Source organism: Artemia franciscana, chromosome 9 (genome assembly GCF_032884065.1).
Source record: "Artemia franciscana chromosome 9, ASM3288406v1, whole genome shotgun sequence".
NCBI classification, from domain to species: domain Eukaryota; kingdom Metazoa; phylum Arthropoda; class Branchiopoda; order Anostraca; family Artemiidae; genus Artemia; species Artemia franciscana.
The window spans coordinates 27,554,908-27,798,700 of NC_088871.1; the positions used below are offsets into that span (position 1 = coordinate 27,554,908).

General features: G+C 35.8%; 3 protein-coding genes and 2 long non-coding RNA genes across 16 annotated transcripts; 3 read left to right on the forward strand and 2 right to left on the reverse strand.

The window, feature by feature from the left end:
• The first annotated feature begins 4,431 nt into the window (after window positions 1-4,431).
• LOC136031584 (uncharacterized) lies at window positions 4,432-11,707 on the forward strand. Its single transcript, XR_010618534.1, has 2 exons — window positions 4,432-4,549; window positions 11,597-11,707. It is a non-coding gene; the product is annotated as an uncharacterized LOC136031584 (long non-coding RNA).
• Window positions 11,708-22,124: 10,417 nt separating this feature from the next.
• On the reverse strand, window positions 22,125-94,888 carry LOC136031217 (coatomer subunit beta'-like). 2 transcript variants are annotated; one of them, XM_065710598.1, is made up of 10 exons: window positions 94,751-94,888; window positions 76,951-77,197; window positions 73,894-74,071; window positions 65,235-65,363; window positions 62,314-62,505; window positions 48,880-49,182; window positions 40,549-41,809; window positions 35,305-35,419; window positions 28,904-29,060; window positions 22,125-23,295 (listed from the first exon to the last, which is right to left on the reverse strand). In XM_065710598.1, the coding sequence occupies exons 2-10, from the start codon at window positions 77,188-77,190 to the stop codon at window positions 23,150-23,152; spliced, it is 2,721 nt and encodes a 906-aa protein (XP_065566670.1). In that variant the 5' UTR covers window positions 77,191-77,197; window positions 94,751-94,888; the 3' UTR covers window positions 22,125-23,149. The 2 variants fall into 2 exon arrangements, with proteins under 2 accessions (XP_065566670.1, XP_065566672.1); XM_065710600.1 differs by having other exon boundaries at window positions 76,951-77,207; window positions 94,751-94,829.
• Window positions 94,889-101,114: 6,226 nt separating this feature from the next.
• Window positions 101,115-229,148, reverse strand: LOC136031218 (uncharacterized). Of its 10 annotated transcripts, none has more exons than XM_065710604.1 (14): window positions 229,036-229,148; window positions 184,660-184,767; window positions 176,620-176,784; window positions 158,828-159,022; window positions 153,271-153,390; window positions 143,478-143,528; window positions 140,087-140,195; window positions 135,323-135,446; window positions 123,196-123,331; window positions 118,627-118,752; window positions 113,841-113,967; window positions 111,242-111,389; window positions 108,141-108,307; window positions 101,115-102,116 (listed from the first exon to the last, which is right to left on the reverse strand). In XM_065710604.1, the coding sequence occupies exons 1-14, from the start codon at window positions 229,040-229,042 to the stop codon at window positions 101,810-101,812; spliced, it is 1,890 nt and encodes a 629-aa protein (XP_065566676.1). In that variant the 5' UTR covers window positions 229,043-229,148; the 3' UTR covers window positions 101,115-101,809. The 10 variants fall into 10 exon arrangements, with proteins under 10 accessions (XP_065566676.1, XP_065566675.1, XP_065566682.1 ...); XM_065710603.1 differs by having other exon boundaries at window positions 111,230-111,389; XM_065710610.1 differs by lacking the exon at window positions 229,036-229,148 and adding an exon at window positions 201,435-201,558.
• LOC136031220 (uncharacterized) lies at window positions 184,803-228,211 on the forward strand. Its single transcript, XR_010618461.1, has 3 exons — window positions 184,803-184,900; window positions 200,433-200,602; window positions 227,181-228,211. It is a non-coding gene; the product is annotated as an uncharacterized LOC136031220 (long non-coding RNA).
• A 1,138-nt stretch (window positions 229,149-230,286) lies between the features above and the next one.
• Window positions 230,287-243,565, forward strand: LOC136031219 (apoptosis inhibitor 5 homolog). 2 transcript variants are annotated; one of them, XM_065710613.1, is made up of 2 exons: window positions 230,287-230,366; window positions 241,975-243,565. In XM_065710613.1, the coding sequence occupies exon 2, from the start codon at window positions 241,983-241,985 to the stop codon at window positions 243,468-243,470; it is 1,488 nt and encodes a 495-aa protein (XP_065566685.1). In that variant the 5' UTR covers window positions 230,287-230,366; window positions 241,975-241,982; the 3' UTR covers window positions 243,471-243,565. The 2 variants fall into 2 exon arrangements, with proteins under 2 accessions (XP_065566685.1, XP_065566684.1); XM_065710612.1 differs by lacking the exon at window positions 230,287-230,366 and adding an exon at window positions 232,170-232,321.
• Window positions 243,566-243,793: the final 228 nt, after the last annotated feature.

Sequence of the window (243,793 nt, forward strand, 5' to 3'; positions counted from 1 at the left end):
CAATTCATTCATTTTTAACATATGATATATGCTATTGAGAAAGGTACATATTTACTTTTTCACTGAAAGTAAAGGTCATGCTTGACCTTCACTTTCCAAAAAGATGAAGGACATTCAGGTAAGCCTTTCAGAGAATGTTGAAGAGAGTGTTGAACTAAAGCAATACACGTTATGCATATATGGGTTATCAAAAGGGCGTACCAGATCTCCTAAATTGCAAATATATTTAACCCGGGTGAATTAATTCCTAAGAACTGTTTCTCAATAAAAATAATTATTTTGGGTAGTTACTTTTGTAAAGATGTGGGATTTATGAATGTTAGATTCATTGCTGATCTTGGTTTAGCTTATACTCCTGCTGGGATAGCCTATACTCTTTTCCTCCCTTCTTTTTTCTTCTTCTTTTTTGCCTTTAGCTGCTTGTTTTCTCAATTTGTGGTTATTTTTGTCAGAAGATGTATCATTTTGGATTTTTATTTTTATGTTCAATGTATTAAGGTGACACGTCGAGCTCTGCTCTCTCTTAGCTAAAGTAGAAATTTTGTTACATTTATTGCATTAATAATAGTTTACCTTACCATATTGTAGGCCAAAAGGATTGACAAATTATATACATTTCTTTATTTAAAAGATACATAGCCAGCATGACCCGTCTTTATATTCGATGGACTACTATCATCAATGATAATGGTATTATTAACGCTTGTAATTTTTTCAAGGAAATCTGAGGGTATACAATAGGATTTGTTCTTGGACATGTATGGATCAAAGTTAAATGCATTGATTATTTGATTTGTGTTCAGGTTGGCGAGTCTAGTAGAACACTACCGTTGGGGGTTATTACCCAGTAGGTTTCAAACTGATTTAGTGACATTAGTCCAAAGCTCTCTGGCAATGTTCCAGGAAAGGTGTACTCTAAACGTAGAGTGTCTGTTCGTACAGTACTCATTTCTTATGTTTCTCCGGCTTGACCCTTTTTTTTATATATTGTGTGTGTTGTACAGAAGTTTAAATAAAAAAAAATAAAAAAATAAATCGACAAGTCCAATGCAATGATACCATGAGTTTTAAGAACATTGGATTGGCTATTTCGTTTCCGAACAAATGGAAATCTCGATCTTTGGATTGCATTGTCAACTCGTATAGGGTTCTATAGGATTTACAGAAGGATAGATTATAAAGCGGGATTCCATTTATTTTACACACAAGATTGGAAAGGCTAATATTTTAAATTTGTGTGAGGAGCTTGTCCATGATCTGAGGGCAGTAGCACTTTTTACCAACGCCAAAGCTCATTTTGAGGGAATTTCGCGATTGATAATTGAAAAATCAGTGCGACATGTCGTTGGTTGGTGATCGTATGAAGACTGAGAAGTTTTTATCACTTCCACTGGCCCTCTCGTATAATTTAACAGATTGTTGCAAGTGTTCACTAATGTTCCATTAATTGTAGACATTAGTTTGCCAAAACAAATTGCGCAATGCACAATTTTCATATGATATTCCTTCGGCAAGAGTTGGTGTTTTATTGGTAGATTTCTTGACTGCCACATGCAAATCCAAAGACATGGAAGATAAATCCATAAAATAGTCTTCATTGGAAAAAATTGAAAATGAACATTTTCAGAGAATGGTTTTTGCGGATAGAATTGTTCATAGTAACCATGTTTTACATTCACGTCAATACTTTCTGCATCAAAAAGATTTAAACATGAAGTGATTGACGGGTGGAATTCCTTGTGCGGCAGATATGCCGTCTCTCATGAATGTCTTGAAGAAATCCTTTATAACTTGACAATTTTCTTTCTTTGTTTCTTCTTATTTTGTTCTGGGACAACAGCGGTGTCTTTTGTTTCTGTTCTGATCAGAGACTGATGAGCAACGAAGATTTTTTTGGCCTTTTAAAAACCTTTCCCACTTTGTTGAGATTTCAATCGCAGTGCAATCGCACAGTGGATCTGATATTTTTTAAAACACTTTCTTTTTAATCTTTGACTGAGCTGGGCAGTGTAGAGGATGCAAAATATGTGGCAGCCAGTGCAATGTATTTTTTTTTATCCGAGAGAAGTGCAGAGCGAAACAGCCGAGCAAACCAACTGCCATTTCTGTTTAATAATATAGAAGGAGAGCGTTGCTTTCGCCAACTCTCGAAATCTCAACGAGTGAAGCGTAAAGAAATATGGCACTGTCTGAGAAGAAGCTGGGAGAAGAGTCCGCAAAAAGGACATGATCCATCCAGCTTATATCCTATTGTAATAGTTATCTTCATTGGACTGACAGTCTTGTTTTTCCTTTCTTTTTCCTGTAAGATACGATAATTGATATTTCTTTCAAGATGGACTAGTTTGAGGATCGGTTCTGTAAGCCTTGCAAAAGGAGAGTTCACCTTAGCCTTGATTACACACAGGGAAATCCTTAGGCTTTTTTTTAACAGGAGCTTATAAACAAATGAACTAAGTTGTCATTGTTGCTAACCAAGACACGTTTTGAAGTATGCACTGATCCCCGTCCAAAACTAAATAGCTGGCCATGCCAGGCATCGAGTCCATGCCCCTTGGACAAAGTACAATACTATAATACGAATATGATGATTTAGTCTTTGGCCAAACTTGCATGTTATCGTTCCTTACAGTAATCAATTTAAAAAAAAAAACTTTCCGAAAAAGAAGTTTTTCAAAGGAAGTAAAGGCCATTTTAAACTTAAGATCAGCAAATACAAATACAAATACCTCTTAAAATTCAAACTCAAAACGACCAGAAATTACTATTAAAGAATAAATGAAACCCGAAACAAACATAAATTAAATAAACAATAAACAGCAGTCTTGGAAAGTATAAGTAAAAACAAATTGAACATTTGTTATATGATGTTAATTGTTGAAAGATCCATCAGTTCAAGATTTTATTTCACTGTAATTTTTATTTTCATTTTAATGCCATAAAAACTGAAAAAAAAATTATTTGTAATGTAATTCTTTTTCAGTAAAGCATAAATGACGCGGTAGGTATTATGTTTTTACTGTTAAGAAAGGGGGCAGTATCCAGACTCTTGTTTGTATTGAAACTATATTCGTTTTGCACAATCTTAAAAATGACTAATAAATTAAACTGAATATTTGATTTATAATGATATTAATTGCTGAAAGCTCATCAGTTCCAAACTTTACTGTAATTTTAATGTTTATTTTCAATATTAAGTACAAAAGAAGATGTTTGTATTTTAGTTCGTTTTCAGTAAAGCGCCAAAGAATAGTAATTTGAATTTTGCACAATTTTGAACAAAATGGCTATTTCAGAATTTTGAAACATTTCCAATCCACAAAACTAAGATACATTATGGGAAAAAGACACAGAGGGGGGAGGGCTTGTTAATTCTTGATCACTTTCGATGCTTAAAAGGTGGATAATAAATTTTGATTTCCGGTCGAATGAACTCCCTCCAAAGTTTATATGACCACACTTTCCATAGAAGCTTTATATGTTAACGAAGTGCTGCTAGTATAACTTAAAGCCCTTTCCTCCGTGGCTAGGGGAGGGGGGGCTTCAAACCCAGAACCGTAACTTTATGATTTTTGGAAGATTGTGAAAAAAATGGCTAACTCATATTTTGATCAGACGCAATTAGAAACAAATGGCGTGGGGGAGGGTGCTTACTGTCCAATTGGTTTTGACTTTAAAAAAAGGAGCTATAACTTTTGATTTAAGCCGAATGAACCTTTTTCCAGATCAAAACAATTACTCCTTTGATAAAAGCCTTATATATGAGCAATGGACAGCTCGCATAACTTACAGCCCTTGCCCTGGTGGTAGTGGTAGGTTTTGTCAACCCCCCTGGCATAATTATTTTAATTATTTCACCCTTTGACTATTTTAGACTTAATGGCCCTCTCAAAGTTTTGATTAGTTGAACTTGGGGAAAAGAGGGCATGAAGGGAGGGGGCCTGGTACCCTCAAATGAAATTTGACTCTTAAAAAGGGAACTAGAAATCATTATTTCCGATTTAATGACCTCCTCCAAAGCTTATAACATCAACCCTTGCATATAAAGCACCTCTGGGGTGAGGGGGATAGTGAAAAGATATTACAGTTATCTAAGATTTATCCATTCATTTATGTTTGCACCTGTTATCTTTATGTTTGTAAGATAGCTAATTTTAATTTCTGATCGTTTGGGGTTTCATTTATTCTTTAACAACAGAAATTACTGGTCTTTTTGAGTTTTAACTATAAAAGGAATTGAACTGTGTTGGTCCTGAGTTCAATATGGCTCGTTACTTTTCTTAGAAAACTTCTTTTTATGCAAGGTTTTTTAATTAATAATAATAAATATGAGCCTATGTAATAAACGTTGCCTTTGCTAAAGGCAACGTGAATACATGCCTCTGATAATCATACTTGATTTATTCACACAACATTGAATGGAATGCAAGGATAGCTTCGAAAAAGAGTGGTTAGACTATTTCAATTGTTGACTCAGAGACAACAGGATCATTTCGATTTGACCATTATCGGATTTTTTGTGCCACAACAATTTAGCATCTATCGCAAAGTATGTATTTTAGCCTAATTTTAAGCATCACAGTAATTATAAGCCCCTTAGAATTTTCAGTTTGAGAGAATTTCTGGAAGTAATTCGATTGTCAATTCTTTAGCTAGTTCTACTAGTTCTAATTAGTGTATTTTGATGCGTTTTAACACCCCCTCGAAATCTTTCAAAACTTTCAACTTTCTTCCCATACACAATTTTACCTTATTTAAGCCTTTGTGGGGGGATTCCCCCTCCAGTGTAGTTGGCATAAAGAAAAAACTTTAGCGTAGACAGTGGGGGGAGGGGGAGGTTGGAGACCCATCCAGAGGCGGATTCACTTATCTTCCCCATTCCCGATTTAGGAGACTAGACGCACTCTTCGGTCTGCAGAATTTTGGACCGCTTGAGTTCTGAAAGGCAATAAAATACTCAAAATTACTTCTTTTAATTATTGCAGGATTGATTTCATAGATTGTGCAATGGTGAGCCCCCTGGCCCATGATTAGGGTGAGCCCCAACTCATAATATGCAATTCTGATTAATTTTTCCGCGTTAAATGCTTATATTATTCTATATACTTGATTTTGAGTTATACTTTTATCGCATTGCGTTAATTTTTTGGTCTTGTGATAATAACTGAAACCTTAGCATAAAATTCGAGGGGAGGGATGCCTTCCCCTTAACTGCATAAATGAGCAGCCACAGAGAAAGTAATACAAATAAAAATAATGAAACAAGAGTGAATTTATACACCGATTTCATGTGATTTCACAGGTATTTCGAGTTGGGGGTTAGTCTATATTAGCGAAGTAAGATACAAATTTAACATTGGGACTGTAGGGTGATATCAATGCCGAAGGCAAACTTATTAGACATTTCAAAGTTTTGAACAAAACAGATGCCTCAAAATTTGATTCGATATCAAAGGGATTAAAGGAGTGCAGGATAGCAAAAATTGAATCAAGAGGGAGGCTAGCTGCCCCCAAGTAGCTTTTGGTTATTACTAAGGGCAAAAGAGCTTTCAATTTGCTGTCGAATGAGTCCTCTCCCGAGTTTGTATGTTTTGAGTTCTTTCATGAGATATACCTTTCATAAGCTATCGAGAGACTGGCTATACATTAAAGCCTTGATTTTGATTGACCCCTTCCAATTGAAGAAGGTGGGAAAAAGACTTTTGACACTTTTTGTGCCGTTTTTGGGCTGCATTACAAGGGATGCAGCCCAAAGGAATAGTGGAATGAAGCCCAAGATTATTGGAAACAGTGTTGGCCCTGGTCTCACTAATCTTAGAGCAAAACTAAAAAAAAAAAATAAACATCGAAACCTTATTACCTTTGTGTCCTTTAGTTTTCTATCGTCTAAAACTTAGTAACAGATAAAAATCAATCTAAAAAACTAAAATAACTTTACACAAGAGATATCCATTCACAAGCAGTATATAGAGCTAACCTCCCATTTGCAGCGCAAATGGGAGGATACTAGGGGGTCGGGATTAATGTTAGGGGATGGGCGGGCTGGCTATGCACAACCTTCCGATGGTGGCCCTGTTTTCACTAATCTTAGTGCTAAACTAAAAAACAATAGAACGTCAAAACGCTATTGCCTATATTACCTTTTGTTTTCTATTGTCTAATTTAAGTAACTGAAAAAAAAATTTTAATAGCTAAAATAAGTTTAAGCTTGGGATAACAATTCAAAAGCAGTATATAGAGCTATCCTCCTATTTACGCTGCAAATGAAAGGATATTAGGGGGTAGAGTTTCATGTTAGGGGGTGGGCGGGATGGTTGTGCGCAACCTTTTCGTGGTGGCCCTGTTTTCACTAGTCTTAGTGCACAACTAAAAAACAACAAAACTTCAAAACCCTATTGCGTCTATTACCTTTAGTTTTATATTGTCTAAAACTTAGTAACAGAATTTTTTTTAACTAAAATAAGTTTAAGTAAGGGATAACCATTCACAAGCAGTATATAGAGCTATCCTCCCATTTACGGGGCAAATGAAAGGATGTTATGGGGTAGGATTTCATGTTAGGGGATGGGCGGGTGGGGGTGGGCTCAACTTATAATTGCTATATGTCCGATGAAACTTACATAGTTCCCATTCATAATTAACTATACTGACGCTTTATGTAATTTTTTCCTATTCTATCAAGCTTCAGCTATCTACTTCATTATAATATCCCCATTTATAATAAACAGTATCAATCCTCTATGTATTGCTAGCTACCGCCGCAACTCTGACATGTGTTATACGAAAATGCAATTTTGGCTCCGCTAGCTGCGGAAAAAAAAAATCAGTAAAAAAAAGATGCCTTCGATGAAGAACATTGTGGGTGCAGCCACTTTTGTAGTTTTTCCAGCCAATAGATGTTTTTTGTTGTTCAGGCCAAGGAACTGTAAGTTTCGTCAATAGTTGTTTCGGACAAGGCGGTTCTATATGTTTCGATCCAAAATCATTTTTAAAAGGTATTGGCTGTTTCATTTCTTAGTATGGGACGTGACTGTCGCTTACTAGGTTGCTAGCTACTGCTGTAACCCGAATCATAATCTTGGATACAGAAATGCACTTTTTTGCGTAATTAAAAATGATTTTATTTTAAATATTGTGTTTTGCTAATCTTAAAAGCGCGTAAATGCAGCTATTTGCTTTAAAAATAAGCCCTTGAACAGCTCTCTATGAAGGTCAAATGTAAAAAAAAAAGTTGTTTCTCATGCCTAAAAGTGATTTTCCCTCTTGTTCATGTAAATAGATCTTTCTTTTGGCACAAACCAAGGGATTATAACTTTCTTGTCTAGTGTTATTGGCCAAGGCAATTCTAGTGATGTACTTTTTGTTTCGGTCTGACGCCATTTTTAGGGGGTTTCAAGCTTTTTTGTTTAACTATGGGCCGTCTCATCTTTATTGTAGTTGCAGCTACCACAGCAACCACAATTAAATGCACAAGATATAACAATTTAATTTAACATGAATCTATGATGTTCCAGTGCCCCGCTAATGGCGGAGAAAAAAAAGCTTCATCAACTAGAATTTTCTTTCTTTTTTTTTACAATCTGGCCAAATAAAATCAGAATATAAGAAAAACAAAACAAAATATTTTGCATTCTTATTCAACTAATTTGAAATTCAACATCTGTCAGTTTTCAACCATTCGATTGAATTCGATACAAGAAAAAGAATCCCTAAGAGTTCAAAAGCTAGCTAAAAAATCTGTTGGGCCCCTGGCCCTGATTATAGATTGAATATACTTTCCTTGTAAATAATGGTTTCCTTTTAAACTCATTGTTGGGCCCTGACCCTAATTGTCAGCTAAACGTCCTTTTGTTGTTTTTTTTTAAATTACCTCTAAGTTTATTCCTTTCTTTTTCCCATTTTCTGCTAGAATCTTTTCACATCCTGCATGAATAAGCCAGCCAAATAAGTTAGGTAGAAAACCCAGTTAGTTAGTGAGTAATTCGCAAGCCCAGATTCCAAGCAAGACAGAGTTGCCTAATATAATTGCTGTTTTAGTTACCCGAACCATTCATTGTGGAATTTGTGCAGTTATGGCCTAAATCAGAATGGTCAGAATTGGTTAGAATGTCAAAGAGATACACAGGGGCGGATCTAGGGGGCTGATGGTGGGGGCCTAGGCCCTCCCACAAGATTTTTCTGGCGCCCTCATTCGCATTTTCTTTTTTCATTCGCTTTTTTTACTCTTTTTTAAGTATTTTTGTCAATTTGATCAATTATTCGTGGGTGATTTACCCAATTGAAAAAAGCAAAGCTTTCCTATGATTGTAAAGAGCAAAGTTGAAACTAAGAACGAACAAAAGTTATTTATCTTCAGCCAGTTCAGTAAATATCTGCAAAATTGGCATAAAGATCTTTGATTGGTGCAAAGATTTTTCTACGAACATGGAACTTTCCCCAATTCCACGATAACCTGTTGAAAATAAAAGTGGTATCTTCAAGATGTTTCATAAACGTGGTTATACAGTTATAGCTTTTTTATCTATTCACAGAGGCATATTGAATTGTAGCCTTGTAGTTAAAAATTCAAAATGGATAAAATAAAAAATCTAGCCACGAGCATAGAATGGATAAGAGACGAAGACTGATGGCTGAATGTGCAAGGGGATCAAAGGACATTTCTGGATATTTTGGTAAAATATCCGAAAATGCCCAGCCCTCCATCCTCAAAAAATCCCTGATTTTAGTTTTGTGACTAATTAAATAGCGAATGGCCCAATAGGGCTTTTGTGTGAATAAATCTCTCTATCTATTTATTTTAACTATATAACTAATTTGGTTGAAATTGGATGAATGAAAGAATTAAAAGCAATTTACGTCAGGAACAGATACATAAGGTCGAAAGGGGCGAACTTCCGCTTAAGACACTTCTGGCACATTTATTCCATCTTTTTTCTTTTTTGAGTCTTTTTTAAAATAAACTTTTTAATTTGGTGCCCACCTCGAGTCAAATTGGCGCCCTTTGTTCAGCAGCCCCCTTACCCAAGATTTTGCTCTATGGGCACAGAGGAGGGTTTCAATCGGGTTTGACCAATTACGCTCACCTCAGTTTTTTCGAAATTATATGGAAGTTCTCTGACTGATTGGCTCAAATAAAAATTGAAAAACTTGTTGACTCAAAGCAATTTGGTAATCAACGTGGCCTTTCTATTACTCATTATCATGTAAGCTTACTGGATACAATATATAAAAATTTGAAAAACCCTGATTTATGGCTAAATCTTCTTCTAATAGACCTCCAAAAAAGCTTTGGATCTGATTAACCACAATATTTTAGTTGTAAAACTTATAAAAGAGTTCATGTTAAACCAAATCGTGTTAAAATAATAGTGTCTTTTGTTTCCTGTAGAACTCAATGTGAAAAGTATAAAAATGTCTATTCAGATCTCCTTCCTGTTTATTGTAGTGTGCCCCAGGAATCCCTTCTTGGCCCGCTCCTGCTCCTGATTATGATAAATGGACTTGCTACTGAACACCCTGACCGCTGGAAATTTGTCGACGACATGTCCTTACTGGAAAAATGCCGAAAAAATTTGAAGAGCTCAGCCATGGAAATTATGGAAGATATTTCCAGTGACGCTGCACAGGCCAACATGACTGCGAATGCCAAAAAATTAAATATCATGACTATCAATTTCTTGAAGAGTACACCTGCATTCAAGCAACCAATCTCTCCGAGATGTCCGTCCAGCAGTGAAAACTCCTCGGTATCACTATCTCGAGCACTTTAAAGTGGGAGGTCGACGTTACTTACATCACAAAGCTAGCTAATTTGGCACTTTCTAGGCTTAAATTTGTCTTCAGGTTTTCTCACGCTGCATTCCACCTTTTAAGAATTTATTCGCCCTGTTCTTGAATACTCTTGTCCGGCTTGGCATTTTGGCTTAATTATTTCCCAATCTTATTCAATAGAGACAGTCTAGAAGCGAGCACTATGAATTATCTATGGTCAAGGTAAACTCCCATATCACTTTCTTCTTAAGCATTTCAAGCTGACCACCATATCAGAAAGAAGAATCCTCGTGTGTAAATGTTTTGACAATAAAGCCATGACAACCCCCGCTTCCAAGGTTTGTTCCCCCTGCCCTTTCAACCTTTAGGATCCCGACCTCAAAGACCCAACTCCCAGAATGTCACCACCCATCAACCTCTCCCACTAATCCAGAAGAGATAGAGGAAGAGTTTCATTTCTGCATTTGTAAACATTATAAATCAGTGAATTGTGTTGTATTGATTAAGTTTTTCAGATGATCATCGGTTTTTTTAATCTGACAAGTGTCTGTTGAATTTGCCCACCTTATTCGACCGAAGACATGAGCTAATAATGAAATTTGGGAAATCACTATTAACAAACGAAAAGCACCGATCCATACTTCCACCATCCGCATCAATCAGCAGACATACTAGGCATTACAACAAACTAGAACCAGTCAAGTGCCGTACGAACAGATTCGCAAACTCCTTTGTACCATATTTCGTAAGAGCATTTAACAAATGATAATTGTAATTTTGTGATTGTAAAAGTAGCGTAATTTAGCGTTCATTTTTGAGTGCTACGATAGCTATTTAAATAAACGAATACGAATTGACATATTAGGAACGGATCCGCTCTATTTGGGGGAGTTGGGGGGGATAATTTTGAAAAATTAGAAAAAATGACATATTTTTAACTTGCGAAGGAGTGATCGGATCTTCATGAAACATCGTATTGAGTTACGACGAAGGACGTCGTAACTCAGATCTCTTATTTTCTATCCCAACCGGATCCAGCGTCATTGGGGTGGAGGGGAAATCCTAGAAATACTTATCAGAGTGATCAGGAAATCATGCGTTTTGTCAGACAATGCAGCTTTTAGTTCTAAAGATTCCAATGCAGCCATCTAATTTAGCTTACCTGCTCACAGGAGAGGGAGAGAATCAGTTCCAGGTAGATTAAATGAAACCTGTACATAAAGTTTGACCTACAAAACGGACAAAACAGTGATTTATACAGCGATCGTCATCAGTAGATTTATTCTACTGATTATCGATTGCTAACTCACCAGTAGTAATTCTACTGATGATGATCGCTGTATATGTGATAGAAATATTTGGACTTTTGTACCTGTTTTTTTTTTTTTTTTTTTTTTTTTTTTTTTTTTTTTTTTTTTTTTTTTACTGTCTAAATAAATGGATTTATCTCCACTTGAAAATTTATTTGTTCGTCATAGAACGGCTGTGTGGTTGGTGTTAGACAAGAATACCTAACTTAAAGTGTTATGTCAAAAATAGTCGAATAACCTTTTGAATGTAAGACTAAAAAAACATTTCATATAATTTCAGTTAAAATTACCATCATTTAAACAGAAAAAAATTGAATAATTAGCCGTTATTTTTGTTTGTCACCATGCTTCTGTTTGTGACCCATATGCAAATACATACCAGAAAATTTCTCCATTTTTTTACCTTTATCATCATTTTAGGGAAGTTTTCCCAAAACATTTGGATTCAAAAAGCTGATTTTATCTCCATTTCTATCTTTTGTCTCCAATCCATTAACGTCCTTGTTCTTTTCTAGGTAGCTGAGTAGTAATTAAGGGAGCTGAGTAGTAAATTTCGGAACTAAATCTGTAAGGTCTGTATACTGTTGCCGTCTTTTTGTGTGATAGCATTTATTTTCACAGAAAAAGGCGTTGCAGCAGACGTGGCCCCTTATAATTATAAAGTTTAAATAAAAAACCAAGGGTTCTCAACCTTAAGTTAAGTTAATTTTCAGTAAAACTGTTGTTTATTCTTTTTTATCTCCCCTTTTCATGTTAAAAGAAATGGAACCCTTAACATTTTCAAATCTATTATATTGTTTGCTCATCCCTTGCTAAACGAATTTACTGCTCATCTAAGCTCTTCTACTCCTTGTGTGGCATCTCCTCCTCAGCCAAGGAGCTGCATCCTGAGTCAAGAAACCATCAAAAGAAAAATTGTTTCCATTTTGTTCCTTCATCTTAATAAAAAATTTAGCTTGTTTAAGTGAAACTTTCTTATTTGGTATGCTACTATATTATCGTGTACTTGCTACTTGCCGATCCTAAAGAAATTTAATTAACCCTGATAAAAGGATTGAGTCGATTAGAAAGGTGATCTTGCTCAAAATCTTAGTCCTGCAACGGTTTTTTTTATATTACAAAAAGAAGTACCGGATCTTTTCGCTAAATTAATAGAATGATAATTACAAAATGATAAAATAGACCAATACTTCAAATATAATTATTGAAGCAATCAATTGGTGAAGTGATTCTTTCAGTTTTAAGTTTGATAACTTAGAGGAGTAGATTTATGAACCAGAAGTGAGTTCAAAGCTGGAAAACCGGTCACTTCTAATTGGAATATTTGTGGAAATCTAAGAATATTCTAAAACGTACTCTTGGATATTGCTAAAAAAAGACCATTAAAACAGGGTGTGGTTAAAAGTTTGGTATCAAAAGAGTAAGACCATTTAATGACTAAAAATATGGTCAAACAAACATGTATTATAATATTAGTTAGCTTTACGAAATTGTAACAAAGATGTGAAATATCATTTTTGGGAATATGAAGTAAATCGGTAACTTGGTTGTAAGCCATCAGCCAGCAGTGACGCATGTTCAAAGTTGACTGACGAAGCTGAAAACTTCGACTGTGAGAGAGGGGAGAGGGGTGTAATTATTACAGTATTAATTTGAGTATTATCTATGGTTGCAAAATTTTTCTTTGTAATTTATATGAATTAATTATTTTTATTTTATTAATTTCTTTAAGCCTTTTTATGGCAGTTGGTATCTACCAAGTACATATAGCGATTGCAAATTCTGTCGGTCTGTCTGTCCCGGTTTTGCTACTTTAGGCACTTCTAGGTAAGCTAGGACGATGAAATTTGGCAGGCGTATCAGAAACCAGACCAGATTAAATTAGAAATTGTCGTTTCACCGATTTGACCATCTGGAGGGGGGGGGGGGGTAAATCGGAAAAATTAGAAAAAATGAGGTATTTTTATCTTACGAAAAGGTGATCGGATCTTAATGAAATTTGATATTTGGAATGATATCGTGTATCATAGCTCTTATTTTAAATCCTGACTGGATCCGGTGATATTGCGGTGAGTTGGGGGGGGGGGGCTAAAATCTCGAAAACGCTTAGAGTGGAGGGATCGGGATGAAACTAGGTGGGAAGAATAAGTACAAGTCCTAGATATGTGATTGACATAACCGGAACGGATCCGCTCTCTTTGGGGGAGTTGGAGGGGGGGTTTACTTCTGAAAAATTAGAAAAAATGAGGTATTTTTAACTTGCCAAGGAGTGATCAGATCTTAATAAAATTTTATATTTGGAAGGATATCGTGTCGCAGAGCTCTTATTTTAAATCCTGACCGGTTCCGGGTGACATTGGGGGGGGGGGAATCCTGGAAAACGCTTAGAGTGGAGGGACCGGGATGAAACTTGGTGGGAAAAATGATCACATGATACAAGATTGACATAACCGAAACGGATCCGCTCTCTTAGGGGGAGTTGAAGTGAGGGTTAATTCTGAAAAATTAGAAAAAACGAAGTATAAAATTTGATGTTTGGAAGGATATCGTGTCTCAGAACTCTTATTTCAAATCCCGACTGGATCCGGTGACATTGCGGTGAGTTGGGAGGAGACCTAAAATTTTGGAAAACGCTTAGAGTGGAGGGATCGGGATGAAACTTGTGGGGAAAGTAAGCAAAAGTCCAAGATACGTGATTGACATAACTGGAACGGATCTTCTCTCTGGGGGAGTTGGGGGGGGGACTAATTCTTAAAAATTAGAAAAAAATGAGTTGTTTTTAACTTACAAAGGAGTGATCGGATCTTAATGAAAATTCATATGTAGAAGGACCTCGTAACTCAGATTTCATATTTTAAATCCTGATCGGATCCAGTGTCATTGAGGGGGGGACTGAAAATCTTGGAAAACGCTTAAAGCGGAGAGATCAGGATGAAACTTGGTGGGAAGAATAAGCACAAGTCCAAGATATGTGACGGAAATAACCGGATTCGCTCGCTTGGGTGGAGTTGGGTGGGGGAGTAATTCGGAAAAATTGGAAAAAATGAGGTATTTGTATCTTACGAACGGGTGATCAGATCTTAATAAGGTTTCATCTTTAGAAGGATCTTGTGCTTTAAAACTCTCATTTTAAATCCCGGCCAGATCTGGTGACATTGGGGGGAGCTGGAGGGGGAAACCGGATATCTTGAAAACGCTTAAAGTGAAGAGATCGGGATGAAACTTGATAGGAAGAATAAGCACAAGTCATAGATATGTGACCGACATAATTGGAACGGATTCGTTCTCTTTGGGGGAGCTGGGGGTTGTTAATTTGGAAAAATTGAGGTATTTTAACTTAAGAATGGGTGACCGGATCTTAATGAAATTTGATGTTTCGAAAAGTCTCAGAGCTTTTATTTCAAATCCCGACTAGATCTGTTGACATTGGAGGGAGTTGGAGGGGGAAACCGGAAATCTTTGAAAATGCTTATAAATGTCGTAGATACGTGAATGATGTAATCGGACTGGATCCGTTCTCTTTGGGGGAGTTAGGGGGTGAGGTTCACCCCCTTTATCATGAGGTGTGCTTTGGCGAGTTTGGTACTTCTGGACGTGCTATGACGATGAAAATTGGTAGGCGTGTCAGGGAGCTGCGCAAATTGACATGATAAAGTCGTTATCCCCGATTTGACCATCTGGGGGGGGGGCTGAAGGGAGGGGAAAAGGACCTCGTGACTCAGAGCTCTTATTTAAAATCCCGACCGGCAATAAGCTTCTAATTTTCCTTTTAAAGCAATCTATTTATTCTTAGAATTTTGCCTGAGCTCTCGGCTCTTCCGACCTCGTCACAAGTACCATATGAGCTCTTAGCTCTTTTTTTTCCTTTTGTGTCTCGTAAGTCGTGCGTAAGTGCCAATGGTTAATTTAAAGCTGAAATTTCGAAAGGGTAACTACATCCCAGGAAGTTATGATTTTGGTAGACTCCAGGATGAGAATTTGAGAGAAACTTCCCAGGAAAAGGTTAATACTAGACTTGAGAGGTAAAAATTGACAATGTGGAAGATGGATGAAATAATCTTAGGAAAACAACTTGTGAAGTTGCTGAATGTTGTCTTAGGGAAGAAAGTTAGGACTGCAGCTTGGAATGTTAGTGAATAGGCTTTATGTTTAATAGAGAAGTGAAGGGGCTTGTACAAGAATTATCTGAGTGATAGATCAAATGAAAACAAAAGGAATATAAAGAATTTGGAGAAAGAGTTAAAATATGAACTAATGAGGTGTGAAGTACAGGTCATGGATAACATTGCCAAGAATCTGGGAGATGGAGCTAGGCAGCATAATAGTAAAATATTGTACTGGCATGTTAACAAATTGAGAGGGCGTAACCAATCCAGACTTTTCCCAGTTAAAGATAGGAATGGGACCACAATTAGTAATAAAGAAATAGTTAAATTAGGCGGAAGATTTTGAAAATGTGCTAAACTGACATAGAGTTGCTGGAAAAGATATAGAGGAAAATGAAAAAGTTTGTGATGCCTTGGATGTTAATTAAGATTGACAATAAAACATCAACGCTATCTAGCGTTTGGGGATGCTTTGCATTTTTGGAGTTTTGTAATCATTTATTCTTCTGGTACTGAGATCGGACGCTTATCACTACACTAATTTAATTTTACCAAATACAAAAATTATTTGTTTTTTTTATTATTACATTGAAAAAATGTCATGTTTTTGCCAAACTCTAGATGACGTTGATGTTTTTTGTCGACAATAGTGCCAGTTTCGCTCTTGTAAGTTATCTCTACTCTTAAGGACAAATAATGACAAAACCAATGAAGAAAATAAAAACCATAAAAACCGGGAGATACTGTATATACAGGTTAGTTGTTTTTTTTTAATTGGTTAGTTTGGTTAGCAGCTATCGGACACATTGGTTATTTTTTTTTCTTTTGATTCTTTTTTATTTTAGATTTGTGCCTTTTTTAAGGTACGGTTTCGATTCTTTGTTCCTCAGCCCTAAGGACCCCTTTTTGTATAGAAGTGAGATGTTTATTTAAATTTTCTTCTTTTTCTTCCTACTGGCCATATAAAGCTTACATTGTTTTTTCAAAAATTTCTTCTTTGGTTCTGGAATTAAGAACTGGTTCAAGAATTTCTTCTTTGGTTCTGGCCAGTTTGAATTTCGATATCTTAGACCATACTAAGCCGTGGAAATTAACTAAGCCTATTTTAAAACGCTAAATTGATCTTCATTTGAATTTTGATTTGCCACTTAGCACCTTTAACAACATGATTAGCACCTTTATCCAATGGTCTATTAATTATTCCTGTCGCATTGAAAAGGTTCTCAGATAGTCATTCAGTAAAACAGTAAAATTAACCTTGAATAACCGAGTAAAAAACTTACACTTTGGTTTCAGACCCATACACAAGAGAAAAATTTTTGAACTGGTCTACACTTTAAGATCTCCAGATTTCTACAACTTAACTTTTTTTTTTATGCCCCCTTTATGATTAACAATTGTTAATCTTTTTTGTTCTTTAACAATTTTTTTTTATTTTACATCCCTCTCCCATTGAAAAAAAACATTCCAAATTAATTAATATGCTTGAAATACTATGCTGCTTTTAAGAAGTCTTAACAGATTGCAGCATCAATCTTGAAAATTAAACAATTTTCAGCTAATAAATTCTGCTTTTAAAACACATTTTTACACTACATTTAAAGATATAATCCAGTGTAGTTTTAGCTTAAAACAAAATTAAAAATTTTATAAGAAAAACAGCACGCGCTAATAAGATGTGGTTGCATTTTTGAATTTTTGAATATAAACTTGGGAGGGTAAGGGTTTTCACGTATTTATGTAGGCTTTTTTTTTTCTGCCTAGAATTACCATGAAAAAGTAATGTTGAAAAAAGTTCCTGAATCTTGTTTCAAAGTTCTAACTTTCAGAATACATCACTAAGAGGAAAAAGTAATGAAAAGAAATAAAAGGAACGAATTTTCGTCAGCAATGTTGATGAACAGCAACGAATCAATTTATATGGCACTTGTGACGAGGTCGGAAGAGCCAAGGGTTCATATGGCATGAGCTCTAGCAAAGTTCTAAGGATCGATAGATTGATTTAAAAGGAAAGTCAGAGGCTTAATACCGGTCGGGATTTAAAGTAAGAGCTCTGAGACACGAGGTCCTTCTAAATATTAAAATTTGTTAAGAACCGATCACCCGCTCGGAAGTAAAAACACCTCATTTCTTCTTATTTTTCCTCTCTCTTCAGCCTCCCAGATGGTCAAATCAGGGAAAACGACTTTATCAAGTCATTATGTGCAGGTTCCTGACACGCCTGCCAATTTTCATCGTCCTAGCACGTCCAGAAGCACCGAACTCGCCAAAGCACTGGATCCAAACCACTTCAAACAAACTGGATCGTGAAGTTTCCTTATATTTTTAGAATTCGATAAGCTAGCACTTCACCGATAACCCAAAATCGACGCTACCAAACAGGAATAGAATCAGGGCCATGCTTAAGTTGCCAGCCGAATATAAAAAAATGATTCATAAGGCTCCCTGTAGTCTTTTACTAGCCATTGAATTCTGATAAGCTAGCGCTTCACTGATAAAACAAAATCGACGCTACCAAACAGGAATAGAATCAGGACCATCCTTACGTAGCCAGCCGAAAAAAAAAAAAATGATTCATAAGGCTCCCTGCAGTCTTTTACTAGCCATTAAATCAATTAATTTCAGGACACGATTTTAAATCTCCAAGAAAATTAAAGAAAGCTTAATTTTGATCAGAAAGGTTTTTCGGAATCCAACCAATACAGGTACATATCACGGGCCAGCTTGTTTGAAACAGTTTTTTGAAACTGTGCTGCATAAAAAACGAAGGAGTAACTTTGATCCTTTTCAGTTTCTACTTTTCTCTTTACTTTCATCAGAAAAACTTTGATTTGTGAAACTAAATTTTCCCGATTTTTTAGGCTTTAAAATTTAGATAATAAACCTATAAGAAAGATTTTTTTCCAAATTTGGCAAAGAAACTAAAGAACTCAACATGTGTTTCTGCTAAAAATAAGGCATATATCAAATATAAGTTAAATTTCTCATCTTTCTAAAACTTTGCCTTTAAAAGTTTTGGTTTTGTTGCACAAAGAGTCCATGGGGTGATATATTATATTGACATTTTGAGGATTGTAAATAAATAAAAAATCAATCATCTATTAAAGATTCTAAGATGTTTAGTTAATACAGATTACATAAATTTGAGTTTGAACAATTTTTGCTTGTTTTATTTTAACATTATAGACAAAATAATTATTAGAAATGAATCCGCGTTAGAACACGCATTTAAAAAAAGAAATATTTTTGAAATAAAATAATCAATAGCTTTGAACCAAGCCTTAAAACTTCTTTACCATATTGCCTGCGAGCTGTTTCTAGTGACAAAAACGGAGGAAGGGGTGCACAATGTCACCCTAGTCTCTTGGCCCTGCATAGATTTTGAAAATTACATATTTTAGAAAAAAAAATAGAAAAAACCCTAAAGTGCAGTTTTCAGATGTCATATATTACTACTACTTCTAGCAACTCAACTACTTCTAGCTGTTTCCTCTGGCTCCGCTGTAACCTTTTGAATTCTCAATTTTAGTTACGAGTAATTGTTTATAGATCTCTAATTCAAGGTATGCTGCTACTGCTGCTGAAAGCTTAATGTTCGCTTCCCAAAAACAAGAACCAGTCTTTTAGTATATATTTTTAGTACATTAATATTGCAATATATTTATTTTTGCCAATTTTCTTATTTTTATAGAATAAGCTTATTTTCTCAGCGTATATTTCTGAGGTGAATGTTCAACACGCCAAATTTCTTTAATTTTTTACATTTTAGCTTTATTCTATATTTAGCTCCACAAGCTAGAAGCTTCAGCGATATACTTCATTATAATATCTCCATTTATAATGAACAGTATCGATCCTCTATGCATTGCTAGCTACCAACGTAACCCTGACAAGTGTTATACGAAAATGCAGTTTTTGCCCCGCTAGCTGCGGAGAAAAAATAATTTAAAAAAGATGCCTTCGATGAAGAACATTGTGGTTGCATCCACTTTTGCAGTTTTTAAGCCAATAAATGTTTTATATTGTTCAGGCTAAGGAACTGTAAGTGTCCTTAAGAGTGGTTTCGGACAAGTCAGGTCTAACAGTATGCTTTGTGTTTCGATCTGAAGCTATTTTAAAAAGTTATTGGCTGTTTTATTTCTTAGTATGGGACGTGACCGTCACTGAATAGGTTGCTAGCTATTGCTGCAACCTGAATCATATTCTTGGATACTGAAATGCACTTTTTGTGTAAAAAAAAGTGATTTTGTTTTAAATATTGCGTTTTCTAATCTTAAAAGCGCGTAGATGTAGCTATTTGCTTTAAAATGAGCCCTTGAACAGTTCTCTACAAAAGTCCAGGGCCCCACTACCAACGGAGAAAAAAAAGAAAAAAGTTGCTTCCCAAGCCTAAAAGTGATTTTCTCACTTGTTCAAGTAAATAGGATCTTTCTTTTTGCTCAAACCAAAGGATTGTAACTTTTTTTGGTCTAGTGTTATTAGCCAAAGCAATTCTAGTCATATACTTTTTTTTCGGTCTGACGCCATTTTTAGGGGGTTTCAAGCTTTTTTGTTTAACTATGGGCCGTCTCATCTTTATCGTAGTTGCAGCTACCGCTGTAGCCACGATAAAATGAACAAGATATAGCAATTCTATTTAACATGAATCTATGATTTTCTAGTGCTCCATTAATAGCGGAGTAAAAAAGAACGGAAAAAAGGGGACACATAAGTTTCCAACATAAAGATTTAATTATGAAGTTATCCAATTCCGCCCACTTATATTAAAAAAAAAGAATGAATACATAGGAATTTTTATGCATGAAACACAGTTACTTAAGCGAATTATAGGAATTGAAGAAATACAATCATAAATACTTAAGTCTTGGAAAGAAGGGAAGTCTCAAGTTAACCCCCCCCCCCCCCCGTCCAGGTTCCTGTTGAGCCAATTTTCTTTTTCTTGCACTTCTTTCAAATATTAAATTACGAGAGAGCTACAGTAACACTCCCATCAAATTCTACAGCTAGAGATAAAGCTTACAAGGCGTATATAAAGCTGACTTTTATTTTCAATCCCAAGCAACACAGTTTTCGACCCTTTTTTCACTCTTCCTCTTTGGAACCTTTTTATTCTTCATTGACATGATATTTTCTTTCCATTAAATTCAAATAAGCTAAAATAAAAGAGATCCAACCGAATCGGGAGCAATCCTGCAGTATTTAGTCTAATCTTTATTTTAGAAAGCAAAAGAAATATATCGTTGTCTTAAATTATTACACAGTTAAATACACCTTTTCATGCAAACCTTTTATTATATTGGATTTGGCGAAAGCATTAAATCAATTATCCAGAGAAATAGACGGGATAAGAAAAACACAAGGTTATACAAACAGAACAATACTACAAGATTGTCCTACCCACTGGAGAAAAAGGAATATTTATGAAGAAAGAATTCTTTTACATTAGAAACAAGAGCTAAGAGCTCATATGGCACTTAAGACGAGGTCGGAAGAGTCAAGAGCCAAGAACTCATATGGCATGAGCTCTAGCAAAAATTCTAAGAATCAGTCGATTAATTTTTAAAGAAAAATCCGAGGCTTAATGCCGGCCGGGATTTAAAATAAGAGTTCTGAGACACGAGGTCCTTCTAAATATCGAAATTCATTAAGATCCGATCACCCACTCGTAAGTTAAAAATATCTCATCTTTTCTAATTTTTCCTCGCCCTTTAGCCCCCTAGAGGGTCAAATCAGGGAAAACGACCTTATCAAGTCAATTTGTGCAGGCCTGGCACGCCTACTAATTTTCATCGTCTAGCACATCCAGAAGCACCGGACTGGCCAGAGCACTGGACCCCCATAACTCCCCCAAAGAGAGTGGATCCACTCCGATAACGTCAATCACGTATCTATAATATTTGCTTATTCTGCCCACCAGGAAACATCCCGAGCTCTCCACTCTAAGCGTTTTCCAAGATTTCCGGTTTCCCCTCGAACTCCCCCTAATGTCACCAGATCTAGCCGGGATTTAAAAAAAGAGCTTAAGTTAAAAATGCCTCAATTTTCGAATTTTCCGAATTAACACCCCCTCCAAATCCCCCAAAGAAAGCGGATCAGTCCGGTTATGTCAGTCACGTATCTAGGACTTTTGCTTATTATTCCCACCAAGTTTCATCCTGATCTCTCCACCCTAAGCGTTTTCCTTGATTTCCGGCCCCCCCCCATGACACTGGATCCGGTCGTGATTTAAAATAAGAGATCTGAGTTTTGAGGTCCTTCTAAATATGAAATTTCATTAAGATCCGATCACTCCTTCGTAAGTTAAAAATACCTAATTTTTTCTAATCTTTTAGAATTAACCCCCCCCCAACTCCCCCAAAGACAGCAGATCCGTTCCAGTTATGTCAATCACGTTTCTAGGACTCGAGCTTATTTTTCCGACCAAGTTTCATCCCGATCCCTCCACTCTAAGCGTTTTCCAAGATTTTAGGTTTCCCTCTCCAACTCCCCCCAATGTCACCGGATCCAATCAGGATTTAAAATAAGAGCGCTGAGACACGATATCCTTCTAAATATCAAACTTCATTCATTTCCATTCACCCGTTCGTAAGTTGAAAATACCACATTTTTTCTAATTTTTCCAAATTAACCATTCCCTGCCCTCCCCCCCCCAGATGGTCGATTTGGGAAACGACAATTTATAATTTAATCTGGTCCCTGATACGCCTACTAAATTTCATCATCCTAGCTTATCTGGAAGTGCCTAAGCTAGCAAAACCGAGACCAACAGACTGACAGACAGACCGATAGAATTAGCGATCGCTATATGTCACTTGGTAAATACCAAGTGCCATAAAAAGAAAACATTCAGAAGAAAAACTGATTCTCAGACTTTCAAAATTTCTTACGGGGCTCATGCATATAAGTGATTATTAACTGACTATCGGTAGAAGAAATATACCATAAGAATTTCATATATTTTTCGAAAATATTAAGATTACATAACTCAAAAATCATCCTTACCTCAACAGTACAATAGATTAAAATTTGGATTAAACATCTTATGAAGGGGCAGTATAAAAACACACACACAAGCTTGGAAATGTTTTTTTTTTCTAAAAATACTATGAACTTTTGAATTTACTAGTAAATATTAAGTCCCATGATATTAATAAACAAGCATAAAAGGATTTGTTAATAAACAAGCATATCTAAAATTGAATTTGCTTTGCCTGCTGTCGGTGGGACATGACCACATAACCTCCTTCAACCAAGTCGGGGCCAAAATTGTTTGACAAGGATCCCATGTTGTAATATCATGGGATCTAAATCAGCCAGGGAATATATTCCATGGCACATCACCAGTTAAGAATCGTCTAAAGAAACTGCTTTTAGCGTAGCTTTAATGGCGGTCTCTAAGGATTTAAAGAAACTTTGATGCAGAGGCTAATTTTATCAGCAAAGCAACTCAAAGCCAGTGATTGAAAATTTCCTTAAGTAATTTAAAACATGTTTTTTCGACCCAGGAGAAAAGGGAAATACCATCCAAATATGAATCCCATACCAAGATTGGAAGAAGAGTTCTACAGAAGTTCTACAGACGTTAACAGTTAGGTCAACATCTCGGCGATGTTAAACTTTTACTGTTATAACTTTTCAGTCTTCACTTGAATTAAAGAGTAAATAAAAACTTTATAGTAGAGGGTAAAAAATCGTGAGGGCAGTCCACTTCCAAAATAGATATTTCAAAATTGACATACAATAATTACTTATCTTAATTTATAACAAAACTTGGCAATCCAATTTTTGTCAGCGTCGCTTTTAAGACATCTCAAGCTCCATAAACAGCCTCACAAGTAATTCTCAATATTGAAGCAAAATTATCATTAAAAAAGAAGAACCAAACCCACCAGTAACTCTACTATATACAAAACGTTAATCAATAGCAAAACTTGAACCCGGTTTCTTTGGTTACTCATAACCTTAATCTCCAAGCAAATCCTCTTCACTTATGTTACTGTAATCAATATTCTCTAAGTTCATGTTTTCTAAGTCCAGTTCTATATCTTCGTCAGTAATCAGCTCAGTTGATTGAGGTTCCGATTGTCTCTGCTCATCTCTTTCTCCATCTAAAATCAAGTCAGATCGATTAGCGATATCGATAAAACGAACGAATTAATTCACAGTTTCACTATGTTAGAGTAATTGCAATCCAAAAAGAATGGTTTACTGAAAGTAGTAGAACAAAATATAAACAATACTTATTGCATGTTAAACTTTTGGACACAAAAATGACAGAAAAAGATTTTGTGTGGACAGCCATGTGTTTCGGTCAACAGGGAAAAAGAGAAATGAGATATATTTAAAATGGTATAAACTTTTATACGATTTTTATATCCAGATCATCAAACCTACTACTACATCCAACTACTAAAACCTACCAAACCTCCTACTAAAAATATCTTCTTATAGTAATCCATAAATACAAAATTAAAGATCCAGAGAATTTTCCCATGGGTCCAAAAGTGCTCACGCTTGATTTTTAATTCTTTAGCTAAGTCGGGGACTGAGGAGAAGCAATGGTATTATAGGTACCTTCTAAATTTTAAAAGTTTAGCTCACAAGTAGTGAATTATAAAGCCGGCCTGTAGCAAGGGAATTTAACGATTGAGCCATAAAAGATAAAAGATTTAGGAAGTATTTTCTATCTACTTGATTACAGAATCAACTTGAGCCCCTAACCCTTCCAAAACCCTCTGCGTTCAAGCGCCACCTTTTCAGCAGAAATATTGACCTGTTGCACCTTTTTCCCACTGGAATTATGTAACGATTTTCAAGAAGTAGGATTGAAGGCACAAACTGTTGGACCCTCCAACAACCACCCCACTTTTCCCAGCAGATATTAGTATAAAGATAGGCATGTTTGCTTCGTTTGAAGCGGAATCACACAAGAATTTTCAATCTGTATTATCGGTGGTACAAAGTAGGTTTTCTCCTCGGTAATTTTCCCTGCAACTATTTTTTTTTTAAAGAGCGCTTGGTAAGTTGCAGCTATGTGGAAGCAAACTAAACCCGGGTTCTCAGTCTGTATAATTATTGCTACCAAATGACCCCGTAATCTCTGCAACATTACCCACTCCTCCAATAACCGACCGTCCAGCAAAAAGGAAGAAGAAAAGATTGAAACAGAAAAACACTATGACTTTCAATTGGTTTTACCGGAAACATGAAGTGTGTTCTTGGTCCTTCTGAAACTCTGCTGCACCATTTATAATCTTTTTTTTAGCAGTGGGATCGGCCTTTTGCATCTTGTTTGAAACGGAATCCTACAGGGATTTTTAATCGCATGATTAGAGAAGCAAAATTATCTTACTAGCCTCCATGACAACACCATGCATCTCCTATCACCAAGTTTTTAAGCACAATGACAGGCATATTATTCTCCTTTTAGAGCCAAATCCAGCTAAGATTTTAAACTGTGGGATTGAGAAGGACCCGTAGATTCTCAATATTCCGACTCTTCAATCGGTAACATTTAAGCAGAAAGTTAGGCATGAAGTCCTGGAGTCCCACGAGAATTTTCATTCTACATGACTGCAAGGCCGACATGGGCTCTTCACCCCACTAACCCTTCCCCCCTTCCCACCCACTTGCAATTTTACACATTGCTTCAACCAGAAACGCATAATTTCAATCAACATGACTGGTGGCACAAAATGGACCCTTCGACAGGGTTTCCATAAGCTTTTCGATTAGCCTGTTAGATTGCAAGTCAAAATCCTGTCAGTGAGCGTTTAAACCTTTAACTATAGCTAACCAAAGTAAAGCTGCAGACAATTTCAAGTGCTTTATCCTTCTCCCTCTGTACCAAGACTCTTGTTGAAGGCACGCATTTGCTTTAGATATCTGATAGTACTTTGGTGAATTTCTCAAAACCCCATAACAAGGTAGAGTACGTTTTTAGTCATATTTGAAGGACCTTGGAAACTTGATGGGATGTCCACTATTGTAGCTCAGTTTCTGAATGCACCAACTCCTACAGTAAATTCATTCATTCTGCAGTTTGCAGCTCCTTTCATGTTCAGTGAGTTCAGTGGGGGGAAAATTTGCCAGAACGCGTGTTGGTCTTTTTACCTTGAATTCAAACCGAACTCTCAAGTCAAAACACCGGAGGGTGTATTCCAGTTTTTTTTTAATAACTGTTAATAATTATTAGTTACATGTTATTATTTACGTTCTCAGACAAAAAGCAGCAAAGAATAATAAACAACCTGTGTTATATTAAGAAAATAGCGACGAAGACCACACTGCCTTTCCATAACAAACAAATGCAACGTAGAAACAATAGGGAAAGTTTTTTCAAGACAATGGAAATTATTAATGTAGATATTTCGGCCCTATGTCCAAGGGCCGTCTTCAGCACAATACAATACTATATATATATATAAAAGAACTTACATTAAATTGTGAGAATTAAAACTGAATATAAAAACACTTATTAAAACAATTTTTTTTTAAAAATATAGCCCTAGCATCCTTACTTCAGCGAAGTTCAACCAGGACTGGCGAAAAGAATGAAATGAAGAAATATAAACTCATTCAAACTAAAGAGAATAAAATGATTAGATGCAATTTCTTAAAGCTAATCTTGCTTGTTTAGCAGCCTGTCTCAAAGGCCTTTTCGTAGTTGATTCAGTACTATTATAAATTGGTTTAGTAAAATATTTTGTTAGATCATTTTTAATTAAATTTGAGTATATTATTTGAGTATATTGAGTATATTAAGAGTGAGAAAACAATGTTAGCACTTCTTATAGACTATAAGCAATTATGGGCTAAAATGCTAAAAGATTATTAACAATCATTAATGATAACTGAGTTCTGAAACGCACAAATCATTCTTGTGGGTTACAAAAGTAGCAGTTGTAGTATTTACTAGAAGCTGTGTGCCTATTAAATGAATTTTCTCTTTTGATGTATAAATTAAAAAGTCATTCCTTTCAAAAGCCTGTGAACAGTATAGTTGAAAACTACAGGGGACGTAACTAATCTGTTAGGTAGTGCCTCCATTAAGCATTTTCAAGTGAAGTTGAAAAAGGCCTGTGTCAGCAAAAACAGCTTTCATGCACTTAAAAGGTCAGAGGGGGAAATTGAACCCACCAGACCAATAAAAAGCACCCAAAAAACTTCACAACCCAAACCTGTGGCAAAACAATGATAAAATAGCTAGTGGTTGATCTTTGCTGTTTTCTTCAATTGAAGTTTCGGCTGTGTCTTCAATTTGTGCTGTGTCTTCATTGTGGCTGAAAAAGCCACAATGAAGGCACAGCCTAAACTTCACTTGAAGAAAACGGTAAAGATCAACCAGTAGTTATTTTATCATTATTTTTAGTTGCAAAAATAATCCAGTATCATTTAGAGGGGTTACGTCAAACATTAATACGAATGGAATACCAGTTATCAAGGAATCAATAATTGGCGATTTTACTCTGACTTCTTTAGGATCATCCCCTTTCAAATACCAATTTTTTTTCTTTTTGAAAGTTGAAGCAATGGCCAATGAATGTGCTGAATTCAAAGAGGGATACGCATGTCACTTCATTACATCAAAGCACCGATAGTCAAAATATCCTGGTTTCGAATTTCCTAATGCCAGTAAGCATTGCTGAGTTTGATTAGGATATTGGTCGACCCAAAAAGTTGTCTCTCTGTACTTATATTAGAGTGGTTAGTACAGAAAGATGTAGCCCAAATTTAAAAAGCTCATGAAATTTATGTTTGACGTTGATATCTTTCAAGTGAACAGATGTTTCTATAGCACTGAGGGTGACATACTTTCAGATCCATAAAAAAGTTTTCCTTTTATCTTATAAGCATATTTTCACAGCGCCTCCCACCAATTATCCACTTGTTCATGGCCTTCTTCCATTAAAACCTAACTCCTTCGCTGAATTACACCGAATTGTATCAATAAGGAGACTTAGTGTATATCCCTTCATTCAAGACAGTGCCTAGGTTCTGACATTTCAGTGATTTTAGGACTGGGTTCTAATGGCTGAGTGCTTTTCCTTGTAAGATCTAAGAAAATTTTAGTCGTAAAAAAAGCTGACATTTCAGTGATTTTAGGACTGGGTTCTAATGGCTGAGTGCTTTTCCTTGTAAGATCTAAGAAAAATTTTAGTCGTAAAAAAAGCTGTTTTGACAAAGTATGGTCTTTTATTCTTCCAAGGGAAAGAGCACTTCTCGATTTTTATCTATGTTTCATAAGGTTCAAACTGCTGTAATAATTTCAGCGCATTTAATTTAGCCTTGGAGACATAGAAAGGATATCTAGAAAGCATGAACAGCTAGAAAAGATAGGAAAGCTAGTTAGTAATGTTCATACTCTGTGATTTCTTTGCTTAGTACGGTACCCTAGGTCACAGAAAGGGTCTAGGAAAAGATAACCACATAACCAGCTTACTTAGCACCCAATGCTTGGTAAAATAAATCAGAATTAATCATTCGTAATGATTTGTAGGATACTATAGGGTGCGTTTTAGTAGTAAATTTCATCATCAATCACGATTTTCTTATGTTCCTTCAAAATGATGAATAACAACATAATCATCCACCCATGTGCCAATAAATCATAAAACAGCCCTAACAATGCAGTTCCTTCTGCTAACAATAATGAGAATAGATGATGAAGACAGCGCAAAGAGATTTTTCCAGGCTTATTCAATTTCCGAGCGCTACCTACCTTTTGCAAGATCAATAAAATGGCCGAATTCACTTGAAATTCCATGGGCACATGGTTACAACTAAGCTAAAACCAAGGAGAATTTACCTAAGAAATTTGAAGCCGTTGGCTTTAAAAGCCAGACGCTAGAAGACTTCAATGTTTCATACTTCTGGCAGACTGTATTGTATTATGTTACGCTAAGCTCTTAGCATCATTTCATATGATCATACTTGATCTATTATCCTGGGACTTTCCATATAGCAATATTTTCTTTTTTCCTCTAATTACCATTCTCAAGCTTATAGTATCAGTACTGGTAAAGGCTCTATGACTGGAGGTGAGAAACGGCTCTTAAACCGTTTGAAGATGGTGGGTCGACAATTTTGATTGGTTGGTGTACCTGTTAATAATAATATTTTATTGTTGAATTCTATACACAACAAAAATGCGCTAAAGGGGAGTATAAGAAAAAGAAAAACAAAAAGAACACAGACAAATATTACGCACGTTTCATGACAACTTTAACTTTTAAACGCTCATTAAGCATCCAGTTCCAGAGCCAAAATTTGATTTGGAGCTGGGATAAAGAAAATGTATGAAAGCAAAATGAAAGCAAAAACTGTAACTAATTTAAACAGCAATGAAGAATGTTTCAAAACTTGTCCTGGTTTCTGATAAGGTTTCAACTGTTCCTACCACCAAGTAATATTAGTTTCCATCCCCCCCCCCCCCACAAAATGTTTGTCCGATCGTAAAAACGTAACAAAAATGAATATAAACAAATTTTCTATGCGGTTTTTCTTAAATTTGTAAGCCCCTCCCCCCTAAGAAAAAAAATTGTACCCTCCCACCCCCAACCGACAAAAATCCTGGATACGAAACTGCATGTGTAGTATGTCTAGGTAGAGAAAGTACAGTTGAAGTTAAACACGTTTCTAACGAAGCACACACACACACACATGGATTTTACTTCTCTTTGCTTAGGTCACCAGAAAAATGCGTAAAATACGTACCATCGTTAGCATTATTTTCTCTAGTTTCCTCAAGGTTTGAACCAGAGGTACATGCTTTGGAAAGCTCTTCGAAGACATTTCTCTGGCTGTTAGAGGTCCTTGTAGAATAATGGCTAGCTGGGACGATTTTTTCACTTTCTTCCAAATATTTCTGACCCTGAAAACAACCAAACGATAATAGTTACATTAAAAGATTGCTAGTAAGAACAAAATGTCAGTTTATTTTATAAGATAATAGAATAGGCTACTTAATGCGATACTAAATATGATGGTATAATAAGATAACACTTTATTGACAAACGACATTCACAAGCTATTAAACGAAGCAGAATTCCAGATTTGCGTCAAACTGTAAAACTAAGAAAATACACCAAAAGGCTAGAGCCTAAAATGCACTGAAAAGGAGTAACAAGTGATACTTAAGAATAAGTGACAACAAAAAGACACTAAATCAACAATATCAGTTTCGGGAAAGATGTGTTTTCTTTCAAAAAAATTATAAGGTGTTCCGTAATTACAGGGGTTAAATTCCTTCAGTAAGTTCCTATAAGGGCAATGGTCGGGGATCCAAACAGGACAATGGAAAGGCTCAGCGGCGGGGGGGCAGGGTTTGAAATATCTCTTTGTAAAAATTCCTCTTTTTGACACTTCCATCAAATATTTCAATATACTCCCATCTTGTCAAATAACAACTTTAAGATAGCGGAAGACAGAGAAAAAATTATGAAAGTCAAATCATATACTATTATGATCAGGGCAAAAGCTAACAATTTTAGCTTGCGGTAATGCAAGGGTACTAGTTAGGGTATATTGATTGGGGGATACGTAAGCAAATGAAAAGATGCGGAATTTATTAAAAAATGCAGCCGCATAGGGAAATATAAGAAATCATTTTCTTGCTTTCAACTAAGTCTTAAAAAAATATTAGGCGAGTTCAAAAGTTACCCAAACTATTACTTTTAGGTTAAATGTTGAAGGAGGTGATATATGGTCCCAACATCAGATGTAACTTCAAAATCTTCGAATTCAGATAAACTGTAAACACGGTATCGATAATTTGGTATAAGCAAATTATGGTATCTATTTTTTAGCCACTTTCAATTACTTTACTTTCGAAGCTGAGGTAGATGCTTTGGCTCTGTCAGTCCTATTTATAATACCGGCATTGCCTTTAAGTATATTCACAAAAAAAAAAAACTGTATTGTCTTTAAAATAGTTTACTTTTTGTTCTATTGCCTCTCTCTTCCTTTTGCTATAAGGTCCAACGCAGAGGAATGTGTCTATGGAGAGATAATCGCCCTCTCAAACAATAAAAGGACATGCACCGTACTATATTTTTTGTTCGTGTTTTTTTTTTAAGATGTCTGGAGTTTATAAATTTTGCAATAAAATTAAGTCTAACACATATGCATAAGGCTAGAAGGAAGACTAGAGCTTTTCTTGTAATTCTTAAGGTTTCATTTTTTGAAATTATCTTGAAAACATAAATTATTGTGAAAATGCAAGTCCACATCCATGCTGCTATCCTTTCCCATTTCCCACTCCCCCCCCTTCAGTATCCTACGATATTTCCGACTTTTCCAAACTTTGCCCATATTTTTGTATTATCTGCCAATTTTTTTTACACATTTTTATTTCAAAATTTGGTAATTGTCGGCTAAAATTCTTCCTCCCTAAAAAAGAAAGAATGTTGAATCCTTCCACAATAAAATTCCCGAGTGCATACATACTTTCAGGTATTTAATCAATTATGAGAACTTCAATAAACCAGTACTAGATACAACAATTTTATTAAAGCCATCTGTCTCTCCAATAAAAGCTTCTAAACGACATGTCTCGCAACACCTAATCAACTTTTGGTTAAACAAGAGCTAAGAGCTCATATGGCACTTGTGACGAGGCCGAAAGAGCCAAGAGCCAAGAGCTCATATGGTGTGAGCTCTAGCAAAATTCTAAGAATCAATAGATTGATTCAAAAGGAAAATCAGAGGCTTAATGCCGGCCGGGATTTAAAATAAGAGTTCTGAGACACGAGGTCCTTCTAAATATCAAAATTCATTAAGATTCGAAAAAATACCTCATTGTTCTAATTTTTCCTCTCCCTTCAGCCCCCCCCCAAAGGTCGAATCGGGGAAAACGACTTTATCAAGTCAATTTGTGCAGCTCCCTGACACGCCTACCAATTTTCATCGTCCTTGCACGTCCAGAAGCACCAAACTCGCCAGAGCACTGCACCCACCCCCTAACCCCCCCCCCACAAAGAGAGCGGATTCAGTACAGTTACGTCAATCACGTATCTACGACATTTGTTTTTTCTACCCACCAAGTTTTCCAAATATTTCCAAATTAACACCCCCCCCCCAGCTCCCCCAAAGAGAACAGATCCATTCTAATTATGTCAATCACGTATCTATAGCTTGTGCTTATTCTTCCCATCAAGTTTCATCCCGATCTCTCAACTCTAAGCGTTCTCCAAGATTTCCAGTTTCCAATATTTCTGTTTCCCCCTCCAACCCCCTCGAATTGAAAATGGAGCATCCAAGACAGACGATCCTTCCATATATCAAGTCTCATTAAGAACCAATCACGCATTCGTAAGATAAAGATACCTCAATTTTCACATTTTCCAAGAATTCCGGTTTCCCCCTCCAACTCCCCCCGATGTCTCCGGATCTAATTGGGATTTAAAATGAGAGCTCTAAAGCACAAGATACTTCTAAATATAAAATTTTATTAAGATCTGATCACCCATTCGTAAGTTACAAATACCTCATTTTTTCTAATTTTTCGGTATTGCTCCCCCCCCCCTAAACTCCGCCAAAGAGAGCGGATCCGGTCTGGTTATGTCAGTCACGTATCTTGGACTTGTTTTTATTCTTCCTATCAATTTTCATCCTGATCTCTCCGCTTTAAGTATTTTCTAAGATTTTCGCCCTCCCCCCCCCCAATAACGCTGGATCCGGTCAGTATTTAAAATAAGAGATCTGAGTTACGAGTTCCTTCTAAATATGAAATTTCATTAAGATCCGATCACTCCTTCGTAAGTTAAAAATACCTCGTTTTTTCTATTTTTTCAGAATTAACCCTCCCCCCTCCCAACTCTCCCAAAGAGAGCGGATCCGTTCCGGTTATGTCAATCAAGATCTAGGACTTCTGCTTATTTTTCCCACCAAGTTTCATCCCGACCCCTCCACTCTAAGTGTTTTCCAAAATTGTAGGTCCCCCCCCAATGTCACCAGATCTGGTCGGGATTTAAAATAAGAACTCTGAGACACGATATCCTTCTAAATGTCAAATCTCATTAAGATCCGATCACCCATTCGTAAGTTAAAAATGCCTCATTTTTTTCTAATTTTTCCGATTTAACCGTCCCCACCCCCCCCCCCCCTCCCCAAGATGGTCGAATCGGGGAAATGGGGCAATTTATAATTTAATCTGGTCTGGTTCCTGATACGCCGGCCAAATTTCATCGTCCTAGCTAACCTGGAAATGCCTGAAAACAAGAGAGAATAATGAGGACTTTTTTTTTCCCTAAGACAGTGAACGAAAAAAACTATTTGAATCTAAGGGCCTTTAGATCTAAGGGCCGTCTTCAGCAAAGAAAATAATAAACAATAAAACACTTACAATAAAAGTTCTTGGTTAAAAATCCATTTTTTAAAACAGCCTAAGCACCATTCCTTCTTAACGAAAAGTTCAGCCAAGACTGTGTGATAAAAGCTAACATTTTACAAGCTAAAAAGCTTGTAAAATTTTACTCTAAAAAAGCTTGCATTTTACTCTATTTATTAAAAATTGGGATAATTTCTTACTGCGATGTTTGCCTTCTCTGCAGCTAATCTTGTAGTTCTTTTGGGATTGGGCTTATTTTTATTGGTTCCTATTTTTGTTTTATTTTGAATTAGATTATTTTCTATAATTAATTTTGTGTACATAGGATTGAGTGTGTATTCACCCAAGTCTCTATTTGGGGATGTATTATTATTTAAGTTTCGTTTGATCTCGATTGCCTCGCGGACAGTTTGTTTAATTTCCAGGTAATTTGCTAATCAGAATTGTTTCGTCAAATCGAACATAATGGTTTGGATTTTCAAAAATATGATTGCTTAAAGCTTTTTTAACCAAGACCTTTTATTGAAAGTATGTTATTGCTTATTATTTTCTTTGCTGAAGACGGCCCTTAGATATAGGGCCGAAATATTCAATTAGGTTTTTTCGTTCACTGTTTTGGGAAAAAAAGTCTTCATTATTATCTCTTCTGTATTTGTATTATGGAAAGGCAGTGTGCTCTTCGTCATTATTTACATTATTATCAGCAGAAAGTAAATTGATGGGCGATTAGAACCAATTCTAAAGAAATACTATTTAATGTTCAGTTGATTTGGAATTGCAAATTTCTTTTAACCGATTGGAACCAATTTCCTATGCAGACCATCTATACTGGCCAACAAAGACCATTAATTTATATTAAGCATTAGCGAAAGAGGGCTTTTTCATGAAGGGTAATCTTCCTTAAGTATATGCAATATTTGCTTTCAGATATAAAATTTCCAAAATTTCCATACTGCTTGTGGATCTTATCAAAGCCAGCAAGAGGAAAATTTTGAATATGTCTAAAACAAACCCCAAAAGATACACATGTGATTACTTTTTTTCTGCATTCCAACAAATATTTCATTTCTTTTTCCCTGTCTTTGCAGAAAAACTTTTTAAGTCGACAAACTACGAAAACTTGCATTTATAACGAACCATAAATCATATTTTTCTGTAATAGAAATGTCGTCTAGGAAATAAGAAATTAGTTTAAATTCTGAAGTCCAACGCTATTATAATCCAAACAGAACCATTAACGAACAGATTAGACCTGTAAACCATAGCTTGAAGACTTCTACTTCAAGGTAAATAAAGTTGTTTGAAGTTTCAAAGGCAGTAAGGCTGCAAGAAGAGAGCTAAGGCAAAAACCAAAACATGAATTTAAATACAATGCACCTATTGATATTAAAGAGGTCATAACTGACATCTTAGTCAAAATCGATATACGAACGCTATCTGTTTACGAGATTTCTAGTGGTATAGTTTGTTTTGTCGTAAGATCTCAGCTGAACAAATGAGCAAAACAACTTTATGGCTAAACTATGGAGACTTAACTTAAAGCAAGGAATGACATTTGTTCGACATACGTTAAGTCTCTTGTGGTCCTAAAACGTTGGATCTCAAACCAGGTATTCCTATTGAAAACATCAAATATGTGCTGTCAGTCTACATGCTTATTTCTCCTCTGCAGGTGTCGTACTACAAGTGACTTCTGCTTACATCAGTAAAAACAAACGACCACCTACCCACCATCGTACAGACAGCATGTCCAAAAGAAAAAGTTGCATCCACCCGCTCCCACTGAAAAAGCCAAAAGGGGGAAAGGCAATCAGTATAGGCCGAATCAGTTACCTTGCCTTGTTTTTAATCATGTCATAAAAATTTCTGAAGTTGGTCACTAATTATCTGAATAAAAGCCCAGTTTAAGCGGTCAAACTAGCACAAAAAAGTAGAAATTTCTTGTTTGAGCCATAAGCCTTTGCTATTCCTGGGAAAACCTTCGAGACAAATTAACAAAACTTTGACAAACCTTGGAGATTATCTGCCACACCTTCATCTCCACGAAAATTAACTTTTTCTGTTGCGCTTTTCACAAAATTTGAAAACTGCAGATACGACCTTTTGCTATGAACAAGCGAATTGTAATTGAATATATTGATTAAAGCTTATCTAATGTTAAAGGAATGAATACCTTAAATAAAATTGCTGTAGCGATAATAATGCCTTGTTTCGTTATGACTCCTAATAAAGAAAGCTGTAGCCACTAGAAAGTTGAGTTGTTTTTTGCACGGTAATTTTGGAAAACAAAGTAGCGATATGTATTTTCCGGTGTTTACAGAATAAAGTCCTCCCAAGGGATATGTTTTTCCCTCACAAGGGACATGTGGGCGATTTGTGATAGAAACTTTTTGCCTGAAGCTTGGCTATACTTTATGCTCTTTGCCAGACGTATTGTAATGAACTACTGAATTTTATTTATTGCCTTCGGAGTTAAAGTAAGAGCTTCCCATAAGGTAGATCTTCACATTTTCTCTGTCCTAGCCCTATATCCTACGAAGAGACATCTTAGGCATACAAAAATATAAGGAGGCTACGCATTTAAAGCATTACAAGGATGGCTTAATTTCTAATGAGCTGAATCAAGGACACATAATATGAGTAACCCAGATTGGCTCTTTGACAGGTTTACTTGATTTACATATGTAGTTCTCGATACCAAAAAAAAAACTTAAAAATAGTATTTAACTGCTTCTCTTGCATTTCCGTTTCTAAAATCATCTCAATTTCAAAGATATTGAAAACTCACTCGTAACGATTCCTCGAAGCTAGGAAAGAGATTCGTGTACTCTGAAGGATCAGCGATGCCTTGGGCCACTTTTGCATTTGTCTTCTGTTGTTCAGCTTTCCAAAGTTGCGTCACCCTGTTAAGACAAAACCTGTTATAACCAACGTGTTGTAGGATGAATTCAAATAGATGTTATAATAATACTGAGAAGAAACAAACTTACAAATAAAGTCTATATTACACACGTTTTTGTGATGTACACTTGGGGAAATAATAGCTAACAAAAGAATGAGATGCTGAGGTGTCTTAACTGTAGAAAGTAGGACTCCTCACCCTTTTTTCTTCCTATTCAAGTTTTCATCAACTAGAATTTTCTTTCTCTTCTTCTGCAATCTGGCTTTATAAAAATGCCAAATAAACTGAGAATACGAGAAAAACAAAACAAAATATTTTGCATGCCTTTTCAACTCATTTGAAATTCAACATCTGTCAGTTTTCAACGTTTCGATTGAATTTGATACAAAAAAAAAATCCATAAGAGTTCAAAAGCTAGCTAACAATCTGTTGGGCCCCTGGCCCTGATTATAGAATAAATACACTTTCCTTGTAAATACTGATTTCCTTTTAGACTCATTGTTGAGCCCTAGCCCTAATTATCAGCTAAATGTCCTTTTGTTTTTTTTTAATTACCTCTAAGCTAATTCCTTTCTTTTTCCCATTTTCTGCGAGAATCTTTTCACGTCCTGTATGAATAAGCCGGCCAAATAAGTTAGGCAGAAAATCCAGTTAGATAGTGAGTAATTCGCAAGCCCAGAGACAAAGCAAAACAGGGTTGCATAATATAATTGCCGTTTTGTTACCCGACCATTCATTGTGGGGAATTGTACAGTTATGGCCTTAGTCAGAATGGTCAGGATTGGTCAGAATGTCAAAGGGACACGTCCCGCTCAGAGGTATCTCTTATAAAAAGAAGATATCTTGACCTGTGGCTTTAAAGATTAAGCCGATTTTTGAGTGTAGATGTAAGTTCCCCCTTTGGTTGTACTTGTTGAGTAGCCCCTTCCCCAGCCTATCTCCAAGCATCGCGAGTTGTGGTGGCGATTGATTGATATCGTTTCAGGGAGATAACAATTGCGAGTTTTTTTCCCAGACGATTTCTTTGTATGTTATAAGGATATAACCATACAAGTTGTAGTTGATATGGGTTATTTAACATTAAGAAAAGAGGGGAAGAGTATAGGTAAAGGTTACTTCCCATAAGGAGAGGTGTGTAAGCCTCAGTATAACTGGGTTACCCTCCTTTCCCCCCTACATTATTGCTTTAAAGTTAACTGTGAAAAAAATAATAATAGCAGACACTTCACTTCTATCAACTGAAACTTTCATGGTACATGGTGTATTTTCAGTTTACATGGTTATTGATTATATATGGCAGAAAAAGTAAAGCAGGGTTACTTAAAACTAGGATAATAGAATACCTTCGAAACTAAAACCTAGACAGGTGAGCGTCATGCAGGACATGTCTTAAGTATGTCCAAAATATAACTTCTAAGTATTTAACCAGGGTTATTTTCTTTCTAAAAAGTCCACCTTGAATTAGAAAAAAAAAGTTAAACATACCCTCAAAAGAATAAGCAAATATTCATCCAAGCTATATAAAAAAAAAGTCTGATGTCTGTACTGTTGAACAGACTGCTAGAGGGATCAAATTTAATGACTATATCCAAAGGTTATTGAATATACGAACTCCAAACTAGATGGCAGGTATAGGTTCAAGTTAACGTATTATAATTCTGGTTAAATTATCCAACTGTTTTTGCGTTAATACCTTATTTTATGTCAACGCATTTCCCAAGAGAAAATTACGTTTAGCTCTAAATACTTAGAATTTAACACAGCTTTGAAAGCTTTAGTACTAGCTGTTAAACACATACATACAATAAAATTTAATACTCCCTAATAACTACCATAGGTCAAAAAATATTTATTGATGGGCTGTTTACCAACACATCGCAATGGTACTTTAAAATCTACGTTTTCTTAGTGCTTACTCTTTCAAATTTTGCCTAGCGAAAAGTTTTAGTCATACAAGTACCCCATTGCGGGTTCTGTTAATGAGCAGTACCCGAAAGCTATTGACTTAATACTCATTTTTTATTTAACTAACTTAGACATTTCTTCTCCAAAACAAGATGTCCTCTCTTTCACTAAAAAATTTAAATCTATTTACATCTAAGTTTTCACTTTAGTTTGAATTTCATTTTTAAATGTACGTATTAATTTCCAAAACAATAAAATTTAAAAAAGCTCAGCCCTCCTATTTAAAGGCAACTGATAGTTGACCCCTCTACAAGCTTTTTGAAATTTTATTGTTTTAAAGAGGAAACTCTTGAACCTGATTTTACACATGGCTAGTGTCAATTACACATAGTGGCGTCAATTCATAAAAAAGTGAAGGAGGGGTGTATGCTTCAATATTTAAAGCGGGATCGGGGAAATTTCGTTTTTAGATTCTTTTTCTTCAATGAAAAGGCCAAAAAAGGCATTTTTCAATGAAAAGACCAAAGACGATTTATTTTATAAAGCAGGATCTTGGGTATCGAGCAATAGCCCAAATGCCATACCTCTCCCTCCCATTAGACGACCGTGGCTCTAACACACGATAAAAAAACATTAAAATTTTTGAGTTTAAAAATTATAAATAATCAGCTTAACATGAATATCTTGCACTTTTTGGTCTTAAATTAAGCAACTAGCATTCTACTATTAATACCTATCCAACCTAAACAAGACTTAGCAGCATCATTATTCATCATGAGCCCTACTGCATGTCTATACACCCCATCCTTCCTCTCTGAGTAAATAAATTATACGTCATCTAATATCTAATAGTTTCTAATTATTAACAATTTTCTTTCTAAGGTCATATCTCAAGAGAAAAAGAGATTAATATTAAAGTCAAGATTCAATACAAAAATAGAAAGATTCAATACAGATTCAAAAAATTCAATATAAAATGTTATCCAAGATAACTGGCAAATAAATGTAAGCCATATGACAATGATCGAACCCATAAATCTCGGTAGCTAACCAGAGATATATTTAAATGTCATAATATTACTACTTGTGGTGGCAAAAACTTTGTCACAGGAAATGAAATTTACAGACGGGACTAATACCGCCAATAATAAACAGGATGTAGTAGAACTCCTCAATACCCACTTTGCCCGAATTGGTGAACGAACGGCTAACATCTCATTTACCAATGCTAATCAGAGTAGCACCGACTGTCTAGCTTTTCTACCTCCTGTAGAAAAGCTAGAAACATCACCCAACTGCTGAAGATTGGTACCTCATCAGGAGCAGATGGATCGACGACTAACCTACTTAAACAAATAATCCCTGTAATGGCTGAAGTCCTAGCGCATATCATTAACCTCAGTTTCAAGGAGGGGACATTTCCTCAGTACCTCAAAACAGCTCGAATCATCGCTCTTCACAAAGGAGGAGATCCAACAAACCCGTCAAATTACAGGCCCATATCTATTCTTTCAGCAATTTCAAAATTACTGGAAAGATACATTTATAACAGACTTGTGAAGTACTTGATGAGCACCGGATTTTTCACTCCATCGCGATTTGGCTTTCGTAAAGAATACTCCACCGAACACACCATTTTGGTCATGTCTCAATCTCATTTATTCTGAAGATTAAGTTAGATTGATTATGAAAAAGAGGTCCTGTAAATACCCTGATAACGTCATACTTAAAAGACAGAAAGCAGCATGTAGATGGGGGTGATGTTATGTCATCCAAAGGTGCTATAGTCAAATAATGTAGGTATCCCTCAAGGTTCTATCGTAGGCCCCCTACTATTTTCAATTTATGTAAATGATCTCATTCATGAATTAGAAGAACTTTGGATTGACTACTCTTTGCTCACGATACAGTGTGCAGCGTTAAGGCTCGCAATGAAACCTCTCTAAGACAAAGTCTATCAAATGTGACAGCACGACTCATGGAATGGTTTAGCTGTAATAATTTCAGTATTAACTGGGTAAGACAAAGTTTATTGTATATTCTAGAACCCAGAATAAGTTTCCCCATCTAAGTGAAATCTTGATCGAAAAATATGACTTGAAAGCGGAGAAAGTTGAAACGATACAATATTTAGGAATAATATTGGATACAAATTTGTCATTTAAGACACATATTGACAAGTTTCGTATCAAGCTGAACAGAAATGTTGGGATAATGCGACACCTTCGTCACCACCTATCATACCATCCAATGCGTTGCATATATTTTTCTCTTATTCATTCATATACAAACTACTGTGCCATAGTTTACGCGAATACATTCAAAACCCATCTTCACCCACTTCAAGTTCTCAAAAATAAAGCCATGCGAACCCTTATGAGTTACCTTCCTGCACTATCATCTATTCCAGACTCATCTTCAACAAAGAGTACATATAAAAACCTAAATATTTTACTTATAACATCCCTTATATCATTTACTACAGTGTTGTTTGCAGTGAAATACAACGAAAATTTACTTCCATCTCTTCTTCAAAAGTTCGACCTGCTTCCCTTGGAATCTACACACCCCTCTCTACTTAAAAAAATTCACTAGTTCACCAGCCTCTTGTCAGATGTGAGCGATCGCGGTTTATTTTTAGGCATAGTTTGATAACAAATTATAATAAATATAAAAATAATATCAAGGGATTGTCTCCGAGTAGTATAAAGAACACAAGTTTTTGATAAGTGAATATTAAATTCTTTTTTCTTTTTTTAATGATTTTGATGGGTTCGCCCCTCTTGTCAGTTCTAAAGTTGTCTGTTGTTTGAAGAAAGTTGTTGTTTTCATTTATAACTCCCATGCCATTCGCGCTATGCTCTCTGCCAGGAGTAGGTCACACTTATGTTGTAACTATTGTAAAAAATTAAAGAACCTGAACCTAATTACCATTCATATTTTCTGGTATGCAATGCCATGTTGAATTTAAATTCCCTATGGCCCCGTAATCACCGATTTTTGTTTTGTTTCACGTTCTCGTTTGTTTTTTGTTTTTTATTTCATTTTATTAATGCACTCCCCATTGGTATTGATATTCATTTGAGGCAAATTTCTAATTGCTCGGGCTATGCTTTCTGCCAGAAATATTATTATCAACTTCGAGAAATGTGATTAGTACAGATAAAATTCTAACTAAAACTTTAGTTAAGCTTAATAATTGAAAGAATATAATAGATTATTCACCTTGGTACTTCAGAGGGCAGATAGGTCCTTGCGAAAAACGCTGCATCAGGCAACTTATTGGTTTCAACTAAAATATTTAAAGCTTTCAAATTCTGCTGGGTCAAAAGGTATGCAGTGAAGGCAACGTTAAATTTCCTGGCCCTATGAGCCACTTCTGCAAGCTTCGACACCTTATCCAAGTTGCCACTTGAACTGCTAAGAACTAACAGAGCTCCGAAATCCTGAGTTGCTTCATAGCACTTCTCTGCCAGATCCAACCTACCACTTAAAATACTGCAGTCTGCTAGCTGTTGCCACTTTTGATCGCTGCCGATTTCTCTGGCTAATTCAACAGCCAAATCAAGCTTACTCAATTGTAGGGCAAGATCAAATTTATGATCAGGGTCAGTAGATACTGAAAGTGCTTGGCTAACGAACCCTTGTTTTTCTAGGAAATGTGCAATTTTTGTATAATATGACTGTGGGATAGTGGGTAGGAGCTGTTGGGCATTTTGGATATCTTTCCTCATAACAGAGGTTTCAAAGTCTAGAACAGATAGGTGTAGAGAGTATGATAAAACATTCAATTCCTTGTCACAGAGATAGATTCTGTTATCTCTTGGAATGTACCCAAGTATGTAGTGGGGTCTATCTAAGTGAGATATTGTGACGATTTCACCACCAACGTAGTAATTCAGTCTGTTCAATGAGTTAGAATAAATAAAACAATCCCCCACCCAGGTGGCTGTTTTCACGTTTTCTGCTACTTCACCCACAACTTCAAAAGCATCTTCATAGCCGTCTTCAGCTCGGCCTTCCTCGCTTGCTTCAGCAACGACAGAAGCATTGTACTTCAGTACATAAAAGGATTCTTCAGTGGTGATAGCAACCATCTCACCGTTCCCACCCCAAAATACTCCTTTCGGCTGAATTTCAATTCTTCTTACAAGCTCAAGGGTATCCCAGGCGTAAAAAGTCAGATGATTTGCCGAACGAACTCCAAGAAGTGTGCCCCCGTATATTCCGTCAGCACCAAGCTCAGGCTTAAAGGATTTTTTTTCCTTTGTTAACTTTTGGAAAACTTTGACAGTCGTAGCAGATTCTCGAATTGCAAAATCTTCAGGTTCAATTCCCCAAACGAATTCCAAAGCGGAGCCATATGCTTTATTCCGAAGAGCCATTGCAGTATATATAATGTATTCACCTTCACCGCAGACAGCAACATAGCGACCGTTGCTATTATGCGCCAATGTGTTCGCAAACACTTCACAGCTTTTAGTGTCTGCAACGAGAAAAATACTCATGTAACAAAGAAAGTATAAGTATATAACATAGGTTTGGTCATCATATAAAAGGAGTAGTAGCATGACAACAAAGAAGAAAATGGGATATAACTTTCAGTGATAAAGCTTTCCTTGCCATAACGACTATTAATACGACGTTCAAAGAGAAACAAAAAATTAAATAAGAAGTTTGCCCAAGGTCCTTACCTACCACCACAAATATTTTCTTTTCTACCAAATATGACATCTGTAGTGGTACGTACTCTTTTGTTATACCTTATCTTACTTTTTATATATACACAAGGTTAATACCTAAATCGTCTCCGCACTAGAATTAGCCATCTTTAAATTACTGACCAACCATAACAAAAGGCTTAAAATCAGGCATCGGTCGTAACGATGCTCCCCAAAAAATTGACTTTAGTTTTTTTAACAACAACAACAAAAAAATGTATAAAAAGTGACTACCAAGAGGCAGTCAGAGCACAGGCTAATGGGTTATAGGCTGCCTTACGATCATCATCACCCTTTAAAAGCCCATGAGGTTAAGAAAAAGAAGGCTGGAAGTCTTATTTTATCTTCGATTAATTTATTTGCTTATACAAAAAGAGAACTTTAATGAAAGCACAACTTCGATTAAGGTACAAAGAATAAACAGTCTTAGTAAAGCAGAACTTTTGAACGTTTACAAAGAGGAATATACGGCACGATTGGCGTCCATGAGTAAGTGTAGCAAATGAATGGTAGAACCATATTTAACATAATTAGCGTCATCATCTCTTATATTTTTTTGAAAGATGATCGATCAGTTCTGATTTCCTCTTCAAAACAAGGATTTCCACAGATTCAGCATCATTTGCCCTTTCCCTTTCTTCGAAACGAGCTTTTAGTGCTGCTTCCAGCATGCTTCGAGCCAGACCAATGTTCGGAAAGTCCTTATCTTCTACTGCTTTTTTCAGACGTTCCCCTGCTTTTTCAGAAGAGTATCACCGATTTCTTTCTTCTGTTTAGCCATATTTTTATCTTGGAATTATTTTTTTTATTTTCTGCTTCCTCTGCATCAGGTCCTAGACTGCCAATTCAGCACCTTTCTTTTCGGCTTCAAGCTTTTCTTTTTTACAATTCATCATGTTTTCGTCTAATGGGGTAAAGTTTATAGCTAGTTCTTGCTGATCTGGCCAAGCACAGCAGCTTCTTTGTGATCGGCACGATCTCGGGTTTGTTCTCATAGTTGCGCAGATTATCAGCAACAGAAGCTTTAGCGCTTCGGGTCCACTCATCTGTACGGGTTTTCATGCTAGTCATCAACTGAGCTGAACAAGAGAATCTCCACTCCACGTTTCCGCTTCCATGGCAGAGCGAAAAGGCTGCTCTAACTACTCAACCCAAGGTCTGATATTTCACATCATCACATAGTGTCTTCAGTTCTATGATATTTTGCCAATATCTATCGTTTCATTACTGTTCGTGAGTGGTGACACAGGGTCCGACTGCAAAAAAAAAAACATTCTCCCTAGACTTTATCTATGTTCGTCTTAATGGAAATTTTCTTGCGACACAGAGAAACTCACTGCAACCCATTGGCTGGGGATCTGCCTTGAGAAGGCTGAAGCAGCTAATGCTTCGGGTAAACTCGCTGTTCTCAGGAAATTCGGCCAACAGATACTTTACAAAAGCTTTGACATGCTTGATAACTCCTAGGGAAAAAAGTTGCATATCTTTATGAGTCGGTTTTGAGGAAGCAAAATCTACCAGGATCAGCTCATTACACAAAGGTTGCTTTAGATATACTTCTGTAGCAGTGTCTACGGTTTCAAACCCCACGGCAAGGCGATGGTTGACATCATCAGCACGTACAATCTGTCCAAGAAGAACTGTGCATAAGCAACGCAACTCAAAATTCAGCACATGAATCAACGCCCCTTGCCGTTGAAATACTCCGGTGAATACATTCCGGGTACTTGCAGAACTCACAACAAACTCGATTTTAGGTTTCATTGTTGGCTTTCTTGGCCAACTGACAAAAATTCCAGAAAATATTCAATCAGTGCATGCCATTACTGGATCAAGCGATTTGCATATTCTCCTACGGAAAGCCACCTAGTGTGAACGCACTTTACAAGCTTGTGTTGTGGAGCCTTAGCTTTTAGCTGACACTGGAAAATATCGTCACAACTATCAGACCATCCGCTGAAGAAACGGTAAACAGCAATTATCATATCAGAACATTCCTCCCCGAATTCCTCCTGTCCTTTTGGGAACGCATTATGCACCGCGTAGATGCTGCGGGCACCGATATTTAAAAGTCCTTTTGAATACCACTTTTTCTTCTACCAAGTCAACAATTGACCAATTTTTCTTATTGACTAACTGTCAATAAGAACTAACTGTCGTTCGCAAGCATCAACAGTCTCTCAGGTGGAAGTCCTCCATATTATTTACATTGAAGGAGCTTCTTGCTCAGATCCTCATTAGTAGCATGTCCCAGATATAGTATTCTAAGGTGTCGAGTAATAACTGGCTTTTGCTGCTTCTACCAGTAAAGGACCTTTATTTGAAGCTCTTTCAATCCAGCATTGCTTGTGGTCTCATCATATTCCAGTATAAAGACGGACATCTGGATGTCTTCAACCAAAATTTCCCAAAAATAAGGATAAATCGTCTCTGTCAACAAATACGACATTTTTTGGTACTTAACGGAAAGACTTCCGGGACAACAACCGAGAACATAGTTCGAAATACATCGGCAACGCCATCACACAAAGATGCAGAAAAAGAACTGGCTATGGTCTTCAAGATCCATATTATTTCTGCTTTTGAAGAAGCGTCTCTCTCACACAACACCTCAAGCTTCTTCTCTGGTACAGCATTTCCAGCTTGCAACTTTTTTCGGTTGAAAATGATCCAGTGAATCTCAGTTGAAGTGGGTTTAGCACAATATATTTGTTCGTCTTTTGTTCCTTTTTGGCGGCATGTTGAAAAAGAGCTTGAAAATTTTTAGCAGCTTAGTGCCTTTTTGTAACATTTTGCAGTGCGTTCAGTCCTGCCATCCCTACCAAACCAGTCTTCAGAAAAATTCGTCTCATCCACTACTCAAAGCGACCTGAAAAAAGAACAGGTGTTAGAATGGATTTAAACAGTCTGCTCTCCAACTCATATATTTATACAAACAAGTATAAACGCATTAAGCCAATGAAAGACGCTTATTCCTTCTTACGTTTTGACGTCCCCTAAACTATTGGGTCTTAATATGTACCCTCTACAGGCAAAAGCCAAATACAAAAAGAGAAGCAAATACAGAAAACATAACTTGGACCAAAATGTCCATCTTTTAAGCAGCAAATTTGGGTGGATGCTCAGTAAACGAAGGCCTATGAGCAGCTATGGGACGATTATTTATCAAGAATGAACTTACCTTTTTTTTTAGGTTCTTGAATGTCCAACCGTCCGTCAGATCAGTAAATTGTAGAAAAAAAGCTCAAAACATGAACAGAAAAAATGTGTAGAAAAAAAGCTCAAAACATGAACAAAAAAAAATGACTTTTATGATAGATTTAATGAAAAAGTGACACATCCTAAAAAAAGTGAAAATAAAAAAGAAAAAGTGACTGTGGCCAATCCCTGTAATATGATAAGAGCTAAACTCTCCTGGCCATTGGTACTAGAATATAGAGAGAACAGTTTTGAAACTGAAGCAAATCCTTGATTTTGCAGTGTGGTGCATCCTGTTTTTGTAGATTAGTTAGAACTAAGTCCAGTTTATAAACAAGTCAGCTGACGTATTTTATTCAGGAAAAGATTCAAAATTTGAAAGACAACTTTCCCACGCTCAAAGCAAATACTGTTCGCAATACTGTTCGCAAGAAAACTTCAATAAATAAACTTGAAAAAAAATGTATTATCCCTGCCTCTATTCAAAGGAATTCAGATAGTATCCATATTTCAGTGATTCCTTCAAAGTTGTTTACTATTTACAATTTTTATGATTTTTCTAGCATGTCACTACAGATCTACAGTGAATCCAAGATGAAATGAATAAAACTATAAATCGCTAAAACAGAGGGGGGAAAGCATGAGCTCCCAAACGCAACTGCGGCAACTGTCACCACCAGACCCAAGTCCCCCCAGTCCTCAGTTTGCCCTCATCTGAAATTTAGTTTCTGAAAAATCTTGTCAAAATTAAGATAAGCCCGGGTAATTCAAGTATCCAGAGAAACAGGTCAGTTTTCTTTAGCATCTTTGCCTTTATGGTAAGATATGACTCATTTTTCAGTTTTCTTTCTCATTTTAACTTGATTTTGGAAAATTGGCTCCAGCTTTACCCCCCCCCCCAGGATTTTGACGCAATTACGCCAATGGCTGAAACAACATCAAGTGCGTTTCTTCAGCAATATTTGTAAATATTGAAACACGCGAATCATTTTTATCTTGGTTTAAAGGAATCAGCCTTAACTGGAAAAAGTGTCCAAGACATCGTTCACTCGGTCACATTACGACCCAAAACAATGAGGCTAAATAAAATAAAAAAAGATAAAATGTCGAGCTGAGACTGGGGCGGTATTTGGACGTCAAGAAGATCGCTACCATTTATTTGTGGTGTGAGCATGATGTTGAAGTCTAAGCATCATGATGTCCTAAGCATCAGTCCTTTCTGACCGGCGGATGGTCAAAGCAAGGACGAATATAATACGAACTTAAATGATAATATCGTCTTTCATTTTAGCTAGCAAAAAAGAAAAATCTGAGAAAACAGGACAATTACTTTTTGGACTGAAATGTCAACCCTTTAAGTAACCCTCTACTATCCAAAGGCTGGGACACCCATGTACTTCTATTTACCCAGGTAACTAATAATATTGACAGGTTACAATTACAATTCTAGAAATACAAAAAATAAATAGATTAGTGCCGTCTGGTATTTTTAAGTATCTTAGAAAAGGGAAAATAATTTTGGCCTATATTGTTGTTTTTAGTGTTCACAAATTTCTTTGCATTAAGAACAACTAAACGAGTCAAATCAAGCAGTCCCATGCAGACTTTATCTGTTGGAATCCCTGAAATAGGAGGTGACCGAAAATGTTCAGTAAAAAAAAAAAAAAAAAAAAAAAAAAAAAAAAAAAAAAAAAAAAAAAAAAAAAAAAAAAAAAAAAAAAAAAAAAAAAAAAAAAAAAAAAAAAACTGGGCTTATCCCAAAGCCCAAGCAGCAGCAGCTTCAAGTTGTAAAGTTAGATAAAGAGGCTCAATGAAGCGAAGGGGTTCTTCATACGGTCAAAGTGCCGCTATTCGTACTATTCCCAGTTTAATATTTAAAATAAGAAGATTAAATAAATTTTCTCTTGATGTGCCAATTTCTTCTCCCAAATCTGCTCGGATCTAGTTTATCTTAGTCCAGACGCAAGTCCTCTGTGGTTGATGTAATCACTAAGTGATCTTTACTTAGATCAGAACTTGTGACAATGCAGAAACAAGTTCTTGCAGTTTGGTAGTAGTTTAGCTTGACCTGAGCTAGATTTTTAGGTGTAATAGGCGCTCGTTTCTTGTAAGATCCTCAAGGTATGCAAATTTCCACCAGCACGAACAGTTTCATCTAAAGTAGCTTCGAAGTCGCCATAACGATGACAATAATACGCAACTGCCCACAGAAGATGGGCATCAACCCCACCGTGTTTTGAGCCAGACAGATTGCATTTTACCAAACGGACTGTTCCAACAGAACCTCAAAGACAAGCAAAACTCGAATTATGATATACTTCTTTTCTCATAAAACCCACATAACTATTTACAGGTACCTCGCGAGGTACTTTAAATCAAGAACTTTCAAGCAGGTATTAAGGTAAAAACAAGAGTCATATCAATGGTCGTAGCAGGTTATGAAAGGCAAATTCTGACAAAGATCAGGTACAAACGAGAGTCGTGCTTAAGCTGCTCACGAATAACATAACTAGAATACTTTTCCAGGTCACATTCAATGGCTGGCCACCTAAAGTAGTAAAACTTGAACAAATTTTTGAGCCAGATATGGTTGCACTATCACGTAATTAAATACAGTCGAAACTCCAGAAGAGACCATTTTGTCATTTACCTAAAGTGCTATACTCAGAGAGAGTATCATCAAATTTTTCTTTGCCCCTTCAAGAGAATCTTGTACCTTCTTCCTTTTTTTCCCCCAAAGTTTTTGAAATATCCTGAATTTTTACAAAATTCCAAAAAATCGATAGCTGTTAATGCGTGTAAAGCCCAAAAATCAAAACACTAGCTTTGTGGCTGAAACACTAAATTAATATCTTTTCCACAAAGAAGATTTAATTATGACGGTTTTCAGATATTAACACCCACACCTTCCTTTTTAATTCAAGTACTTTTGCCGAATAATTTTGTAATGCAAAATTATTGACAGACAATTATCAATTTAATTTGTTGTACTTTTTAAGCTGTTTATATCAAGTACAAACCAGGGATAGAATACAGTGTTGTTTTCGTAGGCTACGATGATATCTTCAATAATAAAAAAAATATACTATGTTCATCTACACAAAAATGTATTAATATTGACACACAAAACGACTCTGTCCGTTACTTCTGAATTTACTGTAGAAACAAACAAAAATGTAAAATAAAAAAAAAATCATAAATCATGTTCTTTCTGAAATTTTAGTTTTTCCAATTTATTTCTCCAGCTTTGCATTCATATGTATAGCCTGAGTGTTAAGGACCAATAAAGTAAGGGGAAGGATAAGGCATGCTTTTACGAAACTTAAAAAAAAACATAGCGTGTACCAATGACGATACATTTTTCCAAGAACTAACGAAGAGAAGCGGCCCTCTCCATAAATTTCCCCCTTGGAAATTAAACACTTTTTCCATATACAGGGTTTGCATGCAACAAGCAGCGTCACAATCCAAAATTTTGGGAACACGGGATCGTATTTTCCAAACTGTTTTACTGACCAAATCAATACCTAGAAAAAATTAGAAAAAATATTACAAAGCCCCTTTGAAACATGACTATCAGCATGCTGCGACAGTTTAATCCACAGTTCTCTTAGCAACCAAAAAAAAAATAGCTCACCTCCTTTGACAGAAAGGTTAAGACGTTCACCATCTTTAATATCTTCAATTGCAAGTTGTTTCAAGTTAATCATTTGCATTTCAGAATGTTTTATCCAAACAATCTTTCCACCCTCGTCCATTGAGAAAGTTGGGTCTTCCTTTCCTAAGCGAATCATAACACAACCATCATCAAAACCAATGCCGACCATATTTGAGCCTTTTAGGCAGCAAATTGTCCAAGCCCTTTCGAGCCCATAATTTAAAGTGTTCTCCAAGCTGTAAGTGTTGGCGTTCCAAATTTTGACTGTGCCATCTTCCGAACCTATGGAGAATATTAAAAAACATTAATCAACCATGTTTTCATTAATAAGGTAAATAACACCTACACCCAAAAGTGAACCCTGAAAAAACATACTTTTTTAGGGTTTTAATTCCCAGTCTTTTGTGACATACCGCTCTAAGTTCAGGTCGGAGCAGCATGCATGAATGTATCCTACCATAAGTTAACAAGGTATAAGTCTATAAGAGGTTAAAAGGATAAAATATCTATTCAGGAAAGGCATAACTTTCAAAGCCGTGGGAGCCAATGACTAGGCTACGGGCAAAAATTCATTTCTACTTTAAAAGCATGTCAATTACAAATTAAATAAAAAACAAATAAACTTGAAAAGTACATTTTTATCGCAAGTCTTTCTGTGGCTTGGGTCCAGGCGATTTTGGTCCACCACTCCACCCCCCCCCCCCTCAAAGGCCGTGATTTTGCTTCAGAAAGATGTGGTCTATGGAAAAATGTGATGTGTTATTTGGCTAAATATCTGGATCTGAGAATATTTCATTTGGTTTTGAATAGCTAACTCTAGAGGAAATAAAAGGAGTCTCAGGGGGGTTGAAGAATTTCCAAGCATTTCTTCCAAAAAAGTTCGGATGATTGATTTTTTGTAGAAAAATCCATTTTTAGAAGAAACTTCGAAACTTTACGTCCTTGACCCGGCAAACTTGCAATAAAACAAATATGTATGTAATCATCTAGCAAAACGCATAGAATCAGACACTATAAAAGACAGCTAATCAAGATTCAAAATAAGGCTTAAGTCATTAAAACTGGAATCAATTACAAAACCCATGTGCCTTTAGTTAGCAAGTAAAAATATATATAGGCTGCAATATATACATTATATATATATATATATATATATATATATATATATATATATATATATATATATGTACTAGCTGTTGGGGTGGCGCTTCGCGCCACCCCAACACCTAGTTAGTGGGGCGCTTCGCGCCCCCCAAGCCCCCCCGCGCGCGTAAGTCGTTACGCGCCATATTAGTTATGTGCCATTGTAGTTGTGTCCCTGTGTCCCACCTGTGAATATAGATAGATTTATATATGTGTTTCAAACTACGCAAAAATTGCGAATAAACAACATTCTTGGCTTTCCCATTGTCTGTGCATATGCAAAGCCGTATGTACTAATAATGACGTCATATACAAACGCTCTTTTTACAAACAAACAAACATGCATCCACATAACTCGTTTTTATATAGATAGATACAATACAAATTAACTGCGTAAAACTTGCGAATAAACAACATTCTTCGCTGTCCAATTGTCGCTGCATATAAATAGATTGTAAGGTTTACCGACCCTCGAACATGCAACGTACAATTGTCCATGGGAAAAACAATCAGTATTAAGATCTATACCACATTTTTCTAATGATTGACCTTGAGCTTTGTTAATGGTGATTGCAAATGCTAATCGAATTGGGAATTGCAATCTGTTAAATTGAAAAGGCAGATCCGTTGGAATCTTGGGAATGCGAAGAATAAGAACAGCCTCACCCTCAAAAGGCCCTGTCACGATTGTGGCCTCTATTAGGTTTTCCATTGTTTTTTTTTACGGCAGGTCGAGTGCCATAGCAAAGCTTTGGTGGGTTTATATTTCTTAAAAGTATTATTGGTAGGCCTATTTTTAGTTGTAGCACGTGTGGTGGAAACCCTGAGAATAATATCTCGAGGTAAAAACTGATCACCGACCATAACGATGGCCACTTCGGCGATAGTTGGAGCATTGTATCTACGCACATGTTGGCCAGGAGGCGTTTTGTCAGCGGAAATAACAATTTTATGCGTATAAGTAGGCATCAAATCGATGGCTGTTTTGAACAGACGCACTAAATTATTATTTTCGTGGAAAAGATGTTGTAATTGGGAAACGATTGTCCTTTCAATGTTGGGAGAAATTTCGCAACGTGCATTCAATTCAGAATTTCTATCACTGATGAAGTACAATTGTATAAATTTATGATTCTCGCCTGAGAATGGTAGAAGAGACCCTGCTCTATGAAAAATTTGCCCTTTTACTTTGAAAGTAGACATAAATTGATCTGGATTTTCAATTTGGGCTCCAAACGACGTCATTTGGAAACATGAGTTGTATTTTCTGATTCATTTATATTCCTTACTAGCTGTTGGGGTGGCGCTTCGCGCCACCCCAACACCTAGTTGGTGGGGGCGCTTCGCGCCCCCCCCAAGCCCCTCCGCGCGCGTAAGTCGTTACGCGCCATAATAGTTACGCGCCATTGTAGTTGTGTCCCTATGTCCCACCTGTGAATATAGATAGATATATATATATATGGTTTTAACTACGTAAAACTTGCGAATATACAACATTCTTTGCTGTCCCATTGTCTTTGCATATAAATAGATTGTCAGGTTTACCGACTCTTGAACATGCAACATATAATGGTCCATGGGAAAACAATCTGTATTCAGATCTATACCTCATGATTCTAATGATTGCCCTTGAGCTTTGTTGATGGTGATTGCTAATCGACCATTCCCTGTCCCGGTGTCCCGGTCGTCATTTACATCCCCCTGTTTCCTCCGGTGTCCCCGTTGTAGTTGTGTCCCTGTGTCCCGGTCGTCATTTATATTCCCTGTGTCCCGGTCGTCATTTGTATCCCGGTGTACCGGTCTGTATATACATTCGTTTTTTAGTTTTGTTTTTCTCCTTTATTTTTTTCCTTTTTTTTCTTTTTTAGTTTATTTAGATTTTTAGATTTTTTAGTTTTTTTATTAGTTTTTAGTTTTTTTTTCTTTTTAGTTTTTTTGTAGTTTTTACCTTCTTTTTAGTTTTGTTAATTTTTTTTTTACTTATGTCCTGGTCGTCATTTATACTCCCTATGTCCCGGTGCTTTGTTGATTGCTAATCGAACATTCCTTTTGTCCTGGTCGCTTTCTCTTTGAGTGTCGTCATTTATTAGTTTTTTCCTTTTTTTTAGTTTTTTATTGGTTTTTACCTTTATTTTAGCTTATTTTTCAGTTTTTTCCTTTTTTTTAGTTTTTTTTTATTTTTTATTTTTTTTAGTTTTTTACCTTTTTTTAGTTTTTTTAGTTTTTTTAGTTTTTTAGCTTTTTTACTTTTTTTATTAGTTTTTAGTTTTTTTTTTGTAGTTTTTGCCTTTTTTTAGTTTTTTCAGTTTTTTTTTTAGTTTTTTATTGGTTTTTACCTTTATAGTTTTTTTAGTTTTTTAGCTTTTTTATTTTTTTTATTAGTTTTTAGTTTTTTTTGTAGTTTTTGCCTTTTTTTAGTTTTTTCAGTTTTGACGTCACCTGATCCAGTTTTTTCAGGTGACGTCACCTGACACATCCATCCATCCACAGACAACTTATTTTTATATATATAGATAGATGTCCCGGTGTCCCGGTCGTCATTTATATCCCCCTGTTTTATATCCCGCTTATTTTTCAGTTTTTTCCTTTTTTTAGTTTTTTTTTTTACTTTTTTAGTTCTTTTAATTTTTACGTTTTTTAGTTTTTTTTAGTTTTTTAGATGAATTTTTTTTTTAGTTTTTTACCTTTTTTTCTTTTTAGTTTTTATTGGTTTTTACCTTTTTTTAGCTTTTTATCTTTTTTATTTTTTTTTATTTTTATTTTTAATTTTATTAGTATTCTTTTTTCTTCTATTTTTCATTTTTCCTTTTTTTTTAGTTTTTTTTAGTTTTTAGTTTTTTAAGTTTTTTCCTTTTTTTAGTTTCTTTAGTTTTTTTAGTTTTTCGGCTTTTTTATTTTTTTATTAGTTTTTAGTTTTTTTGTAGTTTTTGCCTTTTTTTTAGTTTTTTCAGTTTTTTTTTTTTAGTTTTTAGTTTTTTACCTTTTTTAGCCTAACCAGGATTTGAACCTGGGACCTTCATTCTCCGTTCTGACACCCTCTCTCACCGAGTGACTACTCCAGCATGTTCATTTTGGTGTTTTAAATGGTATATTATTAACCAAATTAATGTGTTTTACAATATACTAAGCATCGTCATAACAAAAATGACGGCAACTAATTTCATGACGTCAGCCGAAACATGACGTCACCTGATCCACAGACCCACAAACAGACAGACAACTTATTTTTATATAGATACTAGCTGTTGCTATTGATTTTATAACACCTAGTTGGTGGGGGCGCTTCGCCCCCCCCCCCAAGCCCCCCCGCGCGCGTAAGTCGTTACGCGCCATAATAGTTACGCGCCATTGTAGTTGTGTCCCTATGTCCCACCTGTGAATATAGATAGATATATATATATATATATATATATATATATATATATATATATATATATATATATATATATATATATATATATATATATATATATATATATATATATATGGTTTTAACTACGTAAAACTTGCGAATATACAACATTCTTTGCTGTCCCATTGTCTTTGCATATAAATAGATTGTCAGGTTTACCGACTCTTGAACATGCAACATATAATGGTCCATGGGAAAACAATCTGTATTCAGATCTATACCTCATGATTCTAATGATTGCCCTTGAGCTTTGTTGATGGTGATTGCTAATCGACCATTCCCTGTCCCGGTGTCCCGGTCGTCATTTACATCCCCCTGTTTCCCCCGGTGTCCCCGTTGTAGTTGTGTCCCTGTGTCCCGGTCGTCATTTATATTCCCTGTGTCCCGGTCGTCATTTGTATCCCGGTGTCCCGGTCTGTATATACATTCGTTTTTTAGTTTTGTTTTTCTCCTTTATTTTTTTCCTTTTTTTTCTTTTTTAGCTTATTTAGATTTTTAGATTTTTTAGTTTTTTTATTAGTTTTTAGTTTTTTTTTCTTTTTAGTTTTTTTGTCCCGGTCGTCATTTATATCCCCCTGTTTCCCCCGGTGTCCCCGTTGTAGTTGTGTCCCTGTGTCCCGGTCGTCATTTATATTCCCTGTGTCCCGGTCGTCATTTGTATCCCGGTGTACCGGTCTGTATATACATTCTTTTTTTAGTTTTGTTTTTCTCCTTTATTTTTTTCCTTTTTTTTTCTTTTTTAGTTTATTTAGATTTTTAGATTTTTTAGTTTTTTTATTAGTTTTTAGTTTTTTTTTCTTTTTAGTTTTTTTGTAGTTTTTAACTTCTTTTTAGTTTTGTTAATTTTTTTTTTTTACTTATGTCCTGGTCGTCATTCATACTCCCTGTGTCCCGGTGCTTCCCGGTGCTTTGTTGATTGCTAATCGAACATTCCTTTTGTCCTGGTCGCTTTCTCTTTGAGTTTCGTCATTTATTTTTTTCTTTTTTAGTTCTTTTAGTTTTTACCTTTTTTAGTTTTTTCTAGTTTTTTAGATGAAAATTTTTTTTAGTTTTTTCCTTTTTTTCTTTTTAGTTTTTATTGGTTTTTACCTTTATTTTAGCTTATTTTTCAGTTTTTTCCTTTTTTTTAGTTTTTTTTTATTTTTTATTTTTTTTAGTTTTTTACCTTTTTTTAGTTTTTTTAGTTTTTTTAGTTTTTTAGCTTTTTTACTTTTTTTATTAGTTTTTAGTTTTTTTTGTAGTTTTTGCCTTTTTTTAGTTTTTTCAGTTTTTTTTTTAGTTTTTTATTGGTTTTTACCTTTATTTTAGCTTATTTTTCAGTTTTTTCCTTTTTTTTAGTTTTTTTTAGTTTTTAGTTTTTTTCGTTTTTTACCTTTTTTTTAGTTTTTTTAGTTTTTTTAGTTTTTTAGCTTTTTTATTTTTTTTATTAGTTTTTAGTTTTTTTTGTAGTTTTTGCCTTTTTTTAGTTTTTTTAGTTTTTTAGCTTTTTTATTAGTTTTTAGTTTTTTTTGTAGTTTTTGCCTTTTTTAGTTTTTTTAGTTTTTTAGCTTTTTTATTTTTTTTATTAGTTTTTAGTTTTTTTTGTAGTTTTTGCCTTTTTTAGTTTTTTCAGTTTTGACGTCACCTGATCCAGTTTTTTCAGGTGACGTCACCTGACACATCCACACATCCACAGACAGACAACTTATTTTTATATATATAGATAGATATATATATATATATATATATATATATATATATATATATATATATATATATATATATATATATATATATATATATATATATATATAGTTGCAGGGGACCTCTTTCACAAAACAAAAGTTACAGTTACAGTTACACTTGTGACAAAAGTTACAGGGGACCTCTTGCTTCAGAAGGTAAAACCATTAAGGTACTGAATATCTGGGTATTTATGACGTCATTCATACAAACATGTTCCCAAAACTAATTATGGCCCTAAACAAACACTCCCAAAGTTGCAACCTAACTAGATCGTTTTTTTATTTCACACCGAAAAACGAATAATCTTGTTAAAAGAATAATAATCACCGAGCGAAGCCCGATTCCCTGGTATATAAATGGTCATTGTAATCTTTATGCCGCAATGCGTAGCATTTAATATGAGGTAATTAAGAATCCGAAACTCCCTTTACAGCTAACAAAGTGTGTACTTTCTCTAATCAACTTACTTGTCAATACATTCCGTTTTGCAACTCCTTCTACTTAGGTTCAAGACTTCCAAGGTTTCAGAGATGTCTAATTTCAGTCAGGAGACGAGTTATGAAGAATATTAAGAGGGGTGGGAAGGGAAAACAAAATTACCATAAGTCTTAATCAATCTAGATTGCTTTTCACACCATAAAACGTTAGTCTGTCAAATTTCAGAAAAAAATATAGTGCTGTTGTCAAGCAAAAATTCTGAGATAAAAGTATATAAAATTATTATTCTTTTGATTAAATAAGACATATGTGAGTCATTTTACGTCGTGTTGAAAGAGTATTTGTTTTGTCAATTTTGTTTTTTCTGGCATTCCAGTAAGGATAAAGACCACTCACAAAAGTTGTCGTGCCTTGAAGACCCTTGCTGGAATAATCTTTCTTTTCAGTAGCAAAAGTCAGTTGCCGAATCCTCGGTCTTCTTTTTCAGTAGCACAAGTTAGCTGCCGAATCCTTAAGATACTAAGGTCTCCTCATTATTTGTAGGAAAGTATCTCCATCTATGTTTGCTCTCAGGAGATGACACCGGGAATTGTCTTCATGTTATTTTTTCATGCCTCATTTGTGGAAACACTGTTTGCAGTATCAAGGGGTTATTTACCTCTGTAGTAGGTGATATTGGCAGTATTACACCTATATTCAGAACCATTTTGAATCCACAGTAACATCCCGCCTACATGGCTAGATTATGATTTATATTCTTCTCTTTGGACCATTTCCAACATAAAACGTATGCTAAAGCAGAAAAGCGGATTCTAAGCTTTCCTTAACCAATCTTTGATTTACTGAGCTAGAATAGAGTCAATACAGAAGGTTGCCGTAGCATTTCTTTATTACAACAAAATTATACAAGTAAAGAAGACTGCCATGAGCTGAAAGCATGACACTCTGCTCAGAGCAATTTACTTGAATTACATACCTACTGAACAGTGCGAACAGGGATGGCCTGTCAAAGAGTATGGACTTGAAGTATTGCGTGTGTTCTTCACTTCTCCCTTTCCTATTTGAAACACGTGATTGTTTTTTGGTTGTTTACCTTGTGATTGTTTACCTGGTGATTATTATAATGATGGATATAAGCGCCTTTTTGCAATGTGGTGTATGCAACTATACTGTCAACAAATAATATGAGCGCTTAGAGTTGTCGTGTGTAGTATCCGATGATTTTAATTGTAACTTCAACAAAGCTGACTAGCAAGGATCTCCGCAAACAACCCTTATAAAGCGTAAGCCTTATAGAGGCGTACTCAGTGATTGGTTGAATATGATTGGTAAGGATTTTGACTTCACTTATTATCATGCATCATTTCGAACATCTAATCAAGATCACATTGCAATATCTCGTAACTTAGCAACTGAACAAGTCAATATCTCAAGTGATTTCCAAATATCTGGCCGTCCTAGAGCCATTGTAGCCGAGTAGTTGGCGCGCTACACTTACAACCTTATGTCCTTTCGAGCAGAGGTTAGAGTGCTTGTGTCGCTGATTATTTGATTTGTAACGGGCGTCAATACTACGATACTGTAAACTCAGCCAGTCAACCTACCTCCAACAGTGTACATTTAGAAATCGGGGGTGAAACACGGGAAGCGCCCGGTAATTCGGGCCCAACCAGGCATAGTACTCTGGCGAAAGGCAGATTATCAGGACATCAGTATCTGCACTATGCGGCTCACTGGTCTGTATGCAAGAAAGTTTTTTTTTTCAGACCATTTTCCCGTTGCTTTTCCCATATAATTCCCATTTCGCCCCAGCAAACAATCCAAAAAAAAATCAACGGGAAGCTCTTCATGTCTTCTATGTTCTATCAACTTTATTTCAAATAAAATCTGGTAACCTTTCGACTGCTTGCACATTACAGAAAACCCTTCAAAAGAAGAAACATATCATAGCTTAAACATATACTCCTCCGATATTTACCATGTCCTCTGTTTCGCTGAGAGTCAAGCTGTCTCCATATGAAAACCTCATACAGGTATCACTCGGATGCGGTCATCAAACACTAATCTAGTGGTATCTAGACGAGCAAAATTATGGTTTAATTTGTGGAAAGATTACGTTAAACCTGTCCTCCTTCAAAAGAAGGTTACCAATTACTATTCTGCAATGGCCAAGCTCAACTACGACCCATTCTTCCTGCTTGTTTCTGAAACCTGTTATAACGTCCTCTTACTATATTCCTCAAACAATCATGGCGAGGAGTGGTACCCTCACTTGAAACCTAGGTTTGTCATTAGATCCCTATTTGTAATGACAGAGAACTGAAAACTGTCTTAGCTTTTCTCCAAAAACGCATTACCACATTTCTATTTGAGCAACCGAAAAGCAATCAAAGTTAAAAATCTTCAACCGTCATTGTTTGCGAGGGAGTAGTGCATCTCAAGAATTGTTGTCTTCTTTTGATTCAACACTCCACACATGATATATTTGGTCTCACCATAGGGTGCCCTCTCCAGCATACGAGGTAGGTTCTTATGCCTCTGATATCACATGCAAATTTCGTTTTCTTTGTCAAAACACCTTGTTATATTTCCAAAATATGTTTTGGAAAATCCTCACAAAATCCGACCAAATAGCGTTTTCGTGCGGTATTCTGTAAGAAAGGAGTTTTTACGAAACTAGAATTAGGCAAGTACAAACAGTGCTACAAAATAAGTAAGGGATACACACTGAAACATGTCGATTATGACGTTTCCCAGATTCCAGGGCTTGCTAGTAGCTTTGTAAGTACGAAGAGTTTTAACAGTTCTACATTTATGCAACTAAACAAAAAAATTGAAGAAGAGCTTGCTCTTGCAATCCAGTTCGGCGTAAAGATTGAATACTGCCTGTTCCGAGTGATTTTGCCAATTGAAAAGCCTAAGCAGTGACTCGAGTACCAAAAATTTGGACATCTCGTAAGGGATTCTAAGAACCCAATTAAATGCAATAAATGTGCAGATGATCACACTAACAAGGACAAAGCATGTTCAGCTCAGACTGTTGCGCTAAATATAGAGGGAATAACCGTAGCAATAGTTGGTTGTGTCTAGAGCTTAAGAAGTACCTCCCCGCTCAAGTGGCTTCACGAAGATTCAATTCGTCTCCCTGTGTACAATCCCTAGGTGATAGTGTTGTCAAAATCATTTGTGTCATTATTTTATTAAAATATAAACGATGCTCATTAAAGCTCAGAAGTCAATTATTTTCTTTTAAATCATCAAATATACGACGTGTTTTAACAAAACATTTGTACAGCAATGTACAGAAAATTTGTACGTCAAATCTGCAATCTTTCGCGGGACACCGAAAATAACTCCCGGATTTGTGGTGTCATGTATCAAAATTAACTTGGTCCTCTTCATCTGGTGACAATCCTATTGAGTTTCTTTTCCTTATTTTCTCATGATACACCAGTTCGTGACATAACACTTTAAAATACACCTTTGGGTCATTTGGCAAAGTTAGATCATGTTAGAAACTTGATCGCGCTATGAGAACGTCTAGTAACGTCTACTCCTAAGAAACATAAAGTACCGAATTCTTGCGGATCATATACACTAATGATCGTTTTTTCAAATAATTGGAAAACTTCTTGAAAATCTTGCCTAAAATAGTATGATACATAACAGGAAGTAGGATCAAGGCGATAAACGTGGTTTTCGTTGGGGACTTGGTGTGCAAAATGCCAATGCAACTTTTTAGCGATTCTTATAAGAGATAGAAAGTCAAAAAGTAATATCTACGTTTGTGCCATTGACATTTCAAGGGTTTTTGACTTACTTCTTCGCTCTAAAGTCATTCAGTCTCTTTTTAAAAGCAGAGTAATTCATTTGTATTTACCTCCCTTTGGAAGTTGTATCAGAAGGCCAGAATCTGAATACATTTGCAAGGTGCTGTTAGTAGTCGTATTCGTGTGTGACAAGGGGTTAAGGAAGATTCGGTTCTAAGTTCTACAATCTTTAATAATGCTATCAGAGTGGTCACTCGTCAGATTCCAATACATTTAATCGAGCACATATCGATGCAAGTCACGCAAAAATTTTCTTCTTTTCATACTCCTCTTAGTGCGTTATTGTTATGTACAGAAAACAACAATAAATTATTATTATTATTATTACAGACCTACTTGGCAAAAGGTACGACCACTCTCTAAGCCTAATCTTTTTTGCCAATCTTGAGGTCGCTTTAAATTACGAATAATTAAGCCGCGTTTGTAATTAGTTTCTTAGACCACACGTCCTTTCCATTTATAAGACGAGTGAAGAGATATAAAATAACGTGATACATACATAATAAGTAAGACTTTTAAAATTACTAATTCGGAGTTCTTAGTTTATTTTTCACTGTTTAAAGGTTTATGCTCCCTCTGCGTATTTTTTCTGCTTTCGTGCGGTTTTAATACATCAACGAAAGACAACAAGCTTAATACCATGTCATGGCTGAGATTTAGCTCTATCCCTTTCCAGAATTAATTTTTCTTTTGAATTGGGTATACATGTTCATTTAGATGGAAAACGCATTGATTTGAATTGAAAATTGTTGAAAAAGGGATAATTTATTCAATTTTTTAAGCAAGTTTAAATCCTAACCAAATCAAAGTTTAAGAAATATCAAATTGTTTCTTGGTGAATAGATATATCTGAGGCTAATGAATCCAATAATTTAAGTATCCTATCCTTTTGATGCTAATTACAGCTTCTGACTTGTCGTGAAATCGCTCGTTTCAGAGGGAACATTAAATAAAAAAAAAGTTTTTTAACTGAAAGTAAGGAGCGATATTAAAACTTAAAACGAACAGAAATTACTCCGTATATAAAAGTGGCTGTTACCTCCTCAACGCCTCGCTCTTTACGCAAAAGTTTGACTCTTTCTCTCAACTCTACTTTTTAAAACAGTAAAAAAAATTAGCGTAAAAAGCGGGGCGTTGAGGAGGTAACAACCCCTTTTATATACGGAGTAATTTCTGTTCGTTTTGTTTTAATATCCCTCCTTACTTTCAGTTAAAAAAATAGTTTTTTTTATTTAATTTCTGAACGTTTTTAAATCAAGGCGTGTTTTGATTTTGGCTCTCCGCACATGAATAATTAAAAAGAATTTGCATTTCAATTTATTTTTATGGCTAAATGGCTTTCTCATAGTTTTAATCGGACGACTTTGAGAAAAAAAAAGAGCAGGGGAGTAGGCATAGTTACCCTCCAATTTTTTGGTTAATTAAAAAAGCAACTAGAACTTTTAATTTTTTACGAACGTTTTTATTAGTAAAAATATACGTAACTTACGAATTAGCTTACGTAACGAACTTCTATATTCTTATGTTTTTATTACGTATAAGAGGGGGTTCACCACCTCGTCAATACCTCGCTCTTTACACTAAAGCTTAAATTTTGTCCCAATTCCTTAAGAATCACCCCTGAATCACAAAGGTCATAGAATAAATAGTTGAAATTAATAAAGTTACTTTAGCGTGAAGAGCGAGGTATTAGAAGGAGGTGAACCCCTCATATGCGTAATAATTACTGTTCGATTTAAGTTTTAATGCTGCTCCTAACTTTAAGTTGAAAAAACTTTTTCATATTTATTTTTTCATTGTTCTTTAAAAAAATGCTAAAAAATCCAACGCCCCCTTCATGGAAATTTTCTTCCCCCATGACCAATGCCTCCATGGAAAGATCCCCCCGCATAACCCCCTCCCCCAACCAAGAAAATCCCCCTGAAAGCGTCTGTACACTTTCCAATAACCATTACTATGTTGCAGCCCCTTCCACGGGGCCTGTGGAGGAGTAAGTCGTCCCCAAAGACATAGTTATTAGGTTTTTCGACCATGCTGAATAAAATGGCTATCTCATAATTTTGATCCGGTGACCTTGGGAAAAAAATGAGCGTGGGAAAGGGCCTAGGTGCCCTCCAATTTTTTCGGTCACTTAAAAAGGGCACTAGAACTTTTCATTACCGTTAGAATGAGCCCTCACACGACATTCTAGGATCAATGGGTCGATACGATCACCCCTGGAAAAAAAAATAATAAAAAAAAAATATAAAAAAATAAAGCCGCATCCGTGATCTGTTTTGTGGCAAAAAATGTAAAATTCCATCTTTTTGTAGATAGATGCTTGAAACTTCTACTGTAGGATTCTCTGATACGCTGAATTTGATGGTGTGATTTTCGTTAAGATGCAATGACTTTCAAGGGGTTTTTCCCCTATTTTCTTAAATAAGGCAAATTTTCTCAGGCTCGTAACTTTTGATGGGTAAGTCTAAACTTATCGAAACTTATATATTTAAAATCAGCATCAAAATGCGATTCTTTTGATGTAACTATTGTTATAAAAATTCCGTTTTTTAGAGTTTCGGTTACTATTGAGCCGGGTCGCTCCTTACTACAGTTCGTTACCACGAACTGTTTGATATACCTTAATAAAAAGTTTTTACCCGTTCTCTATGTACCTACAGATTTTATTTACAAAGTTTTATTTACAGTTTTATTTACCAAGTTTGACATTTTGTCGTTGTCAATTAAAGCAATAATTTTACAACAGGTACAGGAGACTTTAAGAAAGTAACTCCCCTCGCTTTCTAATAACTATTTCCATTGGCTTCAAGTTTACCATCCAAATGGATTGTTTTCTTTTATCTATGAAAAGAAAAATAATCTTACCAGTAATAATAATGGGCAATTCAGGATGAAAAGCGACAGCTGATATATTTTTTGTATGGCCATCTAAACTTTGAACACAACTTCTATTTTGATAGTCCCAAATTTTCACCAAGCGATCATCGGCACCGGAGATCAAATAGGGCTTCTCACCGGCGTGAGTATAATCTAAACAGTTAATTCCATTCACATGACCTGCAATATGGATGTCAAAGATTAAATCATATAACCCAAAACAAAAGGTGCATATCAAATTTCTATTTTTTTTTTTTTTTTACTAAGTAGGACGAAAAATAGCGCTATAAGCTTTTTATAGAAGCTTATAGCATTGGCTCTTGTCAATGCATCTTTACAGGCTCTTGTCAAATACCTGCGAACAAAGTTCCGTATCTATCATAGACTAACATTGCTTGAGCTGCGTCAACTTTGTACACAACATCGAAGCGGATAAAAATTCGAGACTCATCACCTTACAAGAAAGTTTTGCGGAGGATTGGCATCAGTGCGTCAGTGGGGGGGATTAGCGTTATCGCGTACTTACAATACAACAAACTGAAGCTACCAGTCTCAGAAAAGCTGTCGTATTCAACCATTTATAAGTTCAATACTTCTCCATCAATCTTTGGTCAAACATTGACCAAATTTTTCCATTCCATCAAACATTGGAATGTTGAATAAACAGAATTATTGAACCATTATTGAATTATTGAACATGCATGAACCATTGCTGATAAGGACCAAAGACAAATTGGAAAGGTAACACCTAAAGAAACAAAGCAGAAAATCACGCTTTATGCATGTGGCAGCACTATAGAAAATACGATTCCCCCTATGAGGATTTTTTCCAGAAAGACCGACACCATTGGAATTGAAAATGAAAATGAAAAAGCTTCTAAAAGGATGACAACCAAGCTATCCACGATCTAGATGGACCACGTCATGTGAAACCAACCAACCCTATTATTCTTGTTTTGGGCAGTCATATAACCAAGTACCTGAGCAAGCTGTTTTAGCTGGCTAAGGATAACGGTGTTCCATCGTTTGACCGTTACCCACATACGACAAAATAATTTGTAGCTTCTAAATTTATGGGATCTTTTTCACACTAAGCCGGAGTACAATAAAGAAGCTGCACCATCTATGAGCTAAAAACAAGCACAATTTCTGGAAATTTACTAAAACAATGCACACTTAAGTGCAGAGATTCCAACAAACCATAAGCACCACTATCGTCTTTGTTCCGCTTTCAGGCTAACTCTGCCCCAAGGTCTACAGCACCCATGAACCAACCATAAGAGACCCGAACCCACAACAGCTGGGTACTACAATATCCGGTACTTCTGCTTAAGATATTTATTCTGAAATCAGGGATCCTTTGTCATTACCGAGTTGATTCCTTAGGAAACAGGAACTGCAAGCAAAAAGATTACAAGCACTAATAGTGCTTGTAATCTTGCTTGTAATAGTAATAGTGCTTGTAATCGACAAAAAGAGTTAGAAATTTATGAAACTAAACACAACCAAAGCGAAAAAGACAAATTTCCAAGGGGGAAGTTATTTTTGAAGTCATCAAGCGTCATTAACTGTGCAGATTGTGATAGTTTCAATCACAAGAGTCTGCCCCGTTGGCTATGTCGAGACTGAGTCGAACTTTCTACAAGAATTACAGTCAGTGATTTCATTCTGACTGAAATTGATGGGAAAAGGAGGTTGAAGAAGTTTCATTTTACGTCAGTAATAGATATCAATTGTGATGATTTTGGCGTCCAATTTCTCAAATAAAAGTTGAATTAAACAAGCTTATATGTTCAGAAGAACAGACAGATATCGAAATCAAATCAAAATGAAACTCAAGTGTTTGTCTCATGAGACGGGATTAAAGGTAATCAGAAAAGATGACCTTTGGTTTTCATCTTTCCGCATACATTAAAAAGTGACCGGACGGATCTTATATAAATTATCTGTTTTGGGTTTATTTATACCTAGAGCTTATGAGTAGTAAACGTAGTCTTAAATGAGAGTGAGCCTTTAAACCTTTTTAAAAAAATGTTTTCAATGCTTATAAAACCAGTACCGAAAGCGGAAGGCTGGTGGCAAAGCTGTATTGGGATGGTAGAGTTTCACCAAATGTGAGCATGGTCATTTTTCTATGAACTAAAGCTATAGCTACTGAACTGCAAAAACAAGAGTTTTTCAATTGATGTCTTGAATTTGTAAGTACTTCTTGTTTCAAAACAGTGATCCTCGGTTGAAAACAACAGCAAAAAAGAAAAGTTTTCTAAAAAAGTAACAAGTGTCTCTAAAGTATAAGACTCTAATAATAACAACGTTGGTCAAAGAAGACAAACTTGGAAAATGCATTGACAAATGTCAAGTTTGAGGATTACATCTGACATGATCCCACTTCAGAGAAATGACAAAAACCGTTTTCTAAGCTATTATTAGAGTGACGATCAGCATATGAATGTAGCAGATTAATATAAACCATCAGGGTTGATTTTTGGTTCCCAATATCTAGGAAACAATATATAAAAAATAACGTATGTTCATGTTAGGGTCATTTAAAGGTACGTCGCTTAACATTTAAGCGGTACCCTCCCCCTCCCCCCAAATACAGTTGAATCACATTTTAAGATTTAAAAGTAGTCTACAGAAGTTATTTTCAAAAGTTTTAAAGGTTTATGCTTTTGTTTTCAAAAGTTTTAAAAGTTTAAATGGAATGTTTTCATAACCGTTTATATTCAAAACACTTAATGCAGATGCCAATAAGTAGTAGCAGCAAGGACACACACAGAGAAATTTCCGATAGGGCTAGGCTGATGTCTAAGAATAGGATTTTTATTGTTAGAAAAATAATTGTTAGTAAATTGAAATAAATTAAACAGAAACAATAATCGAAAAAAAAATAATAACAACATGATTACCTTCAAGTGTGAAGTTAGGAATGGAAGACGCAAGTTGCCAAATTTTGATGGTCTTGTCCAACGACGCAGATGCAAACGTATTATTATCTTTGGGATTAAATACAATCTGCATAACATAATGTGAATGTCCTAAAATACAGAAAATACTTAAAATTTTATACACTTCAATGAAATTTTACGAAAAGGGTTACTTTATAACAAGGATGATATTGAGGATATTAGAAGGTAGGCCTCCCCTGTCGGTCTACGACCGGTCTAAAACTTCATGAAGCAGGAGAATGGCGTCTAATCAGAGCACTGATTACTTTTTATCTCAACAGATTGGTTCAAATGTCAGAGTAAAGCCTAAAAAATTAAACTTCATCTAAGCAATGACTGATTGCACTCCTTGGATTCTAAGTTACCCTATATAATTCAAAGAAAACTTCAAATGCCACCAAACTTTCACGTCTCTAGAAAAAAAATAGGTTTTATGCCTTCCAAAAGCAATCACAAGCTCCTCTTCCCCGATCAATACAAGTTACTTTGTGCAATCCTATCCCAGCATGTCTGTTTTGAATATTTTCTTTCCATGCCATGTCCTAATATCATCGCTGATCTGTTGGTGTTCATTAGCGTATATTCAGTAAACTTAATTTTTTCACAATTCTATCAAGTCTGCAGCATACAATTCTAAAGCCATGTCAATACATTCTATAGTCACGATATTAACGTGGAGAACAGTTTTTTTTTAGCTTTGGTTTTACTATTAAAATTTTCAACATTTTCTATAAAAAAAAATATTTACTGTTGAAATCCTTCCTTTTATTTTTTCTTCAATGGCCTTCTTTGTCAGATGAAAATTTCAGATGACAACGAACCAAATATTTTTCTTGGTAGCCTATTGTAAAAAAAACTATCAGACATGATATTCTTAGTACAGTTAGGAAACTAGCTGGTAAATTTTGAGTCATTTCGCTTCGAAGTAGTTTTACTTTGAGTTCGAATTAATAGAGGTTTATTATATCCTTATCCTCTTCAGAGGCAGTGAACGATTTATGAACGTCGACATTCTGGATATAAAAATATAAATACTTTAAAATAAGTCACAAATCAAAGCCAAAGCCATTCATACTTTCATGATATACCTCAAGGTCAGTGTTTCAGTTCTCTAACTGCCCTCTAATTGGCAGTCTCTAAGTTCTAGTTTTCATTCTTTCTTCTTCTTTTTTTCTGTGGGGCGTTTACAGCAGCTTACGTGGCCAAAAAGGCTTTAAAAGCCTGATTCTAACAGATTTTCCAGTAAGTTCAGTTATATATAAAAATTAAGAAAATGTAGTTAAATTAAGGAATGTATGATCATGTCTTGACAAGGATAGGCTTGGTATAAAAGGCTAATGCCGTTCCAGTGCTGTGCGATGGTTTGGGGTTTTCTTTTCGTCATTAGCTTCTTCCTCCGTCCCTACCCCCGAAAGGGAAATCTTGCATGGCTTCATAGTGATGTCAGGGTGGACCTGCCTCGAGTTTACCAAGCCAGAATCGAGACAGCAAACAACACTAGAGGGTGCCCTTAAAGAGTGGGTCCCCTTAAGGAAATTATAACCTAGTCAACGACAAAATATTTGCAATAGATTCCGACCAGTGGAAAATTCCTCTAGGTTTGTTCATTCTGGTGGGCTTTTTTGGGATGGAAAACCTCTTCCTAGCTAAGTTACTTGCTATGGGCTGCCTCACCATAGAAAATAATAGAAACAGTTTTTAGAGAGGAATATACTAAAGTATACCGAAATCGTAATCTTGGTCTTTAATCCAGTGGTTTTACCAACTCATGCAGTGATTTTACGGATGCTGCCAGAATTTTCCATTCGGCTAAATTTAGAACATGAATCGACACGAACTGGAATGGACAATGAAGCCTAAACTGTCAATGACAAGATGAACGTCAAGGCGAAAAAGTTTGGTCGCGTTGTAGACCAGCTTTGACACTATTGTTGACGTTCTGAAAGAGCTAATGGAACAGAACGAGGACGAAATAATAAAAAAAAGTAAAAATTCTGGCTGCATCACCGCATTACCTACCTTGATTTTATTCTGATGTTGATGTCCAAATTTCTAAGTCCTGTTTAAGACGAAGGTTCTTGCAGAAAAGCTTCGGACTGAGCAGCTTTATCTAGAGATTGCGAACACAAAACTCAGGGCAGCACAAGAAACCTTATACGACTGACCTCGGACGAGATCAGTCTTGTCCGAGACTGATCAGATAGACAGGGAAATCGATGCATCAAAAGTAGCAACGGAAAAAAATCGGTTCACTAGCCAAAGACAAGTTCCAACTTAAACAACATCCAAGCCAACGTTACTCAGAGGCAATTTCTAACACTAGATCTGACCTGCTGGATGACTGGAAATTGTTTTATGCTAAGGAACTCTGTGGCGTCCTTAGAGCCCTAGTGAACGACTTGGGCGATGCAATCCATGATAACTCCTCTTTTCTGGAGCCATCGTACCGAAGTCTACTGGGCAAAATGGATATCAGCTATGAAAGCCTTTCTGGAGTCATGAAGATGTTAACGAAGAAAAACCTAGATCCCGCGGAACCCACGTCAAAGCTTATTGGTAAGGATTAAGGTCGAAAGCTATAAAGTCATTGCACCATCTTTGAGACCCTAATCCGTGAAATTTATTCTGTTAAATCGATAATCCCAAGTCTCCGGACAGGTTACCAGTGGTTCCTAGCTAAGTTACTTGCTATGGGCTGCCTCGCCATAGAAAATAATAGATACAGTTTTTAGAGAGGAATATACTAAAATATACCGAAATCGTAATCTTGGTCTTTAATCCAGTGGTTTTACCGACTCATGCAGTGATTTTACGGATGCTGCCAGAATTTTCCATTCGGCTAAATTTAGAACATGAATCGACACGAACAATTCTGACTGCATCACCAAGTTTGGTCATGGGGAAAAGAAGTTTCAGCAAACTGAAACTGATCACGACACATTTACGTACGATGGACGACAGCTGTTTCGATCATCTCATGAAGATACACTTTGAGACTGCGGAACAAAGACGTTGACTTTTTGACTGATGTTTTCAAGTTATATTTTCATCATTCTGTGCTTAATCCGTATATTTTTATTAAAATTGTCAATTTCTCGCTTCTGAGGTCTGTTTGTATATGAATAATATTATCTTGTGTTACTGCTTTCTCCACTAGATCACCAACTAGTTGTACGCATGCTTCTTACAAGAAACAGAACTAAGGAGCTATTCTCCTTCAGGCTACAAGATTTTTTAAGCTGAGCTGTTCTCATAAGTTTCGTGTTTAAAACGGAAAGTGTGCTAATTATTGTTAAAACATAAAAAAGACAATCAGTAAAATAACCAACCAGTCGGTAAAATCTTTCGTCCCCTCTCGAAGATTCTGGCTAGTAATGCCCCTGTTTTAAAAAAGGGGAGAGGATACGTCGGCCAAATTTTCAATCTAAGACAGTTGACTGAGAAATTCCCTAAATTCAGTCATAAGTAGAAGGAGTAACGGTTACAAGCAGTCGAAGTAGTCACAGTTGCATTCATAACATGCTAATATACAGCAGATACACCTTTTTGATAAATTGGATGCAGATATTTTATTTTCATTTAGCTCAACATATCCTCCAACACTTCCGAAAATTTGGCTTCAATATTCTTAATTTTTTTGGACACATCCAGGATTAAATATTCCCCCCTTATTCAATCATAAAACCAGCATGTACCACAATTTAAATTCTTGCCCCACGAGCTGTGGGGGCAGGGCATCCACGTAGGCATAGCAATTACATGTTGTGACGATTTTTAATAATATGATCTCCATCTTTTTTAGATCTCTAACTGTGTAAGGGAGGCATCTTAAGGGGCATACAAACAGGGCATAGAGGGCCTGTTGCTCTCCAATAACTCTTTAACACCATCCAGTAATGAGGAAAGGGAGTATCTAAAGAGGGCATGGAAGGCTGGTTGCTCTCCGATAGCACTTTAACACTATCCCCAACATCCCCTGAAATTTCACCTTAATACCCTTAGTCGTTTCTTATACTTTGGTGATAAGTCCTTCTGACAACCAGCACATACAGTGTGTTTTATAGTGTTCGTCATCCCTCTCCAAGCTATGGGGGTCATGTCATCCCCATGGGCAAAGTTATTTGAGCTACTTTCAACAAAATGTCTATTCTAAAATTATGCTTGAATTTTTTGACAGGAAGGCAACTAAAGGGGCATGGGAGGGGACTGGTAGCCCTCCAGCCACTTTTCAACATCCCCCTCAACATTTTCTGAAAGTTTCAATTTAATAGCCACAGCCGTTCTCAAACACTGCGGACAATCGTTTTTAATAAACTGGGCATACATAGCGCCTTTTGATTTAGTATAACATACCCCTCAACATTCTCTGCAGTTTCACCTCAATGCCCTTAGCCTTTTTGGGATCAAATATTTTTCCTTTTCCTAATGATAGATTCTGCATGTAAATAGTAAGAAAATTGCATAATTTACCATCATTGCCCTGGGGATAGGGGGCATAATCTCCCTTAAAGGGTACTTATTATACCTTTTGACAAGTTGGAACAAAATTTGTATTTCAAAATGTCGATCAATGTTCAGCAGAGGAGGCACCTACAAAGAGCAAGGAGGACTAGTTGCCATCCCAACTCCCTTCAACATCTCAACATATTTTGAAAGCTTAAACATGATACCCTTAGTTTTTCTTTAAATATTGCTGATATTCAGTTTTCACAAGCAGCAACCGAACTGTGCGTTTTGATTGAGTTCGGCATCCCTCTCGAAATTTCCTTGACGTTTTGACCTTAATACCCCAAGTCTTTCGGGAGACAAAGGATCAAACAGGCCCTATTTCCGATAAAAATCCTTATATATTAACAATGGGCAACTTTCATAACTTATTGCCCTTGCCACGAAGGTTGAGCGGGAGGAGGGGGTGTCAAGTCCGGAGCCATATTTATTTGACTTTTGGACTATTTTGAACAAAATGGCAATCTCCAAATTTTAATAAAATACATTTGGAGAAAAATGGCCTGGGGGGAGGGCTTGTTTCACTTCATTCAATCTTGACTCTTAAGAAGACCACTAGAATTTTAAAGTTTATGACCCCAAAGTTTATAACTGACAAGCTAACATAGAGCAACTTGCATAACTTCCAGCCCTTACCCCGTGGGCTGTAGGGGCTTTGTTAACCCATAATTCAGTTATTTGATTTGGATTATCTTACTACTACTACTAATAATAACTCACTGCAGCACCAAGGCGCTTGAGGCCAACACAGCTACGCACGCTTCTCCAACCTAATCTATTTAAAGCCTCCCTCTTTACAACCTCCCAGGAAGTTCCCATTTCCTTTAAATCTTTATTTATGACATCCTCCCAACCCAGAAAAGGACGACCTGCTTTCCGTGTAGCCCCAGACGGTTGGCCAAAAAGGACAATCTTCGGTAATCTGTCATCCTTCATCCGTAGAACGTGTCCTAGCCATCTCAACCTTTCTTTCATTATAGCCCTAGAAAGCGGGATTGAACCAAATTTTTCGTACAACCTACTGTTTGAAATACGGTCAGTCAGCCGGGTACCCAGAACAATCCGTAGGCAATTTCTCTGGAAACCATCTAGTAAATTGTCATTGCTTTTCGGAGCACCCGTGCTTCAGAGCCATATTTGACCACTGTCATCACTGTAGCTTACAACATTCTAATCTTGGTTTGCAGGCTTATCTTTCTATTCTTCCAAACTTTTTTTAACTGTGATAAAACACCCTGAGCCTTAGCTATTCTACTTTTAACATCTTCACTGCTCCCACCATCTTTACTAATAATACTACCAAGGTAACTGAAGCTCCCAACCTAAACAATCTTTTCGTTACCTAATGTCACCTGTTCATCTTCACTTATTCCTAGCCTTAGTGACTTAGTTTTCTTAACATTAATTTTCAAGCCTTTTTACGCACCCTGAACTCGTAAAACCTCTAAAAATTCATTCATTTTGCTCCCACTTTCATCTAATATGCTTCAATCATCAGCATAATCTAAGTTCAGGAGCGTTTTTCCTCCCCATTTGATTCCATGGTCTCCAATTGCCTTTCCTGTGCTCCTTAAAACGAAGTCCATCAAGATGACCCATATAAAGGGGGATAGAACACAACCCTGCTTAACTCCTGATTTAATACAAAACCAGTTGCTAACCTCATTTCCTACCTTAACCGCAGCAGTATTATTCTCGTACATAGCACAAATCACTTTAATGTATTTTTCTGGTATACCATATAACGATAAGACCTTGGTTAACGCTATTCTATCAACAGAATCGAAAGCTTGCTCATAATCGATAAAACTGAGGACCAAAGGTGTTTGACAACGAAGGGACTTGTCAATTATTAACCTAAGCGTGAAAACTTGGTCGACACATCCTCTACCTTTTCTAAAACCGCATTGTTCATCCCTTAAAACTTTGTCTACAGCATCTCTCAGTCTGAAAAGTATCATATTACTCAGTAATTTGCTACCTAAAGAGACCAGACTAATGCCTCGATAATTGCGACACTCACTCTTGTCACCTTTCTTATACAGTGGTTTTATTAAGGTTTTCCTAAAATCATTGGGCACTTCCCTTTTTAAAAAATCATGTTCATAATCTTCAGTAGCTTATTCCTAACCTCAGAGCCACCATATTTAAGAAACTCATTAATCATACTATCAGCATGGCCATCTCAAAATGTCTGGTTGCCCTCTCATTACTATGACTCTTAAAAAAAAGACACTAGAACTTTCGATTTCCAAACAAATAAGCCCCTTCCAAAGTGTATAAAAACACCCCTTCCATTAAAAACTTTTTCAATGGGTAGCTTGCATAGCTTATAGCGCTTGCTTCGGGGCTTGGGAGGGGGGTATCAACCCCAGAAGCTTAACTATTTGACTACTTGAACATTTCGAGTGAAATAACAATCTCAAAACTTTGATCGCAAAATCTATACAAGTAGTAGTAGTAGTAGTAGTAGTAGTAGTAGTGGCAGCAGCAGCAGTGGCAGTGCGGTAGAACTTTCGATTTCCAATCAAATGAGCCCCTTCCAAAGTTTACACGACCACCCTTTCCTTTAAAAACGTTCTCAATGGTTTATGTTTACGATGGGTAGCTTGCATAGCTTACAGCACTTGCTCCGGGGCTTGGGAGGAGGGAGGGGTGTCAACCCCAGAAGTTTAGCTATTTGACTACTTGAATATTTCGAATTAAATAGCAATCTCAAAACTTTGATCGGAAAATCTGTACCAATAGTAGTAGTAACAGTAGTAGTGGCAGCAGCGGCAGTAGCAGTAGAGGCAGTCGCAGTAGCAATATTGATAGTAGTAGCAGTATTAGTAGTATTAGGAGCAGTAGAAGTGGTAGTAGCAGCAGTAGTATCAGTTGGGAGCTACAGTGATGGCAGCAGTCCAGTATGGTAAGCGCTCCACTCCGAAAAACTGAAGGAAAGTTGCTAGACGATTTCCAGAAAAATTGCCTACAGATTATTAAAGTGGTATCTCAAATAGTAAGCTGTACAAAAAATAGGATTGAATCTCCCTTTTTAGGGCTATAATGAGAGAAAGCATGAGATGGCTAGGACACAGTCTGCGGATGAGGGATGACGGATTGCCAAAGATTGTTCTCAAAAACCGAGTCGTTCCCGAATAGGGTGGGAAGATGTTGTAAGGAAAGATTTTAAAAAAATGGGAGCCTCTTGGGAGGGTGTAACAGAAGGAGGTTTTTAATAGATTCGGGTGGAGAAGAAACGTGCCTCAGTTTTGTTGGCCTCAGTCGGATTGATTCTACAGTGAGTTGTTAGTAATAGTAGCAACAGTAGTGGCAGCAGTAGCAGGTTAGTAAATATTCATTCCCTTTAGATTTACAAGCTCTATGATATAAAAAAGAAAGAAAAAAAGAAAACGAGAGGGAATCGAATAGCATGTATACGTTAGAAAGCTTTAGCATACAGGATCCCAGAGTTTTTTCAGATCCTCTCTCCTCTGGATCTCATAATATGTACATACATAACTCTTTTGGATAATCTACAAAATTCCTCATTAAATACTAATTTTTTATACATTCTTAATTAACAGTATAGAATACTTTTGAAATTTTCCACCAGAAATCCTTTCTTGTCAACTGAAGGGTTCAGACATTCCCGGTTATCAATTAAGCCAAGACTCAAAACTCTCGTTGAAACTTAAGATTTTAGTTTACTTGTATGAAAATTAACTTACGTTCTATTATCCCCTGCATTTCTGGCTCTTAGCATGCAGTCGTTATGAGAGTATGTTTTGGTACCAGTAAAACAAAATAAATATTTAGGAAACTGACATAATAATATTTTAGTTCTTCAAAATAAAAGACAAACCGAATTTTGTAACGAAACTATCACCCTAGGAACCAGTTCCCCAAACCACAAAACAAACTCTACTGCTTTACAAATCTACAAGTTTTACCGAACAAAATATTTAACAATAAAATTATCGAAATACTGAAACTCTGGGCATTTACCCCTAGCAACCTATTTCCAGGAGCAAAACCCCCCTTTCAGTTTGCTTGTGTAAATAAACTCGACGAACAATAATATCACAGGGGGTTGTCTACAGACTTTTCAGAGCATAAATTTCAACAATACCGTCAAATACTTTCTGACAGGCCCAATTTTTGTCCCAGTTCCACATTTTGATTGTCATATCATCACTTCCAGATAAAACAATTGGAAGTGTTGGATGGACAGCAAGGCATCTTATGTAATCCATGTGGGCATCAACAACATGCTGCCGTTCCAGTGTGTTGTAGTTAAAAACTGTTATCTGCAAAAAGAAAAGGAAGTTTTATCACAGGTCTGTATTTAAATCCAGACAAAATATGAAATCATTCACCATGCATGTTTATAGGAGGGATAAGAAAAACCTTCAAGATGGGCTCAAAGAACCAGTCCTTGAATAAAGTATCAAATTAGGGTCTAAAAAAGCACTGTATTTTCAATTTTGTGAGTGTGTGCACCTGTATTATCTATGTATGCAGCCTTTCAGAGGTAGGAGCAATCATATACCACATATCATGACCCTTTTGAGCTTCTTAAGTGCCTCATGAAACAAGAAAAAAAGAGTTGAATCGAATGTCATGTATGAAAAGGTTGTTGCACAGGGGGTTGCAAGCCTTGTCTACGTCCAGTCGTCATTGAATGACTATAAGGCCGTTCTAACTTATTATTTTTTATATTGAGCTAATTGTATAAAAAATACTTTCTAAGACTATTTCTAGAAATCCCTTCTCACTGCGCCACACGTACATTCCCGTTTAGGGGTCCTTGCTTTAACGTTCATTACAAGATTTACCATTGACCCAGTAAATTTGTTTGGTCATCTTAAGGAAAAAATACTTGCAATGACTGTAGCAATTAGAAGAAAAAACTGAAAATAAGAAAAAAAACTTTGATCTCTTACTTTAAAATGAACAAAATTTTCTTTTGAGCTCCCCCGGAAAATTTCAGGACAATTGAGCTATAATATTAGAGCTCTCGGTACTTAACCTTAGCAACCGGCTTTTATGAGAATCTAGCCTTCCCAGACCCCCCCCCCACTTCATTTTTAAATAAAGGCTTCACGGCTCCATCACAGATGATTTACCGCTAGTTCTGGTAATTACCTCATTTTCCAACACTGAGGTATTTGCTATACCTTCTCTTAAACATGTCAAGGAAAGGAGCAACACTACTTCTACCAAAAGTCGAGCTTCTCAAGTTTTCGCGATCCAGCCTTAGCAGCGTAACCAGGAATGTTGATCGCATTATCAATGACGCCAGAATTCAGATTGGTCTCGGATAGACACATGACAGAAGGAGAGACCTTATTGATCGTATGCTAAAGGTGATCCAACTTGGATCAGAGACCAAACACATTGCAGTGGCTAACAGTAAACGTATCCGTAAGAATTGTCTTGGGACGCACACTTAGTCGTCTACCAGAAGGAAGTCTTATCCGAAGCCGTTTTTTTTTTTAGTTTGAAAATTTGGTAAATACCGAATGAATGGGTGATTGGCCCAAACAGCGGACAAAAGCTGGTACTCTTGTACTAGTTTTTGCAGTTGAAATATAGTATCTGTCTGCAAAGATCCGTGGGAAATTCGTCTCTAAATACAGACTTAAATCTAAAATATGGATGGCATAAATACCTAATATTTTTCAGAATTTTTTCCAGGTAGAGAACAACAGACACTAGTATTTTGTAATTTATTTTGACCAGGCGTATTTTATTGAGCTAAAATATACTAAAACATTACAAAATCCTTAAACGTTGGTACTCTCAGACAAATCAGACTTGATAAATTTTTAGGATTTAAATAGTTGTGTACTTTGTATATTTAGAAAGAAAATCAATCGAAATCTGAGTTCTGAGTTCTTTATTTAACAATAAAACCTTCAAGTAATAATTGCCTTTTCATGATTCTCATTATTTCAGAAAAAAGAACTAATTAGATTAAAGAAACTAGGAGAGTAAAAAAAGAAAGAATGCTTGAACCCTTATGTAATGGGACATTGACTTTACGCAGCAGCAAACTCTAAGCAACGAGCAAACCCTGCCAAAACCAACATCATAGAGACCTCCGTAATATGATGATTCCAAACATACATTTTTAAGTGTTATTATTAAAAATTTTAACATAGCTGCATTTTAATCAAATTAAATTAGCTGTTTTAGTTTTAAAAAGCTCGAAATACAAAAAAAATATATATATTTCCAAAAGTCGTGCAAGCCACACAGCTACCAGTGCAAGGGCCCGAATTAGTGAAGAACTACGAAATTCATACTGAAAGGTCCATAAACCTTTCCTGAGGATAAAAGATCCTCAGGAGAATTTTGCCCTAGTTTCTTTATCATATTTTTAAACCATTTAGTTCATTTGGTTTGACAAATATTAATTATTCTGTATTGTTGCCAACTTCATTTAGCAACTCCTTAGTAACTTTAATTTACCACTGTTTTTCTTCAAAAGTCAACCACTTCGGCAAAATTGTTTTTACCATGGATATCCAAAAAAATTCTGGGATGAGCCTCTTAACATGCCAGCACATTCAGCAGCTTATCTTACTGTGATTCAGCAATCAACTGAAATCATTTCGTTTGCTTGCTCCACGTTTTATGGGTTATTGATGTGCTGTGTCTTGAGTGCTCATCATCTTCAACGTTTTCATACTCTTCTTGGAAACACCTATACCACTTGTATAACACTTGTTTTACTTATTACTTATATCAGATTCACCTAAAGCACCGTTTTCTACAACAATGCCTGGTTTAATTCCATTCTTAGAGTGAAATCTAATACAAATTCTCTGATCCATTTTGTCAAGGAATAAAATAATCAAGAATGACATGAAATCCATGGCGCCTTTCCCAAAGCTGACAACATACTAAACATATAATATGGCTAGCAATATAACAACATACACATACTTTTCAAACATAAATCAAAGTTCCCACAATTACAGGAACTTTCTTCATTTATACCTTCCTACTTCTCTAAAAACTCCAGAATCTTTTGAATTCCTGGCTTAAAAATTCAATTTTTGTGCGATATTAGTCACCCTTCCATCTCTGAAACGTCAGACGCGTGAGCATGTGATGATTAAAATATAAAAATATAAAATATAAAAGTGATTAAAAGATGATTAAAATATAGAGTACTTACTCTATAGTCATCAGAACCTGTGATTATCCAATTTTTCCTTGCAATAAATTTTCCAGCTCGGACAGGACTGGAGCACACTTCAAAGGTCTTAATTAACTGCTGGTTTTGATGATTCCAAACATGGATCTTTCCATTATATAATGAGACTAACATCCATGGTTCGGTTGGATGCAAATCAACGCATTTCACCCTATCAGACCTTGCTGTCAGTGTACGTCTGATATCCAATTTCAGTTGCATTTTAAGTCTGAAACAAACTTATAATAACTTTTTTTATTAGCACATATATTTGCAGTAATCAGATTCAGAATCGGGAATTTCAAAAATCGGCAACTTTTCATGAGACTTGAAATTTTGACACACGTTTTGACAAAATACATTTTATTTTAGATTGATTAATTTCTCAAATAAGCCCATTACATGGACCTAAGGCACAATTCTACTAGAAGATGCCCAGATTTTCTTATTGTGTTAGTGGTGTGACTAGCTCTTTGCTATTTCTAGGTCTAGACCACTGAATAGACACATGGTATAAACAGGTTTACGTTCAATTTTTGAAGGACTAGGTGAAACTGTCATTTCTGAAACAAAAAGCAAAACAAAAACAAACTTTTCCTTCTAAGAAGAACTTGCGTTACAGCCAGTGACTGAAGGAATAGTAAAACAACTCTATTTTAATCGCTATTGGGTAAAATTTTCCTTTTTAACTTGAAGAAAAAAAAATGGTTTCAATCTATTTTGACATTGTAAAAAAAAAAAAAAAAAAAAAAAAAAAAAAAAAAAAAAAAAAAAAAAAACTGCTAGGAACTGAATCAAAAAGGGAACTTAGTGAAAATCCTAAAAGGTATTGATATTTTGCGTACACAGTAGGCCTACACACCCGAAATCAGCTTTTTAACACTAGAACAAGAAAAATAACATTTCCAATTGTTGGAACACAGAAAAAAAGAGGAAAATGGGACTGAGTTAGTCACCTAGAAGGACTCTACACTGGCATCCATATTAAGCACCTTATTTAACATAATCTGAAAATAAATACCAGGCAGAAAAAGTATCTAGGAAAAAATAAATGAAGTTGGGCTTGAAAACCAAAAGCTTGAAGCTTAGTTGAAATCGTTGTTAGGAATCGGACTTGCTGCAATAATCTAATATCTTTGAGTAGACGTATGAAAAGACATTAAATTGCAGAGACAGCAAAAAACGGGTAATTGCAAAAATATTTGCATATATTTTAACAATGGATTGCAACAATTCAAAAACCATAAAAAATAAACCAAAAGTTTGAAGCTTAGTAGAAATCAGACTTGCTGTAATAATCAAATATCTTTGAATAGAGTGTAATGTGAAAAAACATTTAATTGCATAAACAGTAAAAAAACTAGTAATTGCAAAAATATTTGTATATACTTTAACAACAGATTACAACAATTCAAAAACCTTAAAATTAAACCAAAAGTTTGAAGCTTGTAGAAATCGTGTTAAAAATCGGACATGCTGTAATACTCAAATATCTTTGAACAGATTCCAGTATGAAAGGACATTTAACTGAGTGAAGAACAAAAAAACTGGTAATAGCAAAAATATGTGTATATATTTTAACAAGTGATTACAGCAATTTAAAAACCTTAAAAAATAAAACCACAAGCTTGTTTGTGCAAGAAAACAAAGTTACAGGATTATTTCTGACATAGCTGACAACAGTAATCAAGGTATATCAATAAATATCATGTTGCTATGAAAATGGCAAAGTGTCAACATTTACGCTGAAACACTGGACAGGGAATTTTTGAAATTATTCAATTTTGCGCATTTTATTTCTCACTAGACAGATTTTTTTTTTACAAAGATCTTTTTAAAGTTTTGGTTACTATGGACTATTTTACCTTTTGGGGCTGCATTAAATAGTTAAAAAAAAATTTTAACTATGAAAGAGTGGATGAAAAGCCATCAAGTGATGTATTCACTTTCATCCTAGCCAAATTACATTGAAAACCGCAAATTTACCGATATTTTGACTGCAACTGCACTATATTCTACCCCCTCCCACCTCCAATATGCAAATAAATAGCCCAAATTATATATTACCCATGAATTCTGACAATGTGTCTCTCTTGTTTCAACCCCTGTGCATGAGACAAAACAAGAGACAGAGAAAGAGAACAAGAAAATAAAATGGGAAATACATAGGGCTATACATTTGCACATTTGGGGGGGGGGGGGGTAGGTATAAAGTGGAGCTGCAGTCAAAATGTATTAGCAACAATTGTTGGTAAATGTGGGGCAGTTTATATTACTGACCTATAAATAAATTGAACATACCACTTGATGTTTTTTTTTGTCTGTGACTCTTTCTGAGCACAACAATTTTCACTCAAAATTCAATTTAACCCCTTTTATGGACCCTCAAAGATGATACCTTTTCCTTTTATTTTAGATATAGCTTATATACTGCTACAGCTACTAGAGTCACTCTAAAGACCTATATTAACCATTTAAACAGGTTTACCCTTAAATCGAATCAACTGTAATGAAATCAAGAACCAGATAACACATGGGAAATATAAAATTTGGGTTATATATTTGCACATGAGGGGGGGGGGGACTATAGCAAAGCTGCAGTTGAAATATATTAACTATAATTATTCTGCATATATTGAAGTTAGAATTGCTGTTTCTAACCCTTCTATATAGCCAAAAATGAGAGAAAAAGATATGATCCTTGAGAGTGGGTAATGGGGTTAAGATTGAACTCCTGAGTAAGCAATTGTTACATTTAGAAAGGGCATAAAAAAAGGCATTGAGAGGTGTGTTCACCTTATTTGTAGGTCAGTAATATAACCTGCCCCAAATTTGCCCCATTATTCTGCATGTTATGAAATAAGATTTGTTTCCTAACCAAATTTTAAGAAAAAATTTTAGTTTTTGCTATCTTGGAATGTAGTTGAGTTAGTTGAATGAAACTTTCAGTAATGAATCCAGGGCCAAAAATATATTCTGAAAAGGTATTTCCAAGGTACTATGTCAACCCTTTTTTAGTTTCTGTAACTTAGAAATTTATCTAATTGACAAGTCTATTATCTAGGCTACTGGAATTTTGACAAAACAACATTATACCTTGATTTTCAGTTTTCAGCCTCTTTGAGTTTGAGGAGTTTGAAGTCACATGGTATCAAATTTAAAATAAAAAAAAAATAGTTTATTGAGAGAAACACAATATTGATCATAAAAGAAAAAAAGCAAAGAAAAGGTCAAGTTAGTTAAGCATCAGATGACCAAAATTACAATCAAATAGAAATGATCTGCTGTAAATGAGTCAAAGGGCTGGAAGATCTCCCTCAATCTGGCCGGGATGGATGGATGCTAAGTATTTCACCCTCGGAAAATGGAAGGCTCCATCCTTGTTTTTTGCAGGCATATCATACTCAGGAAGCTGTCAGAAGAAGGAGCAGCTACCTCCAATACTACAAAATTAACCCATGAAGAACTTTGCAATGAACCAACATCCATCCTGGGTTTTTGGTGGATAATTTTAATCTGTTTTGGCTGCTGCCTTGATTAACAGAATAAGAGTGCCAGAGCTTGTTGACTAATCAATTTCCTTTTCAGACTCACTCTCTCATCTGGATGTGTCAGTCATGTCAGACTCACCGCTTGAATCTTCTACATATGTGATGCATTTCCCTGGTGTGATGCTAAGACTTTAGTGCATGATCATAGATTTGTCAAACCTGTAGACTTGCAGGACATCCAGTAAAGCTTTGCTGATATTGTCCACAAGCTCTTGTAGAGTTTCTTGAGTGAGAAGCGGATGGTCTTGGATGACTCTAGAACATGATAAGTGTTTGACAAACTCATTCTTTAGATTGTCTTTTCTATTTGATGCTACACTCTCAAGGAGTAGCTTCAGAAGCTAGGGGGATTTGTCTATTCTTACTGCAGTTTCTTTTAGGCTGTGTATTTTGTAATCATCAAGTATTTTCCTCTACACTCTTTTCATTGGGGCAAAAACAAGCAGCATCAAGAGGTTGCAGTATACTTGGTGCCTTTCATAGAAGGAATACAAAGTAAATGTTGTTTTCCCTACAGACTTTCAACATTTTAGCCGAAAAGTGGGGAGAGAGGTTGTCACACAAAAAAACTTTCACCCCTGTTCTTTTATTTAGGTAGGGGAGTGCTGGTGACATGAGTCTTTCTTCAAAAATTTCACTCACAAACCATCCTGACTAAGATGCAGCATACCTAGCTCCTATAGGGCTTCCTGTTCACCAAGAGCTAAACATGCCTTTAGCTTTATAGCACACAACTGTTGAAAACAGTTTGCATTCTGCATTTCCACCTATCATCAGGGCTATTGCTCCCTTTGTTTCATTTGTTATTCTGGAGGGGGATTTGGCATCTCTTTTCACAATGCACTTCTCTTTTTCTGGGTTTTCTGTTAAGTTAGTATCTCATGGTAATTTCAAATATTTGAAAAGCCACATGCTGAGTGGTCCCCACTTAAATTGTCATAGTACTCCTTCAGTGCTTCAGATGAAAGAAAAACTCTTTTTTTGGAGTAGTTTGCTATGGTTCTCAATCAAAGATTTGAACAATCTTTGACCTAGAAAAGAATTGATAAAGTCTTTCCAGCAATACTGTTCTTAAAGCAATCTACTATTTTTCCAATTGATGCAAGATTAAGTTTTGACTATGAGTTTCAGCTCAAAGCAATCACCCCTTTGGCACATATAAACAAATGAGAGACAATGGCTTCTTCCTTTAGCCCTGTCAAGAAAGTTGGTCTTCCCACCTTTTTATTGTGCTTTTTGTTCATTTGGTAGGAAAGAGCACCCAAAGGAATCCTGTATGTGTCCTCCTTTTTCCATCACTTCTTCATCATAACTGGCATACTTTCTTGCATTCACTGGTTTTGTATACTGTATGTTCTGGGTATTGGCAAAAATTCTTTATTAAGAATTTGAACAACATTGAACAACAACAACAAATCCATGTGGCTGCACAAATTTAAACCCTGGATAAATATATATTAGATTGTGAGATAAAACTGTTTTTCTTTATTTTTTGCATTATCCCTAATCTTGTGTTACCCTAAGTGTTAATTTAAGGGACCTACCACAGAGCTGTGATTGATATATTTAGACTTTTGGCCATTCATTCTATTTTCAATTCTCCAAGGAATTGCACATCTTCCCGTTCTTCATTATTTTAATTATAGTGTTACTGGTCTATAGTTGTGAAATATCTGTTTTCAATAAAGCCACAGATTACGTAAGCTGAATCGTTTATCTTCTACATTTGGCGATTCGAGTATCCGCACTTCCCACAGGTCCAAATTCACCCCCCCCCCCCAAGTTCTGAAAACCCCGTGACAAATTGATATCTGTAGACTGAAATTTTTTTCCCTGCATTTAAAAAAAAAAGAAAAAAAAGGCAGTGCCTTTTTCTCATATCATGCCGCCGCCTGGCGAAATTAAGGCCACATCAAGTAGAAGACCAAAAAGGACTCATACAAGTCCAAAAAAAGGACCCGACAATTGTCTTGCCTGCGATATTGCATTAGAAAATGATTCTTATGCCATTCTTTGTGATGGGTGTGGCAAGTGGATATGTACCGAGTGTCTAGACATGCCTGAACATGTATATCTGCTTATCACGAAAACCTCCCGACGTGTAGATATTTGTATCAAGTGCCCAGCATGTAAATACGGATCAACATCTATTAACATTCAAAATCCAAGTGTTGAGAAGCTACAATAAATAGCATGAAAAATGAGATCATTGATAAAATCCCATCTCAAGCGGCCTTTCAATAAATTGTCAAAGCATCTTTAAAAGACTTGGAAACATCACTAGAAGCTGAAATCTCACCAACTGTTGGTAAGATAAAATCAGAAGTGTCAGCACTGGAAACCCGGGTGTCCGAGAAATACTCGCTCTCTGAAATGCGTTCCGAAGTCCAGACGGTAGTTCTTCAAGAGACAACAAGCATCAAAGCCAATCTTACCCAGCATCTTGATAGTGAGATCCAGCGCCACTTTTCTGAAGAAAGGGACTGACAACATAGAGCCCTTAACATTGTTGCGTTTGGGGTCCCTCTGCAACCCAATGACCAGCTATTCATCAAGTCTTATATTGATCAAAAGTATAAGCTCAGAGATGTTCACATCAATAATGTGAGAAGACTTCCGATCCCTACTAACTCTCTGCCATCTGCACGTCCTCCTCCTGTTCTTTTTACTGTCCCAAGTCTGGATATCCAAAGGTCAATCATAAACCACTCCTGCGAGCTCCATGAGGATATACAATTTCGTGGTGACGCATCCAAGACAGAGAGAAACATGAGAAAGGCCTTAGTTGAAGAGTTGAAAATAAGAATAAGCTCAGGTGAGCCTAGCTTAATGATCTTCAAGGACCAAATCGTTCCATAAAACAAGGCTGCTCATTGCAGTTGGAAGCCACCCCGGCCCCCTCCAAACCAATCCGCAATGGAAACCTAGTTATATCATTGCATCTTCATGTAAACAGTTTTGTTTCCCTAGTGCTTCGTTTTGATAAATCGTCAGTTGATAATTCTTGTGAAGCTTCATCCAATCCTTCTCCAAACGTTTCCCATGTCAATCTAAGTGTTATTTCCGCTAATGATAATTCAAATGTTCTATCTAATAATTTGTTCATGTCATGTCAGAATTCAGCAGATTCAAGTTTTTTAAGTACCATATCTGATGTTACCTCTAAGTCTCAACAGCCAAATTTCCTGAGTCAGAAGCCCCTTTCTGGAAATACTTTCCGTGTTCTTTCAAGCAATGTTGACTGTCTAACAAATAGCTTCTAGAATCCGGAGTGCTTCTTAGGGAAGAAGCAGCAGATGTTGCGAGTTTTGTTGAATTGTTACCGAAACATAGTTTTTTGGCAGTTACTAAAACATCCTTACAGATCTCGGGATATCAACTATTTAGAAACTTGGAGCACCCAAATTGTCAAAGAGGAGTTGGTGTTTATGCAAGAGATAGTATCCAAGTTAGTGTTGTAAATCCTACTATGCTTGATATATCTTTGATTGAAAGTGTATGGCTTGATATCTGCATTGCTAATAAAAATTTGCGTCTTGGGTGCGTTTATTGAAGTCCAAGTGCTCCTTCCCTTGAAGATAGTGAATTGGCCCTAAAAACTATTATTGATGAAATGACATCTTCAATATCCCTTCCTAGCTCACGTGAGTTAATAATCACTGGAGATTTTTATTTTCCTGCAATTGAGTGGGTTGAAGGAATTGGACATTTTTCATCTAATAGTAGAGACTCACCTTTTTTTATCTTGCCTATCAAATAATTTTCTTTATCAGACTATTGATAAGCCTACACGCCATATAGCTGATCAGAATCCCTTGCTGTTAGACCTTGTCATATTGCATGATACTGATTCCCTCATTCATGATGATTATTTCCTAGTGATTCTGTCTGTGTTGTCCCTAAATAGTCGTCCTCAACCTAAATTTCGTCCTCAGACTTTCACCAACTATGAGGAAATACAGCAGGAACTTTCATCTGCAAACTGGTCAATGCTTATCACCAGTGACATCAATGAGTTGTGGTTAAATTTCAAAAAAAAAACTCTCCATGCTCTTGATAAGAAACATTCCATGGTTATTTTTAGGAAACAGCCCAAAACACTTCCCTCCCTCAATAAGGAAGTTAAGAAGCTGACTAACCAGAAATCTAGAGCTTGGAAACGGTATTTGAAGAAGAGGAGCCAGGAGACCCTGTGAATTTATAAGGCAGTAGAGAATCGTGTAACAGATTCTGTAAAAAAAACTGAAGTCTGCTTACAAGGAAAAATTAGCTTCTGAGATCAAGTTAAACCCAAAATCTTTCTAGAGACATGTCTCTTCTAAAAACCCAAATCATCATACTATTCCTGACCTTGTTGACCACAGTGTACTACACTCATCTCCAATACATAAGGCTGACATTCTAAATGCACAATTTGCTTCTGCCTTTACTCAAAACTCAGGTACCTCCTCACCAGATCCTCCATTGTATGAAGCGCTTTTCCCTATGCCTGATCTGTCAGTAAGTGAAGTAATGGTTTTCAATAGCCTTGAGAAGCTTGATGTAAATAAGTCAAAGGGACCAGATGGTGTTCATCCACGTCTTCTTAAGGAGTGTGGAAAAGCTCTCAGTTACCCCCTGTGCATGCTGCTCCGGTTATCTCTTCAAAATGGGGAACTACCGCATTATTGGAAAACATCTTATATAACCCTGATCAATAAAAAGGGATGAAGAGACTCAGCAGAAAATTACCGTCCTATAAGCATCACCTCTGCAGTTGTTAAGGTGCTTGAGAGATTTGTTAATAAAGCTCTAATTGAACATCTCGAGGTCAATAATATCCTTTTTACATCACAATATGGATTCAGATCTGGTAGATCTGTGGACACTAACCTCATCCAAACATATGAATTAGTAACTACACTACTTGATAAGGGTTTTCCTGTTGACATGATTCTTCTTGATCTGTCCAAAGCATTTGACAAAGCTTGTTGTGAATTCCTCATAATCAAATTGAAGGCTGCAGGTGTCAATGAAGGTGCTGTACAGTGGATTATGGGCTTCCTTTCTGAAAGATCACAGAGTGTCAGAGTTTTTGATTCACAAGGAACTCCTCATTTCTCTTCTCCCACAACTGTATTAAGCGGCGTGCCCAGGGCACTATTCTTGGACCAACACTTTTCAACTTCTATGTTAACGATCAACCCACCCTTCTTTCAAATCTTATTACCCTTTATGCTGATGACTCAAAACTAGTTGGAAAAGCGGCTACTCCCTCTGACCAGCAATAAATTCAAACAGATCTTGACAGTCTAGGAAGATGGGCTAACATTTTGCTTCTGACTTCCAATGTTGGCAAATGTCATGTAATCCATTTTGGCAAACACAACAAGCATCATAAGTATTACCTTCAAGACAATTTCCTTTCTGCTGTTTCTGATGAAAGAGATCTTGGGGTTATTGTAGATCACCAATTAAAGTTTAGCAGCCACGCTAAGTCTGTTTCATCTACTGCAAATAAAACCCTCAGTATAATAAAAAGAACCATTTCCAGCTGACACCCTAGAGTTCTTATGAAGTTATATAAGGCGCTTGTACGTCCACGCCTGGAGGTTGGAATGTCATTGGCAGCCCCTTTCTTAAAAAAAAGATAAGAAGTTGCTTGAATGTCCAGCGTCATGCCACTAAGATGGTTAGCAGCACATGTTGTTTGAAGCTGTCAACACTGACATACCAAAGGAAAATGGGTGACATTATTTTAACCAAAAAAATCCTCTAAAAACACACTTCCCAGTCTCTTTGCACAGCCCTTGCATTCTGGTACTAGATGACATTCATTGAAGCTCTCTATGCAGTGTTCCACGAGTAGACACAAAAGTCACTTCTTCAGCCAAAGAATCATCAATATGTGGAACCAACTCTCTGAAGAAACAGTTTCTGCTACTTCAACTGACATGTTCAAGTCCCACCTTAATAGGAAATGGCTCTGCCAGGAATTCCTTTACAATTGGGAAGCTGCAGAGTCCTCCATAAGAGTCTAGTCTAACAGCCACAATCTACAACAAACAAATTCTTTTTTTTTCATGGAGCATCACAAGGATGGATAATCCTTATATCACTCCAAGCTGCAATTTAAGGTAATTTAAGGTAAGACCCAATTTAAAACAAATAAAAACAAATCCATAAGGATTTTCAATCAAATGACTCCCCTCTATTGTTTCTACAACCATCACTTCTCTACAAAGTGACTGAAGAAACAATAATGCATTCAAGGCTTGTGACCTTTACTGCAGGCAACATTAGAGAATTCCTGAGGATAAGCTTAGGTCTAAAGATTGAATTTTTTGTCAGTGATTTTTGTTTCCAGTTTGGGTGTCTGTAGATGGTTTCATTTGTCCTGTCTGAAAATCATGTTTTAAAAAACTTTATATTTAAAGTCTGTCAAATCAAATTCCAAAGGACCCAAAGTAAGTTGTGTTAAATTATTTTTTAATATTCTTCTGAATCATATTTTTTTTTTTTTTTTGCTTATAAGTAGCATCATAATCCTTTGTCTCTCTTATTGATTGTCAAATGACTCCCCCCCCCCCACAGAAGAAATAAAAGCAGATCTGAAGGAACTAGGAAATGTTCAAGAATTTTAACAATAGTTGAATTTATAAACTTGGTTTGCACCTTCCTTGGATCAATAAATTACAAAGGGCTGCCTAAAGGTCAAACAACCAAGTAAATTTGAATTCAATGCAAAATAAACAATTGGTCAGCACATAACATTGAAGTCAATATTAAAGAAGACAAGGGTAACTTTGAACATATGTTCAAAGTTATCCTGGAAAAACAAAATATTTGTAGGTAACATTGAACACTATTGCCATATTCAATCCATGGCTTAAGGAAATGATTTAACCTAAAAATCTAACTATTCGGCTTCTCAGCTATAGAAAAATGTCTGAAAGTAAGGCCTGGGGTAAAAATTTTTACTATAGCTACTTTTGGTTATCTTGGAAAGGGGTTAGGTTATGAAAACAAAACTTTCAGGCATTAGTCTACAGGCTAAAGTGTGTCCCAAGAAAGTATTTAAAGTACCTACCTCTGCTCTTTCCCTCTCTAGAGGGTCCCAACTTTTAAAATCTGTATGTTGCACAAGTGAAACCTTGCAAAATAAATCTCCTGCTTAAATAAAGTACAACAAAATTGTTTTCAGCTTTACTACTTGCAAATGCATTTCCTATATTTGAAAAAAAAAACATTGATATAGCCTAAAACTCTACTCAAATAACAGGAATTGCATTTCCAAAGATGGAGCCAGAGAAAAAGAAACTGACTACTGAAAATTAAGGTAAATTGTTGTTTTGTCAAAATTTCAATAGGTAGGCCTATAGATCTGTCATGTAGGCTAATTTCAGGACTATCTAGAGGGAGAACAAGTAGAGGTAAGTTCTTCAAAATATCTTTCTAGGCTTGTAGACCCTTCCCTGTGAGTTTCATTTTCCTAACCTAACCCCTTTCCAAAAGAGCTGAAAGTAGCTAAAGTAGAATTTTATCAGGCCTGGTTAGTTAATCTAAGTAAAAAGGGGTAGCTTATTTTTACTTTTTATTTTTGTATTTTCATTCTTTAGCTACTTTTGACAATTTTGGACAGCTCAAATTCTCTTGTGAATAAATAGTTAAAATTTGGTCTTAATATGACTGTAAGAAATGGCCAACCAATTGATTAATATGTCATCTATTAATAATCCAGTAACAAGTATGATCAAGTAATTCCACTGTTGTCTGCAAGAGAGCATGTTTAATTAAATGTTTAATTTCATTCCAAGCTGTCATTCCAAGTGCATATTACTACATAGGCTATAGCAAGATTCCAATGAATGCATATTGTTTCTTTGTAATTATTAGAGAAGCACATCCATTTTTTAGCTTTCAAAAATCCCTCTCTAATGAGACTAAAAATGCATAGAGTGGGCTTGCTTACAGGTAACATTACCCATAGTGCAAAGCATATTAGTCCATGAGCCTTGCAGGCAGTGGGGCAAGGTCTGTATTCTATATTTATTCAACAAAGAATGATAAAACTAAAAAAAACTAAACATTTACCAAAAGTACTTGCTGTTCATTATTGATTTTGTTCAAAGCTACCCCTATACCCCATTCTACTATACTTTATTTAAGCATACGATCTATTTCCAAGGTTTCACTTTTATAATAATAGGTTTCAATTTTACCCATGAGCTATATCACAGCACATGGAATTCCTGAGCTAGAGCAGGGTACAAGCAAGGAGAAGGAACAGCCACAAAGAATAGCACCAGTGAAAAAAAATCATTAGAATCTCCTTTTTGAAAAAGGAGACAATTTAGTGCCAAAGTGATATAAGCAGGGAGGACAGAGAGAAGCAAGCAAAGCTTGTGAAAGAATTAAAGGACTGGCTGGAAAATGGTGAAAAAAACCTTGTTATCTGTAAAAGTTGCATTGTCCCAAAAAACCAGCAGTGAGCAGGGTTGGGAAATTTCCCTTCCCCACTAGTGTAAATAGATCCAATAGTTCAAAATATTTAGACTGTAGTGGCAATAGATGTACAGATTTGGAAAGGGATATGGTATCCACGAGTTATGAAGATGCCCAAACAGCTAGTGAAATAAGTTATAGTAGCCCAAGTGATCTAGTACAAAACATTACAAGTCATCACTCTAAGTTTCTTCAAGTGCTTAGCACAAATGTAGACTCCTTGCCAAATAAACTAATGGAGTTACAGATCTTAGGAACAAAAAATGATTATGATGTGATTTGTGTAGCTGAAGAATACAAATAACCCCTTGGATGATGCCCACATTGGCATTGCTGGATACTTTCTATTTACAAACTTACAAGATGACCCAAGAAGAGGAATTGCAGTCTATGCAAAGGCAACCTTATCGGTAAGCAGAATCTCTCTTAATAAAGTTTTTGATTGGGTTGAATATTTAGCTATAGAGATATTGTGCTACCCCAAGAAAGTCTAATTTTAGCCACCTTTTACTGGAGCCCAAGTTGCCCAAACCTAATAGAGTCTGAACTGGCACTTTGTAAGGCCCTGCAGTTGCTACAAGATAAGAAGCCAAAGAACCTTTTAATAATTGGAGATTTCAACCTTCCTCAAGTCAGCTGGGTTGATGGCTTAGGGTATTCCCCCCAGTATCACGAGGGTCATGGTATGAATTCTGCTTTCCTCACTTACCTAGCAGAAAATACAGACAACCCAGATCAAATTCTTAGTATCAATCATTTACCACCAATTGGCGCAAGTGATCATGTATGTCTCTTAACAACCCTCCAACTGTCACACCACCCTCTTCCAATCATATTTGCAGAAGATATATTGATTACAAGAAAATCCACAAAGGAACTAAAGAGAATGCAAAATGGCAACTGGGTAGCACTGTTTGAGAAGCAATGACAGCTGGAATCTCTTCAAGGAAATAATGCTAAAGCATGAGGAGACTTGTACCACTGTCTCATATATCAAGAGGCCACACACCATACCTTATTTGACAAGGTCCATAAAATGGGAAATGAACAGAAAGAACAGATACTGGGCAAAATACAGGCAAACCAATTCTCCAGAACAATATGATAAATTCAAAAAAGCAAGGAATAGACTGAGAAAGAATACAAGATACTCTATAAAAAAGCATGAAGATATCATTGCTACTGAAACTAAAACTAATCCAAAGAAGTTCTGGAATTATGTATCATCAGCAAAGCCAAGATGGCATTCCATTCCCTACCTAACCATGCCATCTGGCAAAATCACCAATCATGCAGAGATAGCAGAAACCTTAAACAAACAATATTCCTCCGTCTAGACAGTAGAAAACTCTAGAAATATCCCAGATACATGGGAATATCCTGTCAATGTAACAATGCCAATGGTTGTCATTTTTGAGTCAGATGTCCAAAAACAACTGAAAAAGCTTGATGCATCAAAGTCAAAAGGACCAGACAGTATACGCCTGAGACTACTCAAAGAGACTGCTGAACTAATATCCTCACCTTTAGCAAAAATCTTTGAGAAATCACTAAAGGAAAAAGCTTTTCCCTCTGACAGGAAACAAAGCTACTGTTATACCATTACACAAGAAAGGTTCCAAATAAGCATCAGGCACTGTTTCTGTTTTTGAGAAAAACAGAAACAGAAAAAAACAGTTAGAAAAAAAACAGAACAGAAACAGAAACAGGTCAAACAAAAACAGGTGACCTGTTTGTGTAATCTATTCTGTTTTTCGAAAAAACAGAAAACAGCTGTTTTTAAAAAAAAACAGCTGTTTTAACAGCTGTTTTTCCTGTTTTTTCCTTACTTCTTCTATTTCTAATAGGAAAGAAAACATCTTCTTGTTAAATCCTTGTAGTCACATACAAAAGATGAGCAACTTCGTGTAATTCAACACACTAGCGTATTTTTAGGGGGGGGGGGGGCGAAATTTGTCATAAAATGTGTCCAATCGGGTGATACCAACGCTATATTCCTTTCAAGCTTAAATGTCATTTATAATTGACAATTTACTCTAGTTGCTCTTAGACCGTTGCTTTAGCGGTAAACCATTGCTCAAAGCATATACCAACACTATATTCACTGCTTAAAGCACGGATGCTTTCAAGCCGAGGCTACTTAGACCGCTGCTTGCTCATATATACCAGACAGACACAGAGTCATCCCATCTAGCTTATGTCCACCGCTTAAGTTAGAGGCTATTTAAACCGTCGCTATAGCGGTAACCCATTGCTCTAAGCAAATACCAACGCTCTATAACGCTCTATGGTTAGACCATTGCTCAAGTGGTAATAACCCTCCGCTACACACATACCAAGGTGTCTAGGTTCACTGCTTAAAGTACGGATGCTTGTTGGACCGCTGTTCTAGCGGTAACCCATTGCTCTAAGTAAATACCAACGCTATATTCCTCTTTTATATGGGATTTCATTGAGCCCATGCTTGCCGCTTAAAGCACGAATCCTTAAAGCCTTCAATGGTTAGACCGTTGCTCAGGCGGTAATAGCCATCCGCTACACATATACCAACAGTAGAGACATTGTCATATGGGGTTCCCATCTAGCCCATGTCCACTGTATAGCGTTCAAGCTTCTCTCTCTTTCTCTATCTCTCTCATTCGCTCAGATTTACCCTGCCGTGAATTAGCATGAGAGGTTGACTTTAGTTGAGCATTGTGGAGTGACATGCATGAGAGGAAAATTTTCAAGTAGTCAACCCGTAGTCAACGGGTTGACTCTATTTCGGCATTGTCAAGGGACATGCATGCACGGAGAGGTGTAGCATAAATGGGAGACAGTCACAACGGCAATCAAAGGGGTAAAATTAACCTTGACTGGGTTGCCCACTTAATTGGACAATCTGTCTTAGCTTTTTTCTACAATTAGCCATGACTTTGACTTTTCCCACAACTATTCCCTTTTTGTTTAAATTCAAAAATCAACGGTATCATGGTATCATACCTGCTAGATGTGCGTTTCGGTACGGTAGGTACAGGTAGGTATCATGTGTTTCGGTATCATGCCCGCTAGATAGCGTGGCATTTGAAAAAAAAAACAGAAAAAAAACAGAAAACAGATAAAAAAAAAACAGAAACGGAAAAAAACAGATGAAAAAAAACAGAACAGAAACAGAAACAGGTAAAACAAAAACAGGTAGCCTGTTTCTGTTTTCTGTAAAAACAGAAACAGAAACAGGCAGAAACAGGCAAGAAAAAACAGAAACAGAAACAGAAAACAGAAACAGTGCCGATGCATAGTTCCAAAGACAAAGCTGAAAATTCTAAGCCAATAAGTCTAACATCAATAACTTTAAAGATTCTTAAGGGAATCATAAATGATACTGTCACTAAGCACTTGACATACAACAACATCATGTCTACAAATCAGCATGGTTTCCAAAAGGGCCATTCCATGGACACAAACCTAATACAGTCATACCATGAAGTCACCAAATTACTGGAAAAAGGGACACCTGTAGACATGATTTTGTTGGATCAAGCAAAAGCATTTGAAAAAGCTGCACACCTAAGGCTGAAAAGAAAGCTTCAAGCTTATTGCATCCACTTGGACATCATTGAATGGATTGTAGACTTCCTGGGAGAACAAACCCAAAGAGTTGCTGTTATTAATGATAAAGGAGTACATGTACTATCATCACCTACACCTGTTCTTAGCAGAGTTCCCCAAGGAACCATGCTTGGGCCATCACTTTTCAACATATATATCAATGATGCTCCTGAAGTACTCCAAAACCTTCTCACACTCTATGCAGATGATTCTAAGCTCATTGGGGCAGCATCATCTTGGGCAGAGGCTGCCTCAATCCAAGCTGGATGACTGGGCTAGACAATGGCTACTTGAATTTAATTCAAGTAAATGTAAAGTTTTACATTTTGGCAATAAAAATCAAAAACATATTTACACCATGCAAAACCAAATAACTGGTCAAAGAGAACCCCTAGTTGCAGTTACAGAGAAAAGAGACTTGGGTGTCATAGTTGACTGCCAGTTAAAGTTTTAAAGGCATACTGAAAAGATTGTAGCTAGTGCAAACCATGCTTTAAGGACAACTAAATGAACATTCATGACTAGATCTCCACAAATAATCACCAAGCTACACAAAAGTCTTGTCAGACCAAGGCTAGAAACTGGCATGTCAATTGCATCTCCCTTCTATAAAGTGGACAAGGACATGGTAGAGAAAGTACAGAGGAGAGCAACAAAGATAGTAGATGGGTGTCAACATCTCCCTTACCCAATGAGATTATGAAATATGAACTTATGCAGCATGACTTACCAAAGAAAAAGAGGTGATATGATTAACACTTACAAATTGATTCACAACAATCCAATTCATGGTCTCTTCTTCATCAATTCATCACAGTGGACAAGGGGTCATTCTAAGAAGCTCATAAAGGTCAACACTCAGAGGAGGGAACGTCATCACTTCCTAACCAACCAGGTAGTAGACCAGTGGAACTCCCTGAGCTATCATACTGTATCCAGTAAGATCATCAAAGAATTCAAAGTCATACTTGACAAGGGGTTGAGCAATAAGGAATGAAGGCTGGAATGGGACACCTTGGAAACCAGACCAGAACATAAACCCTAGTCAATAAAACCAACTCAATATTCAAAACAATTCCAAATGAATCCACATGGCAATTTTTGAAGAAATGCTGAGCAATGCTACAGGATAGAAAATCCTTCAATTGCTCCAAGTTGCAATTTAAGGTAATAACACAAACATTGTTAAATGTCACTACCCTCTAGATAGAGAAGGAGTATGATTGATAATTCAAAATACCTTCCCAAAAGATCATTAAGGCTCTGGATAGGCATACATATGAGATCTTCCTCATGCTAACTCAACTACTTTCCAAGATAGCAAAAAAACCTAAACTAGCCTATAATTGGTAAAATTCTAGTTAATTGACTTCTTGCTATCTCAGAAATGGTTTAGGTTAGGAAAATGAAACTTTCAGGGATGGGTCTACAGGCTAAAGTATTTCCCGGGAAGGTATTTTAAAGTACCCATCTCCACTCCTTCTCCCTCTAGAGAGCCCTGAAGTTTGCCTACATGACAGGTCTATACCTATTGAAATTTTGACAAAACAACATTTTACCTTAATTTTCAATTGCTAGTTGCTTTTTCTCTGCCTTTCATTCTGTAAATGCAGTTCCTGTTATTTGAGTAGAATTTTGAGCCTTACCAATGGTTTTTTTTCAAGATTTAGGAAATGTATTTGCATATCTTTAAAACCATATAAAACGGAATTGAGCAAAGTTATGAAGCTTAAAACAATTTTGTTGTACTTGAGTTAAGCAGAAGATCTATTTTGCAAGGTTTCACTTTTATAACCCACATATTTTTAAAGGTCATCAAAGGTCAGTGTCCTCTAGAGAGAGAAGGAGTGGAGGAAATTGCTTCAAAATACCTTCCCAGGACATACTTTAGTCTGTAGATCCATCCTGAAAGTTTTATTTTCCTAACCTAAATCCTTTCTGGCATAGCAAGAAGTTAATTAACTAGAATTTTACCCTATAATGTTACCCATGTTTCCTTCTCAATGGCCCCTAATCTAGAGCTTTACCTACTTGTATCAATACTTTTGGAATAGGCCTATACTAGGTTATTATTTAAAATAAGCTGTATATGTTAATGGCAAAACTGATGCAAAATATCCTAGGCTACTATGTCTCCAGTCTTAATATAGGTTCAATACCTTTAAACTGCCAATATTTTAGTGTATACTCCAAATTTTCCCGAAATTTCAATATGCTGAAGTAGAGTTGACAGATTTAAGCTACAATCTTTTCCGAATCATAAATAAATTATATTAATTTGCAAGTTAGCAGATAAAATAAACTGTAAAATTTAATCAATTTCTACATTAAATATCTGTTAGTTCAAAATTTATTAATTTGTATTGTTGTTTGCGATAAATTAATACAGTAATGTTGATATTTTCGTAGACTTAGTTGTCCCATCCATATTAGAGTACGTCTATACTTTTCTGAATTTTTACTTTCCAACCACAGAGAAAATGTATGTAATATCCATATACCTTGTTTCTGTTGTCTCAACCAACTTTAAACTTGTCAAAATAAAGCGAAATCTCTGTTTCAGGGAATGAGCTTCGTTTTTATTGCAGCAGTGACAAGCTTTAACTTGAGAATATATTATACTAAAAAAAACGTTTTTGTTCACATGGTATTACGATAATTCACCCATTTATAGTTTAAACAAAAAAAAAAAGTTTTTCAACTGAAAATAAGGAGCATCATTAAAAACTAAAACGAAAAGAAATTATCACGTATATCAGGGGGATCCTCCTTTTCAATACATCGCTCTTCACGCTAAAGTTTGACTTTCTGGGTCCATTAATTTAAAAATGATTCCAGAAACACAACGGCAGTTAAATTAGAATAATATGTTTTTTAATGTTAAAAAAAACTTCTAGCATAAAAAGCGAGGTATAGAGAATATTATATCAAGACATTCTCAAAGATATAGTTATTAGATTTTTCGGATATGCTGAATAAAATAGCTATCTCAAAAATTTTATCGGATGACTTTGCGAAAAAGGAGAAAAAGGAAATCAATATTTTTGGTCCTTATTTAAAAAGAAGACTAGAACTTCTGATTTCTCATCAAACGGCCCCTTTCTTGGTCCTCTAGGATCACTGGTTCGATGTGCTCAGTGGGAAAAACGAACAATAAAAAAAAGAAAACTCGCAGCCGTGATCTTGATTCTGGGAAAAAATGCAAGATTCCACATTTTGTATATAGGAGCTTGAAACCTTAATAGCAGGTTTCTCTGATATGCTGAACCTGATGAGGTTATTTTCGTTAAGATCACTTGACATTTCGGGGTGTTTTCCCCTTTTTGAAAAATTCGGCAAGTTTTTTCAGTTTCGTAAATCTTGATGGGTGACATTAAACTTAATAAATTTTAAATGTTTTGAATAAGCATCAGATTCGATTTCTGTTTATGTGTCCATTGTTATTAAGACTCTGTTTCTTAAAGTTTCAGTTGCTTTTGGGCCGCATCGATCCTTACAGTTCGTTTCCGCGAACTGTTTGATTTGTGACATAGATGATAATCTATGTCAATTTGCCAAAATTTAGGAAGGACCTCGTCGGAACACCCTGAGACAGGAATATTTACCATAATCACATTTGTATTCAGAATGCAGTTACATTGAATCTTCTGCTACAAAAGTAGTTGGTGCATGATATTTTTCAAAAGATCTTACCTTTTGGCGCAAGTCTTTTCTCCCTTTCATGATTTCATGAAACAATATATAAGTCAGCTTGTAGTTAAAGTAACACTATCTGATTAATTTCAAAGCGCAAAGCAGAAGCCAATTTCTTTCCCTGTTCCACTGGGTCAATATCAGGATAAATAATAGTTCAAATAGAGGTAAATCCTTTTATTAGACAGTTATGATAACATTCAAAAAATATACTAGATATTTCAATCACATGTGCAATGACTGTCATCAGCATAAGTACTTTGCTGATTACTTCTGAGGATTTCTACTGATGACCGGTCACTGCACATGTGATCGAAATGTCCAGTATTTTTGTGAATGTTATGGTCACTTAATAGGATTCATTCCTATTTGATATTTTATTTATCGTCATGCTGTGTGATCTTCGAAGTAACCTAGGTCGATACTAGAGAAAAAATGCATAGTGTGTAGGGTATAAATAAAATACTCGTGTGGTCTCAGAAGTTGGTATTTACGTTCAAAATTCTTAATTTCCTTACGAAAGTGAATCCACCTTTCTCCCATGAAGTCTTGGACTTGTATTCTTTTAAATCATTTTTATTTTTTGAACGGTCCCCGAAAGCACAAATTGCTGAAAACTATTTGTCACCTGAAACTCTTATATTTATTTATAGTAAGGTAAATAATAATGTGTCCAATCATCACTCAATATAGGGTTTCGAATCATCCATCAGATACTTTAACTTTGTAGAAAAGTCTTTTCTCTCATTTCTCTATCACCGGAAATCCATTGTCCCTTCCTGAATTTCGAAATCAAATAAATTATTTTTTGTTTTGGATTCTCATTCTGGAAATTGTTCAACTTCATTTTGGTGTCCATGCAAATAAATTTTTTGGTCTTCTAATCATTTGGACAAATGCCGACTGATAAATATTTTACATTAATTGACGATACATTTTTTTTTACGCTTTTTATATTTCCTTTAAACAAAGCCAAGGTTGGCGATGGAAACACAATATAAATTTCATTGTTGAACCACAAAAAAAAAAAAAACAACAAAAGCTAAGAGCTCATATGGCACTTAAGACGAGGCCAGAAGAGCCAAGAGCTCATATGGTATGAGCTCTAACAAAATTCTAAGAATCAATAGATTGATTTAAAAGGAAAATCAGAGGCTTAATGCCGGTCGGTATTTAAAATAAGAACTCTGAGTCACGATGTCCTTCTAAATATCAAAATTCATTAAGATCCCATCACCCACTCGTAAGTTATAAATACCTCATTTTTTCTAATTTTTCCTCTCCCTTTAGCCCCCCAGATGGTCGAATCAGGGAGAACGACTTTATCAAGTCAATTCGTGCAGCTCCCTGACACGCCTACCAATTTTCATCGTCCTAGCACGTCCAGATGCACCAATCTCGCCAAAGCACTGAACCGCACCCCCCAACTCCCCCAAAGAGAGCAAATCCAGTACGATTACGTTAATCATGTATTTACAACATTTGCTTATTCTACACACCAAGCTTCATCCCGATTCCTTCACTCTAAGCGTTTTCCAAGATTTCTGATTTCCCCCTCCAACTCCCTTCAATGTCAACAGGTCTGGTTGGGATTTGAAATATGAGCTCTGAGACATGAATTACTTCTAAATATCAAATTTCATTAAGATCCAGTCACACGTCAAAAGTTAAAAATACCTCGATTTTTCTAATTTTTCCAAATTAACACCCCCCCCGCTCCTCCAAAGAGAACGGATTCATTCCAATTATGTCAATGACGTATCTAGAACTTGTGCTTATTCTTCCCATCAAGTTTCACCCGATCTATCCACTCTAAGCGTTTTCCAAGATTTCTGTTTCCCCCCTCCAACCCTCTGTGTCCCTGGATCCAATTCGAGTCGAAAACGGAGATCTGAGACATAAGATCCTTCTATATATCAAGTTTCATTAAGATCTGATCACCTATTCGTAAGATAAAAATACCCCAATTTTCAGGTTTTCCAAGAATACCGGTTTTCCCCTCCAAATCCCCCCGATGTCACAGTATCTGGTCGGAATTTAAAATAAGTGCTCTAAAGCACAAGATCTAATCACCCGTTCGTAAATTACAAATACCTCATCTTTCCGAATTACCCCCTCCCCCCAACTCCACCAAAGAGAGCGGATCCGGTCCGTTTATGTCAGTCACGTATCTTAGACTTGTTTTTATTCGCCCCACCCAGTTTCATCCTGATCTCTCCGCTTTAAGCATTTTCTAAGATTTCCGATCCCACCCCCAATGATGCTGGATCCGCTTGAGATTTAAAATAGATCTCAAGATCAAAAAGATATCTGAGTTACGAGGTCCTTATAAATAAAAAGTTTCATGAAGATTCGATCACTCCTTCGTAAGTTAAAAATACGTATTATTCTAATTTTTCATAATTAACTCTCCCCCCCCCCATTCCCAAAAATAGAGCAAATCCGTTCCGATTATATCAATCACGTATCTAAGACTTCTGCTTATTTCCCATCAGGTTTCATCCCGATCCCTCAACTCTAAGCGTTTTCCAAGATTTTAGCCCCCCCAGACTCCCTCCAATGTCACCATATCCGGTCGGGATTTAAAATAAGAGCTTTAAGACAAGATATCCTTCTAAGTATCAAATTTCATTGAGATCCGATCACCCGTTCATAAGTTAAAAATACCTCATTTTTTCTAATTTTTCAGAATTACCCCCCCCCCCCCCCCAAGTACCCCAAAGAGCGGACCCGTTCCGGTTACGTAAATCACGTATCTAGGACTTGTGCTTATTTTACCCACCAAGTTTCATCCCGGTCCCTCCACCCTAAGCGTTTTCCAAGATTTTAGGTTCCCCCCCACAACTCCCCCCAATGTCACCATATCCAGTTGGGATTTAAAATAAGAGCTCTGAGACCTTGGTATCCTTTTAAAAATCAAATTTCATTAAGGTCTGATCAACCGTTCGTAAGTTAAAATACTTTTTTTTTATTCTTCCGAATTTACCGGCCCCCACTCCCCCCCCCCAGATGGTCAAATCGGGAAAACGACTATTTCCAATTCAATCTGGTCCAGTTCCTGATACGGCTGCCAAATTTCATCGTCCTAGCTTACCTGGAGATGCCTAAAGTAGCAAAACGGGGACAGACCGACAGAATTTGCGATCGCTATATGTCACTTGGTTAAAACCAAGTGCCATAAAAATAAATGAATTTCTACGCATTCTAAGATTTACATTTCATACGAAAGCTTTTGGTGTTTTGTTTCGTACAATCCCAAGGGTTTAATGTTTAACCAAAGATAAGTTACTCATAATCTTTGGTTTTTATTTAAGACATGACGTTTCCATCATTCTGTTGTTTTGAAGCATATTCGGATTATTTAAAAAAAAAGAAAGTAAGTTTAGTTAATATCATGAATCTGTTTATGGAAAGATCTGAAACTAGAGAATTCAAAGGTACAAGTGTCGTCTTCATTCGCTACAAATTACAGCGATAGGATTACTGAAAAACCTTATGTTTCACAGGGAATACAATCCTTAACGACATCCATCTCATTTTGGGTGTGATAAGTTCAAGTTCTTTTATTCAATTAATACAAATCCAAAAAAATCCCAAAGGGTCCTGAGGAGTCTGATGATTGGCAAACATTAACGCGTAAGCAGAACTCTCCCGGCATCACCAATCTTACCGTGTTTATTGAAAAACAACTAAATATTTCGATCATTTCAATAACGACAGTAAAGACTCCGACAGTGCTTGACATAACACTTCACAAAGTTTTGAAAAGAAATTGGCTCCCAAGGTGCAGAGCCTCAACGAAATGAGCTTTAAGTGGATTGGGTAATATTGTTAGCCTTCTCCGGACCCTGTTTTTGTCAGGATAGGCCCCCCGCCTAAATGCCTTTTGAAAATCAGAGTTTTCTTGTTCCGCGGACTTACAGATGCAAGTTTCAAACCGATAGAAAAAACTAATGTTTGACACATTTTTAGCCCTCTAGCCTCCTCCCACTTTCTCGAGAAATTCGAAGTCTCCTGAGCCTAGGAGACGAACTTTGAAATCTACACGCTGGTCGAAAAACCGATTTGTCAAGCCCATTTTCGTGCCCCATTTCTTGTAACCCCAACGTAAAAATGTGTTTCTGTATCATATTTTCCTTGAGAGTCTAGCTTTTTGGGGAAAAAATGTTTTAGCCATTTTCGAGTCTCATTTTTGAGGTGAAAGAAACTTTGGGGTGAAAGATTGTCATTTTATTTTTTCGGGTCAGTGTAACCACAGGAACATTCGGATTTTTAATTTTTTTTTTTAGTGCATCAGAATCCCAATGGCCCAGGGACATGGGAATACAAGCTTCAATCGATCGAAAAAAGATTTTTCACCCCTTTTCAGGTCTCATTTTAGACGTGTCCGTGTTGTGCGCCCTAGTTTTTTTTTGCATTTTACGGCCTCCTTAATCCAGGCACTTACAGGGAAAGTTTCTTACTGATCAGAGTCAAAAAGTCTTTTGATCCGTTTTCGGACGCCAGAAACTCATCTAAACAAAATTTGAGGTCGAGTTTGACTTGAAATGCCTCCAAACACTCTCTCCTCCCATAAAAATTTGACTTGTCCTACAAAACGATCCCCAAGTTTTATCATTGATCAGAAATAACCTCATCTGGCTCATTTTTAATTGTCCATCATATGGGATAGTATATATTAAGCCTTTGATAGTTAGATGCAACCTTTGATGCTTAGCCTTCAGGCCTTAGGCTCGACCCACAGTCTATGAGGCCATCCACCACAAGTACAACTGATTTATAGCATTCCAAGAAAAAGAAGAGATAATGGGTAGACAGGAAAACAAGGACTTCATTCGAACAACTTTAATGAAAAATATTAATTCTAGAACAAACTGAGATTCAACAGTATCAACAACTTTAAAATAATTCATAAGGAAAAATCGGATAGCAAAAGGTCGCGTTAGCCTTTTAATGAGTTTATTTGCAGTAATTTTACAGGTATTAAGTTATAAAATATAAGTTTTCAAGAAGAGGAAACAACTTGTAGGCAACTTTAGAGCTCAATATCTCTTTTTGCACAAAATGATCGTTTTTTGATAATAAGAACCTAGGTTTAGGCCTTCATCAAATAAAAATATTTTGGTATCAGATACTTTGTTTCCTAATTATCTCTGTAAAGAGAAAAGAAGGCAAACTTACTTTATCAAGCACTATTTTTAAAATCAAATCTCTAAGGATCTTGAAATACAAAGTCGTATATAATTTTTGTCATAAACCTGAAAACCCTCAAAATTTTATCGAAAAAAAAAGAAAAAAAGGAGTTTGAGTAGAAAAATACTAGACTATATTTATAGAATCACCAGCTTTAAACCCTGTTAGTTAATCAAAAATAATTAAATCAAACCAAGAGTGAAAGGGGTATACTATACTATCGGAGGATCGCTAATTTTTTTTAGAAATTCGTTTCTTGAAAAAACCTTTAACGCTAAAAATGCAAAAAAGATAACATCAAAAACAAAATTAATAACTACTTTTCACTGGTTCTAATCTTGCACTGGGTTTGGTAGCTCCAAAATCATAGCTTTCATAACACTACTAGCAACCAACGAGGCATAAGCCTGCCACTCTTTCCCCCGCCCTCCAGTTCCATCTACATAGTCAGATATACCACGGATGACAACATAATTATCTTTTCTATTCCCGTAGATACTTTCGAGAACCTGGTCGAATTCGGAATCATAGGCTAGAATTCCGTGAGTATACGATATTTCCTGCCGTAAGATGTCATTTCGAGAGACAATATAGCCACAACCAATTGGTCCAAGATGGAGCCTTGGAGTAGCTCCGGTCCTGAAAATAACCACATTTTCTTTTAGAAATAGCAATAATTACAAAAACTAATTAAGAATTAATTTGCATTGTATTTTTGCGATAGTTTAATTAAGTAGGCGCTTTGAAGGACAACTGAACCTTGCAGGTTGATAGAACAAGTCACTTGAATTTTGAAAGTGATCTTAGTAGGACAATTTTTTTAGTAAAGTAAGTGTGTTTTTAATTTGAATAGTTCAGGGGCACTAATTCAAAAATTGAGTAGATAAAAAAAAGTCTACTCCGCCTTTACACAATATCAATTTTAGAAACTTACAGAAAAAGCAAGTTTTTCAAAGAAAAGTAAAGAGCCATATTAAAACATAACACAGGCAGAAACTGAGTCACACAACGACTCAAACTTAAAGCAGTGTCTGATTAACAATTACAAGTCAATCTTTTTTTTTTGACAAACCAGTAAAAGAAGAGAGTAAAAGATTATTACTGATGTTTTAACCATGTCTATAAGACTATTCCATGATGTATCTTGAGTCTGTATTTTTATTTCAATCATCCTACAGAAGTAGAAATTTTTATTTTTCGTTTGGAATTTTTGTAGTTTTTTTTAACCCCATGGTATTTATTATAAGCAACACAGAATTAAAACAAGAATCTTTCAGGCTCTGCAATTGCCAATGCGGTTAACTGAAGAGGAAAAATAGATCCCTAATGTTTGAAAAATATCCTCTCCTTGGAATCTTTCTTTAAACAAATCTAAAAAAAAATACAATATACATATACACTGTATTTATGTCCAAAATTCACGTCACCGAGCAAAGCTCAGTCCCTTGATACTTCTTGTTTATTTAAGATTATAATTAATCAATAAATCTAAACTAAGGGTCGGCACCGTTTTTTTTTTTTTTTTTTTTTTTTTTTTTTTTTTTTTTTTTTTTTTTTTATAGCTAAAACAGAAACAATAAAAAAGCATATCTCCGGGGCTGAATAACCAATAATTCCTTCAGGCCATTGACCGACTCAGTCATGGAACTACTATCCTGTGCCTGACAAAGCAACTGAAATCCTTTAACCGTCAAAGCAACTTTGCTAGCAGAAACATAATTTTATCCACTAACTATCACCGTTGCCTATTTAAAAGGGCGAAACATCTTAATGACAGCTTCCACACTTATTGGCGTAAAGTGAAGTGAAGTTCAGGCTCTCAGATTTTAGCGTCACAAATATTTCGGTTTAAGAAGTTGCGCAATGGCTCTTTTTCCGGGTAAAATACATTTCTATCATGGTAAGGGTGCTGTTCCATCAAACATTGATATCCTTTTCAGTGGATGGATTAAGATTATACGTCTTACTGATAGCTTTAAAATGATCATGGTATTTGGAAGACCTTTTCAGGATTCTAACCAGCTTTCGTATTTTTACCAGTGCTTTTCCCACCGCCAATAGCAGTGGGAACTCCTCTTTGTCTAGGTATTGAGTTCTCACGTTTGCTGTCAAGGTCCGGATCATTTAATTCCGAGCTAATATCAACATCATTAATGCTGTCTGTATATTCAGTTTCTTCAACATCATTGTCTCCTACAATCAGGTAGGGAAATTCATCTTGTTCACCAGTATATCTATCTACTCTCTTTAAAGAGACAACTGTGTATGTATTTTTGTAAATGATTCCATATTTATTTTTTTTCTGAAAATTCAAATACTGAGATTTCTGGCCTGAAAAAAAACGATCTAGATAAGTCACAAGTTTGGGAAAATTCGTTTAAAGTCTTAATTTTGGCAAAAAAATTCATGCGAGTTGCGCCATATTTATATACATTTCAAGAAGATAAATTATACCGTTCCCCCTTCCCCCTCCTCAGAAGTGGTATTAGCATCTATGAGGCATGCACAATTACAAAAGGTGACAAATGACCCTGAACAACTAAAGAAAAAAGGCATGGAACAAGAAACAGTAAAAATAACACTGAGTGGAAAAGGAAGACGTTACACAGCAAAAACTGTTGTTAGAATATAAATCAAAGTTACAATCGAATGAAGGAACGTGTTAGTTTAGCGTGCGTGAATCGGTGAAGGATGAACAGGAAGAAGGAATTGAGTTCAATCCAGAGTTTTTTAATTCAACTGAAACTACTAATTTGAATATCATGACTTTAAACTAAATAATAACGTGATAATTATTAACTAAAGAATCAAATAATTACCACATATTAAATTATTCTAATTGCAAGCTCATTTTTCTTTATTAAATTCCCTGAACTAACGAAATTAACCTTGCGTGCTTGGCTTTTGTTTTGCCCATCGAGAATCCAGAGTTTTCATTATAGTTTTATTATTAACTTTTCATTTTCAGCCGACAATACTTGTTATATAGAGTTGTTATTGTCTGACTTTCTGAAGACGGAACTGATTGATTACAAAAAAGGTACTTGCATATCAATTATCTTTACTGTGGCAAATAGTCTTTCATTTATAGACGAACGAATTCAAGCATGCAAAGAATTCCCGAGGTATTTGCTGAAAGTTTTCTTCGGGGAAGAGGAATCAACTCCAAAAAATACAGCATAAAATTTAAAAAGTAACTAGAAAAGTAGTTTTAAAAATTTCAAAGTAGAATAGTCAAAAATTAATTATTCTCGTTGCTAAATACATACAACTGGAAACATTGGCTTTAATTTTGAATTAATTTTCACACTGGCAAATCCCATCTTCAAAACACTTGAAAATAGGACTAATCCCCAATATGGGGATTAGTATCCCAATCCAATAAAAGTTGCAAGAACGTGATATGATAATTTTCAGAAGCAAAAACGGAAAATGAAGAAAAACGGGTAAAAAACCCCAACAGAAACGGCAAAAATAGTAAGAAAAAAAACGAACAAAAACAAAACAGCAACTAAAAATCCAATATCCGTTTCTTGTGTGTTTTGTTTCAAAAAAAAGAAAGAAAAAAAAGCACCTATATACTCTTTAGTCGTCCCATCAGAACATACGTCAAGAGGGTCAGGGAAATAATCCGAGTTCTTCACTTTCAAATTACATGAAGTCGTAGAATGGGACTATGATTATGTCTTCTAAACAGAATTGCTTTAATTTTGGTTATTCCAATAGGGACTTAAAAAGAACTGGAATAATAAAAAGCCGTCTTACAATCCTATTTTACAGTACTGAAAGACTACTATAGCCTTTATCGCCTTTACAAATAACGAGGTCATAAGCATATGGAAAATATTATGTCGAGGACACTAAGATCAGAAACGTACAGGTTAATCAGCAGGGGGCAGAAAATTGCACCTTCATATAAACCTCTTTTTTTACGCAAATATCTTTGTAATAAATTATTATATCCTTCAATGAGGACCCCAATGAAGACATAGAATTGCAAAAAATGGTTTTATATATTCTCGATAGAAGAAAATTGCACCCCATAAAATGCTCCAATAGACTTAAAACCTACAGGACATGTTTCTTTGTAAAGAGAACCTAATAGAAAAATATAAGACTTGGCTCTGCCAGAAATTGGATAAACTGCAAATTTCAATATAAATTTGTCTGGCTGACCACTTTCAAACTTAACTCAGCATAGTTTGCTGAAAAAAGCGTCTATAATGACGAACCAGAAGGGAACTTAGAAAAAAACAGAAGAAGCAGACCTAAAGTAAAACAGTCAGCCTAGTCCCTCCCTATGAATTCCAATGAATGTAAGTTAAACATCCAAGGGCTTCACCTATCTGTGAGGTTCCTTGCTAGCTAAGCTCCATCACCCTAAGCCAAAAGGAGGAAGGATATAGAAATGATTATACATTCTAGGAAAGACTTTAGAAAGAAGATAAACTTTTAGAAAGAACCGAATTGAAAATGCAAAACAACCATATTTTTGACTCAAGAAGTGTACATATGCCACAAATGAAATAATTTGAAAACAAAAACTGTATTTCAACCCATAGGAGATGAAAATAACGTCCCTTCACAAAAGGTACAAAAGGTTGTGTCTCCTGACACAAAAGGTACAAAACAATCCATGCACTAAACCCACCTGAGGTTCAGGATTATAACGACACTTCCCCTGTATTATTACATTATTTTTTTGTATTATTATTTTTTTTCGTATATATGAAGTGGTCGCAGAAATTTAATAGGGGATCATTCACTTGGAGCTTGCAAATTCCTGAGCCCTTTTTAAGTGTCATATGCGATTAGAGAACAACCAGCCAATCTTCCGCTGTCTTTTGAGCCCCAGGTCCTCCTGGACCTTCCCTAGTATCAAATCTGAATTTTAAGGCAGTCATTCCGGTAAAATGATCAAGAGATCCATAGCGTGTGCTTGGGGGGGGGGGGGGTGCATATTTCACAGTACCAAGGGCAAGGACTCTAATTTAAGCAATTAGCAGTTTTTAATAGATACATCCAGTCAGAACAGGAGAACATGTCGCAACGTCCTAAAATAGAATCTTAGAATGAATTTAAATATGGAGGATCTGAAAGGTAAAATAGGTCCGTGAACCCCCTCCCCCCAAAAAAGAAGAAAACATCCACTCCATAAATGTACCACCAATCAGCCTTTTGAGATAGCTGTTTCACAATGAATATTCAAAAAATCCAATGAATATGACTCCAGGGTTGATATAATATATGCACCCCTAGAGGCAGGGATCCTAAATTATATAAATCGCAAATATTTAGAAGGTAGGTTTTAGCAGTCAATGTGAGCATGATGTCCCTTGTTAAAGCGGGTATTATAAGAGTATTTGGGCCCGGCGAATGTAGAAGAACTTGATAACACGAAGGCTCGACAGTCAAGGTTGAATGAAAAGGAGTCAACCTTAAAATTGTTTCTTGTCATCTATGGGCTTGTTTGGCCGGATAACTTGGTATCAGGCAACAATTTGGCCTAAAGGGAGAAGATACAGTACACTAACAGCTTAAACCAAAAAAGCCATCATGTCTAGAATAATATCAATCACCTTAGGCAAGAGGAATTACCGGACTTCGAACACTTTTAATTAGCCTACACCAAAAGCAGTTAATAGCAGAGAGCCATCTATTGGAATCACCAGATTCTCCAAAATTCACAACCTTTGCTTGATGTTAAAGCCTTTTTAGCGTATAAGAATGAGCTTTCTGGTGAAAATAGAGGAAATCAATTCACAGTTTTGGAAAATGTTAAACAAAGTTTACCATGTTTATAAAATTTTGCTATGGATTCATTGGATTGTTTGGATCTTTAAACTACCGAAATTAGTGATTAGTAAATCCAAGCTTGGAGTACTAACACATAACTAACACCAGTTAACGCTTAAAGTGTATAAATCTTTGCTTACATATTTAATTCTAAAAAAAAACGATTTTTTTTTTGCATAACTTCATAGCTATAGACCTGTATTTAAACTAAAGACTAAAATCACTCATTGATCAGTCGGTTCGTAAAAAATTATAACATATTTTTCCACGATTAAAAGGTATAGCAATTTTCTTTGTTTGTTTATACTATAAAAATAATTCCACGAAGCGTTGAAACAAAACGTCTTTATCTTGCCAAAAAAAAAGTTCACTAAAAGTGATAACAATTTGCATAAAAAAAAACGAAATAATTCTCTACAGGGAAAAATCTCGAATTCTCAATTTTCAATGGTATCTTCTATTGACTAGCGAAGGAGGATCAAGAATAAGTAGGAACAATAATGCAGATTTCTGGTTAATTATTGTTCTGTAGTCGTACTTTTCAACGAATGATGACGATTTGTGATCATTCGCTAGATGAAATCTAGCTTTATCCATATACCGATTTTTATTAGTAACATTTTCCTTTATATTTTCTTTGAATTAAATAATACATTGAAAAAGCATGACAAACTTGTTAGAAAAGGTAATATTTTCTGTTTTTAAGTAGGTCTAGATCATGTTATCGAATAACAGGACTATTTGTTCCTTCCAGGGCAAGCAATGGTGCATGTTTGCCAAAAAATCGGGTTTTTCTGAGAAAATTAAGACGAAAAATAAAATGTCTCCCTCAAGTAAAAGTTATCAAAAATCCTAACTGTTGGATACCTGATTTCATTTCCTCGATCGGTAGGGTGATTAACTTCAATCAAATCGTTCCCACCAATGGACATATAAAGTTTGTCTGATTCAGGAGGTGGTCGCAAGAATGATATGTCCTGATCTGATAAAATTTCAAGGCCTTGGTGGAAGTGACTGATGTAAACACTATTGTCCTGCAAGAAATTAGAGAGTGTTAAATGTGTTAGAGGTTTTGGAATCAATGAACGAGTTGTTGTTGCAGAGAAAATACGCTCGGCTTTCAAATTAAAATAGAAAAATAATAAAATATAATACAAATCAAATCATCTTCTCTTCTCATAAACCTCTTGTGACTGGTAAGAAGCAAGCACCCTAATAATACCAATAAAACTACAACCAGTTGAAAATATTTGTTGAAGACACGAAAACTAATAATAATCTACACTTATTTTTGTTGCAAATTCGTCAGAAAAACAGGTTTTGAGGATGGCTGATCCCCTTCTATTTGCACCTATTAAAATTAAGAACAATTTGACAATAAATATTTTTTTCCTACAAATCCCTTTGAAATATTTACAGGGTTGAGCAGATGTGCAATCTTGATCAAACTGAGAAATTGACGTGTCAGGTCTAAGATAGCATGCTAAGATGCATATTATCGATTTAGAGTAAGCGAATACACAAAACGTATAATAACAAAGAAAGATTAACACTCTTTTCGTTTCCTGTCAAATAACTGTATATAGTCAATTTTTCTTAATTCCAATTGACCTTAATAGAAAATTTCCAGCCAAAATAATCGCTTTAATAATTCGACAAATCTGACCAAACGACACTTGACTGAATGCTATATAACTGTTAGGAATTCATTTCAACTTTGAACGAAGTGGGACACATTATACAATGACCGGCGGCACCAATGCCAACTAGCCTTTTAGTGGTATTAAATAAAAAGCAACGACAAAGCTTTTCAACCGAAAGTAAGGAACAGTATTGAAACTTAGAACGAACAGAAATTATTACGTATACGAGGGGGATTGCCCCCTCCTTAACACCTCGCTCTTCACGCTAAGGTTTTTTGACATTAGAGGGGAACTGGTTAGAAAAACTTCAGTATTAGTATAAGGGCAAAAGAATATTTTTGATTCCAAAGCTATAGTTTGATACTTGCAATTGTCCTCAAGGCTGCTATTTGCCAATAACTCCATCCAAAATCTCAAACTGATTCTTTTTCGTAGAAAATATCTATTTGTATAGAAAATAGATTCGTTCCTAGCTTCGTTCTTTTAACTATATTTTTCATTTTTTCATTTAGGGGAAAAGCCATTCATTTTTAAGATAAGGCATCAATGTTCTCCAACTCATATTTTAAATATGCTACATATTCATCATTATAAAAATGCGCCATAGTCAACATAACTACGGTGACTAAGTAATAACAAATCCTTAGCCAAATTTACTTTAATTTGAAGGAGTTTTCAAACTAGGCCATCTTTCAGGCAATATTTCTAAGCGAGGTCATATTCTTCCCACCATGCAGCAGCTAAGTGTTTATCAAAACGGCTTCACCCAGTCTTTTAGCTAAGAAATGCGCTTAAGTGATAAAAAAAAGCACCCAGAAGACCTTCCAAAAGTAAATCTATCATTTGATAAAAATAAGGTGGGGGACACCTCGGTAGAAAATTAACTCTTGTCGCACTCAAAAGATGTTATTGTAAGCATAAAATGCCAGTCTTTATCGCTGGTCATATCCTTTTTCTTCGTCACACTGATATGGAAATGCGCGATTGAAACTGTCTAAAACACGAATTAATTTTTGATAAATTTCAATTGATAATTGACTATCAATAATGGACGTTTGAGGCTAAGCCGAATCATAATCGCTGGCACAGTTAAAGTTCCATTTATTTCATTAATTACTCATTTACAAGGACAGTATCACAAAGAACTCAATGGCCCGTTATTTGAGAAACAACTTGCAATAACTAATAAATAATAATACCAGATATATTCATAATAAACTACGTCTGAAAACAAATAATTAAGAAACAAGAAAGCAATTCATCGACTGTTCACCTGAATACGGCAGTCTCTCAATCTCCTATTAGGTCGAAAACTATAAGCGGAGTTTCTATTTAAGACTTGGGGTGTGCACACTGTAAACATTTCGGTGTATCAATCGGACAGGACACCCTGAGATGCTCAGGGGGGTTTGCAATTGGACAGTACCGAGAAATCTCTTTGAAGTTACAAAAACTTAATATTTCCTTTCCAACTTCAAAGCTTCGAAGTTATATAGGAATGCTTTAGCTTAAACAGCATTTAACTCTGACCAAAGTCGGTATTTGAGGATATATGATATTTCTGATTATGAATCTAATACTAATTTTGCAATATAAAAGTACAATACTAAAATAGATTAAATTATCCTACATTTTTCATAAGTAGTGCTTGATATCCAGCATAGTGAGCATTGAAGTACTTCTGAAAGCGATTGAAAAGCTGACCCTAAATATAAAATTATAGAAGCCTTCAATATTGTGTCACTACCCCTACTACTTCTCATTACTTCTCAGGAAAAGCTATTGTAATGGATTGTTACAGTTCAAGTATGATGACCCTTTAAGTCACGCTATGCTTCGAAGTATTTTTCAGTCTTCTCTCGGGCATTAATAGACGGTCTTTAACAAATGGTATTTTATTACAGAAAAAAAACATAAGAATTTGAATACAGATTTACAGTATATATTGTCAATGGCCTTTTTAGTTCCAAAGGTACTAACATAACGCTTCACGGTGTCTTCCGTCCCTTAAAATAAGTGAAACCCTTTTAAGTCTGTGAATACGCAGAACACTTCAAATATAAGACCGTTTGAGTTGTTCCTCGTCAGATTGCTTGAACCTTAACCTGGTCCATCTGTTAATTGTTACCAAATCGATTAATCGTAATCAATAAAAAAAAACAGCTGCCAACCCATTAATAAGTTTTAAATGCTCGTTTCAAAGATAGCAATGGCCTCCAGGCTGACTACATACGATCACAGTTTGATAAATATATCCAACATAAAACAATTGAAAATTTAAACACAAGGTTCAAAACAGTTCAAAATGTATACATTTTTTATTACCTGGTGCCTTATGTTTTCTGCTATATCCTGAAGTTGCAAATCTGGAGGACACCAGGTTTTTGTCTCAATTTCTACATTTTCCTCCATTTGAGAATTTGAATTATTCAAATTTTGTTTCCTCTTTTCTTCGCAATACATGTAAATAAATCTAGAATGAAAAGAAAAATATGTGTTAAAAATAATAGTATGAAAATAAATGAATATTCGTTAAACAACGAGATAGCCCCCCCCCCGAAAATAAATGTTTTAGTAAAATATGCAAACTAACAAAACTGAAGATTTGAAAGTCCGAGGGCTAGAATCCTCCCCCGTTGGGGACTGTGTATATCTATGAGACTGGCATGTAAACAATAGCTTGTCCTCGGCAAAGAGGGGGACATGCGGTACCAATAGCCCTCCTTCTTCTATGAGCGACTTTGATAATTTCTATAAAAAGGGGGATACTTCGAACGAAAAATCCCCGTTCAAAAGTCAAAGATATAAAGAGCGCAAAAAAGCAAGAGAGAAGACTGAAAGAGAAGATAATTTCCAGTTACGAATTGGTGTTCTGATACATAACTATGTGATGAAACAAATATCCTTTAGATTTTACATGGTTGCCGATTGTCGTGGGAAATGCCTTTTCTGTTGAACCAAATTGGGTTCACGATCTTATTTTTTTATTTTTATTTTTTTGCTTAGATGGCTAAATTTATGCTATTCTTTGGAATTGATTATTAATTTAATATTGTATATTTATTAGTTCAAGAGTATAGGAGTAAAATTATAAGTATAGTTTTGGTTACTGTTTAATTTACGGACCTTCGTAAAATTATGTCATGGGAATTATGTAGTAAATAAATTTTTTCATTTTTAAGTAATCAAGAAAGTATATTTTGTATAAATTTACCCAATTAAAAGGTAAATCATACACATACAACTCAACTCAATGCAACCGAAAACGAAAAACAATGAGAAGGAACAGGACAATTAAAGAAACTTATCACGGCAAAAAATCAAACCAAAAAGCGACTACGAGTTTCTTTCTTCTTTTTTTTTACAAATATCTGATGCCCTCTTTACTTGCACATAGAAACAGATAAAAATTAGAGCTTTCGATACTTGTGTTGCATTTTGGATTCCAAAAAATCTCCCTTTTACAAAGAAATTCTTTAAAAAAAAAACGAAAACCCAAGTCACATTTTTTTGTTTTTCAAAATTCGTTGCGGGTATGATGCCACTTTTTTCATGACCAAGGAGCAGCGGGAATTCGTTAAAAAAGTAGAAATCAGGAAAATTATAAGATAATTATAGAATTTCTTGTAAAAATAATTAAATTTCCATTAGTGGATGCGGCCTAAAGCCCCCTCCCTTGCATAGGTACTGCTACTACTACCAACAACTCACCACAGCACCAAGCCACCTGAGGCCAACACAGCTACGTACGCTCCTCCTTCATCCAAATATATTCAAAACCCCCCTCTTTACACCCTACCAGGCACTTACCATTTGGCTTGAATCTTTCCTTAGGACATCCTCCCACCCCAATCGAGGACGATGCTTCCCGCTTAGCCCTAAACGGTGGGCTAAAGGAAAGTTTTTGGTAATATGTCATCCTTCATCCGCAAAACATGCTCTAACCATTTCAACCTGTATCTCATTATAGCCGTAGAAAGCGGAATTGAACCACATTTTTCGTACAGCCAATTGTTTGAGTCAGTGAGTCGGGTAACCAAAAAAAATCCGTAAGCAATTCCTCGAGAAAAGATTCAAATCGTTGAATCAACCTGATACCTGATCTTTCTTACATACACTGATTCAGATCGCCGTCTTAAACAAGCTTAATGCGCAGTTTACTGTTTTTTTTTCTTTTTCTTTTTCTGGAAATGCAACTTGTAGGTCCTTATTCAAAAAAAGACATATATCGGAAACTATTATCATTCAAGTATTCGGTGAAACCCTTTACACCTTTTAATTTTTCTGAAATGACGGTAAAACTTCAATTAATCAACCTCTTGTCTAGGCTTGACTCACGAAGGAGACCATAACGAGGATCATAGGAGCCCAAAGAAATCACCAGAGTAATTACTTCAAAAGAACCTTGTCCAGTGTCGACGAAAGTTAGCAACAGTCAAATAACTGTAGATATACAATAATCGCAAGATTTCTTATGATAAACTCAAACCAATTGGAAAACGGTTACCGTCTGTAAATCTGTAAAATGATTTGAAAAACAGTATTGTTTGTCATTTTTGGTCTTATTTTTCACGTCGAAACTGTGTCAACTCAATGACTGTTTCAAGTCGTTCTTTATATTCATCTAAATGTTTCTTCCTTGAAAAAACTACGTCGCAATAAAAAAAAATATAAAAACAACATGATTTAGTCTATTCTAAGACCACCAAGCTTGTTAGAAGTAATTTCAACAATGCATTTTGCACTGCAAAAAATCAAACTAGAAATTCAACTAAACCCACTACACCTTTTTGACCAGGTGTCTCAAATATCTTTTGATAGTGAATTTAGAAAGAGCCTATTTGGGCTAGCTAAGAGTTCAAATAATATTTTTCTGAACGGTAACAAACTACAAGCCTTATTACGGACAGTTGTATACACAAACCTTTTGTCTTGAATAGGAGCTGAAACAACAACATCCCCCAGTCTTATATGCCTTTGACTATCTGTGTAATGTGGAACACCTCCTGCAACACCAACTAGAAATACATGCTCAACAGCTTGAAATGTACCTGAAAATACAAAAAAAAACATAGAATATATTGCTTAACTTCTTCTCCAGGGGAAAAATGGGTTTAACTTTTTTTCCAGTGGAAAAAATGTACTAACCACTATGCTTCAATTAAAGTGAATAAACTGTCATGGCGTGCACATCACCTACATCAAACGCATCAATCGCAGTAAAAAAGTCAATACGCAAGCAGGTCAAAACCAGCTTATGCCAAGACCGCCAACGATTTTGGCATGAAGTTGCTTTAAAGATGGAAAAAGCAGCCAGAAATAATGACACAAAAAGGCTGTATAGAACCCTGAAAGAAATAATTGAAAAAAAAAGTCATCCATCGCTGGTCCCTTAAAAGATGCTCAAGGAAGTGTAATCCCTGGCATACAAGGTAAACTTGATCACTGGAGGAACGACTTTAAAGACAAGCACAATCCAAATGCAAATGAGCAAGATGCAACGCCGATGCTGCCACCAACAGCTGAAAGACTACCATATGAAATAGACATGGCACCACCTTCAGCCTTAGAGATACTAAACGCGACTAAAGCATAATACCTATGAGGCGCCTGGAGAAGATGGTCCCCTTTCCGTGGTCTGGAAGGCCTCACCATACGTTGTAGCGGAGCAACTAGAAACCCTCCTCAGTCTGATATGGGAGAAGAAAATCTTCCCGTCTGATTGGAAGGTGTCAGTGACAATCCCAGGATTTGAAAAGGGGTGTGACAACCACAACTACAGAGGAGTATCACCCATGGATATGGCTACTAAACTATTCGCGATGCTTTTGCTTTAAACGTTCGAGGAAGCAAGGGGTGAGCGTACACGTGAAAATCGGTGCGGATTTCGAAGAGGGAGAGAGTGCACTGACGAGATCTTCACAATTTGCCTTATTCTCCAACAGTGAATTTATGGAGCTGTTGAAGGCCTACTACGAGCATTGCAAATCGATTGCAAGAGTGCTGGGCGAAGAAACCGAGCCCTTCAATGTGGAAAGCGGTGTAAAAAAGGGGTGCATATTGTCCCTCTGTTCTATTTAATTACTTCATGGGCTGGATTCTAGAAAGAGCATTCTCGAGTTTTGATCGTATTTTTAAGGAATTGGGTATTAACGCGTCTGACTTGGACTACGCGGATGATATTGACGCTCTTGCTGCTGATCCAGCAACTGCCCAAGCAGTGTTAAATGAAATGGTACATTTTTTTCAGCTACTGGGTATGAAGATCAACACGACCAAAACTGAAGTCATGGACCTAAATATACGGTCAGATTATCAGTTTTTTTTTACGGAAAAGAATTGGAAAAATTCGATAGTTTTCACACATCTTGGTTCAATAATAAACCTTCGTGGAGGCTGTGAACTTGACGTACAGAACAGAATCAACAAAGCCCAAGCTATCTTCTCACAAATCTGCCGCCATTTGTGGAACCAATGGGAGATCAGCATGAAGACAAAATTTATGTCTATAAAGGGACTGTTAGATCTATTCTCATCTATGCAGTCGAAACTTGGCCACTGAAGGTGCTTCATCTCCATGATTTGGAAATCTTTGACCACTGCTGTCTAAAAAAATTCTGAGGATTATACACTCTGACAAAATCTCAAATGTTGATGTGGGCCACCGCTGCTGTAACACAGAACCCGCCCCATCAATTGTCAAACAGAGAAGACTGCGTTGGCTTGACCATGTCCTTAGAGGATCATAAGGCAAGTGCTTCTAGCTGCCCTGATGCGAGACTGGCACAGGCGACCTGGCAGTCAAATGAAGAATGGGCAACTGCCAAAAACGACCTTGAACCACTGGCAGATTTCGAAGGTTTAGTAGAAAGTAGGAGAGCTGCTTTGCTAAAGAGCTGCACAAGCTCGCAAAAATGGGAGTCAACAGTGCGTAGTCTTCTAGATGCTGGATGAGGCGTCCGCGTCATGTCCCATAACAAGTAAGTAAGTGGCGAAACACTTACAGACATAAAACTAGTCACAATAAAGTTCTGTTTCTTCTTCGGATAGAATAGTCCTGTCATTAGATTATAATGACTGTAGTTCATCTGACAACTACCGAAAAAACTTCAGCTTTTCGATAAAAGTAAATAGCAAGATTCAAACTTAAAACACAAAGAAACTACTCCAGGCAAGGAGTATAATATAACCCCGGATTTTTCTCGCATTTTGAAGAAGATTTTACGATTTACTCAAAACACAGAAAATTGCACTACAGTTGGTATTTCGAATTTAACAGTCTTTCGAAAGAGAAAAAAGGAGAGAAAAGTACGCAAGGCGATTGGATTTTTACATAACCGATTTTCCGAAAACATGAATAAAATACTATTTACGATTTATTTGCTATCCTGGTTGGTGTCAATAAATAGTGAACAGAGATAAAAAAGAATAACCCTAATAACAAATTTTAGAAAACTTTAAAAGCCACAAATATGCTTTTTAGGATTGAGCATTCAAATTTAATGTTTGTCCAGTTTCACAGTAGAACACACAATCTATTGCAAGTAGCAAGGAAATTTCTGCGCGTTACATCCTACTCTAACCTGTGTAGCTTCTGTCCGTTTCAGGTTTGAATCCCAGCTCTTACTTTCATTAATAAAAAAAAGGAAAAAATTATTCTCCAAATAAATTTCCAAATAAGAGTAAATAGCAATATTAAAATCAAAGACGAGCAAAAATAAAGTTATCTGATAATTCAAAACGAACAGAAATTAAAATTAATTATTAAGTCAAACTTAAAATAAAAATTGTCTAGGCCCTCACTGGCATCTGGCATTGACTGGCGACGACAGCTATTTTAAATTTTTTTTTATTTTATAACATTAATAGATCGAAAATTGCTGGGACATTCAGGAATGAATAGCATTATTAAATAATCAGTCAGCTTCCTCTGGAATTTCCAGTAGTCTAGGTTATAATGGTGGTTTTATACCCTTTTTTGTTGTTGTTCTTGTTGTTGATGGTTTGGAAAATAAAAACGACACGGTTAAAAATACTAGTCGTTTTCAAGAAAATGCAAACGAAAATCAAGCACGAGATCAGCTAGCATCACTCTCATTTGATTGACCTTGAGGTATAATTTTGTTGATGTAACATTATGAGAATATACGCTTCGAGGGGAAGGGTAGGAAGTTTTACCCCAAAACATACAAGACAATTTAGCATATTTTAATATTACAGAAAAAATGTGCCCAAAAAAACAAAAAGTTTCAAGAAGAATCGCATACAATATATCGCGATTGAAATATTGCAGTTTAATGTAAAAATAGTAATTTTTTTTTCAAGTAAGGATAAGGAAGATTAACGAAATAAAAAAAATGAGGTCCTGCAAATTTGGGATGCTATTATATCCCAACGTTATATTAATTAGTTATGACGGCCATTCAGTTCTGAAACAATCAAGTGATGTTATAAAACAATGTTCCTTGTTTTATAGCTGATAGGTTTCTTTAAAATTGTGACAAATTTCATGCATAGTGTTATTAAGTCTACTCTGTCTTGTTCTTCAGCCAGGAGATCGAATTGAAACTTCCATTAAGAGTTCTTTTTTTAGGAGGTGAGACTACGGAGACTTCAGTTTCTATTTATTAGGGATGGGAGCAAAACATTTTCTCTTTTATAACTAAAAAAGAGTGTTCGCTCTTTTCTTTTATACCAGTCGTCCAACAGGCTCTACTGCTAGTTCTACTCACAGAACCAGATTAGTATCACCTGTCAAAATCTTTGGTATCAGAGAATATAACCATATCCTACAAAAACTCATTCGATTACACTTCTATTTTATTTCTTAATTTTGCGATTTTCCTTCCTCAATTAATATGAATAATTTAAGGAAACACAGAGAAGAAATGACTTATAAAATATAAAGACAAACATTTTAAAAAACCAACAGTGAGAAAACAGTTGCACAAAGATGCTATTAGGGTCCGAGCAAAGATGGGGTTAACTTACCTGCTACAGTCGATTCTCGCTTACTTGGAATTCACGGGACCACGATTTTTCTTAGAGTTACGAATAGATTGAATATGCATATTTCGAGTAATAGAGGTCATTCTACATAAATTTCAAGTTATGGAGGAAGGTTAAATGAAAATCCGAGTTACAGAGATGTAAAATCACCAAATTTACTCCCTACAGCCGCTATAAAGTTACTAATAACTTTATTGATGTAATATAGACTTGACATATCAAGACTTGACTTTCAAATTACAATAGTGAGTTTAGTTTGCTAGAAAATAGATCTTTGAACATTAACAGAATCTGATACAACAGCATGTTAAGCGAAATTGATAAATAACAAAGTTTACACGTTGCAACCTGCATACCGGGGTTTCGACTTAAAGAGATCCACTGAAAAAACTTTCAAGATACAGTGGTAAACTTTGACTTGTGGAGGTAAAGCATTAAATGAAAACTTATTTAATGAAATCCGATTTACAGAGGTAATTTTTAAGTCGGTTTAACTTACTGAAGTAAAATATAACCGAAAAATAATTTCAAGTTATGCATGGTTTTTCTTCGACTTAAACGGGTTTTTCCAAGGGGATTAAAATAATTCGAAATATAAAGGATTTCGAGAAACAGAAATTCAAGTTATCGAGAGCCGACTATATATTACGGAAAAAGAAAGCAAATACACAATGTTACACAAGTTTTACTAGCATATTTACCTAACAATCTCGTGGTTGTATTACCAGCAACTATCATAGCCTCTCTGGTGTTTCCAACAGATGGTAGCTTAGTTGCAACAACTCTATGATTCCCAATTGTACCTAAACTGTAGACGTTACTTTCACCTAGAAGAAAATGAAGAGAATTGTTCATTCATAAAATTTGCTTATTATTTCAACTGAGCTCCTTAAAGAGTAAAAGGAAAAATAAACCACTCTATTTACGAATCCTTAACGCAAAATCACGAAAATTTAGAGAGGGCAAAAATATTTTCAAAATTAAGAGAAAGAGGGCAAAAATTGTCATTTTTTAAGGGAAATATTAAAAGAGATATTTATCGATGAAGACCACTCTCCAGACCTATTTTCTAAATTTAAGGGATGGGGAGATAAAAAATAAACCCATTGATGCTACTGGTTGTACAGAGAGACACTAAAAGGACACAAAACAGCTCTGGAAACTAGTGAAAATAAGTGTATTCATTTAGTAGCAAGCTAAAAATTATCAGTACTATTTTTGTCCTTGATCTAGAATTTTGATTGTTTATCTGTTTATCACTTTCGGATTTGCCAAATGTTTTATGTGCTTTTCATCAATTCATTATGGCTCTTGAAGTGAGTCCGGATTAACTCAGATTTGATGGTACATCTGGGCTTTTTTATGAACTATTCGAACCAAATTCGACTTAGTGAGCTCTATGTGAAAAACTTGAAGATTTCTTTTAGGGAAAATTTAAGAGGGATACAAAATAAAACCTATTTTTAATGGTCGATTCTAGCAAAAAAATTACGTTAAATTCTATATTTTCTTCACCTAAATTGGACACAGGTCTTTTTATAAGGTTTACTGTGTATATTTCTAAAACTATAAAAGAAAAAAAAATCAATTTGATTAAAACGAAGCTTTTATAATGGAAATAAACAGAGAAATTGAAACTTAAAAAGAACAAAAGTTACTCCTGCACAGCTTATGTAGCATATTTTGAAAAAAAAAGGTTTCGAATTAACTGGTGCGTTATATTTCCCAATATTGGTGGAATTCAGAAAAATTAGGACTTTGCTGAACACTAAGCTTGCTTGAGTTTTCTAGAGCATTAAAATTGTAAGTGAAGATTTATTGATTTCATGGCCGCTGAAGTACTTTTCAGAATTTTCTAAATTAGTCTTTCATTTTTTTGTAGTCTACTTAATGATTTTCTGCTCCAAATTGTGATTTGCTCCGTCAGTTTTGTGTTTTCAATAAAGCACAAGTTTTACTGAATGCTACCAGTAATATCACGAGTCACTTAATTTGATTTCTTTTTTAAACACTCTACCACGGAGCAGTATTCTTGCTCGTTTCGAGTTTCAACTTTACTCTTTGTTTTCATCAGAAAAACATCTTTTTTTATCAATATTCTTAAGAACAAATCCGCCAGTGTATGTTAGCATGGTCTACAAAACTGGGAATCTAGGTAATATAGCTTTTTGATTGTTTTAAACTTACTGGCCATCTTCAAATTTTGCCTCGACAGAATTCTGATCCTGTTCGGGCAGAATTTCTGTTTCATTGCAAAAAAAAGACAAGAATTATAACTTACTGTGACACAATCTCGGTTGGTAATCTAACCTTCAATTTAATGTAAATCGGCTATCTCCAATATCCTGGGACTACTGGCTCAAAACATTACTTATGAGGAAAAAAAGTAAACAAGCAAATACACCTGCATCCGATACCATCATGAACTTGAAACCTCTGGTATAGGGTTCTTGGATATTATGTATTTGATGAAAGCCATTCCCTCTTCGGCTGTCTGTTTATTCTGTTCTACTTTTACGCAAATGTTCTCGTACTAGTAACAGTCGTTATTAGCTTAAACTTAATGTGTTTGATATGTTTGGAATAAAAATAAGCAGCATATTTTTTTTTAATGTGTATTCTGACGATTAAAATGTTTTTAGAACATTTTTCAGAAGCTACTGGCATGGGGGACTCTTATACTTTTTGATCAATTCACTTACAATCTCCTTCCACAAAATAATCTTTTCATAGAAAAGAAAAGAGCTACACTAAGCAAAAATTAGCAGAAAAGAGGTCAAATAAATTTCCAAGCGTTAAACTGACACAAACCAACCTCAGTAAATAATTGAAATCCCAAACGAACAGAAATTACAGTAAATAACCGATTCAGACTCAAAACGAGCAGAAATTAACTTGAGTAGGACTGACGCTCCCCATGCCTTCTGAAGACCAAAACATAATTTGTACTTTACTGAAAAAAAATTCTTAATTCGAGCTGAATGCTTCTATTTCTCGTAATATCTATAAAAAAAAAATACATATACTAATATTTGTTCCTTAAAGTCGTAATAATTTTGAATATATTAAAGTTAAAAAAGTGAAAACAATTAGAATCTATTTTGTTGCTCTTTAATTTTCTTTGGAAAACTTAGTTCGAATCGTTTTTAAGTTAATCTTAAAGTTTTTAAGTTCGCTTTTTTATTGACGTACTATTTTCATGGGAACAAAAGAGAAAAATTTTCTTTTTTTCTGTAAAAATTCATAGTGTGGCTTACTATTTACCTTCTAAAAATCTGAACACACATATTATTGTTTAATTTAGTATTGCACCTCTTCAAGTTTTCCTCAAAAATAAAACTTATTACCTTTCCAAAAACATTGTATCTATGCTCGTGCGAAGATGTCTTATTGGCGTCCAGCATACACACATTTAGTTTTAAGTGCCTTTTGATTTTGTCTTAAAGCGATATAAACTTTCTGTGAACGTTTCTATTTTATACCCTATTCTAGGGGATACCCTTTAAGCCCAATACCCAAACACAAGTAATAGTAAGAACAATAGGAGGAGTATTAGTGATAACAGTAGTAGTATTACTTGTAAACAGGCATTAACATTGTGCCTTTTTGGTCTAGTAGAGCATCACCTCCTCACGCCGTGATCGATTCAACTTAATAATTCAAGCTGTTTTTGAGATGATATATCCTGTTGACAACCTGCATGCACACATTGAGATTTGATTTAGCTCAACATCCTCTCAAAGTTCCTGAAAGTCCTGAAGTTAATGCCATTAGCCTCAGTAATATTACGATCAATAGTAGTAGTAGTAGCAGCAATACCACTACTACTAGTAGTAGTATGCACATAGTGCATTTTTATTAGCTCAACATACCCCAAAGCATACTCCAGGAGTTGCAGCCTAATGCTCTAGGCTGTTCTCAATATAATTCTGATACAGCCATTTGACAGGATGCATACATACTGCGTGTTTCGATTTTGTTTAACATATTCCATAACATTAGGGTATGAAAATGTCTCCTTAATACTCTTAACCCTGAGTAGTATGCATATTTGGTTGGCTCAGGAACCCTTTAACATGCAATGAAAGTTTCAACTTAATAATCTAAGCTGTTCCAGAGACAGAGCTGTTACGACACTGCAATAACCTAACAACAATAGTAGTAATAGTAACAGCCGTATAGACAGAATCCCTTTTGGGTAGTTTAACATCCCCTTCAACGCGCCGTGAAAGCTTCAACTTAACACTTTAAACTATTCGTGAGAAATTGTTCATAAATCCTTTTGGCAGTCTGAATCCACACAGCGTGATTTCATTTACTTCAACAACCCCCTAAATGTTTCATGAAAGTTCCAGCTTAATACCCTTAACACCAGCAGATGCAGCATTCATAGCAGTCGTAATTGTAGAAATGGTGGTAACATGGACACAGTGCCTTCAAGCTAGTTAGACATTACCTTTAACGTACCATTGGTCAATTGATCTTCCCCTTTAAGCATTCCCTGAAAGTTCCAACTTCATACCCTAATTTATTCCTGAGATACTCCCTTTCGACAACTTGCATGCACATATTGTATTTTGATGTATTCAAATCCTGTAATTATTCCCTTTTGATCAACTAGTTCTTTCTTGGGCCTTTCCTGCAGCTATCTTCTGAAAACAACAGGAACAGCAGAGCTCAGATCCCTACCCTAAACACTGTCACATTTTTCTTGTGTTTACATAGCTCCCATTTGATTCTTGCGTAAGTTGTCTAAAATATCTTATGTTTCAGACAGCTGTTCGCAAACTATTCACAGAACCCAAACTTGGACCCCTAAAGCCACTGTTTCTGAAGTGCTTAGTCTTTAACGACGACGCCTACGGAGAATTGTAGGTCTCCCATATACTGACAAGGTGTAAAATGAAGAGGCCAGAAAGCGATGGTTTCTGGAATCCGGCACAGCAAATATCCTAAGGAAGCATCAGCTCACTCTGTTTGGGTAAATCTGCTGGTGACGTGGAGAATATTTTACAATAAAATTATTAGCCTGTATGGCGCTGCCCTTAAAAAAACACCTAAGCAGCCAACAAAAATCTTACTAGCCATGATCATGACTGATCTGGAGCCCCTTGGTGGCTTTCGCCGACATGAAAGAAGATAGAATTCGTTGTTGGAGATTATAATCTAAAGACAATAAACTGTCTGTCAACGAACAAGCAAAAGATAGAGCAGATGGAGCTTTTATCCGACTACAAGTAAGCAAGAGAATCGCAACAATTCTGACTTACCAACTGTATTAAATCTAACAAAAGTTTCAAGGTCATCTATCATGGCATCGACAGCCAGCTTTTCACAATATTTTGCTGTAATGATTGCAACAGTTGGCTGTTGAGATCTGATTATTCTCGGCATCTGTCGAACAACCTGAAACACAATATATGGTGTTTATGTTTTTTTTTCGTTTAAGCGATTGATTATTAATAAATAATATTTATAGGGATTTACTTGCGGTATCTGTCGAACAGTTTGAAACACGATACATCGTTTTTTTTTGTCTATATAAGCGTTTGATCTAAAAAAAAAATAAGGTTAGGAAGGTAATGTGCATAAAACAATAGTAATAAAGAGAACAGGCCTCACTGAGATCTCTACGGAGAAAGTGACTGTTAATAACTTTTGGTGGCTGTTATGCATTTTAAGCTATGCTGGTTTGTTTAATCATTTCTCTTTCACATTCTATCTTTCTAGTATATAATTAAAATACTAACGATAAAAATTTAAAAAGAACAAAAAAAACAAGCAAAATCATAGGATGCCAAAGAAAAGTTGTACGTGAATTTTTGCAAACTAATCAAACAGAAGTGGCTCGGGAAACTGTTATCAACTGGGTTTTGATTATCTACCCTGATTTAATCAGGATAGATAAGAATGTCAATCAAGTTTTATTCGTTTGCTCAATAAGCCACACTTATTGAGGAGGAAAGCCTTTTTTAGAGATAATGTTGAAGACCTCAACAGACTATTCAGGTAAACTTGTCGTTTCCAGAGTAAGCTCCTGCGAAACTCTATGAATCTTGGCGTAGCAAAAGATTCGTACGACCACAAGTCGAGACACAAGTAATCTGGAGCAAAAAACCGTGTGGACAATTTCATGGTCCTCTAGCCCCCTCCCTTCCTAACAAAATTTACGGTTTTACTGGCACAGAGAATGATCGTTGAAAGTTTCAAACTAATCGGACACTAAGAATTTAAGATGTCCCACGTCCTATTTTAAAATCTAGGTGTAAAAAAGGGCAAATTTTTTAATTTACAGCCCGTGCCCCAGGGGCTATGGGGGCCAACCCATCCCCAGAGGCATATTTGTTGAGCCTTTCAGACAATTATAAATAAAATAGCTATCTTAAAATTCTGATCAAATGTCTTGGGGAGGGGGTATTACATCTGATCAGATGTCAAGGAGACAATTACAAAACAATAGAAGGGGGATGGGGACTGACTAAAATATTATATGGAATATTTAGAAAAAATATGATTTTTTTTTTAAAGAACAGGAGGACAGCCTTGAAGGCCCCTATTCATGTGTGGCTCATTGGGGAATATCGTAGACTTTTAGGTAAACGTAAAGGAAATGTTCCGAAAGGCAAGAGGAAAGGAAAGACATGGAAAAAAACGAAGATATCGAGAAAAGGGATCAAAGTAAACTACCCAACGACAAAAAAACAAATACAAAATCAGAGGGGAAACATAAAAATATCGAGATAAATAGTAAAAATAGATAAAGGATAAAAAAATAAATAATACTGATAGGTGGGATAGAACGAGAGATAGAACGCACCATCGCTATATATAGAGTCGCTGGGGTTGATTTCAGATGAGTTCAGAATAGGAGCTTAAGTGAAACAAGATATTCAGTCTCTTTCTGGCATTTAACCTGTAAACATCTATGCTGGGTACATTTTGAAACCCGTTTTGAAAGTTATTATAATCCCAAATTCAGTCATTGACCAGTTCGGAGCTTTATAATCTGGATTATTTATTTCATTATCATGTCAAGGCCCATGAAATTCACATGCCCAGAGTGCAGACTTCGTGCCGCTAGTGAAACAGTGCAGTGCAGTCGGTGTCAACGGTGGTTTCGCCCAAAGTGCGCAGGCATTTCTATTGAAGAGAGAAAACAATGTGGTGAGTGATTATGTTTAAACTGCGAGTTTCCCCGTTCTCTGAATAATGGCCCTGAACCACCTTTAACACCACTTTTTCTACCCCCTGGGTCCAAACCCCGCTGTACAGCAAAGTCAGTCACAAAATCAACAAACCCGAAATAAGTTTAAAGAAATCAAGCCTCCCAAGTCCTTAACTTATTCTTATTCCCGGATCACCAGGAAACCTTCCCCCATTCCTTGCACTTCATCCTCCCCCTGGCTACCCTACCAGTATGACTCTGGTTTGAGAGTTCCCACACGCAAAAATTATCCTGTAATTCTTAGTCCATCCCAAAAATTATCCGATAAATCACATTCCCCAGTTGAAGCTTCACTCTTAATGTCCAACCATAGACCAGTTAATGCTCACTGATTGCCCGTGATTATTTAGATAAAAGAAATAGTTTCCTCTCTTTAATAGAAGAAAATTTTACAAAAAAGTAAAATTCTTATCACGGCTCTCACAATTTACCCTCAACTTTTAAAAGTCGACCTCTTCCAATCCCACTTCAAAACCGGTTTAGTAGTCTCTCGGTCCAGGGTAGCGAGTTTGAGCCTTACGACAAACCCTCCTACAATACCCAACGATTTCTCGCCACTCCCAGCGTTAATTTTAATTCTTACACCCTGCCAAAGTTGCCTCAGAATAAAGCCTTTTTGAAGAAATCTGTTTTTAAAGAGTTTGATAAAGAAACGTTATCATTTCCCCGTTTTCCTCCTTACGGACGCCGAAAGTTTAAATTTTGAAAAGTTAGTTGAGTTAGAAGTAACAGCAAAATTGAACCATATTGATATAATTGCAGTTACTGAAGTCCAGGCACAAAGTCCAGATCTCCTTAAAATGACTGGTTTTCAGAAGTTTATAAAACTACGCCCGGTTGACCACCAACTGGGGAAAAAAAGGGGGTAGAAGTAATAATTTTTGCAAAGAATTGTCTATCTTCTATTCTTATCCACGTGCCAGGTCAAGGTGATTGCGATGAAATCATTTGGATATATACTAAGCCCAAATGCCTACCACGGTCTTATACTAATTTCATAATTTGCGCATTTTATTATTCACCCGGACAGAATGCTTTTTCTCGTCGTAATTTTCGTGACAGGCTACAAGCAAGTTTTGACTTTGTGACGACAAAGTATACCACTGCCGGTATTTTTATAGCAGGAGACGCAAACGAAGTAAGTCTTAATTATCTGTGCAAAAATCAGAAGCTTTAAGCCAATTATTGATTTCCCCGCTACAATGGGTGGAACTAGTTTGGATATTATTTGCACCAACCTTAAAACCTTTTACAATATTCCAACTACCCTTCTTCCCCCCCTCTCGGTTGTATCTATAATTTCATGCTACATTTGAAACCACTGTTAATTTTTAAGACAAATTACTCAGTTTCTGAATTTCCGTACCGGCCAATGACAAGTCAAGGTCTTTTTGATTTTGGATTACGTCTGAGAGTTGGGATGATGTTTTGTCGTGTGTAAATCTTAATTCAATGGTTAGTTTGTTTCAAACAAAATTAATGACAAATTACCACAATTGTTTCCCAGAGGTTACCAAGACGGTATGTTCCTCAGATAAACCTTACATTAATGAAAAAATAAAAGGACTAAGCCATTTGAAACTAAAACATTTTCGCCTCAGAAAGAAAGAGGATGCCTTAGCCCTCCATAAACAAATAAAGAAAGAAATACGTCGTGCTGCTTCTCGTTATCGTAAGAATAAATTAAACTACTTAAGACAGAGCAAACCTAAGCAATGTTTTAAGAAAATTAAAGAAATTGGGGGTCGCTCGTGCGAGGACCTTGATTCTTATGGATGAACCGTCTGAACAGACAGCCAATGATCTAAATAAACACCAAGCTAGCATTGCGCAAGCATTCCCCCCTCTCTCGGAAAACCAGCTAATCCCTGAAACACCAAAAGATACAATCCCAGAAATTTCGGCGTAGAAAATAATAGAAAAAATACAGAAACTGAAAAAAAAAATAGTATTTGTCTCATTGATATCCCAATTGATCTATTAAAAGCATTCCCTGATAAACTATCAACACCCCTGGTTAGTATTTTTAATGCTATTAGTAATTCCAGAAGTTACCCGTCGTGTTAGATGCTGGATATATTACTCCAATTCAAAAGAAGGGAGGCCTGAACAATTTTACTCGAGTACGACCAATCACCTTAACCCAGTTTTTTCTAAAATGTACGAGGGTTTCTTAACTAATTGGTTAAAGGGAGAGATTCTTGAACTTATTGACTCACAACAATTTTGGAACCTGAAGGAGACATCTACTTCACATTACCTTGTTAGTCCTCTTGACACCGTTGTTAAAACCTTGAAAACCATGATATATGATTGAATCTTTTATTAATTGATCTCCATAAAGCGTTCGACCTAATTGACCACAACATCCTTGTAAAGAAACTGCTGACGGAATTTCAAGTGAGTCCCTTTCTAGTTAAAATTGTTGCCTCCTTTCTAACAAATCGTTCTCAAGTTCTTAAATATACAAATGTTTACTCCGATCCATTCCTATCTTATCTGGGGTCCCCCAAGGAACTCTGATGGGTCCCATTTTATTCCTTATAATGGTTAAAAGCCTCATGACTCTCCACCCAGAGCGATGGAAGTACGTGGATGACCAGTCGGCATTTGACGTTTGCCGACGAAACATTAAAAGCTCAATTGTGACATTACTTGCCGATGTCACACAGGAAGTTTCTTTGTCGAGGACGAAAGTTAGCGCTAATAAATCGTCAGTTATGACAGTTAATTTTTTAAAATCATAAACCTCTCTCACAAGCCACATTCATCCCAAAATCTTGGTCACATACATTAAACTACTTGGGATGACAATTACTGCTGACTTGAAGTAGTACATCCATCTTCAACACATCCTTGAACAAGCTTCCCCTTCGGTTTCCCTTCAAAACTTTGGTAAAGTTTCCTTGCCCCCCTAAGGATCTTCTTCGACTTTATTGTCCTTTTATTCGGCCAATACTCGAGTATGCTTTTCCAGTGTGGTTCTTCACAGCAAACCTGTATGATTGAAAATGTCCAAAAACCAGCACGTGGAATCATAAATGGTGATAGGAAGGTCCCATATCATTATCTACAAGTTAAGTTCCAGCTCACTACGTTGGCCGAGAGAAGAAGCCTCCTGTACCTTTATTTCGGTACCAAGACACTGTCTTTACCCCCATTACGTTCCATCACCCTCGAGCCCTACCTTCCCGCCTGCAACAGGCCGTCTCGTATAAAACCCCAAAAATCTCCAAATTGACTCCCATCCCCGCAAAACATGAAAGATATCGCAAGAGCATTGTTCCGAGTTTTGTTGAGCTGCATAATAACCAGGAAAACTAGTCATTAATTTTATTATTATCTATTTATTTTTTACTTTTTAATTAAGTGTAACTTCTTTTTTTTATGTATTTGTGCATTTATGTATTATGTGTTTTGTACATTGAATTATGTTTGACGTGAAGGTCAGGTTCTTTCGATATATACATATATATATATATATATATATATATATATATATATATATATATATATATATATATATATATATATATATACTCCGGCTGTAATCATACAGCCAGTCCCAAGCCTGGAAAAAGGATGAGGGTTTGGCGGCAAACTAGCAACCTGCCTCTGGAAAAGAGATTTGCCATAGAACCATCTCGTTTCGAGAGCCAACACGATACCGAATATTCAACCTGCTCACGATTACAGATCACCCCTGGATACCATGACCATCATTCAAACAAACAGATGGTACCAGAACCATCATTCAAACAAAACAGAAAAAAAAATGATCAAATGCAAGTTTTCAAAGCTAACCTTAGGTTTTTGCAGCCTGTCTCAAAGGTCTTTTGTAACTGGTTGAATACTATTATAAATTGGTTTAGTAAAATATATTAGATTATTTTTAATTAAGTTTGAGCATAAAGAATTTAGTGAGGACTCCCTCAAGTCCCTATTCAAAGAAATATTATTGCTTATTTTGAGACTAATTTTGATTGACTTTTGAGACTAATTTTGATTGATTCCGGAACCACCTGTTTTATCCCCAAGTCGAAGAATTTAGCCAAGTGAAAAGAATTTATCCCATTACTAATGAGTGAAGATTTTCAAAATGTATTGTTGAGAGGGATTATTAAATATATGCCAACCTAAAGCGGAATCAATGGAGTTGTTAGAACTATTTGGAATTATTGTCTTGTCTATGTCTTTTTTATGCTAGTGTAGTTGTTTTTCTAGATTCTGATGGTTCCTGCCAACATAGTAATTTCCACAACCGCAAGATATTTGATAGACCCTTCTTTGGCGAGTAACTGGGGTTTTATCTTTACCGGAATTTAAGAAATTAATGATTTTAAAATTATTAGTAAAGACTACATACAGATTATTTTTTGTGCAAACATTTTTTAATTTTGTTGTGATTTTTGGGATACACGGAAGATAGATAATATTTGAGGGCTTATCAGTAGCGTCACATTGTGACATGTCTTCGATTTTAGGGGAATGTCTTTTTAGTCTACGGTTAATTATCTTATTGACAAAAGGAATGGGGTACCCATTACCAAAAAAAATATCTCTGATAAAATTTATTTCTGCCTTTATATACAAATTGGAGCAGATGTTCAGGGCACGATCAATGAGAGATGTTACAACTGTTCTTTTAACTTGGGGGGGGGGGGGGGGGCGGGTGATTTGAATTATAATGAAGATATCCATTGTTTTGCGTTGGCTTTTGATAGACAGCAAATTCCAGTGTATCAGTATTACGAATAATTAACACAACTAAAGACGGGCCAGTAGCCCAGAACTGGGCCAGTAGCCCAGATGAAGTTGCCCCCCATAAGTAACCTATTTTTTTGCTGATAAAAAGAATCACGAAACTGAAAAGACATAGAAAACTCATTATAAATTTTAACTAGAGTCATTAAAACTTAACAATCAATTCCTGACGCTGAAACCTCGTTTAAGTGGTAATTTTCTTCTATTTTGTTTTTTAATAATTGCTCAGAAATAGAATTTAAATCAGAAATAAATCAGAAATAGAATAGTATGCATTGAAACAATGTCAAAACTACTAACTATTGTGTTTTCTGAAATACTTTTGTTGCTAAGTTTTTTAACGAAATCTGCCGAATTACGAATGTAGTAATATTCTAATATAGCATATAGTATTATACAATATATATATATATTAATATAGTATATTCTAATATTCCAATGTAAGAAAATGGCTTTACACAGCTTTCAAGCCTTTATTGTATTCCCAAAAATCCTATATTCGTAATTCGGCAGATTTAGATTCTCACATTTAATGTAAGTTTATACACACACACATATATATATATATATATATATATATATATATATATATATATATATATATATATATATATATATATATATATATATATATATATATATATATATATATATATATATATATATATATATATATATATATATATATATATATATATATATATATATATATATATATTCGTGTTGTGCTGAAGACGGCCCTTGTACAAAGGGCCGAAATATCCACTGAATTGATTTCCACTGTCTTGAAAAAAATTTTCCTATTGTTTCTACTTTGTTTTTGCTTGTTATGGAAAGGCAGTGAGGTCTTCGTCACTATTTACAGTCGAACGAACTGGATCAAACAAAAATGAGGTGAAGTCAAGGATTGGACAAGCCAGTGTAGCTTTTAATCGACTAAAGCCAAGTTTGGCGATCGAAAAAGTACTTCCTGAAACTGAAATTGAGGCTGTTCAATAGTAACGTCCTCTCTGCCCTCATCTATAGCTGTGAATGGTGGAAACTGAACCAACAACAAGAAAAGAGGATTCTCACTTTCGAGAACAACTGTCTTCGCAGGATACTGAACATTAACTGGAGGGACCACATAACTAACCAGACACTTCGCTCTATCACGCATCAGCCCCTGATAACAGATGTCATACGCCAAAGAAGATGGCGCTACTTGGGACAGGGTATCCGTATGGCGGAAGATAGACTCCCCAGAACGGTACTCGAGTGTCAACCAGAGGAAACCCGAAGAAGAAGAAACCCAACAAATACACTTCGTCGTAAATACCAGCGGGACCATAAGTTTATCAATTCGACAGTCCAACCCCAATGGGAAGACGACTGGGTAGCAGCACATATTAGGGATGATTGGCGGCTCTTTCTGGATGCCGTGGATGCCTTTGGTGGCAAAAAAGGAACTAAGGTATATATATATATATATATATATATATATATATATATATATATATATATATATATATATATATATATATATATATATATATATATATATATATATATATATATAGAAATATTCAAAAAAATTTGGACAAACAGCAGTTTTGAATGCTATGAATAGATCAACTCAGATGCTGAGCATAGCTTTTTGAAGCAACAATTACTACTAAATGCAATGCAATAGAAACAGATTTGCTCGTAGCGTTCGGAAATGTAGGTAATTTTTTCTTTGCATTATTAAATTAAATTATTTCATGGTCTTTTCTCCATATTTTTTCTTATTTTTCCAAATTTTAATTTTAACGGAGTAATGAATTATTTTTTTCCTGTTTTTCCTACTTACACTTTCTGTTGTTGTCTTTGAATTTTTTCTATTCCGCTGAAATTTGCTAATTAGTGGGCAATGCATTAAAATTGCCATTATACTTCAACGCGATCAATTCAAAGCGATATCACTTAGTGCAAGACTAATTTCATATTTACTCTAAGTTCGTGTAAGATTGCTGCGTAGTGCAAAGGAGGTTCATTTTAACTTTACCTTGGCTGGATGAAATAAATCGTCCACAATGTAAATCTGCAAATCAGAAGATTATCATTTAACAAAATTAAACCTGGAACACTAAGATCGACAAAGCGTAAAATATAAAGCGTCATTTTCTCAAAAGAATAGCAAAAATAATATTAGACAGTAGACCATCTTCGGTTTAGCCCTATGAGTTGAAAAATAGTTTGGTAACTGATGGGCCAATTCTATACCAAGTAAGGCGTATTGTGTGCTCTTGAGCCTATTTCAAACTAGGATGTTTTCTAATGCTTCCAAATAAGATATTTTAAAAGATTTTGAGTAACAAGTATACTACTCTTAAAGGCACATTTATCCCATGATGTAATTTTTTCATTCCATTATTAGGATAATACATATACTTCCAGAAAAAAAGCTCAAGTCCTAATTTTATTCATGTTTCTCAGCCAGTCAAGAAAAAAAAGGCTTGAAGAGGCTTACTCTAAAATGTAAGAAAATATATACTAGAGATTTCCGAAGGGGGGCGAGGGGACAACCTGGATGCAGAACTACTTATTTATATGAAAAAGGAGTCACACACTTAGTTCAAAATACTTAGCAGTACTTGAGTATGCATTATTTTGTATAACAAAATCAGAATATTGAAAATTGGAACACCATCAAAATCTGGAGATTATATTTTCGACCCATGGGCCACAAGAAGATAATTTTATTTTACCCCATTTTAAATCATATTTAAATGAATAAACACCCTGTTGCATCAAGTATTGTTATAACTACTACAGAATCATCAAACATGTATTTCAACTTTTATGTGCATCAGAAACATATGCAGGGATTCACTTTAGAAGGCTTAAATTTAGAATCAAGATATCCAAGGGAAAGGAGAGCAAAACGAATACAAAAAAAAAACAACAACAAAAAACAGCCAGTGTCTAAAGGCCTGATCACATATGAGCACAGGAAGTTTTTTAAGGGAGGGAGAAGTACCGGGAGGGGAGGAAGCCACTTTTATTCAAACAGATAATAGGCAAATGACTTCGAAAATATAAAATACTCATGCTACCGATCATGTATGGCTGCGATCTCAAAAGAAAGGAGATTCAGGGGAAATTTTTCCCGGACAATTCCCCCTCTGCGTAAAAATCCCCGGAAAATTCTGCCTCATGGAAAATTCCCCTTCCATCCGTGCATTAATAAAGGTCGTAATTTTTAATTTAAAAAATTCTTTCCGTTCTCTCCCAGAAATTTACCACCTCCAAACAATTCCTCTTCATTGGGGAATCAAGGCAATAAATTGAAAAACACGATAATGCACTGAATCGATAAACACAAACATTTGTTTCTTTTAAATGTTATGCTTTCCACAATAGAGCTAATCCCAGAGTGAGTAAAGTTGCCCTTTACACTACATTTATATAAACTATCTAATTAATTTATTTTGATTGTACCTGCAAAGAGTTTGAAAAAGAAACGCAAGTCAGATTCATTTTAATGTGGATATCCACCCCCGCCCGACAATTCCTCCTGGAAAATTTCATTCACACGTAAAATAACGATTTTAATTTAAATTTGAAGGCATATATGAAAAATTAGGTTGAAAAATTAAGTATCGAAACTGTTTAATACCAAATTCAGAGAATTTATTGAAAGAGATCTAATAATTTAGGAAGTGTACTACAAGAAAAATTCACAACTAACTAGCCCGCTCGAACTGTCAAGTATTTGTATTGAGGGATGTCTAACTTCAGTCAACACAAAAAGAATTGAAAGGACCCAGGATGGGGATTTTATAACTTAATACAATAGAAAAATAACAAGTCAAAAGATTTCAGGAGAAATAGATTTGCAGGACATATGAAAAAACATAGCCATAAGTTAAACGTTTAGATTTACATTAGACAAAACCTAATGTAAATCTAGCCTCTCCTTGAGGGCTGAATTTGAAATCAATATGCTAAGTAATGGGAAGCCAAATAAGAAAAGCACATTAATGAACTACACAGACTATTAGTTACCTTTATTCTAGCCACGTATGCACAATTAATTTCTAGGGGGAGGAGGTAGTTAAAAAAACCCACGGGAATTACACTGAAAAATAAAAGAAATTATGTACTAAAGATTCTAGGAGAGGTTCAAGGCCTTCTGGACTGATAACGCGCACATTTGTTTTTGAAAGAAAGAAGAAAACTGACTCCAAAATAAGTACCTGGAAAAATTTGGGGTAAACAGGAAGAGCGTAAGAAAGTACGGGATGGGTCGCCCCCAGGAGATGAGAATTGTCGGAACGGACTTTCAAGTCTGATGCTGCATACTTTACCGTTTTTTTTTTACCAGTCAACAGTTCCTACACAAATGCTTAAAGCTGACACCAAAGCCTTTATTGGCTCAAACCTTATCTCTCCATTGCAGACAAGGCAATTTACTTCTCAGCCAGCCTAAGGTATATTTTATATTTAATTGGCGAGATCGATCAAGTGAACAGCTTCACATACGTAGATAGTGTTATTGATAAAGACGGTGGGAGCAGTGAAGATGTTAAAAGTAGACTAGCGAATGCCCACAGTTTTTTCTCATAATTGAAAAGAGTTTGGAAGAAAAAGAAGATAAATTTGCAAACCAACGATTAGAATATTGGAAGCTACAGTGCTGACAGTGGTCGGGCATGATTCTGAAGCGTGGGCACTTCAAAAACGGAAGAGGAGCTGCTAAATGTTTTCCTGAGAAATCGCTTACGCACTGTTTTGGGTACCCAACTGACTGACTGTATCTTAAATAGAAAGCTATACGAAAAATGAGGTTCTCTCCCGCTTTCTAGGGCTATAATGAGAGAAAGGATTATAATGAGAGAAACTTGAAGCATGACAGATTGGCAAAGATTATCCTTGTCGGCCAACCGTCTAGGGCCAAACAAAAAGCGGGTCGTCCCGAATGGAGTGAGAGGACGTCGTAAGGAAAGATTTAACGGAAATAGAAACTTATCGAGAGGGTGTAAAAACACAAGCTTTGAATAGATTGGAATGGAAGAGGAGCATGCGTAGCTGCGTTGGACTTAGGCGGCTTAGTACAGCATGGAGTAGTTCGTAACAGTAGCAGTAGTGGTCGAGTAGAAATAAACACTTGCCATATATAAGATAATAACTTAGTAAAACTTTCTCATTATTTTGTTTCCTTCTCATGCAAGGCGTTGCTGTAGTTCTCACCCGTATTAGCAGCATATATAAGGGCATATTAATTTCCAAATAGTTACATTACAAAAGCCTCTTGTTGAAAGACTCTTACGTTTAGGAATAACTCAGGAGCCACGAATGATTGAGTGATCGTCACCTCTTTTAATCTTTAAGAAATACTGGCTGTAGATAATTTACTTACTCTCAAGGAAAAGTAATATAAGTACCTTAATATTATCTTCATTTTTGGTCATTCTCGTAAAGTTATCACCACCGATTGTCTTCACTCTTCTTTTGTTTTGCAATGATGTCAACAGCTCCACAATTTTTCTGGGATCGGATCTTGTTTGACTTGAAGAAAAAAGAGTAAAAGAACAAAATCGCTTGAAGACAAAAATGACTCAAGGAATCTCAAATTAGTCATACAAAACAATACTAAAATTCCGATTGTCTCTATAGTCCATTTCGACTTGCAAACTTTTCTCAGAAATTTTCACAAGGAACATACTATATTACCTCAATCGCGATAATGCACTGAGCAAAATTTGGCTTAAATTGAAAATTAATTTCAAAGGCCGGTAGAAGGAGACACTAGGACTATATTTCCAGAGCCTTTGAACAATATTTTCTGTTCGATGTGCGCAGAAAATTCAAATATAATACAAATTTATAATCCAACGGATTCTTAGTGCTATAAACTAAAAATAAAAAGTTACACGCTTAAAGAATCGACTTATTAATGCTGATTCCAAAATTATAAGATTCATTAAGCTTAGCGTTACCCATCAAATTTGTCTAATTTTCGAAAAAAAGGGGAAATACCCCCCCCCCCTAAAGGTAAAAATCTTGATGAAAATCACACCATCAGATTCACCGTATCAGAAAGCCCTATTGTAGAGGTTTCAAGCCCCTATCTGTAAAAATAAGTAATTTTGTATTTTTTGCCAAAAAAAAAAGATCACAGATGCGTGTTAATTTCTTGTTTTTTTCCTAGGGGTGAATGTAACGAACCCCTGGTCCTAGAACAACGAAAGAGGGCTCATTTGAACAGACATTAGAATCTATAGTGCCCTTTTTAAGTCACCAAACAAATTGGAGAGCGATTAGCCCAACTCCCATGCCCCTTTTACCCCCAAAATCGTCTGATCAAAATTTGACATAGCAATTTTGTTCAGCATAGTTGGAGGTCTAAAAACTATGGCTTTAGAGATAACATAACCCACCACACCACCTAGGAAAAGATCTTTAAGTTATAAATTTTGCCCATTGTTTACGTATAGTACTTGTTATTCAAAAGTTTGCATATATTTTTTGGGAGAACAATGGTGGTAAATTTTCTGCTGGAGAGGAAAGATTTTCTACAGGGAAAATTTTCAATGGGGAGGGAAGTTTCAGGGGTGGGTGAACTTTTCAGGGAAAATTTTATATTGGTGGAAAATGCCATAATTTCTATACGAAATTTCTTTTATTTGCCTTACTTTCTCTTTGCTGACTCAATTTTACGCGTGGAGATGTTAAAGTTAATTGTCCGGGGCAAATTTTTATTTGGATTGAATTGCCTAGAGGATGTTTCCACGGGGAGGGGGGATTTTTTCGAGGTGTTTCAACTAAAAGCAAGGAACAAGATTAAAAATTAAAACAAACAGACATTATTCCGTGTTTTAAGGGGGTAATACAGTCCTCAACACCTCGTTTTTTACGCTAATGTTTTAATTTTGTCCCAATTCTTTAATAACGACTCCTGAAACACAAGGGTCGTTTAATTAGAATAATAAGAAGATTTCAGAAAGCATTATTTCAGAAGATTCAGTAAGCATGAAGTGTTGCTACAGAGCGACTCGAACTTCAATCCTTCTTCTCCGAAGGAGAATTCCACAGCCTCTGTACTGTGGTAACTGTTGATAAAAGATTTATTATGCGTTGTAATGTTTAGCGTTGTAATATTTTTGGATATAACCCACGTGAATTATTCTTTTTATTGTGTCTTAATAGTAATATTTTGGATTACTACGAGCCGTGGTTCATTCTTTATTAGGTTATAATGAATGAAAAATATCTTGCCATTTTCTATTCATTTTGGCCCAATTCTCATATACTGGAATAGCAGTCTAGGGGATCCTTAAAATTACAGAGAATCCAAAATGGATATATGATTCATAGAAAATGAAGTGGTATTACCGAGCGACTTGAATTTGAATCCTTCTTCTCCACAGAAGAGTCTTATAGCCTTTATACTATAGTAGCTACTGATAAATGATGTATTATCGCATTTAAAGTTATAAAATGTTTGGATATAACCCACGCGGGTTACTTTTTATTGTGTCTTATTGTAAAATTTTGGGTCACTACAAGCCGTGGTTTACTTTTTACCAGGCTACAGCTCAGCTACTGCTACAACCATAATGTTACTGGAAGAGAACATGCATTTTTTTTTACATAGAGGCCGCATCATTCTTATTTAAAATTATGGTTGTAACCTATGATCCGTCTGTCGTCATCAGTTTTTTATCAAAAAGCTTATTTTATCTTAAATATTGTATTTTGTTAATTACAAAAGCTCTCCATGGTCTTCCAGTGCCCACTAGAAGCGACAAAAAAAAAGCCACATAAGTGCTTCGTGTGCAAAAAAAGTAATTTTCCAGGTTGTTCTGCCACTGCAACCGCGATGCTTGAGCGCATATGAAGTGGTTTGTTTACAAACAAATCTGATCACCGAAGCGAATACGCTGTTACTTTCCATGTAAGTGGTCGTGACTATCTAGTTAGACATATGACACAGAATAGCGAGGTGGAAAGACTGAGAAGGGGAATAGTAATAACTGGTAATTGAAAACTTCGAATGAAGCTTGTCGAAATGAACAATTATTATGTAACCATTAACATCCCAGGATCACGTGGTTTCATCGTAATCTTGGTCTACCGCCGATTAATTACGAGAATTGGAGTCTGAAAAGAGATTCCCTACTGTGTGCTCGAGATTAGGGATGCTGCTTAATAGACACCAAACGAAGGATTGATACATATCATACGGTGATTTTAATTCCATCCCGTTGTGTATCTACCAGTTTCTCCGCTGTCTTATTCTCCTATCTCCCAGATTCTGCCCAACTTGCGCTTAAGTCCGAAAGCTTTACATTTATCAAGAGTGCAATAATCTCAACCTAAGATCTAGATATTTTCTTCAGAAAAGTCCCCTTATCCCTTCCCTAACTGTTCTGATGGATTATGAATCAGCTGTAAGTAATCACTTAGGAATAACCCTTGCGAACTTGCCCAACTTCTGCCCAACTTGCGCTTAAGTCCGAAAGCTTTACATTTATCAAGAGTGCAACAATCTTAACCTAAGATCTAGACATTTTCTTCAGAAAAGTCCCCTTATCCCTGCCCTAACTGTTTTGATGTATTATGAATCAGCTGTAAGTAATCACTTAGGAATAACCCTTGCGACACTTTATTCAAACTTAAGGTCCTCTTCTCCACCCAATTGTTATGTAAAATCAGAATGGAAAAGGAAAAACAAGGATGTGGTCCATGAAGCGCTTGATGGCGATTTGGTGAAAATCACAGCGCCACTTCACTTACTGACTCATATTGCAGATGAGGATTTTGTTGCTCTGAAAATCTTCACAGATTATTACTGCATTAAATATGTTGAAGTGCAGAGTGAACTTGGATAAAGAATTAGAATTGGGACCTAAAAACTTGGCTGAACCAATCCTCATGTCAAAGGAGGGAAGGAGAAAGCCAAATTGGTATAAAATATGGCTACACTGTGACAGGCAATGAAGAGGAGAAGGGCTTGATTGTTATCGCAACTCGAAGAAGCAATTTAAAAAGGCTTCAAATTCTGATTACTCGCATGATGATGAGCTAACGTTCTGCCGAGCGTCAATGTAACTCGGGTATGCTTTGGAAAATCCAGCAGAAAAAAAAGTTTAATCTGTTTAATCTTTGATAATCTGTTAGCTCATCTAGGATAAGTGCATTTTGTTCATTATCAGGCGATGTATTATATTGTATTTGCGTTTTCTTTTCTTTTCCGTAGTCGGCTTTTCTTCGTTTTACTAGGTGGGCATATGTATAGTATGCAACCTTAATAACAGGGGGGGGGGAAGAAAATCGTCTAAAATTGAGGATTTCTGACGTAGGTTTCTTCAATAATAGTTATTCATTCCTTTACCTAAAAAAAAATGAGAATCGAATAAGAAGCGATAAACTCTATGAATCAAAGGAGTATCAAACCATTTTTCATGTTTTAAGTTTGATTCTTTTTTTTTCAATTAAATTTTTAACTTTCAATTAACTTCTTTAATTTTTTTTCTGAAAGGACTTCATGCTTAAACAAGGGCGTAATTAGGCTTAAAGACCGGATTTTTCCAAAAATACCCACATTGAACAGTGTTTTAGATAAAATTCATTTCCAGGGTAGTGTAGATGGGTAATGTAGAGGATGGCAGACAACCCAGTCTCCTGCTGGGGAGTTATGGCAACAAATTACGTTTTGGCACGAGAATTAAAGTATGTTAATAATGTATAATATCATTCCCAACCGCAGACCCTAGATAATTTACATCTGCTATTCTTGTGGAATCAGAGATGAAGAAAAGAGTATCCTTATAACAATACCTGATAAAGTTGATTATTATTGTATAAATTGTATTAAAAAAAGACTCCATACGTTTTCACCCTGTAGCCATATCCTGGAAAACAAAACAGTCCAAGTCTTTGGTCTTATAAGAAACTCCGTATCTTAACTCCTATTTTAGGCTAATTTCAGAGGCAGCAGATTTCGTCGCTATATTAAAGTTAAACAAATTTCAAGATATTCCATAAGGTTTATTACCTTATAAGAATAATATATTTATTACCTTATAAGATATTTAGAAATAATTCCGGATGAACATTACGAAAAAAATCCCTGAAAGATTTTGTGAAAATCATCTGCATCTAAAAGTTGGCATTACTGAAAAAGAAATTTAAAAAAAACTTACTTGGCAATTTGTGACACTGAGATAGGATTTGGAAACGATGACTCAATTATCTCCAAGACAATTGCCTCTGTAACTTCAATCAAATTGTCAGACTCGTAATCAACCATTTCTAAAAACAAACGATAGCTTATTGCTTTCATAAAAAAACAAATCGATAAAGTCTGATAGAGCCAGCTTGAACAAACCTTTGTTTCCTATGCGAGTAAAGCTTTCAGGAATGGATTGCTTTGCTACTTGCAATGCTTTAAATTTTCTGTGAGGGACACTTAACTCAACCTTGAGAAACAAAACACTTATTTCCTGAATTAGCCTTAGATTATTCTCCTCTCTGACGTTAGACTTTGGCAAGGCATTTTTAAGGACTTGAGTCATATTCTATATCCAACTGATGTGGTTTTTTTTCTCTCTCAAAGTTGGGAATTGTTTTCATGGAGTCTACAAGTCTAACAAGTAAATAAGGAGTTAAACTTGAAGTTTAGCCCCTTCCCAGACTATAATTCAGTCTGTTGATCTATTCCTGAAGTGCCATTAGAAAATTAAACAAGTAGTGAGACGTTCAGCACGTGGAGGAGGTAGAAACTTGAAAATAAACAGGCGTGAATTTGGGCTGTCGATCCATTCCTAAAAGTTTCCCTGACGTACCACAGGAGACATCCGAGTTATTGAGTTTTCAAATTAAACTACACTACCAATGCAGCTTAAAATATCAGTAATTTTAGAATATTACGAAATAGATGGTGATTAACGACTTTTTACATTGGTGCCAACAAGAAAAACGTGAGATTACAAGGAAGACGAAACTACCTATCTTGGACCGTCCTGACACGAAAGCTGAAACCCTCGTCGAAGCCCCAAAGGTGGTACCGTCTAGTCTGATTCAGTTTAAAGGGCCAAAGAGCTGTAGCATTATTTCAGCTAAAAATGGCCGTAAATATTAACACAAGAGCTTTTCACCCGTATATTCAATTTACAAATTATGCGAGCAAACGCTTGTTTTTGTTTTCCTTAGAAGTCTCATTTAATTCCGGATGTTTTACCCAACAAAACTAGCCTATGGGAAAGTTTAGATTTATCCAATCTCATTGAGATGCAAATACCATATCAAACTAAGAAGTTTTTTTTAGCGCTTATTCTTTACAGTCTTAAGATGATTGCAAGGAAAGAGCAAGATTCTACGGTTTTGAAACGCTAGTATAAAAGAGGAAATTTTGGTTTTCCAATATCTGTACACATGTAAACGCTTTAACCTTAGCCTTGATGACACTATATGATTCGATTTGATCCCATATTGTCAAGGAGTTCAAATCAGTTTTCAAAGTGCATGCAGTAATGATCTATAGGTGAATACCATAGGTTGTATTGATACTTTATAATTTTCTATTTAATTTAGAGGAAAATCGGTCGTTATATATTAATCAACGAAACTTATCAATGTCAATACGCTTCCATGGAGCAATCAACGATTGACGACTTGATGACACTATATGATTCGATTTTATCCCATATTGTCAAGGAGTTTAAATCAGTTTTCAAAGTGCATGCTGTAATGATCTATAGGTGAATACCATAGGTTGTATTGATACTTTATAATTTTCTATTTAATTTAGAGGAAAATCGGTCGTTATATATTAATCAACGAAACTTGTCAATACGCTTCCATGGAGCAATCAACGATTGACGACTTGGATACTTGAAGACTTGATGACACTATATGATTCGATTTGATCCCATATTGTCAAGGAGTTCAAATCAGTTTTCAAAGTGCATGCAGTAATGATCTATAGGTGAATACCATAGGTTGTATTGATACTTTATAATTTTCTATTTAATTTAGAGCAAAATCGGTCGTTATACATTAATCAACGAAACTTATCAATGTCAATACGCTTCCATGGAGCAATCAACGAAATCAGCGACTTTGTAACTTTGATACAAGAATTGCCAACAAAAAATAAAATAACTTGCATGCGACAATAAATGAGAATCGTCAACTTCGGAAGAAACCTCAATGAGGTGTGTTCTCTCAAGTTATGTAGCTCTTAAATACAACGTTCTATCGTTATTCCCTAACCGTAAACTCAAGCAAACGTGTGAAAAAAAATACAAAAATTATCAAAGAACAGCTTCTTTTGACATTTCTCTCTTACATGACGCTCATGCAGTCAATCATTTCAAAGCCATGCAAACTTGTCATTTTCTAGGCACAGCTGAAAAAATCGTATCCACAAAATAGCCTGAATGCCATGCGATCACAAATATAATTGCATGTGAACCACAGAGACTATTCATGATTATATATGATCTATGGGGCAAATTACATGATGTAGAATAGGGATGATCATAAAATATTTAAGATTTTTTTCTTTTTTAGAACCATTACTTGGAAAGCAAACGTAACTAAATTAAAATTTGAATTTTAATATGGATTTGAATGAAAATATAAGTTAATTTTAGTGCGACTAAAATTTGCAGCTTAATAGAGTAGCAAAATGTAAAACTTGATATTTCTCTTAAATTAACATAAATTTTAAATACTTGCTCAATTTTTTCAAAATTTATGGATATACCCAAATTTGGAATTGAACATGTTATCTTTTTGTGTCTACAGTTCTGCGAGAGACTGAAAAAAGACTTCCATTTCCTATATGAAAGAAATGTAGATAGACTTCCTTTATTCTTCCTTAAACCTTCAATTTTAAAAGAACACCGTCATAAACTTCCCAAACAAACGAAGGTAAAAAAAAATTCAAGATATTGCCACTTTTGTTCCAAACCATACCAAATCCACCAAGATATTTTAACATTTTGCAGCTCACAAGCATTTTTGGCCTTCATAAGGACAATGACACCCACATTCTAGCTAAAGGGTCTACTAAAGGAATAGGTAAACTCGATGAATATAAAGATAAAGGAAAAGACTCATCAGCTCCTAATTGAGAATAATGTAGTTGGTAAGAAACGAGTGGCGATTTTAATAAAATTTTCCCCGGATCAGACAAACAAAAACTAAGATTTTACAATTTTTTGATTTGACTACTTCAAAAGGAGATAATTTAAAAGGAAAAGCACTGGTCATTTGAGGGTAATGATGAAATAAGACAAAACCCGATTTAGATCTATGGAAAACCCAATGCAACACTGTGAATACGAGATATAATCCCTTCAAAAGCAAAACTACTTTAATGAATAATACAAAGAGAGAAATAAAAAAATAAAATAAAATAGATATCTGTCTTATTTACCGGCCTCCCCAAGGAATCAGATAGTATAGTAATGTGTTCTGGCACTTTCAGGTTAGCAATCAAAGGAACTTGAGAGGGTTAAATAGTAAAAAGAAGTGTACAAAAGGTGAAATCAATGCAGCTTAGCAGATAAGGTTAAACTGTCAAACCTTGTGAAGCCTGTTCAATCCCAATGTTTAGAAGTAGATAACCATACCTAGCTGAAATAAAAGAAACTTTCAACTTTTTCAGTTACTAAGACCAGTTTATCTTGATTTAGCTGTGAGAAATACTTGAGTAAGTTAAGGGAAAAGATGATAAACTTTGCTGTTTGTAAAAGCTGGTCCATTTCTCTCTCTTCCGGCTACCAGCCAAACAAATACAAGTTTAGATTAAAAAAAGTTTAGTCCTTTTTAGGGGAATCACCTTGTAAGTTATATTAGAAATGCAATATTTGTTTTTACAAGCCTTTTTATTGTTAATATGTAGAATTTGTAGTACCCACTCTATGATATCACTGTTTGCAGACGAAAATAGAAAAGCGAAACAAAAATACGGTTTATCAATGTAGAGCAAAAGGCCGACCTGTACAAGGATATCTGCTCACAGAAAAATATATCGGCTTGTCAGTATCTAACATACGGTTTTGCTTTTCAAAACTGAAAAAAAACGTTCATGCCTTACATTGTTTCCATTCAGCTTTATGTCGTTTGGTAATATTCATTAAAAAAATTCCTGAGCCCAGAGATAAATTTGATTCTATACTAGGAAGTTCACAAACAAGGAGAGAGGGGGAGGGGAGCGGACCCAGTCTGCTTAAAATACAAAGGTTTTTGCGATGTTTCAAATTTGCCTTAATTCCCATGTTTTTTTTATATATTTATGACGGTTTTGTCTTGTTATTTAAATGCCTGATTCTTATATATCTAATTTTTTTCTAAGATACAAATGAAAAAAATAGGCAGCGAATGTTCTAGAGTCATTATGTTCCAATGCTTCTCCTTTACAGGAAATAAAGAAGGCTGAAAAAGAAATTTCGGGATTTTTAGACTGTTGTTGATGACTAGTTGTTTCAGAAATTAATCAATCAATTTATTGTCAAAATATACAAAAGTATAATTTATACTTCTGGATAAGCGAGACGTAAGTAGCGACGAAGACCACACTGCCTTTCCATCACAAACACCAAAAACCAGAAAAACAATAGGGAATTCTTTACGCAAGACAATGGGAAACTAATTAGAATGAATATTTCGGGAAAAAATGATTTTAGTTACATTGATTGTACCTTGTTGTAAGTTTTTCTTCTTATATATTTATGTCTTGCTAAGGACGGCCCTTGGACATAGAGCCGAAATATTCATTCTGATTAGTTTCCCACTGTCTTGCGAAAAGAATTTCCTATTGCTCTTCTTATTTTTGGTGTTTATCATACTTCTGGCCGCACAATAGGCTGTATGGCCTGTATATGTAGGGGGAACAACTAAACAACTACCTTCAATTTTTTTTTAATTTTTAAAGATTCATTTTTGAGGGGTCGGCATAAATCTCAGTATAAATAGAACTTCTAGTTAACATTTCCGAACTGCAATGGTCTAAATAAAACTGTAATGAGCTTTTTCTACAATTAAACTTCAAGTATTAACAAAAAACAAGAGCTAAGAGCTCATATGGCACTTGTGACGAGGTCGGAAGAGCCAAGAGCTCATATGGTATGAGCTCTAGCAAAATTCTAGGAATCAAAAGATTGGTTTAAAAAGAAAATCAGAGGCTTAATGCCGGTCGGGATTTAAAAGAGTCACGAGATCCTTCTAAATATGAAAATTCATTTAGATCTGATCACCCATTCGTAAGTTAAAAATACCTAAATTTTTCTAATTTTTCCTCTCCCTTCAGCCCCCAAGATGGTCGAATCGGGGAAAACGACTTTATCAAGTCAATTTGTGCAGCTCCCTGACACGCCTACCAATTTTCATCGTCCTAGCACGTCCAGAAGCACCAAACTCGCCAAAGCACTGAACCCCACACCCAACTCCCCCAAAGAGAGCGGATCCAGTCCGGTTACGTTAATCACGTATCTATGACATTTGATTATTCTACCCACCAATTTTCATCCCGGTCTCTCCATTCTAAGCGTTTTCTAAGATTTCCGGTTTCGAAACCCAACTCCCACCGAAATCAACAGATCTGGTCGGGATTTGAAATAAGAGCTGTGAGACATGAGTTCCTTCTAAATATCAAATTCCATTAAGATCCGGTCACCCGTTCTTAAGTTAAAAATACCTCAATTTTTCTAATTTTTCCAAATTAACAACCCCCAGCTCCCCCAAAGAGAATGGAACCGTTCCAATTATATCAATCGCATATCTATAACTTGTGCTTATTCTTCCCATCAGGTTTCATCCCGATCTCTCCACTCCAAGTGTTTTCCAAGATTTCTGTTTCCCCCTCCAACCCTCTATGTCCCCGGTTCCGATTCGAACTGAAAATGGAGCATCTGAGACATAAGATTCGTCTATATCAAGTTTCATTAAGATCCGATCACCCATTCGTAAGATACCTCGATTTCCACGTTTTCTAAGAATTCCGGATTCCCCCTTCAACTCCCCCCAATGTCAACGGATCTCGTCAGGATTTAAAATGAGAGTTCTAAAGCACAAGATCCTTCTAAATATCAAATTTCATGAAGATCTGATCACCCGCTCGTAAGTTACAAATACCTCAGTTTTTCTAAAAAAATTTCCGAATTACCGCCCCCCCCACAACTCCACCAAAAAGAGCGGAACGAGTCCGGTTATGTCAATCAAGGATTTGTCCTTATTTTCCCCACCAAGTTTCATCCCGATCCCTCCACTCTACGCGTTTTCTAAGATTTTAGGTCCCCCCAACTCCACCCCAATGTCACCGGATCCGGTCGGGATTTAAAACAAGAGCTCTGAGACACGATATCCTTCCAGACATCAAATTTCATTAAGATCCGATCACTCCTTCGTAAGTAAAAAATTCCTCATTTTTTCTATTTTTCAGAATTACCCCCCCCCACTCCCCCAAAAAGAGCAGATCCGTTCCGGTAATGTCAATCACGAATCTTGGACTTCAAATTTCATTAAGATCCGATAAAATTTCAAATTTCATCAAACATCAAATTTCATTAAGATCCGATCACCCGTTCGTAAGTTAAAAATACCTCATTTTTTTTCTAATTTTTCCGATTTACCGTCCCCCCATTCGCCTCCAGATGGTAGAACCTGGGAAACGATAATTTCTAATTTAATCTGGTCTGGTTCCTGATACGCCTGCCAAGTTTCATCGTCCTAGCTTTCCTGGAAGTGCCTAGCTCCCCCAAAGAGAATGGATCCGTTCCAATTATGTCAATCACGTATCTATAACTTGTGATTATTCTTCCCATCAAGTTTCATCCCGATCTCTCCACTCTAAGTGTTTTCCAAGATTTCCGGTTTCCAAGATCCCTCAAACCCTCTATGTCCCCGGATCCGATTTAAATTAGAGCATCTGAGACATAAGATTCTTCTATATCAAGTTTCATTAAGATCTGATCACCCATTCGTAAGATACCTCGATTTCCACGTTTTACAAGAATTCTGGTTTCCCCCTCCAACTGCCCCCAATGTCACCGGATCTGGTCAGGATTTAAAATGAGAGTTCTAAAGCACAAGATCCTTCTAAATATCAAAGTTCATTAAGATCTGATCACCCGTTCATAACTTACAAATACCTCATTTTTTCTAATTTTTCCGAATTACTCCCCGCCCCCCAGCTCCACCAAACAGAGCAGATCCAGTCCGGTTATGTCAGTCACGTATCTTAGACTTGTGCTTATTCTTCCTGCCTAGTTTCATCCTGATCTCTCCGCTTTAAGCGTTTTCAAAGATTTCCGGTTCCCCCTCCACCCAATGACACTGGATCCAGTCGGTATTTAAAATAAGACATCTGAGTTACGAGCTCCTTCTAAATATGAAATTTCAATAAGATCCAGTTACCCCATTCGTAAGTTAAAAATACCTCATTTTTTCTAATTTTTCATAATTAAACCTCCCCCCCCCCCAAGAGAGCGGATCCGTTCCGGTTGTGTCAGTCACTTATCTAGGACTTGTGCTTATTTTCCCCACCAAGTTTCATCCCGATCCCTCCACTCTAAGCGTTATCCAAGATTTTAGGTCCCGCCTCCAACTCCCCAATGTCACCGGATCCGGTTGGGATTTAAAATAAGAGCTCTGAGACACGATATCCTTCCAAACATCAAATTTCATTAAGATCCGATCACTCCTTCATAAGTTAAAAATACCTTTATTTTTTCTAATTTTTCAGAATTAACCCCCCCCCCTCCAACTTTCCCAAAGAGAGCAGATCCGTTCCGGTAATGTCAATAAAGTATCTAGGACTTATGGTTATTTTCCCCATCAAGTTTCATCCCGATCCTTCCACTCTAAGCGTTTTCCAAGATTTAAGGCCCCCACCAACTCCCCCAAATGTCACAGGATCCAGTCAGTATTTAAAATAAGAGCTCTGAGACACGATATTCTTCCAAACATCAAATTTCATTAAGATCCCATCACCCGTTCGTAAGTTAAAAAATACCTCATTTTTTCTCATTTTTCCGATTTACCCCCCCCCCCCCCCCATTCCCCTCCAGATGGTAGAATTGGGAAAACGACAATTTCTGATTTAATCTGGTCTGGTTCCTGATACGCCTGACAACGTTTATCGTCCTAGCTTACCTGGAAGTGCCTAAACTAGCAAAACCGGGACAGACAGACAGACCGATAGACAGACCGACCGACCGACAGAATTTGCGATTTCTGTATGTCACTTGGTAGATACCAAGTGCCATGAAAATTAACAGAGATACTGTTAGTGAAAATCAGAAGAAATAAATAACAGATATCAACAGATCTGGTCGGGATTTGAAATAAGAGCTCTGAGACATGAGTTCCTTCTAAATATCAAATTTCATTAAGATCCGGTCACCCGTTCTTAAGTTAAAAATACCTGAATTTTTCTAATTTTTCCAAATTAACAACCCCCAGCTCCCCCAAAGAGAATGGATCCGTTCCAATTATGTCAATCACGTATCTATTACTTGTGATTATTCTTCCCATCAAGTTTCATCCCGATCTCTCCACTCTAAGTGTTTTCCAAGATTTTTGTTTCGCCCGTCCAACCCTCTATGTTCCCGGATCCGATTCGAATTGGAGCATCTGAGACATAAGATTCTTCTATATCAAGTTTCATTAAGATCCGATCACCCATTCGTAAGATACCTCGATTTCCACGTTTTCCAAGAATTCCGGTTTCCCCTCCAACTCCTCCCAATGTCACCGGATCTGGTCGGGACTTAAAATGAGAGTTCTTAGTTCTTAAATGAGAGTTCTTAAAATGAGAGTTCGGGTCTTAAAATGAGAGAGCACAAGATCCTCTAAATATCAAATTCAATTAGGATCTGATCACCCGTTCATAAGTTACAAATACCTCATTTTTTCTAATTTTTCCGAATTATTCCCCCTCCCAACTCTACTAAACAGAGCGGATCCGTCCGGTTATGTCAGTCATGTATCTTAGACTTGTGCTTATTCTTCCCGCCGAGTTTCATCCTGATATCTCCGCTTTAAGCGTTTTCAAAGATTTCCGGTTTTCCCTCCACCCAATGACACTGGATCCAGTCGGGATTTAAAATAATATATCTGAGTTACGAGGTCCTTCTAAATATGAAATTTCATTCAGACCCGATCACTCCTTCTTAAGTTAAAAATACCTCATTTTTTCTAATTTTTCAGAATTACCCCCCCCCCAGAGAGCGGATCCGTTCCGGTTATGTCAATCACTTATCTAGGATTTGTGCTTATTTTCCCCACCAAGTTTCATCCCGATCCCTTCACTCTAAGCGCTATCCAAGACTTTAGGTCCCCCCAACTCCCCCCCCCCCCAATGTCACCAGATCCGTCGGGATTTAAAATAAGAGCTCTGAGACACGATTTTCTTCCAAACATCAAATTTCATTAAGATCCGATCACTCCTTCGTAAGTTAAAAATACTTTATTTTTTCTAATTTTTTAGGATTACCCCCCCCCCCCCCCAAAGAGAGCAGATCCGTTCCGGTAATGTCAATAACGTATCTAAGACTTGTGGTTATTTTCCCCATCAAGTTTCATCTCGATCCCTCCACTCTAAGCATTTTCCAAGATTTTAGGCCCTGCCCCCTAAATCCCCCCAATGTCACCAGATCTGGTCGGGATGTAAAATGAGAGCTCTGAGACACGATATCCTTCCAAACATCAAACTTCATTAAGATCCGATCACCCGTTCGTAAGTTAAAAAATACTTCATTTTTTCTCATTTTTCTCATTTACCCCCCCCCCCCCCCACTCCCCTCCAGATGGTTGAATCGGGGAAATATATATATATATATATATATATATATATATATATATATATATATATATATATACAAAATTTGTGATTGAAGCGTTTTGAATTCGATCAGTTGTTTTCATAATATTGGCTATAGATCCGTCACTAGCAAAATTAGATACTCGCTCTAATGGAACATGTGACGCAATTTGTGAAATATGTACTTAACATATTTTAGCTTTGGATTATAGTCTGACGTTAGTGTCAGGTTTACAGCCAGCAGGCTCAAAAATGGTTAAAATACAATACCAGGAGAAAAAAAAAATGCAAACAATAATAGATAGTATACAACACTCTTTAGTAAGTCAAAGACATGGCGTAGGAAACTGGTCAGTTTAATTACGTAGTTTATACATTTAATTATGCTTCAGTGATTTTCTCACCCCAATAAAAAAATGCTTGACATATTCCGATAGCTATTGCATGGATGTATGACAGGTATATTGGCTGGATGAGACACGCAAAATCTGGTTATCACTAACAAACCAACGGCAATCACGAAAACCGAAGAAGAAAAAACATTAGATAAACATGTTTTTTTTCATGATTAAATTTCATGCGGGTGAACTCTGTTTTATTTTTGAGCTTCGAAGAACTTTGGTTCAAATAGGCTCTTAGTGCATTACGAGTATAATGTAAGTTTCATTATTTTCAGTGAAAAAAACCCTTTTATCTCTAATATCTAAACTACATTATTTTAGCCTCTCTAAGCTCATTTCTATATTAAGAAAAATCTCATTATACAATTTAAATAGGCTCAGTATCCAATATCAGAAGTTATTGTTCATTTTCTAAATGAACTTGTATTGTTCCTTGACTGTAGGAACAAAAATGGCACCGTCACCCTAATATTAAACTATTAATATCAGTTAGAGAGGCACCTAGGAATATTAGTTAAAAGGTCTTGAGTTTGGTAAAAAGAGGAGGGGTTTATACAAGATGTATTTGAACGATAGATGATAAGAGAATAAGAAGACTAAAAGGAAAACATAGAATGAGTTAAAATATGAATTACGGAGGTGTGAAGTGGAAGTCATGGACAAAATCTCTAAAGATCTGGAAGATGTAGCCACAGCAACACAGCATAATGGTAAAATGTTGTTGGTATTAGAAAACAACTGAGAGGGAATAGTCAATATGGATTTGTCACAGTTAACGATAAAAGTGGGGCTTCAATTAATGATAAGGAAAGAGTTAAAAAGAGATGGACGGAACATTTTGAGAATGCACTAAACCGTGACAAAGCTATAGAAGATGATATAGAAAAGGATGAAAAGGTATGTGATGATTATGGAAGTGAAAGAAGATTTATTTTGCGAGGAAGAATTAGAGGCAGTATTAAAAAAGGATTAAAAAATCATATTGCCCCAGGTAATGATAGTGTGGTAAATAAGTTTTTGAATTATGGTGGCTATGAAGTTAGAGATAAATTACTGAGCATTATCAATACAATATTTTGAAAAGGGAAAGTATCTAGCGATTTTAGAAAAACTTTAATTATACCCCTTTATTAGAAAGGTGATAAGAGTAAATGCAGTAATTGTAAACGCATTAGCTTGGTTTCTGTAGGAAGTAAATTACTTAGTACGATGACGCTATTTAGACTTAGGAATGCTAGATATCTTTTAAGAGAAGAATAGCTTAATTTTAAGAAGGAGAGAGGATGCGTCGACCAAATTTTCAATCTTAGATTAATAAGTGAGAACTACCTGAGTCATCAAACACCTTTAGTCCTCAGTTTTACAGGTTACAGACAAGCATTTAGCCGATAGGAGAACTTTAGCACAGGTCCTATCCTTGTATGGTATACCACATAAATACATTAAAGTAATTGGTGCTATGAAAGAGAACAAAGTTACTGATGTTAAGTAGGAAATAAGATTAGTAACTCGTTTCTTATTGAATCAGGATTTAAGCAAAACTACTTTTATTTCTATTTAAATGGATCATTGTGATGAGCTTAGTCCTAAGAAAGACGACAAAGACTATGGGAGAGCATTGAATCAAGTGGGAAAGTAAAAATCTCAGGGACTTAGATTATTCTGATTATTTGAGTGTCCTAGATAAAAATGAACGATTTTTCGAAAGTTCTGACACTTCAGGGTACTGGAACAGAATTGAAATTTAATGCTAAATAAATGAAGGCGAAGAGGTGATGTTGGGGAACGAGAAGATCGATCAAGTAGATAGCTTCACCTGCCTAGGTAGTATTAATAGTAAAGGTGGTGGATGCAGTGAGGATGTTAATAGTAGAATAGTCAAGGCCAAGGGAGTTTTTCACAGTTAAAAAAAAAAAGCTTACAAGAATAGCTCAGAAAAAAAGTTTAAAAGAATTAGAAGAATAGTTTTGAAACTTCAGGAGACAAATAAGGATTTGTTAGATGTTTTCCAGAGAAATACTAAGCTGCATGTGATTTTTCCCCACTCTCTAGGGCTATAATGAGGATAAAGGTTCAGATGGTTAGGACACGTTTTGTAGATGAAGAATGACAGATTGCCAAAGATAGTCATTTTCGACCAACCATCTTAGGGCCAAATGAAAAGGAGGTTAGCTCTCCATGGGGTTAGAAGAGGTTGTAAGAAAGAATTTAAAGGAAATTAGAACCTCTTGGAGAGTATAAAGAGAGAAGCTTTGAATAGATTAGGATGGAAGAGATGCAGGGATAGCGGTGTTGTCCTCAAGCGGCTTGGTGCTGCAGTGACTTGTTAGTAGTAGTAGTAGTAGTTGTACTAACTCCTATAAATTTTAGAACCATACATAGGTGAAAGAGGTCGGAAGGAATGGAGCTGTATGGGTCGGATGTACGACTATACTCCTACTCCGCCAATAAGTTCATTGTTTGGTCACGATTTTTAAACTCCCCGTGAATTCTTTAGACCATCCACAGTCAGTGAACCCTTCAGAGATAGTGGGAGACAGGCAGAGCGAGAGAGGAATACTCTAACAAGATGGGAAGATTGAAGTTAGTAACGGCTGCCAAGATGATGTCCAAGAGTTCCCCCCCCTCGGATGTATAAAGCACCAGTCGTGGTGCACAAAAAGACCCCTTGAGGAGCAATCGGGGGTGGGGGAAAAGTTCGCTTGCTAGTACCAGTTCTGAGGATAATTTGCCGCTCATGGCCGGCGAGTGATGGGCACTCTTTCCTCTCCTTTGGTGGACGAGTGTTGCCTGTCCAAGTCAGTATGAAACTGGAAGGCGGGGTTTTAGGAAAGGGGGGAAACAATGGCTGAGACCTTTACACACCTAAAAAGGCTCTTCAGCAAAGCAAAAAAAGAGTAAAGCAAGACCTATTTCAAAATACTTCGCCAGAAGAGGAACCAATAGTCGAATGGCTATTAGTACTCTACTATAATTATTATATTTATATATTCTTTAAGGAGGTGTGGACGCAATGAGTCTTTGTGGGCCAAGGCCCGACTTAGCTTTGTCGGTCCAATAATGATGATAATGTGAAAGTCCACTTAATGCATCGAGAAAAAAAAAATACCAAGAAAAAAACATAGACTGAAAGAATGCAACCGTTAAAACTTACGAACTAGAAAAGAACTGCGCTCAACCGGTTCCAGGTGACGGAGTTCAACTTCAACTTTCTGAATCTGAGGATATTTAGTTTGCATCAATTTCATGATCTTCTTGATGAATCCAACATAATCTATAAAAAGAAAAGAGATTGCAGACCAAAGCTTGTACGAAGTTTAAACTTTAATTCAGCAAAGTTACAATTAACAGAGCGTGTCCTGTGAGAACTTAAACGCTCATACGATGATTAATTATTCGATACAAAAGGAGATTGTGGACCACCTAAGCCCCCGTCTCTATCGAATATTATAATTAATACAGCGTGTCATGAGCAGTATAAAAACTGAACTATTAGTATTAGAGCATTACAATTTTAAAATAACTGATAATGACATGCAAACACCCAGAGGCGTTTTTTTAGGGGGGGGGGAGGCAAGGGATGGCAGTTGCCCCCAAATAATTTTGAGAATTTTTTTATATATATCCTATGTTCCTCGACTCTCTGGATGGAGATTCCTATTGCTCCCCCCCCCCAATAAAATGCCAGAGCTACGCCTCTGTACAGATATTATGGAACAAATGCGTCACCGCCTGGCAGTATGATCTCTGAAACGGAAAAATAATTTGACTTGCTACTTGATAGTTTTAAGGCGATTGACAGTCTCAAATATCTCGCTCGTTCCCATTTCGTCCCTAATCAGGAGAAAAATATTATCTTGGAAAAAATTGGGGTAAAGCAAAAAATTAAAAGGAAGTAAAACAGAATCCATTACCATCCCTCTCAAAGAAAAAGCAAAATTTTGCTTTTAAGTAAATCGGCTTGAAAGCTATGATACATAGTTCTAGGACATGTTGAAATTGATGGTACATTTTTAATCTCCTTCTTTGGTACATTTTATCGTCTTTCTTTTCTCAAATCGTCCTTCTCAAATTTTAATCATATCTCGCTTTATAGAGTTTTGATTTCTATTATCTAACGTCATTCCTTACTCGTCATTTGTTTTCATGACTGATTCAATAAAAGCTACTAAGTGAAAGAGTAGAAAAGAAAAAATGTCTTAAAAATAAGAATTAATCACAAAATGTGGACACTATGATAGCCTAAAGGAGGAAACGCATTGACAAGTGTGATTGAATAACAGCTTAGTACTGCATATATGTCTTGAAAATGCTTCTAAGGGTGCTATTCAATCAAAGCCTTGTGGTGAGTCCTTCAAGTTAAGATAAAAAGCTTTTTAATTTTGGTGATTAGACTGGATATAAAACTAGTGACATAAAGGGTAATTGATCTATCTAGCGTTACCAGCAATATTTCAAAAAGAATTTAAAAATAAATTTATGTATAGATAGATAGATAGATAGGTGTATTTCAAAAACCCATGGGCCATATAGACACAAAAATATAAATAAATAACAAACAATCGAGGAAATTAACAACAGTACGAACTACAAACACGCACAAAAAACAGAATTCAACGCAAAAAGTGCCTAATCTAACAACAAAAGAAAATAGTCATATAAAACTTTTTCTTCTTATCAAGGATTTATCTATATATACTCCCACTCGAAATATTGTGGTTGGGTTACTATTTTGTAGAATACCCGGAAGCATCAAATTAATCCCATGCAAATAAATTTCCCGTAAATCCAAGAGCACCGGGCATTTCCGGAGAAAATGATCCAAGTCTTCATCATCATCATTACAAAGAAGACAAACATACCGCCTATCAGGACCAACTATCATTTTATTTTTGTCGAAAGTTTTTTGCCTGTTCTGGATTGGAAGACAATTCGCCCTAAGCTGAATCCAACGACGTAGAATCATAGCCGGTAAAAAAAATTTAAAATAAACTTCCTCTCCAAAACTAGGTTTCGCCTGATTATAATGTTGTAGGGTTGTAGAATCTAAAACCAGCCCTTGCCAATGCTGAATTTCCTGACTCTCTAATATAAATCGTACCTGGCTTTCTAAATTTGTTGGTACATCACTAGAGCAAAGACCATTATTCCATAAATCAGGCATTCCTACTTTTTCTAGTAATGATTTAATTTGGGATGGCCACGAGGTTTTTAAACCACATTTCAACATCTCTTCATATGCCGCTCTTACTAGTCTATCTTCATTACTCTTAGTTAACTTCAACCAGAATCTAAGCATTAAAATATACCTACGTAGCTTTAAAGAAAACAGGCCCATATCACCTTTCAGAAACATGTCATACACAGCGCTGCTGTATCATTGAAACTTTTAAACAAGCTAATTTGATTAGAAAATAAAAGTTATGTATATACTATTATAGGCAGCGCATCAGTGCTGCCTAAGTAAAGAATGATGTTGGCATAATCTATTATCTATTTGTTTTTTGGTTTCAGACCAGGGCCCTTCGTATACAAGGAATTGTCATAAAAACTTCAAAAGGGGCTCATTCAATTGGAAATTAAAATTTTTAGCGCCCTTTCTAAGAATTAAAAGGGATTGGAGAGCAGCCAGCCCCCCCCCACCCCACAACCATCATTTCCTCCAACACATTCAATAAAAATTTTGAGATACCCATTTTATTTAATATAGTTCAAAGGTTCACTAATTATGTCTTAAGAGATGAAAGCAACCCTCAGCCCTCAGGGCAAGGGCTAAAAGTTATACTAGTTACCCATTATTAACATATAAAGTTTTTATGGAAGAGGTGGTGGTATAAACTTCGCACGGGGGCTCATTACATTGAAAATCAGAAGTTCTAGAGCCCTTTTTGAGAGTCAAAAGTGACCGGAGGGCAGCTAGCCCCCCCCCCCAATTTCCTCTTTTCTTCAAATCCATCCAATAGAAAATTTAAGATAGCCATTTTATTCAAAATAGTTCAAAGATCATATGACAAGGTTCTTGGGATTGAAATAAACCACCAGAGCCTGAAGGCAGGGGTTGTAAGTTATTCCCCTGGGGCATATAAAGTGAAATAGGTAGTTGTAAAATCTACGGATGGGCTCATTTGATTTGAAAGTCGGAAGACCAAAAGGAAGCATTTGAATGCTAATGCTGCTACTAGTGCAATTAATACTACTAGTAGTACTACTAATACTAATATTACTACTACTTTGACTACTACTAAAACTAGGACTAAGGGTATAGAGGCAAAATTTTCAGGGGATTGTTAGGCGGGAAGGTGAATTCAATCACAGCAACCGTCTGCATGCAGGTTGTAGGAGGGGAATATCAGCAATAGTTTAGAAACAGTTTTTTGTGTGAAGTTGAAACTTCAACTTCATGTTGTGGGGGATGTTGAACTAACCTAAAGACAACTTATGCATCCTAATGCTACTGCTTCTAATCATACTACTACTATTAAACATAAAGCTACTACTATTAATTCTACAGCAACTACTACTCCTGCAACTACAATTACTACAGTTGCTACTACTACTGCTACTAGAGCAAAGAGTATTAAGGTGAATATTTCGGACAATATTGAGACTATATCGTACTGAATCGAAGCAAACTATGCAAACACAGGTTGTTAAGAGGACGTGTCTGCAATGTTTCAGCAATGGTTGATGATATAACGCTTTAATTTGAAGCTTGATCAATTAAGTAGAAGCTTTAAAGGAGTATTTAGACGGATGTAAAAACTATATCAAAACGAACTCAGGGCATGTAGATTGTCAAAAGGACGACAAAACAATATCTCAGGAGCGGCTTTCATTATTAAATTAGACCTTTAAGGGCAGGTTAAGGCGGATTTTGAACTAGCCAGAAGATACTATTGATACTACTTCTACGGTTACTGTAACTAATAACGCTAAGGGTATTAAGGTGAAACGTTTAGGGAACGTTTAGGGGGAGTTTCAACTAAACGGAGACTATATGTATGCAGGCTTTCAAAAGGGCATATAAACCATGTCATACACAGCGCTGCTGTATCATTGAAACTTTTAAACAAGCTAATTTGATTAGAAATTAAAAGTTATAGTGCCCTTTTTAAGAGTTAAAAGTGATTGGAGGGCAAACAGCCCTCCTCCTTCGCCCAAGATTTTGCAAAAACCTCATATCAAAATTTTGAGACAGCCATTTTGATTAGCATAGTTGAACAGTATCATGAATATGCCTCTAGGGATATTGGGTATGTCAATCCCCCACAGTAATGCATTTTATCCATTATGCTTTAAAACTAAATGTTGCTTTAAAGCTAAATCAAGAGTTACGGTGGATATGCTGCTTGTCAATAAGACATCTCGGCAAAAGCCCAAGAACGGCTGAAGATATTTGATTGACAATTTAAGTAGATCAAAAGAGTGTAACTATATCCAGGTTGTCAAAGAGCATGGATAGAAGCTAAACTATGGATTCTTACAGACAAATCCGAAACGATAAAAGTATTATTTTCTTTTTACATGAAAAAGACTATGTCAATAAAAAACGAACAGAAATTAACCTAAAAAGCTGCTTCCACCAAAAAGTTTTTCAGAGAAAAGAAAAGAAGTCTGCTAAACCAAAAACGAGCAGAACTCAAATCGAATAATCTACCAAACATAAAACTACCACAAATATCAGTAAATAATTGACACCCAAATCGAACAGAAATTACAACAAATAACCGAGTCAAATTCAAAACGAGAAGACATCAACATGAGGATGGCTGACAACACCTATACCTTCTCGAAACCAGAACATATTTTGCACTTTACTACAAAAAATGCATTAATTCTAATAAATTCCTTAAAGTCTTAATAATTCTCGATTAATTAAAATTAAAACATTTAAATTTTTTTCAGCGAAGTATAAATTATGTTCTTGTGTTAAGAAGGGATGGGGTTGTCAGCCCTATTCGTGCTGATTTCTTTTCGTTTTGAGTTTGAATCGGTTATTTATTGCAAATTTTGTTTGTTTTGTGGTTCACTGATTTATTAATGGTGATGTGTGGAAGTTTTACACTTGATAGATTATTCGATTTTATTTCTACTCATGCTTGATTTAATAGAGTTCTTTACTTTTCTTTGAAAACTTATTTTATAGAAAAAGTTTTTTTAAAATAATCTACAGTATACTATTGATTGTGTATAATCTAAATTGTATGTGTACTCGGTCACCAATAAAACACGGTTACATTGAATCTTAGAGTTTTTCTTGAACCTTATTGTACACATAAAGCAATTAAATAAATAAATACATCCTTTAAAGAAGTAGAATAATCACAATCTGATATCTATAATGGGTTTGTTGACCTGGAAGGGGCACCAACTATCATTCTTGCTCCGGGCACTGTAAGGTCTAGATCCGTCCCTGTATCTAGCTACTATATTTCTCATAGCCTAGATTCTGAAGTCCCATGGAGGTTCACATTGCAAAACATTTTATTAGATTAGAGACAAAAATGTTTAGCAAACATTTACAAAACAAATTTATTTGACCTGAATATTCCAACCTCTCAAATTTCTAGTAGAAAAATCAAGTTATCCAAGAACTTTCATCAGCAAGCCTATACGTTTCCCTTTTAAATACTGTTTTCTAGTTTACAAATAATGTGTGTAGCTCCATTATATTCAAGCTTTACAAACACAAGATCAATGCTTCTGTTTACCTCTAGGAAAATCAACAGGCGACACTAGATCCTTGAAAAATTCTTGAGCACTACAAGCCTCTTCAGTGTGGAAAAGACCATCTTTAAACCAAAACCATAGAGTTCTTGATTCTTGTGAATGTTCATTTGTAGCAGAACTTACCAGGAAAACACGGAATTCCAAAGTTAATTTAGGTGGAGAATTGTCAGGAATTGCTGCAAAAAAAGAAACAATGAAATTTTTTGCGCTAGCAATGGCTAGAATGGCTTTATACAATTAATTAGCAATGTTTGAAAATGATATAGGACGGGCACACTAGCAGAGGGAGGAAAAAATTTACTCTAGGGTTCTAATCCCCAAAATCCTTCATATAGTTTATTTTATATTTCATACAATTTGCCGATTGTGTTTAGTTTTTGGATTTTGTCATTTCGACATTTTCTTACCTCTGTTTTATAGCCGACACATCGAGTCCTGCTCCCCGTCGTCCAGTTTAGAAAATTATTTATAATGTACTTTGGTCAATAAAAGATCTTGTCTTGTCTTGTATATGCCCTATTATTTACACACCCAACCTTACGAGCTCTGCTCTCTGTTGGGGGTAATGTTTTTTTTGTATTTTTAAGTATATTATATTATATAAAGCATGTATCTATCTATCCCTGACTTTGTGCTGGGTAAAGGGTAAAATGCTCGCGCATTTTAGCGGTACGAGTCCAATCAGAAAGACATTATTGTCTGTGTCGCTCTGCAACTTTGAACCGTGGTTCATACTTGCTGCAATGTGCACATCTTTACGGTAGGTACCTGATCTGGCCTCTGTAAAAGGGGTCAGTGGCAGGGAGGGAGGGTAGACATCTCTTCATCAGGCTAATTATTATGCAGGCTGGTAAACAGGTAAAATTACGCTCTCCGATGATCATGCTTGATCCGATACCTGTTAGGAAACGTCAATGTTGTTGCCTTCTGGACAAAAAGTACGTGATAACGAATTGTAAATAAGGAGCGAATATCTCCCAATAGTAACTCTCGGCCTAATAGTAACCAAACTCTAAAAGAAGAATTTTGATAACAATTAAGGCATCAAAAGAATTAGTTTTTTATGCTGATTCCAAATATATAAAAAGCATTAAGTTTGATGCTACAGCTACGAGCCTGAGAAAATGTGTCTGATCGGAAAAAAGGGGGGAACACGTCCAAAGAGTCAAACAATCTTAACGAAGATCGCAGCATCAGACTCAGCATATAACAGAACTCTATTACAGATGATTAAACTATTACTATTCTCTTTAAAAAATGTGGAATTCTGCATTTATGCCCAAGTAAAGAGGATGGTTGCGGTTTTTTTCAGGGTAATCTCATCGAACCAATGGTCCTAGAAGATTGGGAGAGGGTTCATTTGAACTGATATTATGAGTTCTATAACCCTTTTTAAGTGATCAAAACATTGGATGGCAAATAACCCCCCTCTCATGCCCTTTTTCCTGTAATGGCATCCTATCAAAATTTTTAGATTGCCGTTTGATTCAGCATATTTTAATTCCAACAATTATGCCTATTGGAATGGAATGACCCCCCAGAGTCCCTGGGGAAAGGGATGTAGGTTATGCAATTTCCCATTGTTTACATATATTATTTCTTATTGGGAAACACAGCGATTTTTGGGATAATTTTTCGTGGGGTTTTCAAGGGGAAACTTTACACGAGGGAAGGGGCTGAAGGGCTGTAAGTTATACAGTTTGCCCAGTGTTTATTTATAGCAATTGTTATTGGGAAACATTCGGAAATTTTCGAGAGGAACTTTCTATGGTTGGTGTCATAGAAAGAAAAATTCTTAAAGGAGAGAGGGGAAAAACTGCCGGTATGGTTTGAAAACCGATCAGATAATAAATGAAAAAAAATCGAATAATTAAAGGGAGAAATTTCTACAGTGAATTTTCCAAGGGACTTTTTGCAGGGTAGCGACTTTTCGGGGACATTTTTCACGAAGAGGACAGGCGGATTTCTTGGAATAATTTGAAAAAGATCAGAAATTAAATATAAAAAAACAAGTTTTTCAACTGTAAGTAAGCAGGAGCATAAACAATCAGAACAAACAGAAATTATTCCGTATACAAGAGCACTGCTCCTTTCTCAAGCCCCGCTCTTTACGCTAAAGTTGGACTTTGTCACCCAATTGTTTAAGAACAACTCTTGAAACACAAGGGCCATTTAATTAGAATAAAAGAAAACCTTTTTAGAGCACTCAGAACGAACAGAAATTATTCTATATGCAAGAGCGCTGCCCCTTCCTCAAGCCCCACTCTTTACGCTAAAGTTGGACTTAAGTCACCCAATTCTTGAAGAACAACTCTTGAAACACAAGGACTGTTTAATTAGAATAAAAGACTTTATTAATGCACTTTAAAAACTTTAGCATAACGAGCGAGGGCTGAGGAAGAGGCAATCCCTTTCATATACGGAATAATTTTTATTCATTTTCCTGTAATGGCATCCTATCAAAATTTTTAGATTGCCGTTTGATTCAGCATATTTTAATTCCAACAATTATGCCTATTGGAATGGAATGACCCCCCAGAGTCCCTGGGGAAAGGGATGTAGGTTATGCAATTTCCCATTGTTTACATATATTATTTCTTATTGGGAAACACAGCGATTTTTGGGATAATTTTTCGTGGGGTTTTCAAGGGGAAACTTTACACGAGGGAAGGGGCTGAAGGGCTGTAAGTTATACAGTTTGCCCAGTGTTTATTTATAGCAATTGTTATTGGGAAACATTCGGAAATTTTCGAGAGGAACTTTCTATGGTTGGTGTCATGGAAAGAAAAATTCTTAAAGGAGAGAGGGGAAAAACTGCCGGTATGGTTTGAAAACCGATCAGATAATAAATGAAAAAAAATCGAATAATTGTAGGGAGAAATTTCTACAGTGAATTTTCCAAGGGACTTTTTGCAGGGTAGCGACTTTTCGGGGACATTTTTCACGAAGAGGACAGGCGGATTTCTTGGAATAATTTGAAAAAGATCAGAAATTAAATATAAAAAAACTAGTTTTTCAACTGTAAGTAAGCAGGAGCATAAACAATCAGAACAAACAGAAATTATTCCGTATACAAGAGCACTGCTCCTTTCTCAAGCCCCGCTCTTTACGCTAAAGTTGGACTTTGTCAACCAATTGTTTAAGAACAACTCTTGAAACACAAGGGCCATTTAATTAGAATAAAAGAAAACCTTTTTAGAGCACTCAGAACGAACAGAAATTATTCTATATGCAAGAGCGCTGCCCCTTCCTCAAGCCCCACTCTTTACGCTAAAGTTGGACTTAAGTCACCCAATTCTTGAAGAACAACTCTTGAAACACAAGGACTGTTTAATTAGAATAAAAGACTTTATTAATGCACTTTAAAAACTTTAGCATAACGAGCGAGGGCTGAGGAAGAGGCAATCCCTTTCATATACGGAATAATTTTTATTCATTTCAAGCTTTACAGCTGCTCCTTACTTTGAGTTGAAAAAAAAACTTATTTTTCTTTTTATAAGAAGGGTTTACTGGATATCAAAAAATTTACTAGGGTAAAAATTAAGAGTTAGGACCTTAGCTGCCCCTTTAGAGGGTTCAAACGACTTCAAACCTAATGATATAGACACTACTGCTTATAATGCTACATATCTCTTACCCATAGGTCAGAGTTCCTTTAAGACTTTACGTAGCCTGCGAACATGAGTTCTATAATATTAACCTGATACCAAACTGGTTTCTTTGTTTGTTTTTCTTCTTTCTAGGGTTTATGGTTTATCAAGTATAAATGAATATTGCCTCCCCATGTTTTGGATTTACTAGTGGTTATTGCTACTGTACTGTAAAATCAGTGAAATTCAGATCCATTACATTTGAACATTGTATATTATTAGCCCTACCGGTCAATGACGTATTTGTATGATCCGTGACCATAGATAAAACTTGTAATGCTTATTACCAGTTTCCCCCTGAACAACAGAAACTCTTATTGCAAGAATAGATATGTTAGTTGTTGAAACCGAACGTCGTTCTTTGTTTTAGGTACTTTGTTATTTACTTGTTATCGACAATTGAATCTTAATTTTGCAAAACTGACCGAATTGAAGATTTTAGTTCGACCCTAAAAATGACCGTTATTTACGGATTCTCTAAAACAATCGAAAGCCAGATTTAAGTACTGGCTAAATAACTATCCGCAGGAAGAAGAAAAAACTATCGTTCATTGGTAAATTGAACTGCAAAAATGAAATCACAAGCGCTGAATAAAGTGCTCATGACATAATGCTTTAGTTCTAAGTATCCCTAGGTGAGCAGTTTTCTGTTCCTTCTCTTAAGTTTGGATATTTGGATGCATTTCCTTTTTGCAGTTGCGATTTAACTTTCAGTTGATTTGCAAAACAGCCAAGTTTCCGAAGGACATTTTTTCTTGGCAGCGACTTTAGCTTCTGTCGAGAAAGATTCTAAAATTCAGGTGTCTGTCTAGTAGCGAACAGTTATACGCTGAAACCGAAAAAATACCTCTCTATATTCATTAGTAAATACATTAACTAAGAAATTTACGTGCATTACCTTGAAAATAAATATCGTTTCACGCCCAAGTGAAATTACTAATAGTATGAACAATAAAGACTGTTACTCTTCTGATGACAACTGTTAACTATTCCATGCATGCACTTATAAACAAACAAACATTAGAAGATGATATCTCAGTATACCAAACTTATCAATCGCCAAATTAAAGCCAGAATAAACATTCAGACAACCACCACCACCCCACAGCCATCAAGTAAGTTGCAAGGTTTGAGGCAAGGTACTAGCTAAATTTTTTTGTTTTGGAGATATATTTTTTCATTCCTAAGTGAAATTACGAATAATGTGAACAAAAAAGACAGGAATGTTTTTCTGATAGCAACTGCTAACTATTTCATGTATTGCACGCATTAGCAAACAGACTTGAGAAGATAATAGTTGAGCATGTGAAACTTATGCATTTTTATTCACCCATATATTCCCCCTTCCACACATACATGCACCCACAAAGCAAGTCGCAAGGTCTAGGCTGTTTCTCACAAATGAAATATTTACATACATACATTACGTTCAGGGGGGTGTTTTAGGTTTTTATGGAAGGGATGGTTGTAAAGACTTAAGGGGAGGCTCATTTGGTTAATGATTGGAAGTTCTAGTTCCCTTTTAAGACTCAAAAATGATGGAAGGAGCTAGCCCCATGTGTGACCCTGAAGCGAATATATAAGTAAAATTACTAATAATATGAGGTAAAAAGACTGGAATGCTCTTTTAATAGCAACAGGTAGCTATTTCGTGTATTGTACCTATTAATAAACAAAGTTTAAAAATGTGGACCCATCATGTAAAATTTTTCCATGAGAGTCTGAATTATAGATAGAGGAAACTTTGAAACTGTAGAACAAGATTAACTATAGAGCATTCAAAGATTCAAAAAGTCCCACCACGCAATAAAAAAAAAACATTCAAAATTTTCCACCACAGCCACAAAACAAATCACAAGGTCAATTTCTCGCAGAAGAAAAAATTTTGTACCGAAAAGCATTGGGAGTGCCTTAAGGGTGGAAACAACGGGCCTAACCTCAACATCCTGAAATATCTATCCAGACTGTACGAAATACAAAAACAGTGTTTTTGGTCGGTTCAGTTGTAAAAAAAAATATCCAACTGGAGGTAAAAGCACTTAGCATGGCACTCAAAGGCAACGTCAGATGACGGCAAATAATTGAGCTCTAATTTTTAAGGGTATAAATGTATTTACAAGTCATCAAGTAAGGTAAAGAGGTATATATCTTTACCGTATCCGCCAATAATGACTCTAGCAAATACAAAGCAAGTTCTCTTGCACGGAAGACTCAAGTTTTGATCTCTCTATCTCTTTCAAAGGCAAAGCAACCTTTTCCTGCAATCCCTTTTCCTGATAGTCTTCGCCACCACTCTTTTTCGTTAGAGTGTATAATACGAACTGCTTCACAGCCCGAAAGCATATTAAGAAGGCAGATTGAATAAAAACTAAACATTTAGTGAATTCCTGCAAAATTGATGTATAGGCGCTGAGTATTAATGGAATCGGACAAAAACTTTCCACTTTCTACAAATTGAGTAGTGTCAAAGGAATAGCTTATACTGATACAGCAAAAGGATAATAACGTCTGTATCATTCACATCAACATATTCAATATCAATACCCTTCTTCAAACAGTCCAAGGTGCGCAATACAACTGTAGTATCCGCCTCTTCACGAGTACAACTCAATGCTGTTCAACTTCTATTTTAGTACTTATTCTTCCGGTGAGTACTACTCTCTTCGTTCAGTCTCAAAAATCTCCAGAGAGGTGAACAGTTAAGCCTGCTTGAAGCAATATTGCGTTCTTCGTCACCATGTCAAAATATTCCATCATATCTATCTGCAAAGATATGCAGTTCTTCAATGTCACCATTAAAAGACACAGGAGTAGAAAATATTCGTCTACCATACTCCTAAATGTTTGCCGCTTCGGTTGGACTTCTGCGGCATGAAATTAGGTCCAGCCCTATGAGTGAACCAACTCAATCTCAACATTAACCTCATTAACTGCTTTTTAGCAGTTACCCAGTTAACGTTAGCGTTAACTGGGTATTCATTCAAACTGCTTTTGTTTTCAAATACTCCAAGAGCTGGCTTTGTTCCTGACCGATATACAACCTTCCAAGAAATGACACATCTCTCGAATATAGAGGATGTATAAAGCTCATTAGAAAGCAAACACTTCAGATAGTAAAGTCCCCTGTATCCAGCAATGTCAACGCTCACCAATACCTTTTTGACAGTTTGAAGTTCAAGATTGATGACACTATTTACGATACTAAAATTTCCAGATTTTCTTTTTCTGTTTCGCCTGTTCATTATTCACGACCTTCATTTTGCTAAAAGTAGCTTTATCTCCGTCTAATTAGCGTTCAAGCGCTGTATCACTGCATTAAAAAGGGTTGAGCCTGGACTCCAAAACAGACTTCTTATGCATTTATATGCAGCTTTGCGCTACCGCAGGATGATGGAAGGCTGATTTTCAGGATGAGTGGTGTCAAACTCACTTTGGTGTGAAATACCCTTCACCGAATTTAGCTGAGACTAAGGCATAAAAAAGAAGAGTTAAAATATTTTTCAAAAGTGTCAATTCGTTCATAGTAATCTGTGTCATTCCAACCTGCATTTTTGACTCCAAGTTAACAGTGAATTCGGTCGCATGATCACAGGATATGCAATTGAATTTGGCACTTCGCCACTTCACATTACACCGTCTATTGGAAAATGCCTGACATAGGCCTGCTCTTGGGTGTAAGCTTTGCATCTCTGCTAGGTACTCAATCAAGCAAGTCAGGCTCCACTCAAGTAGCAGCATCATGATCCTCCATAGATTCTATTGCTTTGACAGAATTTTTCTGTTCGGCTAAGTAGCCTAACTGAAATCTACCAGGAGAGGGGCATTCGAGTATATCTCGCTTATCGATTTTCGAGTATAACTCACTTTGTAGGCACCTACTTTAAACATTTTTATTTCCCGTTGTATTATACAAAATAGTGCTAATTCGTCATGCGGCGAAATTAGCATGAAAATTAGCATGAAAAGAACTTGAACTCATGCGAGCTAAAAATTGGGTCACTCCGACTTTTTTACAAATAGTTCAAAAATGAAACGTCTTTGAAAAAAAAATATATATAAAATATTTACAGGTCACTCATTTTGTCAAATATTAGATTTCACACAGAATCCATTAATGACGAATCTACCTTATGGAGGCATATATTTAAGATGGATGAAGATCATCTTTTTTTATCAGTTTTTAAGGTTTACAACTGAACAGCAAAAGATGAAGCAATTTTGAAAAAAGAATATTGAACGTCATTCAATTCCCTTTGTTTTGAGCACTAAGTGAACAATTTTGGAGCAGTAGGGATTTTTTTTTTATTGATTTGAAAGAATTTTTGTCAGTTGAGGCCTATTTTCCGGGTATTTGAAGGGATTGGGACGTTGCAGACCCTAGTCGACTGTATAACTTTGATTTCCGTACAGTACGTGAATTATTACATCAGATTGTATTCACATAACTTTTGCTTGCTGACAACCAAACACCATAAGCATCAAACATTTCTGTCCAGTGGCTCCTTGACTACGAGCAACTAAATTAATAAACCATCTAAGATAGATGAATAGTCTTGCCATGTCTTATTGATTTTGTTTTAAGATAATAGGTAAACTAAGGAAAGTGTCCAAGTAATTGAACACAAAAGAGTGGTCGTAATCGACTACCAAGAACCAAAAGTGAAAAAAAAAACTAAGTAGAAGATGCTAACACCCATTTTGGCATATTAAAATAAACCGATCATGCTAAATCAGACAACCACCGCATAGCAACTGTTGTATATAACTAGTTTATACCCGCCAGTTTTTTAGTTCTAGCGCATTTGAACTTGGAATTTAGTTTTCCAGGACTGCTAAAGAAATGTGAAGAAGCAAGAAATGCCAAGTCATAAGATCTGTCAGCTATCTTATCCCCATTCACAATGAGATTTCACAATAACAAGATTTAACTAACACTAATTTAAGCCAATCAGAGCTTTCATGGAATTTTTTGACTGGAGGAAAAATTTCTACGAAAAATTCTTATTGGCTTACATTAGTGCTAATATTTGTCGATATAAACATAATCTCATTGTGAAAGGGGAATTAGCCCTACTCAGTTACCACTTTTATTAGCGCCTTATTCAATTTAAATACAAGGCAAACAGGGTGTTTCTTGATTTGGGAGGTTAAGCACAATTTCCCAGAATTACCTTATTATTATTGTGTTCGCAAGCTGATATAGGCTACGTATTTTTAGCATAATTAAATAAAAAAAAACTAATTTTTTTAGCTGAAAGTAAGGAGCGACATTAAAACTTAAAACGAACAGAAATTACTCCGTATATGAAATGACTTGTCCCCTCCGCAATCCCTCGCTCTTTACGCTAAAGCTTTTAATTGTTTTAAAAAGTAGAATTGTGACAAAGAGTCAAAATTTAGCGTAAAGAGCGAGGGATTGCAGAGGGGACAACTCATTTCATATACGGAGTAATTTCTGTTCGTTTTAATTTTTAATGTCGCTTCTTACTTTCAGCTAAAAAAATTAGTTTTTTTTATTTAATTTCTGAACGTTTTTGAATTAATGCATGTTTGGTTTTGGCTCTCCGCATATAAATTATTAGAATGAAATTTGTATAATAATTCTTTTTTTGGCTAAATGGCTTTCTCTTAGTTTTGATCAGACGATTTTGAGAAATAAGGGGTGGAGAAGGAGACCTAGTTGCCCTCCAATTTTTCGGTTACTTAAAAAGGCAACTAGAACTTGTAATTTTTAACGAACGTTTTTATTAGTAAAAAATATACGTAACTTAAGAATTAACTTACGTAACAAACTTTCATAACCTTATATTTTTATTATGTATACGAGGGGGTTTGTAACCTCGTTAATACCTCGCTCTTTAGACTAAATCGTAAGTTTTGTCCCAATTCTTTAAGAATGACCCCTGAATCAGAAAGGCCGTAGAATAAATAGTTGAAATTACTAAAAATACTTTAGCATAAATAGCAAGGTATTTATCTCCTCCTAAATACTTCGCTCTTTATGCTAAAGTATTTTTAGAACCCCTCATATGCGTAATAATCTCTGTTCGTTTTAAGTTTCAATGCTACTTCTTCCTTTCATTTGAAAAAACGTTTTCATGTTTATTTTTCATTGTTTTCTTATAGTAATGCTAGAGAATCCTGCACCCTTGTCATTGAATTTTTCTTCCCCCATGACAGATTCCTCCGAGGAAAGATCCTCCAACATAGCCCCCTCTCCTAAGCCCCACCCCCAAACAAAATAAAATCCCCCTGAAAACGTCTGTACATTTCCCAATAACCATTACTATATGTAAACACTGGTCAAAGTTTGTAACTTGCAGCCCCTCCCCCAGGGATTGTGGGGGAGTAAGTCATCCCCAAAGACATAGTTATTATGGTTTTCGACTATGCTGAACAAAATGGCTATCTCAAAATTTTGATGCGTTGACTTTGGGAAAAAAATGAGCGTGGGAGGGGGCCTAGATGCCCTCCAATTTTTTTGGTCACTTAAAAAGGGCACTAGAACTTTTCATTTCCGTTAGAAGGAGCCCTCTTGCGACATTCTAGGACCACTTGGTCGATACGATGACCCCCTGGGAAAAAAAAAAAAAATAAATAAACACGCACCACAAAAAATACAAAATTCCACATTTTTATAGATAGGAGCTTGAAACTTCTACAGTAGGGTTCTCTGATACGCTGAATCTGATGGTGTCATTTTTAAGATCCTATTTTTTAATATTTTCTAATAAGATCTCATTTTTAAGATTGACGTTAAGATCCTACAACTTTTAGGGGGTGTTTCCCCCTATTTTCCTAAATAAGGCAAATTTTCTCAGGCTCGTAACTTTTGATAGGTAAGACTAAACTTGATGAAACTTATATATTTAAAATCAGCATTAAAATGCGATTCTTTTGATGTAGCTATTGATATCAAAATTCAATTTTTTAGAGTTTTGGTTACTATTGAGCCGGGTCGCTCCTTACTACAATTCGTTACCACGAACTGTTTGATCAGGGATTACTGCTCCACATGCAGTTTTTAAGAAAACACAATAAGAGCGGAAGAAGAGTAATACTCAAATCACTAATCACTTTCCACTTCCTCACCACGAGAACCAAACTCAATACAATATGCAAGGAATACATTATTTTCTGCTATTAGAATAAAGTTGACGGCTAAGTTCTTTCCCTCATGCGTGCCTTATTATTCTTAAACAATTCTATCCTGGTTTTTGGTGTTTGAAAAATTGCTTTATGACCTCAGAAACCGAGCCAACTTTCTGTTATTGATGAACTAGTAGTTTAAAATTCACAGGAAATTTTTGGATTAAGACCAACTTTTGGTAATCAAATTTGACAAACAAACAATGTTTCAAACCATTTACTTTAATATGGACTTTCTTCACAAAAAGAAATTTCAGGAAAGTGTTTTTTTTTTCTGAAATTTACTTCTTAATGCACATCGTTATTTGGAGAGTAGTAAAATCTATGCCTTTCTTAAAAAAGTTTCGTTTATTTTTGCATTTCAGTTCTGCACCTGGCATCATTTTTCTATTTCTTTCTGCAGTTAGAGATTCATTCGGTGTTTAGACCTTGCGTAAAATACAAAGTCAGTTGTGAATAGAAAGTTAAGATTACAGTGCCTAAATAAACAAGGATATACCGTTTGAGAAACCATTTTTTTTTATAATGTATTGAAGTTAATGACTCGATGAGATAGCAAAGATTATGCACAACAAAATGGCTGTCTAAAAATTTTGATTGGACAACTTCCACAAAAAAGGCATTTAAAGAGGGATAAACATTTTTTATACTAGTTGACCACTAATTGTGTTGGTCACTTAGAAAGGGCAGTAGAACCTTTAAGTTATATTCAAATGAGCCCTCTCCCTATCTTACAGGACCATTGGTTCGATGCAATCAGACCTGGAAAGAAAAAAAAACGCATCGGTAATATATCTTCTGGCAAAAAATGCCATTCCTCATTTTCCAAACTGGAGCTTTAAACGTCTACAGTAAGGCTCTCCGATACCCTAAATCAGGTGGTGAAATTTTCGATAAGATTCCTTGACTTTTCTGGGGTGTTTCTTCCTTTTATCGATTAAATAAATAACAACTTTCAGTTACTTTCAGTTAAAAAAACTTAAAAAATTAAAACTTAACACGAACAGAAATTACTTCGTATATGAAAGGGACTGATCCCTCCTCAACGCCCCGCTCTTTACGCTAAAGTTTTTTACTGTTTTAAAAAGTAGAGTTGAGAGAAAGTGTCAAACTTTAGCGCAAAGAGCGGGGCTTTGAGGAGGGACCAGCTCCTTTCATATACAAAGTAATTTCTGTTCGTTTTAAGTTTTAATGTCGCTCCTTACTTTCAGTTAAAAAAACTTGTTTTTTTTTATTTAATTTCTGAACGTGTTTGAGTTAATGCATGTTTTGATTTTGGCTCTCCACAGATGAATAATTAAAACGAAATTTGTATATTTATTTTTTTGGCTAAATGGCTTTCTCATAGTTTTGGTCGAATGATTTTGGGAAAAAAGCGGTGGAGGAGGCCTAGTCGCCCCCCCCCAGTTTTTTGGTTACTTAAAAAGGCAACTAGAACATTTAATTTTTTACAAACGTTTTTATTAGTAAAAGATATACGTAACTTACGAATTAGCTTACGCAACGAACTTTTGATTCGTATATTTTTATTACGTATATGAAGGGGTTTACCCCCTCAGCAGTACCTCGCTCTCTACAACAAAGCTTAAGTTTTGTCCCAGTTCCTTAAGAATGACCCCTGAATCACAAAGGACGTAGAATAAATAGTTGAAATTACTAAAAATACTTTAGCGTAAACAGTGAGGTATTGAGGAGGGGACGAATCCCCTAATATGCGTAGTAATTTTTATTCGTTTTAATGCTGTTCCTTACTTTCAGATGAAAAAACTTTTTCATATTTTTTTTTTAATAGTGCCAGAAAATCCTGCGCTCCCTTCATGGAATTTTTCTTCCCCCATGACAAATTACTCCATGGAAAGTTCCCCAAACATCCCCCACTTCTCAACAACTCCCCCCCAACCAAAAAATCCCTCTGAAAACATCTGTACACTTCCCAATAACCATTACTATATGTAAGCACAGGTCAAAGTTTGTAACTTAAAGACCCTCCCACAGGGACTGTGGGGTAGTATGTCGTCCTCAAAGATATAATTATAAGGTTTTTCGACTATACTGAATAAAATGGCTATCTCAGAATTTTGATCCGATGAATTTGGGAAAATGATCAGCGTAGGAGGGGGCCTAGGTGCCCTCCATTTTTTTGGTCACTTTAAAAGGGCACTAGAACTTTTCATTTCCGTTAGAATGAACCCTCTTGCAACATTCTAGGACCACTGGGTCGATACGATCACCCCTGGAAAAAAAAATAAAAAAATGAAAAAAAAATAAACACGCATCCGTGATCTGCCTTCTGGCAAAAAATACAAATTTTGTAGATAGGAGCTTGAAACTTCTACAGCATGTTTCTCTGATACGCTGAATCGGATGGTGTGATTTTCGTTAAGATTCTATGACTTTTACGGGGTGTTTCCCCCTATTTTCTAAACTGAGGCAAATTTTCTCAGGCTCGTAACTTTTGATGGGTAAACTTATATATAAATTAAACTTATATATTTAAAATCAGCATTAAAATGCGATTCTTTTGATGTAGCTATTGCTAACAAAATTCCATTTTTTTAGAATTTTGGTTACTATTGAGCCGGATCGCTCCTTACTACAGTTCGTTACCACGAACTGTTGGTTGAGGACGGGGGGGGTCGGGGTTGGGGGGAATTTTTAATGTGGGGGGAAACTTTCCATAGAGGAATTTATCATAGGGGAAGAGAATTTCCATTAAAAGGGCGCAGGATTTTCTAGAATTAAAAAAAACGAAAAAGTTTTTTTCAACTGGAAGTAAGGAGCAACATTAAAACTTACAACGAACAGAAATTGTTACGCTTGTGAGGGCCTCACCTCCTCCTAATACCTCGCTCTTTACGCTAAAGTATTTTTAGCAATTTCAACTATTTATTCTACGGCCTTTGTGATTCAGGGGTCATTCTTAAGGAATTGGGACAAAATTTAAGCTTTAGTGTAAAGAGTGAGGTATTGACGAGGGGGCAAACCTACTCATATACGTAGTAAAAATGTATGAATATAGAAGTTCGTTACGTAATTTTTCGTAAGTTACGTATATTTTTACTATCCGATTAAAACTATGAAAAAGCCATTTAACCAAAAAAAATAAATTAATATGCATATTTTGTTTTAATTACTCATATGCTGAGAGCCAAAATCAAAACATGCATTAGCTAAAAAGCGTTCAGAAATTAAATAAAAAACAAGTTTTCTTAGCTTTTTTAGAGTTTTGGTTACTACTGAGCCGGGTCGCTCCTTACTACAGTTCGTTACCACGAACTGTTTGAAAATCAGGCAAATTTCCTTAGGCTCGTAGTCTTTGATGGATAACACAAAACTTGATGAATCTTATATATTTGGAATCAGCATAATAATCCAATTCCCTTGACGTATCTATTGATATCAAAATTCCGTTTTTTAGAGTTTTGGTTTCTATTGATCCAAGCCGCTTCTTACTTATACTTCGTCACCACGAACTGTTTGATTAATTGGTAAACTTCATTCTTAATCAGTGGGACCAAAAGACCCAACGAAGGATCCTCGGCAAACCCACTTCCTCTCTCCAGCTTTAAAAATTTAGAAAAAACTCTCAATATCACTAATATTGTAATGTGATTGTCTTATTAAAAAACACAGCAGGCCTGAATTTAACATATAATGTTTTATTTCCCTCAAAATAGCATTCGGAGCATAAGAAGTCACTAATTACAAATATAACAAACAAGATAGCCGCCAAATGCCCACTAAATACAAAAAACAAAATAGTGGAATCAAACGGTTCGTGATAACGAACTGTAGTAAGGTGCGACCTGGCTCAATAGTAAACGAAACTCTAAAAAGCAGAATTTTGATACCAATAGTTACATCAAAATAATCGTATTTTAATGTTAATTTTAAATATATAAGTTTCATTAAGTTTAGTCTTTTCCATCAATAGTTAGAAAATTTGCCTTATTTTAGAAAATAGGGGGAGACACCCCTAAAAAGTAGTAGAATCTTAACGAAAGTCACACCATCAGATTCAGCGTATAGGAGAACACTACAGTAGAAGTTTCAAGCTCCTATATACAAAAATGCGGAATTTTGTATTTTTTGCCATAAGACAGATCACGGATGCGTGTTTATTTGTTCGTTTGTTTGTTTGTTGTTTTTTTCCCAAGGGGTGATCGTATCGACCCAGTGGTCCTAGAATGTCACGAAAAGAATCATTCTGACGGAAATTAAAAGTTCTAGTGCCCTTTTTAAGTGACCAAAAAATTGGTCACTTAAGTCAACGGATCAAAATTCTGAGATAGCCATTTTATTCGGCATAGTCAAAAAGCCTAATAACTATGTATTTGGGGACGACTCACTCCCCCACAGTTCCCGTGGGAGGAGCTGCAAGTTACAAACTTTGACCAGTGTTCACATATAGTAATGGTTATTGGGAAGCGTACAGACATTTTCAGGGGGATTTTTTGGTTGAGGATGGGGGGGATCGGGGTTGAGGGGAATTTTTAATGTGGGGGGAAACTTTCCATAGAGGAATTTATCATAGGGGAAGAGAATTTCCATTAAAAGGGCGCAGGATTTTCTAGAATTTAAAAAAAAGAAAAAGTATTTTTCAACTGAAAGTAAGGAGCAACATTAAAACTTACAACGAACAGAAATTGTTACGCTTGTAAGGGGCCTCACCTCCTCCTAATACCTCGCTCTTTACGCTAAAGTATTTTTAGTAATTTCAACTATTTATTCTACGGCCTTTGTGATTCAGGGGTCATTCTTAAGGAATTGGGACAAAATTTAAGCTTTAGTGTAAAGAGTGAGGTATTGACGAGGGGGCAAACCTACTCATATACGCAGTAAAAATGTATGAATATAGAAGTTCGTTACGTAATTTTTCGTAAGTTACGTATATTTTTACTATGCGATTAAAACTATGAAAAAGCCACTTAACCAAAAAAAATAAATTAATATGCATATTTTGTTTTAATTATTCATATGCTGAGAGCCAAAATCAAAACATGCATTAGCTAAAAAGCGTTCAGAAATTAAATAAAAAACAAGTTTTCTTAGCTAAAAGTAAGGAGCGACATTAAAACTTAAAACGAACAGAAATTACCCCTTATATGAAAGGGGATGTTCCCTCCTCAGCACTCCGCTCTTTATGCTAAAGTTTTTTACTGTTTTAAAAAGTAGAGTTGAGAGGAAGAGTCATTAGCGTAAAGAGCGGGGTGCTGAGGAGGGAACAGCCCCTTTCATATACAGAGTAATTTCTGTTCGTTTTAAGTTTTAATGTCGCTTCTTACTTTCACTTAAAAAACTTGTTTTTTATTTAATATTGATAAGAGATCAATAGACTATAAAGTTTGTGACGGAAACTATAGGCTCATATAACCACCAAGTTTTCATAAATAGCTTCCAATTCAGGAGTCCCTGTGACAGCTCTCACATCTGGTCTTTTGACAGAACAACTGAGTCAACAACATTTTTAGCTTCTAAGCACTTTTCCTTTGATTTTATTAAATTTCCGGTTTTTTTGGGGGGGAGATTTGAATCTTTTTACTTAGAGTTTTTTGAGGACACCGAGAATGTATTGAAATGTTTCCCAGAATTTCAAGAATAATACGTTATCTGGTTTTACGTAATCATTAACGTAGTCAGTGAAACAATACAATACATCCTGTGATAAATCTCATATCTGGTCATCTAAGATAACAGCTGAGTCAACAACATTTGTATCTTTTAAGTGGTTCCCAAAAATTTCAAAGTCCAAACATTATATGTTCCAAAATAATTCGAAGTCCCAATAAAATTCTTAGCCCCCAAAAAATCTATCAAAAACAAAATTGTGTTAAAAAAAGTTTCGAAGTTCCAAAGAAAAGAAAAATTTCGAAGTTCAAAATAACATTGAGGGGAGGGGCAAAACTTGGGGCCCTGGTGGGGGACTTGGGGCCCAGGTGGTGGATATGGAGCCCTGAATGGGAATGTGGAGACCCAAACTCATGCGCAAGCCCGGTAATGGAAAATTGATATGCTCAGAGCCATTATATTACAATAATGATACCTGGCCGATTGTAGCCATAACAAATTATCAGTAATCAATAATCAATAATCGGCTCGATACCGCTAGAGTACAAAAAGATCTCATCCAATTGTATATTAGATTCCATATCAAAACTTAATTTAGTAGACATCATGCTACTTCAAAATCTCTTCAATTATTGAATAATATACCAAAATATTTGGCTGAGATAATGGGGTACTGGCCGCATGTATTCGTGGCGATGTTTCAGAAAGAATATCTGGTATGCATTCCCAAGAATGTTCTTATCGCCCTGGAAGTTGTGATAACGCTTGTATCAATTGAATGGTTACATCAAGAATATATTGTTTCCAGAAAATATTAAATCTCGTATTAGTTTCTAGCTGGATACAAGGGAATAGCAACTCCAATAGAACATTGGGATAGGGCCCTACTTAAATAGACTGATGTGGTATTGGGAAAGGGCCCCACTTAAATAAAACGATGTGCTATGAGGAGTTAGCAACCCCAAAAGTATATCGGGTAGGGGTCCCGCTTGAAAGCTGAATAGGGATGCTACTACTAACATAGGTTCTAAGATTACAATCTAGCTTTTGAAGAGAAAAATACTGCTAGCAACTATCAACAGAACACTGTCAGCTGCCTGTGCCGAGCACGCAGTAGCTGACTCGATCGAGTTTTCTATACTTCTTTTTGGTTCAAAATTTCATGTTAACCATTCTGAGATTAAAATTGGAATATAAAGTTTGTATTTAACGGTTTTTGAAGTCACAAATATTAAGCTAGGTATACGAAGGTGTGTTTTTCCAACACTGAAAGGAAAAATTGACACTTTTTTGTCGGTCAGGTACCGCTTACCAAAATGAGTAAAGACCCCTCCGTAGTAAAATATTGGCTACATTCCTGCTGAAACCACGGGGTAATAGATCTTAGTGAATCAACAAATAATTACCAGCTAAAGCATCCTTCTGGATAACAATCCCTTTATGTGGTCCACCAGCAACGAATACCTTGCTTCCATCAACTCCATTTTCTTCTGGCGCCTCCGCCCTTCTTCGCTCTATGGATATGATTGTTGACTTAGCGGTTTTTTTCCGTGGTGTCAAAATAATTTTTTCTGTAAAATAGTTTAGTCATATTTGGTTAAAACTGGCATGCACACAAGATTACAATTTGGAAGGGGCAGGCAGATAAAAGGATGAATAAAACATGCGAAGCAAACGAAAGATATGGGTTATTACGGGAAAACTCTAACATACTGAGATTTAATGCAGAGTCCAAAGATCCCCACCCCTCCTGAGTTCTGAAGCAATTAACGTAAAAGGTTATAGATCTGAAAAGCAAAATGCACGGTTTTATTTAACTTTTAAATAATAACGAATGTCAAAATGCTAATTCAATTAGAAGGACCTTTGCTTATCCCCTCTTCGAGCTACGATACAGGGCATAAAAAACAAAACAAAAATGCTTTTCAAAAAACTCCATGGTAGAATACATGCTTGACATTGTTAGATATAAGTGACAAGTTTAATAGGTTAGTTTTAAGGGGTGATCTGAGGCTCATTAGTGCAAGAGTAAATGGACTAGTTAGCATGGCTAAGTATTGGGAGAAACCAGTATCTGTACCAAAAGAAAGATTATTAAAGGCAGCATTCTAATCCGTGTTTGAGATATAGCACAAAAGGTTCTAGGGATAGCAGGATAGCCAAGTAAGACATATTTTTAAAAATTGTGGAGAAGCTAGGCTGTGGAACATTGGGAATGGATTAGGGCTAAAAAGGGGTGGGAGGAGGGGGGAAAAGTGAATGTCATTTCAGAGTCAGAAATTTTAGAAATGGAAACATTAAGTATTTACATCCATCTCTCTCTCTCTCTCTGCTCTGCATACTAAGATTAAGAAAGAATGGGGAGAGGAACTTTTTGTACGGCTCAATATTAAGAAATTGAAGTGGATAATATCGGCGAAAGGAAATCTTTTGCAACTTGATAATCTTTAACAAGCAAGGTAATAAAACAAAAAAAATGAAAAGAGTGAGGTTAAAGGCAGGTCCTAACTTTTGCCCAATGTGTGGAGATTGGGAGGACGATTTAATCCTTTTTCTGAGTTTTTGAAAGGAATTCAAAGGACTGATGGAGTTTAAAAGGAAAAAAAAGCAGATATTATATTTAGTGATAGAAATTTTACAGGGATAAACAATTTGGATTGTTGGTTAGTTTAGGTATGGCATGCCAGAGAGGGATCATCTTTCTTTGATTTATTTATTCAGCTAGAATACAAGGATGTGCAATTCTGCGCAATTGATGCTCGAGAGAAGATTCCCTTCCAACAGAGACTAATGCAAGATGACAATATATTGCATATTTCTAAATTACAACTTAACCAAGTCCATTATTATGCACTTTCGGAGGTTTTAGCATTATGGCAACTTGATGAAGCGAGGGATAGGGATACAGCTATTGAAAAAAAGATCCATATTCCACCTCCAAGGAAAGACAATGAAGATTGAAAGGGCATTTAGGGTTTTCCACTAACAATCAATCATACATAACCATTCAAACGCTAGAAAAAAAATTGAGAACAATAAATTAAACAAATTGACATCCTAGAGGAGGTTTCCTCCCAGAAATTACACCCTAGATAAAAGGAGCTTTGCCTGTGACTTGAAACCAGGAATACTAGGAGTATCTTTCAAGTAATTACTCTTTTTAAAATGCCCCCGAGTTTGGAGATTACCAGTATAACCCTATTTCGATAATAATTTCCCTGATTTATGGTAAAATTTTGCATTGTTTTTTTTAATCTTTACAAACTTAGTCGTCCAAACTGAAACTCCATGAGTAATATACAAGAAAATGTTTAAAAATAAATTACTTGGAAAACTTTGTGAGGAACTGTACCTTTTACCCTACATCACCAACGGGTTTTGCTTAATTTGTCGGTTATCGCACTTGAATGTTGTTTTTTTTTATGACAGGTTTCCAACAATTGAAAAACCTGAGTATTTTGTTGCTGCTCCTCTTTGTATCGAATTTCCAATAACTATGATTTGACAATTTCCTTCACTTTACAAATGTCTAGAAAATACAATGAAAAATGTTCCAGGAAATTAAAGGCAAATAAATCTTGTTGAGAAAATGTTTGAAACTCGGAAAATTATTAATTTCCTTTAAAAAAACATAAAGTGAAAGTAATACCAGGAAGATCCATATTTCACGCAAATAGAATGGAAGCAGTCTAGGTCAGGTATGTTTGACTGGATTAATGATAATGATAAAAAAAGGGGGGTCCCAGGCTTGAAAATTGGGAGACCCCGCGGCCAATTTCTTCCTTCTCGACAAAAATCAACCACTCTGATACCATTGATGTAGATTCAATAAAACCATTCCAAGGTAGAACCTTTAACTTGAACCTTCACGAGCTTGAATGATCTCAGAGTAGTCCACCGTGCCAAACTCTTTTTCGGTTGCAAAAATACAGCTGCAGGTACAAGTTCACCTTCAAATTTATTAATCCAATCAATCAGTTTTAGAACTGCTATATCTGAACATGGTCCTTTTCTTAACCCGAATTGGTTTTCTGGTAAAACTATAGGCCTATTTCATTCAATAAAATTGTTTGATTAAGCGTGTACTACTTTCCCATATGATTTCGAGAAAAAACAAGAGCTAAGAGCTCATATGGCACTTGTGACGAGGCAAGAAGAGCTAAGAGCCAAAAGCCCATATGGTATGAGCTCTAACACAATTCTAAGAATCAATAGATTGATTTAAAAGGAAAATCAGAGGCTTAATGCCGGTCAGGATTTAAAATAAGAGCTCTGAGTCACGATGCCCTTCTAAATATCAAAATTCATTCAGATCCGATCACCCATTCGTAAGTTATAAATACCTCATTTTTTTCTAATTTTTTCTCTCCCTTTAGCTCCCCAGATGGTCAAATCTGGGAAAACGACTTTATCAAGTCAATTTTCGCAGCTCCCTGACACGCCTACCAATTTCCATCGTCCTAGCACGTCCAGAAGCACCAAACTCTCCAAATCACTGAACCCCTCTCCCTAGCTCCCCCAAAGAGAGCGAATCCAGTACGGTTACGTCAATCATGTATCAAGGACATTTGCTTATTCTATCCATCAAGCTTAATCCCGATTCCTCCACTCCAAGTGTTTTCCAAGATTTCCCCCTCCAACTCCCCCCAATGTCAAAAGATCTGGTCGGGATTTGAAATAAGAGCTCTGAGACATGAATGCCTTCTAAATATCAAATTTCTTTAAGATCCGATCACCTATTCGTACGCTAAAAATACCCCAATTTTCATGTTTTCCAAGAATTCCGGTTTCCCCCTCCAACTCCCCCAATGTCACAGGATCTGGTCGAAATTTAAAATTAGAGCTTTAAAGCATAAGATCCTTCTAAATATCAAATTTCATTAAGATCAGGTCACCCTTTCGTAAGTTACAAATACCTCAGTTTTCAAAATTACCCCCCCCCCAACTCCACCAAAGAGAGCAGATCCGGTCCGGTTATGTCAGTCACGTATCTTAGACAGTTTTTTATTCTTCCCATCCAGTTTCATCCTGATCTCTCCGCTTTAAGTATTTCTAAGATTTCCGGTCCCCCCCAACTCCCCCCCCCCAATGACGCTGGATCCGGTTGAGATTTAAAATAAGAGATCTGAGTTACGATGTCCTTCTAAATATGAAGTTTCATGAAGATCCGATCACTCCTTCGTAAGTTAAAAATACGTCATTTTTTCTAATTTTTCAGAATTAACCCCCCCCCCAATAGAGCGGATCCGTTCCAATTATGTAAATCACGTATCTAAGACTTCTGATTATTTTCCCCACTAAGTTTCATCCCGATCCCTCCACTCTAAGTGTTTTCCAAGATTTTAGGTTTCCCCCTCCCAACTCCCCCCAATGTCACCAGATCCAGTCGGGATTTAAAATAACAGCTCTGAGATACGATATCCTTCCAAACATCAAATTTCATTAAGATCTAATCAACCGTTCGTAAGTTAAAAGTACTTCAATTTTTCTATTTTTTTCGAATTAACGGGCCCCCCACTCCTCCCCAGATGGTCAAATCGGGAAAACGACTATTTCTAATTTAATCTGGTCCGGTCCCTGATAAGCCTGCCAAATTTCATCGTCCTAGCTTACCTGGAAGTACCTAAAGTAGCAAAACCGGGACCGACAGACCGACAGACAGACCGACAGAATTTGCGATTGCTATATGTCACTTGGTTAATACCAAGTGCCATAAAAAACAAGAGCTAAGAGCTCATATGGCACTTGTGACGAGGTCGGAAGAGCCGAGAGCTCATATGGTACGAGGTCGGAAGAGCCAAGAGCTCATTTGGACGAGGTCGGAAGAGCCGAGAGCTCATATGGTACGAGGTCGGAAGAGCCAAGAGCCAAGAGCTCATTTGCCACTTGTGAGAAGGTCAGAACCTAAAGTTAAACTTTATAGCACAAGATCCTTCTAAATATCAAATTTCATTAAGATCTGGTCACCCTTTCGTAAGTTACAAATACCTCAATTTTCAAAATTACCTCCCCCCTCCCAATTCCACCAAAGAGAGCAGATCCGGTCCAGTTATGTCAGTCACGTATCTTAGACAGGTTTCTATTCTTCCCATCCAGTTTCATCCTGATCTCACCGCTTTAAGTATTTTCTAAGATTTCCGGTCCCCCCAACTGCCCCCCCCCAATTACGTTTGATCCGGTTGAGATTTAAAATAAGATATCAGAGTTACGAGGTCCTTCTAAATATGAAGTTTCATGAAGATCCGATCACTCCTTCGTAAGTTAAAAATACGTTATTTTTCTTATTTTTCAGAATTACCCCCCCCCCCCCCGCAATTGAGCGGATCCGTTCCAATTATGTAAATTACGTATGCAAGACTTTTGCTTATTTTTCCAACCAAGTTTCATCCCAATCCCTCCAATCTAAGCGTTTCCCATCATTTTAGGTCTCCCCACCCCAAACTTCCCCCAATGTCACCAGATCCGGTCAGGATTTAAAATAAGAGCTTTGAGCCACGATATCCTTCTAAAAATCAAATTTCATGGAGATCCAATCACCCGTTCGTAAGTTAAAAATACCTCATTTTTTCTAATTTTTCAGAATTAACCCCCCCCCCCAACTACCCAAAAGAGAGCGGATCCGTTCCGTTTATGTCAATCATCTATCTAGGACTTGTGTTTATTTTTCCCACCATGTTTCATCCCGATCCCTCCACTCTAAGTGTTTTCCAAGTTTTAGGTTCCCCCTCCCAACTCCCCGCCCCCATCACAAGATCTGGTCGGGATTTAAAATAAGAGCTCTAAGACACGATATCCTTCTAAACATCAAATTTCATTGAGATCCGATCACCCGTTCGCAAGTTGAAAATACCTCATTTTTCTAATTTTTAAGACTTACTCCCCCCCCCCCAACTACCCCAAAGAGAACAAATAAGTTCCGATTATGTCAATCATGTATCTAGGACTTGCGCTTATTTTTCCCATCAAGTTTCATCCCGATCCCTCTACTCTAAGTGTTTTCCAAGATTTTAGGTTTCCCCCCTCCAACTCCCCCCAATGTCATCAGACCCAGTCGGGATTTAAAATAAGAGCTCTGAGACACAATATCATTCCAAACATCAAATTTCATTAAGATCCAATCACCCGCTCATAAGTTAAAAATACTTCATTTTTTCTATTTTTCCGAATTAACCGGCCCCTACTCCCCCCCCAGATGGTCAAATCGGGAAAACGACTATTTCTAATTTAATCTGGTCCGGTCCCTGATACGCTTGCCAAATTTCATCGTCCTAGCTTACCTGGAAGTGCCTAAAGTAGCAAAACCGGGACTTTAGGTTTTCCCCCTCCGACTCCCCCCAATGTCATCAGATCCGGTCGGGATTTAAAATAAGAGCTCTAAGACACAATATCATTCCAAACATGAAATTTCATTAAGATCCAAATACCCCCTGATAAGTTAAAAATACTTCATTTTTTCTATTTTTTGCGAATTAACCGGGCCCCCACTCCCCCCCCAGATGGTCAAATCGGGAAAACGACTATTTCTAATTTAATCTGGTGCGGTCCCTGATACGCTTGCCAAATTTCATCGTCCTAGCTTACCTGGAAGTGCCTAAAGTAGCAAAACCGGGACCGACAGACCGACAGACAGACCGACAGACAGACCGACAGAATTTGCGATTGCTATATGTCACTTGGTTAATACCAAGTGCCATAAAAACGAGTCTTCGAAATGCTGGGTCATCTTTTTTCCTTCCCTCATGGAGTTTTTTCAGTACGAACTGTTATTAGGCTACCGAAAAAGAAAATTAAACAAAAAAGAAACACAAACACATCAAAATTAAATGATTTTCCAAGAAGCCAATTCGACCACAGATAATCCTAAATGAATTTGATATTTGAGCAAATATACACGTTTTATTGACTTGAAAATTAAATAATGCAAAGCAAAATAAATTCAGCAAACCGATTATGCATAGTTAAACACAAAATACAAATATAAATACTGGATAATACACACAAGGCTAAATTACCCTTATAAATCGTTATCACAATTCATTGCTAAAATTGCAAATTTTACAAAATAAAGCATGCAAAAAAAGAAAAAAAGCAACACGAAATACGGTAAACACTAAAAAACGGTAACCATAAAAATATGGTAAACATATTGAAAACAGAAGCAATTAATGAAGATATACATAATTAAAAACATGAGCTTCTGACTTTTTAGCTTGTTCCTAACATTGGAAAATTGAAGACGCATCTCATAGACTACTTTCATAGCATTACAGGATAGGTATAAGAACGAGTTTATTATTCCTACGAGAACAGTTTTTTGTTCCAGGTTAAACGAGAGCATAATCTACATGAACTACAACATCTAGCTGAAGAATCTGGCGCCATTTTTATATGAAGGATACAATTATTTTCGGTAGTCTTAGAGCTCAAGCTAATGAAAACTTTTGGTCCAAATAATGATCATGCTCCCCTACATTCTAAGAAGTAATTTAACCAATGAAAACAATTAAACAAGGCCTTTAGATTAGAGCCGGATCTAGGAGGGCAGAAGGAAGCAAACGTCCCAGACAGCATGGCTGGGGCGTGGCAAAACCAACTAAAGATTAAAGATAAAATAAAAATCCCGAGAAGTAACTAATCCAAAGTTTTAAATTATCTAAATTGTTTTTCCCGAGTATTTTGCCACGAATAATTGCACATTTTTAGTATAAGCATAGCACCTGGATATACATAAGATTTTTTTTGTTCATTAATTAAAAAAGAAAAAAAAGGGATTTTTCACAGAGACGTAAAGACTACACTAAACCAAACTCGATAAACTAAATTGAAAAATCGTTTGGCCAAACATACGATACGTTTTTTTGTGAATTTTGAGGCGCTCAAATTGCAAGATTCTCAGTTATACTTAGTTTAAACTACTTTTCCAGACTTGTTTGTGTTTCAAAGTATAGCATGCAATATGGTACGAGCATTTTTGGTCACCTAAGATATAAAACAATAAACAGTAAGCCGGAAGTTTGAAAACCCTTTTTAGCCCTTTAACCACTGTTACATCGTCATACTGGTTATATGGTTATGATTGTAAATGAATGATATACTTAAAAAAAAAGTCTACGATAGGCCTTAAACTAGACGATACAAAAACACCAAAAGTAACTAGACTTCAAGCGAACGATTTCCTGTCTACTGCAAGAACAGATAAAAACAGTACAGTTCCAGGCTTGGAGTCAGTTTTGGTGGTCAAAAACTTGTCAATCAACGGCAATTTTTTCGTTGGCAACACAATATTCAAGACAAAAGTTACAACTCTTGGACAGTCATGAAATCATTCCCCATAATCTTATGAAGATGACCACACGGCGGGAAATCATCCGTTTGAACCGAGTTTAGATACACAAAACACAGAAAGATTCCAATTTAATCATTCGTTAAAACAAAAGAGAACTTACCCTGTAAATCAACCTGTCCCATTTTGTTGTGGATGTCTCGGATGAGTTTCCGAGACGAAACGACGACAGTTCTACCCACGTACGGGCGAGAGTCCAACTTCTGTGAACCTAGAACAAAAATAAGCAGTTTCATCTGAGTTCTTCCCATGTTGCAACTTCAAAAAATGAGCACAATTCGATAATTCATACAAGGTCAAACAAAGCGAGGGGATTTTCCCAAATGGTTATCAAGCTCCTTATGGTAAGTACAATCAAACCGGGACATATCGACCAAAAATTACGAAAGATCTAGTTGATTTAGAATTACTGAAAAACTATTTACAAATCTTTCCAGTTTCAGAGGCTATATTACCAGTGGCGCTTTCGGCTTCGAGCAAATTAACCCTAAAAAAAGGTTGTTTCGCCAAATGAAAGCAAAGAGGAACATTAAAGCTAAAACTTAAAGAAAGGATCCTATATTTGAAGGGAACTGCCATCCCATCCCACCCCCTATGGGTCTTGGCGTCAAAGTTTGACTAGTGGTTGTCTACAGCCCTTTTAGAGTCGAATACATACAGCCAGATGGTGAGTAACTGCAAGTCTTATTTCCTGGCCGCAAATTTTTTGTTTACCAATTCCTTTCAAAATAATTGAATTGACCTATTAATAATTGAATTAGTATTGAATTAACACCTAAAGCACATTTTTCAAAACTGTAAAGCAAATATGAGCAATAAGCCATTTCTTACTCAGAGAAGTGCAATATTTTTTAAAATTTTACTGTATTGTGTAATTGTATTGTAATTGTAGCTGCTTATCCCCAGGCGTGTTTTGTGCCCAAGGCGTGCTTCTTGTTGGGTTTTAACTATAAAGCCAATTGGGTACTAGTTTGAAATTTGTCATTCTTGAAACGTCTAGAAAAGAAAGTACCGCTTTAGCGTAAAGGGCGAGGGATTGAGTGTCTGAAACCAACCTATATGTAAATAATATATGATTATATTCAGTTTAAATGTTATTTTTTACTTTCATTTGAAGAAAAATGCTCCTTTATAGGTAGTGGATTCCATAACAGCGCGCCATAGCAGCCAGTTCCAGGTCCCAAGCAACCAGTAGATGTTATTGATTATCGATTTATTATGTACACCAGTTTGTTACGTAATACGAGATGTTTTTCTTCGTGATTTCTTTGGTATTTATATAATTGTTTACCTGAGCAAATTTACTTAGGATGACGTAATTTCTTCAAGACTTGTTTCTTCAGACCCGCTAGTCAAGTCGGGAACCCCCTGTTGTAACTGAGGATGACGTATTGCGCACACGTGGGTGTTATATAATACTTTAAGATATATTTTTTTTCTTCATTGCTTTTCTCCTTCGAGATTTCGTTTTGTTCAAGATTTGTTGTTTCTCCAAGGCGTTTTTTTTCTTCGAGATTCCTTATCCTCCAAGATTTTCTTTTGTTTCGAGATATTTTTTCTTCAAGACATTTTCTTTGGGATATTTTTCTTCAAGGTGATTTTCCCCTCAAGCTGTTTTATCAAGGCAACCCCCAAACCGCTTACAAAGGATGTGTTTTGATTCAGGGAACCTTAATAATCCGTCATCAAAGACTTTAGTCCGCTTTAGGAATTGAACGCAAGACCAGAGATTTCCCCAACGGAATCGCGCTAGCATCCAACAATGTTATTGATGATTGATCTATTACCCTAATGGTTAGAATACGGTACACCTTCTTATACGGTCAATAGTCTATGTTTTCTTCTTCGCTACAGAGCATTATACGGTTGTATTTATACAGTCATATAGTTTACAGTTATATAGACAATCTTGAACAGGAGTACCTAATGACTAGATGTACACAGGCTACAAGATACCTTAATTACAACAGTGAAATATATTGATGATACAACATGGAAGACAAAATCTAAAGAATGAAGACAAAGATATATAAGGTAAATATAAGTTTATAGCAATTATGAGATATTTATAAACATTATTAAAGCATTTCATTCTTAGGGCATTGAAATCAATATTATACAGATAGGAAAGGGTACTTTCCACTATGAAGTCATTCAATGGAGGATTGTCTACATAAATGCTAAGAAATTCACTGTAAGTATACCCAGGTCATCAAAAACAAAGTACTGCGTGAAAACCGCAGCTTTTGAAGGATAAATCTTGTACTCGCTTCCCATTTGGTCCAAGAACCTTTATAATCTGACAAGAACAACTATAAATCCGTACAATGTATTCAACATTACCTTGAATAAGCCTTTTCCTTATTTCCTTCAATCAGTGGTTTTATATATTTTCCCCTGTAAAGTTAAAATCTTCTAAACCATACAAAAATTACCTTCTAAAAACAAGGCAGCACACTCCTTGCATTTTAAATATGGCTCTTAAGTTTTAACATTGCTCCTTACCTTTGGCAAAACATTTGATCTAATTCAATATCTTCTCGAAGTTAATTTATATTGTTAAAAAGGGCATAAAATTAAAACATTTTCTTGAATGATCCTTTTCCTTATTTCCAGTGATAAAAAATAGCAGCGAAGACTGTTTATTTCCAGTGGTTTTGCAAAAATTCCCCATTAATGTTAATAAGGTCAAAGAATTTAAAAGATTTTCTTGAATAAGCCTTTTCGTTATTCCTTTCAACCAGTGATTTTATATATTCTCTTCTGTAAAACTAAAACCTTGTAGAACATACGAAAATTATCTTCTACACACATTTAACCCTCCCATTGCATTTTAGATATTGCTCTTTAGGTTTTAACATCGCTCCTTACTTTTAGCAAAACATTTGGTCTAATGCAATAGATCAATTTTAATTAAAATCTTTTTAACCAAAGAGTTGAAAAACTATATGCCTCACCATTCGCCTGCGAGTCCAGGGGACTTGTTGGTCATTTGTCAATCCTATGACACAGTATTCCATCTTTATACTACAAACGACAAAGCCTATTGAGCTAAGGTCATTTGCTCGCCAGTGAGTTTAAACAAATTCAGTTCCCCGTTTTGCATACAAGTCCAGAAGACAGTGACCGTCAACCATCAACCCAAAATCAATCGGATCTTTTATCTATTAGTTCAATGATTATCTACCTTAATTCTGCCCTAGGAATAAAGTATGGATGGATGGATGATAGATTTATCTATCAACAAGTGAAATGACATCATTTTTATAGAATCCTAAAAAGAGTTTGTCCCAGATTTGCCCCTCACTCACTTGGACTATCTGTCTTGACTTTTTCCACAATTAAACCATAGGTTGATGCCTGCAACTACTTGATTTTGATATTGTTTCGTCTTTAATTTTATATTTCCTCATAACTAAAAACGACATAAAATTTAAAACATTTTCTTGAATGAGTCTTTTCCTTATTCTGTTCATCCAGTAGTTTATATATTTTCCCCTGTAAAATTAAAACCTTCTAAAACATACAGAAATCACCTTCTAAAAACAGGGCAACTCCCTCCTTGCCTTTTAGATATGGTTCTAAGTTGTAACATCGCTCCTTACTTTTGGCAAGACATTTGATCTAATTCAATATCTTTTCGGTTTTAATTTCATATTTCCTTATTATTAAAAAAGGCATAAAATTTAAAATATTTTCTTGAATAAACATGTTCCTTATTCCTTGTCCTGTAGTGGCGCAGTGGATTTGACCTTAGCTTGGTAATACGGGACCCAGAGATCGAATCATGCTGCAGGAATGCACTGCAGGGCCGACGCAGGGACCTTAGTAGTCAAGAAGCGTCGTTAATTCTTAAATAAAATAATAATAATAAAATGTTCCTTATTCCGTTCTGTGTTGGCGCAGTGGGTTTGACCTTAGCTTGGTAACACGGGACCCAGAGATCGAATCATGCTGCAGTAATGCACCGCAGGGCCGACGCAGGGACCTTAGTAGTCAAGAAGCGTCGTTAACCTGATGCAATGCAATGTTCCTTATTCCATTCAACCAATAGTTTTATATATTTTCCCCTGTAAGATTAGAACCTTCTAAAATATACAGAAATTACCTTCTTAAAATAGGGCAACCGTCTTCTAGCATTCTAGATATGGCTCTGAGTTTAAACATCGCTCCTTACTCTGAGCAAAGGTTTGACCTAATTCAATGTATTTTCGTCTTTAATTTTATATTTCCTTATTGCTAAAAAGGGAATAGAATTTAAAAGTGTTTTTAATGAGCCTTCTCCTTATTTCCAGTGATTTTCTAAAAATTGACTGCACGACGGTACCCGTCATCATCACTTAAGCGTTTTCTGGTGTTTGAATATTCTGACACATATTTTTTATTTGAACAGTAGGAAAAATACAATTTCATTGCTAGATCGTGATACACTATGGCAATTACCAGCCTATGACACTCTGGATGGCTCTTCGCACACTCTGACTCCAGTTAACATTCCTAAATCATTTTTAGAAATTTTCTTGATATAAATTATGCCTTAAATCCATTGCTTTGTGTTTTTACAAGCCATTCATATTACCTCCGTAGGTATTTCGATTTTTGGTCCTTGAATTTTGGGTAGTAGTATGGGGTCTCTACGTCCAAACGGTCACAACCTCCCGCATGCCTATACAATCGTTTAAACATTTTATTTGGGAACCCTTATCTACTTTGTCCGGGACCTATAGGAAAGGGCTTTAACCCCCAAATTTACAGACTAATAGTATTTCACGACGAAATCATAAGCAATTCAAAGAAGAAATAAGTTGTTATTAATTTTAGGTTTAATTAATGGTTGCCTGTTGACTCTAAAAATGCAGATCCCTCTTGCACCTCTCATTAAAAATGCTAGGCCCAAGGTATCCTATGGTATCTGTTAACATTCCTAAAGCTTTTTCAGACATTTACTTGACATAAATCATGCTTTAAATCCATTGCTTTGAGATTTCAGAAGTAGATCATATTACCCCCTAGGTATTTTCGAATATTCTTTAAATAAAATTATACACAAAACCCCCCCCCCCCCTTCTGGCAGGGCGCTTAAAGAGGTTCAAGTTCCAATTCTGCTGGCTCCAACCCTAGTTCCAGTCCCAGTCCCGGTTCCATCGATTCTGGTTCCGTCAGCTCCGATTCCTCTACTCCCCCCCCCAATCCCACGGTTCCGATTCCAACAATTTCACTCCAAGCTAAAAAATCCCAGGATTTTTATTCGGCTGCCCCCGTGGTACTCTATGGCTAGTCATCAACAGCACCTATTTTATTCTATGTTTTCGAACAGTATTATGTGTACACTGGAACGATAAATACTTACATCTTATTTTAAAAGGTGAAGATAAAATATTTCAGGGAAGTGTGTCTTCATGATAAAGTTATCATAGCATTTATTGTTGAAAAAGGAAAGTATTTGATTTCAAACAGTTCGTGGTAACGAACTGTAGTAAGGAGCGACCCGGCTCAATAGTAACCAAAAGTCTAAAAAATGGAATTTTGATACCAATACCTACATCAAAAGAATCGCATTTTAATGCTGATTTTAAATATATAAGTTTCATCAAGTTTAGTCTTACCCATCAAAAGTTATGAGCCTGACAAAATTTGCGTTATTTTAGAAAATAGGGGGAAACGCCCCCTAGAAGTCATAGAATCTTAACGAAAATCACACCATCAGATTCAGCGTATCAGAGAACCCTACTGTAGAAGTTTCAAGCTCCTATCTACAAAAATGTGGAATTTTGTATTTTTTGCCAGAAGGCAGATCACGGATGCGTGTTTATTTGGTTTTTTTCTTCCCAGGGGTGATCGTATCGACCCAGTTGTCCTAGAATGTTGCAAGAGGGCTCATTCTAACGGAAATGAAAAGTTCTAGTGCCCTTTTTAAGTGACCAAAAAAATTGGAGGGCACCTAGGCCCCCTCCCACGCTAATTATTTTACCAAAGTCAACGGATCAAAATTCTGAGATAGCCATTTTATTCAGCGTAGTCCAAAAACCTTATAACTATGTCTTTGGGGACGACTTACTCCCCCACAGTCCCCATGGGAGGGGCAACAAGTTACAAACTTTGACCAGTGCTTACATATAGTAATGGTTATTGGGAAGTGTATAGGCGTTTTCAGGAGGATTTGTTTTGGTTGGTGTAGGAGTTGAGAAGAGGGGGATATGCTGGGGGAATTTCCATCGATAATTTGTCATTGGGGAAGAAAATCTCCATGAAGGGAGCGCAGGATTTACTAGCATTATTTAAAAAAACAATGAAAAATAAATATGAAAAAGTTCTTTCAGCTGGAAGTAAGGAACAGCATTAAAACTTAAAACAAACAGAAATTGTTACCCATTTGAGGGGCTCACCTCCTCCTAATACCTCGCTCTTTACGCTAAAGTATTTTTAGTAATTTCAACTATTTATTCTACGGCTTTTGTGATTCTGGGGTCATTATTAATGAATTGGGACAAAATTTAAGCTTTAGTGTAAAGAGCGAGGATCTGACAAGGGGGCGAACCCCCTCATATATGTAATAAAAATACGAGAATACAAAAGTTCTTTACGTAAGCTAATTTATAAGTTACGTAAATCTTTTACTAATAAAAATATTCGTAAGAAATTATAAGTTCTAGTTGCTTTTTTAATTAATCAAAAATCGGAGGGCAACTAGGCTTCCTCCCCCGCTCTTTTTTTCTCAAAGTCATTCGATCAAAATTATGAGAAAGCCATTTAGCCCAAAAAAAATGCAAATTTCGTTTTAATTATTCCTCTGCGGAGAGCCAAAATCAAAACATGCATTGATTCAAAAACGTTCAGAAATTAAATATAAAAAAAACAAATTTTTTTAACTGAAAGTAAGGAGCGACATTAAAACTTAAAACGAACAGAAATTACTTGGTATATGAAAGAGGCTGCTTCCTCATCAACGCCCCGCTCTTTAAGCTAAAGTTTTTTACTGTTTTAAAAGAAGAATTGAGAGACAGAGTCAAACTTTAGCGTAAAGAGCGGGGCGTTGATGAGGAAGCAGCCTCTTTCATATACGAAGTAATTTCTGTTCGTTTTAAGTTTTAATGTCGCTCCTTACTTTCAGTTAAAAAAACTTGTTTTTTTTATTTAATGTGAAACAAGCACTAACGGTGACATCATTGGGAATGTATACGAGCTTAGTCAAGGCAGTGATGGAGTAAATTTCTTTGGAGTATTGAAAAAATTCAAAAATCGTAGTGGTGAATATACCAGAGTAAAACTTTCAGAGATGACAGTGCTTAAAGATAACGCAAACCTGAAACTAATAGTTGATGAACAAGGGCCAACTTCTTGCTAGAGGTAGTAGTGGTAACACGTTACCCGTTGATAGATACTATCGTCATCTTTCTGGTATTAGCATTCAAGGGAACGTAAAAGAAAGAAGGAAAGTATACTCTTCTAACAATTTCATGAACCACATCTTGTGTATCTGTCGGAAAATAATGTGGTAATAGACAGTGAAATCGAGGGCAAAATAAAAAGGACATTGGCGGATAACATCGCCAAGGAATTAAAGACAATTCAATAAAAAGCAAAGCATCAGTGAACGTTAATAGTATCATTAATAGTATAATAGTATCAAATAAAAATATCTGTCAGGATATTCAAACATCAGAAAACGCTTAAGTGATGATGAAGGGTGCCACAGGGTGTCACCAAGCAGCTAATTTTGACAAAACCATCGGAAATAACGAGAATTCTCGTTCAGAAAACGTTTGAAATTCTTTGCCATTTTAACAATAAGGAAATATAAAATTAAAGACCAAAAAATATTGATTTAGATCGAATGTTTTTCTGAAAGTAAGGAGCGATGTTAAAACTTAAGAGCCATGTCTAAAATGCAAGGAGAGGATTGTGCTGCTTTTAGAATGTAATCTCTGTGTGTTTTAGAAGGTTTTAATTTTACAGGAGAAAATATAAAAAAACACTGCTTGACTGAAATAAGGAAAAGGCTTATTCAAGAAATTTTTTTTAATTTTATATCCCTTTTTTAAAAATAAAGGGGAATTTTTTACAAAATCACTGGAAATAAGGAGAAGGCTCATTCAAGAAAATCTTTCAAATTCTATGCCCTTTTCAAACAGTTCATGGTAAGGAACTGTAGTAAGGAGCGACCCGGCTCAATAGTAACCAAAAGTCTAAACAATGGAATTTTGTTACCAATAGCTACATCAAAAGAATCGCATTTTAATGCTGATTTTAAATATATAAGTTTCATCAAGTTTAGTCTTACCCATCAAAAGTTATGAGCCTGAGAAAACTTGCGTTATTTTAGAAAATAGGAGGAAACACCCCCTAAAAGTCATAGAATCTTAACGTAAAATCACACCATCAGATTCAGCGTATCAGAGAACCCTACTGTAGAAGTTTCAAGCTCCTATCTACAAAAATGTGGATTTTTATATTTTTTGCCAGAAGGCAGATCACGGATGCGTGTTTATTTGTTTGTTTTTTTCCCAGGGGTGATCGTATCGACCCAGTTGTCCTAGAATGCTGCGAGAGGGCTCATTCTAACGGAAATGAAAAGTTCTAGTGCCCTTTTTAAGTGACCAAAAAATTTGGAAGGCACCTAGGCCCCCTCCCACGCTAATTATTTTCCCAAAGTCAACGGATCAAAATTCTGAGATAGCCATTTTATTCAGCGTAGTCGAAAAACCTTATAACTATGTCTTTGGGGACGACTTACTCCCCCACAGTCCCCGTGGGAGGGGTTACAAGTTCAAAACTTTGACCAGTCAAACAGTTCGTGGTAACGAACTGTAGTAAGGAGCGACCCGGCTCAATAGTAACCAAAACTCTAAAAATTGAATTTTGATATCAATAGCTACATCAAAAGAATCGAATTTTAATGCTGATTTTAAATATATAAGTTTCATCAAGTTTAGTCTCACCCATCAAAAGTTACGAGCCTGAGAAAATTTGCCTTATTTAGGAAAATAGGGGGAAACACCCCCTAAAAGTCGTAGGATCTTAACGAAAATGACACCATCAGATTCAGCGTCTCAGAGAACCCTACTGTAGAAGTTTCAAGCTCCTATCTACAAAAATGTGGAATTTTGTATTTTTTGCCAGAAGACAAATCACGGGTGCGTGTTTATTTGTTTGTTTTTTGTTTTTGTTTTTTTCCCAGGGGTCATCGTATCGACCAAGTGGTCCTAGAATGTCGCAAGAGGGCTCATTCTAACGGAAATGAAAAGTTCTAGTGCCCTTTTTAAGTGACCAAAAAATTGGAGGGCATCTAGGCCCCCTTCCACGCTCATTTTTTTCCTAAAGTCAACGGATCAAAATTTTGAGATAGCCATTTTGTTCAACATAGTCGAAAACCATAAAAACTATGTCTTTGGGATGACTTACTCCCCCACAGTCCCTGGAGGAGGGGCTACAAGTTACAAAATTTGACCAGTGCTTACATATAATAATGGTTATTGGGAAGTGTGTAAGCGTTTTCAGTAGGATTTTTTGGTTGGGGGAGGGGTTGAGAATAGGGGGATAGGCTGAGGGAGCTTTCCATCGAGGAATTTGTCATGGTAGAAGAAAATTTCCATGAAGGGAGCGCATGATTTACTAGCATTATTAAAAAAAAACAATGAAAAAAGAAATATGAAAAAGTTTTTTTCAGCTGGAAGTAAAGAGCAGCATTAAAACTTAAAATGAACAGAAATTATTACCCATATGAGGAGCTCACCTCCTCCTAATACCCTGCTCTTTACGCTAAAGTATTTTTAGTAATTTCAACTATTTATTTTACGGCTTTGATGATTCAGGGGTCATTCTTAATGAATTGGGACAAAATCTAAGCTTTAGTGTAAAGAGCGAGGTACTGACGAGGGGGAGAACCCCCTCATATATGTAATAAAAACATGAGAATACAAAACTTCTTTACGTAAGCTAATTTATAAGTTACGTATATCTTTTACTAAAAAAAAGATTCGTAAAAAATTAAAAGTTCTAGTTGCCTTTATCTTAATTAACCAAAAAACCGGAGGGCAACTAGGCTTCCTCCCCCACTCTTTTTTCTCAAAATCATTCAATCAAAATTATTAGAAAGTCATTTAGCAAAAAAAAATAAATAAATATGCAAATTTCGTTTTAATTATTCTTCTGCGGAGAGCCAAAATCAAAACATGCATTGATTGAAAAACGTTCAGAAATTAAATAAAAAAAAACAAGTTTTTTTAACTGAAAGTAAGGAGCAAAATTAAAACTTAAAACGAACAGAAATTACTTCGTATATGAAAGGGGCTGCTTCCTCACCAACATCCCGCTCTTTACGCTAAAGTTTTTTACTGTTTTAAAAAGAAGAGTTGAGAGAAAGAGTCAAACTTTAGCGTAAAGAGCGGGATGTTGGTGAGGAAGCAGCCCCTTTCATATACGAAGTAATTTCTGTTCGTTTTAAGTTTTAATTTTGCTCCTTACTTTCAGTTAAAAAAACTTGTTTTTTTTTATTTAATGCTTACATATAGTAATGGTTATTGGGAAGTGTACAGGCGTTTTCAGGAGGATCTTTTGATTGGAGGCAGGGGTTGAGAAGAGGGGGATATGCTGAGGGAACTTTCCATCGAGGAATTTGTCATGGGGGAAGAAAATTTCCATGAAGGGAGCGCAGGATTTACTAGCATTACTTAAAAAAAAAACAATGAAAAAGTTTTTTTCAGCTGGAATTAAGCAGCAGCATTAAAACTTAAAACGAACAGAAATTATTACCCATATGAGGGGCTCACCTCCTCCTAATACCTCGCTCTTTACGCTAAAGTATTTTTAGTAATTTCAACTATTTATTCTGCGGCTTTTGTGATTCAGGGGTCATTCTTAATGAATTGGGACAAAGTTTAAGCTTTAGTGTAAAGGCGAGGTACTGACGAGGGGGCGAACCCCCTCATATATGGATAAAAACATAAGAATACAAAAGTTCTTTACGTAAGCTAATTTATAAGTTACGTATATCTTTTACTTATAAAAAGATTCGTAAAAAATTAAAAGTTCTAGTTGCCTTTTTAATTAACCGAAAATCGGAGGGCAACTAGGCTTCCTCTCCCGCTCTTTTTTTCTCAAAATCATTCGATCAAAATTATGAGAAAGCCATTTAGCCAAAAAAAAAAATTAATATAGAAATTTCATTTTAATTATTCCTCTCCGGAGAGCCAAAATCAAAACATGCATTGATTCAAAAACGTTCAGAAATTAAATAAAAAAAACATGTTTTTTAAATGAAAGTAAGGAGCGACATTAAAACTTAAAACGAACAGAAATTACTCCGTATATGAAAGGGGCTTTTCCTTCTCAACGCCCCGCTTCTTACGCTAAAGTTTTTTACTGTTTTAAAATGTAGAGTTAAGAGAAAGAGTCAAACTTTAGCGTAAAGAGCGGGGCGTTGAGAAGGAAAAGCCCCTTTCATATACGGAGTAATTTCTGTTCGTTTTAAGTTTTAATGTCGCTCCTTACTTTCATTTAAAAAACTTGTTTTTTTTTTATTTAATTAACAATAAGGAAATATAAAATTATAAACGAAAATATATTAAAATCAAGTAGTTGCGGGCATCAACCCATGGTTCACTGTGAAAAAGCCAAGACAAATAGTACAAGTGGGAGTGGGGAAAATCTGATATAAGCCCTTTTTGGGATTGTATAAAAATAATGTCATTTCACCTGTTGATAGATAAGTCTATCATCCATCCGTCCATACATCATTCATAGGTGAGAACTAAGGTAGATAGTCATAGAACTAAGAGAGGAAAGATCGGATGTACTTTTTTGTTCTTTTCCAGTATTTTTCTGTTGAGGGGACGACCCCTTTCATACATGGAATAATTTTTGTTCGCTTTAAATTTTAATGTCGCTCCTTACTTCCAGTTAAAAAACTTTTGTTTTATTTAATAGCGGACAAGGAAGGTCAAGCTATTTTAAGGAAACTTTAAGGAAGTCCTTTTTCCACTGTGCTAACCACGGGCAGAACCTAGTGTATAATGATGTGGATAAGGTTCATGAAGTGAGACATGCTGTTTCCACAGTCAAGGATGTCAAAAAAATTCGATATTCTACAACAAGAAGACAAGTAGTACACAATTTAACAAAACTATGTGAGACCAGGTGAACAGAAAAGTACAAAGCTATCAAACATTTTGAATAAAAATTTCTAGAAATTATAGATGGGTCAGAAAAGCTGTCTATTGAAGGTAACCAGGGGATAAGACATTTGGCTTAACAACCGCATTCCACCATAACAAGACCCGTTTGAATAATTATACTTAAAATTATTACAAAATATACTGCAATTTTGGAGCCTATAGGAACTGCTCTACAGGCCAAAAATATGGACATGGTCAGCACAACTTAACTCATCTCAAGGATCATTGACGTTATTCTAACGATCGGCAAAATAGCCATTAATTGGTGTATGAAATTTCGAAAGAATCTAATCAAGCTGCTGATGTCTTATCAGTCCCCAGACAAATAGGGATACAAAGTCACAGAGGGAATCATCCAACAGATGTTGAAGAAGATAATTGGAAACGGTGATATAAAAAAAAAACTTATTGATAAACGACTATCAGAAGCTTAAAAAATAGCTGAATTTGCGTTCCATGTCAATAATAAATTTATGTGGCGAATAAAACGACTAATACAAGCAAAAATCATTGAGATTGAAAAAGAAATCAGAAATATCCACAACTAAAATAAGGATTACATAAAAGAAACTAGATTTAAAAAAGGGGCTAAAACCTAAAACGCACACAAAAAAAAACAGAGCCAAAGAAGCAAAAAACAAAAACAGCACTATGAAAGCGGGAGGGGGAGAGAACTACTGTGACAATGCTTCATCAACTAAAAAGAAACGATGGAGATGTTTTAGTTAAAGAAATGTAACAAGAATTATTAAGGTACTCAACAATAAGGAGATGGAAATTTTCAAAACCCCTTGGTAACAATACGGATTGGACACTAAATTTGGATTGTTGCGACCTCGAGTTCGAATTTTGTTCCGATGCTTTAACAATGACCTCTGAATCACAAAGGCCGTTTAATTAGAATAAATAACTCTTTTGAAAGTACTAAAAATACTTTAGTTTAAAGAGCGAGGTGTTGACGAGGGGGCTAACCCCCTCATATACGTAGTAATAATTTCTGTTCATTTTAAGTTTTTTATGTTGCTCCTTACTTTCAGTTGAAAAAATTTGTTTTTTTTATTTAATTTCTAATCGTTGTTAAATAATGCTGGGAAATCTGGTGCACCGTTCATGGAAAATTCTCTTTCCCCGTGGAAAGATTCTCCAATGTAACCCCCTCCCCCTGACACCCCACCACCAGAAAAAAATCCCCCTGAAAACGTCTGTATATTTCCCAATAACCAATACTGTATACAAACAATGGGCAAATTCATAGCTTGCAGCCCTTCCCTCGGGGACTGTGGGGGATTAAGTCGTCCTCAAAGGCATAGATTTTTAGATTTTCCAACTACGCTGAATAAAATGGCTGTTTCAAAATTTTGATCCGGTGACTTTTGGGGGGAAATGAGCGTCCTTTTTACCCTTCAATTTTTTGGACACTTAAAAATGACACTTGAATTTTGATTTCCGTTAGAATGAGCCCTCTCGCGACAATCTAGAACCACTGGGTCAATACGATCACCCCTTTAAAAAAAACGCATCCGTGATCTTACTTCTGAAAAAAAAATGCAAAATTCCACATTTTTACAAATAGGAGTTTGAACATTCTACAGTCGGGTTCTCTGATACGCTGAATCTGATGGTGTGATTTTCATTAAGATTCTATGACTTTCAGGGGGGAGTTTTCCCCCCTTTTTTCGAAAATAAAGCAAATTTTCTCGGGTTGGTAACTTTTTGATGGGTAAGACTAAACTCATATATTTAAAATCAGCATAAAAATTCGATTCTTTGAAGTATCTATAGGTATCAAAATTTGGTTTTTTAGAGTTTCGGTTACTATTGAGCCGGATCACTCCTGACTTACAGTTCCTTAACACAAACTGTTTGATTTAGACAGTACAATCATTCCTTATCTTAAACATTAGACAGAGCCGGACTGAGATGCAAGTGCTCCGGAAAACATTTAAACAAGCAGAAACATAAGCGACATGAGATTTTTTCACGGGTAGACAAGTCAGACATCCTTAGCTTCACCTTTCTACTTTTAAAGAATCTAATTTTAAATTAATTCATTACAATACATATATAAAATATGTAATTAGCAGTGTAATGCTATTATTGGATGTTTTAGAAATTACTAGTTGCTGTTTAAAGTTGGTTTCAAAGTCACAAGTTGGTTTCAAAGGCATTTCGAGAAAGTTTCAGCCAAAATACGTGTTCCAGGGTAATATACACTGGACCGTTGATGGCAGATTAAATGGGAGGAGCTGTTTGTACGCGCCGATGATGTAGTAGCCAAAAATTGCTGAGTTTGATTATACTGGATAAATTTATATATAGTGAATTGGGATTAGTATTCGTCCTTCTGTATCAGTTATCCGTTCAGGTGCATTTGTACAAGTTAAGAATAAACTTAAAGCTCAAGCTAAAATTATCCCGAAACGTGACCGTTATTCTTTAATTAATAATTAATCGTGGCCGTAGCACCGATATAAAGTCACTGCCCTCCCATTCGTCACAGAATCTAACATGCTGCGTACGCTTATGATGTCATCCCCAAAGGCATAGTTATTCGATATTTCAACTATGCTGAACAAAATGGCTATCTCAAAATTTTTGATCGGTCAACTTTAAGGAAAAAGGGCATGGGAGGGGGTACCAGAGCTTTTAATTTCCGATCAGTTATTCTATCTTCCGACCTTCTATGATATCTGGTTCTATACTATCACCCCTGGGAACAAAACCCCTGGGGAAAAAAACACACATCCATGATCTTTCTTATGGAGAAAATACAAAATTCCACATTTTTGCAGGTAGGAGCTCGACTTTCTTGACAGTTCGCTCTTTACGCAAATTCTTTTTTTTACTACTTTAAAAAGTAGAGTTGTGATAAAGAGTCAAACTTTAGCGGAAAGTGCGAAGCGTCGAGGAGAGAGCAACCTCTATTATATACGGTATAATTTCTATTTGTTCTATACGATCGCCCCTTGGAAGAATAAAGAAAAAAAAAGCACGCATTCATGATCTTTCTTCCGGCAAAAATACAAAATTCCAAATTTTTGCAGGTAGCAGCTTGACTTTCTTGATTGACACTTACTTGACAATTCACTCGTTACGCTAAAATTTTTATTGCTTTGAAAAATAGAGTTGTGATAAAGAGTCAAGCTTTAGCGTAAAGAGCGAAGTGTCGAGGAGGGAGCAGCCCATTTTATATACGGTATAAGTTCTGCTCGTTTTAAGTTTTAATTTCGTCCCTTAATTCAGTTGTAAAACTTTTTATTTATTTATTTAATTTATTTTAAAAGTAATCTAGATAAAAGAAGGGGCACCATTTTACGAAAATATAGGAAAGAAGGTGTAAAATGAATTTTTCAAAATCTACCAGGGAGAGCAAAATTGTTATTTTCAGATTTTTTTTCAAATGAAGACAGCAAAGAAGAGTATTTTTAATCAAAATACCACAATAAGCCATTTTTCAGAATCTAGGGGGAGAACAAAAAGCTCTTGGGAGATTTTGAGAGGGAATGAAAAAATCATTTCGTCGTGTTTAATTAAGAGCTTTAAGGATCTTTTTAAAATTCTCATAAATTCGTATTCATGAAGAAAATATTTTTTTTTAATATGAATAATAATTACTATTTCCAAATTACTGATTTAACTGGGCATTTCTTTTTTGTTTTGTTTTTTTATCTAGACAATTTCTTTAAAACTGTTTTTCTTTTAGAATTCCGGTTAGCATGGGTCGTGGTTTGCGTTTTATTAGGTTGCAGCTGCTGCTGCAACCATGATTGTTACCCATGCATATTGGGAGCATGAGAGTCGTCTTGAAACTAAATCGTTAATTGGAGAATGTCAAGGCGTACCAAGGATTTAACTACCTGCATTGCGGTCACAGTAAGTATATCAAAACAGTTTGAAATAACTCTCGAAATCAACAACCGTTAAAAGGTAGACCCCGAATGCATTTTATATAAAAGACGCAGTTGAAATATTATATGACTGTACACCTCCCCCAGATTGACCTGAATGACCAAAAACAAAGAATTGACAAATTTATTCTTTACCAGCACTGAAATAACTCACCTTGAAATACTGGAAATAAATTTTTTTCAAGAAAATAATTCAGGTTTTGGGAAAAGACGAAAGCAAAATCGTGAGACCTACTTTCTTAAAAACAATCCTTACGCCATTACGAGCCTGATTCATATTGATCTGAATGACAACAAAAATAAGAATATACAAATTTATTGTTTACCAGCCCCACCTCCGCCTCCATTCCACTTGTGTCCCTATTTAATAACGGATCTGACAAAGGCCCAAGGTATGGTCATTACTAAGTAAACGTGGATCCTGGAAAAGTGGAGGAGAGGAGAAACATAATTTAAATTTTAAACGAGCGAAGTAGTAGACCTAGACAAACAGCAGAGACACCACGGTATTTTTCCGATTTACCCTGAAAGGCATAGAAGGCCTGTTCAAAGGTAAAAACTTGTTAACGTTTTAATCCAAATCAGGGTGCAAATCTGCGACGAAATTCAAGGAATCGTTTCACTGCTCAAGCCAAGCAGCCTATTTTTGAAGGCAAATCTTATATGGTAACTAAGAATCCATTATCTAAGAAGACTATAAACTTTAAAATTTGATATTCCATACTTCCTTCGAAATTAAATTGAGCACTCATATTTATGGATTGCCAATTCTCCAACTGATAATAAGCTTAACTTACAAATAGTAATTACAACAAATAATCCTTATCAATGTGTTTTATCAGTATCAAAATACACCTTGGAATACTGGAAACAAAATATTTACAAGAAAATAGTTTAGGTTTTGGGAAAAGGCGGAACCAAAATCGAATTTTCCCGGTTGGCATCCTCTCGCATGCGTATAGTGCGACATTACCTGAATTACATATGAGGCCTGTTTTTTTAAACAATTCCTACGTCATTACAAGCCTGATTCATATATACATGATGACCAATAATTACGAATCTAAGCAGGTTTTATATGACACATCGGGGAAAAAAACACATATAAATGTCAGTTTAATAGAAAATAGGGACTAGATTGACTATCGTACTTAAGTCAGAACCGTACCCGATCTTTCATTCAGGGGGAGAGATTTGGAAGCAATTCAGGGAGGAGGGTGTAAGTATGGAAGTGCTTCAAAGTTTTTTTAGCCATGAAATAACAGGGAATTACATATCTAATGTTGACTTGATATGTCCCAAATAAAAAAAAAAGCTTCAAAATACATAGAGCTAAAAGGTTGTATCAGACAATTGATCGTAAGGAACAGGAAGTAAAGAGCTACCGAAACTAATGGTACTAAAAACTACAAAAATGAAGCTTTAATAACAATATAGGCCTACTAAAGAGTTCAAGGTAACAAACAGTAAGTAAGGAGCGACTCGGGTCATTAAAAAGGTAAGGTAAAGGATACGGCATTTGACTTTATAGTCCGTACCGGCGGTGCTGATCTCCGTTTCTTGGCCCTTCAGCCAGGAAGTGCAATGGGGGGTTGGGGGCCAGCCATCCTGTGCTTTCGCACACCCTTCCTGTTTACCTTCCCCAGATTTCTCCAGGTACCCATTTAGAGATGGGTCGACTCTGGCTAAGCTTACAGTGTCACGCCACTGACCCCCGTCCCAAACTGAAGAATTGGGTACACCGGGATTCGGTAAACTCGGGTCATTAGTAACAGAACCACTCAAAAAAAGGAATTTTGATTATAATTTATTCCGAAAAAGAACTGGTGTTTTATGATGATTCCGAATGTTTACAATTAAGTCTAATGTTATCCATCAAAAGCTAAGAGCCTCAGAAAATGTGCCTGGTTTTCGAAAAAAGGGGAAATACCCCAAAAAAAGGCAAGTGATCTTAATAAAAATTGTACCATTAGAGTCAGCATATAAGAGAACCCTTATCTTAGGTTTCGACCTCCTACCTACAAAAACGTGGAATTTTGCTTCTTTTTTTTACAAGAAGAAATATCACGGATGCGCGTTTATTCGTTTGTTGTTTTCTATTGCCGAGTGATAACCGTTTTGAACCGATAGTCCCAGATAACCAGAAGAAGGTTCATCAAACAGTTTGTGGTAACGAACTGCAAGTAAGAAGCAACACGGCTAAATAGTAACTGAAATTCTAAAAATGGGATTTTGGTATTAATAAATATATCAGAAGAATCAGCTTATTATACTGATTCCAAATATATAAGATTCATTAAGCTTAGTGTTTTAGAAAAAGTGATTTTAAAAAGGGGAGATACCCCCTAAAAGTCAAGTAATCTTAATGAAAATCGGATCATCAGATTTAGCTTATCAGAAAACCCTACTATAAAGGTTTTAACCTCCTATCTGCAAAAATGTGGAATTCTGTTTTTTTTTTTTTTTTTTTTTGCCAAAAGAAAGATCACAGATGCGTGGTTATTTCTTTTTTTCTTCGGCAATGGTCGTTTCAAATCTATGGTCCTAGAACACCGAGAGAGGGCTCATTTCAACTGAAATTGAAAATTATAGTACCCTTTTTAAGTGACCAAAAAGATTGGAGGCAACTAGCCCCTCCCACGCCCTCGTTTCCCCAAAATCGCCCAATTGAAATTTTAAGATAGCCGTTTTGTTAAGTTTATTTGAAAAGTCCGAAAAACTATGCCTTTTCAAATAACATGACCCCCACAAGCTCCTCCGGATAGATCTTTAAGTTACAAAATTTGCCCACTGTTTACGCACTGCATTTGTTATTGGGAAGCATGCAGATATTTTTCCGGGGGAGGGGGGATTTTGTACTTGGGATGGGTTTCCATGGGGATAACTTTCTGTGTAGAGGGAAGTTCCCGGGAGTGAACTTTCGAAGAGAAATTTTACACTGGGGAGATTTTCCAGAATTCGTACATGAAATTATGTTTATTTATCGGAAGTATCCCTTAAACAAATACAAGAGGCGCCCTATCCCGGTGTACTATTGGAGTTGCTAACCCTCGTATATGGTCAACAAATACAGGAAGCACCCTATCCCGGTATACTAGAACCATTTGAAGGTGCTAGCCCTTCCTAAATGGTCAACAAATACAGAGGAGGCGACCTATCCCGGTATACTAGAGCCATTTGGATATAGCAGATGGTCATAGAAAAAACAGTTGCTATGCATTGAGATCTTGTGTTTCTGAAAATTTCTTGGTCTGGTGCATCTCAGTGTCGTCTGGATTGTACGACTGGTCAGTGCTTCCACTTTCTCATTAATTAAATTCCTAATAAAGAGCTGAAAAATCCCTAGAAATCCCCATCTTCAGTTCCAAAATCCCTAAAAATCTCCCATTTTCTAATTACTCCCTAAACCGCTTCTCCCTATCCCATTTTACCCGTATCATTGAAAGGTAGCACATTTTGGCTTCTTAGATTGAAGACTAGCTATCACTACCATGATAGAATGTCTTGTCATGCCGTTTAAAATGCTTTTTAATCATCAGCTAAATACAAAGAACTTCATATATACTCCAAATAATATTAAGCAAATAGAAAAGAAAATGTAATATTGTAATGTAGGTTACAGTACAAGATGTGTAATACTGTTCAATCGTATCTTGTAAAACGTAATCAGACCTTATCTTCCTCTGACGTGTCTTCAACATTTTTTGTATGGTGGCTGAAGCTTTCACCCTCCTAATGTGGTGAAGTAACTGATCATCTTCACATTCTACACTTTCTTGAGCCCTTTTCATTCCATATTTTGTTTTTAGAATCCCCCGCAAAGTTTATGTTTTCAATTTATTCTGACAATCAGTTTTTACTACTTTTACAGCACTCAAAAACCTCTCGACATTGACATATGAAAATGGAACGGTGGAAATAAATAATACTGCCGGTTTAAGGTTAGGATACAAATTCTGTTCCAGCAGCATTTTTTTTCGCCAATACCAAACACCAGCAGGTCATGGCATGCATTGTTTAGACGTTTTCAATATCGATGAGGCTCTGCCTCCTCCATTCCTGCTCGGTTTTGGTTCCGTCCCATGGGACCTGTCCATACTTCCTAACAAAAGGTAGCAGAGAGGCAAGCTGAAGTGATTGGGCTGACACTGGGTCAACCATTTCAGCATATTTGAAAATGTCGTCTTCGAAATGGAACCTTTTCTGTATCTGGTCTACTGCTTTGATATGGAACGCCTGTGCAGCTTTGAGAACTACTTCGATTGAATCAGGGGGGACAGCGGTATCTGACCTTAACGTAGAGGGAATCGTGTCCGTTTGGAACCAAGTAAACGCTTTCAAGGGGAATTTAAAACTTCCGATTGTTCACATCGATTTCTAAAGCACCAGTTGATTCCACATTATCCTTCTGTAGGAAGTTCAAGGCTGAGACCAATGTTTTAAGCTTTGTTTATTCCCCAAAACTAGAAATATTTTGGTTATTTTCAAGAGCTCAAATTGTGCTTAAATTTGAATTTGCGACAGAAGTGATTATTACATTTGTAAAGAACATAAAAAACGACATCGAGTGGTATGTTCACTTTATTTGTAAATCAAAAACATGAATAGCAAATAATTTACCAAATATAGTATAGAGCTTCATAGTTTTCCCCTGGGTACGTAGGCTTGCCAAAAACACACAATACATTTATTCCTACATGTGCCATTGTTTAAAAAAAAAATGATGTCAGTTTGTTTGTCTGTTGAAAACTAGGGTAATGAAATGGTAAGAGAGGTATTCAAATAGTTATAGCCCACCTCTACTATTCACGTCAGTACTTATAAAGCTGGCTACAAGTTCGAGTTCATTTTTTTTTTATTTTACACAGAAAACCTAAACATCATACAAGTACTGTGGAGAAAAAGAATCGTACATGCACTGCTTGTCAAAAAAAATTACTACAGTAAGAACAACTACGTACCCAATAAAACTATCAAAATATATTATAACTTTATTTATCTGACCTGTAAAAAAAAAGACATTTTATCTACCAAATAATCTTATAAAAAAAATAACCCAAAAATGACTTCATTAATCGAGAACAGTCCAAGCTGAAATTATTGTTTGAAGCCCACATTATTATGGAACTGTTTCAAACAGTTCTTTGTTGCTAGTTTGTTGCTTAGGACTCCTGTACATCTCAAAATCTGTGTGGTGTTAAAATTTTTAAGTAACTGAAGAAGTTCTTCTCTGTGATTCCAAGTTCAATTCGCAAGGATACAGATTCTAAATCGAACTATCCTGCTTCTCTGATCAAGAAGATGATGATGATGAACAAATTAAAGGAAAACCCCCTAAAAATTCCCTAAAAGTCCATGGGAGAGGAAAAATCCCTAGAAAATCCCCAAATCCCTAAAAAAAAAATCTTGCCCCTAAAAGACTTTAAAAATCCCCATTTTAGGGGGAAATCCCCATAGTGGAAACACTGCGACTGGTATATACCTTTCACAGAGATTGAAAGTAACCATCTCGTCTTATTGCTATGCCTCGAGATCTTTAGTTTCTGGGAATTTTTTGCCATCATTCCGACAGCAAGCATATCGCATTGACATGGTTGCTAAGCGTGTTGTCGATGATATTGCATAATGAATCCTATGAGCCCTGACCATCTGCAGAGAGATGAAAAAGAGCATCGCTTAGTCATTTTGACCTTGAGTGTGGATATAAAATATGGAAAAAAGGCCATTATAATATCATTAGTTGAACGGTGATTGAAGTGAGAACATGTCCAACAAAAGAAGTTTTGATATGGACTCAGATGTACCATTGAACGAGGTTAGTAATCTAAATATTTTTTTTTCTCGAATGCTTAGTGGAGAAGCTTGTTTTTCATACTTGTTTTATCAAAACACATTTACAACCCCTTTAGTTACCAAATTTTTGGTGACTGTATGATATATATCATTTTTCGTTTAAAAAACTTCCCTACCTACTAGTTATTGTTGAAGTTTTGAATTCAATCCATGGGTGATTTTTTAACTTGAACATTCACATGACTAGTAGTAGTAGAATATGCAGTATGATTACGATGGGTCCCCATAATACGGAACTTTTTGTTGGTTTTGTTGGTTGTAGGAAATTTTTTCAACTTTTTTCCATGTCTTAAAATGGCATTACATATAGGCTAATTATAACAAAAGAAATTCACTTGAGATATTTCGAAATACAAAATCGAAATGATATACGTATGTTAGTCATGCAGTAAAAAGTATGCTATATAATGGGACCCTCGTTTGTGTATGTGCAACAGTAAACTTTAAGCAATTAACATATTTAAGCTTAACGCGTATTTATTGTTAAAACCGTTCCAAGAAACAATCCTACTGATAGTTTCAAGCTAAGCTATAATGGATGATAATATTGAAACTGAAACATCTTTTTACTGCAATTGCAGCATCTTTAAAGGCTGTTATCAAGATTTCACAAATTATTATGAGGCTAATACAACCAATCTAGAACAGGTAGACATTGAAATAGATCAGGTGAATTTGGAAGAGATGAGAAGAAAAGTATTGAACGAAATGAAATCAACTAGAATAAAGGACAAATCAGTTTTAGAGTATTCAAGTGAGAAACTAGCGGAAAGATGGGCACCCTTACCACACCAGGCAAGCTCAAAAGCACAACGATAGTCTTTAAAAAGGAGGTATAGTATACTAGAAAGGAATCACAAACAATAAAATAAAAGATCCAGAAAAGCAGAGTCTCTCTACAAGAGTTCTGCACATTCTTTGAGAAATGACAGGGAAGATTTGTATAAAAGAAACAGGGCATACAAATTTCATCGTCGTTCTGGAACAACTCCCATTCATCAATTTATGCCAAATATCATTACTGATGGCACTTAAAAATGTATAAGAATGTTTTTGCTTTATATTTGCAATGAATCTTTTTTCCCTATTAATTTTGTCTTATATTTTCATGAGAGCTGGGTTAAGGAGTAAAAAAATTGAAATAGACACTTTTTAATGGTCTGATATGTAAGAACAGGAATTTCTAGAAAATTTTCATCAAAATGTTTTGCAACGATTAATCAGTAAAAGTAGCAAGAAGAATAAAATGAAAGGGGATTTGAATCAGTTTGATCAGTAAAAGTATCAAAAACCGTGAAAATAAAAGAGGGTTTTGGTTTTGATCTGTGAAACTAGCAAAAACAGTGAAAATAAAAAAAGCATTAAAATCGGTTTTATCAGTAAAAGTACCAAGAACCGTGAAAATGAAAGGGGGTTTTAACCGATTTGGTCTATAAAAGAACCAAAAACAGTGAAAATGAAACAGGATTCAAATAGCTTTGATCCGTGAAAGTATCAACAACAGAGACTATGAAATGAGATTCCATGAGAACCAAGAACCATGAAAATAAGAAGGAGTTTTTAATCAGTTTGATCTGCAAAGCATCCAGAACAGAGAAAATAAAATGAGTATTTGAATCAATTTGACCAATTAAAGTACATAGAACAGTGAAATGAAATGGGGGTTGAAACAGATTGATCAATATATGCAGCAAGAAGAATGAAAATGAAAGGGGATCTTAATCAGTTTGGTCAATAAAAGTACCAAGAACTGTGAAAATAAAAGAGGGTTTTAATTGGTTTGAGCTATAAAAGTAACAAGAATAGTGAAAATGAAACGGGATTTGAATTGGTTTTATATGTGGAAGTATCAAGATCCCTGAAACGACACAGGATTTCAATAGGTTTTTGAACAGTGAAACAAAAAAGGGATTTGAGATCTGATAATAAAACAGAACTTGAATAGTTTTGTTCAGTAGAAGTATCAAGAACAGAAACAATGAAATGAGATTTTAATCGATTTGACCACTAAAAGTACCAGCAACAGAGATGATGAAATGATAACTTAATCAATTTGACCAGTTAAAGTACCAAGAATATTGAAAATGAAAAGGGGTTTAAACAGTTTCATCAGTACAAGTCTCATTAAAAGTTTCAAACTGTTTCAACCCCATTTCTTTTTCAGTGTTCTTGGTACTTTATCTGGTCAAATTGATTCAAATACTTATTTCATTGTCTCTATTGTTGGTACATTTAGTGGTCAAATCGTAGCAGTCTCATTTCTTTGTCTCTGTTCTTGATACTTTTTCAGATCAAACCGATTAAAATTCCCTTTTATTTTCACGGTTCTTGGTACTTTTACTGATCAAACCGATTCAAATCCCATTTCATTTTCATTGTTCTTGGTAATCTAACTGAACAAATTGTTTCAACTTTATTTCACTTTCAATATTTTTGGTACTTGAACTGGTCAAATTGATTCAGATACTCATTTCATTGTTTCTGTTGTTCATACTTTTAGTGGTCAAATCGATGCAAATCTCATTTCTTTGTCTCTGTTCTTGACACTTTTACTGATCAAACATATTCAAATTGTATTTCATTTTCATTGTTCTTGCTACTTTTACAGATCAGATTGATTAGAATTCCATTTCATTTTCATGGTTGTTGGTACTTAAACTGAAAAAACCAATTCGAATCCTTCTTCTATTTTCACATTTCTTGCTAGTTTTACAGATCAAACCGATTAAAATCCCCTTTCATATTCATTCTTCTTGCTACTTTTACTGATCAACCATTGCAAAACATTTTGATGAAAATAATGCTAAAAGAGCAGAAAACTGGTAATTGCAAAAATATTTACATATATTTTAATTAGGGATTACAACAATTCAAAAACCTTAAAAAATAAAAAAAAAATTGAAGCCTAGTAGAAATCATTGTTAGAAATTGGACTAGCAGTAATAATCAAATATCTTTGAATAGACTTTGAAAAATATTTGTATACATTTTAACAAGGGATTACAACAATTCGAAAACTTTAAAAAGAAAACCAAAAGTTTGAAGCTTAATAGAAATTGTTGTTAGAAAAACATCATTTCAAAGTTCTTTTCTTATAAGTAAGTATAAGCATGCAAAATTACACAAGATGACAAATATCTCTGAACAGCCAAAGAAAAGGCATGGAACAAGAAACAATAAAAATCATATTGAATTGCAAACGAAAATGTTGCACAACAAAATCTGTAGTTAGAAGATCAGAAAAATTACAATGGAAAGAAAGAACGAGTTAGTTTAGTGTGTGGGAGTTGTAATGATTTATAGCATAGTAATTAATTATGAATGCTTGCTTGAGCTTTCTTGTATGTTGCTGCATGTGCTATGCTTGCCTTTACATATTGCCTTTTTCTTGTAGGTGCCTGGGTCAGATAAATTGCTTATCTTGATCATTACATGGTGTCAGAAGTGGGATCTTAACATTGAAATCTATTAGCATCACAATGGAAGTCCAGCAGCCATCCATGAATTGGGATGCCACATTCCTTACAGATGAGTGGAACCGATTTGAACAGCATGCACGGCTGATGCTTATTGGACCACTGGCAGATAAGACTGAAAAATCTCAGTGTGCATACCCTCCTTATCTGGGTGGGAGAAAAAGGCAGGGAGATCTTCAACACATTCGAATTGGAACAGACTGAAGCCAATAAAGTTGAGCCCCTTCTTAAATATTATAAAAATTAGTCTTCTGCTTCGAAGATACAGTCTTCTTATATGCCATCGAGAGAGATAGTAGCAAAGATGAAGCCCTTGTTCCATTAAAGTTGAACAACCAACTGTTAGTCAGCTTTAAAATTGACACAGGAGCCCAAGCCAATGTCATTCCCAAGAATGTCTTCAACAAGCTTAACCCAAAGCCAAAACTTTTGCCAACAAACCAACAATTGACCAGCTACTCTGGAGCCCGAATCCCTGTCATTGGCACTTACGACCTTGTCTTTAGCCACAAACAGCATCCTAAAGGGTCTCAAAAATTATATGTGGTTTTTTCAGCTTCTACTCCTGTGGGGTATCGATCCAGCATAGACCTTGAATCTCATCAAACTGGTACTAAATATTAAATCTGAACAAACTAGCGTAGTTGATGAGTACAAAAGCGTCTTTGAAGGAATTGGAAGACTTGAGGGCAAATGCAATATCCATCTAAAAGTTGGGTCTGTTCCTACTGTCCCCCCAGCTAGAAGGGTACCAGAGTCATTGAAGGACAAACTTCAGAAAGAGCTGTCCAGAATGAAAAAAGATGGAATCATAAAAAAGGTCACCGCACCAACTGAATGGGTCAACTCTATGGTCATGATTTGAAATAAAAATGGATCCATTAGATTATGCATAGATCCAGTAGACCTCAACAAATGCATAAAGCGCCCTTACTACCCCATACCTACTCTAGAAGATGTCACAGCCAAGCTGCATGGCGCAACTGTTTTATGCAAAATGGATGCCAGGTCAGGTTACTGGTCATTAGTTCTCTCCAGTAACGCATCTGAGATGACAACATTCAGCACAATATATGGGCGCTGTCGTTTTCTGAGAATGCCCTTTGGTCTACTTTCAGCACAAGATGAATTCCAGCGTCATATGGAAGAAGCCTTTGAAGGGCTGGGAGGCGTAACCATCATTATTGACGATATTCTTGTGTATGGATCAAATCAAGAAGAACATGACAGAAAATTGAAAGCAGTCATGGAAAGAGCACTAAAAAAGGCGATAAATTCAACAAAGACAAATGCAGTTTCAGCGCAAGCAGTGTATGCTATTTTGGCCATATGATTGGTAAAGATGGCATGAAGACCCAGAAAAACTAAGAGCAATCAAAGAAATGCCGAGACCTCAGTGTTGTGAAGAGCTACTTATGCTCCTGGGAATGAATTACCTAGCGAAATATGTACCAGACCTTTCTACCAGAAACAAAAGCCTTCGAGACATACTCAACTGCGAGCCATTCTCGTGGAGCCAAGAAAATGACAACACTCTGATAGAACTTAAAGAGTCTATCGTAACAAGCGTCTCCTTCTTCAATTACAAAAGCCTAAATGTGGAATTGAAGGTTGATGCTTCCAGTCATGGCTTGGGAGCACATCTCTGTTCAGATGTAGAGGTAGTGGCCTATGCATCCCGCGCACTCAGCAAAACTGAGCAGAAGTATTCTCAACTTGAAAAGGAGTTGTATGTCATAGTATATGGATTCAAGCACTTCCATCACTACTTGTACAGAAGGCGTGTGAGTGTAATCACTGACCACCGCCCTCTTGAAACAATTGTTTCAAACCCTATACATAAGGCCCCCCCCCCTCGAGGGTACAAAGGCTAATGTTACAGCTTCAACCACACAATTACCAGCTGCAGTTCCGACCAGGTTTAGAAATACCAGTTGCCGATGCTCTCTCCCATCTGCATCAGATATCGACAAGAAACTGGAGACAGAGATAGATGTTTATGTACATCAGATTTATAGACACTTACCTTTAAGTGATGAGAAAATTGCACGAATTCAGGAAGAAACTGGCAAAGACAGTCAACTGAGTGTCCTGTTGAAAACCATCCATGAAGGTTGGCCAAAATGCAAAAAGAAATGCCATTCAGAGGCACGTCTGTTCTGGAACATCCAACATGAACTGTCAACTAATGAAGGAATCATATTCAAAGGCGAGAGACTGGTGATACCAAAGGCATTGGGGCTAGACATCTTGAAGCAGCTCCATGCTGCACATCTTGGAGCAGAAAAAACAAAACAACGAGCTAGAATGCTAGTCTACTGGCCAGGCCTAAATGCAGACATTGAGGGATATGTCCGGAGTTGTCTAACTTGTTCCAGAAATATGATATCAAACCAAAAGGAGCCTATGATCAATCACGCAATACCAGCTCTTCCATGGCAAAAAGTCACATCTGACCTATTCACACTAAACAGTAATGACTATCTCGTGACAGTTGATTATCACAGTCATTTTTTTGAAGTGGACAAGCTCGGTTCCACTACCTCACGTGCCATCATCTCTACACTCAAGGCCCACTTTGCCAGGTATGGCATTCCATCTATGCTCATCTCTGACAATGGCATTCAGTATTCCTCAGCAGAATTCCAAGAATTTGCAAAGACATGGGGATTCACTCACAAAACATCAAGCCCAATATATCCCCAGTCCAATGGTCTTATGGAAAGAACAGTCAGAACAGCAAAGAATCTCATGACTAAGGCGTCAGAAAATAAGAAGACCCATATTTAGGTCTGCTCGAATACAGAAACACTCCTGTGGCTGGGTTAGCCTTGCCATCTCAACTTTTAATGAGTTGTCAACTGAAGTCCCTTCTACCATGTACCTCTGGTCATTTGAAAGGAAAGTGGATAGCACACGTAAGTTCATGGAGAAACGTATGCTTCTTCAAAAACAACAGAAGGATCACTACGACACTGCGTCTAGGTTGTTACCATCAGTAGAACTGGGGCAATCATTTTATGTGCACAGGAGGTCAGTGGTCACACTGTAATGGCTTCGACCCCATTTGTAACCCCACACAAGAGCCAACCGCCTCCAACCCAAAACCCATCACCCATAAGTCAGTGCTGGGATCGCCACAGCAGCCTTTGCCGCAAGAAGGTTCAAATACACAGTTGACGCCACTACAATCCGTAGTTCAGCCACATGAAGTAGATTCTTACCCACAGTTGGCATGGGAACCCGTTCTGGAAGAGTGATCAAACAGCCTAAGAGACTGAACCTGTAAATAGTAATTTGAAGTGGAAATAACCTGTGCATTGTGTAAGCAGTGTGTACCCTCAGAGTACACATTAGAGAAGCAAGCCTAGCGCCTTCTCGAGATTTATAGAGTGTAAGTGATACCTCTCTGTGTGACAAATAAGGGTAATTAAGAATTAGTTAGAGTATCATAGTTATGTGTAAGAGTACACAGTAGAGAAGTGAGCTCAGCGCCTTCTCCTGCTATGTACTAATTCAGTGATACCTTGTTATGTGATGGTATGGTGCAGTATTGGTAAATCCAGGAATCATGTTTTTTTTATGAAAAGAAGGAAGATGTAATGATTTATAGTATAGTAATCTATATATATATATATATATATATATATATATATATATATATATATATATATATATATATATATATATATATATATATATATATATATATATATATATATATATATATATATATATATATATATATATATATATATATATATATATAATATATATACATATATATATATATATATATATATATATATATATATATATATATATATATATATATATATATATATATATATATCTATCTATCTATCTATATATATAAAAATAAGTTGTCTGTCTGTCTGTGTGTCAGGTGACGTTATGTTTCTGTGTCGACTGACGTCATGAAGTTAGTTGTCGTCATTTTTGATATGACGGTGACGTCATTAACGGTATTTAAGCCATTTGTTCACGGAAAAATGTTTAATTGTAAAATGACTGAAGAACCTACAATGGCAACAGCCGAGGAAGCTGCTCAAAGAGTTTATGCCAAAAACCTCAAAGAGAAATTACAGACTGGGACACCCGGACACAAATCACGACCGGGACACAAGGAATATAAATGACGGCCGGGACATAGGGACACAACTACAACGGGGACGCCGGGGGCACAGGCGGGATATATAAATGACGACCGGGACACAGGGATTGTTCGAATAGAAATTACAGACCGGGACACCGGGACACAAATGACGACCGGGACACCGGGACACAAGGAATATAAATGACAACCAGGACACTCAAAGAGAAATTACAAACTGGGACACCGGGACACAAATGACGACCGGGACACAGGGAATATAAATGACGACCGGGACACAGGGACACATCATTAGAATAATGAGGTATAGATCTGAATACGGATTGTTTTTCCATGGACAATTATATGTTGCATGTTCAAGAGTCAGTAAACCTGACAATCTATTTATATGCACAGACAATGGGACAGCGAAGAATGTTGTATATTCGCATGTTTTACGTAGTTAAAAACATATATTTATATCTATCTATATTCACAGGTGGGACACAGGGACACAACTACAATGGCGCGTAACTAATATGGCGCGTAACGACTTACGCGCGCGGGGGGGCTTGGGGGGCGCGAAGCGCCCCACCAACTAGGTGTTGGGGTGGCGCGAAGCGCCACCCCAACAGCTAGTATATATATATATATATAAATAAGTTGTCTGTCTGTGGATCAGGTGACGTCATGTTTCTGTGTCGGCTGAGGTCATGAAGTTAGTTGTCGTCATTTTTGCTATGACGGTGACGTCATTAAAGATATTTAAGACATATATGTTCACGTAGAAATCTATTAATGTTTAAGTTTACAATGACTGATGAACTTACAATGGCAAAAGCCGATGAAGATGCTCAAAGAGTCTATGCCAAAAAACTTGCTGCTGATAGAGAAAGTCAGAAAAGAAAGCGTGCCGAGGAACTACCAGAGCAACACGAAAGCAGACTTGCTGCTAAAAGAGACAGTGAAAAAAGAAGGCGTGCCGAGGAATCACAAGAACAGCAAGAAATCAGGCTTGCTGCTGATAGAGAAAGTAAGAAAAGAAAGCGTGCCGAGGAATCCCAAGAACAGCACAAAATCAGGCTTGCTGCCGATAGAGAAAGTAAGAAAAGAAAGCGTGCCGAGGAATCAGAGCAACCTGAAAGTTATCGCCTGGCATTCAGGTACAGCCCAGTCGATGATTATAGCTTGAGTAGATGTGTTCAAATCGGGACAATGTCTAAATTTGTCCCTATTGAAAGGCCTTGAAATTCAATGGTGAAACAATGGGAATGTGTTCCGCCTCAGGAAAAGTTAAACTTCCTCTATTGGCTGCACCACCAGAGCCATTGAAGACTTTCCTTACTGGAACTACGTCAGAATCTAAGCGTTTTTTGTCAAAAATCAGAAAATACAACTCATGTTTCCAAATGACGTCGTTTGGAGCCCAAATCGAAAATCCAGATCAATTTATGTCTACTTTCAAAGTAAAAGGGCAAATTTATCATAGAGCAGGGTCCCTTCTACCATTCTCAGGCGAGAATCATAAATTTTTACAATTGTACTTCATCAGTGATAGAAATTCTGAATTGAATGCACGTTGCAAAATTTCTCCCAAGGTTGAAAGGACAATCGTTTCCCAATTGCAACATCTTTTCCACGAAAATAATAATTTAGTGGGTCTGTTCAAAACAGCCATCGATTTGATGCCTACTGATTTCATTTCCGATACATGAACGTAGTGCAGCTGTTGTTCACTTAGCGGTACATTTACAGAATGGTCAACGTGTTTATTTCACGGAAACCAACGTGCAACAAAGAGCCCTGAATCCACCGGATACAACATTAACAGCTTTTTTTCGCTTTGCAAAAATGAATCTTTTGCAAAAAAACTGCTGTATACTGAAGTGCCTTCGTATTACACGTGGAATACTAAAAATAAAGTATTTGAACGTCGAAAACAGGGTAAGTCAGTCGACGGCCAACCTACCATCTTCAAAGATACCACGATAGGAAGACTCTACACCGTTCACCCCAATCAACATGAATGCTTCTTTCTACGCCTGCTTTTGGTGAATGTACCCGGTCCGACATCCTTTCAGTATTTGAGAACTGTAAACGGTACTATACATGACACTTACTGTAGTGCATGCCAAGCTCTGAATTTATTGGAGAATGACCAACACTGGGATAACTGCATCAATGACGCGTGCGAGACGTCAACCCCAAGTCAAATTCGTGCATTGTTTGGCATCATTTTAACAACTTGCTCTCCATCAGCTCCTACAGAGTTATGGGAAAAATATAAGTCAAAAATGTCCGAAGATATACTCCATCGAAAACAGTTAGAGACGTCAGATATGAATTTTGATTTTACATCAGAAATTTATAACTACACATTAGTTATTATAGAAGATTTGTGCGTACGTATGGCAAACAAACCTCTTCAGGATTATGCCTTCACCTAACCGTATCACCTTCAACTAATTTAGGTGATGCCTTCATCTAACCGTATCGCTGCTGTTTCGACATGTGTAGAATTGGATCGTGAACAAAGTTACAGTACGAGGGATCTATTGTCGTATGTACAAAATAACATTTCCAAGTTAACATCGGAACAAAAAGATATTTATGATACGATAATGCATTGTGTCGATAACAACGTTGGAGAAATTTTCTTTTTGGATGCGCCAGGAGGTACTGGTAAAACGTTTGTGATAAAACTGATTATGGCATCAATTCGATCAAAAAATGATATAGCGTTGGCAATTGCGTCGTCCGGAATAGCCGCAACATTGCTGCCTGGTGGAAGAACTGCTCATTCCGCTTTGAAATTGCCTCTGAATTTGCATTCTACAGAAACTCCCACGTGCAAGATTTCCAAATCATCTGGGATGGGTAAAGTATTGCAGCAATGCAAACTTATTATTTGGGATGAGTGAACAATGGCACACAAAAAATCGCTCGAGGCTCTGGATCAGTGCTTGAAAGATTTGAGAGGCAAGTCGAAACCCTTTGGCAGCACATTAATATTGCTTGCGGGAGATTTCAGGCAAACATTACCTATAATACCTAGATCAACTCCAACAGACGAAATGAATGCTTGCCTGAAAAATTCTAATTTATGGGCACACGTAATAATATTAAAATTAACTACAAATATGCGTGTCCGATTGCAAAACGATGACTCTGGTCAAATATTTTCAGATCAATTGCTGGCAATTGGAAACGGAAAGCTCTCAGTAGACTCAATTTCAGGACGTATACAACTACCTGCTGATTTCTGTAATTTAGTGACGTCCAAAAATGAATTGATTGAAAAAGTATTTCCGAATATTCTAAAAAATTATAAAAATAATAAATGGCTAAGTGAAAGAGCGATTCTCGCACCCAAAAATATAGACGTCCACGAAATCAACAATATTGTTTTGACCAAGATTCGAGACCAGGGAGTCCTTTACAAGTCAGTCGACACAGTTTTGGAACCAAATGAAGCGGTTAATTATCCATCTGAATATTTGAATTCCATAGATCTTTCAGGGTTTCCACCACACGTGCTACAACTAAAAATAGGCGTACCAATAATACTTTTAAGAAATATCAACCCACCAAAGCTTTGCAATGGCACGCGACTTGCCGTAAAAAAAACAATGGAAAACCTAATAGAGGCCACAATTTTGACAGGGCCTTTTGAGGGTGAGGCTGTTCTTATTCCTCGCATTCCCATGATTCCAACGGATCTGCTTTTTCAATTTAAAAGATTGCAATTCCCAATTCGATTAGCATTTGCAATCACCATTAACAAAGCTCAAGGTCAATCATTAGAAAAATGTGGTATAGATCTTAATACTGATTGTTTTTCCCATGGACAATTGTACGTTGCATGTTCGAGAGTCGGTAAACCTGACAATCTATTTATATGTAGCGACTATTTGACAGCGAAGAATGTTGTATATTCGCAAGTTTTACGCAGTTAATTCGTATTGTATCTATCTATCTATCTATCTATATAAAAACGAATTGTGTGTATGCATATTTGTTTGTTTGTAAAAAGAGCGTTTGCATATGACGTCGTTATTAGTACATAAGGCTTTGTATATGCACAGACAATGGGAAAGCCAAGAATGTTGTATATTCGCAAGTTTTACGTAGTTTGAAACACATATATAAATCTATCTATATTCACAGGTGGGACACAGGGACACAACTGCCATGGCACGTAACTAATAATGCGCGTAATGACTTACGCGCGCGGGAGGGCTTGGGGGGGGCGCGAAGCGCCCCACCAACTAGGTGTTGGGGTGGCGCGAAGCGCCACCCCAACAGCTAGTATATACATATATCTATATATATATATATATATACTAGCTGTTGGGGTATGGGATATACTAGCTGTTGGGGTGGCGCAAAGCGCCACCCCAACAGCTAGTATATATATATATATATATATATATATATATATATATATATATATATATATATATATATATATATATATATATATATATATATATATATATATATATATATATATATATATATATATATATATATATATATATATATATTTATATATACTAGCTGTTGGGGTGGCGCGAAGCGCCACCCCAACAGCTAGTATATATATATATATATATATATATATATATATATATATATATATATATATATATATATATATATATATATATATATATATATATATATATATATATAGATGAATATAGATAGATTTATATATGTGTTTCAAACTACGTAAAAATTGCGAATATACAACATTCTTGGCTTTCCCATTGTCTGTCCATATACAAAGCCGTATGTACTAATAATGACGTCATATGCAAACGCTCTTTTTACAAACAAACAAACATGCATACACACAACTCGTTTTTATATAGATAGATAGATAGATAGATACAATACAAATTAACTACGTAAAACTTGTGAATATACAACAGTCTTCGCTGTCCCATTGTCTGTGCGTATAAATAGATTGTCAGGTTTACCGACCCTCAAAGATGCAACATACAATTGTACATTGGTAAAGCAATCTGTATTAAGATCTATACCGCATTTTTCTAGTGATTGCCCTTGAGCTTTGTTGATGGTGGTTGCAAATACTAATCGAATTGGGAATTGCAATCTTTTAAATTGAAAAAGCAGATCCGTTGGAATCATGGGAATGCGAGGAATAAGAACAGCCTCACCCTCATAAGGCCCTGTCAAGATTGTGGCCTCTATTAGGTTTTCCATTGTTTTTTTTTACGGCAAGTCGCGTGCCATTGCAAAGCTTTGGTGGGTTGATATTTCTTAAAAGTATTATTGGTACGCCTATTTTTAGTTGTAGCACGTGTGGTGGAAACCCTGAAGGATCTATGGAATTTAAAAATTCAGATGGATAATTAACCGCTTCATTTGGTTCCAAAATACAAATTAACTGCGTAAAACTTGCGAATATACAACATTCTTCGCTGTCCAATTGTCAATGCATATAAATAGATTGTCAGGTTTACCGACCCTCGAACATGCAACGTACAAGTTTCCATGGGAAAAACAATCAGTATTAAGATCTATACCACATTTTTCTAATGATTGACCTTGAGCCCTGAAAGATCTATGGAATTTAAAAATTCAGATGGATAATTAACCGCTTCATTTGGTTCCAAAACTGTGTCGACTGACTTGTAAAGGACTGCCTGGTCTCGAATCTTGGTCAAAACAATATTGTTGATTTCGTGGACGTCTATATTTTTGGGTGCGAGAATCGCTCTTTCACTTAGCCATTTATTATTTTTATAATTTTTTAGAATATTCGGAAATACTTTTTCAATCAATTCATTTTTGGACGTCACTAAATTACAGAAATCAGCAGGTAGTTGTATACGTCCTGAAATTGAGTCTACTGGGAGCTTTCTGTTTCCCATTGCCAGCAATTGATCTGAAAATGTTTGACCAGAGTCATCGTTTTGCAATCGGACACGCATATTTGTAGTTAATTTTAATGTTTTTACGTGTGCCCATAAATTAGAATTTTTCAGGCAAGCATTCATTTCGTCTGCAGGAGTTGATCTAGGTATTATAGGTAATGTTTGCCTGAAATCTCCCGCAAGCAATATTAAGGTGCTGCCAAAGGGTTTCGACTTCCCTCGCAAATCTTTCAAGCATTGATCCAGAGCCTCGAGCGATTTTTTGTGTGCCATTGTGCACTCATCCCAAATAATAAGTTTGCATTGCTGCAATACTTTACCCATCCCAGATGATTTGGAAATATTGCACGTGGGAGTTTCTGTAGAATGCAAGTTCAGAGGCAATTTCAAAGCGGAATGAGCAGTTCTTCCACCAGGCAGCAATGTTGCGGCTATTCCGGACGACGCAATTGCCAACGCTATATCATTTTTTGATCGAATTGATGCCAGAATCAGTTTTATCACAAACGTTTTACCAGTACCTCCTGGCGCATCCAAAAAGAAAATTTCTCCAACGTTGTTATCGACACAATGCATTATCGTATCATAAATGTCTTTTTGTTCCGACGTTAACTTGGAAATGTTATTTTGTACATACGACAATAGATCACTCGTACTGTAACTTTGTTCACGATCCAATTCTACACATGTCGAAACAGCAGCGATACGGTTAGGTGAAGGCATTCCCAAATCCTGAAGAGGTTTGTTTGCCATACTTACGCACAAATCTTCTATAACAACTAAAGTGTAGTTATAAATTTCTGATGTAAAATCAAAAGTCATATCTGACGTCTCTAACTGTTTTCGATGGAGTATATCTTCGGACATTTTTGACTTATATTTTTCCCATAACTCTGTAGGAGCTGATGGAGAGCAAGTTGTTAAAATGATGCCAAACAATGCACGAATTTGACTTGGGGTTGACGCTTCGCACGCGTCATTGATGCAGTTATCCCAGTGTTGGTCATTATCCAATAAATTCAGAGCTTGGCATGCACTACGGTAAGTGTCATGTATAGTACCATTTACAGTCCTCAAATACTCAAAGGATGTCGGACCGGGTACATTCACCAAAAGCAGGCGTAGAAAGAAGCATTCATGTTGATTGGGGTGAACGGTGTAGAGTCTTCCTATCGTGGTATCTTTGAAGATGGTAGGTTGGCCGTCGACTGACTTACCCTATTTTCGACGTTCAAATACTTTATTTTTAGTATTCCACATGTAATACGAAGGCACTTCAGTATACAGCAGTTTTTTGCAAAAGAATCATTTTTGCAAAGCGAAAAAAAAGCTGTTAATGTTGTATCCGGTGGATTCAGGACTCTTTGTTGCACGTTGGTTTCCGTGAAATAAACACGTTGACCATTCTGTAAATGTACCGCTAAGTGAACAACAGCTGGACTACGTTCATGTATCGGAAATGAAAGAATTCGCCAAACAGCTTCATTACTGCTTATGTATCTTCCAGCCTGATATTCTACGATTTCATCGAAATCTTTGATTTCGGGCTGCAAGCCAAAAACTGCCATGTCACTGCCTTTGTTGACGTATTTACATATGTATTTGATTGCCTTTACGGAGTTACAGTATTCAACGTTTATGTGTGCATTAAATGTTTTTGATAATAATGGGGAATATGGAACAACCCACTGGTTATCTACTTCGATAGTGGTACCGTTACGCTTCTTTATTATTGCTGTTTTACCGCCATCTTCAGTAGATCTTCTTCTATATTGTGGGTAACCATCATTGCCAGTAATTGTGTTTGATACTAAAAGTCGAGGATATTGCTTTGTGCACCTTCCTTTGGCCATGCATGGTGAATTTTCGTTCAGTGCACCGCAAGGTCCATGTATCATATTTTTTACAATAATATCATGTAACCCCTTATCGACATTTTTATCAGGTATTTCAGCGGAAATCACATCATCAATTTCGTTCGAAGTAATTTTTTTATGTAGCCAGATTAGTATATGTGCGTGTGGCAAACCTCGTTTTTGCCATTCCACTGAGTACATCCAGCATCGCACTGACCCAAACACTTCATGTTTTACAATGTAGTTTATCAGTGATTTCAACTTTTGCCGGAAGACACGTGCCGTAATGTCATGCCTATGAACCGCCGATTGTCCTTGAAGTAAAAGCTGCAGTATCTCGTCCCAAGATTGATTACATGTAAATGTAATAAATAAATCTGGACGACCATAGAGACGAACATACGCAATAGCATCTTGAGCATATTCATGCATATGACGGGGACTGCCAGCATATGACGAAGGTAAAATTGTTAATCTTCCAACGTTTGTGGTATTACCGTCATTTATAACTGCATCTCGCAAATGAATGTATTGTTCAGAGCGGAGCTTGGTCTGATTCAAGCGGATATATAGCAAACGTTCTGATTCAATTTTAGCATACATATCCACGACGAATTGGTGAAACAATTCACGGCATTTTAAAATATAATTTTCTTCATCCTGCCGAATCATTAGTCTATAGGAATAATAATGCATTGCACTGCATTTCTTATTCATTTCTTTGTTAGTGGCTGGATTCATCAATTTAATATTAAAGTGATAGCCGTCGGCTCCATCCCAAAAAATGATAGGATATTGTAGGGCATCGTAGCATCGATGAGTTTCAGCAATTCTTAACAACTGAGCGTTTCGCTTATGAAGAATAATATCTCGAGGTAAAAACTGATCACCGACCATAACGATTGCCACTTCGTCGATAGTTGGAGCATTGTATCTACGCACATGTTGGCCAGGAGGCGTTTTGTCAGCGGAAATAACAATTTTATGCGTATCAGTAGGCATCAAATCGATAGCTGTTTTGAACAGACGCACTAAATTATTATTTTCGTGGAAAAGATGTTGCAATTGGGAAACAATTGTCCTTTCAACGTTGGGAGAAATTTCGCAACGTGCATTCAATTCAGAATTTCTATCACTGATGAAGTACAATTGTAAAAATTTATGATTCTCGCCTGAGAATGGTAGAAGGGACCCTGCTTTATGATAAATTTGCCCTTTTACTTTGAAAGTAGACATAAATTGATCTGGATTTTCGATTTGGGCTCCAAACGACGTCATTTGGAAACATGAGTTGTATTTTCGGATTTTTGACAAAAAACGCTTAGATTCTGACGTAGTTCCAGTAAGGAAAGTCTTCAATGGCTCTGGTGGTGCAGCCAATAGAGGAAGTTTAACTTTTCCTGAGGCGCAACACATTCCCATTGTTTCACCATTGAATTTCAAGGCCTTGCAATAGGGACAAATTTTAGACATTGTCCCGATTTGAACACATCTACTCAAGCTATAATCATCGACTGGGTTGTACCTGAATGCCAGGCGATAACTTTCAGGTTGCTCTGATTCCTCGGCACGCTTTCTTTTCTTACTTTCTCTATCAGCAGCAAGCCTGCTTCCGCGTTGCTCTGGTAGTTCCTCGGCACGCTTTCTGTTCTTTCTTTCTCTATCAGCCTCAAGCCTGTTTCCTTGCTGTTCTTTTGATTCCTCGGCACGCTTTCTGTTCTTTCTTTCTCTATCAGCCTCAAGCCTGTTTCCCTGCTGTTCTTTTGATTCCTCGGCATGCCTTCTTTTTTCACTTTCTCTTTTAGCAGCAAGTCTGTTTTCGCGTTGCTCTGGTAGTTCCTCGGCACGCTTTCTTTTCTGACTTTCTCTATCAGCAGCAAGTTTTTTGGCATAGACTCTTTGAGCATCTTCATCGGCTTTTGCCATGGTAAGTTCATCAGTCATTGTAAACTTAAACACTAATAGATTTCTACGTGAACATATGTCTTAAATATCTTGAATGACGTCACCGTCAAAGCAAAAATGACGACAACTAATTTCATGACGTCAGTCAACACAGAAACATGACGTCACCTGATCCACAGAGAGACACACAGACAGACAACTTATTTTTATATATATAGATGTACATAGAAGTTGTATGTATGTTTGTTTGTACGCATATGACGTCATTATAAGTATATAAGGCTTTGATATGACGTCATTATGCAACGTGAAAGGAGGCTTCTGGCTCAAAGAGAAATTACCGAAAGAAAGCATGCCGAGGAATCACAAGAGCAACGTGAAAACAGGGTTGCAGCTCAAAGAGAAATTACCAAAAAAATCATGCCGAGGAATCACAAGAACAACGTGAAAACAGGCTTGCAGCTCAAAAAGATAATACCAAAAGAAAGCATGCTGAGGAATCACAAGAACAACGTGAAAACAGGCTTGCGGCTCAAAGAGATAATGCCAAAAGAAAGCATGCCAAGGAATCACAAGAGCAACGTGAAAATTATCGCCTGGCATTCAAGGTACAATCCAGTTGATGATTATAGCATGAGTAGATGTGTTCAAATCGGGACTATGTCTAAAATTTGTCCCTATTGCAAGGCCTTGAAATTTCATGGTGAAACAATGGGAATGTGCTGTGCCTCAGGAAAAGTTAAACTTCCTCAACTGCCTGCACCACCAGAGCCATTGAAGACTTTATGACGTTACAGACCGGTACACTGGGACACAAATGACGACCAGGACACTGGTACATAGGGAATATAAATGACGACTGGGACACTCAAAGAGAAATTACAGACCAGGACACCAGGACAGATTGTTTTTCCCATGGACAATTATATGTTACATGTTCCAGAGTCAGTAAACCTGACAATCTATTTACATACACAGAAAATGGGACAGCAAAGAATGTTGTATATTTGCAAGTTTTAGGGGGCGCGAAGCACCTCCACCAATTAGGTTAGGTTACACTTACTACAGCTAGTTAATTATGAATGCTTGGTTGTGATTTCTTGTATGTTGCTACATGTTCTATGCTTGCCTTTACATATTACTTTTTTCTTGTAGGTGCCTGGGCTAAATAAATTGTTTATCTTGATAATTACAGGAGTCTGTGAAGGACAAATAGGAAAGAGCAATGGAATTCGCACCAGAATTTCTTAATTCAATTAAGAATGCTGATTTTCCATCCTAGAATGAAGCAGTCATTATTTTAGTATCTGCAAAGATACACAGGAAGGAGAAAATGATTCTAATCCAGAATTTCTTAGCTGCCCCGGTGTGGAATGAATTTATATTGGCAGGAAAGGGGGATTGAATTCACACAATAAAAAAATTCTTGTGAGTGATGTCACATAAATAGACATATAAAGAGTAAAAATTACGTTATTTTTCCCCAAGGTTGGTCTAATCATGTATCTATAATGCATGCAAAATTGCAAAATATATTTGAAGGATAAATGATATCCTGCCTGAGTTTCTCAACCACCATGGAATGGAAAAACCCCATTTTGCCGTAACGAAATCTAAAGACAAAAGAGGAATTAAATTCATTTCAGAATTTCTTAATTGAAAATTGCTGATTTGCTGATCTATGACTTAAAACTTATCCTTGTCTCTTTTGAGCCTCGAGCTTTTTTGTATCTTAATGGTAACTGGTAATTTTGGACTAACCAGAACATTTGAGTGTCTTAACACTCAATGTATGGTAATTATCTTTGCTTGATTTATTACTTACTGATTAATTGTTGATGCGTTTGCCTCTATCCCTTTAGTCAAGTCCTATTGTAATTTTTATGATTAGAACCAAAAATATACTCAATAATGAACCTAATTCTTCTTCTCTAAGACTCTACAGGTTATTTGCCTCATTCTAACAAAGTTAGTTGGTCTTTCTAGCTACTGAGTTAGAAATCTCTAAGCCAAGTTTAGGACCACAGGATCTCTCAAGAAATAACAGAACATGGGACAGTACTACAAAAGGCCCAATAATCAATTAACTTCACAACCTCTGGTGACAATAGAGATACCTTCATAACAAAATGGTTATCCTTGTTCCTCAAGATGAGTAGGAGGCTTTTTTTAAGATTCCTTCCCTATTAATCCTCAGCCCTAATTCGTATTATTTCCTGTATCCTTTACTGCTACCTCCCCCAGAGTCCAATGATATTGGGTCTACATTTTGAGATAGATACTTTGTTTAAAAACTTTGAAAGGTCCAACAGGTACACCTCCAGGGTCACCTTAACTCCAATTATGATCCTGAATTATGTAAGTTAGTCTTTGTTCACTGATTAGTTTTAGTAGAAAAGCTCTTAAATATTTTTCGCTTGGCCTAGATTCCCAGAGTTTCATAAGGGTATAACCTGTAAAAAGCATGGGTAACTAAGTAAATCAGAAGATGCTATGTTCTCCTGAATTTTTTGAATTATTTTTATTCCTTTTTTGATACTATTTTCATTTCCCTTTTCTTCTGTTACCTCTATAAGTATAATCTAATGTGTTGGATTATTGTTTCACCAGATTGTGTCTGTGTCAATATGCCTCTGTCTGGAACTGATCTTGTCTGCTGCTGTGCTACAGTGCTAATTTCTGAAGCAATGCTATTTTTATTACACAACAAACTGGGCATAGCTTGTCACTCTATCGGTTTTGGATACCTGGTAGGATGGTTGAGTGGTTTCTGTAATTTGGTAGTATTTTTTCCTAAATGGATTGCTTTGTCTGATTTCATGTTGGATGTTTTAACCATATTACATCAGAAAGTTGATCCACCATTAGTAGCCAGTGTGTAAAATTGGGGAAGCAAGCACACCTTGGCAATGGTGTCAATTCACAAAAATTCAGCAGGAGGGGAAAATATATTTTTAGAAACTAGGAGGATGGGCAAGTATGTTTTTTTTTCATTTCCTCAAATAAATACCAAAGAGGAGATCCACTGAAAATATCCCCCCCTCCAATTCTATATTGCAGGCACTGAGAAATATGTGTAGGAAATCAAAGACTTGTGTAAAAATACTGTGTATCAATTCCTTAAAATTATCTACTTGTTTCATGTCTGCTGTAAAGGGAATACACCAAAGAGTTTTTATTTCTCCACCACTGTTCAATAATGCTACTATTAGAGGGCAGGAATCAGTTCAGTCAACATGTATTTTTTAGAGGTTTTGATGTTTTACTGATGATATTCTGAATGCTAGTAGAAAACTTGCAGGCCTCAAATATAATTTGTGTGTGTTGGGTAAAGAATAGATTAGCATAGGCCTATCTTTCAACCCCAGAAGACTGAAGTTCTTTTATTCAGTAGGAGCATTAAGGATAGTTTACTAGTTAATTTTACTTTCAGAACCCAGTGTTATTAAATCTCTGCCTAAGATTATGTGCCCTGGCTTTCCAATATACTGCAATGATGGCCATGTGTTGGTGTTTGCTGAGGATAGCACATGGAGTTTATGGGATCCTTATGTCAATAAAGTGAAAACTTAACTGTTGTTTACCTGGTTATGTATATAGCCTAACCCTTATACTTTACTATACATATTACTGTTAGCTTGGTTTTGGACAATATTTACTGTATCTGATTGCTATAGGACTTGGTCAATTTTATTTATATTGCAAGTATTTGCTTAGCCTTTCCATTTGGATGAAACATAAAGAAATATCTTCTAAGTAAAATATAGCTGACCTGTTCATTGCTGTGCTATATTTTTAAAGAGATTTGACCCTAGCCTAGTCAATCTTCATTGAATACTGTAATAAATTAAATACTTTTTCATTGTTATTTTTTTGTAATTATTGAAAATAGTTTTGCTTGTTTATAGTTCAATTCATGTAGTTTTCTGTGTGCAGTCAAGTTATGTTTTTGAATTTTGCTGTCCTTTTTTTCTTCTTTTTATCAGTTCTATATAGGCAACAACAGCTTGTACATTTGACAATGTATAATTAAAAATACTAATAGGTCTAAAAAAAATACTATAGGCCAAATAAATTCTAAATTTTGTTGTGAATCCAAATATGGCATTTTGTTCCATTGCAAATTAAATTTTAAGCCCTAAACAGACCCTCAAAGATGAAACCTTTTTCTCTTTTTTAGATATGGCTTATATTCCTTCATTAGCATTAATCTTGTTAAAACCAGTTTACCCATAAATTGAATCAATGGTGACAAAATGTGAATCAATAAGTGCATGGGAAATAGGCTACACAATAGGGGCTATAGCCTATATTTAGGTAAGCATAGAGAGGACCCAGGTCAATACTGAACTTACAACAGAAACCAATGCCATATTTGCATTCAGGATGACATGAGCTTGTTTCTTAGCTATTTGAATAGCCTACTCCATTCATGGGTAAAATTCTAGTTAATTGACTTCTTGCTATCTCAGAAAGGGCTTAGGTTAGGAACATGAAACTTTCAGGGATGAATCTACAGACTAAAGTATGTCCTGGGAAGGTATTTTGAAGCAACTACTTCCACTCCTTCTCCCTCTAGAGGGCCCTGACCTTTGATGACCTTTAAAAATATGTGTGTTATAAAAGTGAAACCCTGCAAAATAGATCTTCTGCTTAATTGAAGTACAGCAAAGTTGTTTTTAGCTTCATAACTTTGCTCAATTCAATTTTATAAAGTTTTAAAGATATACAAATACATTTCCTAAATTTTGAAAAAAAAACATTGATATGGCTTGAAATTCTACTCAAATAACAGGAATTGCATTTTCAGAACTAAAGGCAGAGAAAAAGCAACTAGCAATTGAAAATTAAGGTAAAATGTTGTTTTGTCAAAATTCCAATAGGTATAGACCAATCATGTAGGCAAATTTCAGGGCCCTCTAGAGGGAGAAGGAGTGGAGGTGGGTACTTTAAAATACTTTCCCAGGACATACTTTAGCCTGTAGACCCATCCCTGAAAGTTTCATTTTCCTAACCTAAACCCTTTCCAAGATAGTAAAAAGTCAATTAATCAGAATTTTACCAATTCATGTAAATATTTGCTGATAGAATTACCAAGTATTTAGGATTTTTCAAAGGTATTTTCATAATTTTATAGTGTTCCCCTTTGACTGAGTCTAACTGTAGATTAATATGGAGAAAATTCGTTTTTCTAACTTTAATTTATACCCTAAAATAAATAGCCTATAAATTAAAGTAACTACAATATATTAAAGTAACTAGTTAAAAGCGTCATTAGTACGACTCACAATGCATAGTAGCCTAATAATTATGACCAATTAGGAGGAAGCATCAACTAGCTTATTCAAAAATTTAATTTTTTTAAACCACAGTTTCAAGAATAGCGATGGCGCAAATATAGGGACTTGCGAAAAAAGAACACTTGCAACGCACCGCTTATAGTTTCATCACAAGGCGTGATTAAATAATAAAGCATACATGGGATTACAAAGAACGTCACGTTTGTAACGTTTTTATTGTATCTTGAACAAGAAATTATTTCTTATATTAAAGTTCTACAAACACCTCTACAAGTTTATATCTCTTTTTTTAAATCAACCGTTTTTCTCATTATAAAGCAGTGTATTTTTCTTCTATAGAATAATATTTTTCATCCTTTGCTTTCAAAATTTATCACAAGCTCAACTAGAGCTGAATTCGGTCATGTGTCAGGTTTAAGAAATCAAAACAACAGCTACATCAAGAAAAAAGTTAAAAATATCAATCAATCGTAAAAATGGTGAATTAAAATTTACTGTAAATTAGTAAAATATAACAAAAAGATAAATGCCCAGGAACTAAATTAACTTAAGCGATTAATGGCGAAAAAATAGGGGGGGGGGGTAAATGATAATACTTTATGACAAAAAACTATCACAGGCTGAAGGAAAATAGCCAAATTAGTCTTCCATATCAAATACTATTAAATTAAAAACAGTTGAAATCAATACATCAATTAAATGGCAAAATGTCAAAAATAAATTTTTGCAAACAAAGGAAGGATTGTGCAAACGCCAAGATTAAAAACTAAACAGAACTCAAATAAATACCACAAAATGGCAAAACAAGGTGATAATTGATACAACAGTGGACGTGGGTAACGTCACGATGCATCATCGATTAAAATAAAAGACAGTTGTGAATTTTGGTTCAGAACAAATATTAGGAATTATTAAGGTACTCTAAAAGAAAGGGGATAAAACTTTTAGAAACATATCTGTAACAGCGTGGATCAAAGAGTAACTAGAGATTACTAAGAAGGCTAAACGGAAGAGTTGGAATCTACCAGGTTTGGGAAAATCGGGGGAAAATGTCCTTGGTACGGGGATTAAAAATTGCGGATTTGGCAAAACATATACAAACTTTTCTCTCCTTTCTTTTAATATAGTAATATGTGTGGCTTTATGGAGAAAGGATTATGGTATTTCGCTCTATTTGTAAATTATCCTGTCTACACGCTTTTGGACTGACTCAGTTTTGTCGCTAGGTTCACTTGGAGTTTGCGAATACCAGACGGGACCTGCATATTCTTATACAACCTGACATAGAATACGTAAAAACGGAGAGAATACATGTTGGGGTAATTAAATTTTTTAATAGTAAAACATTCGTCTCTTTATTACTATTTGAAACATGTTTGTCGCGCTTAAGATTATTAAACTTTGTGACACCAAGAAATTTAACATGATTTGCCATCATTTTGTTTGGGGGTAATAGGCTCTAGGAAAACAAGAATGGATGTCAAAAAGTTAATTGTTACAATGAATGATTAAGTGGTACTTAATTTCAGATTTAGATTCTCAGTTTCATCTGAGACTCGGTTAGAATTTCGATGGGGTCACTTTTAATATTCCTATAATATACTTCAAGGATCGACATATCATCCCCACATTTCTATATTTGGGAAAATTCCTCACAAACTTCATTAATTATGGCTAAAAATAAAAGTAGTCTCAACAAGTTTCCTTGAGAAATTCCACTATAAATATGGAAGGGGCTATAACGAATATTTTTGTATTTAAAAATTTGTGATCTATTGGATAGGAACCATATAATAATATTTACTAAGAGATTATCAAGTTGAAAGTTATCCAAGAGATAATAAACTTAAAAGTTATTCAATAATAAACGAATTAAGATATTGTGGTAATCCCACTGATGTGATTTTTGGAAATGGACTAAGACCTGGTTTAGCTAAACATTTGGTTTCTCAAGATTGCTTAGAATGGTGTATACCAAGTGCACAAGATTATGGGTGGTGGATGTTTTCCTTAAATTATCAAACTGTCGGACTAAGGACAAATTTACATTATTTTTTTAAAGGCCTTACTCTCTCATTCACCACTGTCTTTTAATTTCTTGTAACATAGCCCGATAATTTATTCTAAGTGGATCACAATAACATACACCAAAAGAAACATAATGCGAAACTTTGACCAGTCCATTTTCATCAGATCCTAGTTATATTAAGAAAATCAAAGGCTTTTACATCAATCAATTTAACAAGCTCTGTACTCAAGCCTACTCAGAAATTCCTAGCCAAATTCTTAAAAAAAAACTTTTAAAAACTGCATCAAATGTAAACAAAGATATCGATGATAAGAAAGTGAGGATTGTGTGCTGCATCCACTTGCTTTTCCATGTGTTGTGACTTTGATTGTTCAAATTTAGTCTTAGTTAAAGCTTCCAATCTGTGTCTAATTTAATTGCTATATGATATTTGTAAGACATTGTTGTTTGTTTTTTTCCTCTTCACCCAAAAAACTAATTCCTTAGATTCTATGGTGTTCTGCTGCATGAAGAACAAAAGCCACTTCACTAATGGGACGCACATTGGGCTGAAATACATGATACTTTGATTGCTGGGTTTCATTACGTACACCACCAGGTATCATGAGATTAAAGACATGGAGGAAAATGATTACCACCCTTAATGAATAGCAAAAGAAAAGACTTTTAATCTTGTAGATTTTTGGGTGTCATTGCTCGCTGCTATTTTCCCCAAAAATCAGCTATTCACAGCCAAAAAATTGAAGTGGTGTTGAAGTAAAATATGTAGAATACCTCTTAACTCTTAAGAAAAACTACTCTCAACTCATTTAAAGGCGCAGTCTTTTCCACTGCTTTCAAAAAGAAAAAAAGATAAATATAAGGCTCAGTGATTTTTTTTTTGCTCATTTCTTTTCCAATTGGCAAAAGCTCGGACAATTTCAGAATTATCAGTCACCTTATAAACTTTTAGACAATTTTTGCCATGAACAGAGACAAAAGTAAGTATTTAATACTTTTTTAATTCCATACGTATTTGTAATACATCACTCTACGTATCTTTGTTTGTGGTCATAAGTCGACCCAGAATTCTCAGCTGGTTTATCCTCAAGATTTATTTTTGACTCACATGGCAAGCTTGATACGAATACGGCACACTTAAAAAAGAAACAGAAAAATAATCGTGATAAAAGTGTTCAAAGAAGCACTAGGGGAAAGTTTGACTGGAATTAGACATCCCTGTTTTTAGACTTACAATAGCCTAAGGTAAGCCACTTAACTATTGGCTTAGTGAAACATCTGGGTAGGTTATGCTAGACATAGGTAAGTGGGCTAGTATTTTTTTTTATAAACACAGAAGTTATTGCATTAAACATAGGTTAATGAAGCTTTTTAGATATCACAGCAGACTAGATAACATATTCAGATTTGAAAATCTTATAAAAACAGAATTTAAGAAGGAAAAATATCTGGCACTATATGATTTGAAGGAGCTGACAATAATGTATACCACAAAAAGACAACTTTAAAAGTGTAAAAGATTGGATTCCCACAAAAAATAATTCTTTTTGTTGAAAGTCATTTAGAAGGGCAAACTTCCCATGTAAGAGTAGGGAAGGAACTTCCATCCCCTTGATTAATAAAATGTGGCCTTCTGTAGGTAGTAATTTTGGTAAAATTTTAGTTAATTGACTTCTTGCTGTCTCAGATAGGGTTTAGGTTAGGCAAATGAAACTTTCAGGGATGAATCTACAGACTAAAGTATGTCCTGAGAATGTATTTTGAAGCAACATCCTCCACTCCTTCTCCCTCTAGAGGGCCCTGACCTTTGATGACCTTTAAAAATATGTGTGTTATAAGAGTGAAACCTTGCAAAATATAGCTTCTGATTAATTAAAGTATAACAAAATTGTTTTCAGCTTCATAACTTAGCTCAATTCCATTTTATAAGTAAAGGCAGAAAAAAAGCAAATAGTAACTAAAAATTGGGGTAAAATTTTTGTTTTATCAAAATTTCAATAGGTTTAGACCTGTCATGTAGGCAAATTTCAGGGCCCTCTTGAGGGCGAAGGAGTGGTGATGGTTGCTTTAAAATATCTTCCCTGGGACACACTTTAGTCTGTAGATTAATCCCTGAAAGTTTCATTTTCCTAACCTAACCCCTTTCTGAGATAGCAAGAAGTCACTAAACTAGAATTTTACCAATTCTAGTTGTTTGACTTCTTGCTATCTCAGAAAGGGGTTAGGTTAGGAAAATGAAACTTTTGGGGATGGGTCTACAGGCTAAAGTATATCCTGGGAAGGTATTTTGAAGTACCTACCTCTACTCCTCCCTCTAGAGGGCTCTGACCTTTGATGACCTTCAAAAATATGTGTGTTATAAAAGTGAAACCTTGCAGAATAGATCTTCTGCCTGAATGACATACAACAAAATAATTTTCAGCCTCATAACTTTGCTCAATCCCAATTTATAAGGTTTTAAAGATATGCAAATACATTTTCTAAATTTGAAAAACAAACATTGATATGGCTCAGAATTCTACTCAAATAACAGGAATTGTATTTTCAGAACTGGTAACTAAAAATTAAGGTAAAATGTGGTTTTGTGAAAATTTCAATAGGTATAGACCTGTCATGTAGGCAAATTTCAGGGCTCTCTAGAGGGAGACAGAGTAGAGGTGGGTACTTTAAAATACCTTCCTGGGATGTACTTTAGCCTGTAGACCCATCCCTGAAAGTTTCATTTTCCTAACCTAACCCCTTTCTGAGATAGCAAGAAGTCACTCAACTAGAATTTTACCATTATATCTTATGAGAGATAATTGAATATGGAATCCAAGCTTATGAGACAATATCACAAACGCAACCTAGAATGCTTGAAACCCTCCAGAATTGGTTGACACCTTGAGGGGAATTGCTGGGGTTCCAAAAATAGAAGAGAGAATGAAGATTCTATCAACAAAGTACTTGATGAAGATCCAAGCTTTTTGGCTGTAACATTTTCACTTCCACACTTCTTGAAGACCTAAGAATCACATCCCGAAAACTATCCTCTGGAGTTAAGCTGTTCAAAGAAACTATTTTGAATCAGAGAAGTAAGACTGTATCTAATTCTCTACTTATACTACCATATTCCCCCTCCCCCCTAGGAGAATGGCTGCCCCTCAAGTCATTCTAGAGCTGATCCCTAACAGTAATTCAGCTCTTTTCAAGATATAAACAAATGAATTATCTAGATCACCTTGAAGTATATACAGATGGATTGCTAAGAGAAGGCAAGACATGTACAGGCATATTTATTCCAGACTTTAATTTGAAGCTGCTCCTCAGACTTTATGATGGCTCCTATCAGCAGAACTGAAAGCCATTAGAGTGGCACTAAATACTCTCCTCTCACCATAAAAAATGATTATTTTTAGTGACTCAAAATCTGCACTCCAGATGGTCTCAGAAATAAATTGGGAAGCTCCTGAATGTGATTTATCAGCAATTAGGAATTCCCTTCTACAACTTTCCAGACAAGGAATAGAAGTTAAGTTCCAGCACATATCCAGCCACAGTGGAATCAAAGGAAATGAGGTAGCAGATGAGACCAAACAACAGGCAGCAGATTGCAAATATCCTAAGTCTAACCAAAAAACTATAAGGGATATAATGAGGATTGGGATCAATTGCATTTGGGCCAAATTATCTCCACAGCTTTCTTCCCCATTTCAATCTAGATTGGCCAGCACCACGTATTTTTGAATCCCAGCTGGGTCAGTTTATTTAAATAAGGAAAAATATAGAGCCAAGCAGTTGCAAAGCCCATTGTGTAGGTTTTGCTACCAGTGGGAAGAATCTCTCCAACATATTCTATTTGATTTTCAGGACCTTCTTCCAAAAAGAAGAAAGCTTTTGGATAAAATAAGAGACCAAGGATTGTAACCTACTGTAGCAGCACTACACTTTAAAAATCCACTATCAAAGAGTTCTACAATTCTGATTTTCTTGGAGATTTGGAGTTTCTGAAGGATTTTAATGTAACCTTGTGATTCCATTACATTTTCACCATCCATTCCATTTGGATTAATATGAATAGTACTATGATATTATTTTGTAGTACTTCAGGCACATGGTAGAATGAAAAATACTACATTTTAAGGGACATTCTCACCAAGATATAGATGCCAACCATAGAAAGAGAGAGAAACCCAAAAGGGATTTGAGTCAAAATCCTAGGAGATCAGCATCACCTTGTGATGAAAACATCTTTGGAGGCCTGGTTGCCAACAGGAAGAAGAGGTCATAACAAGCAAGTGAAGTCCTTCAACCAAAGCATAAGGAAGGCAGAATTGTTTCAGGAGATTGGTATTACTAAAATTCTTGATGAATTTAAAAAAAAGTGGACTATATGCTTAGTGATTGGCTACTTCAGAACAACAAATAAAAGTTGGGTAATACCCTTAGCACTGGGATAGTATCTAGTATTAGACAAGATTTAGATTAAAATGTAGCTTCCATAAACATGGACAGTAGTTTCCTAATATTGCATATGATGTAGATAATTAATGATAGTTAGAATTGGCTGATGGTTGGGACTGGGCTAGCTAGGATTGTATAACCACAATAAGCAGGGAATGTTTACATTAAAGGATCAATCAGATAGCTAAGAAACAAACCCTTGTCTATAGGCTAGTCAGAAAAGTATTCTGAACCCAAATTTAACATCTAGGCCTATTTGCATCAGAAACAAACTTTACCCCAATCCTTATGTGTACCAATTCATGGTAAATATTTTCATATTAGGAGGAGGGATAAAGTTTAAACTTAATTCTGTAGTCAGAATTGCATCCTAAATCCAAATTTAACATTCATTTACATTGGAAATGAGTATTATGTTCACCTTGTTGCTATATTAGTAGTGGAATCATGTATGTATTTGTATCATGTCATGTGTGATATTTCTAAATATCAAGGTTCAGAATTTTCTTATTATTTTTTTTTCTTCTGTCTTGTTTAAAATTTTTCACTTGTTTTTCCTGTATTTTCAGTTTTTAACTTGTAAATGTTAATAGAGTATGGTCAAGAAATTATCATCATGGTCACTTTTGCACAACAGGCCCAAAATCCCCCCCCCCCCCAATGGTCCCAGGTATAGCCCTATAAATATGTAAAAAAAAACTAGAAAATTCTTAAACAATGTAATTCTCAATAAATAATATAAAGTATGCTTCTGTTCATCAGACTACTGTGTTTCCTTCCATTATTATCCATTGCTTAAAATCAGTTCAAATTATAGACTATTTATATTCACAATTGTATTGTTCTAACTCATGCAAAACATAGTTTTATCAGAGGCAGGAACAAAGAAACCTATTTTAACCAAAAAAATAACATCATCACGAGATTTAATACAGGAATGAACTTTATTACTGGCCTATATATGGGGCCATTAAGGGGAGGAGGGAGTAAGAGCACATTATCAGAAAAGCAAGCATGATATTTGGAAAGTACATAGAATAAGGAATAAGATTAGGCACTTATTTCAAAAAATTGCTGTCACAAGTCCCAAAGGGACAAATATAAATTTTAGGGTCAATAAAACAAAACTAGAAACCAAAGTATTAAACCAAAAAAATTGATGGGGGGAAACTTTGAATAATGGTAGCTAGGTACAAGTTCAAGGAGATGAGGGTACAGTCTTATTTAGGGGTTCAAGGAGATGAAAATTAATTTCAGAAGTGCTTTTTCTGCATATCTCTTTAATTTTTCTGTAGCATGGCTTGGGCTTGTTTGGATATTGATCTTTGATTTTACTATTATAATAAATAGAAGCTGCTTTTTTCATTTTTTCTTTAGGAACTTCCTTGGACTATTAGCCCCAGTAATACAACCTTGCTTGAAAAAATTGATTTTTTTGCATACAAGGTTTCAAAAATACTCAGTAACATAGGGTTTATCAGTAGAACACATTTTAATTTTTTCCTCAGGGAAATGGGATTCATAATTAATCCTAAATAAACTTCAAGAGCCAAAATTGTAGAGTCCTGAGTCAATAAGAGGTCTATAAATGGTTTCAGTAATAGAAAATGACTGTTTGAATTTAGTCAGCAGAGATAGGAGAAGGCTAAAGTTGCAACTACCCCCTAGAGAGGGGTAGAGTGGAGACAAGTTTGTAAAAGTTTACAAGATCAGTCCAAATTGAATTAAGAGTAGTATTGCCTTTGGTAGTTGGAACCTTTACAATTTGCTTTAAATTACAAGCGTTATAGGTATATTCAAGTTGTAAATCTTTTGCATCACCCATCAGGAAAATTCCTGCATTTTGGGTATTTTGATTGTACAAAGTCAGCACTTCCATGTAATTTTTCAATAAAATTTGTTTTGTCAGTGGATCTCTGATTAGGAGAGTAATAATATTGAAAGGACACTGTAAGACTTTAGGTCAAACACACACCCACATAATCTCAACAAAGGAGCAAGACACGGTATTGAAATTTCACTTGGGTTTAAGTCATTACAGACAAGGATATACCCTCATACAAATTATGGAATTGGAACCTTGTGATGAAAACATTTTTGGAGGCCCATTTGTCAACAGAAAGACGAGGTCGTAATGGGCAAGTGAAGTCCTTCTACCGAAGCATAAGGAAAGAAGAAGAAGAACAGAATTCTGCCACCTTTCTTACCCAGAAGGTGTTTTTCTGGTGAAAAATTATTAATTTTTAACAGGAGCAAATTTTGAGCTTGTACTTCTGTAATATAATTACATCTGATCTATACATCTTAGAAAAGGTGTCTAATTCATTAAGATTTTCAAAGTTATGGCTCTCAGTATTGCTCAACAAAAGTGTGGGGAATTGAAAATTGTCTGCGAAGGTACCATTTTACACACTTTTCTTATATCACAAATGAGGTAAAAGTGTTCTTTTGGGGTTTGTGTCAGGGGCTAAGCTGGTATAGTCAGAACAAGGGGCTGTTGGATCAGGGGCATGTTGGGATTATATCACCTCCATGATCCTTGAGGCAAGGCTCAAAGTTATGCAAGTTGCTCATTGGTTACATGTAGGTTTTATTGTTAACTCAGGATTCAAAATAACTCAAAATTCTGAAACTTCAACACTACCAAAAGAAGAAGATTTATCATTGTCTAAAGTTTTGACAAGTCTTGCAGACTGGACTATCTATCTTGCCTTTTTCAACAATTAGCCATGGCTTGATGCCCACAACTACTTGAATTTAAGTCAAAATCAACGGGGGTATGTTTGATCCCATGGCTCCAAAAAGGCCAAGGCTATTAAAATGAAACTTACAGGGAATGTTGAAAGGGATATTGAAATAAATCAAAACACTATGTGCATGGACATATTCAAAGGATGTATTAGTAATATCTCAGAAACAACTTAGGGTGTTTAGTTGAAACTTTCAGGGTAACTGGGGAATTTTTAACTAGCTAAAAGACACCATGTGCAAGCTATTACTAATTCTATAACTGCTACCTCTATGATAAGATGTCAGTGTATTATTAATATATTTTTGTTCTCCAGGTCACTTTATTTGTAAGTAGTTGTCAAAGAGACTTTTGAGGGGGCTCATTTGATTGAAAATTGAAGGATCTAGTGCCATTTTTAAGAGTCAAAAGTGATTGGATGGCAACCAGTCCCCTTGCATCCCCCTTTTATCTCTTCTCTCTCCCCCAAATGTATCTTATAAATTTTGAGATAATTATTTTGTTCAAAATAGGTAAAGGGTGCAATAACTGTTGCACTAGGGATGACATGACCCCCATGCAAAGCTCTAAGTTATGTAAGTTGCTTGTTGTTTATATATTGTTTTTGTTTTTGGGAAGGGGGGGATTTTTGACCCTGTGTTTCCAAACAGCTAATGATATTATCGTGATACTTTCAGTGAATGTTGAGGGGATGTTGAGCTAAATCACAAGGCACTATGTGCATTGAGGTAGTCAAAAGAGCTTATCAGCATATCCCAGGTGCAGCTTAGGGTATTAAGCTGAAAAATTCAAAGCATGTGAACCTGAAAGCATCACCTTAGTGTTCTATTTTTCCAATAAAAATTATATGTGTAAACAATAGGCGAAATGTTTAACTTAAATTCCTTGCCCTGAGAACTGTGTGATGTGTCATATCAAGATTTATGATTATTGGACCTTTCAGTTGTGTTGAACAAAATAGCTATCTCAGATTTTTTTTTCTTTGCACCTCTCCTAAATTTTCCCTCTGGATAAAATTGCATTTTCATAACATAAAGATTGCATGGGGTATATTATTCGCAGCATATTTGAGGAATTGCAGGTAACAAAAAAAAAAAAATTACTCTATATAAAATAAATATAGATTTTAGGAACCTGAAGGACTTTAAGTGAATTTTGGATGTGTGGTTAATATAATCTATGAAGATACGTCTATTATTGCACATTTGTTTGCTGCAATGCTGCAAGGAATTTAGACTTATTATAAGAAAGTATACTTTTGTTGACTTGACTTGACTTTATTCAATATACATAAAAATACAAAAAACTGTAACCCCAAACAGAGAGCAGAGCTCGTAAGGCTTGGTGTGTAGGTAATGGGACATACACAAAACAAAACGTCTCGTCATATCAATACTTACAATAGCAAAATTAACTTAATTAACAAAAATAAAAAATACAGCAAAACTTAGAAAACGATGAATAAAGGAAAGGAAGGGAGAAAAGCAACACTGGGCAAGAGGGAAGCGAGAGCCGTCCCATAGTGGAGACAAAAACAAAACACAAAGAAAAATATCATAAATTTTTTAAATTCCATCATTAAAGGTAAATGAACAAACATTAAAAAACAAACTTTAATAATTGCTTCTTTAAATACAGCTGAGATTTTTGGGATTGATCAAACTGAATTTTTAGCATTTAGCTTATACATATTCACAGCAAAAGTACCTGAGTGAAACCTTGACTTTTCATATGTTATAGAAAACATTCAGTATAATCCCGCCTACCAACGAGCCGAACGAGGGGGCAAAACCAACAAAGATTTATTGTAGAAATAATTTTTAGGATTTTGAATTTGAAAAGGTCATAAGGAAATATTTACATCACATATACATTTTAAGTCCAGCAAATTTAGGGAAAAGAATATCGTTTTTGTTTCAGATATATTTTCAAGTTTTGAGGATCAATGTAAAAAATATCCTACTGCCCTATTTTGTAGTACCTGTAATTGTTTTAAATGCGCCCAAAAGGTATTAACACAAACAATTGAGCAGTAATTCAAGAACGATGCAATTAAAGAGTGGTAAATTATTTTTAGCATGGAAAATGGAAAAATATTTTGCACGTGGTACATTGACCCAATATTTTCAGCAAGTTTAACCCTTAAACTGTAAGTTATTAAATGATTACGAAAAGACAACAATGGATAAAAAAAAACTCCTAAATAACGATATGGCTGAATCCTACTAATTTTATTCTCACCAACATGAAGCTCCTGACAAGAAATCAATTGGATGGCGCATTTTGAACAACCAAAACACATAAATTCAGTTTTAGCAAAATTTGGTACTAGATTACTAGAAGCTAACCACCGATTAACTGAAGTAACAGTTACCATCAAATTTTCAATTAATGTATTAATGAAGTTTGGACTTCAACATTTTAGGAGAAATGATTTTTAAAATCGTCGGAGCTATCCCTCCCTATTAGGATTATTTAAAATTTAAATATTGTTTTGCAACTGTTTGAGACAAAACGAGTTGCCTCCATGTCTCTTGTATACGATTTATGTATATTGTTTCTTGTTTAATAAAGTCAAGTCAAAGTTAATTTGTACCATTTAAATACCATATAAGTTTAATTCAAATTTAATTAAAAAGCAAGGTTACAAACTAAGAGTCTTATTTTAAATATTTTGGGACTTGTAAGCAAATTGTTTTTTGCGATTGTTATTTAGAAGAAGTTTTTGTGTTTTGTCATGAAACATTAATCTGAAACAGTGACAATTTTATAACTTTTTTTTCTCTTGCATTGGTGTTCCCTATGCTCAAGATTTTCAGATATATATATGTCAAGCCAATATCAACAAAAACAACAATAAAAATCAGGTTTAATTTCTTCTCTCACAATTTATGAAGAAAGTATACCATTTCTTTTTTTTGGAAATTTATAATGGAGGGAATACTCTGAAAGCACGGTATTTCGTGGAACATGGTGACACTTTTTAGGGATGATATCAGAGCCCAGAGAAGCAAGTATTAAAAAGCCGCATGTGCTATATTTATCTTGTATATGAAGATGCAGTTTTTGTAAAAAATTGCATTTTACTTCAATTTCATCTTTTGTGGCGATTTCATTCCAAATAAGCCCTCCCCCAAGCTTCTATGACCACTGATTTCACACTATCACCCCCGGAAAAAAAAGAAGCAAAAACAGGGAAATAGGATACATTACTGCTTAATCAGGCTCCAATGGTAATTTTTCGTCACTTGACATTTTTTTTTTTCAAAATGTCTTTTTAAATTTCCAGTTACAAAAGGCAGTGGTTTGCTAGGTAAAAGCCACAACTTCAACCATAATAAGCATAAAATTGTATGACTGTAGTATAACTATTAACATTACAAAAATCAAGTTGTAGCAGAGAAAAAGAAAATAATTTAGTAGGGCGATTGCAGCAAAAGGTATATTGAACTACCTTTAAGATCTCAGCCAAATAGTGTTGTTTATTTATTTAATTTTTTTATATTAGTCGTAAGATATCAGTAGGATTTTGAACAACAAAAAACAATTTAATAAGTTTATTTATAGCAAGTAAAAACTATTAGAGTTAAAATATTAACATAAAAGCAAAGCAGACCCAAAGCAAAATAAAAATCAAAACAGACCCTTTGACTAGTACAATACAGTGTTAGTCTGCCATTATGTTTATCACCATTTTTACTTATAGGCTGAACCATGGATAATCTGGAAAAATTATATGACTGCGCTGAAAGTTTATCTGGAATGAAAGAAGTTAATAGTGAATACGAGCAAAAATTCACATTGATACTTGAAGCTGTTTCATCTTCAGTTGCTAAAGAAAAAATGCTTGCATCACAATTTATCGCTAGGTTTGCCAAACGCTTCCCATCACTTGATACCAATTCAATAAACGCTATGTTTGACCTATGTGAAGATCCAGATGTTTCTGTTCGAAAGCAAGTTATAAATGACTTGCCTGTAATTTGTCGCGATTTCAAGTCGCAAATTGCCGATGTAAGTTATGTTCTCCTCCAACTTTTAAAGACAGATGATAAAAACGAAGTAGCAAGTATCCACAAAGCTATGCAAAATTTGCTAAAAATCGACTCACATGCAGCTACAACTGGTATGATAACGCTGATTAGAGAAGGAACTCAAGCAACCCGATTGAAGATATTCCGTTTTCTGGCAACAAAATTGAAACAGATGGAATCTGGCACATTAGCTCCAGAAGCTGAAATTAACTTATTAACAGAATGTAAAAAGTTGCTTAAAGAATTTTCATCCGAAGAGTTTACTCTGCTGTTAGAAGTGTTGAAATATACAAGGATTGGCAAGTCTGTATCTGGACAGCAAACTTTGGCAGATCTTGCAATTGATTTTAGTGAAGCCATTGCCTCTAAGGATTCTGACATAATGGCTTTAGAAGATGCTATAGCTAGTCTGAAGTTTGCTTTGCCTTTTTTCTGTTCTGCTGTTCGATCTAGCAGAATGCTCAAGTTTGTGATTCACAACTTGCTTCCCCGGCTCCAGGATATAAGCGATGCTCACAAGGCAGATCTTCTTCAAACGTTAGCTGTTTTAACAGCACATTCTGGTGAAATTGATGAACCCCAAATTTTGCTAGAATCACTCTATCCTGTTTTCCTAGAAATTGTACCCCCGTTTAATCCCGAAATTGTTGAACATAATATAAGCTTTGATTACTCAAGTTGTGAAGCTGTCCTATTTGTGTTACACAAGGTTGGTGGAAAGTATCCAGCTTTTTTCAATGACCAAGGAAGAGTGAGTGAATTCCGACTAAGACTTCAATATTTATCTCGTAATGCTGTTGCATACATCAAGACTTTGAATGAAGATATTAAAAAACTGAAGCCTGATGATACACATATTGACGAGAAAAGGCGCGCGTTGAAAGTTTTGTCTAACATTCAATCCATTGTTATAGATTTCATGAAAAGTCCTCCCAGTTTCTCAAAAACTATTCTGTTATCTTTTGAAACTAAGAAAGAGCCTCAGAATGAATTAGTAAAGCGAAAACACGAAATTGTTGAGACGGAGGTACCCAGTGCAAAAAGAGAGAGAGAAGGCAAAGGAAAGGGATTTTATAAGCAACCTTACTCTGTCCCAGGTGGTAAATTCAGTTCACGTTCAGATAGACAGGGATTCCGAGGCCGGTTTAATGGAAGAAGAAGGTATTGATCGATATACCTGTTCCTTTTCATAAACTGGTTGAATAATCATGTTTCTCTCCTCAGGAATGATTTTTTTCTAAATTAAAATTATTTTGTCCTTAATTGTTTTGTTAACTTTTTCAAAGCAAAGGTGCTGGGACTTATTGGAATGCATATTCTCGATACTATTTATGTTAAATTATATATATAGACATATCTATTAAGGAATGAACTAACCTCCTTTTTATATAATCCTAATAAGGGGGGAATTAATGCCAGGTTTGCTTCTCACTCAATTGGACTATCTGTCTTGGCTTTTTCTACAATTAACCATGACTTGATGCCCACAAC

Excerpts from the sequence above, each read along its gene's own strand:
- LOC136031218 (XM_065710601.1), bottom strand. The coding sequence starts at position 201,389 with ATGAGTGCTCAATTTAATTTCGAAGGAA. Across the intron at positions 184,768-201,361 it reads TCAATTTAATTTCGAAGGAA|GTTCACAGAAGTTGGACTCT; the intron begins GTATGGAATATC and ends TTTTTGTTCTAG. Across the intron at positions 102,117-108,140 it reads GATCGAGGAAATGAAATCAG|GACCGGAGCTACTCCAAGGC; the intron begins GTATCCAACAGT and ends GGTTATTTTCAG.
- LOC136031219 (XM_065710613.1), top strand. The coding sequence starts at position 241,983 with ATGGATAATCTGGAAAAATTATATGACTGCGCTGAAAGTTTATCTGGA.
- LOC136031217 (XM_065710598.1), bottom strand. The coding sequence starts at position 77,190 with ATGCAACTGAAATTGGATATCAGACGTACACTGACAGCAAGGTCTGAT. Across the intron at positions 62,506-65,234 it reads TCCTAACTTCACACTTGAAG|GTCATGTGAATGGAATTAAC; the intron begins GTAATCATGTTG and ends TCCATATTGCAG. Across the intron at positions 35,420-40,548 it reads CTGCCCTCTGAAGTACCAAG|GGTGACGCAACTTTGGAAAG; the intron begins GTGAATAATCTA and ends TTGTCTTAACAG.